General features: G+C 40.6%; 4 protein-coding genes, 1 long non-coding RNA gene, 1 other non-coding gene and 1 pseudogene across 14 annotated transcripts in view; 2 read left to right on the top strand and 5 right to left on the bottom strand.

The window, feature by feature from the left end:
- Window positions 1–113,237: 113,237 nt before the first annotated feature.
- Window positions 113,238–134,638, bottom strand: PABIR2 (PABIR family member 2). 5 transcript variants are annotated; one of them, XR_015550494.1, is made up of 11 exons: window positions 133,558–134,634; window positions 131,296–131,374; window positions 127,138–127,194; window positions 126,794–126,837; window positions 126,655–126,709; window positions 126,290–126,391; window positions 125,912–125,997; window positions 124,995–125,059; window positions 122,468–122,564; window positions 115,134–115,978; window positions 113,238–115,045 (listed from the first exon to the last, which is right to left on the bottom strand). XR_015550494.1 is itself a non-coding variant. In XM_004437257.3 (10 exons), exons 1-10 carry the CDS (start codon window positions 133,653–133,655, stop codon window positions 114,976–114,978), a joined length of 750 nt encoding a protein of 249 aa, XP_004437314.1. In that variant the 5' UTR covers window positions 133,656–134,638; the 3' UTR covers window positions 113,238–114,975. The 5 variants fall into 5 exon arrangements, 4 of the variants coding, with proteins under 4 accessions (XP_004437314.1, XP_004437315.2, XP_004437312.1 ...); XM_004437257.3 differs by lacking the exon at window positions 115,134–115,978 and having other exon boundaries at window positions 124,995–125,056; window positions 133,558–134,638; XM_004437258.3 differs by lacking the exon at window positions 115,134–115,978 and having other exon boundaries at window positions 133,558–134,636.
- Window positions 119,766–119,899, bottom strand: LOC147911768 (small nucleolar RNA U109). The gene has a single exon (XR_015550795.1). It is a non-coding gene; the product is annotated as a small nucleolar RNA U109 (small nucleolar RNA).
- Window positions 134,639–138,835: 4,197 nt separating the features above from the next.
- Window positions 138,836–197,703, top strand: LOC106802967 (P2R1A-PPP2R2A-interacting phosphatase regulator 1-like). 4 transcript variants are annotated; one of them, XM_087426939.1, is made up of 9 exons: window positions 138,836–139,338; window positions 144,392–144,470; window positions 167,552–167,595; window positions 167,699–167,753; window positions 169,237–169,329; window positions 169,721–169,809; window positions 170,417–170,481; window positions 173,440–173,536; window positions 197,077–197,703. In XM_087426939.1, coding segments are annotated over exons 1-9 (633 nt in total). In that variant the 5' UTR covers window positions 138,836–139,228; the 3' UTR covers window positions 197,078–197,703. The 4 variants fall into 4 exon arrangements, with proteins under 4 accessions (XP_087283065.1, XP_087283064.1, XP_087283067.1 ...); XM_087426938.1 differs by lacking the exon at window positions 197,077–197,703 and adding an exon at window positions 188,280–188,496; XM_087426941.1 differs by lacking the exons at window positions 169,721–169,809; window positions 170,417–170,481.
- Window positions 152,537–153,569, bottom strand: LOC101400990 (annexin A2 pseudogene; annotated as a pseudogene).
- Window positions 197,704–198,987: 1,284 nt separating the features above from the next.
- On the bottom strand, window positions 198,988–219,769 carry MOSPD1 (motile sperm domain containing 1). 2 transcript variants are annotated; one of them, XM_087426943.1, is made up of 7 exons: window positions 219,671–219,756; window positions 213,327–213,519; window positions 207,853–208,107; window positions 207,666–207,741; window positions 205,842–206,059; window positions 201,221–201,382; window positions 198,988–199,319 (listed from the first exon to the last, which is right to left on the bottom strand). In XM_087426943.1, exons 3-7 carry the CDS (start codon window positions 208,004–208,006, stop codon window positions 199,288–199,290), a joined length of 642 nt encoding a protein of 213 aa, XP_087283069.1. In that variant the 5' UTR covers window positions 208,007–208,107; window positions 213,327–213,519; window positions 219,671–219,756; the 3' UTR covers window positions 198,988–199,287. The 2 variants fall into 2 exon arrangements, with proteins under 2 accessions (XP_087283069.1, XP_004437311.1); XM_004437254.3 differs by lacking the exon at window positions 213,327–213,519 and having other exon boundaries at window positions 219,671–219,769.
- Window positions 219,770–275,376: 55,607 nt separating this feature from the next.
- Window positions 275,377–275,580, top strand: LOC101400730 (small integral membrane protein 10-like protein 2A). The gene has a single exon (XM_004437342.3). The coding sequence runs from the start codon at window positions 275,377–275,379 to the stop codon at window positions 275,578–275,580; it is 204 nt and encodes a 67-aa protein (XP_004437399.3).
- An 11,925-nt stretch (window positions 275,581–287,505) lies between these two features.
- LOC147911767 (uncharacterized) overlaps window positions 287,506–288,358 on the bottom strand; it is a 9,802-nt gene continuing 8,949 nt past the window's right edge. Inside the window, exon 4 of the long non-coding RNA XR_015550363.1 lies at window positions 287,506–288,358. This exon is cut by the window's right edge and continues 3,859 nt beyond it. This is a non-coding gene — a long non-coding RNA (uncharacterized LOC147911767).

The raw sequence follows: 288,358 nt of genomic DNA, 5'->3' as shown, positions 1-288,358 counted from the left end.
GAGTTCCGAGCCAACGTAATAGAACAAGAAAAATAATTAATAGCACCAAAAAGGAAGGAACAACTCTGTCAATATTCGCAGATAAGATAATCATCTAACCAGGAATGAAGTTTGCCTCTGTTCAGACAGGAAGTAAAAGAAGAAAATTATACCCCCTAGGACCTTTAGGTATCATTATTCTCTTCTAGATATATCTACTTTGGTGTCTCATCATCATCTCAAATTGAACGTTGAATCCATTATCTTTCCTCCATGCCTACTTCTCCTCTTGACTCTCATTTTTCTGTCAATGGCACCATCACTTTCCAAGTCATCTAGACTCAAAAGTTTGGAACCATCTTGGACTCTTCCTTCTCTTTTATTTCCCATATCCATTTACCTACTCTATCCAGTTAATTTTCCCCTCAAATATTTCTCAAATGTTTTCTATTCATGTCTCTAGTCCAGGCCCATATCAACTCATACCTGAAACAGTGCATATCTCTCAGTCCCTCTCCAAGTCACTGAGTACACCACAGGCCAATCTTACTCTAGGACCACAACCCTCAAGTCATTCTCTTGCTTAAAAGTCTCTAGTGGCTTCTCACTTCCTATCATATCCAGTCTAAATTCCTCTGCTTGGTGGTCAAGGCCTTTCACCATCTAGCTGCATCCAACCTAACAAAGTTTATTTTCTCCTGCTCCCTTAATATGTACCCTCTGCTTTAGTAAGACCAGTATCCTCACACACCTCCTTTCCTTGTTAATTTGATGCTTTTGTTTAATTTAGTGTCTTGTATTGTCCTGTCTCTCTCCCTGAGTGTCTCCAAATCTTTCCCCATTCTTCAATGGTCAGCTTAAAGAATCCCTTAATGATAACATTTGTTGAACACTTAACTATGTGCCAGGTACTCGTTTAATATTCTCAGCAACCTTATGTGATAAGTATTTATTAATTTTCAATACTTTTTTATGGATCAGATACAGTGATTTGCTCAAGGTTCACATTGCTAGTAGTGGTGGATCTGGAATTTGAAGCCATGTTTACTACCCAAACCCAGAGCTCATGCCCCTAACGACCTCTCTGTTCTAACTCTCTGGAATGCCTCCTCTGGCTACATCAGTCCTCCCTGACCTTCTCTTCATTGTTCTGGCTGCTATGCATTGTGGTCTAGTGTGTACAAGTTTAGCTCCCAGCAAAACTGTAAGTTCCTGGAGGTCAGAGCCCACATCTCATACGTCTCTGTACCCCCTCAGAGCCGGGCCCACAATGGGCACTTGATTAATTGGTAAAGATTGATCAAATATAGGTAAACATATAGGAATTTGGCCTTAGCATCCAGTATTCAAGAAAAAACAGTTTGAGTAGCTTCAGGAGAACACAATTCCTCCCCATTCAAAAGCCTGGGTTTTACCTCCAGGAAAGGAGCAGAGGAGTAGAATTACTAAATCCCCAATCTTGTCACCCCTGATGATCAGGCTTCTCTCTGCCTAGCTTAGGTCAATGTTGCATGATGAATCTTGCCTTTACATAAGGGTTAGACCAGGCCAGGTTTTGTTAGCATGTGAAAATGGTGCCAAATCTATCAACTCACAATTGTGCAAAATAGGACTTCTGGGCATCTTCCAGAAGTAAGCTTGGGGAAAACTAATCACTGCCCTACCTACCTCACAGGGGCATGGTGAGAATCAAGTGAGATAATGGATATGAGCACACTTTGGAAAGTGGCAATGAAAAACAGCTTGCTTCTTGAGTCCGGGGTGGAGCAATCAGAGCTCTTTGGTGACACCAAGGCCTCGGCCAGGTGAAGAGCAGGGGCTCTTCTGAAATTCTTGGACTCACCATTTCCCGAAGGTTCCAAGCCTTGCTTTCTGGCAATTCTTGAGAAAATTTACTTTATCATGAGACTTCTTCAGCTACATGTGAATTTATCCTTGATTTCCCTTTTCCTTTTTCTAATTACACTTACTTAGCTAGTCCACAATACTCTGGGGCTTCTGAAAGATAAGCTAACTTTCCTTCCTTGTGGTGCATTGAAGAGACAGTATTTTGCTGGTGGCTTACATTTAGATATCAAACCTCTCTCCAAGGTCGAGAGCAAGTGATACAGAGAAAGCACTCTCTGAGATTGCTATCTTCTGTGGATGATCTATAAATAAGAGTAGCCATTGGATGTTACTAAATAAATGAGGAGTGCCTCTCTGCTTCCCTTGGTGAGACCCGATTCCCCTAGAATTCAAGTGCTGGAAAACTCAAGAGAATATAGGAGTCTAATTTGGAATAAATTTAGAGGTAAAAGAAGATATTTTTGTAAGAGAGAAACTTTGGGTTCAAAAGATTCCGATTCTGAAAGTGAAGGGCTTTGGGGGGAGCCAGGGGAGAATGAGCTCAGCTTGGACAGAGAAGAGGAGAAAGTGCCGACTGTGCAGGGACCTCGGCCAAAGGGCCCTGGATCAAGAATAGACTGGGCTTGCAGAGGTAGCCAAAGGTATTCCGACCAGGGAATTGAGCAAGATTTATCACCTAAGTTGGCCTAGACTGGACAGAACTTGGCTTTGAGTCTGCTTTATGTGTTGGGCATGCATTCATACCTCCTTACAGTTCGAGCCTTCAGATAGTGAGCCATCACTCTCAGTGAAATGGGGGCAAGGGGGGGTTGCTGCCGGTGTCAGGAATGGGGACAAAACCTGAGAAGCAAAGCTATGGAGAGTACCCCTAGGCCTCTGAAGGTAGCCATGTAGGCAGCAAATAGCAGGCCCCCTGCCCCCAGCTCCTAGGCCACTGGCTCTCCTATCTGCATTTGACCAGCGTGTACCCAGCAGACTTGGCAGTTGGCCAGGAAGCTCACCATTGTGCCCCATTCCATGGACTCATGGGCTACCAGCTTCCATGCACCATATTCTATCACTCTACTTTGGTTTTAGAATACTGACCCTGGTGAGCTGCTGCACTGAGCTGTGGGAACATTGTGGGCTTCTGTGTGTGCACGTGTGTGTATGTGTGTGTGTATGTGTTGGGCGGTTCCTGAGTGGCCCCAGCCTCAGCCTCTCTGACTGCAGGCTTCAGAGGGTGCCTGTGCCTATGAACTTTGCTCAACTGTGACTGCTGGACGGAGAGAGATGAGAGCGGGCCCCTGCTGCTTCTGTCCCACACTCCCCGTTATGATAGGCAGTGAAGCAAATCATTTGGGCAATTGCCTGACCTTAATGGGATAGAAAGGGCTCCTCTCTTGCCTGAAAGGAACATCCAAGTATGTGCTTACTGTTTAGTTTTCCTGGAAAAATAATTTCTCTGGCAGGCTAAGAGAGTGAATTTGCCTTCAGAAAAGGATTGTGTCATATCCATAACTCCTGCGGCCACCTCTATGCATTTCCACTGCTAAAAAATTTGCATTCAGGGGAAAAGCAACCAAAGGTCTGCTAAGAAAAGTATTTAGTTTTTACTGAAAGAAAACTATGTTGTATAAAGAAAAATAGAGGTACGCTATTGGGTAGTTCTTTGGGGATAACCCAGCAATCCACTGAAATACAGAGATTTTTGAAGAAGAGTGCAAAATATAAAACAGGTCGATTTTAAGGGTACCCCCCTGGAATTCTGCCCTTTAGAAATCCATCCCTTTTACTTGAAAGAAGTCTTCTGGAGTCACATGTTGAAGAGTAAAATATGCCTGGGAGGGATCTCACTTTAAACCAGCTCAGGCGATAACAGCTCGCTCCTCAATGAAGATGGAGATCCTTGGGAAGGGGCAAATGGATCTCTGGGAACAGCAGGAATAGGAAGGCTGAGCAACAAGAGGGGATAAAAGAATGAAAGGGGAAATGGGAGGGTACCAAGACTTGGCTAACTTAGGATATCCTAGATGGAAGGAGCCCCACAGACCATCTACACCAGTGCCTTTCGAAAAAAACATTCTTTAAACATTGCAACTCTTTGTTCAAACACAGAACCCCTTTATGCATAAAATGGATACAAGTGGGGCTGCTCTGGTTAAAGTAGGGATGAGGGCCCTGGGGCTCTGTCTACTTAGCTTCTCTTCCTACTGCTGAGGCTAAGAGAAAAGTGAGGTAGCACCGCATTCAGCTGGATAGTGAGAACCGACTGTTGAACATAAATTTTGGAGGTTGGTTTGTTCAATACAGTCATTATTAAAAATTAAATTAATTAAATTAAGTTATATTAAAGATAAAGTTAATGAATACTCAATGCTCATCACTTCATAATTATTTTACTACACTTCACTATTATCTATGCTCTTGATTTACATCTATTGCATCTGTGTGGTGGAAATACTCTACAATGGTACCCTGATGTGCATCTCTTCCCAACTCCTTGTTCAGTGACATCATGTTGGGAGCTTGAAATTGGCTGCGGTGGCTGTATTTACACCATGGAAGTCAGCAAACACTATAAATCAGCACTGTTCTCCCCCACCACCCCAGAGAGCCAATCGTTAAGCATTTACCAGTACACCACTGACTGCACTGTAAGCCCTCACTTCTCCGGAAGCTATACTTCCAGCAACCTCACCCATGAGGAATGCAGCTTAGAAGGCAGGAGGGGAAGAGGAAATGTAGCCGAGTGACCGTTATCACAAAACACATACACTCTACTCTGTGGAAGAGACAAGCCACTGCAAGGCCCCAGCCCAGGTGAATATGTGTTAAATAACGTGGCAGAGGAGAAGCAACCTGGGGACACCAGCATGAACTGTCAGCTGACATTAGGAGGTCCCAGCATCACAGCCTTTGGCCTTTACTCTAAGAGCAAACAACTCCACTTATTCCTAAGACCCTCACAGCCCAGCACAGTTCAGGAAGTGGTAGTGTTGATCCTTATGACCCCTTCAAAATGTGCTAAATTACAGGCAGAACAACATCCACAAGCAGGCTCCAGGTCTGTGGTGACCACCAGTGTCCACAGCACTTGGCATAGTGCTTGGTGCATAGAAGGCCATTAATAATTATTTACTGAAAGAATGAAACCAATTTTCATAAGCAAACTCTTTGCCTTTTTCACCACTGTTTCCAGAAAAGGTAATTCAAGACCTTTTTGTTTCAGAAAACAGTGGAGCGTGAATCCATTTTGAAAAGCTATCTATCCAAAACCGAGTTCTAAAAGTAGTGATAACTGAAGGGGGTAAGTGCCCATAATTGGATAAATCATTGGTGTGAGACCTCTAATGCCCCAATGGTAGCTGAGAAACAGGAAATTACTTCATCAAGATGGCGAGCAGATTGCCAGTGGCACAGGCTCTCCTCTTCCTGTCCCTACTCCAAACATCTCTGTCATTCCTCTTCTCTCTCTTCTGTGCCTGCTCCCTTCACTTTCCAGTCTCTCATCCCCCTCTCCTCTGCCCCCCTTTCTTCCTCTGTCCTCTTCATGCCCTCGGCCTGCCAGTCATCACCCACTTGCCCCTCCCCACCCACCCAAACACCCACCAAGCAAAGTCCTGCCTGAGGCCCTTTGGGCTGGAGATTGATCCCCCCATACCCAAAGTGTCATTAGTACCACGTCCCTTTGTCTACAGTCTTTACAAAAGGAAATTCATCTAGAGCCATATACTCCCCTTTTCTCATTTATCTATTTATACTGGTGTGTGTGTCCCAAATGACCGTGCTGTGCCCAAACCACCTTTCCTGCCTTTATGTCCTCACAACCTAATTTGCCATATCTAGAGGTTATAGCATTGCAGAAGAGAAACTTGAGCATACTTCCTGATTTTAATTAAGCTTCTTTGGGTTACAGCGACCTAGATGCAACCATCTAGCTAGTTTAGGCAGACTCTGAAAGGAGCCTAGGCCTGAATTGCTGAGTTAACTTAAGGCTTTTGTCAGAAAAGACCCACATTGGCAGGTCATGTGGCTCAGATTGGATGGATAGTTGCTACGATGATGCTCTTTCATTCTCTGGTGGTAAGGTCAGTGTTTTGACTACTGTTCTTCAGGGACATTTTGGGGTCCTTCTAAAACATTTTGAGGTTTGTGGCCAACCTTAGTGAGGATTGTTATTTCTGTTCTGTGGTTCTGCATGTGACTGCACCCAGGTGACTAGTGAGGCTGGACACTGGTCAGGCTCACTCCATAGCAGAGATATCCCAAGCAACCTCATTTTGCAGTGGATCTCTCACTATAAGGGTTGAATCAATAGAGAGAGACAATTTAGAAATAAGTTTGAGTTAAAAAAAAGTAATCTGAAGGATTCTAGAAGGCTAGCTGACTTCTCGAAGCTCTGCTACTAAATAGGTGAGCAGTGCTGGCCAAGTTACTTAATCTCTCTGTGCCTCAGTTTTCACATTAGTAAAATGAGGTTAATGATGGAACCCACCTCACAGAGTTGTGGTGAGGATTACGTAATTAAATGATATATCTAATATGCTTATTCCAGCATGTGGCACATAGTATGTGCTTTAAAATGTGTGTGGAGAGAGTTAAAAGTAAAAAAAAAAGAAATTCAAAATTGTGGATTTCTTAAGAGACATAGCAGAGTTGGAATAACTTGTATTGCAAGATCCTTGAGGCCCGATCTCTCAGCCATGAGGTCTGTGGCTGCCCCCTGCCACTGTGGTCCGTCTGTCTGTGCCACCGAATCATGGGGCATGTGGCGGTGTCTCCGAGTTAGCAGGCTCACAGAAAATGCGATGCACATGCACTCAGCATGGTCATGACAACAACAGAGTCAGGGAATTGGGAACTGTGGTGGTGGCTTCCCAATGTCACAATCATTAGGGCCAGTGTGTGCCTGTGAGGCCACATAGACGAGTCCTGGCCCAGGCCTCTCATGCATTTGCTGACTTCGCCTCTCCCTGGGCTCCATGCCTCACCTCCCTCATTCCCGAAGATTCTACCAGTAACTCAGGGGCCATGTTGGCAGACCCTGGGGCCTCTTGGCATCCTTTCCTCACCCTACCACCTGCCCACCCTGCAGGCTTACATCAAAGACCAGACACAGCTCTACCCTCCCTTCTCCATTTGGTTTTTTACTTTAAGTGAAAAGCTGATCTTCTTAAAAGATTGGGGATCCTGTCTCTACCTCCAAGACACTTTGATGTAGAGAAGACAGGGGATTTCAGTGCTTCACACTGAAATGTGAACATTTTAGGCAGTGTGACAAGCCAAGGGGTCCTCTGGCACGTTGGGTCCCTCCCATGGCTGCCTACTCTACCTAGTCCCAACTCAGAGGGTAATTTACATGCAGAGCTGGGTTTTCCAGGACTCCCGTGGGGACCTATTTGGGGTCAGTGCAAGGCTTCCTGAGTCTGTGGGCACTCAAGGCCCCACAGAGCTCTCGCTCTTGTCTCAGGATTGTTCTTAAAACATTGTGACTGGGACTCCTAGGACTGCTTCTAGTACGGGTTTAATTCCACAGATCTTAAAAAAAGTCATTTCTTAGAAATTCGAGTCCATATCAGGAATGATAAAGCAATGGCTGCCTCCCAAGATTTGCAAGCTGTTCAGGATTCAGCTGCAAAATAAATAAATAAATAAATAAGTAAGTAAAGGAATCCAGTCTCTTTTGGTTAATTGTGCCAATGCTTTCATTTTTCAGGCAATCTCAGTTCAATCCCTGATCTGGTTTCTAGAGTCACATTTTTCCAATCAAATCCTTCCCATTTGCAGGGAGAAGCCTTAGGTCCGAGTGTGGGATTTGAATTTGTCCAGGTGCTGGCAGTTAGGGAGGGTTTTCATATTCAAAGCTGCATGTGCTTTGGAAATGTGACCCCCGCGATGGCAACAGGAGGCAGTTATCTTTGGTGGGGCGGAGCACGGGGCGGAAGCTCATATGGGAGTTTGTGGGCTCTGCCCTTGGCCCTCAGCACGTCTCTGGTGTCTTGCATTCTCTCTGTCTATTCTCATGCCTCTAACTAGCACCGTTAGTGGAACTTCCATCCTTCAGAGCAGTCCTGTGACTGGAGCTCCAGCCCTGTTTCTCTGGCTGCTTATAGCAGCATTGTCCAAGTTTGGGAACTTGTTCAAAAAATACCCAACTGATTCTTAAGATCAGGCAAGTTCAGGAAGCCCAGGCATTTCCACCCAGATGCCCCCCTCATCACCCCAAGCACAATATGATTAAAACCACACTCATCCTAAAAACTGTGCTGAAAGAATGAGGGAGATCTACATGTGGTCATATGGAACAATCTCCCAGAAGGCTTGTAAAGTGAGTTGAAAAAGGCAAGCGTCCAACATTACAGTGGAAGCTCGCTTACCTGGCCTCTGAGGAGCCAACTTGCAGGATTAAAGGATGCTCTCCATTTCCTCCGTAAAATGCACTGACCCACTGCACGCGCTGGGATGCCTCACCCTAATAGGTCCAGGCATTTCTGCTTGAACTGATTTCTAATTAACTGACCAACTACTCCCCCAATTGCATACATAAGAGAGCTAAAAAACGATTTATAGCACGAACCCATCTATTTAAAAAAAAGATCTATACATACATATATAGGCTGGCAAATGCAGATAAAATTTCAAAAAATGTGAACAGTGGTTGCTTCTGGGAAGGAAGTACTGAACGCCTGGGGTAGAAAGGTTCACCATATACCCTTTTGTACTCTTGTAACTTTTTACTATGGTCATGAATTATTTTTCTCCAAATTTTTGTTTTGAAAATTTTCATACATACAAGGAGATCGAAAAAGCAGTATAATGAACACACATACACCTATCAAAATTCCACTATTAACATTTTGACGTATTTGCTGTATATTTCTGTTTCTATCAGTCAATCTGTTTACACGTATACATTTTTTTTCTTTGTTGAACCGCTTGAATGTAAGTTACAGGCATCATGACATGCTACCCTAAATTCTTCAAAGTGACTCTCCTAAGAATAAGGAAATTTTCCATCCTCACCACAAACCATCACACCTAAGAAAATAAATAATCTAATATCACCTAATTTCCAATCCATACTCAAATTGTCCTAACAGTCCCCAAATATCTTTTAGAATTTTTTTAAATTCAAAAAAAAAGAATTCAAAATCAAGGTTTGTGCATTGCATTTACTTATGTCTCTTTAGTGTCATTTAATCTACAACGGTGCATTCTCTCGATTTTTTTGTGTGTGACATTGACTCTTTGAAGAGTTCAGGTTGGTTGTGTTATAGAATATCCCATATTGGTGAGGCATTGAAGGCCTGACCTGGGGGCAGGGGCATGGTGGGACTGGAGAAGGCATAAAAACAGGAGGCATGTCAAACGGGCATATTGACAGACTTGGGAACTGACCAAAAAGGAGAACGCAGGGGGAGGGGATTAAAGAATTAGGTCTGAGGACCAGAAGACTGGGTAATGCCACTGCGGAGATATTAGGAAGACTAGCTAGTTGGTCAGTTGATTAGAAATCAGTTCAAGCAGAAATGTCTGGACCTAGTAGGGAGAGGCGTCCCAGAGCATCCGGCCGGTCAGTGCGTTTTCCAGAGGAAATGGAGAGCATCCTTTAATCTTGAGAGTTGGCTCCACAAATTTCTTGGTTTCCTCATAGTATACATTATTTTCTAAAATAAAAAGATTTAACAGCAATAGTAATGAAGGAAATCGGGCCCTGTTATATATAAACACCAGTCTCAAATTAGCTAGTCTTCCCAATATCTCCAGCATCAGCATTACCCAGTCTTCTGGTCCTCAGACCTGATTCTTTAATCCCCTCCCCCTGCATTCTCCATATTCACTCAGTTCCCAAGTCTTTCTATTTGCCTTTTGACATGCCTCCCATTTTTATGCCTTCTCCAGTCCCACCACGCCCCTGCCCCCAGGTCAGGCCTTCAATGCCTCACCCCTAAATTACTGCAACTGCTTCCTAACTGACCCCTCTAGTGCTAGAATCTCCCCCTAAACATCTGCTGTCCCGTAAATATAGAAGAAACACTGCCTTCCTCATGTCACTTCTCCCTGAAAACTTGTCAATAGCTCCCTATTTCCTACTTTCCAGCAAAAGCCTATCTTTCTTCTGTCAGAGCCAGCTTTGAACATGGACTTCAGCATCAGAGAGAGAACTCTACTTAAAAAATCCCAGGGCTGCCAATTACTTGCTGAGTGGCCTTGGAGAAATCACTAGGCTTATCTGTCCTTCCATTTTCTTCTTTGTAAAATGGAAATACCGATTGGGCCTGCCTTTCGGGTTTGTCCAGCACGTGCCCACAGAGCTCCCACTTCTAAGGGTCTCTCCAAATCTCGTTCTTTCTTTGAGTCTCTGCTCAAGCCCTGCCTCCTCCAGGAAGACTTCCTGTCCACAGCAGCCCTCCCTCTCTGAATTTCCACAGCACTTGAGGTCTCCAGGGAATAATTGAGCAGATGTTAGTTGCTATGGACTGAATGTTTGTGCCCCCCCCAGCCAAATTCATATGTTGAAACCTAATCTCCAATGTTTACATTTCCATTTTATCTGCTAGTTTAGATGGCTGGAGCCCCTTGAGGGCAGGAGTAGATCTGTTCATGGTTTCTCCTAGAGCTAGTGCTGCGCTGAGCACTCTGGCAGCTAAGAGCTTACCACTTGACTGAATGTGAGAAGATGCTTTGTGGATCTTTAGAGTCCTCCTTTTAACTCTGACAAAATACGACTCTGAGAATCTCTGCCTCGGGTGAGACAAGAAGGACCAAGAGCTGTGACCATCATCCAAATACTCAGAGTAATAGCTCCCATGTATAGAGTGCCTATTATGTGTCTAGCACTTTGAATATATATTCTATTGGATTCCAACTTTATAGATTAAGAAACAGAGGATCAGAGAGGCTAAGTGACTTGCTCAGGGTCACCCAGCTATTAACTGATGAAGCTGGAATTTGAACCCAAGTCTGTCTAAATTCAGAGCCCATAATCTTTCCCTGCTGCCTCTACAATAACAGTGAACAGTACGTTGATGGAAGGAGGGACGAGTTATTAGAGCTGCTGTGATTAGGACCAAATTTTTCCCAGTATGCTCCTTTAGAAATGAAAATGCCCACCCTGAGAGTAGTGTTATATTACCAGTGATGGGGCAACTTCCGTGAATGTCTCCCCTCAGAATCAAGGCTCTGATACAGGCTTCTCTGTGGCCTTGGGAGAGAATGGAGCAAAGCAGCTCACCCCGGAAAAGGATTTAGGGTCCTTGTCTCTATCCAAAGGGCCCTGAACTGACCAGCTGGGTTAATGGGAACTCACAGAGGGTTAAAAGTAATGACAAGGAAATAAGGAGAGCAAAGAAGAGAGAATGATGAGACGGCAAGTAAATAGGGGACAGGATAGGAGATTAGCTTAGGAAATACGTGTTCAGGGGAATCCCACATGAAATCCCTAAGAACGCCCCCTGGAATTGGGCAGTGGTGTGTGTGTGGGATGATATTGATTTTATATGTACGTGTGCGTGCGTTTGTTCAATCTTTGGATTTAAATAAAGAACAGACCAAATTCAGAGTCAAACTGCCTTCTTCTCAGCAACTACTTCATCACCCTGGCGTCACATTTCCCAACTGGAGGGCAGTAATTGCATGGCCAGATCTGGACCCATCTGGGAAACACCAGGGTCTTCCTGAATCGTCATACACCATGCTGGCTGCCAAAGGCGTAAGGTGACCTAACTGAAGCCTTCACACAGGCCATATGCACAGAGTCATATAACCCCAAGGGAATGTGGCAACAGAGGCAGAGTTGCTGTGCCTGCCAAATTTCCAAGGGGAAGAAGGAACTTGCTGCGTCTGTATTTGCCCCCAGGATTGGAAAAATGTATCTCAGTCACTGGAACTGAAGGGGGGTGGCCTTTACCTTCATAGGAGAGTCACTGTTTATACAAATATTGCCGATGGCCTGATATGTGTGTGTGTCTTTATATAAATAGAGCTATACACTCACTGTGCCAGATTGCATCAGCTACCTGCTTAACATTTTACTTTGGTGTTTTAAAAAAACAGTCTGAAAATCAGCATAATCTGTTGCCTCTGCAATGTTTCCAGTTTGGTATTTTGTTTTGAAAGTAAAAGAAACACCCACCTGGTGCTTACGCTTGAGATAGTCACTGATTGAATGAATTATACCTACTTTCATTTGTTAGAAACCATATCGCTTTGACAGAGCTCATTCACAGGGACAAGGAGGGTGGAGGGCCACATCGTGATGATGGTGGTAATTCTTAGAGAAACCAAGTAGTGAGCTGGCCATGTGTAGTGCTTGCTGTCGCCAATGTAGTCTTTCACTTCTTAACTCAGTAAACGTATGTCAAATGTATCAGGACCTGTGTTAGGCACAGGGGATACAAAAGCAAATAAAACATGTCCCTTCTTGTCCTGGGTTGTCTCAAGTATCTCATGTTCAAATGAGAGGTAAGCCTCTTTAGAAAGGATATTCAGGGATTTCTGGTCATTTTGCTTGCCTGAACTGTTGCAGGAAGCTCCTCCTCCACTCCAAACGCATTGTTTTTAAAAAATTTAAATATGTAATAGAGATAAAAAGCAAAAACAAATTCTACTGCCAGAAATGAAGAGGTAGCTCAAAGCCACAGCAGTGATCAGGACTTACAATTACACAGGCTACATAGAAATCAAAAGCGAACATATATCCTGAGTGCCGGGTTTTAATGGCAGAGTGGGAATGTGAGTGGGATCTGAGCTCCTATAGAAAGCCAGTAGTTGGAAGGGCTGGCCCATAAATGGGGATGGGGTAGAAAAAAAAACAGTTCAGAAGTGTACTGGCGACTTTGAGCTGAGAGCAGAGAGTCACATAACCCAAAGTATGCAGGCAGGCTTCCCAGGTAAAACAATTCTTGTCAAATAACAGTAATAAGAACACTAACCAAGTACTTAATTATGTGCTGGACACTGTAGTAAGTGCTTTGCTTATATTAATTCATTCTCAGAACAGCCCTATTTTACAGATACTGAAACTAAAGATCAGGGAGATTAAGTAACTTGCCTAAGGTCACACAGCAACAAAGTGGCAGAGCCAGAATTCAAACCCGGGTAGTACAGCACATAAGGCTGTGTTTGAACTATGACTCTGAAGGTGAACTTACAACCAAACCTTGCTAAATCCATGAGGAAATGAACCATCATGGGACTGGCACAACAAGTGGGAGAATTCACACCATAGGAACTATTGCTAATAGAGAAATCTGAAAGGGACTTTAAAATAAGCACACTTAGAATGTTCAAAAGGATTTTTTAAAAAAGAATAGGAATTATAAGGCAAGAATAGAACAGTTTGAAAAATATGGGTGGACTTGCAAAAGAATCAAAATATGGGCATTAAAATGGAAAAAAGAATATTCAATAGATGGATTAAACAATAAACCAGACACAGTTGATGAGAGGATTAACAAACTAGAAGATAGATCTGAGGAAATCATCTAGAATGCAAAACAGAGGAATAAAGAGATGGAAAATATGAAAGAGACATTAAGCTACAGGGAGGATAAAATGAGAAGTTCTAACAAGTGTCCCCTAGGAGAAAATAGAGGGAATGGGGCAGAGGCAGTGTTTGAAAGATAATAGAGGAAATTTTCCAGAGTTGTTGAAAACCAGGAGTCCTCTAACTTCCTGTCTTAATATCAGGCTCAGGAGCTTGCGGGTAGGTCATCAGCCCTCATGGGAGGAGGCCAGCATCTTACCTCTGCCACTGCTACTGTAATAGCCCAAAAATGGTCAAGTTCTTTATATAGATCAATGTCTCTCAACTTTTTTTTTTCATTGTTGCCTCCCTTCTTCCCAGGAGCCTTTTTAGACACTTTTCCCTAATCACTCCCTCCTATGAAATTTTCATACCAAAGAGATACTGTATATCTGGTCATGTACCGTACGCATTGTGCTTTATACAAGCATGATGGCTGTTCTCATCACCTGGGAGGAAGGCTATTCTACTTTATTCTCCCTCCTCCTTTGCCTGGCTTTCTACTCATTCTTCAGGTATCAAGGTTAAATGTCACATCCTGAATCCCCCAGAATATGTCAGGTGCCTATGTTATATGATCTCCTTTGAGGCACTTATGAAAAGTATAAGTAAATAATCATCTGTGTAATTATTGATTCAGCAGGGTCCATGTCTCTCTTGCAATCCACTGTGTCTCCAGGGCTCAGCACAGTGGCGGCCACATGGTAGATGCTCAAATAGCTGAATAAATGAGTGAGTACGATGAGTGGCATTACCTGAGAAGATGAGAGGAAAATCACAGCCTTGGGAGGGACCTTGGAAAGCTATTTTAACTCTTCCCCGGTTTATGAGCAGAACTGTTGTGTAACTACTTCTGAAAGAGCAAAGTATGTGCTTTTCTTAAAACCACACGACAGTAGTTCCTTTTTCCTTTAAATAGTTCTCATTATTTGGAAGCAAAAGGTGGTCAGGAAGCTGTTGAGAATAGAGACAGACTTCTTTTTGAAAATATGTAAAAATAACATCTAAAATCATTTCCTATTTTAGAAGAGCCAAGGAAACTGCCAGCTTCAAAGAAACCCTGTAGTAAACCCTTTTGTTACAGGGAATAATGGACCAAATTGAGCGAAGATTCTCTTTATCCAACAGAACCAAACAAAGTAGTCGAAATTTGGTGTGGTCACAATGGTTGCTCATATCAGCTTGCAAAAGCCAATTATTAAATTTTCAGAAATTTTGAGAGCTGGTGGTTCAATACAGACATTATTAAAAATTATAGAAACAATTAAATAAATTAGATTGAAAACAAATCTAATAAATACTCAAAACTCATCACTTGCTAATTATTTTACTACACTTTACTATTATCTATGCTCTTGATGTTATTTATGTCTTTTGTATCTGTGTAGTGGAAATACCATATAGTGTTTTGCGATCGTTTATCTCTGCGCAACTCCACGTTCAGTGACGTCAAGTTGGTAGTTTGAAATCAGCCATGGTAGGAGTATTTATATCATGGAAATTAGCAAATGCTACAAATCAGTGCTTTATCTTTTTTTGTTGTTGATTGTCTTGACCAGGGGTCAGTGAACTTCCGCCCACAGCCTGTTTTTGTGCAGCTCACAAGCTAAGAATGGTTTTTAAATTTTTAAAAGTTTGTAAAAAAAATGGAAAAGAATATGCAACAGAGACCCTATGTGGCCACAAAACCTAAAATATTTACTATCTGGCCCTTTACAGAAAATTTTTGATGAACCCTGGTCTAGACTTAAGAAAGTGATGGAGAAATGTTAATAGTGCAGATTAAACTTAAAATTGTGTCATCTCTGTAGCTGTTACATTTTAAATAGCACAAAAAATTGAGGAAATATTCTTCCAGTATTCAAAAACTATTATCTGATTTAGTAAAGAAGGCACTCACGTCGCTGTTGTGAACTAGTGATGTTTTGACATACGTTCTGCTGTTTCAGTTTTATTTTACTCAATAAATCAATATATAAACCAATAGTGACGTGGGAACCACGTTTGTTTGTTAATTGACACCTTAGGTTGACTATGGATACAAGAGTTCGGAAAAAATCAACTAAAGCATCCTAGGAGAGTTATTTGGCTATATGAAGTTTACAATAATGAATATTATATATTTTATTTTATTTGTAAACTGTGTGCTACACATTTATAATCAAGATATATAGATGTATTTTTTTTCAGAGAGCAGGTTATTAAGCATTTAACAGCACACCACTGGTCATATCTTTGTTTTTTTTCAGATCTCTAATTTATTTTATAGTTAATATATTTAGGAATATTTTTTATTGAAGTAAGAGCATTTAGCGTGAGACCTATCCTCTTAACAAATTTTTAGGTGTATAATTCAGTATTGTTAACCATAGGCACGATGTTGTACAGCAGATCTCTAGAACTTATTCATCTTGAATAACTGAAACTTTATGCCCCTTGATTAGCAACTCTCCATTTCCGCCTTCCCCCAACCCCTGGCAACCATTATTCTATTCTATGCTTCTTTGAGTTTGACTATTTTATATACCTCATATAAGTGGAATCATATAGTATTTGTCCTTCTGTGTCTGGCTTATTTCACTTAGTGTAATGTCCTCCGGGTTCATCTATGTTACAAACGGCAGGATTGCCTTCTTTTTTAAGGCTGAATAATATTCTATTGTATGTATATACCACATTTTCTTTATCCATTCATCCATTAACGGACATTTAGGTTGTTTCTACATCTTGGCTATTGTGAATAAGCTGCAATGAACATGGGAGTGAAAATATCTCTTTGAGATCCTGATTTTAATTTTTTTGGATCAATACCCAGAAGTAGGTTTGCTGTATCATATGGTAGCTCTATTTTTAATTTTTTGAGAAAATTCCATACTGTTTTCCAGAGTGGCTGAACCATTTTACATTCCAGGAATGTACAAAGGTTCCAATTTCTCCACATCCTTGCAAACACTTATCTTTTGATTTTTGATAATAGCCATTCTAACAGGTGTGAGGTGATATCTCATTGTGGTTTTGATTTGCATTTCCCTGATGATCAGTGATGTTGAGCATCTTTTCATAGACCTGTTGGCCATTTGTATGTCTTCTTTGGAGAAATGTCTATTCAGGCCCTTTGCACATTTTGTAATTGGGTTATTTGGTTTTTTGCTATTGAATTGTAGGAGTTCTTTATATATTTTGGATATTAATCCCTATCAGATAAATGGTTTGCACATATTTTCTCCCATTCCATAGGTAGCCTTTTTCACACTGTTGATTGTTTTCTTTGCTGTGCTAAAGCTTTTTATTTTGATGTAGTCCCACTTGTCTGTTGTTGCTTTTGTTGCCTTTTTGGTGTCCTATCCATGGGATCATTGCACTGGCCATATTTTAAGAAGGCAAAGGGGGCCGGCCCCGTGGCTTAGTGGTTAAGTGTGCACGCTCCGCTGCTGGCGGCCCGGGGTTCGGAACCAGGCGCGCACTGACGCACCGCTTCTCCAGCCATGCTGAGGCCGCGTCCCACATACAGCAACTAGAAGGATGTGCAGCTATGACATACAACTATCTACTGGGGCTTTGGGGGGAAAATAAATAAATAAATAAAATCTTTAAAAAAAAAAAGAAGGCAAAGGTCTGTGGGAGTTCTTTGAGGCTTTGAACAGGTTCATGGTCTCCTTTCTTCAGCTGGGTCTGAGCAAAGCTACTAACCTGAAAACAAACTTACATCTGAGCTGTCTTAAGGCATTTGAGTTATGGCTGTAAGCTCTAACCTTCTTCATTTGATCGGGGGAGGGAGGAGCCTGTCTAGTCCTTGAGGCCTTGAGCTGCCTGGGAAAATCCTCAGGAAAAGATAACATTTCACTTTGGTGACAAATTTGTTGATTTTACAGATAACATCCACATTTTGCCCTGGAGAAGGAGCGCTCAACAAGGACATTGGTTTTTATGTTTTTCTCTAAACAGCCATTAGTACAAATTAATAAATCTTTTTGTTGGGGGAACATTAGACTATATTTCATCTTTGCTCAGCTAACAGAGAAAAAAGGAATGCATTTCCTTGGGTTCAGGATATAAAGAACAAGAAACTTTGAAGTTATATGGACCTGGCACATGCCCCTAAGTCATACTAAGGACACAGTGCACCAGTTCATGAGCAGAGCATGCATGGGTACATTCTTGCTTTCTGTGGCAGTGGAATTTAGAAACCTCTAGAAGAGAGGTTCTTAAACATGAGAGTACATTAGAATCACCTGGAGGGCTTACTGAACCACAGATGACTGGTTCCCACCTCCAGAGTTTCTGAATCACTAGGTCTATGATGAGGCCTCCAAATTTGCATTTATAACCAGTTCCCAAGTGACGGTGATGCTGACGCTGCTGGTCGGGGGACCACACTTTGAGAACCAGTTGTCTAAGAAAGCCCCTGTGTTCCAGCTGCCTGGTTTTGATTATAATCTGCCTTGATATGTTTCCTTCAGGGTCACCTCGACAGTTTGTGGTCATCTAAGCAAACTGGAAAATGCCTTTCTCCCACAATTCACACAAAAACAGGCAAAAAGCTTGGCTGCTCTGAACCTGGACCATTTCAGCCTTGGAGAAATTTAGGTTCGTTCCCATCAGAAAGCCCTTTGGGACCTGAGTTAGTGTTTCAACTCCTGTTAAGGCAAAAGACCCACAGAACCTGGGCCCCTGATTCGTGGTGTTCCAGAAAGGGATCCAGAGGCCCAGAAGACCCCAGCTTCAGTGTGGGGTGATGTGCATGTTAAGACATTGAGGTTTTGGCACTATTTAGCTTCAGGTTCTGAGGGAAGGAGTGAAAGAGGGCTAGAAAGTGAGCCTGGAAATAATCCTCCCAGCACTACTCCCAGGAAAGTGGAAATGGTGGTGGAACTTCATAGAGAGGTGGCACCATAGAGAGGTGGCGTGACAAGAGAGTTGGAGAGTGCAATACAAGACCTAAAATGTCTCCAGTGGTTATTTTTGGGGGATGGGGCCATAGGTGATTTTTTTCTTTCTACTTCTCTGCATTTTCTAGACTAAAAAAAATTTAACATGTACATATGCTAATCAATAAAAATGAACTCCTCACTATTTTTCCCTTTAAAAAAAAATTGAGGCATAGCATATATCGTTAAGTATGTAAATTTCATTAACTGTAAATATAAGCTTTATGACTGTGTGTGTGTGTGTGTGTGTGTGTACCCATGTAACTAGAATCTGGATCAAGATAGAGAACATCTCCAGCTCCCCATAAGGCTCCTTCACGCCCCCAGTCTTGAACTTCACAGAAATGGAAGCAGGATTGGGCAAGGGATCTGTCAGACCATGGTGCAGACCTGTTAAAGTCTACCAGCCCAAGGGGGAGCTCCGGAGCAAAGACTCCCTTCTAGAAGAGTCTTCTGTGTGGTGGAAAGGGGCCTTGGATCACCTCCTTGATCAGTCATTGGCTGGGGGCCATCACAAGAACAGCATGACCTTGGCTCCAAAGCTGAGGCAGACCCTGAAGGAGCTAACAGCTGGAGGCTCTCAACTAATCACACTCCTCACAGCTGGGCAGCGGGTTCTTTCTCAACAGGGGTTCTGAGCAGTGCGTGTCCATGTCTGCCACAGCAAGTAAATGCAGAATCAGGGATTCAAACCCAGATTATCTGGAGCCAAAGTCTGTCCCACTTTCCACTCTGGCACACTGCCTCCCCCAAGTCAAGGAACTCTTCTAGTCAAGAGGTAAAGAATCTCTTCACAGCATGAGCCAGGTCATCGGGTGCTAGGTAAGGCCAAAGCTAGGGGGAGGTCAGCTTCCCTTTCTGTCCTCGGCAGTCTGCCTCAACTGTCAGGTGCTTACTGTCAATTGGAGTCCTGTCAACAAAAGTGGGAAGGATGTGTCCAGAATAAATGTATTGCCCCTTGCTGGAGTGCTGCCCAAAGTGTGAGGCTGTGTGAGGCAAATAAGGCATGGCTAAGAGCATTTTCCTTTGAGAAAAAAAAAAAAATGAAGCCAAGCTCTTCTGCTTTCTGACAGTCTGGGCTCTAATTACAGCTTAAACTTAGAGTGGGCGGTCTTAAGAGGGTTCACATTGGATGAAGTGCCCAACTAAGAGGAAAGGGGCCTCAGTCAGAAGGGAAGACTTTTCTTAAATTCAGGGCAGCATGCTCAGAAAGAGAAATGGGGTTTACATTGAAGCATAACTTTCCAGAGAAATGAAGGTGGAAACACGTGTAACTTCCCAACATAATTTCCTTCCAGGTTGAGTTATTAGACCTAATTTTGATGACAACTGTTTCCCTGGGCTGTACCTGTTCTCTACAGAGTGGAGGGATAAGGGGCCTCTGGGGGTGCTAGCCTAAGACGTTGGGACTATTTTGGGCCCTTCGTATCTGACCATTCTTTTCTGGCAGTTAAAAATGCTGTGGAACAGAAACAAACTCTCACATTTATGGTCAATTTACTTTCAACAAGCGTGCCAAAGCAATTCAATGGGGGAAAGAATAGTCTTTTAAATAAATGGTGCTGTGACAAGTGGATATCCACTTGCAAAAGAATGAAGTTGGACCCTTACCTTATACCATATACAAAAATTAACTCAAAATAGATCAAAAGTCTTAATGAAAGAGCTAAAACTATAAAACTCTTAGAAATAAACATAAGTGTAAATCTTTCTGACCTCGGATTAGGCAATGGTTTCTTAGCTATGACACCAAAAGCACAAGCAACCAAAGAAAAAATAGATAAATGGGACTACATCAAAATTAAGAGCTTTTGTGCTTCAAAGCACACAATCAATAAAGTGAAGAGACCACCCACAGAATGGGAGAAAATTTTTGTGAATTACATATCTGATAAGCAACTTGCATCTAGAATATATACAGAACACTTACAACTCCATCATAAAAACACAAATAACTCAAAAATGATCAAAGGATCTGAATAGACAGGCCTCCAAAGAAGATATACAAATGGCCAATAAGCACATGAAAAGATGCTCAACATCACTAGTCATCAGGGAAATGCAAATCAAAACTACAATGAGATACCACCTCACACCCACCAGGATGGCTAGAATAAAAGATAAAATGGGAAATAACAAGTGTTAGTGAGGATGTGGAGAAATCAAAACCCTCAGATATTGCTGGTGGGATTATAACATTGTGCAGCCACTTTGAAAAACAGTTTAGCAGTTCTTGAAAAAGTTAAAAATAGAGTTAGTTACCCCATGACCCAGCAGTTCTACTCCTAGGTATATACCCAAGAGAACAGAAAACATATATTCACACAAAAATTTGTACATGGATGTTCATAACAGCATTATTCACAATAGCCAAAAGTAGAAACAACTCAAATGTCCATCTCAACAAATGAAAAGATAAACAAAATGTGGTATATCCATACAATGGAATATTATTCAGCTATAAAAAGGAATGAACTACTGATGCATGCTACAACATGGTGAACCTTGAAAACGTTATGCTAAGTGAATGAAGCCAGTTACAAAAGGCCACATATTGTATGATTCCATTTATATGAGACATCCAGAATATGCAAATCCATAGACAGAAAGTAGCTTAGGGGTTGCCAGGAGCCTGAAGGGAGAAAAGAACTGGAGTGACTGCTAATGGCCACAGGGTTTCTTTTTGGAGCAATGACAGTGTTCTAGAACAGTGATGATGGTTGTACAACTCTGTGAATATACTATGGTAGGTGAATTATATCTTCATAAAGCTGCTATAAAATATCCTGTGGATCCCTAATCACCTGGCACTAACCCCCTTGGATTCCTCTGAGCTGCCCTGAATGGGTGGTCAGTTTTATTCAATTCTAAATTCCTGGGCCCACACAAACAGCCAGAAGTCAGGAATTAAGGTTGGAGCTGCTTTTGTCTTTTGCTCTCAAGTAACATTTTTCTAAATGATGTTAGCACAGTACAGCCTTTCTTCTGAAGCAGCCGCTGTCAGAAGGCCAATTTGGACATACATCCCTTGGATATTTTTTACCTGAATGTCGTGCCTACTTCAGAGGCTGTGCCACGGATGGCTTTCTCCTTGAAAATCCACATCTGGCTAGTCACAGACAAGCTGCAATGATACTTGTGCATTACCATGTCTATAGCAACATAGATAAAGCTGTAGTCAAGAATACACACACCAAAACAGGTAAAATAAAATGACTGACAATATTTAGTGTTGGCAAGGATTTATAGCAAATGGAACTCTCATACATTGCTGATGGAACTATAAATTAGTAAAACCCTTTTGTAATGGTTTGGCAATACCTACTAAAGCCAAACAGTTGCTTGCCCTATGACCCAGCAATTCCACTCCTGCATATATACTCAATGGAAATGCACAAGTATGTTCACCAAAAGACATATACAGGAATGGACACAGTATCCCTATTCATAATAGCTTCCAACGAGAAACAAGTCAAATGTCCATCAGCTGGATAAACTGTGATATAGCCATACAATGGAACACTACTCAGCAATTAAAAAAAACCCTACTGGGGGGCTGGCCTGGTGGCATAGTGGTTAAGTTCACGCACTCTGCTTTGGTGGCCTGGGGTTCACAGGTTCAGATCCTGGGTGCAGACCTACACACTGCTCACCAAGCCACTCTGTGGCAGCATCTCACATAGAAAATCGAGGAAGATGGGCACAGATGTTAGCTCAGGAACGATCTTCCTCACCGGAAAAAAAAAAAAAACCCTACTGGTACACATAACAATGTAGATGCATCTCAGAAATATAGTGTTGAGCAAAAAAAGCCAGACACAAAGCATACTACATGATTTTACGGTTCCACTGATGTAAAGTACAAAAAGATGCAGAACTGATCTATGGTGATGAAGGTTAGAGTAGTGGCTAACTTTGGGGGCGGGTGTTGACAGTAAGGGGGCACGAGGAAGCCTATGATTGGCTGGAATCATTCTAGATCTTGTATTGAGTGGTGTACACAGATGTATACACAGGTACACATGCATGTAACAATTCACAAAGCTGTACCATGAGGTTCAAACACTTAACTGAATGTAAGTTGTACCTCAATTAAAGAAAAAGAAAATATAAATTACAGTGGAAAAAATATGATGTTATGGAAAGTGAGAGCTAGAAGGGGCCCTAGGGATCGGGTCCAACCCCTTCTTTTACAGATGAGGAAACTGAAAAAAATAAAAGACTTGCCCAATGCCATGAGCTAATTGGTATAAGAATCAAGACTGATAGTGTTAGTTTTCCATCTTTGAACACTTATTACGTACCAGGACCTGTTTTCAGTTAAGTGATTTAATGCTTGCATTAACCCTATGAGGTGGGTGGGTGTTGTTATTATACCCATTTTACAGATGAGGAACCTAAGGCCACAGAGCTATCAAGTGGTGGGGCCGAGATGCCAGTGGAGGCAGTCCTACTCCAGCACCCACACCCATAGCCACCCTCCCCAGAGTTGAATGCCTGGCCTCATCATTCAGTGCTCTGGATCCTGGGCACTAGGCTCTATTTTTTTTTTACAAGGATATCTGTTTATTTCATCAAAAGGGCCTCTGAGAGTCCTGGAAAGGACTGGTAGTAGGTCTAAACCCGCTCACATTGGCCAGCTCACACTTGTCTATAGACATTCCACATAGGTGAAGCCTTCATGCAAAGGCTTTGAGGCTGAAGACAGAAAGTTCTAGGACTCGGAAAGATTTCCTCCTGGCTGCTCCAAATCTCCCTGGGATTAGGGCAGGATGTGCTAAGTGTGAATCCTCCAAACAAAGTGCTCTCCCACCCCACCCATTCCCCCAGTGAGCAAGTACATTTTTGTCTTTAACCAAAACCAAATGAGCAGTCATGGTTACACTGGTGGCAACAAGGCAGGCAGACCCAGTGGAAATGGTCACCTAGAGACTGCCTCACAAGGCGGGGCCTAGGGCCTGGTTCTGGCCTTTGTGCTCTGCACTGGGAGGAGGAAGCTCGCCCACAGAGGGGTCTGCTAGGCCTAGACATCTGTCCACAGGGGCAGGCAAGAGAGGTGTGTCATGAGAAGATGCCTCTTCTTCAGGCCCCTCTCACCTTTCCAGAATCTTCCCCATGGGCTTAGCGGTCACTTGTGGTTCAATTAAGTTTACTCAACATCTCCAGAGTGTCTACTCTGAGAATTTAGGGATGATTTTCCTTACCTGCCCTCAAAGAATTCATTTTCCACTGGGGCAGGTTCCAGAGCCAGACAGCTTGGGTTCAAATCCCAGCCTTACCACTCCCTACCCGTGTGACACTGGGCGAATTCTTTAACCTCTTGGTTTCCCAGTTTCCTCATCAATAAAGTCAGGACACCAGTAGCACTGTAGAGTTGTGAGGATTAAATGTTAACACGCTTAGATAATTAGATAACTTAGAACAGCCACTTGCACATCCTAAGTCCGAGGTAAGTGTGAACTATGGTCACTACACCGTGTGAGAAGTGCTGTGATGAGAAAGCACAGCGTTTTGTGGGAGCTCAGAGGAGAAGGCCAAACTCAGACAGAGGGAATTAGGGAAGGCTTTCCAAAGGAGGTGACCTTGGAAGTGAGTCTTGAAGGATGAGTAGGAGTTAGGATGGAGAAGCAGTGGGGAGAGAGCATTGTGGACAGAGCGAAGAGCATGAACAGTGACAGAGAACCTGGAAACTGCTTGGCATGAAGCAGGGTGCTAGGGTTACAGTGTGGTGTTACTAGTGCTGGAGGCGCAAAGCAGTGATGGATGAGGCAGAAGAGGTTGGTGGGGTGGGCTCGGATGGAGGAGGGCCTTAGAAGCCTGACTACACTCCCTGAAGTCTCCTTTTCCTCCCTCTGAGCCAGGCCAGCCTGCTCTTGGCCACGGGGCTTGCCCTGGATCTCGATAGAGCCTTGGCTGGGGTTCATAGGAGGCTGCAACAATCTGCAGGAAATGCCGAGGTGATGAGGATGGCCCTGCATACGGCTAATGTAACTGTCACTCCAGTCTCCTCCCCCCCCGAAACACATTTTTGTCTCTGCTCTGGAAAACATGTGTGCAACCAAAGTTTGGCTGGGTGGCAGATGAAACTTTTTTGACAACAGAAAGGCATCAAGAGTCCAGCTACATGAGAGCCCTCAGCCCAGGCTCATATGTTCACCTGAAAAACAAGTCTGAAAAGCCCAACTCCCCTGGGTGGTCCCATTCCACCTTGGGGACTGTCCTTGGTGCATCTGTTTCCCGCTGACCTTACAGCAGAGATCCAGCAGGCAAAGGGATTCTACTGCCTCATGCTTGAGGAATGCCTCCCCAGCTCCCTCCCACCTCCAGCCCCCTGGCTTCCAGAACTCCACAGCCCGCCTCTTGTGGGCCAGTGTTTGCAGAAAATGTTTGCAGACTTCATGGCATGCCACTTCCAGGAATAATTAGCAGTCAGGCAGCCAGTCTTTTCCTCGGGTCTGGGGAACGAAAACCTCAAGAATGTGGAGCTGGGTTAGAGGGGGGAGGAGATTAGGGGTGTTTTCCTAATTGAAGTTTGCCAGCCTGCCTAGCTGGCTGAGTTTGCTAGCCCCTGAATCGCACTCTGAGCACACACCTATCCACCCGAGCACACCACCGGAGGAACCTGCTCTGCCTGACCTCCACAGAACAGAGGGTCATTGGCTAGACTTTCTGTTGTCCCACGGAACACCAAAGTCACAGCGTAGCCCCCAGCCCTGCCATGCAAACAAGACAAGGAGATGCCCTAACTCACGCAGCTCATATCAACAGCTGGTGGTCACGGGCACCTTCTCCAGTCATGTCCCATTGCCTAGAAGATTCGGTATCTGAAAATCCCCCTTCCCCATTGTCACCTAACAAAGACATGGATGGATTTCCAGTTCACAGACCCAGTTGGGTATCAACCACATGGTGAGCAGTTGGGGATCTTCCTGGGAAGACTGTGATCTATGCTACGCTTTGGAGTTTCCTGCACTATTTTATGGAATCAAAGCAGAATATGATTGCTTTGTTTCCTTGTTTTTTTAAAAAAATGTTAACCCCATAGGGTGAAACTCTTGTGTGTTTTTGTCAGGCCTCGAACTTTTGGCTAAGGTCCAGTTTCTGTCTGTGATAATCCAGTGTTATTAGTTTTATACACAGGTCCCTGAGTAAATTTTGCAAAGGACTTCCTATCCTGCTGAATCCCCAACTAGCTCAACAGACTGGAATGACAGGATATTTTAGCAAAATAAAATTTAACAGAAATCAATGTAAAGTCCTGTAATTTGGTCCAAAAAATCAATTGCACAAATATAGGATATGAGAAGATTGGCTTAACAGTACAATATGTTTAAAAAGGGGGGGTGCTTAGGGTTTTCTGGTGACAGTCAGCCCACTGTAAGTCAATGTGTGATGTGGCCAGTAACCCAAAAAGAAAAGGTGGTTTTAGGTGGCATTCATACAAGTCTTGTCTTCAGAATAAACGAGCTCCGCTCTTGCCCCATAGATTAAGCACAATCCACCCAAGTCACCGGGTTACATTTTGGGCACTGCAAACCAACATGTAAGGGACTAGAGAGTCACGAGCTGGGGGGGGGTCCTGCTTTGTTATTATCTCTCTTTCTACTAGATTGTAAAGTCCATGAGGGCAGGGATCACGCTTGTTTCAGCCACTGCTGTGTCCTCAGGACATAGTGAAGTGCCTGTTACATAGTATGTGCTCAGTAAATAGAACTGAGAGACTGAATAAATGAAAGGAAAATCTTTTTCAGTCAGAGCCGTTCAAGAGTGCCAAATCACCCCTGGAGGTGAGATCCCTACCACTGGAGGGGTGCAAGGAGAGGCTGGATAGCCATTTGGTGTGGGGACTGTAGAGGGGGTTCCAGGATCATTAGATGACCTTGAAGTGCCCCTCCCCACAAGTTCCAAGAGCTTATAATAAGACCCACTGCGGGAAACGCAGAGGCTGACATGGTGCCTCTGGGTGGTCCCAATACCCTAGCTGGCTGTGTGCTCAGAGGCACATGAAGCATGAGTCCTCGTGCACTTCCTTGCTCACTCTTCTCTTCTATTTTGATGTTAAATGGTGTCTCAGGAGTGTCCTTTGGTGGCTGTACTAAAATCAAGCAATACTCAGTTATCTTCCCCAATGACTGACAATGATGGTGTTACTAACCTAACCAGCTGCTCGGAAGCACACCCCGACTCTGAAGAAAATGTCTTTAATAAATACCAACCTTAATAAAAACTATTGATTCCGATGAAACAGAGAAAGCAACTCTTTCAGAAGTCATGAGTGTTACCTCCAAAGGGGGCTTCGTTTGAAGAAACCCCAATTCATAATACACTAGTGAACACTGAGGGGGTTATTACTTATATTGTGCAGAAGTCGCTGCACTAACAATGCCCTATAATAGGTGACTGGCTGGAGGGTGAGGAAAGGGGCCAAGCTCCGGATTTCAGAGGCTGAATCTGGTGAGTTTTTCCTCTTTATTGAATGCACTGCTGGTGTGCTGATAAATCTTGTCATTTCAGAGGCTTTGTCAGCCGGACTATTAGAGGCAAACCTGAGACTTACTGGAGGCTGTGGGGAAGCTCAAACTCCTTATGTAAGTCATAAGAAGATGGAGTTTTTCCCTCTGTGTCTGTTTAAGCTGAACTGGCCCTTTTTGGGGAATCCAGTCAGTGCTGACAGGAGGAAAGGTGAGAGAGAGAGAAACATCCCAGGCTGGTGAACTTGCTGAAATCACACTGGGTGAACCTCTGTAGGTTTGTTTTTAAAAAAAAAAAAAAGGAAGAAAAAGAGAGAGAAATAGGGAAAGAAAAAGAAAGGAAGGAAGGAAGGAAGAAAGGAAGGATGGAGGGAAGGAAGGAAGAAAGGAAGGACGGATGGAAGGAAGGAAGAAAGGAAGGATGGATGGAAGGAAGGAAGAAAGGAAGGATGGATGGAAGGAAGGAAGAAAGGAAGGATGGAGGGAAGGAAGGAAGAAAGGAAGGACGGATGGAAGGAAGGAAGAAAGGAAGGATGGATGGAAGGAAGGAAGAAAGGAAGGATGGATGGAAGGAAGGAAGGAATGAAGGAAGGATGGAAGGAAGCAAGGAAGGAAGGAAGGGAGAGGGAAAACAAAAAGCTGAGTGGATTTGTGACAGAGGGTGACAAAGAAAATGGCCTGTAATTCCCTGACCATTTCCTTTCAGCCTAGAAACTCTATCACATGAAAGCCTCATCAGGTCCTAAAAATTAAGTTCTACAAACAGATTTAGTGGACCAAATGATCCCAAATGAGAAATGGCATAGGATGCAGAGCCCACCCTGATCTCCAAGCCCTCTGGCCAAAAGAGGCTCTTCCAGATTGCCACCTTGCTAGCAGAGAGATGGTGTTTATTGATAGTGAGTGTCAAAGAGATTTGTGGATGGTTAGACTGAAACTGCCTTTTGATCTTCATCTGTAGAGGGAGGAATGGGGCTTGCCCTGTTCTCTGACATAACTTAATCCCAGAGTGAGGGCCCAAAGAGCTTCAAACAATGTGACCTAGGTACTGCTGGCCAATCCCCAAATGGTCCTCATTTGTCTTAACTCTTCTGTTAATGAGAAAGAATGTAACCGTAATCTAGTGCAGGGCTGGGCAGCATTGTTCACTGTCTCTATCTATTCTGGAGATGAAAGGGAAAACGTTCAACAGATGGATATTTCTAAAGGCTACCATCCTTTGCTTTTTTGAAGCTACACATCTGTTGGATATGATTACAACGATCCCCTACAGGGATGAAACACAAGATGCTTGCCTTGGACACCAAAATCTTGGTCCAACAGCCCACTTGGGAGCCATTTAGGATATGGTCCTTTGGTGATATTTCACAAGTTTAATGGATATGGGAAGATACCAAGGTTGTCCAAAGGGACCTGATATCATGAATCTTCCACAGAAATTCTAGCTTCAGGCTGACGTGTGAAAACATATTCTAAGCACTAAATCCTAAAATTCATTTTCTCAGCCTCACGCCTCAAAGTCTTTCGGGAAGCTTAAAAAGGACTTGTGGACACGCCCTCAATCTTTGCAAAGCCAAGAGAGACGCCATCCCAAAGGCCATTCAGGAAAGAAATGGGAGGGCTGGGGTAGTGGGCCAGGAAGTTTCTGTGTTTTCAGTAGATCCAAACAAGGAAAACTCACACATCCAATAAAAGAAGGCCAAAGTGAGAAAAGACCCAAGACAAAATAAACTTGGTTCCTACAGCATTCTTCCCATAACCTCAATCGCATGCACCGTGACCCCCGAGTTTCTGTGCTGTGCTGAAATGGGTAGAGTTGTAAAAAACAAACATCAACAGCCTCTCAAACAGGGGTTAATTGGGTTCTCCACTTTCCTACTGGCTATGTTGGTTTCATGTACACGTGACCCAAGACAGACCACACTAAATACTTTGGCGCCTCTAGGTTATGGAAGAAACTATTGGCGCATTCAAGGAAAACTTGAAAATGGGTTCCCTCATTGGTTCCTTGTTCCTTCCTCTTCCTGTCTCTATAGCTGGCAATACAGATTAGACCCATCTTTCAGCAGAATGGGGCAAAGAGGACTTGGGAAAAGCTCTTCTCCCATAAAAAGATCCACAGGATAGGAGTTTGGGATGTTTGGTAAGATCAAGGAAACACCTACTGTTTATTCTCCTCAATTCTTAGCAGAAGGTCTTCGGACAAATCCTGTAATCACCTGGATCTCAGTTGCCTGATCCACAGTATGTGGAGAACAGTAACATCGATTCATCTGAGACAAGGGAGCTGAATTGGTCATCACTTGAGACCACATCCAACTCTGTGATCTAGACCAGCAGGCTTTGTTCTGGGCCCATAGACAGCCATCGTCTTTGGACTCTGTTAAGGGCTGAGCTGGTTTATAATCAAGAAGAAAAAGTTAGCTATCACATCTCAGCAGAGCCTACCACTGCCGTCTGGCCCCTTCCTCCCTCACGATTCTGGAATTGGAGAAAAGACAAGTCCAAAATAAAAGTTGGTGAGGTTTGCTTGTCTCCCCATAGGCCTCCCCAAACATTTCCTCTCACTGTGGCCTGGATGGAAATAAAAGTGGCCTTCTTCCCCCCTGCCGCCTCTGTTCCCAGAGGATGAGGCCCAGTCGGAACTCACAGTGTGGACAACCAATACAGAAAATCTGAGCTCCCAGGATTCCTTTTGGGGCAGAGATGGAGAGCCTGAATTCCCAGATGGACAAGGTCACCACTTCATTGCTCAACCCTCTGTTGTTCTGAGCAGGCAGCCTAGCCTCTTTTCTCTCCCCGAAAGGTAGAATGCGCACTAGCAGAGGCAGGAGCAAAAGGGGAGGCAGAAACAAAGGAGTCTTTCTTCAGCAGAGTGACCTTCCATAAGTCACTTAACCCTTCCATGCCCCTTGCTGCCATGTGACTCAAGTCATAATTTATTGGTTACAAACATTTCAGTTGCTCAATGAAAAGTAATGGAAAAAGGGTGAACTTGTATAGTTATTCTACTAAGGAAACTTTGTCCATTCAAAGTCAGGTTACAGAGTGGCCTTTATTTTAATTAAAAAGCATCTGGAAATTGAAAGGCCTGTTTGGCCCAGGGCCTCCTTGGAGAGTAATTGATGCATGTCATCTGGCTGGGCCATCCCATGGTTCCCTCAGTGGGGGCTGCGGGGGCGGGGGAGTGGAGGCTGCCTAGGCCTGGTGCACGTTTTGTGACTGGAGCGGACAAGCTCTACCACACATACTGCTCCCTTGGCAGACTTTACGGGGGCTGCTCCTGCATACCATCCTCAGCTAGTCCACGCCCCGCTGATCCAGGCCTCCACGCCTTTGGCTTTGCTAACTGTGTCTGAGGGAAGGGGATCTCTGACTTTAAGCTTGTATTCCTGGAGAGATGGTTAGAGAACCCAATGCGTGTGTGTTCCTGCATTCCCTGACAATCAGCACTGATAGCAAACACATTTCTAGATAACCTCTCGTGACTGGGTTTTTATGTGGGCAACGTGTTCCTGGGCCCTGCTCCTCACAGGACACAGAATGACTGGACAGAATGGAGCATTTATTAGATAGGGAGACGCAAAACCTGTCTTGTTTCTGACTGTGGCTTTAAAGAGGCCCGTTCTCTTATCTGGACTTCACTGTCCTCATCAGAGAAAATTTATCTGTGGGTCCCAGACTCTGATCACAGAATCTCCTGTGCAGCAGTGGCAGCATAGAATAGTGGTTAAGACTGTGGACTTCCTGGGTTTGAGCTCTGACTCTACTCCTTCCTACCTGGGTGACCTTGGCCAAATTACTAAACCTCCCTTTGCCTCAGCTTCCTCAACAGTAAAATGGGAATATCAAAATTATTATTGTGAAGATTAAATGAGTTAATATTTGTACTTAGAACAGTAGTGGTAAGGGCTATATAAGTGTTTGTTACGTAAATAAACTTGTTCAAAATGCAGATTTCTGGACCCTGCCCTGAGAGATTTTGATTTAGTGAGTCTGGAAGTGGCCTCGGCAATATGGATTTTTAAAAAGCCCTCCAGGTAATTCTGATGCCCAGCCACTAGATGGTCCTTAAGCACGCGTCCAGCCATGTCCCATGAGAAATGTGCATTCACTCAACAAATACTAACTGAGGGACTATTGTGTGCCAGGCACTGTGCTAGGTGCTGGGGATACAGCAGTGAACAAGTCAGGTGTGAACTCTGCCTCAAGAAGCTTACCTTCTAGTGGAGAGAGACAAATATTAAACAAGTAACCATACAAATACATAATAAATTAAAGAAATACCTGATATAATATAATTTCAGAAAGTAATAAGTGCTCCAAAGAAAACAAAATAGGGTGACCGTCAGGATCCTACTTTCATGAGGGTAATCTGGGAAGCCTTTCGAAGGAGGTGATATCAGCTGAGAACACCCATATTACTATCTAGAGGAACAGCTAGTGCAAAGGCCCTGAGGTAGGAAGAAGCAGAAATTATTCAAGGAACAGAAAGAAGAACAGAGTGGCTGGAATGTGGCAAGTGAAGGTGAGAGTGGTAGGAAATGGGGTTGAAGGAGTAGGTGGGAGCCAGATAATGAGGACCATGGCAGAGTGTTTGGATTTTATTTTAAGTGCACTGGAAAACCATTGAGAGTTTTAAGTCAGGGGGTGATATGTTCTGATTTATGCTTTCAAAAGATTGATTTGGCTGCTGGGTTGGGAATGACTAGGAGGCAAGCATTGAAGCAAGGAGACCTGTTAGGAGACTATTATCATGGTCCAGGCAAGAGATGACGGTGGCTTGGACGAGGCTGGTAGTGGTGAAGGTGGTGAGAGGTGGTCAGACTCTGGATATATTTTGAATATGAAGCCAACGGGATTTTCCAATGGATTAGATGTGGGGGATTGGGAAAGAGAAATCTGGAATGACTTCCAGGTTTTTGGACTGAGCGACTGGATAGATGGTGATACTGTCTCTCCCCTTCCACCGGCTCGAGTCACCGCCTACCCCTGTATGCTTACCCTGCTGCTGGTTTTCATTCTCCACACAGCAGCCAGGCTGATCCTCACAGAATGCAGATCAGACCATGTCACTCTCCTGACCTCCAGCCTCAGTCTAACGGTTTCCCGTAACACTTAGAATAAAACCAAAGTCCTTTCCATGGCCCACAATTCCCTACGTGCTCTGGTTCTTGCTAACCCCTCCAAACTCATTTCCTGCCACTCTTCTGGTCACTTCCTATGCAACAGTCACCCTGGCCTCCTTATTCTTTCTCAAACATGCCAAGAAGGAGCCTTTCTAAAGGCCTCTGTACTTGCTGTTCCCTCTGCTTCCAGCACCTTCCCCCAAACCTTACCACGCCTTGCTCTCGTGCTTCAGTTCTCTACTTGAGTGTCACCTCTTCCAAGAGGTTTTCCTTGAGCACTCTATCAAAAGGAGCCCCCGTCACTTTCTATCTTCTTGCCCTCTTACCCTGCTGTGTTTTTCTTCCTAGCATTATTATATTGTATTTATTATATCCTGGCATTATATATTGTGTCCTGATGTTATATATTATATCCCGACATTATACATTATACAGTTATCCATTTATTTTCTATCTCCCTACAGTCTAGCATAATTTCCATGCGATCAGGGACGTTGCTTTGTTCACCACTGTATCCCCAGTGCCTATAACATCGCTGGCGCATAGTAGGCACAGTGGGTTTAATAATGGCCCTAAAAAGATATGTTTATGTCCTAACCCCAAGAACCTGTGAATGTGACCTTATTTGGAAAAAGGGTCTTTGCAGATGCAATTAAGTTAAGGATCTTGAGATGAGATCATATGGATTACATGGATGGGCCTTATATCCAATGGCAAGTGTCCTTAAAAGAGACACACATAGGAGAGACACAGGAGGAGTAGGAGGCCATGTAGAAGACAGAGGTAGAGACTGGAATGATGCAGCCACAAGCCAAGGAATGCCTGGAGCCACCAGAAGTTGGAAGAGGCGAGGGAAGATTCTCTCCTAGAGCCTTTGGAGAGAGCATGGTCCTGCTGACACCTTGATTTGGGACTTCTGGTGTCCAGAACTGTAAGAGAATAAATTTCTGTTGTTTTAAGCCTTACCAAGTTTGTGGTAATTTGTTACAACAGCCACAGGAAACTAATACAGTAGGTGTGCAATATTGTATAATGTAAGAATGAATGAACATGGGCAAGAACGAGTTGGGAAAAGGACAGGGCCAAGAATCAGGAGTTCAGTGTTGGACATATTGTCTGAGATGCTTATTACATGTGCAAGAGAGGTGTCGAGTAGGCAGTGGACATATGAGACTGGAGTGGGTAGGAGAGGTCAAAGCTAGAGACACCCACTTGGGAGCCATCAACCGTGGGGCTAGATGCTGTCACCACCGGAGACAGTACAGTTAAGAGTTGAGAAGAGGGCTGAAGAGGAAGCTGCGTTTATAGTGCTGTTCCTAGTCAGCAGTGGTTTTCAACCTGAGGTGATTTTGCCATCCCACCCCCTCAGCAGGGGACACTTGGCAATGTCTGCAGACATTTTTGGCTGCCACAGCTGGTGGGCGGGGGTGCTACTGGCATCTAGTGGGTAGAGGCCACAGATGCTGTTAAACATCCAGTTTAACATGCTGTTAAACTGCACAGGACAGCCCCCACAAAGAATTACCTGGCCCAAAATGTCAATAGTGCTGAAATAGAGAAACCGTGGTATATAGGGACTAGCTGAAGTCTCCTGGATTTGTGTTGTGTTACCTGTTTAGTGCTGTACAAATTTTCTTTCTAAACTCTTATTTATAAAAGACTCAGGAAAAAGATCAAGAGGTGGCAACCAACTCTCCACTACGAGTTTATCGTGTGACCTTGAGCAATTCACTTCCTTTTCTGAGCTTCTGGGTCCCTTGGGTGGCTATGGGTGAAGGTGGGGAGGATGTTGATTGCATTAGCTGCTCTCTGAGCTTCCTGCCAGGCCCTAGAGTCTGCATGTCTCTGTTTTTTCCCCCAATGAGAGGTAAATTTCCAGTTGGTCAAGCCACTGGGCAGAGATTTCAGGACTAGCTGGCAAAGAGCAGAATGCAAGCTACCTCCTAGGCACAGAGATTGAATTTTCTAGGACAGCCCCAATTTCAAACATTCTATCGCCTCGCATCCCCAGAATGACATAGGTACTTTTGTGTCCCAATGTTTTGTTTTGGAAATTTTTCTCTTGACACTGACAGAGCACCTGCTAAGTGCCAGGCATTGTTCTAAGTGCTCCTCGTGCATCACTTCATCTAATCCTCACAATGACCCTAGGGAGTAGTACCATTATTATTCCCTCTTACAGATGACGACACTAGGGATCAGAGGTTAAGTAACTTGACTGAGGTCACACAGCCAGCAAATGAAAGAGCTGAGATGAAGACCCAGGTCTGCCTGATGCCAGAGTGCACCATCTTAGCTACTTCGTTGCCTGGCTTTTTACCTCACAGTCCAATGTGCTCTGGAGCTGTTGAGCAGTGAGGCGAGAGAAAAGGAGAAACAGGTCCTGCCTCAAATGTTAGCCATTTCATTGTCTTTGGAAGGGCTTCTGTATGAGCCAGTATTCTAAGAAAGGAAAACACCTTCCCCTATGCCTACATCACTTGTATATGGCCTCTTGAGAAAATTGTGTGGTTCAGGGCCTGGAAAATCTGTTCTATATCTGGGGCATTGGCTGTCATTCTAGACTTTTCATTTGGCTGCCTTAATTAAGGCCAATATCCAAGTGTCTGTGCACTACACTTTTAATTAGAACGGGGCAGACATGGTGGGGCAGAGGGCCATTTGAGAAGTCACTGTACCTTTAGTCATGGCTAGTTCCTCCCTTCTTGAAGTCAGGAGAAATCAAGCCTAATAGAAAGCTGCAAAAGATTCCAGTGCCCAGAGGTCAACCCCTTCATTGTACAGGTGAGTGTATTGAATTTCAAGGGCCTAAGACTTGCCCAGAATCATACAATCAAGTTGAGGAAAGAATTACGATCAAATTCGTGTGACCAGGCCAGGAAAGTTCTGCACACCAAGGGTCCTCATCAGAGGAGGGGCAGAGGGTCATCCCCTCTTCTCGGGGCCTAAAATTGCATTAGCTGCTCTTTTGTTAGGGTATTGTTGTTTCCACAGGTTCCCTGAGAAAATGGAAATTATTCTACCTTGGAGGAACGTGCCCGAGTTCAGCAGTGGCAATTAACAGAGTTAAATAACCAAACTACAGTCCCTGAGCTGTCACAATATTGTGTGCGATGAGAATGAAATGAGTGGTAAAAGTGTTGGTTGTTAAGAGGAGGCGATCCTCCTGGGAAGATGTCATTGAGGAAATGAGGCTGCCTTAAAGGATAAAAGAGAGAAGTGCAGATGCTGTTTCAAGCAGGGGACATAGATTGAGCTAAAGTGCAGACATGGAGTGTTAATACACACAGTCTCAACACATACACACACACATGCACACCCACACATTCATTAATTCAACAACTATTTATAAAGCACCTACTTCGTGTCAGGTCCTAGAGATATATCCATTTAGGAATCTCTCTGCAAAGGACCACACATTTAAAACAAGATGAATACAATGAAAGGGCAGTGATGAGGATGGGGATTAAGAATGTAAAGATGAAAAAAATATGAAGATGAATGTAAGCCCTATGAAGGCAGAGATCTTTTGTTTTATTCACTGATGACTCCAGAGTGCCAAGCACAGTACCTGGGACATAGTAGGAACTTAGAAAATATTTGTTGAAAAAAAATGAATGTATCATCAGCAGCAGCAACAACATCATCACAGTCGGAACTAGATGGTACACCAAGAGGCCATGGAGAAAGGATTCTAATCCTAGTTTTTGACTCAGTTCCTTTTCCTCTTTGGGTATCAATTTCCCAATTTGTGCAACAAAGTGCTTTTTAGTTTAAAAATACCACATAAATGATGATGTGTCCTTATCATTGCATTACATCAGGAGGCACATTATGTAAGTTTGCTCTATTATTAGTGATGTTAGGTTTGTAATTTCAAAGGGGAAAAGATACTTTTACAATGGAGAAATCAGGCAGACACCATCATAAACAAGAAATTAAACTAACATAGCCTTGTGCCCAGAGTTTCAGTGTATATTGATGACCATTGCTGGAATCCATTCTGATGATGGTTTCAAAATGGTGATCTACTAATTCTATGATTTTGTCTATATTTGTTGGCATTCTTCCAGGCAAGGTGATTTTTAAGGCCCTTGCTGACTTAGATGTTCTGTGCTTCTATAATTAGCCCGATTTAGTTTATCTGGTAGCAGGCACTTGGGAGAGTAGGGCTATTGACAAATGAAGGTCTTCACAGGGCAGTTGTATGGGGCATGTGGCCCAGGCCACTGGGCCAGTCAGGGAGGCAAGCAAGCTCAGATGGGTTCTGAGGAGCTCAAGGGGGAAGGAAGAATCTTTTGGCCAAATGGCTCCTCCTGTCTTGATCAGGGTTACTGAAGCCTGGCCTTGCCATAGGTGACTCAAGTGCCTCCCTATCTGCTCTTCACTCTAGGATGTAAGCTAATCAGATGGCCTAGGAGAAGTGTCACATAAATCCCTCGAAAGCCAAACTCAGACAGTAAGTGCAGATAAAGTGAAAGGGCATACGAACTCTTGAATTGTGAAACCAAGATATCATTTTTATCCTTGTCCAGTTCACAAGTGGTAGAGATAAGCCCAGGAAATATGTACAATATTATTTTGTGTATGATTTTTTTGTTCAATTTCAATGCTTTCTTCTTCCCTTCCTCCATCTCTAGAATTTTCCATGAAGTCTCAGTACACTAAGAAAAATCAAGAGGTACAAAACTTCAAAATTTTCATTTTTCCTGCGCTTGAAGCTGCAAAATTGATTATTGGGGTGTGGGTTCAGCAGTGAAATGGGATTTGGCTTAGTCCAGTGGGCCCTGGAATCATCCCAGAACTTCCATGGCCATTTCTCCCACCATCTGCAGAGATCCTAGAGATGTCATCTAGAACACCCTTTCTCCATCATTGTGGGCTTACCCACCCTCCATCCTAAACAGCAAAAATGGAGAGGTGAATTTCACAAGCTTGGTCAGATAGGCCTGCTCAGAGGAGTCAAGAATCTAGGTTCCTTTTCCAGAAGAAATTCTGGTCAGCTCCCACCACATGATGGCACAAAGATCTGAGTGTCACAAATCTTTTCCACCACAGATTGCCAGAGGTTTGCAAACAGTGGCCTTGTATCATTTATCTTTCTCTGCTTCCCATCGCAGGCTAATTCAGCCTAGATTGAAAACAGATGATAGGGCTGGCTGTTGGTAAAGTTGGGGATAGAGTTCTTCCAGAGCCCTGTCCTTGACACTGAGCCCAAATATGGAGTGTCTACGTGACTTGAAAAATATTGCAAAACCTCCATACTGCAAAAAACCTTATTCTTCATGAAAGGCCTTCTGCTTCTGGAGCTGCCACAAGTCAAGACGGGCTTTGTGCCCAACGCTTCTTAGTGCCACATAAGTCTGTGTGGGTACCATGTATGAGGTCCGCAAATTGAGTTGGGCATCTGCAATCACATTGGCCTAGATCTGAAAGAAAAAGCTAAATTGGCATGCCCACTACAGACAAACTGGCAGAAGCCCCTGGTACACTGCTTGGCTGGACTGACCTGGGTTGGAATGCCTAGTCAGAAAGAGGGAAGGTGATCTCCTTGTGACCCTGAGGGGAAGCTGGCCACATCAAAGTGACGATCAATCTAGAACTGGATCAATCCAGACTAAAACTGGGCTTGGGGTGGAATGGGAGAAAAGGAAGGAGGATGGGACTTCTCTACAACGTGAAAGAGATTGGGTAGGCTTACCAATAGTCTAAACTGAGTTCCAAGGGAAAGGAGCCCACCTGGTGCTAAGAATTTTTCCCAATTACCCTCAACAGAAGGATCCCTTTTTGCATAGCTCAGCCTGGTCCCCAACTACATGAAGGCAAATGAATGTCCCTCCAAATGGGACTCCAGTGGGAACTCAGGATTTGAGATCATTCAGGAACTGAGCGAGTTCTAGGGATTGAATACCCTCGTCTCCTTAATAGCCAGAATATTATCAAGTGCTCTGCCATTAAAAAATAAAACACTGCAGTTGTTCTATGCTTTGACCTAGTGTCTTTTCATATGACTTCTGCTACTAACAAACTGAGAATCTCAGTATTTTCACGCTTACATTCCAGGGAGACAAGTCATGTGTCTTCTCATTGTCCTACTGAGTATAGTTTTTCTTGCTAGGCCACTTCACTTAAAGGTCATGCTCCAGCTGACAGATTGATTGCCCTTGGGTCAGGTGCCCATCCATGACCTAAGAAGTCACCACTCCATTTTTAAGGAATAGTCTAGGGCCATTTTCTTCAGCAAGGGACTGTGGGCCACATAGTTTCCCTTATAAGGAAATGGTGGAGATGGCCAACTCCATAATTGACGTCTGGTCTAAAATTTCTGATAGCATAATAGCTGGGGAGGAGAGATAATTAGGGCCCTATTGGACAGCCCTTACATGGGAATATGTAGATGTTCACCTCTTTCAGCTTTGCCTAAAGCTGGCCCTAGGCAAATACCTCAAATCCCATAGAGTAAATGCAGGGCCATCCCCGACTGGGACTAGGTAGGAGAAGGACAGCCTCACCTGAGCTTCTCTATTGATGGCAGAAGGTGACGGTAGAGAATAAATGGCCCCATCTTGGAAAGCTGCCTAGCCCTTCCAGAGGGCCTCAGCAGAGCAGCTGTCAGTCTCTATAGAGGAGTAGCTATGGCTCTGCTGAGTGTGTGGCCACGTGTCATGGGCCCTTCCTGAGGAACATGCTCCAACTTGTGTCCCTTGCTATATTTGAGCTGTTGAAAGTAGACCCAGCAGGAACTAAGCATCTGCAGCATTAAGCAGCAACCCCAGATCATTACTTTTACTGGGCCGGGGCTTAGAGTGAAACAGGAGCTGAGCCTAGCACCAGGGACATAGGAATCCCTTCTCAAATTCCTCACCCCAATGCCACCATCCTTTTGCTTAGGTTAGCTCCAAAAATAGTGCCCATGCTGGGCCACAGGCTGGTGGGTATGGGGAGGTGAAGCATGCAAACATATGGAATACAGCAGGCTGGACAAAATGACATCTTTTCTTTTCTTGGTCAGGACTGGGGAAATATCGGTTATTTCATGTGAATGGAAAAAGCTATGTCTGGAGTGTAGTGCTTGGTGGAAGAACAGGTAAGGTCTTCTGAGAAGAGCTCAAGCTTGGGCTTAAAAGCCAATTTTTCAAAAACACAGGGCTCACCAAGAAGTTTCAAGTCAGGAGACTCTGTACACATCTTCTTTGACAAGGAAAATTCTACTTTTTGTACATTTGGTACCATGGGGGAGAGGGAGGTAGGCAATAGCAGCTCGTTCATGCTCTAAAAGCTTGTGTTCCCTTATCAGGGCTTGTAACTGATATTTTTCCATGCCCAGTGTCTAAGGAGTCATTTTGAGACAGACATCTGTTCAGCAATCTGAGAGCCCCAGACAGAAGATGGAGACATTCATTTTCCTTTACTCATAGTGCAGAGGCCAGGGAGGACTGATTTTGTGGCGGTGTTCCATCCTGGCCTGGATTGCAGCTGATCTGGGAAGAACAATCCAGGATGACAGTTAGGCACTATCCAAATGGCCTTGGATTACCAAGTGAGTCCTAAAAGCCAGCTAGGAGAATACTTTGGAAGCTGAAACGGATGTAAGCCAAGAGGCCCTTAATCGGAGGTCTGCTGTTGATGAGGTTACAATGTGGTGAAGTGGAAGAGTGCTCATCCAGGAATCAGGACATCTGGGTCCTAGCCCACAACTAACTCACCGCATGACCTTGAGGAAATCCATCTCCTTCTCTGAGCCTCTCTGTCCCCCATCTGTGCAACTAAGGATGGAACTAGATGAGTTAGGAGTTCCCTTCCAGGTCTGCTGTTCTTTGGTTTGAAGATGGTAAAGTTGGTGGCCAAGAATATCTCTTGTAGGGTACGATATCAAACCAAGGGTATAGCAAGACAGCAGAATTGTTGGTTTGACTTTTGTGCAGGCTGCTTAGTTTTATTGAAAAGTAGATAAACAAAGAAAAATGCTTTTCTCTGGCTAGACAGCCCCCTTTACCTCAGCCAGCCATCTTGTTTGGCACAAGGAAGACTAGGTGACAGAGTGTGAAGTGCTTGGTATGAGCCCTGTCCACTGCTAGACAAAACAACTTGAAACCCAGCCCTATTCAGAGTGGGTCAGCAGTGGTCAGTTTCCCCAAGGTAAGACAGCACTTGCATTACTATTACAATTTTTAAAGATCCTCCTTCAACCTCCTGTGGATCATAGGTGGAAGACAATGGGTCTTAGTGTGAGCTCTGCATTGGACAGCCAGACAGACAGCCATGTGCTCAGGGCCAGTGCTGACCCTTGATGAATTTGGGAAGGAGCCTAGGCTCCTCTTGGTTGCCCCGTTTCAAAGCCCCAATTGCAGCTGGCCCTTCCCCTTTTCTTCTTCCAACATGACCAAGAATAGTGGTTCTTAGTCTTTATGTTGGAAAACAATGGGATGAATGAATCCCAATAAGGAATTGGGCGATAATTCGAGAAGAGATGATAGTCTACCCTTTCAGAGGACTTGCAATTTAACAGTGGATAAGGGTTTCCCAGTGCCCCTCAAATCTTGTGCCACTATTAAGACTGATGTATCAGTAGAAAGAGATTATGAAAGAGGTGCTGTCAGAGATCAGTCATGGGAGGAGCTAGACAGAAACAAAGTGCAAATTCAAAATTGTTTGAAAAGCCCAAGGAAAATGTGTATTATAGTTTCCTCACCTGAAAGCATCTAAAGGGTGTCTGTAAACTTCTTGCCAAACCAAAACTCTCCCTTTAACCAGGTCAAGACTAGAAAAACTCTTTCCGGTTTCCTTTAGACCATCAGTGGAGTCTGTCTTAGGGGGTAGATTTAAAGGCCTCTGGGAAGTTCCTTGTTCAAAAATATGATGTGAGAGTCTGCTGGTTGCTAGAGTTGATCTGGCTGCTTTGGCTGGCTAGGTTATGCCCCCTTTCTTTCCTATCACTCTGTGACAAAGAGTGATGTAGTAGAAAGAGCACTCTACTTGGGTTTGTGCTCAACCTCTTTAAACTTCACTTTCCCAGTCTATACAATGACGAGAATAATAGTACTTACCTCATAAGATTAAAGACTAAATGAGATGTTGCATAATAAAGCACCTAGCACAATGTCTGTCACATTGTCAACTCTCAATACACAACAGTTATGATTAGTTTTAGTAAGGCCTCACAGTGGGGACTGGGGGCTGTGAGATAGCTCTGGGCACTTGGAGGTAAGCCTGTAGAATATTGAAACTAGCTGTGAGGAGAGAAACAGAAGACAGGAAGAGAGGCGAAAGGGCTAAACAGAAACTTCACATGTTTCCCTGATGACCAGCCCTGACCCCAAGAAACAGGTTTAGAAGAAAATGCTCCTATAGTCCTTCTCTCCGTAAATGTGTCCAGAGCAAACTATTTTCCCTCTTGCTGTCTCTAAGAGACACCAGAACATCTGCTAAACCTGCTGTTTTCCCCAGCTCAGACATTTTCCATTAGTTTGACTCATAGAAATCAGAGCTGAGATTTTGGGGGGTTAGCAAGTCCAAGAGTTTTGTCAGTCATGCTTAAGGGGGTATAGCCTTTTATACCCTTAGCAAGTATGTAACAGACAACACAGCAAATATTGTCAATCCTCCCATTCTCACTTTGTCAAATTATGTGGTGTTACGTGATACCCTGATATGAAGGCAGCTGCCATACTGCATTAACTGCAGAGGAGCTGGATTCCATACAAGGTGTTCCCAAAGGTTCACTACTAAATACTCATCCAGCAGTTCTTTGAAAGGTTGCATTGGGTGACAAGGACACTAAATCCTTCTATGCGTTAGAGCTCCAAGAAAGGACAACTGGAAATTACACCCTGGTTTTTCTCTCTCTTCTTTCCAGAAGGGAAAATTTATAATTACTCACTTGGGCCATTCTTGCCCTTTCCTTGATGTTTTCTGGCTTTTAAGCACTTAAATACTTGCTCCCTTGCATTCAAAGTCTTACACCACCATTTCTTTATGAAAACAATATGTCTTTTAAATTAATGCTAAACAAAAATGAATGTGTCACTGGAAGACCATCCTTGTGTAAAGTATCCAGAATTAAAATAAGTTTAATGATCTCTGACCTCTAACCCAAGCTCCAATCTCGTATTTCAAGCTTCTTGGAGACCATCTCTACTTGGATGTTCCACCATCACCTCAAACTCCTTATGTCTAAAACCAAATGTTTCACCTTTGCTCCAAACCATCTCTTCTGACTTTTTTCATTTCAGTTAAGGGCACTAACATGACCCCATCATCCAGGCCTAGAAACCTTGGAGTCATCCTAGATTCCTCTCTTTCCTTCATCTGCCATTTCATAGATGACTAAGTTCTGGTTGTTCTGCCTTTGAACTTGCCTTTGAATTAGCCTTTGATTTACCTCTGCCTCTTTATTCCCACTGCCATCATCCCAGTTCTGGATCTTGTCACACCATGGCTGGATTCCTAGAAGAGCCCACTCACTGGTCTGATTTCATTCTATCCATCTTGTTGGCCACTACCAGATTAATCTTCCTACAAGTCTGCTTTCAGCATGTCACACCTCTGCTCAAAATTCTACAAGAGTTGCAGATTGCTTATTGTATCGAGTCTAAATTAACCTGTTGTTCAAGAGCCTTCTATGATTTCAGAACATAAACCCACTGCTCCAGCCAGGGTTCTGGCTTCACTATGTCAGTATAAACCACAAACCACACTCATTCTTGCTTCCATGCCTTTGTTTGCGTTCATGCCCCCTTCCATTTCCTCTGATTTACAAATTGTTATATCTTTTAGGACCTATGTCAAGTCCCAGTTCCTCCGTCAAGCTCTCCTTGACTTCTCTGGTATACACGGAGTACCTCTTGTGTTTGTAGCCTACACTATGATATTTTAGTAACTAATCAGATGATGTAAATGAAAAAGTACTGACAGAGTCAGGAGACCTGGGTGCTAGTCCTGGCCTTGCCTCTGACTCAATGTGTGACATTGGGCAAGTCCCTCCCCGTCTCTGGGCCTTGGTGTCTTCCTAAGTGAAATGAGAGAGTTAAACTGTGACAATGTTTCTCAAACACCAGTCTTTTGCACAGCACCTTCACGTTTGCTGTATCTGCAATCTTTCTCTACTTTTACTTACTTAAAATTTTTTTATCTTGCTCTTTTATTTAAATACATTTTTATAGCGAAACATACATAACATAAAATTTACCATTTTAAACATTTTTAAGTGTATAGTTCAATGACATCAAGTACATTCACAACGTTGGGCAATCATCACCACCATCCATCTCTAGAACTCATTCCATCATGCAAAACTGAAAGTCCATACACATTAAACAATAATTCCCTGTTCCCCGCCTCCCCAGCCCCAAGCAACCACCATTCTACTTTCTGTCTCTCTGAATTTGACTACTCTGGTACCTCATATAAGTGGAATCATACAGTATTTGTCCTTTTGTGATTGGCTTATTTCACTTAGCATAATGTCTTCAAAGTTCATCCATGTTGTAGCATGTGTCAGAATTAAATACATTTTTAATTAAAGGAAATTATTATATCTGTGAAATCATAGTTTTTTATGGAATGGCTATATTTTTTCTAATATACATTAAAATAAATATGTAACAATTAAAAATAAAGTTCGCATGCCTCAGTCCCATCAGTAATGTGCCTTCCTACTCTTTGGGAAACACCTGACTTCATCATCTCCACAGGCCTGTCAAGCTCTAAAAATATATGGATCGCTGGAGCAGTGGTTTTCAAAGATGGCTGATTATCAAAGTTCTTGCAGTGGCTTTGAGAAAAGACCTGGGCCGTATCCCAGAGCTACTGAATCAGAATATCTGGAGATGGCCTGGGAGTCTGTATGTTCACGAGCTCCTGAAGCCCTTGTAATGATCAACCAACTTTGGAGCCACTGCTCCATGACTGACTTGAGGGCGGGGCTCTAGGTCTATGCCTCTTTTCTATTTCCAACAGCACAGTGCTGGTCACTGAGGTCAAACTGAAAAATATCATATTGACTGATAAGTTCAGAATTTCCAGAAATAAAAGGCAGATAAAATTTTAAATTAACTTCTTCCTTTTCAGTAGTATTCTCTCTCCCATAAGTTCCTCTGCAAAATAGGAGTACAGTTGTCCCTCAGTATCCACAGGGGATTGGTTCCAGGAACATTCCCCACCCCTACGGTGCCATGGATATTAAAATCTGCGGATGCTCAAGTCCCTTATATAAAATGGCATAGTATTTGTATATAATCTACGCACATCCTCCTGTATATTTTAAATAATCTCTAGATTACTTATAATACAATGTAAATGCTATGTAAATAGTTGTTATACTGTATTGTTTAGGGAATAATGACAAGAAAAAAAGTCTGTACATGTTCAGTACAGAGACAACCATTGTAGGTCTTTTGATCTGTGGTTGGTTGAATCCGTGGATACGGAGGGCTGACTGTAATGACACCCTTCCTTATGAGGTTGCTGTGACTCAAATTGGATAACATGTGGGAAAGCAATGACTGTTACTGTGAAAATTCCTTGTACATTTCCTTTGAGCCCAGCATCATGCCAGGAACTGTGGAAGATAGACAAGAAGTTTAAAACATGTTTCCTTCTTTCACAGAGCTCAGGATCTGCTCGGGGAAACCAAACTAACCCAGATGGAACAAGTGAGGAGCAATGACTTCCGAGTGGGGCAGAAACTCAAGCCAGGTGCACTCTGGGCAGGCTTCATGGGTAAGACTTGAGCTGAGCCCTGAAGGAAAAATAGAATTTGGAGAAGAGAGACAGGAGAGGCCAGAACATTCCAAGAGAAGGGAACGGCATTAGACGTGGCTGAGGCGGTTACCCATGTGGTATATTTGAGTTGGCCCAATAAGACTTGTCTCATCACACAATGCCCCAAAATAACTCTGGAAATTTGACTGTTTAGAATTCTGTTCCTTAGGATGGCCCTTCTGGAAATGCAAACACACCTGGGCTAGCTTGTGTATGACCTCACTTACACCTTAGTGCGCATTATTTAAATCAGAATGCTTTCTCTCCAACATCTGGATGACATGGGTGGGCGGAGGGATGAGACTTTGATTGGTGGAGGCCCAAGAAGGGGTCATTTTGGGGCCCCAGAAACAGTTTCAGCTGAGAACCCAGAAAGCAGTGTGGGGGAACAGGGAGTGTGACAGGTATCAGGGCTCTGAATTGTCAGTAATGACATCATTTTCAACATGAGGAAGGGGACAATTCCTAATCACAATCCATTTCAAATAGCTTCGTCTGTTGACATGCTGAGAGGCTTTTGCAAACTGGGAAAACCTGCAGATTTATATTAGAAAAACTTCACGCTTCCACATTGGATAAATGAAGATTTGTCACAAATGGGTTACTTTATATGATCAGTATTTGGGAAGATGGACTGTGATAGGCATGGAGTTGTGGCTCTTTGGAACAAGGAGTGTAACAAGCTTTCTCCTTTCATTTCATACCCAGAGTCTCCCTCCCTGTCCCTTTACAGTTTGACTCCTGGGCTTGACCTCAGGTTGGAAAAAAGTTTCCTTTGTAAAGACAATATTGTTTTTCTTCTCCCAGAGTCTGCTGCTCTCAGCAGAGCCTGTTTCTTGAATAGCTGTGATTAAAGATAGAAGCTGTTTCTATTTCTCCTCTGGGCTCTGAGGAAGCTGGTCTTCCCACAGGATTGCACTTGGGGCATCCTTTTCTGGCCAGCCCTCCATTCGCTGCAGCCATTATACCAGTTAGCCCAGCCAGCCAGCCAGTCTTTGTTTGGCTTGGCAGGTCCCCGGGTAACTTAGGCAAAGATATTTAGGAAAATGTTCAAAAAACTTGACTCTGGGGCTTCAAGAATGAGCTTATGACAGGGAAGCCTGTCCATCCTTCTTGTACTACTTTCCTCGCAGAGCCAGAACTCACCCTGCCTATGGGACACTTTGTTTTTCCTGTTCCAATTAGGCATGTCCATAATCAATCACTGAGTTAATTTACAAATTGTTGCTTCAGAACCCACATTGTGCTGAGCTCTGTGTGGTGGGCAGGAAGTGAAAGGCAGGGCCATATCTTCAGAGTAAAGATCTCCTCTCTCCCCACCCCCACCCCCAGTACAAACACAGAGAAAACATTTAGTTCCCAAGATGAGGCAGTAGAAGGTTAAGGTCAAAATTATTGCAGGGGAAGAGCAATCAGTGTCAACAGAATTTGGAAAAGGAAGAGTGAGATCCAGGAGGGGGAAGTGGTCTGGTAAGGCTTCCAGAAGGAAGTGGCTGTGAGCTGGATTTTGACAAATGAGCTGAATTTGGAAAGTATATTTAGATAAGTTTGAGCATACTATCATCCTTGAGTGAAGAATCTCAAACAGTTCTTCCAGAATCACATCCTGGCATTCAACGCCTTCAGTCACATAGCCCCACCCTCCCACCTTCCTGCTCCAACAGCAACTCCTAATGTTCTGCTACACAGGCTTTCTCAGTCACTCCCATTTACTTCTGGACTCTTGACCAGCCCCAATTGTTTATGCTTTGGCTTTCTCTTTGCTCCACCTTTATTGTTTCCTTCCCCTCTCATTCTCCAGTGTTACCCATTCCTCGCCAAATTAAAAAATCACTTCACCTTTGATGCCTCCCTGCCAACATACATCCAGTTATGTCTCCCTCCCCTGAACTTCTTCAACATGTAAGGCATGTCTCTCACTTGATACACCACATATAAACTACTTGATATAACAGTCAACAATGGGATGTTATGAGATGCAGCAAAAGCATTATAAGAGGGAAGTTCATAGTGATAAATGCCTACATTAAGAAGAAAGAAAAACCTCAAATACACAAGCTAACTTTACACCTCAAAAAACTAGAAAAGGAAGACCAAACTAAGTGCAAAGTTAGTAGAAGGAAGGAAATAATAAAGATCAGAGCAGAAATAAGTGAAATAGAGATTAAAAAGACAATAGGAAAGATCTATGAAACTAAGAGCTGTTTTTTTGAAAAGATAAGCAAAACAGATAAATTTTTAGCTAGATGTACCAAGAAAAAAAGAGAGAGGAATCAAATAAATAAGATTATAAATGAATGAGGAGACATTACAAATGATACCACAGAAATAAAAAGGATCATAAGAGACTACTATGAACAAACATATGCCAACAAGTTGGACAACCTGGAAGAAGTGGATAAATTCCTAGAAACATACAACCTACTAAGACTGAATCACAAAGAAATAGAAAATCTGAATAGACCACTTACTAGTAAGGAAATTGAATCAATAATCAAAAACCTCTCAAGAAAGAAAAGTCCAGGACCAGACAGCATCATGGGTGACTTCTACCAAACATTTAAAGAAGAATTAATATAAATTCTTCTCAGACTCTTCCAAAAAATAGAAGAGGAAGAAACACTTTTATAAACTCATTTTATGAGGTTAGCATTACCCTGATACCAAAATCAGACAAGGTCACCACAAGCAAGAAAATTACACTCTAATATCCCTGATGAACATAGATGCAAAAAACCTCGACAAAATATTAGCAAACTGAATTTAACAATATATTAAAAGGCTTATACTGAGGCCGGCCCAGCAGCATAGTGGTTAAGTTCACATGCTCTGCTTCAGTGGCCTGGGGTTTGCAGGTTCAGATCCCGGGCACAGAGTGACGCACCACTTATCAAGCCATGCTGTGGCAGCGTCCCATATAAAGTAGAGGAAGAGGGGCACAGATGTTATCCCAGGGCCAATTTTCCTCAGCAAAAAGGGGAGGATTGGCAATGGATGTTAGCTTGGGCTAATCTTCCTCACCAAAAAAAAAAAAAAAGGCTTATACACCTTGATCAAATGGGTTTTATTCCAGGAATGCAAGGATGGTTCAACATCCACAAATCAATCAATATGATACACTAAATTAACAAAATGAAGGATAAAAATCATACAATCATCTCGATAGATGCAGAAAAAGCATTTGACAAAATTCAACATCCATTCATGATAGAAAACTCTCAAATAACTGAGTATGGAGGGAACACACCTCAACATAATAAAGGCCATAAATGACAAGCCCACAGCTAACATCATACTCAATGGTGAAAAGCTGAAAGCCTTTCCTCTAAGATCAGGAACAAGACAATGATGCCCACTCTCACCGCTTTTATACAACATAATACTGGAAGTCCTATCCAGAGCAATTAGGCAAGAAAAAGAAACAAAAGCCATCCAAATCAGAAAGGAGGAAGTAAAACTATCTCTATTTGCAGAAGACATGATATCTCTCCATACAGAGAAAATCCCAAAGACTCCACCAAAAAACTGTTAGAACTCATAAACGAACTCAGTAAAGTTGAAGAATATAAAATCAATATACAAAAATCAGTTGCATTTCTATACATTAATAACAAACTATCACAAAGAGTAATTGAGAAAACAATCCCATTTACAATTGCTTTGAAAAGAGTAAAACATCTAGGAATAAATTTAACCAAGGAGGTGAAAGATCTGTACACCGAAAACTATAAGACATTAATGAAAGAAATTAAAGAAGACACAAATAAATGGAAAGATACCTCGTGCTCATGGATTGAAAGAATTAATATTGTTAAAATGTTCATACTGCCCAAATCAATCTACAGACTCAATGCAATCCCTATCAAAATTCTAATGACATTTTTCATGGAAATAGAAAAAACAGTCCTAAAATTTATATGGAACCACAAAAGACCCCAAATAGCCAAAGCAAGCTTGAGGAAAAAGAATAAAGCTTGAAGCATCACACTTCCTGATTTCAAACTATATTGTAAAGGTATAGTAATCCAAACCGTATGGTATAGGTGTAAAAAAAGACATAGAGATAATGGAACAGAACAGAGAGTGCAGAAATAAACCTATGCATATATGCTCGATTAATTTACAACAAAGGAGCCAAGAATACACGACGGGGAAAGAATAGTCTCTTCAATAAATGGTGTTGTGAAAACAAGACAGCCACATGCAAAAGAATGAAATTGGACTCCTATCTTATATCATACACAAAAATCAACTTAAAATGGATTAAAAACTTGAATGTAAGACCTGAAACCCTAAAACTCCTAGAAGAAAACATAGAAAAACTCCTTGACGTTGGTCTTGGCAATGAGTTTTTGGATTTGACACTAAAAGCAAAAGGAACAAAAGCAAAATAAACTAGTGGGACTACATCAAATTAAAAAGCTTCTGCACAGCCAAAGAAACCATTAACACAATGAAAAGGCAACCAACGAAATGGGAAAAAATATTTGCAAATCATATATCTGATAAAGGATTAATATCCAAAATATATAAAGAACTCATACAACTCAAGAGCAAAAAAACAATCTGATTAAAAACAGGCAGGGACTGGCCCGATGGCGCAAGCAGTTAAGTGCGCGAACTCTGCTGCAGCAGCCCGGGGTTCGCAGGTTCGGCTCCCGGGTGCACACTGATGCACTGCTTGTCAGGCCATGCTGTGGCGGCATCCCACATAAAGTGGAGGAAGATAGGCACGGATGTTAGCTCAGGGCCAATTTTCCTCAGCAAAAAGAGGAGGATTGGCATGGATGTTAGCTCCGGGCTGATCTTCCTCACACATAAATAAATAAATAAATAAATAAATAAATAAATAAATAAATAAATAAATACAAATAAAAACAGGCAGAGTAAGCCAGCTTTGATGGCCTAGTGGTTAAAGTTTGGTGCTCTTTGTGTCGGCTGCCGGGGTTCAGTTCTTGGGGTGGAACCATGCCACTCGTCTGTCAGTAGCCATGCTGTGGCAATGGCTCATATAGAAGAACTAGAAGGACTTACAACTAGAATATACGACTATGTACTGGGGCTTGCGGAAGGGAAAAAGAGAGAGAGAGGAAGATTGGCAACAGACGTTAGCTCAGGGTGAATCTTTCTCAACAACAACAACAAAAACACTAATTCATCCTGAACTTGTTTAAAAAATAAAACAGGTAGAGGACCTGAATAGACATTTTTCCTAAGAAAACATACAAGTGGCCCAACAGGTACATGAAGAGGTGCTCAACATCACTAATCATCAGGGAAATGCAAATCAAAACCACAATGAGATATCACCTCACACATGTTAGAATAGCTAACATCAAAAAGACAAGAGATAACAAATGTTGGTGAGGATGTGGAGAAAAGGGAACCCTAGTGCACTGCTGGTAGTGAACTGGTAGTGAACTGGTGCAGCCACTATGGAAAACAGTATGGAGTTTCCTCAAAAAATTATAAATAGAACTACCATATGATCCAGCAATCCCACTTCTGGTATATATCCAAAGGAAATGAAAACAGGCTATTGAAGAGATATCTACACTCCCATGTTCATTGAAGCATTATTCACAATAGCCAAGATATGGAAATAACCTAAGTGTCAACTGATGGATGAATGAAGAAAATGTAGTATAAATATACAATGGAATATTATTAAGCCATGAGTAAGAAGGAAATCCTGTCATTTGTGACAACATGGATGGACCCTGAGGGCATTATGCTAAGTGAATTAAGCCAGAAAGAGAAAGAAAAATACTGCACAGTACAACTTATAGTGGAATCTAAAAAAAAGTCAAACTCATAGAAACAGAGAGTAGAAAAGTGGTTTCCAGGGGGGAGGGGGTGGGGGAAATAGGGAAAGGTTGGAAAAAGGGTACAAACTTTCAGTTATAAGATGAATAAGGTCTGAGGAGCTAAAGTAAAACATGGTGACTATAGTTGATAACACTGTATTATAAATTGAAATTTGCGAAAAGAGTAGAACTTAAATTTTCTACCAAAAAAAGATAAATATCTGAGGTGTTGGATGTGTTAATTAACAAGATGGTAGGAATCCTTTCACAATGTATACATACATCAAATCACCACAATGTAGGGCCAGCCCCGTGGCTTAGCGGTTAAGTGCGTGCAGTCCGCTGCTGGCGGCCCGGGGTTCAGATCCCGGGCGTGCACTAACGCACTGCTTCTCCGGCCATGCTGAGGCCACGTCCCACATACAGCAACTAGAAGGAAGTGCAGCTATGACATACAACTATCTACTGGGGCTTTGGGGGAAAAATAAAAATAAAATTATAAAAAAAAAAAATCACCACAATGTATACTTTAAATATCTTACAATTCTCCTGGTCAATTATACCTCAATAAAGCTGAAAAAATAAAATAAAAGCAATTATATATATAAAAAACAGTTAACCATTATTGAAGGCACTAGGCTGACTATTTGGTAAGCATCACTGCATTTGATCAGCAGAACAATCCTGTCAGGAAGATGCAATTATCATTCTCATTTTATGGATAAGGGAATGGATGCTCAACAGGGTTCACTTGACCAAAGTCATACAGTCAGTAAGTGGTGAAGTTTGCCTTCTCATGGCCTCTCCTATCTTTGTACATGGGTATGGAGAGGAACGTCATAAGCAAACCATTCTTATACAAATCCACTGATATACAGAAAGAAAGTCTGAAGGTGGGGGGAGAGAGAGAACAAGAGAGGGGGAGAAAGCAATTGAAATCGTATTGGCAATTCTATCCTCCATTCCGCTCAGTAAGCTTTGCCCTGGAGTTGAATCTGAACTGGGAGATGTGCATCCACTGTTCCTTCAGATGGTGTCAGTTCCTGTTGGCCTCTCACTGTGTGATTCTCATGCTTAAATATACGTGCTTTATAAATTCAACATGGCCCCTAAATGCAAGCCAATTGGCTTGGTTCTTGACTAAAGAAAGAGTGATCTGATATAATGTTGGAGGAAAAAATAAAAACAAATGTCTGTTGGACTTACTGAAAAATGGTATGTCTGTCTCCAATGTACCACCTTTCAAAGGAACTGTTGAGGAGCATTTTGTCTAAAAATTATTTTTTTTGCTCACCAGGAGCCTAATCCCTCATAAGACAGGACTTCCCCATACTTGTCTTTTTTCCCCAACTGCTGTGAAAACTCCGTGTGAGTAGTAGAGCCTGTGCCATGAACTTCTTTGTATTTCCCCAAAGTGCCTAGCAAAGTGACTTGAAAATAACAGGAGCTAAACAAGTCAGTGTCAAAGATTATTCACCAGACACATTAATTTTTGCATCAAGTGCAAGGTTCCTGAGACACCTCCAAGCTACCCAGAAAATGGAAAGGAAGATTTGTTCTATCCCGTAAATCCCATGACTTGTTGGCATCCTCTGTGCTATTTCTAGAAATGGAATCTATTTGTTCCCATCTCTAACTGGATCATCTGAGCACCTGGCAGTTTCCTATTGATGCCTGTTCAGCTGTCACCTTCAAACTCCTGGTTCTGTTTGCTCAATGTGTCTCTTAGAGCAGGCCTGACTATTTTGGGTCTAAGCTACAGCTGTCGGCGTTTCAGGCGTACCTTACGTATTTCTAGAATTAGTTGGAAATATTTGAAGCCTGAAAAAGTAACTATAATGTTCTGAGTATGAAGGAAATATTTAGGCAAGTATCAACTGGCAGCACATAAGGCTAACTAAGAAGAATCAAGTCCCCAGTGATAAAATGAGATGAGAACAACATAGCTGAGCCATCTTGGGTTACTTGCTTTTTAGTAGCATGGAGTGAGTTACCAAACTATTTATGTTATTTTTATTAGCGTGTGATTAAGGAATTGACCAAATGTGAGACTGTTTGCTATAAATGTGAAGTGACAGATTGACTGAACACATTTGCTTTGCTCTGATAGAGAATAATCATAATTCCTCAATTAAAAAAGTTATTCTGTTTATATACATGTCCTAGGGACGCTTTGAAAGCCAAGTTGTACCTCTTGACGTTATTCTTTGTAATTTTTGATAATAATTTCTGCTGTCCAATCTGATAGGGTACAATAGTGATTGGGAGCAATTATACTGCGACTCTGTACCAAATTATTAACATATGATAAATTCTTTTGGAGTCAGGCCCAACAAAAGTAGAGAGTAAAGTTTATGGAATGGCTAGGCATCAAGGCAAGATGAAAGTGATAGAGAATTCTCCAGTTTCCAAGATCAAATTAAATTTGGTGATTTAATATAGGCCAGGTCAATCATCTATTCTCTTACATTTAATAGTTATTTTGGATTCCTTTATTTGGATGCGTCGGGGGAGGTGTCAAATCCCTCTTCATTTTTGTCTTTTAATAATTTCACCTTTAATCAATTTTGCTTTTGCAATGTGTAATGAAATAAACAAATCCTTAACAATAACCAACAAACCCTCTGTCATTGAGATCCTCCAGATAAAAGCTGTTAGTGAAACTAAAGGCTCTGGAGATGAAGGAGGAAGTGGTGCCAATGGGACAAAGACCATGGGCTCAATCCTTGAAAGGATCCATTATCTTCACTTTCTGTCTGTATCTACAGACCGCTTCGCAGATAATTCTGATGCAGGCAGTGCAGGAACCACACATTGAGAAATACTACCTTAGAGACTAAACATAGTCATGTCCATGGTCTAAAGAAAATTAAAACCTTAAGAGTCATTGCCTTTAGATTCTTATTAAATTTTACATTTTATGGGAATATGTGCCTTTGTGATAATTCTAATCCTGTGTCCTTCTAGCCAATAAATTATTGATAAAGAGCTCACTGAATTATATCATGTGTTGGAGAACTCGAAAACTTAAATTTTCAGCCCTAGCACTGATTTGCAGTCTAATCTTGACTAAATCAGTTAGTTATTTTCCCCTTCTGTAAATTGAAAGTCCATCTAAGAAACATCTGGTAAATTTTGGATGAAAAGCACTGAGAAAATGCTTGTATCACAAGATGGCTTTTTTTCCTCTACCTAGGGTTGCCAGATTTAGCAAAAAAAAAAAAAAAAAAGACTCCTAGTTAAATTTGAATTTCAGATAAACAATGACTACTTTTTTTGGTATAAGTACATCCCATGCAATATCTAGGATATACTTACACTAAAAAATTCATTGGTTATCTGAAATTCAGATTTAATTGGGCATCCTGTATTTTATCTGGCAAAACTATCTCTATCACCACCCTTTTCCTGGAGCCTGCACTTTCCAAGACTTGGGCAACAGAAGAGAGCATTTTGTAACTGAAGGCCAGGAAGGAAATGAGCACTCATTTAGCATAATGCAGTACAGGAGAAATGCTAGCAGGAGATGAACCTTCCACACTGAAGAAATCTAGGTATCTTCTGGTGATGGGGAGTAGGCAGCTAATGTGGGAGAATGGAGGGGAGGATAGAGAGCGATTGGGCACACATATATATGAAATCCCAAAGTATGTCCAATCAGTTATTCAAAGAACATAATACAACTTCCTTTTCTTATAGCCTCAGAAAAAAATAGAGAACCAAGGACTTCTTCAAACAGAAGGCTTCTGTCATTTTCCACTGCCACCAACAAAGGGAATGACGCGTTTCTATACCAGACAGCACGGTCTTGGAACCACAGTTTAGCTTTTTTATTAACTCCTATATCCATTCACAACTGTGAGTCAAGAATGTAGATTGCAAAACTCACTGTGCTCTCTGGGTTCCACAGGCTCCTCTCCCTCCAGCTCAGGTTTTGCAAGGGGATCTCAGCTTCTTGTGCTATGCTGCTCTGCTTTGAAAAACCCAGCTCAACTCCTTTCTTTCCTCCAAGGCACAAGTCTTTCTTCCTTGCAGCTCCAGTTGGTCTTCACCTCCTAGTTCACTTTTCCTGCCTCCAGCTCTCCAAAACCCAACATATCTCTTTGCTACCATTCTGATCTTCCTGCCCAAATGTGGATTTACAAATGGCAAAGCAACTGCTTTGCAGTGAATTCAGCCAAATAGGGGTACTTGGAAGTCATAGGTAACTGATGAGGGTGAGGGTGGTTTCTAATATTAAAAGAATTTTCTTCCTGATAAAAAGAATGTATGCTCATAGTAAAAAATTCAAACAAAATATAAAAGAAAGGAAAATAAAGTATTCTTAATCATAAGACCCAGAGATAATCATTCTGAATATTTTGGTGAGTATTTTTCAATATTCACTCATTCATTTGCTCATTCATTCCTTCAAAAAATATTTATTAGTTCCTACTAGGTGCTCAACACTGTTTTAGACTCAAGGGATACATCAATAAACAAAGTAGAAAAACAAAACTCTTACTCTCATGGCCCTATTTACATACACACACCAACACATACACTTCTACAATTTTACGTTAGTGGGCTCATACTATGTATGCTACTTTGTAACATGCTCTTTCATGTAATAATGTGTTGTGGACCTCTTTATGTGTCAATAAATATTGATTTATGTCTGCCTAGCATATTCTATAGTATACATGCACTATGACTTATTTAATTATCTCCCTACGGGCATTTATTTTCTATTTCTGCTATTATAAAAAATACTATGATGAGTATACTTGTACATGTATATCTTTACATACGTGTCCAATCATGTTATTAGGATAAATTCCTGGTTTTACTCCTGCCTTGCTTGACATTTCTTCTCAGTATTTTTTGCTGTCTTCTCTTTCTCTGCTTGACCTCTAATGTTAAAGTATCCTAAGGCTAAATCCTTAGCCCTCTTTTTTAGCTTCACTACATCCTAGATTATCTCATACAATCCCATGGCTTAAACAGTATCTATATGCTGATGACTTCCAAATTTGTATCTACAATCTTGACATCGCCACTTGAACCCTAGACTCATGTATCCAACTGTCTTCTTGGAATATTCACTTGTATATATGTCACAGAATCTCAAATTTAATGTGACCAAAAGTCAACCCTTAATTTTACCCCCAAAATATACTCCTACCTTGGTCTTCCATACTTCAGAAAATGGCATCACCAGCCATAGTTACTCAGGCTCCAAACAAGGCGTCGATCTGATTTCTCCTCTTTTCTTTACCCTCAGCTCCCATATAATGAATCTTTCAAGTCTTTTCAAGTCTATATCTCCAAAATATAGTTCAAATCTGTCCCTTTCTCTTTATATTTACTGCTTCATTCACTTACTACCTTCCTAATCCAAGCCACTATTGCCTCTCAACTCTCAGTCATCCTCTATTTCATTGCCCTGTCTTATTGCCTTCATAGTACTTGTGATTATTTTAAATTAATTATCTTGTTTATTTATATATTTACTTGTTTATTCTCCCCTCATTCCATGAGAGCAAAAACCTTGTCTATCTTGTTCACTACTGTACCCCTATATCCTAAGTCAGTACTTGGCCCACAGTAGGTGCTCAATACAGTAGAAGTTCTCTTATCTAACCTCCTCTTTACTTGTTCTCCTGATTAATCAACTCTTTCCATTCCTCCTGTAAAATATATTGACTGATATTCATGACATGCTGAATGCTTGAAGCTAGTAGGCCATTATCTAGTACATCCATGTGCTTTTGCTCACACCAGTTAAGTTGTATATTTACCAAGAGCTAGTTGTGTTTGTCCCTAGTCTTTTGCTATGTAATTTAAACAAATATCTTGTAAACTGATGATATATGGATGTGGAAATGAAGAGTTCTTTCTATGAAAGTTGAAGGCTTTAGAAATACTCAATAAAGAAGAACTCCTCCCAAAGGTATTAGATTGTGTATAGATAAGACAACCATAAAAGACTGGGAAAAATAATAATGTTTAGAAGTATTGCTTTGTAAGTGTCTTTAAGATCCTGATCCACTTTTAAAAAATGGAAACTGTTAATTGAAAATAATTTATTACGAGTGTAGTTTATCTGAAGACTATAGGAACTCAGATTGAAGTAAGCCCGAGTCTTAAGTAAGATAAATATAATAACTACAAATCCAGACACACCATAGTGAAAACAGATAGAAAACTCTTAAAATAACCAGAGAGAAAAGACAGGCTACATACAAAAACTGACTGACATAAAAAAAAATAGACTGAAAATAGATAACAGACAGTAGACTTCCCATCAGCAACAACATAGCTCAGAAAACAATGGAATAATATTTACAAAGCACTGAAGGAAAATAACTATTAACTTACAGTTTTATATAGAGTTGAATTATCATTCATGAGTGGAGGCAATTCAAATAAAACCTTATCAAAGAAAGAGAGTTCATCACTCATAGACTTTCACTAAAAGAACTATTAAAGGATATATACCAATAAAAAAAAAAAACTGAACCCAGAATAAAGGAGTGGGGTTCAAGAAACAATGGAGCAAAAAACTTGACAAACATATAGGCAATTTTTAAATAAGCATCAATGTAAAAATGAGGTTTCTTTTTGATATGATGAAATATCACACCAAATTCACCTGATGAAATTCACCTGTTATAAAATTGTAATTTATATCTCAATAAAGCTCTTTTTAAAAAGAAAACAAAAAAGCCCAATACTAACACTATAATGACCAATTTTGTGGGTATTGAAAAGTAAGGTGAAACCAAAATATTGCCCAAGATAGAAAGTAGAAGATTGAAGATAAGAAGACAGGAAGTAGAAGATTTAAAATAGGAATTAGAAGATTGCAGTTAAAAAATACTAAGGCTACTTTATTATTCAAGGGATGAATAGAGATATATATTTACTTGAAGTTTGGTCCAGTCAATGAGTGCATGTAAAAAATTTAAGGGTAAACACTAAACTAACACAAATACAATTTCCAAAATTTGAGAGAGAGGCAGGAGAGATAAAAAATTAAATCAATCCAATAAAAGAAAGGAAGACAAAAGAAGCAATGAAAAAATATAGTAATAGAAAATACAAAATAAGATGGAAAAATAAATCTAAATATAACAGAAACACAATAAATATAAACACATTAACATTTGTTTAATCCCATTTTTAAGAAACATCCCTAGACTATAATTTCATAGAAAGTTTGAAATAAAGGTATAGAAAGGTATAAACTAAGAAATTACTAACTAAAATAAAGCTTGCATAACTATATCAGATTTTTAAACTTAATGGCAAAATATCATTAGGGATAAAGAGGTCATTACCCATTAAAAGGAACATTTCAACAAGATATTATAATAATCCAAATTGTATGTATCTGGCAACAGAAATACTAAAGACATAAAAATCTGACAATATTTTAAACAACCCTATGCTAATAAATTTGAAAATAAATGAAATAATCACTGTCTAATCCAGAGAACAGTAAAAGAAAAAAAGTTCTCTCACTCATTTTGTAAGGTTAGTGTAATTTGATCCCAGAATCAGACAAGAACGGTACAAGGAAGGAAAATATTGGTCAAATTCACTTGTAAACTTGGATGCAATATTATGAAATAAAATACAATGAATCCAAATCCATATTTGCATATGACCATGTATGGTACATTCCAGGAATGCAAGGATGGTGTTATACTAGAAAATCAGTTGATGTAATTCACCACATAAACAGATTAAAGGAGGGAAACCAAATGATCATCAAAATATATGCACAAAAGTTGATAAAACACTCATTCATGATAAAAAAAATATCTGGCAAACTAGTAATAAGAGGAAATATCCTCACTCTGATAGTGTCTACAAGAAACCTATAATAATGACACATAATGATAAAAGAGTACAAGCATTTACTTTAAAACTCAGAAAAAAATATAAGTATGCCTGTCATGGCTTCTGTTTGACATTGTAATTGGAAACCCAGCAAACACAATAGTATAGGAAAAAGAAATAAAATATATAAGGATTGGAAAGGAAGAAAAAAATCCTACTTGCAGATGATATGGTTGCCTACATAGAGAATACAACAGAATCTACAAACTATTAGAACTAATAAGAGAATTCAACAAGAATGCTGATTATATTAATATGAAAAATTAGTATCATTTCAATATACCAGAAACAATGAATTAGGATATGTAATTTTAAAAAGGAGTGATACTAATCAAAATATATATGATATAGGAATATATATATATATACATATACATATATATATAATGTGTATATATATATATATATATAATGTGTATATATATATATATATATAATGTGTATATATATATATATATATACACATTATATATATATATATATATACACATTATATATATATATATATATATACACACACAAAAGTTGCGTAAGTCCTTTATGGAGAAAATTATGAAGAATTTTGGACGTCATAAAAGATGACCTTGAACTTCCAGTTCCAGGACAAGGTGACGTAGAAGTACTATTCCCTACTCCTCCCACTAAGTACAGCTAAAAACCATGAACATCATGCATAAAACAAATATAAGAAGACTCTGACAGGTAGAAACAAGACTCAGACAGACTGGCTAGGGACCTTGGGAACTGAGGAGACATGTCAGTGAGTTCCTTCTCTTTTCTCTTTGCCTCATGTATCCCAGACTGGGTGCTGGAGAAACTGGCAACCCAGAAACACCAACAAGGACAGAAAAAAAAAGCCCCAGCCAAAGCCTGCTCTCTCTAGCCAAAGTACCAGGAAAGGAGCAACCTAATAGGACAGAAAAATTTTAACAATAACTGCTCTCTACTCTAGCCAAACCCCCACAGAAAAAAAATGTGTGATTCCAATCTCATTCATGCTAGCAAAGGCTGAGTGGGGAGCCTGGGGTTTCACCCTCCTCAAGTTGTAAGGAGATGCCTCAAGCACCAGCCGAGATGTTGTCAGAGAGGGCTGAGTGGGAAGCCGGGACTGTAACAAGGCCCCAATCCCATGGTGACAGTGGAGACGATGTGGGGATCTGGGCTTCCACCTCCAGCTGGCAGTAACAAGGCAGTGCCTCCTCTCCCTCCACTGGAGCAATGTTAGAGGAAGCTTTCTAAAACAGAAGATTTCAATAATCTAATACCTAAAATGTCAAAATTTCAATAAAAAATCACTTGTTATACCAAGAACCAGGAAAATCTCAACTCGAATGAGTAAAAATAATCAACAGATGCCAAGACTGAGAGGGCACAGATGTTGAAATTACCTGACAAAGATTTTAAAGCAGCCATCATAAAAATGTTTAAACCAGTAATTACAAATATGCTTGAAACAAAGAGCAAGACAATCTTAGCAAAGAAATAGAAGATATAAAGAAGAACCAAATGGAAATTTCAGAACTGAAAAAATAAAACAACTAAAATAAAAAACTCAATGGATGGGCTCAGTAGCAAAATGGAAGAGACAGAGAAAAGAAGTAGTACTTGAAGATAGAAAAATAGAAATTACCCAGTATGAACAACAGAGTGAAAGTAGATTGAAAAAATATGAACAGAGCCTCAGGGACCTGTGGGACTATAGCAAAAGATACAGTATTCGTGTCATCAGAATCCCAGAAGGAGAGGATTAAGAAGACGGGGCTGAAAAAGTAGTCAAAGAAATAGTGGCTGAAAATTTCTCAAATTTGGCAAAAGACATAAACCTACAGATTCAAGAAGCTTAGTTAACCCAGAGAAGATAAACCCAAAGAAATTCAGGCTGAGATACATAGTCAAATCTCTAAAAACTAGAAACAAAGAAGAAATCTTGAAAGCACCAGATAGAATGATACCTTACCTATAAGGGAAAAACAATTCCAACGACAGTGAATTTCTCATCAGAACCTATGGCGGCTACAAGAAAGTGGCACAATGTTTTTCAAATGCTGAAAGAAAAAACTTGCCAACACAGAATTCTACATCCAGCAAAAGTATCCTTCATGAATGAAAGGGAAATCAAGACATTCTCAGATGAAGGAAACTTAAAAAGAATTTGTCACTAGCAAACGAACCCTTAAAGAATGCTAAAGGAAATTCTCCAAACAGAAAGAAATGATAAAAGAAGGAATCTTAGAACATCAGGAAGGAAGGGGGAACAAAGAAAGAGAAAAATATATGGGTAAATACAATAGGCTTTCCTTCTTCTCTTGAGTTTTCTAAATTATGTGTGGTGGTTGAAACAAAAAGTAAAACGTTGTCTGATATGTTTCTCAATGTATGTAGAGAAAATATTTAAGACAGTTATATTATGAACTGGGGGTGGGTGGGTAATGGAACATAAAGGAAGGCAAAGTTTTACACTTAGCTGTAATAGGTAAAATGATGACACCTGTAGACTGTGATAAGTTATGCATGCTATCCAAAGAGATACACTAAACAACCTGTAGATAAATCAAAATGAAATTCTAAAAATGTTCAAGTAACCCACAGTAAGATAAGAAAATGAAAACAGAAATGAAAGACAGAGAGAACAAACAGAAAACACCAAAAACAGAGATGACCAAAAATGTCCCTCAACAGGCAAATGGTTCAACAAACTGTGGTGCATCCATACCATGGACTACTACTCAGCAATAAAAAGGAGAAAACTATTGATATAAACAACTTGTATGAATATCCAGGGAATTATGCTGAATAAAAAAAGACAATCTCAAAAGGTCACATTGTATGATTTCATTTATATAACATTCTTGAAATGACAAAATTGTAGAGATGAAGAATAGATTAGTGATTTCCAGGGGTTAGAGATGGAGTGAGTGTAATTATGAAGGAGTAGCATGAGGGCTATCTTTGTAGTGATGGAATAGTTCTCCATCTTGATTACAATGGTGGTTACACAAATCTACACATGATAAAATGGCTTAGAACTATACACGAACATTGTACCAATGTCAAATTCCTGGTTTTGACATTGTACTCTAGTTATATAAGATGCAATCACTGATATAAAGTTTCCATTATGCAAGATGAATAAGTTCTAGAGATCTGCTATACAACATTGTGCTTGTAGTCAACAATTCAGCATTGTACACTTAAAAATTTGTTAAGAGGGTAGATCTCATGTTAAGTTTCTTACCACAAAACAACAACAACCAAAAAAAGAGGCAGAAGGAAACTTTTAGAAGTTATGGATATGCTTATTACCTGGTTGTGGTGATAGTTTCATGGGTATATGCATATCTTCAAGCTCATCAAATCATATACATTAAATGTTCCAGGCTTTTTTGCATATCAACTGTACCTCAGTAAAGCTGTTTTAAAAACCAAGATGTAACTACTGTGAGAAAATGGCTGAGCAGTACAGGGGATGTCTGTACTACATTTCCATCTTCCTTTGTATCTACAAATATATCAAAATAAAACATTTAGAAAAATGTAAACTCATAAAGTAGAGATATGCCATGATCATGTGTGAGAAGATTCAACATCAAGATGGCAATTCTCTCAAATTGTTCTATAAATTTAATTCAAGTTCAATCAAAATTGCAACAGGATTTTTTTATGGATCTTGACAAGATGATCCTAAAACTTACACAGAAGAGTAAGGCACCAAGAATAGACAAAAAATTTTGAAGAAGAGCAATGGGGAGCTGATTATCAACATTTATTATAATGTTATAGCAACTAAAACAGTGTGGTATTGGCAGATGGATAAACAAATAGATCAGTAGAATATAAAAAGAGCCTAAAAACAACTCGTATAAATCTATGAGAACCAGGTGTATGACAGAGATTGATTATAAATCATGGAGGATATGATACAGACTATTTAATAAATGGTGTTAAAATTATCCATATGAGAAAAGATAAAATTAGATAATTTCTTCAAATCCTACCTAAGAATCAATTCAAAATAAATTAAAGATCTAAATGTTAAAAGCAAAATTTTATAACATTTTGATGCAAATATAGAATACCTTTATTATGTAAGAATAGGGAAGAATTCATTAATCACACACACAAAAAACCTCACAAATGTTAATAGAAAAGATTGATAAATGTGACTGCATTAAATATTAAAATGTCTATAGAAAAAATAACACTATAAAGCTAAAGACAAGCCATTTAGTAGAAGAAGACATTTGCCACACATAAAGAAACAGCATCCAAAAGACATAATAAATCAATTTTAAAAAGGCAACCAACCCAAAAGAAAAATGGGCAAAGAATATTAATAGGCAACAGACAGAAGAAACTGGAATGATCCATAAATATATAAAAAAGATGCTCAACCTCACTGGTACTCAGGGAAATACACAAAGGAGATACTATTTTTACTTGTCAGATTGGCAAAAATTAAAACTCAAAAGTTGTCGATGGTATGGTGGGACTGTTATTTGGTAGAGCCGCTTTGGAAAGCAATCTGCCAAGACCCAGAAAAACTAAAAGTGTGCATACTCTTTAACCCAGCAATCCTACTCTACTTTCTAAAAGGTACGTACCCCAGAGAAGTACTCATCCAGTGTACGAAGACACATAGACAACAGTGCTCATTGCAAGTTCTTTTTTTTAATAGTAAAAAATTAGAAACAACCTAAATATTCATCAGTTGGGGAATGAATAAGTTAAATGTGTCATGGGTGTACTATAGGTTTGTTCAGCAGTGAAAACAAACTAGATCAATATGCATCCACAAGGACTGATCTCGAGAACATAATGCTGAGTAACAAAAGTACACACAAAACCATATAATGTATTACTCATGGCCTGGAAGAAAACAGACCAAATTAAGGAAAATGGTTTACCTGGAAGTGGGAGATAAAGGGAACAGCAACTTTTCATGTAGTATTTTATTCCTTTTAATTAAAAAAGTGGAAGACAAAGTAAATATAGTAGCATATTTCCACTCTGCGTGGCAAGAACACAAGTGTTTGCTATATCCTTCTCTGTACTTTCCTGTATTTTGAAAGTTCTCAGTAAATGAAAGGTGTGGTGTCGAATGGTTCTGATAAATACTCAGTTTGGGGGAACCACCATATTAAGGTACTAGTAACTTTGTATGTTAACCTTCCCAGGGATACTTTCAGTTTTAAAGAAGGCCGCAGTGTTTAATCGAAAGGTTGAGGCACTGTGGTGTTTGCCGTCACTTACGAATTGTGGGTTATGAAGTTTTGAAGACAAAACTTCAAAGGGTGTTATTTTCCTCCTATGTGTTAGTCCTGCAGTTTGGGTAAGTTGCCACCACTTTGACAGAATGATAGGCTTCCCTTAGTTTGGACAGCTCAGAGAGATGGAACAGAGCACATTTCCCCACTCAATTATGCTATCATTCTTTATAAATACAACTGCACTTAAAACAACTCCAGATAAAATAAAATTTAGAGCAAGATTTAGAGAAACATGGACACCTATGTGCAAATAAATCCCTTCAAATTTTATCAAGCATTTATTCTATCTTGTTCATCACCCTGGAGTAGATTTAACACAATTTAAATATTTCTTAGCTTGTCTGCAGACTATCAAGACTTGTCCCTGGCTTTGAGACTCCTACTCCCTTCACCTCAATCAACTCTGCCAGTTGTTTAAACTGCTCAAATCTTTCTTCAGCCACAGTTTTTAAGTGAGAGTCTTTTTATTGCTTTGGGCATGTTCCTTCTCCTAGCCAGTGCTCAGAATGTTAACTAACTACTCAATTTCTCTCTGTCTCTTTACGTTGGGGGAGAAACTGAATTTCTCTTCCACACAGTTTGGCAAAGGCTAGCAGGGAGTGAGAGATTACAGCCAGATGTACATCTGCATGTCAGCAGCAAGAAGATATGGGATGGTGCTTTTTCAATCAGAAGGGAGTCATTTTCTCCCTCTCAAAGTAGAGGGCCTCCTCCCTCCCATCAGATAATTGGCTGCTAGATGTTCACTGATTAATTACTGAGGTCGCATCTACACATAATTGGTCTTCTTAACAACAGTTCTAGTAGGCTTCCAGTTCATTCCTGAATGTGCTTCTTATTTTTAAAAGAACTATCCTCCTTTCCCAAAGCATACATTTGAAAAAAAAAAGAAAAATAGTTAAAAGAACAAAGCATAGTTTTTAAACAAATAAAGTGATTCCACCACAATTTCTAATATTAGACAGTCAAGCACCAGTGGGAGAGTATTTTCAGGGGCAGGGAAACGTTTCCAGTACCCTTAAAATCAGAACACCAAGCCAATCACTTATTCTATTTGCATGTGAGGTATCACTCCTAATATCTTCTGGTGAAGTCCAGAATTCCAGAAAAGGTAAGGCAACCTAGGCACCCCTCTATACTCCAACAGCCTCCCACATGCCCAGTAGAGATATCATATCAAGTTCTTTATTAGTAAGTTCCTTTTCTAGTTTGACTCACTACTGAGAATTTCCATCTGTTTTCCAAGACAGATATATGAGGTCCACAATACACTCACTCCCTGAAACCTAACCTGGAAACTGCCTCTTGGGTCACATTCTCATTTCTAAGGAGCTCAACATGCAATGCAGCCAGGGTTTGAATTAGTTGATTACTAGAAGTATAATTACGGGTTCCCCCCCAAGACGGGCTACATTCACAAGTCTGGGCTGACAGTCACTACTTTAAATAAGATCCCATCTCTGTATTTGTGGAAATACTGGAACCTGATAAATGAGCAGTAGCTCTATGACATCAATGACAATTAGCTCTGCCAAATTTGGGGGCAGTCCAGCAGAAAATGTGTTTATTCAAGCTCTGAAAATCTGTCCCTACCCATCCTGCCTCCCCAGGTTCGTCTCTCTCCACTCCCCCACATCACACACACCCTGTGGGCCACTCCAACAATCTAAACTGTCATATAACTGACAGATGATGTTCACATGCATGACACGCTCCCATGGGTGTACTTGAGGAATACACGATTCTTAGCACGCTGGCTGTTAATTGGACCCTTTTCTCTAACTCTCATTAAGACATACTAAAATGCAAGCAAGTGAGAGTGACGCTGTTATTATAAGGATAACCTTGAATCCATTCCAACTTATAACTAAATCATTCAGCAATTTTGGTACTTTCACTATTTTCAGCAACAAATTTTTTATGTCACACTTCACAGCCAATCATGACACATCAACTGTGGTTGACAATGGCTACCCTTGTCATATCAGTGACCTGCTACGCTCTCTCATGCCTCCACACATGCTTTTCCCTCTGTTCCAAAATGTCCTAACCCCCACATGGTAAGTCCACAAAACGTTTGTTGATTGACTGAAGGAATGAATGAATGAAGTGCTTGATACCTCAAGTAAGCCTCCCACTGCGTTTATAACCTTCACACATTGGGCCGCAGCCGTGCACTGGAGAAAAATAATATTCTGTTACAAATAGGAAAGTCAACTGCGATTATGGGCAATTTTCTTAACCAGAAAGCATTGAGGAGTAAGATGCTTTGCAGCTGTACATTTTTATTAAGGGCTATTTAAATAAACATAAAACATGTTTGCCAGGAGGGGGTAAAAAGACGGATGCAAATTTCAGTCAGAAAATAGGTACATTCGTTATTTTTTGCATATGCCTTAAAATGTGCCCCTAAAACAGCAATTACCCTTAGATGTCATTTTTGACCAGCGACAGGAACTAGAAATAGTGACTTAATTTGGGCAGGAGTTAGCTGGGACATAATATGGCTACTGTGCCTGGAGTCTTTCTTGGTCATAAAAGCAGTAAGGAAGTATGACATAACGGTGTGATGGTAAATCACAGCCCAAGCCATTTTGGTTGGCAGAATTTGCAAGACAAATAAACATTACTTCAGGAGCAGAGAAGACGGTCCTAATTACCGCCGTGCCTGGGCTGGGATCCCTGCCGCTTGTGTCATTCCTGGACTCAGGTGCGTCCACATGGACACGGGCCATGTGTGCAGGGGCTGGGATGGTCCAGTGAGGAGGCAGGTCTTCTAGGGATGTGAGGACTGGCAAACCGCCTCGGCAACCTCCTATCCAGGGAAATTAGGCAGCTGAACCGAAGGAGAAGGGCAGCCCTGAGGGGCCCTGTGGAGCCTGGAGAGAGCGGGACTGGAAGAAGAGGAGAGGCTGGTCCCAGCGACTGTGCCTTGGATGTGGTGGGGAGTTGAGGAGCTGATTGCATCTGTGAATCTCTGCAATTTATACCTCAGGCCAGTCCAAATTTCCTCCTCCCTTCCTTTCTGAGATCTCCCTGCCTGATGGCAGCTGTGGCCCAAATGGGCTTGGGGGCTCACCCCAGGTGACCACAGCCTAGGGATCGAGCCTTCTTTCCTTGCATGCTGCATTTTCAGAGCTCAGAAACCTCCATTCTTTTGTATTTTTTATATCTTTTATTTTACACTGACGGCCCCAGACCGTCCTCCTCTCCTGCTTCTGTTTTCTCTGTCTCCCTGCCTCTTTATGGAAATCAGCTGCCCTCTCACAGTAGGGTAGAACAGAGTAGAAGCCCAGCAAGGCTGTCTCTGGGGCAGTCATCTATTTACCAGGGCTTTTCTCTTTTTCTCTCATTCCTCATGTGTATACCCTTAATCCCATTCATTCTTGAACTTTAATTTTTTTTTAAATTGAGGTAACATGCAAAACATAAAATTTACCATTTTAACCATTTTTAAGTGTACAGTTCAGTGGCATTAAGTACATTCACATCGTTGTGCAATTATCCATCTCAGAATTTTTCATCTTCCCAAACTGAAACTCTGTACACATTAAACAACAACTCCTCAGTCCCCACTCCCCGCAGCCCCTGGCAACCACCATTCTGCTTTCTGTCTCTATGAATGTGACTACTCTAGGTGCCTCACTTAAGTGGAATCATACAGTATTTGTCTTTTTGTGACTGGCTCATTTCACTTAGCATAATATCTTTAAGGTTCATCCATGTTGTAGCATGTGTCAGAATTTCCTTCCTGTTTAAGGCTGAATAGCATTCCATTGTATGGATATACCATATTTTGTTTATCCATTCATCCGTCAATGGACACTTGGGATGTTTCCACCTTCTAAACTTTTCTTTGAACTGAAACATTAGGAATGAACACCCAAAGTGCTGAAGCTCTCAGGTGCCCCATCCTCTGCTCTCCAGAATCCTCATCTTTGATCATCACAGCCCCTAGGTATTGCTCACATGCAAATCGGTTGCTAAATGCTCAGCATACTTCTTCGTGTTCAATATTCACAACAATGCAGTGAGGTAAGTGTTACCTCTATTTTACAGAGGGTGATACTGTGACGCAGAAAAGCTAAGCAACTTGCCTAAGGTCAAACAGTTAATAAGTAGCAGAGCTTGGATTTGAAACCCCCACTCAGGCTTGTCTGACTCCGATGCCCCCACTCGGAACCACCAGTCTCTAGTGCCTACCCAAGGCCCAGGGACCCTTTGCCATCAGTTGCTACTTTCTTCTGTTTGGTTTGGAGTTGGGCTAGTTTTTCTTTCTTTCCTTCTTTTTTTTTTTGTGAGGAAGATTGGCCCTGAGCTAACATCTGTTGCCAATCTTCCTCCATTTTTGTATGTGGGACGCCACCACAGCATGGCTTGATGAGCGGTGTGTAGGTCTGCACCTGGGATCTGAACCCGCGAACGCTGGGCCGTCGAAGCAGAGTGCATGAACTTAACCACTACACCACTGGGCCAGCCCTGGGTTGGTTTTTAAGAAAAGTAGAACTGACTATCCACTGACAGACCATTGAGCATATGTGCCTGGAAGGGTCCTTTAAACCCTCAAATCATGACCACCCCCTTCTTCCACATGCACACATATGCACACAGACACACATATATACACACTCACACACTGAGTTCTGAAATCATTCTGCTTTGGGGACTGCCAAGACTTCTCTATTGCTGTTTAAACCAGGCAGCTAGCATTATTGAGATGCCAGGATTTGTTTTAATCTTGTTTGTTAATTAATAGAAAGAAGACTGGCCTAGAAGACCAGGGACTTGATTCGTGTTCTTGGATCTGCATCTCTTCTGTAAGCTATTTGTTTCCTTTCCTCTCCTGAGGCTCTCTTCCTCTTCTCTACCCTGAATGAATTAATTAAAGAGGTGCCCAGTATTTTAAAATGCTAGAAGAATTAGGCTTGAGGCTGTTGGCAGATTTTTACCTGTTAGTATAAGTGTGTCTTAGATACCTGAGTGACACCAGTTTCCACTAAAGAGAAGAAGGCCTGAGGGATTTTGTGACTGATACTGGGGTGTGTGTGTGTGTGAGGGGTGACCCATGGAGGTGAGAAAAGGCCTAGTGGGGCAGGGAAGTTGGAAATATAAAACACAAACTCCACTGCCTCGGTTTTGCCAGAGGCTGGTCCAGTCCACAGAGCTCTCTGACACCACCCCAAAGACTGGCCAGAGTGGCTGTGCACATGCTGGTACCCTGGGCAGCAGCAGGCCCAGCTGGGTAAACAAAAGTGAAGGAGCAAAACAAGCCAATAAATCATTGCACAGCTCTAGCCTGCTCCGGTCCCCTCCTCCCCCTTCCCTTCCAGCTCCCCCCGGGTCTCCCTATCAAGCAAATGGGCCCAGGTGTCCTTTGATCTATCTCCTTTGCCCTTTACAAGGGAGAAATATATCTATGTGAAGGGTAAATTCAGCCCCACCTGTGACTTGCTCCCAGGGTTCCTTGCAGGAAGCCGTGAGCTTCACACATCCAGCTGCTAATGGCAAAAAAAAAAGGCAAGTAGACATGGGATACTTGAGAAACTTAAGGTTGGCTTATGGTTAGTGGGGCCCTGGGTGGTTGACTTTCACAGAGTGATAGAGATGAATGGGGCATGTTCTCCATCTCAAACGCTGGAGCATGAGCCACAGCCTATACCAAGCACACAGAGCCCTGTTAGCACCAGAGTTGAGCTCAAACTCTACCATTGCCCCTTTGCCTCATAACTTGAGTTTTTCATTTACTCCCTGTGCTCAAGTTTGGAGCTCTTACATTTTTGAGTTCCCTCATCCTGCTAGCAAATGGATGTATCATCTGCTGTTATGTTATCAATAGGTTTCTTCCTTCAGGAGGCCCATACAGTATCATGTTCCACTGGGTGGAGATCTTCTGAATGCTGTATCCCCAGTGCTTAGAAGAGTGCTAACACATCATTGGCACTGATTAAATACTTGTTGAGTGAATGAATGAATTGGCATAGTGTAATGGTTAAGAGGTCAGTGTCTGGAGTCAGACCAGAATTCCAGCCCAGGTTCTGCCAATTTGACTTTGGGAAAGATAACTTAACTTCCCTTGGCCTTGGTTTCCTTGTCTGTAAAATAAGAATAATAGTATCACAGCAAGACTAATGTGTGAATTAACAGAGATAATGCATGCACTGCACTTAGCCAGTGCCTGATCCATATGTCTTCAGTAAAAGGTTAGCTATTATCACTATTTTGTATACCAACTCCAGGCAACTGGTCCAGACTGCCAGGGGTGCTGAATTGAAGATTCTGTAGTATCATCCTGACTCAATGGAAAAGAGTGCTCTAAGGCCTGCTATGGGCGAAGATGGGAGAAGTGGGAGCTTACTCGCAGGGGATTTGTCTTCTCTGGTTTGGCCATGAAGATGCCCAAACTCAAACCATCTGGAGTAGTCTTCAGGGAGAGAAGTACATTGTGTACATATGACAAATAGCTTTTATCAGCCATGCAGGTGTAGGAGGAAAAACTTATGCCTTCAGTGGGGACTTCCCCTGCCTGGGTGAGGGCAAGAGTTGAAGGTAGGCCTGCCTATTAAAATTCTGAAACTATTCATATAGCCCATTACTTGCCTAAGGGTTGGAAATAGCATTCTGATTCTTCATCAAAGAGCTCCCCAGTTTGAGTCAGCCGTCAACAGAGAAGACCCCAATGGGAAGTCACTCTCCTATTCTCGAGTGGAGTCTTTGGCTCTATAAGAAGAATGGCTGTCTTACCATGTGCTTGAGTTTGTCAAATATCACACGCTATATTTCAAACATGTGAGTTGACATCATGTGAGCAATATCACACTCATTTCCAACCCTATTTGAATTTCAAAGAACATGTCAGCCACATTGGCCCCACCTAAATGTGTGGCACTTTTGATCAACTGGTACCTGATGGCCAAGAAGACTTAGAGGCCCATGTGTAATTAGAAATGGAGCCAAGAAAGGGAATTTTTGAGTAAAGGTAAATGAGCCCAAGTCTTGGAAATTTTGAGTTCAGCTGTAAACACAAAGCACGTGAGGTCAGAGCAAGTCTTAAGTTCTCTATCTGAAAACACTCCAATGACATCACCTTGAGTCTGGGAGTGTCCTTGGGGGCTAGGGGAGTGTGAGCCAGGAAGCCTCCCTAGAGAAAAAAATTGTCTCAATCACAAATTCTCTCCAGAGACTTTTAGCTCTCAACAAAGCTGCAGGGTGAACTGGGCTGTGAGGGGCACTGTGAGGGGCACTGTGAGGGTAGGAGTGTAACCATTCACTTCCTACTCCCTGAACCTACTTCACCAAATAACGAACTTGCCTGTGTGCATTACTTGAAAAGTACATAAAGAGCACCCTGCTCTCCAGAAATATCTCCTTCTTGGCCTCCAGCGAGTCACCTTTTTTTACCAGCGAGTCACCTTTTTTACGGCTTTGGGACTTGACATTCCTCATAGTCAGGGAATTTGGACAGGGTAACTTAGGGAGGCCTTAGCAAACAAGAACACATGGCTCAAGCAAGTGGATGCCATCTGGCCAGTTAGCAAGGCTTGGAGGCAAGGGACACCCAACAGGGAACCACATTTGAGAGTAGTCTCAGGGCCTAAGGCCCCAGCTGGGGAGCAAAGACCTCAGAGATATTATCCTGGGACCTGGCTACTTGAGACCAGTGGGGGCTTGACACAGCAACAGAAAGGGGAGATTAGAGGGTAAAGAAGACAAATGTTTACATTGTACCTGGAGCCATGCTGGGCAGCCCTCTTCCTCCACCAGACAGAAGGGAGATAAGGCTAAAAGATTGCTCTCCTTCTTTTCTCTGCCCACTTCTCTCTCTTACCAAACAAAGGGGGTACAAAGGGCCTGTGAATAATTGTGTTTGACAGAAAGGAAAGGCCCCATCTTTACAGGCTGCTTACTGATAAAGAATTTGTAGTAGTCATTCTCTAAATACAAAAGATTTCACCCAAGTCATTTTCAACTCACTCCTGGGCAAAAATTGTAGACAAATATCCCTTATGAATATAGATGTGAAAACTCTCAACAAAATTCAGAATAGGTAAATCCATAGAGACAGAAAGTAGATTGGCAATTGCCAAGGCCTAGGGAGAGGGGAGAATGAGGAGTGACTGCTTAATGGGTATGGGGTTTCCTTTAGGGGTGATGAAAATATTCTGGAACTACATGGTAGTGATGATTGCACAACATTGTGAATGTACTAAAGGCCGCTGAGTTGGACACTGAAATGGTTGAAATGGTGAATTTTATGTTATGTGTATTTTATCACAATAATAAAAAAAATCCTCAACAAAATACTAGTAAACTGAATTCAACAGCATATAAAAAGGAATTATATACAAATCAAGTGGGATTTTTCCCAGGAATTCAAGGTTGGTTCAACACATGAAAATCAATCAATGTAATACCCTGTATTAATAGAACAAAGGACAAAAACCACATGTTCATCTCAATAGATGGAGGACAAGCATTTGACAAAATCCAATATCCTTTCATGATAAAAACACTCAACAAACTAGAAATAGAAAGTAACTTCCTCAGTCTGACAAAAGACATCTATGAAAAACTCACAGACAGCATCAAATTTAATATGGTGTAGAACTGAAAGCTTTCTCCCTAAGATCAGGAACAAGACAAGGATGTCCACTCTCACCACTTCTATTCAACATTGTACTGGAGAAGGTTCTAGCCAGGCCAGTTAGGCAAGAGAACGAAATAAAAGGCACCCATACTGGAAAGGAAAAAGTAAAAATATCCCTATTCACAGATGATATGATGTTATATGTAGAAAATCTTAAAGAAGCTGCAAAAAAAAAACTATTAGAGCTAGTAATCATGTTCAGCAAGGTTGTAGGATACAAGATCAATATACAAAAATCAACCGTATTACTATACACTAATCATGGACGATCTGGAAATCAAATTAAGAAACAATTCCATCTACAGTAAAATAATAAAATAATTGGGAATAAATTTAAGAGAATAAATGTGAGACTGGAGCACTGGAAACTATAAAACATTATTGAATAAAAAAAGATCTAAATAAATGGAAAGACACCCCTTGTTCATGGATTAGAAGACATAACATTGTTAAGATGGCAATACTCCCCAAATCAGTCTATAGGTTCAGTGCAATCCCTCACAAAATGCCAGCTGGCTTTTCTTGTGGAAATTAACATACTGATCCTAAAATTCGTATAGAAATGGCAAGAGACTCAAAGCTAAAACCATAAAAACTAAAACTAAAACTCTTAGAAGAAAACATAGTTGTAAATCCTTATGACATTGGATTAGGTAATGCATTCTTAGATAGGACACCAAAAGCACAAGTGACCAAAAAAAAGACATAAATTGGACTACATGAAAATTAAAAACTTTTGTACTGCAAATTATATCATCCAGACAGTGAAAAGATAACATGTAGAATGGGAGAAAATATTTGCAAATCGTATATCTGATAAGGGACTTGTATCTAGAATACACACAGAACTCTTACAACTTAATAATAAAAAGATGACAATTAAAAGTTGGCAAAAGATCTGAATAGACACTTTTCTAAAGAGGATATACAAATTGCCAATAAATATATGAAAAGACGCTCAACATCATCAGCCATTAAGGAAATGCAAATCAAAACCGCAAAGAGATACCACTTCACACCCACTAGGATGGCCATAATCAAAAAGATGGATAATAACAAGTGTTGGTAAGGATGTGGAGAAATTGGAATGCTCATACACTGCTGGTGGGAATGTAAAATGGTGCAGCCACTTTGGAAAACAGTCTGGCACTTCCTTAAAAGGTTAAATATAGAGTTATCATATGACCTGACAATTCCACTCCTAGGTATATACAACCAAGAGAAATGAAAACATATGTCCACTGAGAAACTTGTATGAAAATGTTCATAACAGCACTATTCACAATAGCCAAAAGGTAGAAACAACTCAAATGTCCGTCAACTGATGAATGGATAAAGAAAATATGGTATATCCATACAATGGAATATTATTCAGCCATAAAAAAGATGAACCTTGAAAACATTAAGCAAAGTAAAATAAGCCAGACAGAAAAGGCCACATATTATAAGATTGCATTTATATGAAATGCGCAGAATAGGAAAATCCGTAGAGACAAAAAGGTTAGTGGTTGCCAAGGGCTGGGGGGAGGGGGAAATGGGAAGTGACTGCTAAGTGTTAAGGAATTTCTTTTTGGTGTGATGAAAATATTCTGGAATTGGATATTGGTGATGATTCTACCACTTTTTGAATATACTAAAACCACTGAATTTTATACTTAAAAGGGTGCATTTTATGGTATGTGAATTATATTGCAATAAAAAATGGAAAAATCCTGGGCATACACCAATGCACAGCTTGTCAGGCCATGTTGTGACGGCGTCCCATGTAAAGTAGAGGAAGATGGGCAAGGATGTTAGCCCAGGGCCAGTCTTCCTCATCAAAAAGAGGAGGATTGGCATGGATATTAGCTCAGGGCTGATCTTCCTCACACACAAGAAAAAAGATGGCAGTCTGCAACCCAGAAGAGGGCTTTCATCAGAACTCAGCCATGCTGGCAGCCATTTCTCAGACATCTTGCCTCCAGAACTGTGGGAAGTAAATGTCTTGTTTATAAGCCACCCAGTCTATGATACTTTGTTACAGCAGCCTGAAATAAGACATTGAGTTAGTATTATTGTACGGATGTTAATTTCCTGGTTTTGATCACTGTGCTATGGTTAAGTTAGTTAACATTAAGGAAAACTGGATGAAGGGAATATTCTGCACTATTTTTTTTCAACTTTTTCAACTTTCCCATAAATCTAAAACTACTTCAAAATAAAAAGTTAAAAAAAATCTCAGGGGATTCTCAGACAAATACGTTTGAAGATCATTGAGTTACATGAGTCACAGAGTCCATAAGATAAAAGCAAACTAGTATAGCTGTTCCTGGTTCTGAGACTTGAGAGAAACTCCTCCAGTGCCCTCACCGCATGCTGATGTGATAAAGTCTTCAGGATCCTCTTGTAGGACACAGACAAGTAGGGCTCATTTTTCTTTCTGTGGGTCTGCATTGCGCACCAGGAGGATACTTACATCTTTCTCAAGTGCAGGTGCTCAATTTATTTTCTTTTTAAAAAGAGAATTTTGGGGCCGGCCTGGTCGCGCAGCGGTGAAGTGCGCGCGTTCCACTTCGGCGGCCCGGGGTTCGCTCAGCTCAGGGCTGATCTTCCTCATACACACAAAAAAAGAGTATTTTTCCTGATTACAAAGGCAATATGAACTTCTTATAGAAATTTTAGAAAACAAAGATAATTACAAAGAAGAAAATAAAAATGCCTGCAATTGCACCATGATGAGTATGTTGGGCTATTTCCTCCTTGTCTTTTTCTATGCATATATACATGATTTGTGGTTTTTTTAAAAAAATAAAAATAGTAATCAACCCCTTCTAGTTGTAAACTACTCTCTTTACAATTACAATATAAGACCATCTCTCCACATCACAACATATTTTTTTCCAACATCATTTTAAATCATGAGATAAAATTCCTTTGTGTGGATGGATCAACATTGATGTTACTGACTCCTCGTATTACTGGACCATGTGCTTGTCAACCCTACAAGGACAAGGGCTCTAACTATACCAGTCTCTGCACGGAGGGTGGGCACTTAGACCAGGCCAGATGGACCAACACACATTTGCCGCTATTAGATGCCAAGAAAGATCAGGTTTCTGCTCTACCACAGTGTAAGCAGGCCTCAGAATATTGCTAGTCTTAGTGGATGATGGTGGGCTGCGGTATCTATCTTCCCACATCCCTATTTAGAAAACAATTTTCAGGGGCTGGCCCGGTGGCACAAGCAGTTAAGTACGCGTTCTCTGCTGCTGCAGCCCGGGGTCCGCCGGTTCAGATCCCGGGAGCACACCAATGCACCACTTGGCAAGCCACACTGTGGCGGCATCCCACATAAAGTGGAGGAAGATGGGCATGGATGTTAGCCCAGGGCCAGTCTTCCTCAGCAAAAAGGGGAGGATTGGCAGATGTTAGCTCAGGGCTGATCTTCCTCACACACACAAAAAAATAGAAAACAGTTTTCAAGTATATCCCCAAATATCATGTATATATCATTTTAATATATCTATGTATACATTTTATTTGTGTATATATACTTCTAGCTTACAAATTATATTACTATATTATATAATTATATAATAATTACAGACATTATATAACATACAAAAGTAGAAAATTATTTATAAATTGTGTGTTATAATTTATAAATTATAAACATGCACTCCTGAATCTGTTCAGTGTCTCTATTTTACATCATAAAGCATATACAGAAAATAGAGATTTAAAACTGATAAAATAAACACGCAATATAAACAGAAGTTCTAATATTTTTCCCCTGTACCCCAATGTGCACACCGCACTTTGGACATCATTGAAGGGGGAGATCTGCAACTTGATCCATTTATTTGCTTGGAAAGAGAGACAGCATGTCACTTTTCATAACACCTTCAAACAGCTTCTGACAGAGTCCTCAGTCAGAAAGTCCATATCAAACCCTCTTGGACCCCTCCAGGCATTTCACATTGACTGCTACAGAGGACTGCTGACCTCTGTGCCACACTGCCGTTCTTACATGGCTTATGTGTTGTCTATTGACTTTATATTGTTGGAGCCTATAGGCAAGAGGTGGGCCATTAATCTGTCCAGCACTTAGCATGCTGTTAGCTTTCATTGTTAGAGGCCACTGTGATTTGTAGACCGAACACTGGCCCTGGAGTCAGAAAACCTGGGTTTTAGTCCTTCCTCTGCCCCCTGCTTAGTTGTGTGACCCTGGGCAAGCCAATTTATCTCTGAAGGAAGCCACAGTATGCCACAGGAGGCAATGTGACCCAGCAGAAGAGACATAGGCCCTAGACTCAGCCAGAGCTGGCTCAAATCTCAGCCCTGCCACTTGGGCGCTGTGCAATTTGGGGCAAGCTTATCTTCTCTCACCTTCCATGTCCTGATTTTTAATTGGGCGATAATAATAATATCTATCTCATAGGCTTGTGAAAGTTAGTAGAATAGTACTCAATAAATGTCTGCTGAATCTGACTTATTTTTATTTTTTCAATTTTCTTTTATTTATTTATCTTTTTTTTTATTGAGGTCACATTGGTTTATAGCATTATATAAATTTCAGGTGTACATCATTATATTTCAACTTCTGTATAGACCGCATCGTGTTCACCACCAAAAGTCTAGTTGCTATCTGTCACTGTACACATGTGGCCCTATACTTCTTTCACCCTTTCGCTTAAAGGTAAGCAGAATTAGTGAATGTCAGAGTCCTCCAAAATCATCGGTTCCAACCCCCTCACTCCACAGATGAGTATACTGAGGACAAGACCTGGGAAGGTGGCTCATCCAAGGCCACATCCTGAGTTCCGTCTCTTCTATAAAGTCAGCAGATGTGCATTCTCATTAGGGTGCTACCACTATCTCCAGGCGAACTCCCCTTAAGCAGCACTTTGCTTGTAGTAGATGTTTAATAGGTATTTTCCTACCTATGAGGGAAGAGAAGGGAAGGGAAGGGAAGAAAGGGAAGAGCCATGATACTACACTAAGGCTCACAGGTCAGATAAAAATGTTCAGCCCTCCAGAAGGAATTTGGGTGACAATAACATTCATGATAACAGCTCACATACTCTGGACCAGGTATTACTCTAATCACCTTTCATATATTAACGTACTTAATCTTCACAACAACTTTATAATCCCCATTTTACAGCTGAGGAAACTGGGGCCCAGAAAGGTTTCAAACTTGCCCAAGGATATACAGTGGGAGAGCTAGGATTCCAACCAAGTTCGTCTGTCTAGGGCAGCGGTTCTCCACCTTGAGCATGTATCAGAATCACCTGGAGAGCTTGTGAAACCACAGATGACTGGATCCCACCTCCAGAGTTTCTGATTCAGTAGGTCTGGGATGGGGGCCCAAGAATGTGCATTTTTAACAAGTTCCCAGGTGGTGCTGATGCTGCTGGTAGAGGGGCCACTCTTTGAACATCAATAGTGTATAGATTCTGTACTCTTAACCACCTTATTACACTACCCAGGTCATTCTCCTGTGAAATCCTTCATTGACTACCCTATAAACTTCAAGATAAAGCACAGTTGCCTTCTTAAAACATGCAGGGCATTTCATGATCTGACCTTATTTAGCTTTCTAATTTCATCTCCCTCTCGTACACTCCGCACCCTCCATGTCCATCCTCCAAAGCTATTTTTCCAGCCCAAAATGTACCAGAAGCTCTCTCTGGCTTCTGTCTGCATTTGCTGTTCCTTCTCTCTAGGATGCCTACACCCTCGCACGCTCCTCCTCCCAACACTTGACAAACTTCTTGTGCTTTAAGATTAGAGATTCAGCTCAAGCATTACCTCCTTCCAGAAGCCTTATAGAATCCCACTTCCTATTCCCACTCCAAGCTGGAGTGAGAGGCCTTCTTGGGGCTCTCAATTCTCTGGCCTTCCCTCAGCCATAGCCCTGCTCTCACTGTACTGTAATTTTCTATACATTGCTTTCCCCTATAACCATGAGGGACTTGTTTTATTCATAACAGTACTCTCAGTGCTTGACATCTGGGAAATGTTTGTTGAATGAACGTATAAAGTTGATGGTTGAAGAACATCTCAAGAACCCAAATAAATATTAAAAACTTCTTGGTGCAAACATGAAATGAGAAAAAGCAAACTGCGTCTTGCTCTAAGCCTGCCCCAGTGGCACAGAATTTATCCACCATTCTTTGTCCCATTGCCTGTCTCCCTTTCCCCCTTTCTCTCCCTCCTCACTCCCCATCCAGTGCTGGAAACACTTTGCCCATGCTCCTCAGGCTGCCTTTCTAGTTTTTATGCCCCTGTCTCTGACTGCCTCCAGATTACCATTAAAGCTGCCTCCTTTACTGTGGGGAGTGAACCTCACATAGGCACCCCTGTCACTGGCAACACTGCAGGATTTAGTCAACTCCAGTTTGCAGGGGTGTGCTCCCCTTCCCTCAAAAGTAGGGACAATTGGGAATGGAAGGAGAGGGCTAGGGGCATCCATCCTGGGTGACATGGATTTCAACTCTCTTTCTGGATTGTGGCTTATTCTCTTTAGGAGAGTCTTTTCAGCCTTCTTAGAAGAGTGGAATGGGATCGTCTCTCATGCCATATAAATGTCTCATTATTTTTTTTCTCTTTCTGACAGGAAGGCAGATAATGAATGCTGGTTGGCCTCATGATTTACGAGTTCCTTGAATAGAGGTTTCTCAGCTGAGATCTAAGAAGCATAAAAGAAGTTTAATATTTATAACTTGCTTCTCCCAATGATTGGCCTCAAGTTTCATCAAAAGAGTTGTGGGGCAGCCAAATCAAACAGTAAGGGGAGTTATACTTTGTAAACTGTAGCTATGAGATAGAGACAACCAGCTCCGGTGGAAGTTCATATAGAAAGAGTCACTTAACAAACAAACAACAACTACAACAAGCAGCAACAACAACAAACCCTGGGGAAGAGGAAGAACCTAATTTCCAGAATTATCACATTATAATATTCAAAATGTCCTGTTTCCAACAGAAAATTATGAGACCTGCAAAGAAATAGCCCATACCCAGGAAAAAAATAAAACAGTCAATAGAAACTGTCCCTGAATAAGCCCAGACATTGGACTTTTTAGACAAAGATTTAAATCAGCTATTTTAAATATGTTCAAAGAGCAAAAGGAAATCATGTCTAATGAGTGAAAGGAAATTATGAGAATGATGTCTCAATAAATAAAGAATATTAATAAAGAGATAGAAATTATAAAAAAAAGAATGAAATAGAAATTCTGGAGTGAAAACTATAATAACTGAAATGAAAAATTCACTAGAGAGGTTCAACAGCAGATTTGAACAGGCAGAAGAAAAAAATCAGCAAACTTGAAGATATTGATATTATCCAGTGTGAAGAACAGAAAGAAAAAAGAACGAAGAAAAATGACTGGAGCCTCAGAGACCTGTGGGACACCATCTATTGTAGCAACACACACGCAATGGGAGTCTCTGAAGGAGAGGAGAGAGACAAAGAAGCAGAAAGAATATTTGAAAAAATAAGAGCTGAAAACTTCCCAAATTTGATGAAAAACATTAATCTACACAACCCAAAAGCTCAACTAACTCCAAGTAGGATAAACTCAAAAAGATCCACACATAGACACATCATTAACAAGCTGTCAAAAGCCAAAGGCAAGGAGAGAATCTTGAAAGCTGTAAGAGAAAAGTGACTCATCACATACAAGGCATGCTCAATAAGATTAACAGTTGATTTCTCATCAAGAATCAGGGAGGCAAGAAGGCAGTGAGATGATATATTCAAATTGCTGAAAGGCAAAAGCTGTCAACCAAGAATTCTATATCTAGCAAAACTAGCCTTAAAAATGAAGGAGAAATAAAGACATTCCCAGATAACCAAAAAGTGAGTTTGTTGCTAGGAGACTTGTACTACAGGAAATGGCAAAGGGAATACTTCAGGCTGAAATGAAAGGACACTAGAGAGTAACAAATCTACATGAAGAAGTAAAGAAACAAGGAACACCAGTAAATGTAATATTTATAGGTAAATATTAAATATATTAATGTATCTTTGTAACTCCTTTTTTCTATCTGAAAAGACAACTGCATACAGCAATGATTATACATCTATGTTGATGGGCACACCATGTGTAAGGATGCAATTATGATGCACATTTTACAGATGAAGAACTGAGGCACGCCCAAACTGAGGCATGGGGAGGTAGTGTGCCTTGCCAAGGTCACACCACAATCAAGAGGCAGAGGCAAGAATTGAACATATACCTGCCTGATTACAGAACCCAAAAGTTTAAACCCCTTCCTGTGCTGTGTAAGGAAGAGCCCTGGGCCTCTCCACCTGGCTGCCAGATGGGGCTCTTGGGAGGAAGCTCAAAACATTTCACCAAAGAAGCTCCTTGAGACCAGTTCCTCCCTCATAGATTTCTGTTGTGTTCCTCACAGCCCCCAGCACAAGGCTAGACACATAGTAGATACTCAATAATTCCAGCTGAATTGAGTTCCCCCAGAACCTATATGGTTCAGGGACCTGAAGGAAAAAGCAGCTTTAGCGAGGAAATGGCAAGACTAGATACCATTCATTAAGTGCTTCCTATTGTGCCAGGCTCCTTACTAAGTGTTTATATATATTCAAGTTATCCAGTTTCACCCACATAAGAATCTTGTGAATTAGGTACTATAACTATCTTGTTTTATAGAATGAGGAAACTGAGGCACCAAACATTTAAGTAACATATGCAAAGTCCCACAGCTGGTAAGTGGCAGAGTTGGAATGTGACCCCAGACAGCCTGGCTCCAGAGCTCATGCCCTTTCCACTCAACCACGTCAGGAGTGTCTGAGATTTTTCCAGCTATAGATACTAGTTCCCAAATGAGGAGCTGACATTGAGAGCCAGAGCCAGTAGTATGATTTCAGAAGTCCAAGAAAGGTGCCTTCTCTCAATATCCCTTTATTAACCCTCCCACTTGCTGGCGGATGCCTGAAATTCCACTGTTAGGTATTTGTTCCTTTGGCTTAAGATTCCTGTCCCTTGAAACAAAGGCCTAGGAAAGAGCATATAAGCCATTATGATATTCTTTCCAGAGAGATGTTTTTATTGTGCACATGCAGACAGCCAACATAAGATGCACTCATATCTGGAGAAGGAAGAAAACATGAGAGCATGAGGGCCTAAGGGCTCCATGGAAGAGAAAGGAACAAGATGGAGAGCTGTAACAGACAAATATCACCATTTTGGAGAGGACCAGCCTTTGTCCAGCGACAGTCATTGCTCTGGAAACATCCTCATAGACAGCACTGAGTTTCTGAGAAGGAGAGTCTTTTCTGTGGGAGCCTTTGGAGCATGGTTCTTCAGGGGAAGTGGTGCTGAAAACCCTGAAGTAGTCTGTTTATCCTGGAATTCCCTCAATTAGCTCTGAAATATTACTCAGAATAAATTCCTCTGATTGTCAATACTGTTACTGCTACCTGGGAAACAACTCGTATTTGTAAAGCAAGAGGAAGCAGCTGAGGGGCAGGATGGGGGAAGGGTGGAGCAGCCTCCTGGTGTGAAGGTTGCTTTTCTTTGCTTTTCCAACCAGCTGAAGGGAGTGGCGATGGGAGAGGTGCTCTTGGTGGGCTGGGCTCTGCCCTTGATGGCTGTAGGACCTTGAGCAAGTCATGCTGGCTGGTGCTCTCATCTCCACTGGACTTCATTTGCCTTCTGTATGCTGCTGGCTCCCATGTCTATATCCTTATACTAAACCTCTCCACTGAGCGACAGCTGTTGTCTTAGGTGGCCTCCAGAGAACACTTACAAAAAGAAACGTCCCTTCATTTTACACATCTGTCTATAAGACAAAGAAAGCTCCCTGCAGTCTGACTTCAGAACCTGTGCTCTATGCTACACCGTGTTTTCATTCCATTGTCACCACATTAGAGCTGTGCAACCCTGATTAACATGCCTGAGCTTCAGTTTCCTGGGCTATAAAATGGAGATATAATTGTACCTGCCTGGCACATATTAAACACTGTGCCTGGCACATATAAAGTGCTCAATACATGCTTTTAAAAGTGAATAAATGAGCATTGGTTGGATTTGATTCTCAAATTTATACTTCTGTGTAAATAGAAGATTGAGCCCTTTCTCTATTTTTGAGGCATTTAAATCACATGAAAGCCAATTCAAACTTTGAAACACTGGGTAAAGACCTCAGCCTTTTTGTCTAGACTATAAGCTACTGTAGGGGCCTGCCCCTAAACTTACAAAGCTACGTGTGCCACCTGGTACTTCATAAATGCTCTCTACCACACTGCCAGGGTGGAGTAGAGGGATTGGCACCATCTGACCGGAAACTCAGTATGGTCTATTTGGTGGGATTTCTCGGGCATTGGGAAGCCCTCCCACTCCCCGTTTTCCCAATCACTCCCTTCTGATGCCTGAAATGCCCACAGTGTCTTCTGAGGAGACCTAGTCCAGAAATATCTACCCTATCAGCTCTCATTCCAGTGCTGTGGCCTCTATCCTTGGAGGCTTTTTGGCTCCTCGAGAGAGGCCTGTTAATATGCAAGTATGCCTGTTATTCCCCAGGCTCTTACCAACCAACTCCCAACTTACAGGTAATTCCTTAGGAGGGTTTGACAGGGTAGGGCACAGAATGCGGATGTGAACTAGAGGGCTGACTGGCAGCAGGAAGTGGTGCTGAAGGAGGTGGGGTGCTGGGGGCTGGGGGCCAGAGCGTCTGACCTGAGCTCACTGCACATAGCCCTTGGGTCCTCCCTCCAGTCTGCCTAAAACTCCAGACAGCAATTAAATCCAGTGTCTGAGCAGCCCAAGAATGGACCATCAAGTCATACCAATTTGGGCTACTGGGTGCAGAGGAGGCTGGTCTACATTATGGACCATTTTTCAAAGGGATACAGTTTTATGACTGCCCAGCCGGTACAGTAGCATGGAACTAACAGCTAACCAAGGGCTGCCAAGTCCTGGGCCTGCCAGATCTGCTTTAATGGCAAGATAAGAACCATTTATAATTAGCACATTTGGTCTGTAAATGGGCCCCACTACACTCCTAGCCAAAAGTTTGTTCCCAGGGTGGTGATGAGCATGTACCCACACTCCTTATTCCATTTTAAACAGGATCTCAAAGAAAACCCGAGCTTTATGAAGCCCAGCCTCCAGCAGATGCTCTCAAATGCTGAGATAGGGCCATCCAAAGCGGTGATTGAAGTCTGGCTGTTGCCAGATCACCAAAAACCAGTAGTGGGGGGTAGGAGAAACCCTGACCTTTGTTAGAATGAAACACCAGCATCCTGAGACAGGAATGGCCCCAGGCTCCCTTGTCTGCTAAGAATATGTACAGTCTCACCAAACATCAACTGAACGCACTTTTTTTGTGGGCATCTAGTGGGAAGCAGGACATAGTCAGAAGCCAGAGATGCAACTTTTAGGTTACATCAAACCAACTTGCTAGTAAAAGACATCCCAAGCAAGCTGGAAGGAGAGATGAGGGGCCTGCACTGCTGCTCCCTAATACTGTTGAGAATAGACACCCACTTCTGTTTCCTCCTAAGAAAAGTGAATGAACAACAAGGATCCTGTGTGCATTCTCCTGCCATGGTACACACACTCACACACACGCTCCACACACAAGTCCTTTGTTGAGCTCAGGCAGGAAATGGGAAATTCAAAAAGAAGAGCCTGAGAAGCCATTTTATTTCATTTTCAAGGGGCTTCTTACCATCCTGCAAAGGAGCCAGCCCCGAGTGACACAGAGCAGAGCCCCTCTCTTGGAGTCTTATTTCTCATCCTAGATATAAAGCAGAGAACCTCCAGGGCTCAGGGCAGGAGAAGCTTTGCCTGATGAGGGAAATCGCTATAGGCTCTGCAAGTCCCCCAGGGTTGGCCTTGTGGGTGTGGTGGATTTGTGTTTTGGTAAAGTGAACACATAAAACAGGTGAGCACGTGCAAAAAAATAAAATAAAATAAAATAACAGGAAAAGCTCTAAAAATCCACTTGAACTGGGCCTGAAGGGGCAGCCAAACTTTAGACCTCTTTGTTGGCCGAGTTTTCTTTGTCCTCTGGACTGGTGGGAAAATTCGGAGTTTATGAGGATGTACACACAGGCAGTATGTGCCCCAAAGCCCTGGGCCAGGCAATAATGTGGGGACCAGGGGTAGCTGGGGCTGTTTCCTCAGAGAATTGGCCGTGTGAAAGGACAAGGAGGCTTTGGATCATCAAAGAGCAAGAGGACTCCAGATGGAGCAAACGTTTAAAGGCAAAAATGAGCATGGTGAAGTGGTGGGGGTGCTGGGGACCCAGATGAGGCCTGGCTTGAAGAGAGGGCCCCAGGTCAGGAGTGCTGAGAGGTGAGGAAGTGAAAAAAAAAAACCAAACAGATTGTACTTGTCAGATACTACAGGTTACTGGCATGACGGTGTTCACTGCCCTTCCCTTGGGAAAAAATGTTCGCAGACCAATGTGACTTTATGTGCTGTGCGCTCCAGCACGATGTCTGCCTAGTGGCCTCACCTTTGAGGAATAAATCTCTTGTCTTCAAAGATCTGTATGGGTCCTAGGAAGCCTGGTTGAGGTTCTTTCTCGATGAAATACAGTAAGTCAGGACAGCTGTGCCTGACATTTCATGAGGAAAGCAAAGAGGGCTGTGCCTGGCTCTGCTTTGTCTGGGAGGGGGAACATTCCGAAGGGGGCCTCCACTCCCAGCCTCGGCCTCCCTGCTTCCACTCTGCTCCCTCAGCCCCAGAGTTGGGAACCCTCTCAAATGTGTTGGGTTGAAGGTTGAGAATAAATCCTGGATGTGGTTTTTTTCCAAACTCCATCCAGGGCAGCCTTCCCACACTTAGCCTATTGTCCCCAGCCCATTGGCAGTGACCTAGGCCTGACCACAAAGGCAAAGCCTGGCTGGTTTCTGGAGAAGTGTTAGCAGCCGGAAAGCATGGGAGTTGGGGGGCTCCCCAGAGCCCAGCAAGTCCAGTGCTCTCTTTCCCTGCTTGTGGGGCCTGCAGGAGTTAAAATGCAGGCTTAGTCCCCTGCTCCACACCTGCGGAGGGACAGCAGGCCTGATCTGCCCGCAATGGCTGGCATACAGGGGCCTCATTCACAATTCACTGCATTTCAAGGGGCATCGCCTATCACAGGCTGCTCTTCCCTGGGGCTCCTTCTAATGAGTTGCTGCTGCTCCCAGGCCGCCCTAATCTTGCAGATAGGCCTGAACCTCCCTCCCTCAGCACATTTTTTAGGAAGGGTATTTTTTTTTCCCTCTCTCCCTCTCTTTTTTTTTATCATCATCAAAATATATTCACAAAACACCCACATCTCTGTCCACACCATAAATCAGGGTGGGGAGCCTCTGGCCCACAGCCCAGATCTGGCCCTCAGCTTGATTCATCTGGCATGTGGGGGATACTGTACTGGCTGCCACAGCTGCAACCCAGAGAATAATGCCTGCCTCCCTCCCCGCCTCCCACCCCCTGGACTGCTGGGGCCGGCCCATTCCAAAGGGAGCCTCGAAAAGAGCCAGACTCAGATGGGGGTGGCTCCTGTGACTCCTTCAGTTGCTATTAAAAAGGAAACGAGACTACAGAGCCCAGGAGGTGATTTTCACAAGGAGAAAAGTCAATATTTAGTGGCCACTCTGCTAATGTCCAGGACTGGCCTAACAAAGCATATCACCTACGTTTTCTCACTTAACCTTCCAAGCCCTTCGGCGCTAAGAACTCTCGTTTTCATCTGGAGTGTAGGAAGCAGGGGCTCAGGAACTTGCCTAGCCCCACAGCTAGGAAGCAGCCCAGCTGGGAATCAACCCTGCTGGCTTACCTCAGCGCCTCTGTAACCGTTCTGCACTCCAGTCTGCTGTGGCTCTGCGCTACACTTGCCCTCACCATTTGAGAGTCCTAGCTCTTTCTGGTCTCTGCAGTATGTGCAGTAACCATGTGGCAGTTCCGGGCTGACTGTAAATTTGGCTCCAGTTACTTAAGTGTGACAACCTCTGCTCTAAAGATTTATAAAACAAACAAAACTGAAGGGTAGAGATTGTCTTTAACAGGCTACTTAGAATTTTTAAAGGCAGTAAAACTCTTAAGTCCAAAGCCCAAAGAAATAGAAAATATGCTAGGGGAGTTTATCACCAAGATTCCCCTTTCCTCTTTGCCTAGATAGGTCATGACTAACAGGGAAAGAGAGAGAGACAGAGAGAGACCAAACAAGCCCTCTGGTCTTACTCTCCAAGAGACCTCTTCAAACCCTCCCATGGTATCTCAATGCCCCAGTGCACCATTGGCACAAATCTTCATCTCCTAAAAGACTATGTTGGGATGGCGTCTCTGGACAGGTGAACTGGAGCTCAGAATTTATGCTGCAATAAAATGCAGTATGTCTCTGGACACCAAGAAAGATGTTGTGAATCCAGAAATACCCAGCAGTTGAGTAGTTAAAAACAAAAAGAGAACAAGGGGTAAGTTCAGAGTCCCAGTGTCAGACCATCTGTCTACCTTAAAAAAAAAAAAAAGAAATATAAGCTTTGGCCTGATGTGAAATCTGCAAATACCACTGGACCCACAAATACCCTTTGCTAACACTCCAAGGCAGCAGACAACTGCTTGGGTTTAGGAAAAATCGGGGGAACTCTAGACTGATCCAGGAAAGAGAATGCAGCTGCTTGGTGACAGAGCCCCAGAGCCCCCCTGACTCCTGCTTCTTAAAGTCCAAGTGACCAGAGGTATAGAATAAAAGAAAGGGTTGGCCGGGCCCCTAACCCCACCAACAGGGTGGTCCCTGAATTCGACAGCTGGTACTAACAGCCTTGGCAGTGCGATACTCCAAATGAGTACATCTCGTCCTCCCAAGATCCTTGGAAATGGAAGCTTTGCTATGCTCATTACTGAGAAGGCTCTGGCGCCCTCCAACTTGTTTGTATCTCTTCAGCCTCTCTCTAAACATTTGTTGTCTGGCAGGCACAGCTGCAAGCTCCTAAAAGCCATGGCCTCAAACCTCTGGTCCGGGAGACCCACCAAAAGGGGTCAAGGTGAGGAGTATCAACCTGAAGGGCATCGTGTCTGATTCCTCTCGGAGGCCTGCCCACAGAAAATCCATGGCTCAGTTTTCAGAACCTGCTTGCATCTTTCCCCGTGTGGCACTCCAGAAGCCAGTGGAGTTCAATTCTACCCAGAGAGAAGTGTATAAAAACTGTGAGAGTCTAAGGAAGTAAATCAAAATAACAGCGCATCTAGCAGCCTGGTGACCTATTTCCTGAATTGGATGTTGGAATCGCCTTCCCACAGAACAGCCAATTGTGATGTGTTAGTATTTTCATGCAGCGCAGCCCTCTGGCATGGAGGCGCTGCTCCATTCCTTCCCAAGGAAATTCCACTGCAGGCAATGTTATGATTAGTGGACTAATAACACTTGTCGTTGGAACACTCCAGACAAAGCTGCAGTGTGGACTGGCCTCCAAGTCCCTTAATCACCTATTTCATCATCTCGACACTGGAGCCCTGGCAATGGGGATGGGCTTGTGGATCCCAATAATTAACCAAAGGGACAGCTGCTTGCTTGCATGGGGATCTCCCTTTCCTCCATTCATAATCCCAAACCGATCTGGGGTGTTAACTGGTGTGGTTACCATGTCCAATACTGGATGGCAGCTAGAAAAAGAGATGCTGCAGGCTAATTCTGAAGCAAGCCACCTGCCTGTTCACTCCTGACAGTCAGGCACACACAATTTCCTTGTGATTAGCTTGCCAGGATTCTGGGCAGGGGCCAGGGGAGAGTCTGGGAAGTGTGTGTGTGCTAATGTGCCCGCCACCTGATTGGGAGCACTGCCGATTCCCAACAGTACGGTGGTGAGCTCCTTTACCTTTCCCTCTGACATTGCATGGGGCTGTGCGGGGAGGAGATTTGGAATCTCTAATCACACCAAGGCCTCCGAAGAAGCCAACTGGGTCTACGAGAAATGAGGCCGGGGGCTGAAGGACAGTCTATTCCTTCATTCTGGTCCCTTTTTGACTGGGCTTCAAACAAAATCAGAGTTAATTAGCTGAAGGCAGATGCTTACTGTCTTCGAAAGAACTAATTTAGAAGTGAGCATGTATAGAAGGAGAATATGATAAGAGAGAGTGAGACTGATACAATCATAGAGGGAGGAAAAGAATCTCCAGAGACTGACTGATTTCTCAGAACTGCTGGCTATCCTCAGACCAGTGGACTTGACCTCCTTTCTAACCCTGAGAGCCACTGGGGCTTCTTGGCCACATCTTTGAGGGAAGAAATAAACATATAAAGAGAAAACTAAGTTGGGGGGGTGAGTAGTGAGAGCAAGACAGAGAGGGTGAGAAAAAAGAAAATAAAAAAGGAGAAAGGTCAATTATTGTTGGAAGGTAGAGTGCTAACAGCAACGCCTGCAGGCCCTTAGCAGAAGCCCAGAGCTCTGGGGTGCCTGGAACTGGTCACAGGGAGAAGCACTTTCCCAGTGCACAGTATTTGATTATTTGAAACACATCAGCAGTTCTCTAGATAACATGACACAAGGCAGACAGTCCTCGGCAACTTTCTTCCCACAGATGTTGTGCTCCTTCTCCAAGGTTCCTGACACAATTACACTGTTCATGGAGTTCCCAGGATGAGATAGCTGTCCCCAAGCAAACTGGGCAAATCCCAGGTTTCCAGCCCCCCTGAACCCAGGTACCAAGAGAGAATGGCTTCTCTTCTCTCCTCCACCCTCCCTGAGAAGTACATACTGTCCGGGCGACCAGACAGCTCATGGAGCAAAGGCTCAAACATACTCTGGGAAAGTCCCACCCCAATCCCTTTCCCACTGACCTTTCCAAAATTCATTTGGCTTTGTTTTGGGCTCCACAAGTTATGAAAGTTAGCTTCCAGGGGAGCTAGAGTTGAGGCATTCCCAATGTGGGATTTAGAACTCTGTTAATTTCCACCAGAGTGCCAGAGTATAGTTTGGGGGCTGTTTCTCCCTCATATTTAGACAATGACGCAAAACCTGTTGATTTGTTTAGACACAATTGTCCCTCAGCAGGACAGATGGTATTCAACAGAATGGAATAATTAGGAGATTTAAAAGAAATAATTATGTGGGAAAATACAGTTGGAGTCAAACATGCCTGGTAATCTATATGAAGAATTCACATTTAAAATGTGTGTAAAAATTGTCATTATAGATTGTGTTGCCTTGTTATCCTGAGGTAAAATAACTCTTTATTGACAAGAGATGTTTCATATCATGCTATTAAAGACAAACATGATTTTTTAAGAATCGTGGGAATAGTGACATGAAATGTTCAGTTATTTTCATCTCTTCCTGGGGAAACTGAAGTTCCTGGTGAAACAAATTTATGAGGCAATGGCTTAATTACACTAAATGGTTCTTAAAAAATTACACAGCAGGGTGGGAGTGGGTGTGGGGGGAACTATCTTGTTAAACTGTTTTCTTTTTTTTCCTTCTCCCCAAAGCCCCAGTGCATGATTGTATATCCTAGTTGTAAGTCCTTCTAGTTCTTCTATGTGAGCCGCCGCCACAGCATGGCAACTGACAGACAGGTGGTGTGGTTCCACGATCTGGAAGCGAACCCAGGCCACTGAAGTGATGACAGTGCCGAACTTTAACCACTAGGCCATCAGGGCTGGCTTGTTAAATTGTTTTCTGTTTGACTTTGAGCTGCCTTTGGCTTTCTATAGCTCAGGGTCCAAAAGATGGGACTCTTTTCTGATACATACACTTCTTTACAGGAAAGCTTCATGTGTACTGTTTTTTTCTAGGCACACATCACTCCTCTGCCCACACCAGTGAGCATGAAAGAGCCTGCCTGAGACACTTAGTCCTGAGACAGCTGATTCCTGGAGCAAACTAGGGGCCTAAATGTAGAGAGGAAGCTGATTAACTCCAGCTAACACTCTTGGCCACATGGTTTCTCTCTTGCCTCTCCCATGACCAATGCCACCAAGCTCTCTTTCACTTGTGTGATCTGACAAAGGCAATATAGCAGGATTTTGGCCTAGCACCTTGATGGGGTACTAAGCCAGAATGACAATGTGCAATAAAATCTGCCCAATTCAAAAGGTCTGGGGCCAGGGGAAAGAGTGGACTTTGAATTAAATGGATTTGGGATTATTTGAGTTTTATTTAAGTGAGGCATCTGGTCTTGATCTCAAAAATTCATTCTAACTTTAAAAATCTATAATTCTTTGACATTATCTGCCAAAGCTGAACATACACCCTTGGACTCAGTAATTCTATTCCTAGTTATACTCAATAGGCATGCATGCACATGTGCTGCAAGACACATGTACAGGAATAGTCACAACAGAATTATTCATAATAGCAGACACTGAAAACAACCCAAAGGTCCATCAAGAGTAGAATGGATAAATGTCATTCAATGGAATACTATACAGCAGCGAGAATGAATAGGCTACATCTATACTCAAACATGTAGATAAATCTCACAAGCATGATGGTTAGCAAAGGAAGCCAGACATAAAAGAGTGCATCCTGTATGATTCCATTTATATAAACTTCAAATGCAGGCAAAGCTAATCCATGCTGTTAGAAGTCAGGACAGTGGCTAGCATCGACAGGGGAGTGGCTGGGAGAGGAGATGAGGGGGGTAGTAGGTTGCATGGCGGCCCCTCAAAAGATATATTCATGTCCCAGAACCTATGAGTGTGACCTTATTTGGAAAAAGGGCTGACGTAATTAAATTAAGGATCTCAAGATGAGATCATCCTGGATTATCCGGATGGGCCCTAAATCTAATAAGTGTCCTTGTAAGAGATGGAAAAGGAGGAGAATGGCCCTGTGAATAAGGGGGCAGAGATTTAGAGTGGTGTGGCCACAAGCCAAGGAATGCCTGGAGCCACTGGAGCTGGAAGAGGCAAGGAAGGATTCTCCCTTCGAGCCCCTGGAGGGCACATGGCCTGCTGACATCTTGATTTCAGACTTCTGGCCTCCAGAACTGTAAGAGAATAAATTTCTGTTGTTGTAAGCCACTAACTTTGTGGTGATTTGTTCCAGCAGCTCTAGGAAATGAATACAGGGAAAGTATTCTGTTTCTTGATCTGGGTACTGGTTACATGGGTGTGTTCATTTTATAAAAATTCATCAAGTTGTCCACCAGTAATGTGTGTACTTTTTTACATGTATATTATGCTTCAATAAAAAATTTATTTAAAAAATGTATAATTCTCTACTCTAGTGTCCAGTTACCCCCTATTTTAAGTAAACAGAAGCTGGCTTTATGAGGTTTGTTTCTTTTTTTTGAGGAAGATCAGCCCTGAGCTAACATCCATGCCAATCCTCCTCGTTTTTGCTGAGGAAGACTGGCCCTGAGCTAACATCTATTGCCAATCCTCTTCCTTTGTTTTTCCCTTTTTTTTCCCCAAAGCCCCAGTAGATAGTCGTATGTCATAGTTGCACATCCTTCTAGTTGCTGTATGTGGAACTCCGCCTCAGCACGGCCCGACAAGCAGTGCATCGGTGGGCTCCTGGGATCCGAACCCGGGCCACCAGTAGCGGAGCACGCACACTTAACTGCTAAGCCACGGGGCCGGCCCCTACGAGGTTTTATTGTTTATGTTTAAGCCACGCTTCACAACAGGAAGGAAGGCCGTTCACCAAATCAAAAAAGTACGCCGCTAACAAATGGATACTCAGAGTCTTTTCCTCCACTGCAGTATGGGGAAGGGAAATTTGGAAGACAAAATGTCAGAAGCAAGGAGCAGACATCCATTTTTCATATTTTCCTGTTTGTTGAAGTAGGTAGCAGCGTAGTTAAGGGGTAACAAATCTCTAGGACAAGAACTGTCTGGAAGTTTTGAGTAATGACAGAGTGACCCACACCTTGCTTTTGCTCAAAATAGATCAGTTGTGGACACTTTGTGATCAACAACAACAACAAGAAGCCAAACCCTAACCCCACCTTATCCGACAGTTTTGCAGTTTTGTAGTGGGTGGGAGAAGCACCACATATAGTTAATGTGTGTGTTATTAAGAATGAGATTCAAAGATGGTTTCCTCTGTCTTGGAAAAAAGACACACTTGGCAGCCTACAAACAATAAACCAGTGGAGGTTTCAGATTTTTTCCAAAAAAATGAGATGCCTCTAGAATGAGCATGTTTTCCATTTTCCACTCCCTCCAACCCCAGGCAGATGATTTTGAATGTGTACTCTCCTCACACTGGCTTTGAAGAAGTCAGCACTTGCCAGGACTGTGGACTCAAGACGAAAGCCAAGTGCAGATGGAAGTGGCTGTGGAGAGCAGGCCCAAATTCCCTCAGCAGGGATTACTGGGGAACAAAGCTGGCAGGGTGGGGATTTCAAACAGTCACAGGTGCAGAGAGGCACAGGGTAGGGGAGGGGGTAACTGGGAAGGGCCTTTTTCATCCTCAGATAAGTCAGTTCTCATGCATGTCTGCTTAAAGGGGGGCACTGGATTAAATAAATCCAGTTACCAAACTTGTCAGTTCAAGGAGAGCTCATCACTGAAGGTGAGGCAGACAGGCCTCCTGTTCTCCCATGATGGAGCAGATCTTCCCCCATTAGCCCTACCCAGGCATTGAGAACACGAGACTATGACCACATTTTCTGGGGCATGGAGTATGAAGTAAAGAAGACAACTGTGGTCTTCTTTCAACTCTGAGAGGGGTTTTGAAGTCCACAGTGGGAATAAGCAAAGTTTTGGCAATGGTTTGGGTGCTGACTTCCTTAACGGGCCAAACTTGGTTAAAATTGATGACTCCTCAAAATTCCTCCTTCATTGGAATCCTCAAATGTGTGTGCTTTGTTCTGTGTGGATGCTGTGTCTTTCCCCTTTTAGAGTGTAAGCTACAAGGACAGCAAGGGCTGGGCCCTCCATTTCTGTTGTCACCTTTGCCTGTTGTCATGCAGCTGTTAATGTAAAAAAAGAAAAAAGAAAAGTGAAGACAGAAGTGAAATGGCATATGGTCCAAATTAGGTCACTGTGGGATGGCCACAACAGTGACTTCTTCAGCAAGAAGAAAAATCTCACTCAAGGATTTGTTGGAGAGGGAAAAATGTGAAATCAGGGGGCAAAGAGAAGAAAATTCCCACCTAGGAGATATGAAAAAAAGGCAGTGTTTGTGAGACCAGATAATAACTAACTGATTTGAAAAGAAGTCAAAACATTAGGTAATGTGAAATTCTGAGCCTTGACTGTAACGTATATTGCATGTTTTTTCCTAATTCAGTTTTGTCTGTATGGCATTCCAGCCAAATGTTCTAACCGAAAGCCCTTGAGGAAAGACTGAACATGAGACAATAGTTCATAATTCAATTCTATCAGCATTCACTGATGCTTACTATGTGCTCAACACTCTGGTGCTGTGGGGAACATGTAGGAAGCAGAAGGCGCAGTCAGTGTCTGCAAGAAGTTTGCCATTTTGTTGGGAGAGAGAAGACTTACAAACATAGAACAATTCACACAATTGAATTAGAAAATAAATACATAGTAAAGAACCAAAAGAAACATAATTTAGTGCAAAGATGTTTGGTTCAAGCAAGAATGGGCATTTCAACACCACAAAAATGCTGAAGATAGTAAGGAGAGGCCTACAGGATACAAATAAGATAAACTCCAAGAGCCAGCCCTGATGGCCTAGTGGTTAAAATTTGGTGCTCACTGCTTTGGTGGCCCAGGTTCATTTCCCGGTTGCAGAACCATACCACCCGTCTATCAGTGGCCATGTTGTGGCAGCGGCTCACATAGAAGAACTAGAACGACTTACATCTAGGATATACAACCATGCACTGGCGCTTTGGCGAGGAAAAAAATAGACTCCAAGGCTATAGGAACAAGGCTAGCCAATGTCACGCTCTGTAACTGACGTTAACGAGAAAAATTCTAACCATTGGTTAAAACTAAGGTACTGTCTCAAAATCAACAAGAGACTGAGAATGGCTTCTAAAACCTCAACTGTAAGGCATCAATTGAAAAGGCTAACTGATACAAAATCAGTTATCTCAATGTGGTTGTGATGAAAGTTTTTGGTAACTGAGTGTGAATACTGAATAAGGAGACCTGGATCGTAAGAAACTGTTAGTAAGTGTGCAGCACTGTTTATGGAAGTGGTCCCACGTTCTTTGGGCCTTCAGAAAGGCAAATTTTTGGATCAGAACAGAGGAGACAACCCAGATGCTACCCTTCTTCCCACTCCCTTTGTTATGATTCCCTAAAGAATAGTGGTTCCTCTAAAGTCATACCGGGTGACTCCACCACTTATTACCCACGTGGTAAAATGGAAATTATAATAACAATACCTACCCCCACTGGATTGTGATGAGGATTCAATTAGGTAATATATGTGGAGAGCTTAGTACAGGGTCTGCATATGGCAGGAGCTCAGTAAAAGTTTGCTATTGTTTTTGTTAATCATAGTAACCTCCTGACTGCCGTTAAAGGCTAGATAAATTCGTAGTTGAGTTTGGGCTTTAGGGACTTGGATCAGAGTCTAAATCCTGTGCTCTGCTATTTACTAGCTATGTAACTTTGGGCTAATTAGGCTGTTTGTTATTATTATTTGCTGTTTTTGCTATTATTGCTACCAACTTGGTTTCCCAGGTATCTTGATACTGGGAAATGAAGTTAGAGAACACAAGTATTCCAGGCACTGGAAAGGCAATGAATAAACTGGTCTTCTGAATTATAGTCTCCTCAGAGTCTAGTTAGTGTGTCTCAGTCCTCCAGAGTCCCTGCTGGATGATCTGGGAGTTCCTGTCTCAGTGACCCGCCAGCCTCTCTTGTCACTGTCTCCCCCTCCCCCCCAAAATAAGAAAGTTTTTGGCTCCCAAAACTTGAAGTCCAGAGGAAGTTCAGGGCTGACATAAAACTGTAGCCCCAGCTCCTTTTCCCTGCTCTTCTCGTTGTCCTGACCTCCTCCCTGAGTTGACTTTATCCTCAGGCTTGAGTGAGACGCTGCAGCAGTTTCAGACCTCACATCCGTATATGACACGTATTAGAGGGAGAGAGACCTTTTTCTCAACAATTACGAAGCTTTCCTCAGAAGCCCACAGTCAACTTTGCTTCATCTCTCATTAGTATGAACTGAGTCACATGCCCATTCCCAAACTAATCCACGTAGCCAGGTAGATCTGAAACATCCAGGGGCATGGCATTACCAAGATTGGCTTAGACTGATTGGCTCCACACACTGAAGCTGGAAACAATTCCCCAAACTACACTTGGGCTAAACAATGTGAGAGAGGTAGAATAGATGGTAGGATATCAAACTGCAATGGCCAGCATCTTAAGCGTAGGATATCCGTGATCCTTAATGTTGGAGATAATAAAAAATAACCCTACCACGAATAATTGGCCACTCCCTGAAAGCCAGTTGAAGTTAAGGTCTACCCCAGTGACCTCTTTGGAACTATAGTCATATCCGGAGTAACAGGAATGTCACTGCCTGGAAAAACAGGGTCCTTTTCTAAAATGGGCTTTCCCTTCTGGCTAGTCTCCTTGGTCCAAAACTGCAGTTGATAGGATCTTTGGGAGAGGTTTCCTTGGCCTTTTGTTTGAATATTGTGTCCCCTTTATGATTCTATACATGAAGAGGAAACCAGCCCTTCCCAGCTATGTCAAGATCCTGATTAATGCCTCAGTAGCAAGCACGACCCAAACCACAGTGAGCCTGGTTCCTTCCTTTCCCCAAAGGAAGCTACCATGGCTCTCTCTTTGTTTGAAGGTGCTGGGTTAAAAAACACTAGCTGCAGTTTCAGAGGGAGGTAAGGAGGCCCTAAAATCTGTTCCCCTCCTCACCCCTCTACTGTTTGTGTTGAATTTAAAATGCATCAGCCTGAGAAACTAAGAGTCATCCAAGCCAAGGTTGAGGACTCCATACATTGACACAGGCGAGGCTGGACTACTTGCAGAGCTCAGTGTGACACCCTGTTCTGGAAGGAATACAACCATAGGCCTGTGCCTCTGGGTTCAGTTCCCACCACTGGCTTCCTCCTTGACCTGTTTTTAATTTTTTCAAAACTCCCACCCCTCTTGCAGAACGGTTTCGGTTCCTTGCCTGACCTCTGCCTGGTCTGCCTGGGCAGGTTGCCTTGCTCTCCCTCAGCTGGCCAGGCTGGCTGGCTGCCTAATTGTCCCAAGTGACAGGAAGGCCCCCTTTACATCTCTCCAGTTTGGGTCCATTTTTACTGCCTCTCTGGAGTTAACATCAAGGACGTTAAAAACATCTCGGTAAATGCAGATGTAGAGGCTAGATAGGATTGTGGTCACCTTGGCCCTCATTTTTCTTGCTGCTCACAGAGTAGGAAAATTCAGTGCTGTTTTTGGACTTGACCCAACACCTTTTCTGTCCAGAAAGCCAATAACTCACTCTCAGAGTGACTTATTTGGCTCTGCTGGCTATATCACGTATCATATATTATAGATGATATATCACAGTCATTGGCAAAGCTAACTAATGCCCCAACTCCACTCCTAGATCCCAGCACTGACTGCCAGAGGTAACTATACATTAATATTAGTGAGATGTGGTGGGCTGTTAAACCAATCTGCATTGTTTGAGGTGAAAGGGTGGAAACGAACAGACTTCTAAGTTTCTTGGATTAGTATCAGTATAATTTCTTTTGGACTGTAAATACTTCGAAAGATCGTATTTTCTACATTACTTGGAATTTGTTTTTCAAATCAAGTGAATATTGTGTACAGAACATTGTGCTCAATGTTCAAGGGGCTAAAAGGATTTTAGTAAGGGATAGATGCCATATGCTGTGGAAAAATTATAAACAATCCAAGGTAGTGCATGCTAAGTCAAATGAATTGTATAGAGCAGGCTGTAAGTGCAACAGAAGCACAGAGGACTTTATCCTTAGTTGATGTATAACAGCTTAAACTCATTTCTAAGCATTGCCCTTGGGCCTTTTCATTCAGGACAATGACATACTCAGTGGGGTGGAACACTGCTGACCATCTAGAGTTAAATGAAACGTCTCATTAACCCATTGCCAATCTGCACCAAGAGCACCCTGTTCAGTTGCTTGTTCCTGTGGCTAAAGTTGGCCTATCCAGCAGGCCAAAAGAGCGTCTGTCCAGTGGTTTACATGGCAGCTTGCATTCTGATGGGGAAGGGAAGATAAATGTGGAAGGAGGCAGGGAGAGTGGTGACCTGACCTCCCTGGGAAACACCCTGCTATATTTTGAGTTGCTTGGTCACTCAGCTTAATGACTTTAAAAGAAGACATTATTTGGTTCAGTGGCCTGTAGTGAAGTTTGCACTCTGCCAGGGAAGAGAAAATAAATGTCTGTGGGAGTGGGGAAATAGTAGGGACCTCCTTGGGAAATTCTCTGCTGGTCACTCAGCTTATTCATTTTTAAGAGACATTATGGGGTCAGGAAGAGAACTCTGGCCTAGAAGTCAGGAAATGGGCTGCGGGGTGGGCCCATTAGCAGATGCAGGGAGAACATCAGCCCCTGGGAACCCACAAGGAGCATTTATAATGATGATAGTGACACAAATGTTGCATTTTATACCTTACACTTTTCAAAGCACTTTCACATTTACTACCACAAAATCATAGAATCTTAAGAGTGGGAAAGGACTCTAGGAATTATCCGGTTTGGCCTTCCATCCCAGGCAAGACTCTCACCTACAACATCTCTTTTGTTTATTTTTCAAAGAAGCCCTCTGTGGAAGCTGGTTTAGCAGGTCGCACCGTCTCCATCTTATAAGAAAACCAATGAAGGCCTTAGAGAGTTTCAGGCCAAGATGATCCAGTTAGTGACAAAAGTGGCCTTAGACGTGCTAGTCCTGGGTTCTTTCTATGCTATCACATATCTTTTTTAACTTTAAGGGGACAGGTTCTAGTCACCCTTCTGGTCCTTACTGTATAATTTAACACCTAATTGTTCTTGAATTGCTTTAGAAGCTTCAGATCTGTTACCCCAACTAGAGTATAACATCTTTGAGGACTAGATTCAGATCTCATACTGCCTTTGAATCTCCGTCCTCTCCCCACCTCACCACTAATGTTAGGGGTTCTTGGAAGATATTTAACAAATGCTTCAATGAACAGATTGAAATTCTAAAATTTCCAAGTTACTCCTTATACCTGAGAGGCATGCCAGGTTCTACTTTCCACGATTTTATCCTCATGTTTGGAAACTTCATTTGGTTGTAGCTGCTGGGATTATTTAGGCAGGGGTTACCCTGGTATCAGGGCTTAAATATGGGGAATGACTTGATATCTTATAGCAGATCACCTTTCTTGATGGATGAAACACCTGGCAAGGCAATTACCTAGGTCTGATATTGGCAAGTTGAGGATCCAACAACTATTTTACTTCCCTTTAAAGCCCTGGCTGGAACTCTATAGAATCGAGAAGTCATGTTGTCCCTATCTGGCCATTGGAACATATTAAATGACACACATTGTGCTCATTTTAATTCTTAATGTTAGAGGAAGGGTTCTAATTAGGGTTATTCGTCATGGACTTTTGACGTAAACTAGCCCTTTCCAAGAGTTTTAGGTGCAATGAAGGTAACAATCAAAGACTTACAGAGAAATATCCACAAAATTGATGAGGTAGCCAAAGTGTGCACTTTTTTCTGAAGTTAAAATTTTGAGCTTGGTGAGATATTTCTATTAAAAAATCACGATTTTAAATGCTGTCTATACTTGGACTTTAAAAAAACTCTCTTTAGTTCATAATTCTTTTGATGTTGTTGACATACAGAAAAAACCTAGCTGATAAGTTTCTATTCCTATCTGCTCATTCCTTTAATTTTTCTCCTTTCCCACAAATAGAATCTATATTGCAGTAAGCATCTCCTGCTCCTGTCCCCCAAGGACATTTGGAAAGGATATTAGTTAAATAGCAATGGGTTTGCACAGTGCTATAATTTTTATAGCATAAGGAAGCCTCCCGCCACTGCCACCCCTACACCAGAGATGGGTGAGCTGCCCCCAAACTCTTTCAAGAGGAGAACAAACAATGAAATCTGGCAGATCACCCTAACCAAACACCACCCAGGCAGAAGGGGCCCAACCTGTCTGGTGAGATTCCTTCGAATACATTTTATACTATCAAGGCTTAAATTCACCAGAAAAAAAAAAAAGAAATTTACCAGGAAACATTTAAGGTAGAGTAATAGAACTGCTGAGATAGATACACTTAAATATAGCTTTCTAAACTTGAACTGCATAATAATCTTTTCCAGATCCTTTTAATTCATATCTTATTCCAAAAAGAACCCTATATGGAATTGCACACATTTGGCCCAGTACAAATTTGGCCCATATCTACCCCCTTAGACTTGGCCCACCACAAATTCATGCTGTCAACTCAGCTTGGCTCCCACCAATGCCCAATTGTTCCTTGTATACCTTATACTGTGAATATTCTAGTCTTTCTCCTCAGGCCCCCAAGTCTTCTTCCTCCCAGCTTCTCCATTCTTAGTAGATGAGTTTGACAAAGTTTGCTGAAAAAATTGAAGCTAGGGGTCTAAACTCCCTTACCTATTGGAGATGTGAGAATATCTCTCATATCCAATGACGATTTTTTCTAAACACTCTCTAAGTTATCCCCTCCCTCTCTGCTCTAGAATTTATCCCCTCTCACTTTTCTACAGCCACATTTATCCTGTCCCTCTGGACCTGCACGGTCCTATATGGTAGCCACTAGCCACATGTGGCTATTTAAGTGTAAATGAATTAACTTAAATTAAAAATTCAGTTTTACGATTGCACTAGCCACATTTGAAGTGCTCAATAGTCACATGTGACTAGTGGCTACTGTATGGGACAGCGCAGATGTAGAACATTTCCATCATTGCAGCAAGTTCTACTGGATAGCAATGTTCAATAGGGTCCTCTGACTTCTTACCTATCCCACGGTCTCTTCAATCTCATTATCATCAACAACAGTAACAGCTACCCTACAAGTGACCCTCCTACCCTTGTAGCTATCAGTCTCTAAATGCTGCCAAACTTTTAGAATGAATGTTTGCTTTCATGCCTGCCTTCCTTTCTTTGTCTTCTGCAGTCTGACTTCCTTACCTTCCTTACAGAAAGGAAGTCACCAAAAACTTTTGGGGCATCCTCTACCATATTTTCCTAGTCACCACCCTCCTAAAATTTCTCCTCTCCAAACCGTTTCTCCCACCTCCTATCACTGGCACATCCCCATTGCTAAAGAAGTGTTGGTCAGATGAGACAACGAGCTTCCCTCCTTGATCATTCACTCCTCCAGGATCCTTCCTACATCTCCCTCTTGTCCCAAAAGCCCAGTCCTCTGCTTTCCATCTGCAAGCCCTTCTCTGATGAGCTCATCTTCTCTTGTTCACTGTTAACTATCTGCTCTATGAAAACAAGTCTCAATCTCACAGCTCAAGATGCTAATTTCTCACTACATGCCTGGCATTACTAGGAGAACACGACGAATAAGTGTTTGTATTGTCAATGAATGCAGAGAAAGCTCTCTCCCCATCCCAGTTAATTCTCATGTCCCTCGCAACACTGTGGGCACGTGAAGGGTCAGTGACCGAAGGGGGCAGAAACAAAGACTGAAAAATAAGAGACATGCGAAGGCTCTGGCCAAAGGAACTTTTTCTATATAATAATTCTGCTATAGTCTTTCCTAAGACTAGTTTCAAAATCTCAGGATGGTATAGAAGTTCTTTTTCCTTTTGATTTCTTCTTCTTTCTTTTTTTGGGGAGGGAGGAGTGGGTTAGTAACCTCCACATTTCCTCTTCATAGCAAACTACACAATAGTTGTGGATCAAAATGGAAAACCAGTCACTTGCACAAAGGCAATAGCAGCAAATTACACCCTGTGTTGTGTGAAGGAAGTTGACAGGACGACACCTTCTTCCCTTCTCAAAATGAATGTGTCAAGTCCACTCTAACCTTTAACAGCATGTGTCTATAAGTACTGGGAAAGGAAGTCAGAACTTTTTTTCTCCATTTGGCTTTTTTTTTTTCTTTCAGCAGACACATTGCTCTGCTGATTAGAAAGCCAAGAAAGTGAGTAAGTAGAAATATACAGCTCATTCGGCTAAAGGAAAATTAAAGTAATGCAGACAACACAGTGCATAGTGCTTGATTTTGTTACACTTAACTTAAAGACTACCAGGTTGTGACTAATGTTTTTTTCCCCCAGCTTTACTGAGGGGAATATATTACAATAAAATTGTAATATATTTAAAGTGTACAACATGATTTGATATATGTGTGCAATAGTGAAATGATTACCACAATCGAGTTAATGAACATATTCATCATCTCACATTTTTTTTTTGGTGAAAATGTTTAAGATCTACTCTCTTAGCAACTTTCAAGTATACAGTACAGTATTGTTCACTATAGTCATCATGCTGTACATTAGATCTCTAGAACTTATTCATCTTATAACTGGAAGTTTGTACCCTTTGACCAACATCTCCCCATTTCCCCCTCCCCCCAGTCCCTGGCAACCACCATTCTACTCTCTGCTTCTATGAGTTTAACTTTTTTTTGAGATTCCACATATAAGTGACACCATACAGTGTTTGTCTTTCTCTGTCTCCTGACCAATGTTCTTGAAATGTAAATTCAACATCCAAAACCCATAAGTGACACTAAGAACACTGGAAAAACAGGAGAAATTTACACTGGACAGATGTGGGCAGTACCCAAACTCAGTGATCTTTGACAGCACAAGGTCAAGATAGTTTTTCACAGTGATTTGTACCAAGTTTGCTTATAAAAGAAAAATAAATTTAAAAGAGGGCATTCAATTACATACAAGGTAATCAAAGTAGCAAAAATAATCTCCAAAGTAGGCATTTACTAGGCAATTTGGGTTAAAGTGATATAAAAGGCAAATTGTTTAGGCCAGTACATCTGCCTTTCTTGCTCTTGAAAAAAATTTGTAGATAAAGAAACTGCTTTAAAAAAAAAAAAAAAGAAAGGAAGCAAAAGAAGAGCCTCCTTTCCCACAGCCTTCTGCCAAACAGATTCTGTTGCTAGGTAAACATAAGCTACCAACAATTTATGTACCAATATATATAGCAAATTATAGCTGAGGGGAAGCTTGCTAGCTTATGAAACAGATGGCAGATTTGTGTCACGGCTCGCTCAAGAAAAACAGGGTTTTGCCACGATGAGCCATTGCAAGTTTCTCTGACAATTTCCTAGCCTAATAAACACTCTGACTTTTTATGTTGTGATGTTGGATGAGAATGGAATCATGTAGAAAAGAAAGGAGGAGGCAGAAGGAATGGCAAAGACGATGCTGTTTGAGAGCTGGAATTATTGGTTTTAAACTTTGTGTTTAAATATGTGATAACAGCAGAGAGTAAACCAACACAGCTTGTATACAGCTCTCCGATTTGCCATCTGGGTTGAAGTCAAATTTAATAAGCCCACCTACATCAACTCCACTTCTCTAGCACTATAACAAATTTAAGAAAGGCTGGTCAAATGATCAAGGGTGGGAACAAGAGGGTATAATCTTCTGTGAACCTCTGTGACTAGAGAATATATCCATGCTTATTAAAATTTTGTAAAAAGAAATTTCGGCGACTTAAGGCCCTTTGCAGCTTACATTTCTCATCCAAACTACACTGGTGTTTGTTTAATAAGCAACTGGTTCACAACTGGTCTTCAACTGTCCCACCACATCCTGGAACAGACTGTTGAATCACACTCAGATCCACACTGACATCTGCAGGTAATCAAAACAGGACTTCTATGAATTGATTTCAAGATGCGTGTTCTCAAACCATCCATCACAGAAGTGTGTGAACCCATAAAACTGAAATACCCTGGATGACAATTTATTTCTTTAAAAAATACCCTCAGTGTTTAAGTGCTTTCATAGATTAAAATATTGCATACAGAATATGAGCTCAATTATGTAGGAAAACCCCACAAACATATAGCAGCTATTTCTGCCTGGTGTAATTATGGTGATTTTTATTTTCGCTTGAAACTTTTTCTTCTATTTTATATTACTTTTCATATATTATCCAATGAGCGTTATAGTACTTTTACAACAAGTTATTGAAAGGTTGCTACCTAAATTTTAACGTCAAACCCTTAGTTGTCCCAATTCACTTTGTATTCACATTCGTCAGTCTTAAAAAAACACAAACTCTGCAAACTGTTGTCTTTCTGTAGTAAACTGCTGCTAAGCAGCACGCTTGTTTATATGGACTATCAAAACTCAAAGATAAGGATAAAACAGATTTGTAGCAGACTCAAGCTGCTCTAGTCTAATCCATGTGACTTTTCTACAGTGCCTTTCAACATAGTAAAATTCAAAAGTAATGTTTATTGGATCAATCTATAATTACAGTATTAGAGAAAATAGGATCTACTACCAAGAGGCTCCTTTTACAATGACTGTCTGGGGGAAAGCCTGTTTTTCTGGGCTTGTAAAATCAAGTGACTCATTCAAGTTCTGAGGTAAAAATCAACATTTTAAGAAAGCCTTATTCTCCATGTCGAAAATTAAGTGTAATAGAAAAATACAGCAAGGATTTCTAGTGGTAGAAAAAAAGGACAACTGCTACAGGGTTCATGAACAAATTCAATCAACAGGCACTCATAAACACGCTGTCCCTCAACTTACAAATGTGTTACATTTCAAGCGTCTATTGATATATTTAGTTTTTGGTGCCTGGAATGCATTTTCTTGAAGAAACAAAGTTATGGTGATTAGAGTCCCAAGTTAATTCACAAAAGTCAAGCTAAACTACTGTAGGTTTGCAATGAAATTGTAGGAAGCAGCTTTAGCAATAAGATCAAACAAATGTTGGAATGATTTTAACAAATTATTTTTCAGTTTTCCTGTTTGGGTGCATGAGAAAATGATTATAGAAAGATAAGAAAGCAGGACATTTTCAAGCACTTTAGATGTTAATATCTAATTTCTCTTTAAAACTTGCAACTTTTAAAATTTTTGTTTTATGCTTATGGCCCATGCCTAAGGTTTTACTTTAGTTAACAAATGGACACGAGATGGAAATTAGGGAGAAAAATTAGGAGAGAGATTTTGCTATGGAAACTGGGTAAGAAATGAAACAGAATCGGGGAGAGGGAACTAAAGAAGACACAAATGTAGACTATACCCCTTGCTTCCACTTTATTCATTCATTCATTCAACTCTTAAGTGGCAGGCTCCATTGGTGAGTATAGCACTTCACTCATTCGTTCACTCATTCAACCATTCACCTTCCTCCCCAAGTAATTCAGATAGTCAAGTTGACTACATATTTTAAAAAACATCTTTGCATCTCTCTTACAATGTGTGAAGTTGAGTATCTTTTCCTACGTTTAATGGTCATTTGCATATTTTCTTCTATGAACTAAGTATTCATGTTTTTGCTCATTTTCCTCTTGGGATTTTTAGCCTTTTTTTTTCCCTCTGGAATTAAGTGTTCTTTATATATTTGGGATATTAGCCCTATATGTAAGATATATAAATATTTTCTCCTAGTTTTGTTATCTGTCTGTTGACTTTGTTTTATGCTATGCAAAAGGTTTTTACTTTCATTTTTATATAGTTGAAATTATCCATCTTTTTCAGTGCATCTGGATTTGGAATCATACTTAGAAAGGCATTCCCCACACTCAGGTTATAAAGGAATTCATCCATGTTTTCTTGTAGTACTTGTATGGCTTTATTTTTTACATTTAGGTCCATTTGGAGTTTATTCCAGTGTACAATATGAGGCATGGAACCAAATTATCTATTTATTTTTATGGTTATCCAGTTATCCCAACAACATTTATTAAAAAGTCCATCTTTGCCCCAGTGATTTGGGTATACCACCTTTATTATATATTAAATTTTCACATATGCTTAGGTCTATTTCTGGACTTTCTGCTTTGTTCCATTGATCTGTCTGTTCATGCACCAGTACAACAATGGTAACTGGTTATAACACATTGAATAATAATAATAATAAAAAAGAATTTGAAGTGATATGCAAGAAGAAGAGGGACAGCTTTCTTTACAGAAGAATGCTAGCTAATAAATGTGGAAAGAAGGACAGAATTAGGAAAACATCATTTTGCAGCCACCATCATAAAAACTGACTTAGGTAGGCATCACTAAAGGATACTAAAATTATTGGGTGAAAGTTGTTGGTAAACAGGACATTTACACAGTCACATCTACTTTTAAAATATTAATTTAATATTAATTACAAAGAAGAAAAGGTACCTTTACAGTGGAGAAATCTGGAGAACATTATCTTGGCCAAATGACCAAACTTGGCATCACCAATGGGACAACTGACATCATGTACCTCCTGATGTGATGCAATGGGAATCACCCACGTGGTATTCTTGCCAAAAGTGTTTAATCTAATGTTTAACCGAACATAATCATGAGGAAACAGTCTGACAAATCCAAATTACAGGACATTATAAAAGATGACTGGCCCAGACTCTTCAAAATGAATATTTCATGAAAGATGAAAAAAGTGAGGGACTGTTCTGTATTAAAGAAAACTAAAGAGACATGACAACTAAATGAATTTGCATGAACTTTGATCCTGAATTTTGGATCCTTGATTGAAAAAAAAAAGCTCTAAAGGAGATTATTGGGACAATTTGGAAATTTGAATATGGACTGTGAATTAAATAATATTACTTTATCAATGTTAAATTTCTTGGGTGTGCTAACAAAATTGTGATTATGTAGGCAAACACCCTTGGTTTTAGGGAAAACAGGCTGGAAACGCATCTTGATGTCTGCAATTTAATTTCAAATGGTTCATAAAAATATGTGTATGTAAATATAAATATATATACACATATATCGAGCGGGGAGGAGATGGAGAAAGAGAAAGAGGGGGAGTGAGAGAGAGAATAAATGAGGCAAAATGTTAACAATCGTTTAATCTTGGTGAAGGGTATATGGGTGTTCATTGAAATGTTCTTTCTACTTTTCTATAGGTTTGACATTTTTCTAAATAAAAAGTTGAAAAATTTTTTAAAATTAAATTTGGAACTATCTATCAAAATTATAAATACACATACCCTCTGACCCAGTAGTTTCATTTCTAGGAATTTATCTGACATATGATCAATATTATTCACTGCAGCATTGTTAAATTATAGCAAAAGATTGGGAGCAATCAAAATTTCCTTTAACAGGGGACTAGCAAAATAAAATGGAATAAAAAACTGAAGAAGCTCTTTGAGGACTAATATGGAATCATCTCCAAGATATAGTGTGAGGAAAAAAAGGTAAGATACAGAACAATTCCTATAGCATTGTGTTTGATAGAATAAATGACCCTACCTCTTGCCCTTCCTAAACCCACCCCCCTTCCAATGTGACTTTGTAGCTCCTCACATCCCTTGAATCCAGGCTAGCCTTGTAAATTACTTTGGTCAATAGAATATAATAGAAGTTATGGTGTGCCAGGTCCAAGCCTAGGCTTGCAGAGGCCTTGTGTGCTTCTGTTCTTGTGAAACCTTGACACCACAATGAGAATAAGCTGGAGGGTGCAAGATCCTGTGCACTAGAGCCAAATAATCCCAGCTGAAGTCATTCTAGACCAACCAATCCCCAGTTGACTCATCAACTGATCAGCTGAGATCAGCTGAGCCTGGCCCTGAACAGTAGAACTGTCCAGCTTACCCATAGACTCATGAGAAAAAATGAACAATTATTGTTTTAAGTCACTATGGTTTTTAGGGGTGGAGGGGGAAATTACCCAGTAATAGCTCATACTAATATGCTACCGTTTGTATAAAATTTTGGAAAAAAGAATGTATAGATGTATTGGCTTGCATATGGAAACTTTCTCTGTTAGGATGAACAAGAAACTGAAAACACAATTGCTTTTGGGAGAGAAGCTATGGTGCCTGGGGGATGAAGATGGGAGGCAGACATTTCACTGTCTGCCCTTTTGTTCTTTTTGAATTTTCAAACAAGTGAATGTGTTTCCAATGAATGAATGAATAAAATCTGTTTCTTTTTCTCAAATATTTCCAGAACCCTTGAATCATCTCTAGTGGGTAATGGGAACTCTCATACTCTATTGGTGAGATTATAAATTGGTACAGTCTTGCTGGGGTGGAGGTATGTCTTTAAGCAGTGCCCATGAAATTTGTAAATGCATAGACTACCCCTGGAAGAACTACCAGAAGCTGATAACACTGGTTGTTTCTGAGGAAGGACCTTATTATGGAACTGGGGGTCAAAGGTAGAAGGAAGACTGACCTTTCCTTATATGCTCTTCTTACTGTTTGAATTTTTTACACTGAACTTGTATTATCTTTTCAAAAGGAAAATAATGAATAAAATGTAAATACCCTTTGACCCAGCAATTTATCACTTCTAAAAATCTCTCCTACAGAAATACTTACAGGGGCCGGCCCCGTGGTTTAGCGGTTAAGTGCGCGCGCTCCGCTGCTGGCGGCCCGGGTTCGGATCCTGGGCGCGCAGCAACGCACCGCTTCTCCGGCCACGCTGAGGCCGCGTCCCACGTACAGCAACTAGAAGGATGTGCAGCTATGACATATAACTATCTACTGGGGCTTTGGGGGGAAAATAAATAAATAAAATAAAATTATAAAAAAAAAAAAGAAATACTTACAGAAGCAAAGATAAATGTATGCTATTACTTGTGTATACTAATAAATTATAAAGAACTTAAATGACTATCAATTAAGGATTAGTTAAATAAATTATGGAATATTCATACAAGGAAATACTATACAGTTGCTAAAAATGAACTCATAAATCATCACCCCAGGTCAACATAGAACATTCCAGAACTCCTGAAGCACTCCCTAACGCCTACTTCCAGCCATTCACCCACTATGAATTATCACAAATTGAATAAACCCATGTAACCATTACCCAGGCCACATAGAACATTCCAGAGCTCTTGAAGTGCCCTCTAATGCCCACTTCCAGCCATTCATCCCCTATGAATCATCAAAAACTGAATAAACCCATATAATCATCACCCAGGTCACATAGAACATTCCAGAACTCTTGAAGCGCCCCACCAATGCTCACTTCTAGCCATTCACTCTCTAAGAATGATCACAAACTGAATAAATCCATGTAACCACCACCTAGGTCACATAGACATTCCTAGAACATCCAGTTTGTGATAATTTATCAAGCTGCACACTTTGTTGTATGTATATTATACTTCAATAAAAAGTTTAAAAAGATGCATGTGTATATATTATAAATATGTTTGCATATGTATAGAAAAAGGTAACTAGGTATACAAATCAAACTATTACATTATGGATGAGAAGGCTGTGAGGGGAGGGGTTTAATTACTTTGCACACTTATATAAGGCTTAAACTTTTTTTTTTTTTTTTTGTGAGGAAGATCAGCCCTGAGCTAACATCCATGCTAATCCTCCTCTTTTTGCTGAGGGAGACTGGCTCTGAGCTCACATCTATTGCCAATCCTCCTCCTTTTTTTTCCTCCCCAAAGCCCCTGTAGATAGTTGTATGTCATAGTTGCGCATCCTTCTAGTTGCTGTATGTGGGACGCGGCCTCAGCATGGCCGGAGAAGCGGTGCGTCGGTGCATGCCTGGGATCTGAACCCGGGCCGCCAGTAGCAGAGCACGCGCACTTAACTGCTAAGCCACGGCGCCGGCCCCAGGCTTAAACTTTTTATAATGAGCTTTTTTTCTTCATAATTTATAATTTAAAATGAATAAAAAATAAATAACGAAGAAAAACACAACAACAAAGAAAATATTTTTAAACACTGCTATGAGATGTTAGTTTTGTCTTTGGAGAGGAAATATACACTGTCAGGATTACAAATTCTAGAATTCTTGACCTACAACAGCCACAGTACCCCCTCCTCACACCCCCACCCTATAGGTCCTGGAGGGAGATAAATGCCTGAAGAACAGATTCAGACAAAAACACTTGACTAGCTTAGGCTTTTACCTCACACTTCAGTGTAGTCACCAGATGAATGAGACTAAAAATTTCTTTTGCGCAAAATAGGCAGGCCTCAGTGACCCAGACTAGAAGCTTCTTTCTCTGACGGCTACATTCTGACCTTAGCTTTGGAGATCTAACCACTCCTTTAGTCAGAAGAGATAGGTAAGGAAACACAAACCAAAGAAAAACCTCACCTAGGGGATGCAAGAAACCTTTTAGGGCAACCGATTGGTTCCAGTTTGCCTGGGACTTTCCTTGTTTTAGCACTGAAAGTCCCTAGGAAACCCCTCAGGACCTAGCAAACCACGCCTCAAGCGCTCTTGAGGCCCCTTTTCCCTGAGCCCCAACGAAGTTCCCCCTTGACCTTCAAGGTGAGAGGGGGGTGCCTTCTCCTCAGAAGCTAAAAGAGAGGTACCAGACTGCTCTTACCACACTTCATAGGAGAAGAAAGAGCAGAATCAGAATCCCAGAGAGAGAGAATCCAAAAAGAGCATTCCACAGATTCAACAGCTTTTAACCTCTTCATACTGACAATTCCACACACCACTGTGACCCAATACTTTCCTGTATCCGAGTTCTGATTTATATTTTACTTTCAGATTTTGGCCATATCTAGATATCTATCACTCGTACTATCGTTTACTTAAGATGTTTCTTTAAATGAACTTTTTCTTTGTTATATTTATTTTTAAAATATATATATTAAAATATTATTTGCTAAATTTAACAGAAAGCTTCATATCACTATCACAAATGGAAAATGGGTATCACTGCCACAGAGGGTACATATTAGGTATATATTAATAAATATTACCTGGAGGTGGTACTCCTTGACGCAGACTCCTCAGGCAAGTTTTCCTGAGGAATGTCTGGAAGACAAGCTTGATGCTCCTCCTAGAGGTCAGAGTGTGTGGTTAACACTTCCAGGGGTTTCCTTCCAGTTCGTTCTATAGGTTAACACACCCCTGTGAGTTTCTTTCAGCTCCCTCTACAGGTTAGAGTGATTTTTGTTTCAGCTCCCTCTGTTGGTTAGAGCATGCGCTTATTGTTCAACAAAGTTTTATCGAGTGACTATTATGTTTCAGATAAAGTACTAGCTGCTGAGGATACAGAGGAGAAAATGGGAACAATTTTGTATTGTAATTGAGCGAGGGTTGGGAAAGAAGGGAAGGAGGAAGCTAGATTTGGGCATAGACTGCACTGCTTGTCTCCATTTCCCAAACCCCTGTTTATTCAAGCCACTGCAATCTGACTTTTGCCCCTTTCATCTCACCCAAAGTACACTAACAAAAGTCTCTAGGGGACCTCCTAATTATCAGATCCAATGAAAGTTTTTAGGCCTCATCTTAAGTGACCCTGGAGATGACTCCCTCCTTAGCTTCACTGATACTGTTAGCTGCTTTCTCCAGGTTTTTCTCCTACCTCTCTCTTGCCACCCCCCCTCTCCTTCAACCTCCTCTTAAATGCTGATGCTTGTCATGTCCTAAACCCTCTTCTCCATACAATCTCCTGCTTATGTCTACACACATAGCTTCCACCTACATAAGCTAAAGACTCTCAAATCCTAAAAGACCAGATGTGGCCTCTGTTTCTTTCTCCAGCCTCATTTCTCATATTAGCAAATCACTTGTGATACTTGTGAATTTCTGTGATAGCGCCTTGGTCTCTTCTTGCCTGTATCCTATTTCCCTCTACCTGCCTCCCACCTCCACCTCAAGTTTGTTCTTCAAGATTCAGCTTCAGTGTTACTACCTTTTCTAGGAAACATTCCAGAAGCACTGCCCAGGCTATGTTGGGTGCTCTCCCTTTGTGCTCCCCAACACACTCGAATCAGTGCTTCTAATGGTTGGTGTGCTTCGGTTTATTCCACTAGGCTGCTCTTCTTTGAAGGCATAAACTTAACCTGCATTTACAGTTCCCAGGACAGGGCTCAATAAATATTTGTTAAATTGATGAATATAAGACATCCCTGAGCTGTGAACAGTTAAACACGGAGGAAGAGGAGCATGGGGTGGTGGCTGGGATTGTGTGAGCCAGGGATATCTAAACTTGAGTATTTGGATCCTCTTCTCTTTCCCTTCCTTCTGTAGGGGCAGCCATGGCTGGCAGGGCTGGAGGAGCATCACGGTCAGAGCCAAAGCGATGGCTGGGGCTGAGGAGGCAGCCAGGGTGGCAGGGTCGGAAATTGGTTACACACAGGGGAGATGAGCAATTATATTGAGGATAAAGAAAATCAGGTTTGTCACTATCAGAGAATGGAGTTACAAATATGGATAGGGTGGACACTGGAATGAACCCTGTGGTGTTGAACTGGAATCAGAGGTACAAGTTTGAACTCTTGCTTTTTAATAGATGAACAGATAGAGGTATGTGTGTATCTATACATATACATTTACATGTATTTTCTCTGTGCTGAGAAGGCCTTTAAACCATGATGCCCCAGTGGCAATGATTATACCTAGTGCCTATACCTTGGTTTTGAAATGCTGTTCTCCATTAAAAGAAGTCAGGGCTCCTTAGAGAAATGGCTGATTCCAGGGTTGAGGAAAGGAAAGTAGGAATCTGGGACACCTATGCCAGAAAGTAAAACACTGCTCAACAAATTACAGGGGTTTGTCAAAAGGACACAGGAGCCAGCCGGGAGGGGCTCTCACCATCCAAATTTGAGAGGTGAATATCAAAATAACCATGGTTGTGGATTAAAACCCACTGACTAAAATAGGAGTCCGTGAGTCCACACTGATGCAAATAAATGGTTGAGAAGGGAAATTTTTTCTTTACAGTAGAATGTCAACTAATAAATGTAAAAGGAATGACAGAATTAGAGAGCCACCATTAGGTAGCCATCATAATACCATCAGGCAAGAAAGATCCATGGATACTAAAACTAGTGAGTGAAAGTTTAATGAGGAAACAGGATATTTATATACTCTCCAAGCATCTCCACACAAAATATTTTATTAATTTCAAAGGGAAAACACTAACTGTATAGTGGATTTAACACAACAGATACCACCTTAACCAAAGGATCAAGGTTACCATCACCAGTAATAAAACAGGACACCATGTGCCTCCTGCATTGACACATTGAGAACATGGCATCACTTCTGTGGTATTTCTGCCCCAAATGCATAACCTGAATTTAATAACGAGGAAACACCAGGCAAACCTAAACTGAGGGACATTTTTCAAAATAACTGGCCAGTACTTTTCAAAAATATGAAGATCACAAAAGGAGAACGGGGGACTTCCAGATTGAGGGAAACCACACATAATGACCAACTGTAACACATAATCCTGGATTGAATTCTGGGTCAGAAGATATTTTCTTTCCTTTTGCTAAAAGAGCATTATGGGGACCATAGGAAAAATTTGAATGGGATCTGTAGACTAGATGATAGTTTTGTCTCAAAGTTAATTCCCTGATTTTGATAGTTGTAAGGTGGTTATGTGGACTGTCCTAGTCTTTAGGAAATTTACACTGAAGGATTTAAGGATAATAAGGTATCATGTCTGTAACTTAGATGGTTCAGAAAAAATATGTGTGTACATACATTTATATACACACACATACACACACATACATACAAGAGAGAATGATAAAGCAAATGTGGTTAAATGTTAACAATTGGGGAACCTGGGTGAAGGACATACAGAGTTCTTTGGGCAAATTCTTACAACTTTTCTTAAGTGTGAAATAAAACAGTTCATATATTTTTAAAATACTGAAAAGAAAATTGAGAGTTTATAACCTGAGTCAAACATAAAAGGCTTTTATTTTTTGCCTGTCTACCCCTCCATGTTGTTTTAAAAACAATTTAGAGTCTTATGAATATGTAAAAAAATAACAAGATAAAATAAATTGAAAACAAGTAAGAAATATGTGTGGTCTTGGCAATAACCTCCTAAATTATCAAATTCTACAAAATGCTCTTGAAAATTTGACAGATCACGTGGAGAGATTTCTCTTTGTTTTGGAAAACAGCCCAAACTTCAATACAGCTATTAGTTCTTTTGTGTTCCTGATGTCCTTTTGTTCAAAACTTGACTTGCAATTAGATACAGAGAATGTAATACTGAGATATGGAGGCAAAAAATAATTATTAATAAGCATAAAAGAGATAGACTCAAAAATTTTACAGAATTTTATGCATGTGTACACACTTTATTAAATTTGCATTCTAAGATATACACAAGGTCAGCATTTCACATAACTTCCTATTATTCCAAAAGCAGTTATCACGAAACACAGTGATTATATGTCAGTCAAGCAAAAAGAGCATCTATAGGATTTTCTTATCATATCATCTCTTGTACTTGTTTTCAAATAGAAGCCTGAAATATGATATAACATTAGAATAGGAAGAGAATTTTAATTTATAACAATGATCACTTTTCAAATATTAGACTTTATATAAAAATAAAGTGGTACTGTCAACAAAGCTCATCTGAAGGTTAGCATCTCTATCTTTTATTTATTTCAAAACAATCCCTGCACAAACTTAACTTTCTAGTCTGTTGAAACAATAAAAATGAACCTTGGTTTAAACAATAAAGTTTAATAAAGTTCAATCAAGTTGCCTCCTAGTTCTCATACTACTGGAACAATTTCATTTTCCTGTCCCAATTCTACCCCACTGCTGAATTTCAAAAATAAATTTAAATATCATCACATTCCAAAGGTTATTTCTCAAAGAGTTCTAAATCAGAGCCAAAAAATGATGGCCAAAAGTATCCCTTAAGGCAAAGAAGACAGTAGAGTGAAGGTTGATAAATATCCTGTAAGATAAAACCATCTCTCGGCATTACATAGGCAGAAACATCTTAATATGGTTCTTTCACAAACAGAATAAATACACTGAATACCATCGAAGTAATTTTTCTTTAAGATGACATACTAGGGAACAATCTTCATAATATATACATTTATGTTAGGTTTGAAGGATTAGGGACTTTGCACAGGTGAAAGCAATATAAGAAATAAAGCCATTAATGGCCATTATGGCGGCTATGACAATTTAAAATAAACAACACATCTGATGCTGTAACAGAACTACTTATGGCAAGTTAAGTAATGCTCCCTCATAATTTAAAGAGAAGTTTCCCTTCAAGCCATACAGTATTACTAGTCTGTGAGTACCCATAAATCACATCATCTTCCTTTAAAGTTCAAGGATCTTTGCCTTCAAAAGACACAAATGCAGTAGTTTTCTTTTCTTACATTCATTTAAAAACGGAATATTATGATCCTAGCAGGCAAATTTGCATATATTAAATACAGACAAGCCAACCACGATGCCTGAACATTAAAAGAAATCTATCACAACAGACATTTTCACACAGTTTTAAGTAATAAATAACACAACAATAGATTACACTCAGGTTTTTTAAATAGCTCTGTCAGGATTTCCTCTTTTAAAAGTTAAATAACTTATGGTACCTCAGACTTACTATCATGTACACTGTTCACCGCTCAAACAGCTTCTTAAAAGCAGAATGCACAATAACATTGACTTTTTCAGCTCCTAAAAGCTTCCTCGTAAATATTAGACTGCCCCTGCTATAAGGCAGCATGAACAAGGACTTGATTCTGATTCTGGTGGCAACACAATAACCAAAACACAGTCAGCAGCACCACTCACCACATGACAAAACAAATGCATCCAATGACAAAAAGTAATCGTTAAACAGCAGCAATTGAAACAGTCTGTGGCAATCGACACATAAAGCCCCCTTGTCTACCCTACTTGACGATACAGATCTTTACGCACAACACTGTACCCCAAGGCACCTCAGGCCTCACAAGACCACCGAGACAAGCTGTCAAGCTCCATGTATGCTTTTCTACACAGTGGTTTGTGTGTAAATAACATTATTCATTCATTTGTAGATGCTCCACACATCTGGTCAAGGCAGGAATTTCTTCTCCTTGATAACACCACCTAGAAACATTAACAATATTTTATATATTCCTTAGGGCAACAGGCTTGGGGAGAAAAATATCAATGGTGGTAGCTAAGTCGTAAGAACCTGTGGTGACTAATCCAGGCATCCTGCAAGTCCATTTACATTCTCAGCACTAAAATCAATCCTCACGTCAGACACTCCAACAGCAAAGAAGCGATATGGATAGTAACGAAAGCAACTATTTCTTCCCCTCTGTGAGAAATGGCAAGTGAGCAGCCCAAACAGGAAAGGGAAACAAAATAATGTACTTTAAGCTGATGCAGAAAAATAAAAATTTAATATAATCAAAAGCAATTCATCTATTATTGTGAAATAAAGAGATTTGAAACTATGTAGTCAACAGAGGACAAAAAAAATCTCTCAAGCAAGAGAACTTCTGATCAACTCTAGCTGTCGTATCAGCTGTTGGGAAAAAGAACCATTATCGAAAATACATATCAGTGCTTTCCTTAAACATACAGACTCTAAATAGGTGCTCTTTGAGGCACTGAGAAAAAAATATATATACTCTAAGCAATCAAAAATGAGTATTTGAGATTTAGTCACTAGATCCAAAATGAGATCAGCAAAAAGAGACATAAGTAAGGTCACTGCACTCGTGAAATTGAACTTTAGAGAAGAGAGACGCCAAAAAAGAACGGCATCAAAATGGTTTCAATCTGTGACACTTTAATCCTCGTTATGGATCAAAGTTCTCTGCGTTCCTCACTGAATGTTTTATGAAGGAAACAGCAGTTAAAACACTGAATCAGAAATGGGTAAGTCACTTGGGTGAGAGATCATCCATCAAGATGAACGGAGAGCATGAATTGGAGCATGCTACTGGAGACTCTGCGGTTGTGCTGCCTTTAGCCAGTGAGTCTGAGGACAAGCCACTGCTGCTACTACTGCCATCCAAAATATCTGAACTGAGGACAAAGCAAAAAGAATTATAAGCAGATGCATCTATCAGGGTAAAGGTAAACATAACATGCAACGACATAGTTTCAAGAACTCACGAATCAGTAGAGCATTTGTAAATAATAAAAAGCATAAAAGCAACAGCAATGAACTACATAATGTACTATATTCAGATACCTGCAAAAGGACAAAGTCATGGAAATCCAAAGACACTCAAGGTTCTGTATCACTTGAGTGCTCTCCTGGAGGCACCAGAATGTCCAACATACAATAAGCATTCCTTTTGAGAGGTCAGGGTTTTCATGAGGGAGTTCCCTTACCTTTGGCTCAAGAGATTTCTATCCTTATATTTACCTTACCTTCCCATCAGCCTTAGAGTAAGAGGAATGGTTACTCATTGAGGTCCACTGGGCTGTCTATAATATTCTATTAAGTACACTGCTTCATGGTTCCTCTCCTCCAGAACTAAGTCTTTCAACTGCTCTAGATTTTACCATTTCCTCACGCCCAAGAGGCCTTCACTTCAAACACATTTTCTTCTAATTTCTCCCTCCATTATTTGCCTTTTATATTCTTCTCATTTTATGAATTTCTTGCACTGTTTCCTTCCTCTTGCCTTCAAAACCTAAAGGTCTCTCTGCTATCTCTAGAAGACTCCTTTCTTTGATCCCTTCAGTTACTATCCAGTTAAGCTTCTAAAAAAATGCTCTGTATCCATGGACTCAATACCCTCACAGTCCATTGCTCTTTAGTCATGACAACTGGCTTCTGCTCCTATCCTTCCACTAAAACTCCTGATCTGGGCATCAGAGCCTCTATAACCCAGCTCAGGGACACCTCACCCATCCAGCCCAGGCCCTCATGGCTCCCAACAATCACTCCACCTGCCTTGTAAGTCTGGCTTCATACTTCAGCATTCACAATTAAGAGCCTTCACAATTTGGCATTAGGCTGCCTTTCTGGCTTTGATTTCCATCAATCCAGCATATAAACTCTATGTTCTATATTTGGCCCAAATTCACTTATTCATTTATTCTAATATTTACTGAGTACCTGCCAAGTGCAGGAAGTATGCTGGCTATTAGAAATACAATGGTGTATAAGAGAGACATGGTCCCTGCCCTCATCGAATTTACAGTAGAGTGCAGGAGACAGACATTTAAATAATCATGCTAATAAACATATAATATGTGATCAAAGCAATAAAGGAAAGCTACAAGGGGCTCTGACAGTATTTAACATGGGTAACCTGATCTAATTTGGAGGTATAGAGAGGAACAAGGCTCCCCAAAAGTGATATTTGAGCTGTCATCTAAAAGATGACTAGGCATTAACTAGGTAAGGTTTAGGAGGAAGCAAGGGTATTTCTAGAAGCCAAAAGCAGGCTAGTGTGGCTGTAGCAAAGGCTAAAGAGAACACGGTGAGAGACAAAGCTGGAGAGGTAGCCAGGCAGTTTTAGGATTTACACAGACATACCTTTTATTTGCGAAAAGGAAACAAAGCATAGAATTGGAGAAGAAATTATGAATCAGGAAATATGAGTTCTAGTTTAAGTTTGACCACTAGCTCCTTTGCAAAAGCCCATCCTGGTCTAACGTGCTCTGAGGCTAAATATTATGAGTCTTTAATATTATCATTTTTATGAATTTCCAGTGTTAATATATTTCCAGTGTTAAGCAACCTGTGGTACATTTGGAAGTTTCTGGGCCCTGTACCACCCTCAATGAAATACAACTTTTTTCCCTCTGCTTCTCTTCTATTTTTCTTCAAAATGTCATTTCTTTCTATTGCCTCTGGATTGTTTTTAGGTGGAGACAGAATACAAATAGGCTTCGGAAAAGTAAAAATAAAAATAGAAACAGTATAGCCCACAGTACTCCTACTCTATACTCATTGCTGTCAAATGCATCATTAATAATACCACTTTTAAGTAAGAAATTTGGAAAATTTAGCTGGCTCTGGTATTTCTTCAACCAAATGGCAAAACGGGTCTAAAACATGAATTATTCAAACTACTGAAAGAAAGTTGTACAGATAATCTAAGACATTGGAAAATCAAAAGACCTTTATATTTGCCTTTGGAACATATGTGATTTTTCCTCCTGCAGCATTTTGCCTAGACTAATATTAAAATGAATTTACTTTCCTAAAGCACATACTGGCTGGGCAGCCGAAGGACACGCTCTGTGCTACTTGGCAGGAAGAAATAGGCTTAGATTAAAATTTGGCCACCAAGCAGATAATCTGAATATAAATAAAGACCTTCTTATTCCAACCACCAGACGTATGGTGAGCCCTGGGTTAAAAGATTCCATTTGTAATAAGACCTGCTTGCTTAGGTGAATCCTGTATTCATTCAAAAACACAGAACATGACTCACGCAGAGAAATCGGTCATCTAACACTGTTGATTACCTTAAGAGAAATAAGCTAATGGGGAAGTTAATAAGAAGTTACCAAGAAAAAGTATATAAATATGAACATTTCATTTCATATTTTTCAAGAATTTCTTCCCTATTATTAAATATAAACATATATAAAATCGTGTTCATTAACAGAAAAATAGCATACTTACATTTAGTCTCCAGTGTAATTTAGATTCAGAACTTGGTAAACCTTTAACCAGACATTTCACTAAACTAAAATCTAGTTTCTGTCCTAATTAATCTTGCACTACTACACATGGTCATGGAAGCAGAGACTAAGGGTCACAAATTCCCCACTGTTAGTATATCCGTGTAAAGCAAGATTTATGTGATTTTTTTTAATCCATAGAGAGATCACTGGACAAAAGTGATTTTGACAGTGTTTGCTATTAAACCTTCTACCAGGGCTTCAGAAAGCAACAAAGTATGTTCCAATTTGAGTTTCTCTCTTCTTTCTTTCTTAGCTTAAGCTCTGATGGAGGTGCTAATGAGGCTTAGATCGATGGCCGAAAGCCAGACAATGGCAGGGAAGCAAAGGACCTAGACAATTCAAATTGGACATAGGAGTACATGAATCAAAAATGAACTAATTCATTCCAGGCACTGAATACACATATTGAGGCAATATATGAACCACACAACCAAAAATACTTATGACTGTTAAAGTAGTGCTCTCTGTCTAAAAAAACTAAGGGTGAAAGCATAAGAGAATCATCAAAACATTAAAATGATAACATAACAACAAAACTAGGATGTCCAGTGTGACTCGTGCTATCACCTCATCTGGTTGAGCCACTTCGTGCCTTGTCCAGTCGATAAAATGGGTTCTGTCAGATTAATGGCAGGCAGGTAAACACACTAGAAATTAGCCACAGCCCTATCAAGCCTAGCACAGATCGTGGTATAAGGTAAGACTACAAGGCATCCTCATATCCCTTGGTGTGGGTTAAACTGGTCCATAGGGTATGTTCTCTGGTCTCTACTGTGTTACCTCAGTGAGGCCCAGCATTATCTTTCCGTATAACCTCTAAGTTTTTAAGATCACCGTTTAACTATGATCATTTCCACAGTCACCTTGGAGACAGGAGTTTAAAAGTATCTGCAGATTCTAAGCTACTCACATAAACATCTTCAAATTATATGTCTACATTTCTATTATTAAATAAATCATGATTAAATCTTATTCCTTGTACATGTCACATATTCACTATGAAATTTTCTTGGCACGACACATAAAACATTAAAAATAATGTTACAGTGACTAAGATAAATCTAATGAAAAATGTTAAAATAAAACCATAAAGGTTAAACTAGCAGTCACATTAACAGTGATGCACCGTGCCAGAAAATTCATGGGAGACTTTTTCCTTTTCTGTGAGAGAAACAGACTATCACTTAATCTTCACTACGTGGCTAGTAGACCTGAAAACTCCTTTATTTTCTATAGCATGCCACAGATAGTCTCATTCCCAAAAGAAGAAGAACAAGAGTTCTCAACGTGCAAAAGAATCAAAGCACCAGGCAAAGGTGTACTTCTACACTACGATCAAACTCTTGATGTTCCCAAGGACTAAATGCAGAATGACATAATTCCTGCCTTGTGATTGACAATGTTCCCCAGATTTGGTTGGCAAAGATTTCAGAATTTTCATTTAGTAAAAAATACAACATAAAGAGTAGGCCTACTATTTCTTTAGGCAGCAGTTGACACACTGGACACAAACTCCAAATGGGTCCATAATCAAACTTCACATTTAATTTATACTTCAAAGATATCAGATTTTAAAGATAACTAGCTAACATATAAACTTTAATTTAAAGTTTTAAAACCCATCTTTTCTTTGTGAGGTGGGGCAGGGAACAAACTATAACAATTTAAATGAGATAACATCTACTAATGATCTGATACTTTTTCTGCTCCCTAAAAGGTATAAAAATTGTTTTCCTTTGTCATCAAGTAGATTGCTATCTTTGGCAATAAAAACCAGAACAAAGCTAGTTCCTGCCTCTGTCCCCATTTCTCTGAATATGGATGTCTGATCAATGAAACTGCACTAAAGAGACAGAAAAAAAGTTTCTGCAAAAGCAGGATCCAATTTTTACATATCAAGAATAACTCATATTTAAAATCTTAGTTGTAGACATAAATGTCAGCAATATTAGTATATGAGGTGTCCCAAAAGTCTTAGTGTAATTTTAAGCTTTAACATCCTCAGAAGTCCAGATGCCACAAACTTACTAAAAACATCATTTGAACATTTAATTACTTAAATATCTTTGACACTTAGTTTTGTGAATTCTGAGTAATAAATTTCTTTTTAACATATTACTTAAGCCATATGTTGGCTTGTTAGCACTCTATGAGTGGCCGTGAATAAAGCAAATCTCTCCAGTGTAAGGCAACACTTTTTGTGGTTACGGATCAAAAATGTCCTTCATCACCAATGTCAATGTCCCCAGGGCTCTCACAGCCAGTCAAAGGTCTACGGAGACTGGGAGTAGTAGCAACAGAAATAGAAGCCTCACCACAGCCCCCATCGTCAACAGCTTAGGTTGCGCTGCTCAGAGGAATAAATGTCTGAACAAGGGGAGAGGACCCTTGGTAAAATACCATACCTTCTCTTTCCTTCTTTTTTTATTTGCATGAACTGTTTTATGGCATCCTACATAGCCAGCCTAAGACATTATTAAAAAAAAAATCACCTCACCCTGTATGTTTTTAGCTTGGCAAAATGCTTTCATATCTTTTACCTAACTTGGTTATTTGGTTAGTAACTGGGTAAGCAAATCTATTTATAACGTCATGTGCCTATATTAAAACACACTTTACCATAAAAGTGATATGCAGTTTCCACTAAGTATAGAGTTTCATCCACTAGTCCCCTTGACAAGCTTTACAAGTTTTCTCTTTGCAATCATCTACATACCTGGAAAGGCACTCTGTGCCAAAATTAGCACACTGAGCTACCAAGGACAGACAGGGATGAGAGAGGAGAGACTGCGGGGCTGAAAATAGCTAGAACAATCTAAAAGGCATCTGTTCCAAGGTTAGAACAGTACTGATCAAGGAGTCTAATAAACTAGAATAATCTGTGACTTCTTGGTCAACTAGAAGTACAGGTTATCTTACACAAAACAATGAATAAGTGATTTGGAAAGAAGGAAATATCAATCCTTATACCTTATAAGTGGCTTACACAATTCTTCCATTTAGAGGCCACCATCCTTTTATTTTTAAAGTGCCCTCATGGGCTCTTAAAAAAAGACCCTCAGCCATAAAACTCAAGGAACAATAAGTTCTGAAAGACACTACACAATCGTGTCTACAACATGGGTGCTCAGTGAATTGATTAGAATGTACTAAAAGATTTCAAAATATCACCTAGTCACTGCTACTATCCTTTCCTCTTCCTTCCAATTTGAGCATCCAAGTGCTCAACGTCAGGTACTGGAAAAGAAGGTAACTTTAGCACAAAAACACTAACGGGCCTTAAGTTGGACACCTAAACTAGGATGAGTAAGACAAAAAAAAAAAAATGTCAATAGACCATAGGAATCAGGAAGTGTTACTATAAAAATGAAACCTTAGTTAGTATGACGGAATACCCCAAAATGTTCAAAAAGATTTTACAACAGATAACGCTATTTAGAAAACGCCATGCTTAAGAGAATGCTGATATTCTGTGTTAAGTCAAAAGGATATAATACACAACACAGGCAGAGCAGCTGCAATCGATGCACATTACCCACAGCAATCCAGAAACTCTTTCTCACGCCATCCAGCTGTTGACACTCTCCTATACCATTAGCATCTACTGAGAAAGGCAGACCTAACAGGCGCTAGGAATGAAGGTAAAGGTGCCAAAAAGATACACACACTTCCAAAGGAAGTACTCATGACTTTCAAATGATCTATTTTTTTCACATTATCTATACCTCCATGGAGATTTCCCCTGTATGGAGCACAGATAAAAAGTTGAATATATTTTAAATGATCCCAATATACTTTTGATGTGGCTCTTTTTAAATAGATCATATCCTAATATCCTTTTGATTTTAATTCATTTTTTACCATGAACTGAGATCAGACAATTGTGAAGCCTCCGGAGACAACATATTGGTAGTGCCTTGGAAGAGCCTCTTAGGCTGGCTTTCGGTCTCCATTTCACCTAAAACAGAAAGAGATGATGCTACTGTAAAACAATTTTACAGATACAGGCTTGGTGCTAAAATGGGTGATCTTTGTTTAACCACAGCTCAGAATACTTCTTCAAGCCGTTACTTGAAAGCTATTTTTCCATGTGCTTTAACGTAGAAGAAATATACTTCCACAGAACTTCTACCAAGGGGGCTGGCCCCGTGGCGTAGTGGTTAAGTGTGCGTGCTCTGCTGCTGGCGGCTCGGGTTTGGATCCCGGGTGCACACCGAGGCACCGCTTGTCAGGCCATGCTGTGGCAGCGTCCCACATAAAGTGGAGGAAGATGGGCATAGATGTTAGCTGAGGGCCAGTCTTCCTCAGCAAAAAGAGGAGGCTTGGCATGGATGTTAGCTCAGGGCTGATCTTCCTCACACACACACAAAAAAAGAACTTCAACCAAAAAGTCAGCAGCCTTAAAAAAACCTTCTCATTGATTATATGTAGCGTGCTATGGAGATAGTCATGTTCTTTGATAGAAGAGTAGAACACTGATTGCATCAGGCAAAATGAATCAAAGCTAACCACAGCAGAAATAAAGTATCCCCAAATGGCTGAAGCTCATAGTGAATAATAATTTATGCTAGACGATCAGTAAAGACTATTGATTTTATACATTTTAATATCGGAACATTTCCTGAGTTGAAGTCAAATTGGTTAAAAAGTATGCAGTCTGATAAAGAGCATATAAATCAAAGGTTGCTTTGGGTTACTTAGTGAAAATGAAAATTAAAAATATGTTTGAAATCACATCTGTAACTGAAAGCAATTATTACTCAATTAACAAAATTGCTATTGTACTGGCTACCTCAATCCTATAGATTCTCTCAGAACTGGTAATAGAAAAACTTTGCATCGACAGGAATAATGATTAACATTTTACCACCAGGAATGCAAAGACTAACAACCCTAAATTAGACAGAAAAAGCCGCTCTCCAAATAAGCTCTGATTTAAAACACACACATACCTTGGTTTTGAAGCTCCTTATCCGAGCTTTAAGATGGAATATTAAAGAAAATTTAATTCATGGGCCTAGCTATACTCTGGTAGGAAATTAGTAACTCTGAACTTACACCTGCATAAGATTCTTATGATGGAAAAGGATTAAGTTAAGAACAAATACAACGTTCATTTTTTTCTATATTATCAATTAATTCATGTTATCTTTCCTCTGGAGCTATTCAAGAAAGGTTATATTTTTATTTGCTTTTTCCATACTTTAATATGCAGCTTTTAAAAGCTGCTGCCAGGGTTTCAACACCACCTCATTAGCAAAAGACTTTAGCCTGTTTAAGCAAAGAACCCCTCCATCTGCTGGTATATTTTGGAATAGCTTTGAAACTAAACAACCATACTAATTACACCAACTTCCTGCAACAAATTTAAAATTAATAATAACAACAACAACCATAATAACAGTTTTGAGTTCCAAGTGTTATTTTCACGTAATAGCTACTGAGAAGGTTCTTAGGATTGTAAATAATTCCTTACAGCATTAAGGAAAAAGACCATTGGTTTTATATAATAAAATGTATTCACTAAATACAAATATAGTCACTGTATCAGGATCTATCTTCCAGAGCACACCACCTTTAATTTTAAGTTGCCTGAAACATAGCACTCTTTGAATCTGTGTATGCTGCTATCACTGGAAAGTTTTACCAAAGCCATAAGTATCCATTTACCTAACATTAGGAGAGTTGATTTGTTTACTGGCCCCGAAGGTGATCTGTACAAAGAAACCACTTACTGAACTGCTTTTTAAAAATTATTGTTAAAAGTCTTATTTAAAATGACATCCAACACTTGCAACCATGTGGTCACGGCCCCAGGAATAATGACTAAACCTGTGTTAAATTTCTTTGCCTTTTTTTAATAGACTCCATCGGGTGCCCTCTATCAGCATCTAAAACTAGCACTGAATGAGATCATTTTAGTTTAGTGGTTTGTGGTTCAAAATAAGGTAATAAAGAGCGCATCCCATTAAACCAAAAACCCTAAGGAGACTCAAATATAAGGCAATTCTGTCTTTGCTGAGGTGTAATTTGGTGGTGGCTTATATTTGAGCACACAGGATGTTTATAGACCTATTTGCTATGACATAAGCATATATTTCTGCAACATAGCTTGCATCTCTTTTATATTCAGGTCACTGAGAGGCAAAATTTTTAGAGTATATATTGATAATATGAATATACAAATTAGACTCAGTTGTGAAATGCAATAAATATAGACAGTATCAAATAACTAATTTACAAAATTTGGAATCAGTAAAGCACACACTGGGAAGAATATTTCACATTTCTTTAGAAAAAGAAGTCATGTCTTGAGCTAATTTCAGACAGAAATTCTAATTCGTAATTCAAGCTCTACTAGGTTTAATATCAGAAGTGTGACACTTACCTTTTCTTTTAAGAGGACCAAGAACACTGGGCCTAATGCACTTAACTGGACTCTGACTCCTCCTGCTTCAAAGAATACAAAATAGGATGACATGAAGTACTTCTAAGATGCAAGATAAACAGAGACCACCAGATAAATCAATAAGATTGACAGTCATACAGGGAGAACCGGAAAATGTCTGCGTTGTAGGTTGAGTAACTGGAATGCCAATACGTGATCTGACCTAGCATATGGCAATCTGGAATAACACGGCATTTTAAGCTATTTTTTTAAATCATTCTATAAGAGAAAATATCCACAACAGTTTTTTTAAAAAAAGATAAACCTTATTAAAAAGTTACTTGGATTTGACTGGTCTACAACTGTAAACAAATTTTTCCTTATCCTTATAAAGGATATATATATTAGTGCGTGCGCGTGTGTGTGTGTGCGCCCTCTGAATAAAAACTGGCACTACATCTCAAAAAAATAAATCTGGTAAAATGTTAATGGTAGAATATAAGTGGTAGGTATATGGATGTTCACTGTGAAGTTCTTTCAATTTTGCTTTCTGTTTGAAAATTTCCATAATTAAATGTTGGGAAAAAAGTTCATTGAAGAGATAAATTTAATGAATAGCATTTCAACCACATTTTTTTTTTTAGGAAGACTGGCGCTGGGCTAACATCTGTTGCCAATCTTCCTCTTTTTTTTTCTTTTTTCTCCCCAAGGCCCCAGTACATAGTTGTATGTCACACTTGTAGCACTGTAGCTCTTCTATGTGGGACGCCGCCTCGGCATGACTTGATGAGTGGTGAGTAGGTCTGTGCCCAGGATCCAAACCAGTGAACTCTGGGCCGCCAAAGCGGAGCACGTGAACTTAATCGCTACACCACCAGGCCGCCCCTCAACCACATTTAAAAAGCAGGTTCACTTACCTGGAAAAGCGTCTCGGACTAGGAACAGGACTTGGTGGCAGCCCACTGCTGCTCACAAACATTTGTAAGGATGGTGAAAAACATTGCTAGAAAAAACATATTTAATATTAAAATAGTTCTAGTGCTCCAGTTTTCAAAAGGTTCTTCTCAAAAAGGCAGAAACAATATCCTTAAAATTGCTTAGCTGTCTATTTGTCTCTCGTATACATATATATACATATGAGAGTATATATTGATTTTTTTTCAAATTACTATCATGGACTTTCATTAATTTTCCTTCCAGTCATTGGATTCTTTAGAAGTGAGGTGATTTGTGTGTGTGTTTTAGAGAGTAAACAACTCAGTGTAAGAGAGGTAATATCTCGTCAATAAGCCTACCTTTCCAAATCCTCTGGTAGGTGACGGTGCTGGAGAAACTGGAGTGAAGTCAATCCTTTTAGGAGAATATAATTTCTCCGGCTTGTCAAAATCACTATCACTCTGTAAACATAAAGTGTTATTTCTTCATAATTCACAACTCAGCACATCACCGTTCTTTGCTACCCAAACATGCCTACATTTTTAGAGTAGAAAGGTATAGACTCTGAAAAGTTGCAATCTAATATTCTGGTGGAAAAGCAGAGATCAAAAATGAACACAAATTTGGAAACAGAAGGGCCAGAGTGTACGAAAAAATTAATGAAGGCAATGAACAATATAAAGGTTTCTAGAAAATAAAAAACAAGCAAACTTGAAAACTTTACCAGGCTCAAGCTCTCATCCCATGACTGGCTTATCTGCATTGCTGTTTGCACTTCCCTAAGACAAATGAAAATGAAATGCCATCAGTGCTCATAAACAAGACATACATTAGGCTCTGCCCTGTTCTTGTGAAGCACTAACCTTTCATGCGCAGTTTCTCTGTTCATCATATCCATGCCCTCCTCCTGCAAAGACAAACGTGCTGAAAACATAATATTTACCCACACAGTTCTCTATTTCAAAGACAATAAAAAAGACGTTTCTACTTTATTTGACATAATCACAGTACAGCAAACTAACATTGTAAGATTGTCACCCATGCCACATCTGTATTTTATCTGCACACCCAGAAGAATTTTAATCTGTCTACAACTAATCAGAGTTGCAGCCTGACTCATTTTTAATACCTAAATCTTCAAAATGAAAATAAAATCAAAATGTAAAATTCAGAAAATTGTAGATCTGAGCTAGTAAATAAAATTTACCCTTTTGAGCTGATGTAGTCTGCTACTCGGAACACGATTAGGTGAGGATGACAGCAGCTGGAAAGAAAAAATAAACATTTACTATTTTCTGAATCACAAAGTAGCAGTCTGCTGTCAGTACCAGTGTACAGCCTCTTCCCAGATAACTTTTCATACTCTTCTTAGAAATCTAGCTCTTTAAATGACTGAAAATTAATGCACTAGAGGCAGTACATTCAGTCTTTAGAAAGTACACCAGGTGTCCAACCTCAAAGCACCATCTGTCGCTAGACACGCACCGACTTTAACACTTTCCCCAAATGAATACAGAGCTGTGTACATTTACGTAAAAAAAGACTCCAAGCCTTGGAAATATCCATTACCCCACTTATCTAAAATAAGGAACTATATAAGAAGGGAAAGAAAAAACTGATTTTATTCATTTTTATTACCAACGCACCAACAGAGGAAGACAGGCTAATAAGCCCAGTATAATATTTTGTCTATGATTAATGTTCAGAGGAAACACTTCACAACTGCAATAAGGAGATTTGGCTTGCATGATCTAAATCAATTCTAAAATGGGACCACCAATGATATCGTCACAAACCTTACTAGTTGAGAAAAATCAATGTGGAAGGCAAGGTGTATTTTTAAAATAACTGTCACTTTTCCTTAGATCACCATTTTTTAATAATACCAAGATGAAATCATTGGGGGCCAAATTATGTTCCTTCAAAATAATCACAATCTGATCACAAATTGTAAGAAACAATTCCTATCAACAGATCTTATAGGGTTCTAATAGCCATGATGTAAACAACTACTATTTATTCCCTAATGAAATGCAAATGAATTTGTAATACTAAAAAACCAAGTAAGACAATTATCCTGTTACAAGATGTCCTATCGTATTAAAACTTTTTTGAACATTAATGTAGTGAGTAGTATAAAATGATGATAAACTGCTCTAAGTTTTTTAGGCAAAAGATAATTCAGGTACAATTTTAAAAAGTTATCCACTGAAATATGATTTTATCTCACAAAATATTCCTCCATTACCCACCCCTTTCTTTTACTTTTTTCCTCTTCTAGGCTTTGAAAAGAACAAAACTTTACCAGTAAAATCCTTTTAAAAGTATTTTTTTCCATTATGAAAGTAACACATTTACTGGTGAACTCTTAATAAGGTCATCTGAAGAACACTAAGCTACTAGGCAAGTAGCTAGGGAAGACTAAGCCAGGGAAGACTCTTAACAGCACAATGTGGAAGAGAGCACGGATGTGTCCGTCAGAGAACAAAAGAAACCCCAGAGGCAGGGAAATAATCAGGAAAGCCAAAGGAATGATTGCCAAAAGCTGACTGCAGAGACAGTCAGAAATTTAGATGCTGCATCTACATGATGTACAAGCTGTCAATTTTGGACAGAAGTGGAAAATAGACCCAAAAGAGGGACAGAGAGGAGCAAAGCTGTCTCCAGTACCAGAAATAAGAGTAATGAACAGGCTGAGCAAAAAAACCAAGAACTTCAAGGAGGTGCTGGTTAATGGTGTTAAGTAAAGCAAAGAGCTCAAGTAAGATAAGAAAAGAGGCCCCTGACATTGGCAATCAAGTGGGCACTGGTGACTTTTGCAAGAACGGCTTTTTAATGGAGCTGTGGTAGAAGCAGTGAGATTACAAACTGGCTGAATAGTTAGCAAGAAATTAGGAGACAAGGAATTAGAGGCAGTTGAGTGTAGATTAAGCTTTGAAAAAGCTTGGAGAGGGGAAAGGAAAAAAGGGAAAGAGAGACCTATGAAAAAAAGACTAGTTAGTTTTCCAGATATTAGATGTGTGAGTCGGGAGAAGAAGGTGGGAGGAAAAGAGCCAATGAGGAAGAGACTGAAAATACAAGATAGAGAGGAGATGACAGACGGAGCAAAGTGACAGGAGAGTCAGAAAACTTATGAACCATTAGAAGAAAACACCACAGATGAAGGTAAAGACATTTTAAGGAGAAGAAAGTTGACGTTTCTACAAGATAGGCGTCTGCCTTCTCTATGAAGCGACAACAATCATCTGCTGAAAGTGAAAGGTGGTGAGATAGGAAGCGTGCAGAGTTTTTAAAAAAAGATTTAGAATATTGCTTTGGAGTACAGCACGGGTCGGTGGCACCACAAACCCAACATACCCATAAAGAATTTATCTTCTGTCCCTTCAAAAGGCCAATTCCTCTCAATTTCCCTACTCCTAATAAAGGCAACACTCTCCCTGGTCACCAAGAAACAAAATTTCAGTCACTTTGAGTCCTCCTTCCCCCTGCCTTTATATCCAATCAGTTGTCACAGCATGAAAATTCTACTTTTGCATGTCTCTTTCATCAGTCCCTCCTTTCCGTTTCATTCACCAACGCCCTACTTTCTGCAGGTTAATATGGGACACAGGTAAGAGTATTAAGATTTATAGAGTGCACTGTGATATAATGTTTTTGATGTAATCAATATTACGATAGAAGTACCCAAAGGGTGCTGTGGAAGGCTTCCCAAACTGGAAAGCTAGAAAAGAGAAGGGGATGGGGTGAAGGATAGCATAAGGATCAACAAAGAGCACTGAATCAACATGGCCCCTTGAGCAAACTAGGTCTTTTAGTGCAGCTAGCTAGGGCAAAGGGTATTTGACAGGGAGTAGTGAGAGCTGAGCCTAGACAGAGTTGATAAGAATCTTCCCATCTTAGAAAAGAGCAAAGTGGAGTGTAGAGATGCAAATTCATTTTCCCTTCTTTGCTACGCTATTGATATCAGAAACATAGCTGTATAACTCGTAGAAATATTTCTCATATACACAGCAAAAACAAGTAGTTATATTTTCTAGTATCCTCAAGGAAGGAGGTAAAATGAAGCAAACCTCCAGATAGCTAACATTTCCCCCTTATTTTTAGTCACTTCACTGGATATCTTTCTTAAAAGTGTTATATTTTTCCCTGTCTTAAATAGATTTTACCAGACAGAATGGCACTGGAAGATCTCTATCTAATCCCAGCTCTGCCACTAACTGTGTGATTCTGAGCAAGTCATTCATATCGGCTGAGTCTTAGCTGCTGCCTCTTTTAATTGGGAAAAACATCTTTCCCCCTGCCTACTTCACAGGGGATGCTAGGAGAATTAAATGTGTGAAAGTACTCTGTAACACGTAAAATACCATACAAGTGTAGGTATTACTATAATTTAAGAAAAGGTTAACGACCCAGGTATCCTTAAGAACATCAATTATCTTACAGTTCTATGCCACTGACACCTTCAGGGTCTATTAACAGGCTCTTAGCCGTTATACTAAGCCAGAGACGAATTTTTTAAAAACCTCTGTCTGCTTTTCAATTTTCCCTTCTCCTCCCTTGCTAGCAGCTATCAGTATACCTTTAACCCAACTGTACCTCTTCTGACTTGCTGCTTCTCACACACTATTGGGTTGGAAGCTTATTATTATCGTGCATAAATTTTAGATGATTCAGAGGTCAGAGAGGCTCTCCTATAAATAAACTAATGAACCTTTGTGCACAGACTATGAAAATCTAGTTCAGCCATTTAGAGGTCTCTCTGCTTACATTTCAGATGTCTTCCAGAGCGCTGCTCCTACTGGATAAGTGGGCTCCACATGTGAAGTGCTACTAATATAAAAACCTCATCATAATTTCTCCCAACATGACCAACAAATAAGGTGATCCCCGACAGCTCTGGCTATATAGAAGTCACGATCAGCAACTCTACTGAGAATATAAATACAAGCATTCGAAAGGAATCTTTACGTTGGATAAACAGCATTGTCCAACAGAGAAGTGGAAGAAATAAATACTCTGCTACCATTTAAGTGATTTTTGCATCCCAGGACAAATAAAGACCACTGTTCTCAGCTATGAGTAGAAGTTAATCCTGACTTATCTCACAACCATGATGCACATAGTGACAAAAAACAATGAACAATTTTTAAAAATACAAAGTCCCACAGCCAAGAAAAATGTTTAACCAGGTCTCCTTTTGCACTAAAAGCTGAAAATGGCCACAGCATAAACAATAAACAAGATAGGGAAAATAATTTCCTTCTTTTGTAAACAATTGTGCATAGCACATCCTCTTAAGAAAGAACTACATTTGAAGGTGTTTCCTCCAATCCAAAGCACTAAGGATACTTGCTTCTATACTTACCAAGTTGTGACGGCTCATAATCGTTGTACTATTCCTCCGAGTTCTAAATGTGTAAGGTTGAAAAACTTGCGAAAGGTCACTGAAAAACAAAAATAAAATTACTAATGTCTTCTCATTTAAGATATCCTTTAACTAAATTAACGCCAATTCTCTAGCTAACAATGAAATCTCCGATGGCTCCTCATTTCGTACAAGGAATAAACTCCTCACCGTCCTCCTCAGAGCTTCCCCAGTGGTGTGCTGTGGATCACAGGTTGGCTGAGATACTGATCTCCTCCGTGGCTGGGGGGCAGCTAGGAGAGGTATGGGGCGGAGCTCCAGACTGGTTGCCTCCAGCTGTTTCTGGTCAGAGCTCACGCCCCCAAACCGGTTACCACCAGACACCAGCAGCCTCATCTGTTCAGCCCAGAGGACCTACAAATGTTACTGCTTTCTGTGTGTGCCACGACAGGAGAAGGGCTGGGGAGCCCTCTTCTACAATATGAGCCCGGTCAGCACATCTCCCACTATTGCCCTAAACATGTGTTCTACCTTCAAACCCTGCAGTTCAACCAAATAAACACACCTGGGGTTTTCCTCATGTTGCCCCTTCTGCCTCAAATGCCCTCCCTACCACCACCATCTGTCAAAATCCTTCCTCTCCTTCAACACCCATTTCAAGTGCTATGCCCTACATGAAGCCTCTCTTCATTCCACAAACCCAGTGCAATCATTCCCTCCTTTGAACCCACAGGGCACAATGAGAAATGAGAGGCTTCTTGAGACACTGACTTTACCTTTTATTAAAGAAAAGTGTGCACGTGTCTCAAATCCCTTGGTAGAGGTGTTCTGTTCACCTTTCTATAACATCCCTGCAGTGCCTAGCAGAGTGCCATGCCCATGATAAGAGGTCAAGAGGATTTTCAGGATTGAACTGGCCTGGGCTTGAAGGGACCACTGAGATCACCTAATCCAGCTCTCCTAAATTTTAATGAGAAAACAGAGACTCAGAAAGGCTAAGTGACTCACTCATGATCACAGCCAGTTAGGGAGAAAATCGAGACTGGGCCTGGTCTCCTCACCCCTTCTTCCACCACATCATGCTACCTTTCACGTAATTACTTAAATCGTGATTTAAAGCACGGTATGTTATTTCTACAACAGTCTAAATGCGGGTCAACAGGATTGGCTTGTCGCTAGCAATTGCTTGCTCACCAGATTTAAAAAGACAACCAAAAAAGACCAGTTTATTTCTATAGTATCAAAAAAAAAAGTAGAGCTGAGGACAGCATTAGGAAAGCAAAGAGTCAGTCCACCACCCCTCAGCTTCAAAATTTAATAAAAGAAAAAAAGTAAATCCGTTTTTCCCCCAAATACGGATATTATAATCAGTTTGATAGACAAAGATTGCCTCTTTCTTTGCCTTCCTGTGCTTGATTAATGTTTTTGGCTAATTCTACTCCCATCCCCTTTTTTGGACTAATTCCATTTCTACAGGGTCACACAAATTGGCTCTCCACCTAAGATGAATTATCTACCTATAAAAGTGAAATGTAAGAGGCTTGGGAGGTCTGCCAACCTAACCTTCACTATCACAAGATTCTACCTTAAAATAGACCCTCTGGTGACTTATTCACAAGAAAACGCAAGACCCTTCCACTAAAATTCAAGGGTCAATTCTTTCCATTGTTTTCTAAAACCTGTGTTTTCACTGACCTAAGCTACATGCCACTCTTCTTTTTTTATTCACTGGAATGCATTTCAGGCAGTTTTAGGATCTGAAAACATTATGACAAATCTGAATCACTTAATATGACATGAACACACCACTTTAATTACCAGTTATTAGATAAATTGTGATTTATTAAAGTAAACCTCTGTTAATGCCAGAGTTCCTCAACTGAGCTTAGAAATAGCAGCTCCTAGAGACAGGTGTCAAGTTGCAAGTCTAGTTCCAGGGGCTTCAGTCTGACATTATGTGGTGTAAATTAGGCAGGGCAAGCAACCTGTTAGAAGAGCCAGAAGCTTCTTGCAGTTCCTTTTAGAGTGGGCCAACAGAGCCTCAGGTAGAGAGGGTCCCGGTTTCCCTACACTGCCCAGAGTTTGGGGTCAAACTTTCATTCCACCTTGGGACCCAAGTCACTGTCAAGCAAACACGTCCCCATCCCCTCAGTTTGGAGAGCCCAAAGGAGCTCCAACTCTCACCTTAGGGAAGGAAGACTGCTTGCAGGGGATCGAGGAGCCCCTGAACGCCCGTACTCCATCCTCCCCAACCCTGCTCACCTGAGCCCATGGATCAGGGGAGCGCTGTTGGATCTCCTCAGGGTGCCCCCATCAGATGTGTCAGGCTCAAAGTCCAGCTCCATTTTCTCCTGAGCCATGTCGGAGACTTGCAGCCAGGCACAGCGTACAGTGCTCGGCTCCTGGTGCTTAGCTATGGACTCCCAAGACTCTCACTGCAGGACTGAGCTGCTGGGGACTGGCAGCTGGGGGCGGGGGCTAAGGGGCGGAGGCTTGGGGGCGGGGGTTGGGGCGGAGAAAAGCAGGAGAGGAGGAGGAGGAGGAGGAGGATGAGGAAGGGAGGATGACAGTGAGAGAAGGGAGGAGGAAGGAGAGGTTGTGGTGGAGGGTGACAGAATAAAGGAAGAGGATGAAGGAAGAGAGGGATGGAGGGAGGAGGGAAAAGAGCAAGAGGGAGGGAAAAGGATAGATAGAAAAGCAGGAGTACAGAGAGGGTAAAAGGAGGAGGGCAGAAGGGGGAAAGAAAGAGAAAGATGGGGGAAAGAGGAGAGAAGGGAAGGAAGAGGGCAAGGTGGAGGGAAAAGAGGAGCACGGAGGAGGAAAAGAAGGACGAGGTATGGGAAGAGGAGAGAGGAAGGAGAAGGAGGACGGAAGGAGAAGAGAAGGAGGGAGAGGAAACTAGGCAGCAGCGGAACTCATGTTGCTATCTTTCGGCCGACGACCTCAAGCGGGGCCGGGCTACAGACGCCGCGGCTGCCCGGGCAGCGGTAGCACGGAGGAGCTGACAGTCGGGCAGGGCCCGGCCGGGCGGCCTCGGCGGCTCCAGCTCCCCATGCTCGGGGACCCGGTCCAGCCCCCCATGCTCCGGGACCCGGTCCCGGAGGCTGCTTAGTCCTGTGATCGGTGCTTCTTCCCTCCCTGGCCCCCTCCCCGCTTGGAGGACAGGTAGGGGGTTCGGCCCCTCAGCTGCCGCTGTGGTGCCTCCTCTTCCTCTCTTGGGTTCTAATGGCCTGGGGAAACCCCTTGGGGCCAAGACCAAAATCTACAACCTGCCGCCTCTTCCACCTCCCACGCTTCAAAAGCGGGAACCAGCGCGGGGCCAGGTCTTCCGCGTCCGGGCACCCATCGGGTCCTGCGCACGCGCCCGGCGGCCGCGCCAATGGGCCGGCGGGCACGGAGCATGCGTGAGAGCCCCGCCCCGCAAACCTCCTCCAAAGGGGAGGAGCGTTTCCAGGGGGCCCGGCGCCCTCCTAGATGGCATTGGCCCGGGCACCCTGGCGCCTGATTTTGAAAAGAACCAATAGTTTGGAGACACTGGAGCATCATCTTTCAGGAAGACTTTGGGCCAATATTCAAGGGAAAAAGAAACCTGTGCTTTCTACGTTTTTTCGTTCCCAATTTGTATGCTCTCACCTCTGTGAGCCCCGCTTATTTCTTAAATCTCTCGATTTTGCTGGTCTTTGTCTGCAGGGGCCGATTTCCTATTCACATCATCCATTTGGATGCACTAGACCAAAGGGAAGCTAAAAAACAAAAGCAATGGTGTAAAAATAAAGAGAATCTAATGAAAGTTCATATATCTAGTGAGAAGCACTCATCTCCATTTTACAAGCACCGTTAGCTTCAACGATACGTACTAGGAAAAGTCCTGAAGAACAGGTAGCAGAACCAGATTTTTTTTTTCTTTCTAGGATTTACGGAGACCCTAACAATCATGATTCAGCATGTGAGACCCGGAATTATTTATTTTATTGAACAAACACCTACATAGCAGTTACTGTGTGCTAGGCACTATTCTAAGAACTCCAGAAATTTTAACTCATTTAATCTTCACCACTTGAATGACCCTGGGAGAAAAAGGCCATTGTATTGTGTTAATCATACATGCCTAGAAAGTACAGGAAATTTAATAATTATAAAATTGGTTTCAGAATTTAACAAAAATAGTTTTACCTGCCTCTTCAATTCAGTTGTCCCATATTAAACTTGCCAAGCCCAATCGTCATTTCGTTCCTCAATGTTATGTTTTCTGCTTGCAATATGAGAATTGTTAAAGCACTTTTGGATAGTTTTTTTTAAATTGCCTATATTTTCCCGCCAGCTGGATTAGAAACGCAAGCTCTATTTTTGATCAACTTAACTCCAGGTCTTAGCAATGCCCCCCCATCTGCTCAAAAAACGATTATAGTACATTCTATTGTTTACAGTAGCTTCTAACCAATCATTTGTTGACCACATGCACAGTCCCTAACTCAGAGGAGTCAAACAATTTAGTAGAATCCCTAACTTTCAGGAGCTTAACGATTAGGAGCAACTCAAGGATATATGAGAAGATGGATGCTACCTTAGCCATCATTTCCAGGATTTATTCATATCATTCTTGCTTACCTAGTTTCTTTTATCCTTCAGGTAAATCTTTTGGGAAGTTTAGGGTGTTTGGTTTCTGGGCCTGGATTCAACTTGTTTTTAACTTGCTCTTGTGATAACTAAAGGTAAACAGCTTGCTTAAAAGTTTCCGTGACAACTGGTAAAATAAAGAGCTGATTATGACATGTTTGTGGGACACCTTTTATAAGTAAGAGGCCTGGGGCAGATGGCAGCAGACTGGGACAGACATACAAAGAGAGGAGTAGCATAAGTACCAAGGTATAGTTTTAAGCAAACCAGAGATCCAAGATCATGGCATATTTCTATGGAACAGCAAGAGCTGATAACGAAGCACAGCTAGGTTGGTATAATAACGCGTGGATAGAAATGGGAAGAAGTAAAAATAATTTCTTTAAATGTTGTGTTTGCCACTGTAGAATACAGAATTATCTCTGGTTTTGTAGTACTTGCTCCTTTTGACATTCCAACTTGTGTATGTACTATGAGTCCTGTCTCTGTCTTTACAGGTTTTGGGTTCCTGACATGCAGCTGCACTTTAGTTAAAGAGAATTTTTCCTCTTTAGTAATAGCTAGAAACTTATTGCCATCTCATTTATTTAGTTGTTTCATATTACTATCCCTTTTCTAGAAACAGTCTCTTAGTTGCTCCTTCCTTGTCATTTTGTTATACCTATTTTCTTAGTGTTACTGTACTTAGATTTTTAAAAATTAGATATCTGTAATGCTTAGGCATGATGAGACTTTGTCTATTCATTCAAAATATATCTATTAAACCATATTACCTGCCAAGAATATTATAAAGTCTTTGAAAAGTAAAATGAGCAGTAGAGTGGAGGTAAGATCTACTGCTTCTCTGGTATACTCCATATTCTTCTGCTATTCAGACAAGTTTAGTTTTGACCCTCTGTTCTGTATTTAACCACTGCCTCCTGCATTCACCCTGACTTTACTGAGATTTAACTGCCATGTTTCCTAAACTTTCCAGGTACCCTAGGAACTTTAACCATGGCTTTCAGGAGATCTTGGTACTAGCTGAGTATACTGCTACCTAATTATGTGCCATTAATCTCTCTGGAATTTTGTCAACTGTGAAATAGAAATGATAGAAATGATTTACCTACTTTACAAGATAGCTGTGAATGACAGGTTATTTAAACCTGCATTTATTCATAAAATAATTTAATAAAGTATTTATCAAGCTTATGTGTACAGAAAGTGTCCAGAGAAATATCCAGAGGCACTTCATCTGTCTTTTCACTTAAACAGAAGGGCACAGGAATCTTGGTTTTGCCATAGTAGTTGTAATTTGAGTAACCCCTCTGGGCTTCGGTCTCCTCCTTTGAAAAATGGGCATTGTGATGGTACCTACCTCCCAGTTATTGTAAGCATTAAATGCGATCACATATTTCAAGTGCTTAGGACAGTACCTGGCACCTAGTAAGTTTCCCCAAAATGGTAGCTATTGTTAACCTGTCTTACATCAGGAATGGAGACTCCAAATAATCCTCATGTCTGGGATTTACGTAACCTAATTCTGCCTAATATAATTAAGCTTTTCCTATTCTGTTCTCTGAATGAAAGAAGAATGATTATGATCTTTCATGTCATAACTTGTCATGAAGTGTTTCAAGATAATCCCATTATTTTAAGTTCACCACTGATTAGCTGAACAGGGTTAATGATTGAACCAATTGAGATAAGTATGTGAAAACATTTTTTAAACTGTAAAATGCTATACCATGTTATGACTATTTTAATTAATAACTCCCATTTCACTAGTTTCACTTGCCTTCTCTGCCAATTCTCTATATGGTTCCTAAAATGTGTGGTTTTATAAAATTATTATGGGGGCCGGCCCAGTGTCATAGCGGTTAAGTTCGCAGCTCTGCTTCAGGGGCTGGGGTTCGCAGGTTCGGATCCAGGACAGACCGAGTACCGCTTGTCAGGCCATGCTGTGGCGGCATCCCATATAAAGTGGAGGAAGATGGGCACAGATGTTAGCCCAGGGCCAATCTCCCTCAGCAAAAAGAGGAGGATTGGCAACAGATGTTAGCTCAGGGCTAATCTTCCTCACACACACACACAAAAAATTAAAAAAATTATTAGCGTGTAGTTAAGATTTCAGCATTCAATATGGCTCATTAACTGGTGGTGAAAAATTCTGAGCCATTCTTAAAATGTTTTGAGCCACGACAGTATTGTTAAACGGAAACACTGATTTGGAAGGATACTAAATTCTGAGATATTTGTTTTAAGAAAATAAGCCTCCCTGCTTTAACTCAAATCTTTTTCTTAGATGAATAGCTTTGAGGAGCTAGATTTTATTCAGTGTAAAAACATACACTGTATGATTATGGTAAAAAAAAAAGTGAAACCACATAGAAAACAATGATTTGTCAGCGCAATTGATTCAATTGGGTTAGTGCCTTACCAAGACCCTTTGGGAAGCCAGTGACCTCTAAGCATTTAGGAGTGGCTTTGAGTTTTTTCCAGGCTTTAGCTTTTTTAAAATTACAAAGGTGTAGTGTGTCTGCTGTAACAGGATGGAAAAATGCCTAATGAGAGGTAACAAGCTTTTGCCTCAGTCCAAGGGGATAATGGGCTAACCAAAACTGAGAAAACTATTAGACATAGAGCAGAAAGGACGGCGCTCCCATACACTTTACTCCTCCCCACCCTTTCTTTCCAAAATAATGGTTAACGAAACCATTCCAGGGTTAACCTAAGAGCAGAGGAACAACCACGGTGAATCCGCACTAGGAAGACAGGGAGGACCGAGCTTGGGAAAACAGGCGGCTCCCTGACTGCGCGTGCGCCCCTGTCAAGGGGGACAAAGGCGCCTGCAATAAAGCTCATTGCTTGCGTAGTAAGCATGCGTCAGCGGGTCGGACACGAGGCGCATGCGCAGAGGGGCGGTGCTCAACTGATGCTCCGAAGGTTGTAGTTTTGGTTTTGCCCCGAAAGGCTTATTGGGGTTGCCTTGGCTGAGAGAGATAAAGGAGGAGTCGCGGAGATGACTAAGATAAATTCCTCATTCTCATTATAGGCTTGGAGGTGAAGGATCTCAGTGTTAGGGGCCCCGAGTTTAGAGGTTAGGAGGTTTAGAGCCAGTCCTGCCCCACTTTGTGCCCACTGGTGTTAGGGATGGTAGGGCTGCAAAAGTGAGCATCCCACTCCTCTAAGAGCTTCCTCCCATCTTCTCTTTTTCCCCTTTTTCTCTCTCCCTACATCATCTCCAAACCAAATTGACTTGTCCTTATGTGAACGGGAGCCAGAAAACCTTGAGAATTTCGAACAAAACAGTGGCTTCTCTCTTGACACGGACATGCCACAGGAGAAAATGGAACTAGATTTGGAGGTGCAGCTGAGTTCAACCACCACAGACGGCAACTTCCTGAGAAGATCCAACAGCGCCCCTGTGATCAATGGGCTTGGGTGAGCAGGATTGAAATACTGGAGGAGGCAAGCAGGGGAGTGGGTGGCAAGTGTTGGAGAAAGTGACTTCCGATAGCATTCCTATCCCTCTATTCATCGAGGTTCTTCAGGTATCTCCCTTGTTCCTGGTGTCGGGAGATCCCACCCTCGGCCTGGGGGGGAGTGGGATGGACTGGCCAGAGGGAGAGCGCACACGTACCCACCCTGAGGTTGACACACATAAGAACCTGAACGTCCTCTTCTGACAGTTCACCAGGACCCGAAAGCAGCAACCAATTGGTGTCGAGCACGACGTTTTCTAACTCACTCCATCTCTTACCCACTACTTTGAAGAAACTGAGCACTCCCCACTCTCGCTTTCACATCTTCTGTGATGACTGTAATTTTTGTCTTTCAGCTACTTTGCCACCTCTGACCCTCACCTCCAGCAAGTGCAAATGGTTGCCAAGCAAATAAGCTTGAGCCTTTTTTACGCCTAGTTTTTATTTGAACAAAAAGTTTAGGTACCACAGAAACTTGATCTCATAAATTTTGCATTCTCAATGGCCGATATTGCCCCCAACTTGGTTCTTGGGGGTGTGTGAAAAAATCATACTCATTTTATGTATAAAGCACAGATATACATATGAAAATTTTGTGGGAATTTTCAAGAGGAAGCGATTGCCGGGAAAAATGGCTAAAAGGCTCCTTAGAGGGCTGATAATGAAAAAATATAAGATTTTTAAAAACACTACCCTAGCTGATGGTTAACTGTATTTCCTGTACGTATCCAAATGTCTGGCGTGACTCAATCTTATATTTCTTAAAATAGAATTTTAGAGTGAAATCTTGGATCTCACATCCCAGTGTCATAAAGTTTTCTCAATACTGTAAAAATGTCTGAAAAATGCATTCACTACATATGTTATTAACTTTGTTCCTCACCTTTTGCTGGCATCATACTAATTGATAGTTGTAAATCACAACTGTTAGAACTGAACTCAGACCAGATCTGCCCTCCTGTCTAACATATGAGGAAAGTGAGGCCCATAAATGTCCAAAATGATGTAGTTAGTAGTAGAGCCAGTGCTAGGAACCTGTGTCTCCTGACTCCTAAGCCAGTGCTGTGTCCACTACTAATCAACATCTAAACAAATGCAGCTTCCTGGTCATTTGAGATAAGGCAGAATATATTGTTACAAAATGAAAAGCAAACCAAAATTGACCAAAAAATAATACATTACCTTCTTTAATAGGCAGATAGAAAAATAAAGGGGCGGGGGTGGTGGCTCTGCATGCTGGGTTGAGAATAGAACATTCTATAAATTCAGGATTTTACTCTAATCCTGTTGTGTGAATGAATGAATTGTTGTGGACCCACTCTGCTGGTAGAAGAAAGCACTTGGAGGAGAATGTTGGTTTTATTGGAAGCCTTTATGAAATGAAAAAACAAGTTGCAAAAGATGATTGAGGATAGATATTTGAAGGAACCCTTGGATCCTGTTTAATATATTAAATGCGGGGGATCCAGGCCTCCTTCCCCAGTCCCCAAAGTCCTGGAAGCAAAGAGAGTGATCGCAGTTATCTCTTTATACTTTGCTTCTGTAAAGGATTTGACATTTTTTTGTTTATATTAGAGCATATTTACAGTATCGAATTCTGTAGCTTAAGATGCTGATGCATGAAGTGAAATTTGTACAGAAAGGCGATAGGAAATTGCATATTTATCTAGTAGGAGTTAAAGAAACGACAAAGTGGACCAAGTCCAGGGACTCTTGTCTATCAAAAAGAAGTAACATAGGAATGATATATTACATGCCTGAGGTCAGGCAACTTGTCCAAATGATCTCCTGAGGGCATTGTGCTGTTGTGGCAAGTTTAGGGTATGGTTAGAGAAGTTACACTGAAGCAAGAAAAATGGAGAATAGAATTACACTGAGCCTTAGTTGAATTCATTTTCACCTCCGTTCTTTTCAGTGGCATATGTACACTGCTCACTTTCTCACTTTCCCTTAGTTGGGCCTCTAATCGTTGTTGCTGTCCTTCTTTCACAGCTCACTAAATATTGTTGCACTTCTTTCAAGTAGTTTTCCAATTTTGCTTGATGCTTCCTGTATATAAGGACTCTCAGCCTCTCTTGCACCAGCATTTACAGAATTTGTTCCTTAAATGTCAACTCTTTAATACAAGTGTTACTGTCTTTAAGAAGTTCCTGCACTGTTTGTGTACATCTCACGTTAATAAAAATACCAGTGTCAAAAGTTTTGAACCTCTTGGTTCTTTATACTCTTTAGCCCTCTAGTTGGCAGATTTCACTACTGGTGTCAATGACTTTATTTAAAGGTAGTAGTTTTTTTATTCTACTTCTCTGGCCCTTATTAGAATCATAGATTAAGTTCTTGGATTTCTGCCAGTGCCTTCCCCCTTTAAATACCTTTAGCCTGACTCTGCATTTGTTACTGCCTCAATTCTGTTTGAAAGGCAAACTATTGCCATGGGCCAAATCCAACCTGCCGCTTGGTTTTGTAAATAAAGTTTTATTGGCGTATAGCCACGCTCTTTTGTTTACTTATTGTCCTTGGCCACTTTCCCACAATGGCAGAGTTGAGTAGTTGCAACAGAGATTGTATGGCCCACAAAGCCCAAAATATTTACTATCTGGCCCTTTGCAGAAAGTTTGCCAACCATCTGGTTTATTAAACTCTTACAAGCCCGGAAGAAGAATAGTGGCCATGAAGAATGATTGCTTTGGAAATATAACTGACATAAATATGTTGTAGTTTAGACGCAGCTGCCTACTGATCATTTGATATGGAGCATTGAACATCTATCTAGTTATATTACCTTCACTTTTTCCAAATTGTTAAGTAGCACTTAACTCAGTTCTAGATATCACCTAGGATTTTATGAATTCATCTTGAGTGACTCGTACCAATTGAAGGATATGCTGCCTCAATGATTTCTTTCAGTTACAGTTTTATTAAATAAGATTGGCAGACAAGAATTTAGGGGAGAATATAATTGCCAACCTTAAGAATTAAACCCCCACACAAAAGATAGTGGAACTATATAAACCGTTAGTGTCCCTCCAACTTCCTTATAAGTAACTGCTAAAATATATTCCTGTTCTCATAGGGAAAAATGACTGGGAAAGGAAGTAAAAATTAGACCCATACATATATCCTCTCATAAAATATTGAGTTATTGCCTGTTTTATGCAAATTACCATGCTGTAAAGATGTACCTCGAGGCTCAATAAGCTTTTTAATTTAATAGTGAAAATAAATACTCCAAGGACTTAAATGTATAGTAGAGTAAGATCTGTGCTTAGGGAGGGAAAGGAAGAGCTAGGGGAATCGAAAGAAGGGAGTGAGAAATGACAGCGAGGTTGGTGAGAGATAAGGAAAAAGTTCTCGGACAGGTGGCATTTGAGATGGGTCCTAACAAACACATTGATAGGATGCAGACTGGAAGAGAGGGGGCCGTATAGCTGGGACAGCATGCCAAGTATATGGAGCAGACTTGAAGGCAGAAAAGCACAGGTGTATTCCAGAAAGCTGGTCCACTCTGCCTGGATCACTGACTCCCAAATGTTCATCTGCTGCCCAGTGCTGATCCCAGGTGACATTTTCACAATCCATGGTTTAGAAAAAGTTAAGTACAGCATACTTAAATATATTGTTATGTAGTTGCCAATCATCCTTTTCTGGGCAGGACTGTACTTTGCTCTGAGATTGTTAGTTTTACTCTTTTTTTTAATACCCAAACGTCCTTTTATAAATGAAACAATGGTGTCGGCGGATTTTTTTTAATGACCTTACTTGGCAAAAGAAAATGGTAGCAACTATGTTTGTGCCAAGATTTTGTTTTGAAATTTTACTAATCTGTGAAATCCAAAAGTCTGGAGCTAAATTGTGGAGGGATTTGAATGTCATAGTAAAGAATGTAACTGAATTCGGGAGGTCGTGAAGAGAGTTTCTGAAAGTTGTGAGCAGGAGAGCAAGCTGTTCTTTAGAAAGGTGATCTGGTAGTCTGTTAGATAGATTGCAGTAGGGAAAGAACAGAGGCGAGGAGAGCAATTGGATTATTGCAGAGTCCGTGGAAAAGTAAAAAGGCTTTGAATTGGTTTTTGGCAAGGAGCCTGGAAGGAATATGATGGATATAAGAGACCATAGTGGTAAAACCTAAAAGAACTGGCCCCTAATTGGATATAGGTGGCAAAAAAGAAAATGTTAAAGATGATTTCTTATTATCATTGGGGAAACATGGATGAAAGGTGCACGGGAACCCTTTGTATTCTTTTTGCAACTTCTTGTGAGTCTTAAACTGTTTCCAATAAAAAGCTATAACAAAAATAAGACATGAAAAGGAAAAGATGACTTCTTCAGGGTCCCAAGCTCAAATAGGGCTGAGACCAGCTGGGCGGGCATGGTCAAAGCTGAAGAGACAAGCACCATCTTCAATGGGCAGCGGCTGCTCAGCTTCAGTCCGTTGTTGCCATGTGGGAATGTGACCCAGTGAGGCAACATCTTGCAAATTTTCAATAGAAGTCAAAAATCTGGAATCTGGATTATTTATGTGAAATCTCTCAGTGTTTCAAATGTGCCCACCTAATTAAAAAACATTTTTAACAGTAGGCCAAAGGAAACATATCTGTGAAAATCTCAGTTCTATCGAGCCCTGCTATTGGTTATCCCTCATGTTCATGTGAAAGTTTGGGAGTTGAGAGGGGATTGGTACTAGCACATTATAGCTTCAGTCATAAATTTAAATCAGTTACAGGTTTACACAGAAAACGATGTATTTCCAAGGCCACAATAAATTATACTTATTCTTGGTAGCATGATTAGAGGTAAGGTGGCACGCTTGAGAATTCCGTACCTGATATGGACTCAGCCAATGAAGGCTTTGTGTATGTGTGTGTGTGTTTTAATTTCTACATATGCACAGCTGTCTCCATGAAGAAGCCATTTACGTTAATGGCATTGCTGTTTAAGTATTTGAAATCTTATTTCTTTTAAAAAAAAATCTTGTAATGGATTTTAAATAACAGATGTTTTCTTTTTCTTCTTAGTGACAATTCACAGATGTTCCAAGCTGATACTCTAAGAACCAGAAGCAATAGTATAACATCTATCACACAGCACTGTCTGGTAAGAAAATGCTTATAGCAGCCTCACTGGCCAAGACTTGTGCTATTGGTCTTAACCAGTGGTTCTCAAACTTGAGTGTGCACCTGGGAGGCTTGTTACAACAGACTACTGGCCCTCAACCCCAGAGTTTCTGATTGAGGAGGTCTGGGGCAGGGCCTGAGAATTTGCATTTCTAAGAAGTTCCCACTTTGAGCAACATGGCTCTAAACATTACTGAAGGAAAAATAAACACCTTGACTACAGTTATTATTGCTTTGCTGCAGCAGCAGCAGAATTAACTTTTAAATCCCATATGGATTTAACATTGAGATTTTGTTTTTATGTATAAGACCATCTGGCTTATAATTTTTAAAAGAACATTCTGATTTTGACAGGAAAATTTGCAGGCTCTCCTAAGAGTATTTTTCAGGATTTTAGTTTCACTTTTATCTCAAATTTATCTTGAATTGAAAATAAAGTTTGTTTTTCATGGTGTTATAATACAATGTCTAAATTATAATTCTCATCTACTAATTATCCTGTAAACAGGGGAAGTATGCTTGTAGATAATTAAGCCAAAGTGAATAAATGATTCACTATATGAATCTTTTTATTGAGGTGAAATTCACCTCAATAAAGGTAAATAAAGGTTGTATACCTCAATACAGGTATACAATTCAGAGGCATTTAGTGCATTCACAATGTTGTTCAACCACCACCTCTCTCTAGTTTCGAAAAGCACACTTTCTTGGGGCCGGCCCATGGCCAAGTGGTTAAAGATCCATGCACTCTGCTTCGGCGGCCTGGGTTCATGGGTTTGGATCCCCGGCGAGGACCTACTCCACTCATCAGCCATGCTGTGGAGGCATCCCACATAGAAAGTAGAGGAAGATTGGCACAGATGTTAGCTCAGGGCTGATCTTCCTCAGGCAAAAAGGAAAAAAGAGGAAGATTGGCAACACATGTTAGCTCAGGGTACATCTTCTTCTTCTTCTTCTTCAAAAAAGGCACACTTCCTTGTCTTGTTCCTGGTCATAGGTGGAAAGCTTTCAGCCGTTCATCATTGAGTATGAGATTAGCTGTAGGTTTTGGTAAATGTCCTTTATCATGTTAGGGAAGTTCCTTTCTACTCCTACTTGCTGAGTATTTTTATCATGAAAGGGTGTTGAATTGTTTCAAATGCTTTTTCTGTATCTATTGGGATGATCATGTGGTTTTTTCCCCCTCCGTTCTGTTAATATGATGTATTACATTGATTTTCTTATGTTGAACCAACTTTGCATTCCTGAGAAAAATCCTCCTTGGTCCTGGCGTACAATCCTTTTAATGTACTATTGGATTCGGTTTGCTATTATTTTGTTGAGGATTTTTCCATCTATATTCATAAGAGATATTGGTCTGTAGTTTCTTTTCTTGTGGTACCTTGCTGGCTTTGGTATCAGGGTAATGCTGGTCTCATAGAAGGTGTTAGGAAATATTCCTCCTCTTTTATTTTTGGAAGAGTTTGAGTAGGATTGGTGTTGATTCTTCTTTAAATGTTTGGTAGAATTCACCAGTGAAGCCATCTGGTCCTAGACTTTTCTTTGTTGGGAGGTTTTGGAAACAGATTCTCTTTATTTGTTACAGGTCTGTTGATGTTTTCTATTTCCTCTTGAGTCACTTTGGTAATTTGTGTGTTTTTAGGAATTTGTCCATTTCATCTAGATTATCCAATTTGTTGACATACTTCTCTTATATGATTTTTTTAATATGATAGAATCTACAGAACATACTTTAGCGAAATGTTGTAGGTTGGAACCCATTTTAAAATATTGCCTCCTAATCTTAAAACTGGAAATTTTCCTTTTCATAGAATACTTAACATTATTCCCACAAATGCATTAATATTATATTGGGAAAAGTTAGAATTATTCATTAAACAATTCTTCCTTCTATTCACTTACTTATTTACTCATTCATTCAACAATTTTTATTGAGTGCTTGCTTGTCTATCAATGCACTTTATACCTATCCAGTCTTCTTTTCTACTCAGCCACGTCAACAAATATTTTTAGGAACGTACTATGTGTTAAGCCTTGATCTAATTGTCAGGGAGATCTAACCTAGTTTGAGGGGTTTAAGGAGGAAATGACATCTTAGTTGAGATCTTACTGATGTGTAGGAGTTAGTTAGTTTGGGATATTGGTTGCAGGAGCAGACAATATTCCAGGTAAAAAATGGCATGTTTGAAGGCCTGGAAGTGAAAGGGAGTGTGGTGTGTAGAGAATAGAGAGTACAGAGAATTTGGAAGAAGTGCGTTCTAGCTAGAGTGAAAGTAAAGATGAAGTCATGAGAGATGAGGTTGGAGATATAGACTAGTGCAAGTTCTTGTAGGGCCTTCCAAGTCGTGTTAAAGATTTTACACTTTACCCTAAGGTCAATGAGGCCATAGAAGAATCTAAGTCTGTGATTGACATGATCAGATTGGCATTTTTAAAAGATTACCCTGGCTGTAGAGTGGAAGATGGATTGGAAGAGGGTAAAAGTAGATCCAAAAAGATCAGATAGGAGGCAACTGCAGTAACCCTGGCAAAGAGCTGATAGTAACTTAGACTAATATGATGGCAGTGGGCAGAGAGAAAAGTGGCAGATTCAAGAGATATTTGCAAGGTATAATCAATTGAGAGATTCGATGGAGAGTCGGAAATGGTGGAGGCAAAGGTGACTAGGTCTCTGGCTTGGGCAACTGATGGGATGGTGGTACCATAGAAGAAGAAAGGAATGTTGGAAGAAGAGTAGATTTAGAAGAGAAGATGAGTTTAGTTTTGGACATGTTAAGTTTGATATTCTCTGGGATCTCTAAGTGGAGATATTAGATATACCAGTTTGAAGCTCAGGATAGAGATCTGGGCTAGAGACACACATTTAAGAATCATCAATAGAGTGTTACTTAAAGCTTTGGGAATGAATGATATGACCTATGGAAAGAGTATAAAAGGAGAAGAGAAGAGGCTAAAGGAAAAAGCTTTCAAGATCACCAGCACTTAAACATCAGTCAGAAGAGACTCCACCAAAGAAGACTAAGATGGAACGGTCATAGATGCAGAAGGAGACTCAGAAGAGAGTAGTACCATGAAAAACCAAGGAAAATTATTGTCATGTGCCATCAAGTAGTTAAACATGATAAAGACTGAAAGATGTCCATTGAGTTACCAAAATGGAGATTATTAATGAATTTCTTATATTTGAAAGCAAGTTCAATGGAGACTGGGGTGGGGTGAGAAGAAGCCAGATCGGATTGGGTTAAAGAATGACTGAAAGCCAGCCCTGATCGCCTAGTGGTTAAAGTTTGGGGCTTTCACCGCTTCTGTAGCCTGAGTTCGTTTCCCGGTCTCAGAACCACACCACCCATCTGTGAGTTGCCATGGTGTGGCGGCGGCTCAAATAGAAGAACTAGAAGGACTTACAACTAGGATATACAACCATGCATGGGGGCTTTGGGGAGAAAAAAAAAGAGGAAGATTGGCAACAGATGTTAGCTCAGGGCCAGTCCTTCCCTGCAAAAAAATAAAAATAAAACAACAAAAAGAATGACTGAGAAGTGAGGACCTTTAAATGGCACTGTACATATGAACTTGGTTATTTGGGGGCAGAGTACCCTTTCTATGCCTTAATTTCCTCCTCTGTAAAATGAGAATGTAAGAGTATCTGCCTCATAGGTTTGTTGTGGTGATTACATTAATCAGTAAAAGTACTCAGCATGGCACTGGCACAGGTTAAATGCTCAATAAATATTAGATGTTTTTATTAGTAATAGTATGTTTATAGAGCAACCATGTACCTGGCATTTTTTTAAATGTATAATTTTCCTTAGGAATTCTAGGCTCCTAATTTGCATAAGTTTAAGTTTAATACAATGCATATTTAAAATAAATCATCTTATACAATGGACTGTGTTTGGCAGAAGTGAAGCCATTTTAACTTATTTGATGATGGGAATTTCAAGGTTTATTGGTTTATCTTGCTGTAACAGCATTATGCATATGCTTTTATTTTGTTCAAAGTATCACTTCATCATTATTATAAGACTTATGTAGGTATATACTTGCCTTCAGTATAGATATGCTGAGTTATCTAGAATAACATGATAATTAGAATGCTTTTGGCCGAAGTAACAAAATCCAATTAGAAGCGACTTAAATGATAAGGAACATTTATTATCGCAAATAACAAGAAGTCTTGAGGAAAGGAGGTCCAAGAGTTGGCTAATTCAGTGGCTCAGTGATATCATCAGAGACCCAGGTTCCTTCCATCTTTCCACTCTACCATCCCCAGCGGCCTCACTAATCTTTGTACCTAGTAATTAGACCCAGCGTTCAGAATCATACGTATAGCATGATCTTATATATATTTACAGATGTCAAGAAGGATATGTATCAATCTATTAGTAGTTATCTCTGGAGCATGGAATTATAGGAAGAATTTTACTTCTACTTTATGCATTTCGACAATACAGGTGTTTTCATTTCTAGCTGATATATCAAATTACAAAATAGAAACATCATTCTTGAAAAAATATAAGTATCGTTGAGTGATATCATGAACTCTAAGTTTAAGGGTCCTATCCCGTACTGGACTGCCCTTAAAATTGGTGCTGCAGGAACCTATAGTAGTCAAATTCATAGAGACAGAAAGTAGAGTGGTGATTGCCAGGGACTGTGGGGAGAGGGGAATGGGGAGGTGTTGTTTAATGGGTATAGAGTTTCAATTTTGCAAGATGAAGAGTTCTGGAGATTGGTTGCACAGCAATATGAATGTACTTAACACTACTTAACTTAAAAATGGTTAAGATGGTAAATTTTATGTTATGTATATTTTACCACAATTAAAAATTTAAAAAATTGGTGCTACTTTTCATGTATTTCAATGTAGGTAAAACTGTTTTAGAAAAAATTGTGGTTATAGAGGACATTGAAGAACCATGAGTGCCATTTAACACACAAAGATGCATATTTCCAAACCTTGCAAAAATCTGTTATCTCACAATTATTTTCTTAGTTAAGTTCAAATATTTTCTTCACCACTCTCAGGAAATCACTCCATTCCGCTTCTGATGAGCAGAAACCTGAGGCCCTCTTCTGACTATGGGGACTATGCCTTCTCCCCGGATTACCCCTTTGCCTTATCTCCTAAGAACTCCAATGTTGGCATGGCTGTTCCCCACTCTTCTACTGCGAATTCTCTTCTTGGCACCTCTGTTGATTTTGGTGCAGCCACTTCTTTTCTCTATCCTGACCCCCTTCTACTCCAAAAGCAGGAGAAATGTCTCATTTTCCTATCAAATGATTGTGCTTTTCTTGAGCAATTTGTCTGTTTTAATCTTATGACTACTGATATTTATCTGATTAGGTTTTGCTTTTCATACTGGCAACTACAAACTCTAAATCCAATTTATGGCCCACCCAGTAGCAAGTGTATAATACATTCCTGACCCTGCTTTATGCTCTGTCCTTCTAGCCTACATTCAATTCATGTTCAGTATGGTCGTAAGCCACCTTGAATCATTTCAGGAACCAGGCAGAGACATTCATAAATATAGCATACAACTCTTGCTTGGGATTTTCTAAGTGTTTTATCTCTAGTAACTACAGTAGGAAATGGGTTAAAATAGCCAACCTATTAAAAATTTATTTTTAAAAAATTGAATGTTTTTACAATATTAGTTTTCTGTAGTCTCTCTTTTAAATGGAACTAAGCTTGATCTTTCCTCCTGTCTTAAGGTCTTCACTGGAGATAACGCTTGGGAATCAGCTTCACCCAGCACCCTCCCCAACCCCCCCACTCCCACTTCTTCCCTCCCCACCCCATGATGTCATTCCTTGGTGCTGGTATTCTTGCTTCCTCCCAAGGACTTTTTTTTTCTACAGTGTAAGAGAAAGGCACAATAGGAAATTTACACAAAAGATACCAGTGAAGTTTATTGACATCTCAGGAAACTCTTTATTTCTATTTTAATACTTTGTTTCATGTAGAAAAATTATCTAAGGTAATTCCCTTGCAAACACCACCTGTAGTACTTAACCTGTGGGAGAATTCTCTTCCAGAAGCCTTTTTTTTTGTGTGTGTGTGAGGAAGATCAGCCCTGAGCTAACATTCATGCTAATCCCCCTCTTTTTGCTGAGGAAGACCAGCTCTGAGCTAACATCCATTGCCAATCCTCCTCCTTTTTTTTTTCCACCCCCCAAAGCCCAAGTAGATAGTTGTACGTCATAGTTGCACATCCTTCCAGTTGCTGTATGTGGGACGCGGCCTCAGCATGGCCGGACAAGCGGTGCGTCTGTGCGCGCCTGGGATCCGAAGCTGGGCCGCCAGCAGCGGAGCGTGCGCACTTAACTGCTAAGCCACTGGGCCGGGCCCAGAAGCCTTCTTTTCTCCAATTAATTTTCCACTTTATTACCAGAAGAATCAGCCAAGTCCAATATTTGATCCACATTTTGTCTAATTTAAGAACAAATCTTTCTGTGGCTTAGGATTCTATAGCTCAAGGTCAAATCCTACCTTCCCCAGACATTTCACACCATATCCCTGTTGATGTCATCAATTTCATTCAGGCAGTCTTCTCAGGATTTCCTGGATAAAGTTTTCCAATAGGAAATTCTAAGCCTTTGCCTGAAGCTAAACCAGTTCCTTTCTATCCCTTAGATATCAATTAAAAATAATCTCTTCCAGGAAGTCTTTCATAATTTATTTAGAACAGTTTGCCACACCATGCAATTCTCTTCTTTTTTTAAATGACATATCATTATAATACAGCTAACGTACCATAATTTCTGTATATAGAGCATATGTATATACTTAAGTTCAGGTTAACATGTCTTTTCAATTAGCTTATAAATCTTAGGGTTTCATATTCTATATTGTGAACTTTCTGGGCATTTGAATGATGACAATATGAGTATAAGTAGCATGATTCAGCTTATTAAAATTCTACTTGTTCAAAGATATGTGTGTTTATATATATATATTTGAATTTTTTTAAAGGAAAACCTAAATTTTTCAGATTTGGTGCATGTCACTGTACAACAGCTTCTCGGTGATCAATGCTAATAAAGGGGAGCATTGGGGGAGAAGATCCAAAACTGTGGATAAATCACAATATTTTATCCTCGGTTTAGAAAGTAGATTATTTTTAAAGTATGTTAAGAATGGACATACAAATTTTTTTTTAAATTAGTAATAATATCTAGTGTTGGAGAGTTACAGGGAATTAATATTCTCATACACTGCTGGAAAGTAAATTTGTATAAGCTTTCTGGAAGGCAGTTCAGCAATGTGTATCAACAGCCCTGTGACCCAGAAATTCCAACTCTGTGAATTTATCCTAAAGAATTCATTAAGGATGTGTGCAAAGATTAGCTTAAATGTTGTTATCACAGCATTATTTATAAGAGCGAGCAAAAAATGTGACAACAGTATAGATGTCCAACAACAGGGAATAGGTTAAATGAATGAGCCTTCATTATCTGTGTTTGAATCACAGTTCTAGCAATTACTAGCTGTATGACCTTGGGCAAGCTGCTCAATTTCTCTGGGCCTTAGTTTTCTAATTTTTAAGATGGAGACAATAATAATGTCTATGTCAGGGAGTTGTGAGAATTGAATGAGATAAGACAGGTCTGGCACATAATGAGTGCTTCTTATTATTATGGTACATCCATATAGTATAATATTCAGCCTTTAAAAGTGGTGTTGCAGGTGAATTTTAACATGGAAAGATGTGTGGAATATATTGTTATTTTTGTTTTGTTTCTAAAGTCAAAATTCAGTTTATTCATCTGTTTATGACATAGTATACAAGAGGCAAAGTGTTTCACATCATAGATTTCACTTCCAACTCTGTGGACTGTTCATTTATTTGGCTAAAAGGAAAGACTAGCTGGGAAAGCCAGGTAACGCTTAGACAACTAAAATAAGGTTACAGGGGACAATGCTGACGTCATCCTCACAGAGATGGGCACAAGGGGGCTGTTAGTCACAAGCTGATTTTCTAGGACCATTAGCTGGAGGCATAGGAGCACCACTTCTGGACGCTCGTGCCGTCTCGGGCTTCAGCCAGCCCCACTACACAGGCACAGCAGCACTTTCTGGTAGTCGCCCTCTCTGTCTTTCTGGATGTGGTAATATAGAGACTCACTGTACTTTCTCTTGAATTCAGCCCTAGTTTTCAACATGTCCACTTCACTGCGGGAGACCATGATTCTAATCGGGACCTTATCATGAGTCCCCTTGCCCTTCATGGAGTCACACAGTCAGTCAGCAAAATAGAGGGGCGTGTTCTGAATACACTGGACCAGGTTCAGGAAAGCATTTTCCAGATCTCCTTTGACTTCTTTCTTGCTGCTCTTCAACATGTCATAAGGGCTGTAGCTCTTGTACCTTTCAAATACTTTCTGGAAGTGACAAACACTCTGCTTGGTCATGATGCTGATCCACTTGGGAACATCAGTTCCTTTCCTCTTCGCTCTTCGCTCCAGCCTCATAGAAATCCCGGGCATCTTGGGTCAATCAATTCATAATCAATGACAGAGCCATCCTCTGCTCTTCTCCCCTTTGCGAGGGCAACCATCAGCGTGCAGAAGTCACCAGATGTGTCGGAAACACTGTCCTTCTCTAGATCAGTCTTGTACATTTCCTTGTAGACTGTTAACTTCCTGCAGCTCCTGGTTGGTGGTTGAGCAGATGATCTCAATGAGGGAGTCCTCATCAGTCTCTGGCCCCTTCATGGATGAGGCTTTTGGCTTGGAAGCCTCATACTGATCAGGTGTTTTCAGTAGACCCCAAATCACCATCTCCAGGTGGCCAGACAAGGTGGCCTGACTTCATTGCTGATGCAAGTTCCTTTTTGGTCCTTCTCTGGTAGGCGAAGGCAATATCCTGTCTCTGTTCGTTGACATGGTTGGTCAAAATGTTGATGACGGTGACCTCATCCACACCTTTGGTCTTGATGGCCATTTCAATGTTCAAAGCATCCAGCTCAGCATCACAATTGGTGTACTCTTTGACTGACCCGTTGGCACTTGGGGCTGTAGAGTGGTCACCCTCCGAGCTGAGCTTGCACAGAATTTCATGAACAGTAGACATTTTTATAGAAGCTGGCCCAGGAGCCAAGGGCTGTGAGCATCCCCAGGTGCAGAGGCAGAATATGTTAAGTTAAAAAAAAAACACCACCACCCAAACTGCAGAATACTATGTGTAGTAGGATCCATGTCTGGAAAAATAAACACAGATATTTACTATGGTAATCTCTGGATGGTGGATGATGCTGTTTTTTCCCCATTAATTATGTTTTATACTGAGCATGTATTACTTTATATTGAGGAAAAAAAGTGAGTCAGTATCTGTTGAAAAATAAAAGATCAGGATGAATAGGTAGAGCACAGAGGATTTTTAGGGCAGTGAAACTATTCTTTATGATACTATAATGGTGGATACATGTCATACATTTGTCCAAACTCATAGAATTTACAACACCAAGAGTGAACTCTAGTGTGAACTATGAACTTTGGATGATAATGCTGTGTCAATGTAGGTTCATTTATTATAACAATTTACCACTCTTGTGGGGCTTTTGGTAGTAGGGGAGGTTATGTGTATGTGAGGGCAGAGAAATGTCTGTACTTTCCACTCAATTTTGCTATGAACCTAAAACTGCTCTAAAAAAAGTCTATTTTAAAAATTAATTAATTAAAATAAAAGATCAGATGGGAAAAAGAATAAAGAATTCTGGGTAGCAGGGAACAGATAGCCTAGTTTTATAAATCTACCACATATAATCCAAGTTGTTGTTTATAGATCATTAAACATTGAACTCGAGACATATTTGATGATGGTGGTGATAATGGTGGTAGTGGTGGTAATAGTCATTTACCATTTACTGAGCACATACTATGTGCCAGGCACTGTGCTAAGCATATTACATGCATTATCACCATTATCACATTTACTGTGAATAGATCTTTGAAAGAGAAGCTCTGTTACGTTGTTTATAACACTATTTCATATAGCAACAAATCATATATCCAATGTACCCCTTTTATGTAAGTTTTATCCAGAAAAGTTTCCTGACTTTTATGAGAAGGGTCAGCTAGTAGCATTATTGATTTGAATTAGAAATTTTCTTGAAATATCAACCCTGGAACATGATTAGTACCATCCAGTCTGAGTTTCTGGTCAGTCGGCAGTCCATAGCCATCCAACACCCTCTTCTTTATACCCATCTTCTGGATAGAAACTGAACCAGGATCGGGGCTGATGAATACCTGAGTGTGTCTATTCCAAAGTTAAATAGACGTTGCTGTTGGGTATCATTTTGCTCTTCTACGTATACCAAAGAAGATAATGTTTCCACAGTTCAAATTTTTGAGTATTGCATTCAAGGCTTTCCAGCATCTTCAACTTCTTGGCCTCAGAGTCCTCTGTATCTCCATAGACTCCTGGCATTCCACTCACACAGGACTAATAACCTTTCCTAAAACGTGCCAAGCACTTTCACTTTTCTATTGCTTATGCTGTCCAACTCCTCGTCCTACAAGGCCCAACTCAAATGCCACCTTGTGCCTTTCTTATCTGTCTCCCACCTCCCACCCGCTACGCCCATTCACTTAATCTTTGTGTTTTATTCCAACCCCACTTTACCTCCATTTAACACTCATTTCCTTGTCTCTTATTTGTAAGTATTTGCATGAAAGCAAATACTTGCAAATACTTTCATAAGTATTTGCTTTCATGTCTGGATTGTAAGGTCTCTGAGGGTAATAACTGTGGCTTAAACATAAGAGCTCACTAAATACTGAAATACTTAAGAGTTAGCCCTATCTTTCTGATAGTGAATTATGATGAAGTAATTGTCACTAATTATCAAGTATAATTTATATGCAGTGCTGGGGGCCGGCCCTGTGGCATAGCAGTTAAGTGCGCGCGCCCCACTGCTGGCTGCCCAGGTTCGGATCCCGGGTGCGCACCGACGCACCACTTGTCAAGCCATGCTGTGGCAGCGTCCCACATAAAGTGGAGGAAGATCAGCACGATGTTAGCCCAGGGCCAGTCTTCCTCAGCAAAAAGAGGAGGATTGGCATGGATGTTAGCTCAGGGCTGATCTTCCTCACACACACACACACAAAATTATATGCAGTGAATTTTCAGTTATCACATATGAATTTTCTATTGTTACTTTACAACTTTGGCTGTTTCCTCCACCCTTCTAGCAAACTAGAAAAAACAAACTGATTTTAACACTTTCTTAAGCAAAATATAATTAGTGAGGTAATGTGCTCCCTAAAAAGTTATATGATACATTTTAAAACCTAATAAAAATTCAAACTATCTGCTTCATAAAAACATTTATTTGTCCAGCACACATTTTTTGAGCACTGATCTTCTCCCCACCCACCAACTGGCTCCACTTACTGCCTTTCTTGGCCACCATCCACCTACAGGTTTCAGCTGGGCACCTCAGGCCAATCTTTAATTCTTTTCACTCTTTCTGATCATTTCTCCAATCTGCCTCCTTCTCTTCATCCCTCCCTTTGTCATTCAGACCCTGATCATCTTTTACCTGGCCTGTGACCCTGCTTTTAGTCCATCTTCCCTCTATGCTCAATTTGTTCCGCATATGCTTCTAGGGCTGCCTTTCTAAAACAGATATGATCTTCTTGTTTAAAATACCTTTGAGGTTTAAGAACTCAGAGGGACCTATGCTTTAGGTTTCCTATTGGGCTCAAAGGCTAAAGTCCAGAAACCACAATCTGGTTTCAGCCAAATTTTCTTTCTGCCACACCCTATCATGTACAAGTTTCAGCTACCCTTAACCTCTCTATTCCCCAAACATGCCTTTCTGCCTGAACGTCTCTTCCCACTCCCTGAAATACTCTCCCTCCCCTTCTCCATCTAATAAATCCTACCTACTCTGTTGAAGCCTCTGTGAAGCCTTCTCCAAGACCCCAGGCAGAGTTATATTCTCTGTCCTTTGAGCTCCCACAAATCATAACTTGTTCTGGCACTTACCGTGGCCTAGTTTTCCCTACCTCGACTTTGAATTTCTCAAGGACAGGAAAATGTCTTATTTATCTTTGGATCCCCAAGGCCTAGCACGGTGCTTTAGCATATAGTAGGTGCTCATTAAATATTTTTGAATGCACAACTCAATGTGCTCTTAAGATATAATGTGAAAATGAGATATGGTAAATTCATTATCTGGCATTGCAAGAACTAACCAGGTTACAGATAGAATGGATAAATGAATTCTAAAGGTAATTTTCAAGCCTCATTTCCACACTTAGCTTTAAATTCCTCCATTCTTTCATTTCTCTCTTGTATGAGTCCTCATAAACTTTGAGAAAAGACCAAAAAGGAGAAAGTAGCCCTGAAAAAGAGAAAGGGCCTAGATAACAAGTATCTGGGCAAACAAGAATAAAATGTGCTGAACTACTTGAAAGTGATTGCCTTAAGTCATTCCATATTGTGCAAGTTTGGTTTCCCCAGCTAGATTCTAAGGTATTTGATGGAGTGATTTTGTTTGTTTCTTTTGTATGCTGCTGATTTAATGACTGTTTCAGCCTTTTCTTGGTAATGCCTATCACTAAGCTTTAATGATGGGCTAAAACTGGTAGGAAGAATGAGGTGATTTTAAGATCTGGTCTCTTGGGAGAGGAAAGGTGGAGATAAACAAAATGTTCTATTGATGTTCTGCCGTATATTTTTATGTTAACAGTTATTTTGTTCTGTTTTGATATATATATAGAGAGAGAGAGAGAGAGAGAGAGAGAGAGAGAGAGAGAGAGACTTTTGATTAGTTTAATTTTCAGTCAAGATTCAATTGGACTTTTGATTTTTTTTAATTTGAAACTTAATACTGTTGCCAACATGCATTAGGCACTCAATAAATATTTTAGATAATTCAACATTGACTTAATGTTTAGAAATAATCAGAAACATTAAAGCAAGCTTGACTTTTATTTTTTTATTGCAGTAACATTGGTTTATAATATTATATAAATTTCAGGTGTACATCATTGTATTTTGATTTCTGTGAAGATTACACCATGTTCACCACCCAAAGACTAATTACAATCTATACACATGTGCCTAATCACCCCTTTTGCCCTCCTCACTCCCCCTTCCCCTCTGGTAACCACCAATCTAATCTCTGTCTCTATGTGTTTGTTTGTTGTTGTTTTTATCTTCTATTTATGAGTGAGATCATACGGTATTGGACTTTCTCCCTCTTACTTATTTCGCTTAGCATAATACCCTCAAGGTCCATCCATATTGTCACAAATGGCCATATTTAATCGTTTCATATGGCTGAGTAGTATTCCATTGTGTATATATACCACATCTTGTTTATCCATTTTTCCTCTGATGGGTACCTAGGTTGCTTCCAAGTCTTGGCTATTGTGAATAATGCTGCAATGAACATAGAGGTGCATATATCTTTTCGAATTACTAGCGTTTTCATGTTCTTTGGATAAATACCCAGCAGTGGAATAGCTGGATCATATGGTAGTTCTATTCTTAATTTTTTGAGGAATCTCCATAGTGTTTTCCATAGTGGCTGCACCAGTTTGCGTTCCCACCAGCAGTGTATGAGGGTTCCCCTTTCTCCATATCCTCTCCAACACTTGTTATATCTTGTCTTTTTAATAGTTGACATTCTGATGGGTGTGAGATGATATCACATTGTGGTTTTTATTTGCATTTCCCTGATGATTAGTGATGCTGAGCGTCTTTTCATGTGCCTGTTGGCCATTTGTATATCTTCTTTGGAAAAATGTCTATTGAGACCTTCTGCCTGTTTTTTAATCTGGTTGTTTTTTTGTTGTTGAGTTGTATGAGGTCTTTATATATTTTGGATATTAACCCTTTATTGGATGTATGATTTGCAAATATCTTCTCCCAGTCCCTTGAGGGTATTATGCTAAGTTAAATAAGTCAAACATAGAAAGACAAATACCATATTATTTCACTCGTATGTGGAAGATAGAAAACAACACAAGAGCAAACAAACACATAGATACGGAGAATAGATTGGTGGTTACCAGAGGCGATGGGAGTGGGGAGAGGGCAAAAGTGGTAAGGGGGGGTCATTTGTACGGTGACAGACGGAAATTAGACTTTTGGTGGTGAACACAATGTATTATATACAGAAGTCAAATTATAATGAAGTACACCTGAAATCTATATAATGTTATAAACCAATGTTACCTCAAAAAAAAAAAAACCCACCTATGGTTCAGTAATTCTAAGTGAAGTCATATGTGATTAAGTTTTTAATTCCAGGAATGGTTTCTCTAAAAAAACGAAAAACAACTAAGGATCCTATATTTATTTAGGTTGTTAACTATCTAATAAATTGATAGTTTCTCAAAATACTGCATACTCTTTTACCTTGAATCCTGCTTCTTCCAAGGATCTCAAAGAAAAAGACAAATGCTACATATATAAATCAATTTTAAGGTTTATAATAACCATAGTTATCATGGCTTTCTTAAACCGTCAGATGAAGAATTTTTTTGACAGATAAAATGGTCTTTGTGCTATCGTTTTGTGTTAATTTCTTAGTGATCTGAGTTCAGGGACGCTTGTATCTCGCTGGCTTATATTTTGTGCATGTGTGTGTGTGTGTTTAATAGCAAAAGCCTAATACAGAATTAAACCTTTTAATTATCCAAGGATTAGCCACAGAACTCAAAAGACCAAATCACCACTCCACCACTGGTGGTGGGATTTTTTTTGACCCAACTACAAGCAGACTTTTGTTCAAGGGGGGCTTAACTGTTATGAAGCACTTATTATTTACTTAGCACTGTAATAGGTACTTTACATCTGTGGTCTCATTTAATCTCACAACAACCTTATAAGATCAGAAACTAAAGATGGGAGAAATTTAGTAACTCACCCGAAGTCCAGAGTTAGTGTCAGAGCCAAGAGTTAGCCCCAAATTACTAGATCTTTTCCAGCCATCGTTTCCCTGTTTCAGTGGCACAAAATCCATAGTATCTTGTAACCCTTGTTTTTAGTACTCCAACTCCTGCTTCCTTTCCCCTCTCCCTCTCACACCATGGCTTCCCTAAGGTCCACTAGCAAGAAACTAAGGTAAAAAGATTCTTTTACTTTTTAGTAAATAAAACATTCTTTTACTGTTTGTCTTTGTGAGTATATAGCTGTTTTAGAAATTCTTAATGAAAGAACCTAAAAGTAGTAGTTAAAGTGACCTCTGGTTTATCTGTGCAATTTGCTTTTTTGCTTCCTCCAAATTAGACCAAATGTTTGAAAATTGATTACATGTTGCTATTTGATTATGAAGCTTGAAGTCAAGAATAATTTAACTGGTTCGTAATATAAATTATAAATCAACTGATTTACATAGTGACAGAATATATATTATAAACATTTAAAATGAAACAAGTAGAAAATGAATGAAATGGGAAAATAGAAATAACATTAACTTTCAATCTGGGTACGGATTGAATGGAAAATTAAGACATTTTCAACAGTTTAATGGTCTGATAGATATCTTAAGTTTGAAATTTCTTTACATACATTCTTTAACCATGACTTCTTTTTAGCTATTGAACTTAACATTTTAAGTACAAAACAGAAATATCTGATTCTCACCTCATAACATTATGAACTTCCACTCTAATAACATTAATAAAGGCATTTATTTCATTTTTTAGTAAAATGGAAGAAATAATAGTAGGTACCTCATAGGATTATTGTAAGGATGAAAGGAATTAATATATGCACAGTGTCTGGCATATAAATCAAATATTTAAAAATTTTTAAATGGATATTTAAAAATTTTTAAATGGAAATTTAAAAACACAGAATAGAACCTCCATGTACTCAATATCCAGGTTTAAGTATTATTTACATTTTGTACATCATTTTTCATCTACTTCTATTTTTTGGGAGAAGGGAGCTTTAAAGTAAATCGCTGATATCTTTTTACTCATAAACACTCAGTATGAATCTCTGAGAAGGACTTTTTGTTTTACATGATCACAGTGCCATCATTATATCTAACAAAATTTATTCCTTAATGTCATCTAATAACCAGTCCATGTTAAATTTTTCCTGATTCTCAAAAATGCCTTTTTTTACTGATTCAAACATGTTCCATACATGATGTTTTGTTGGTATATCTCTTAGGTCTTTTATTAAAACAGCCTTCCCCTCCTGTTTTTGCTCCATGCCACTATTTATTGAAGAAACTAGGCCATTTGTCCTGTAGAATGCCCCACATTCTGATTCTGTTTCCATGTGGTGGTGTTTAATATGTTCTTTTATTCACTGTATTTCCTATAAATTGACTTGATTAAGTTTGCCTTTATTTCTAAATAAGCACACAGCCCCAAGTCAATATTAGGTTCTGGGTCAATGTTTAATTAAATGTATGGTTTCAATTGCCCCTTCCTGTTAGGCAGTTAATGGACAATTTCTTCTTGACTGTGGTTATTATTTGTTTTCTAGGAATTAGAGAGGTTGAGAACATCAAGCTGGAAGTTAATTTTCTTTTTTGCCCCAGCTTTATTGAGATATAATTTTCATGTAACATTGTGTAATTTTAAGGTGTACAATGTAATGATTTCATATGTGTATATATTGTGAAATGATTGCTGGGGAAGTTAATTTTCTAAACACATAGCAATTCCTAAATATTAGGAATTATTCTTTCAGTGTAATTTTCTTTTCCTAATAACAATTGAGCTTGTATTTCAAGAGGTTTAAAAGCACTCAGCCTTTAGTTTGCTCTCTCCCAAAGCCCTTAACATAAACAGCTGCCCTGCAGATATAGTTTGTGTATTAGTTTGCTAGGGTTACCCTGACAAAGTACCACATCCTGGGTGGCTTAAAGAACAAATTTATTTTCTCACAGTTCTGGAGACCAAAAGTCTGAAATCAAGGTGTTGGTAGGATTGGTTCCTTCCAAGGGCTGTGAGAGAAGGATCTGTTCTAGGCCTCTCTCCTTGGCTTGTAGATGGACATCTTCATGTTCATATACTGTTCTCCCTGTATACGTGTCTGTCTCCAAATTTCTCCTTTTTATAAGAACATCAGTCGTATTGGGTTAGGGCCCACCCTAATGACCTCATCCTAACCTGACTACATCTGCAAAGACCCTATCTCCAAATAAAATCACTTCTGAGGCACTGGGGGCTTAGGACTTCAATATATGAATTTTAATGGGACACAATTCAATCTATAATAGTTTGCTCACGGTGTTTTGTTCTATAACTTTACCTTTATTTCCTGACTTGTTAAATAGGATATAAAATCATTGGCACTCAGAAAAAACTTGACTTTCTCTATAGTGTCTTAAATAAAATCAATTTTAAAAATTATCTACTTAGGCATTTCTAGCGTTCCTTGTATTTGTATCTTCACAAATGTATGTCCCTTGTATTTATATTTTCACAAATGTAAACTTGAGCAACACATATTGCAGTCTTCTTTCTGTCTTATGTGAATTGGATAGATTAAACTGGGTTTAGACACAAACGTAAGGGAAGTTTATGAGATGAAGCCATTTAAAACAGATTATGCCAGCTGTAGTACAGGGCATGATTGTGGTAGGAACAATTATAGATATCATCTGTTATGTAAGTGTGTCTGTGGGCTTTCTTTTCTGCTGGCCAGGTTTCCCAGTTAGTCTTTCTGACAGACTTTGCCACCATTTTCTAGTCTAGTAGAGCAATGACATTAGATTTCTGTGATATCTTTTTGAGTTTTCTTTGGAACCTACTAAGTACCTAGTCTCTTTCGAGAACAGAAGTGGGTAACTTACCATTTCCATTTTTACCTTGAAAGGTAAGTTTAGTAGCAACTCTCTTTAACCTGGGTTTCTAGGATACAGTTCTCTTTGCCCTTGACAGTTATATGGCTCTTGGCCTTTTATCCTTAGTTTAACAATCTTATTTCATTATAAGCCATCTCATATTCATTTGGAAATAACCAAGATATAAATGATAAAAGAATCAACCCACTTTCACTAATGACCCTCAAAATAGCTGATGTTGGCTAATGTTCCAACTTTCAATGGGAGGAACAATAAGCAAAATTCTGTCCTCGTTCTGGGAATACTTGCTCTTTACTTGTTGAGTGAATTACAAAATATTTTGAGCTTCTCACTAGAGGAAAACATCTACATAAGTATTAAATGGAAGAACTATACTAACAATTACATTTTGCTGAAAGGATTTACTGTTATTCCATTGTCTTAAAAGACTGATTAATTTCTTAAACTACCTTTCCCAATTTCCCTCATTTTTCGTAATGGCATCAAAATAGTCACAGTCACACAGTTTTAAGACTCAAAGCTCTAGGTTCATCTTCAATTCTTCCTTATTTTTCTACTGTATCCAGTTAGGCATCTAATCCTATTAATTCTTACTTTACAACATCCTCTCTGTTCCCATTGCTACTTCCTTCTGTCCCTTCAGTCCAGCTTACTGTAATAATATTCTAATAGATTTCCTATCTCTGCCAGTTTAATCCGACTTCCACAACCAATACCAAGATAACTTTTCTAAAACACCATTTTCACCTTTTTCTCTCCTGTGCAAAAAGTTACAATGGCTTCCCATTATCTACTGAATAATAATAATAATAGCTAGGTGTGTTGAGCACTTACATAAGTTGCCAGGCACTATGATAAGAACTGTACAACCACCTCATTATCCTCATTATCATCATCTTCATATGGCTGAAGAAACTGAGGCTCAGGTTAAGTTGCTTGCCTAAGGTCACACAGGTAGTAAGGTACAGAGCTGGGATTCGACTCAGTTCTGTTTGGCTCCAAAGCCTGTGGTCCTAACAACTATGCTATTCTGCCCAAACTCTTTAAGTTCAAACTCTTCAATGATTTAAGATCCTATAAATCTGGCCCTGTATTACCTCTCCAGTTTTCTCTCTCATTACTTCATAGCACAAACTCTGTTTCAGCCAAGCTAGTCTCACTGCCCTCCAACCTGCCATTATTCTTTCTCTTGTCTAAACTTTTGTTCACATGGTTCCTTCTGCTTGGGATACCTTCCCTCCATCCTCTGCTTGTCCAGATTTTAAACATCTTTCAAAGCCTAGGTCAAATTTTGACTTACACAACTCACACTACTCTTCCATTACAGACTACTCATAACATTTGTTTATACCATAGACAATAATCTTTAAACTCTTTTGATCACATAGTGCATCAGTAAAAAATGTGTGAACACATGCTTCCAATATATGTAGACTGTATTTAAATTATGGACATATATACTACTATGCTAGTATATAATGTGAATCATAGAATATGTACAAAATAGAAATATAAAAAGGATGAGATAAAGATGAAATAATGTTCTCAGAAATTTTTTTAATTTAATTTTATTAATTATAGATCATTATTGAGAGTGAATATGAATCCATATTTCCAGTAGTCTTGATAATTTAACATTATTTTAGCCAGCTCCTTGATAGAGCAGATTAGTTCAGCACTGTGTCTTCACAGTAACATGGCAGATGATGAGCTGTGCTAGGAGAGTATAAGTTACACCTTTGCCATTTCCCTGTTATTTGATTAGACTCGCATTACTAATCTTCTGTCCAAGGTTTCTTGTAGGAATCTTGTCAAGGCACTTGTGCATTTTGTGGAACTTGGTTTAGTTAAAACTAGGTAATATATTCATATGTCCACCTAACTTGGCACAGATGAACTGCAATTAGTTGTAATTAGCTAAAGGCAAAAAAAATTCTCTTCTCACAAGATCTTTAGACTCTATGGGCTGAGTGAGGGCACCTGCATCAATCTGTATTTTTGATATCAGCAAACCTTCATGGCTTATGATCTTAAATTTTAAAAAATATAAAGGGGCCTGCCCGGTGGCGCAGCGGTTAAGTACACACGCTCCTCTGCGGAGGCTTGGGGTTCGCCGGTTTGGATCCCAGGTGCGCACCGTCGCACTGCTTGGCAAGCCATGCTGTGGCGGCGTCATATATAAAGTGGAGGAGGATGGGCACTGATGTTAGCCCAGGGCCAGTCTTCCTCAGCAAAAAAAGAGGAGGATTGGCAGATGTTAGCACAGGGCTGATCTTCCTCACACACACACACACACACAAAAATGTATATATATATATTTATATATATAAATTGAATTTCTATTTTTTTTCTTTTTGCTTCTCAGTGGATCATCTTGTACACCTCTTGGGCTATAATAATGCTTTCTGTGGAGAGCACCAACTTAATGTATATAAAGCTTGTCTCTCAAATATGATTCTAGGCCATAATATTTAGCACCGTATTTGACCAGCACTATCCTAGGTGATACTTTATTATGTGTGAAATATGCTTTTAAGAATGCCAGAATGAATTTGGACTGTGGGGGCTTTTTCTTTTTTAACCACTTTTAAGAGTACAATTCAGTGGCATTAAATACATTTACAGTGTTGGGCAACCATCATCACTTTGCATTTCCAGAACTACTTCATCATGCAAAACAGAAGCTCTGTACCCATTTAGCAATAACTCACCATTTTACCCCCCATCTCCTGTAACCTCTGTTATACTTTCTGTCTGTATGAATTTGACTGTTCTAGGTACCTCATATAAGTGGAATCATACAATATTTGTATTTTTGTGTTTGGCTTATTTCACTTAGCATAATTTTTTCAAGGTTCATCCATGTTGTAGCATGTGTCAGAACTTCATTCCTTTTTATGGCTGAATAATACTCCATTAGCCAGCCCTGGTGGTCTAGTGGTTAAGATTTGATGCTCTCACCACCCCAGCCTGGGTTCATTTCCCAGTCAGAGAACCACACCATCTGTCTGTCGGTTGTCATACTGTGGTGGCTGCATGTGGCTGTGATGCTGAAAGCTATGCCACTGGGATTTCAAATACTAGCAGGGTCACCCATAGTGGACAGGTTTCAGCAGAGATTCCAGACTAAGACAGACTAAGAAGAAGAACCTGGCCACCCACTTCCGAAAAAATTGGCCATGAAAACCCTATGAAAAGCAGCAGAGCATTATCTGATATAGCACCGGAAGGTGAGAGGATGGCACAAAAAGACTGGGCAGAGCTCCACTCTGCTGTACCCAGGGTTGCTAGGAGTCAGAACCCACTCGATGGCACTAACAACAACAAAATATTCCATTGTATGGATATACCACATTTTTTTATCCATTCATCTGGTGATGGACACTTAGGTTGTCACTACCTTTTGGCTATTGTGAATACCACTGCTATGAACATTGGTGTACAAGTGTCTATTTGAGTCCCTGCTTTCAGTTCTTTTGGGTATATACCTAGGAGTGGGATTACTGGATCATATATTTAACTTTTTGAGGAACCACCAAATTGTTTTCCACAGAGTCTGTACCATTTTGTATTCCCACCAGCAATGTATGTGTGTTCTGATTTCTCTACTTTCTCACCAATACTTGTTATTTTCCATATTTTTAAATAATAGCTATCCTAATGAGTGTGGAGTGGTAGCTCACTGTGGTTTTGATTTGCATTTCCCTAATGACAAATGATGTTGAGCATCTTTTTAGTGCCTACTGACCATTTGCATATCTTCTTTGGAGAAACTCTCAAGTCCTTTGGTTATATTTTAATCGAGTTGTTTGTTTTCTTGCTATTGATGTTGAGTTGTAGGAGTTTTTTACATATTCTGGATATTAATCCCTTATCAGATATATTCTTTGAAAACATCTCCAATTCTGTGACTGTCTTTTCACTCTCTTGATAGTGTCTTTTATGCACAAAAGTTTTAAATTTTTATGAAGTCTAATTTATCTATTTTTCTTTTGTTACCCGGGCTTTTGGTATTATGTCGAAGAAATCATTGCCAAATCCAGTGTCATGAAGCTTTTGCCCTATGTTTTCTTTGAAGAATTTTATAGTTTTAGGTCTTGCATTTAAGTCTGATCCATTTAGAGTTATTTTTTATGTATAGTGTAAGGAAAGGGTTCAGCTTCATTCTTTTGTGTGTGGATGTTCAGTTTTCCTAGCACCATTTGTTGAAAAGACCATCCTTTCCCCATTGAACGGCCTTAGCACCCTTGTCGAAAATCATTGGACCATGTATGCGAGGGTTTATTTCTGGGCTTTCTCTTCTATTCCATTGGTCTATATGTCTGTCCTTATGCCAGTGCCACACTGTTTTGATCACTGTAGCTTTGTAGTATGTTTTGAAAGCAGGAAGTGTGAGTCCTCCAAGTTTATTCTTCTTTTGCAAGATTGTTTTGGCTATTTGGGGCCCCTTGAGATTCCATATGAATTTTAGAATGGATTTTTCCATTTCTGCAAACAATTCCATTGGGATTTTGATAGAGGTTGCATTGCACCTGTTGATCACTTTGGGTAGTATTGCCATTTTAACGATATTAAGTCTTTTAATCCACAAACATGGGATGTCTTTCCATATGTGGGTTATTTTTAAAAATAACTATTTATGTGAAAAATGATACTTGAATATTATAAAAAGGTCAAACAATATGGTAAAGTACAAATAAAGAAAGAACAAATTACCCCCAATCTCACTACTCATTGATAAGTACTGTTAACTTTTTGGTGAACATCCCTCTGAATACCTCTCGTTTACAATTTTACTAAATAGTATCATCTTTTTTCCTACTTACTATGTAATACATGTTTTTCAGTGTCAATGACTAGATTTAAATCATGATTGTACCATCATTTACTTAAGCAAACCCACACTAATAGACATTTAGTTTATTTTTGACTGTGAGTAATATTTATTAATATCCTAGTTTAATGGTAGGAAAAATAGTATAATATTAAATGTTTGATGTTTTCTCTTTTGAATGAAGAAATGTACAAAGTTTTTCATCTAATCAGTTCCTGCATATCAGTTATACTGTAATGCGTAAGTAATAGATCTTTGTGTGGTAGGTGCAACAGTGAAAACCAGAGAACCAGACACTTGTTAGAAATTCGTTTGTACTCTAGCTCTTCTGTAGCCCAGGGAATAATACTAAAGGTGCAGCGAAACGAAATCACTTTGTAAAACCATAGGAACTCATATTCAGTTTATTCTCATGTTCTCACCTTTCAGGAGGAAGGCATGAATTTAGTAAATAGAGAAGCAATGCATAAACGGTGAGTACTGTACTTTGAGTTACTATTCTGATCATTTGTATATTCAGTCACATTTTTCCATTTAGATAGGCAAACTGCAATACTGATGTCTTTTCTTTTGTAGGGAGGTACCAACTGCAAAACAGATAGATCAACCTTGGGAACAAAGTTTGAACCTGGTATGGTATTAACACTCAATTTTGTAGAAAATTTGAAATTGTTACTGATTTTCAGAGTTGGTGCTACCTAGTTTTGCTGTAATTTCTAGAAATCTAAACTCAATCTTTTGAAACTAAAATTACATATGCTACATAAATAATTTTTGATTGCTTTTAAGAAGCAGTTTATGATTTACCCATAAAAATAACTAACATTGTTTGAAAGTCGGGTTCAAAGTAAATAGTTGTCTGATACAAAACCGTCATTGTGGACCAGCTTCCTCTCTGTTCTAGTGGGTCTTAAAAAAATTCAGTTGTGCTAGTTAAATTGCTTAGATGACAAAACAATAAATGATTCCACTCTCTTCTATATACTTTATTAACTGTATATTAGAGTTTTAAACCACAGACAATGGATTTGTTGGGAAAATACTGCATTTTTATGCCTGTGACATGTATACTCCCACTAACATTTTAACATATAACCTTTAATTTAAACATATTTAGAACTTAGTTACAGCCCTTGCTAACATTTTTAATGTTTTTGTACATATTATGATTACTTAGTTGTGGTAGTGAATGATATTTAGGGTTCTTTTCCATGGACATTTCAGATAATGACAGAATAAGAATTGAGCTGAAATTTGAGTAGAAGAGAGTAGGTTAGATGTCAATTCCCAGATTTGGAAATTATTAGTTAAGGAGATGGGTCATCAGCAGAAGGAGTGACATCTTATTTTCCTTTGGGCCCCGAATGCCTTAGATGGACATCTATCCCTGATTTAGGAGTAGGTCCTGAAGGCTGAGTAGATAACCACTGGAGACTGTCCCTTTTCATGTTTTTGTGCTAATACGATTTATAGATGCTTTGGATTCCCTTAACTGACCCAGTTCTAATTGCTTTAGGTGTTGGCGTGAGTGAGTGAGTGACTGGGTAAGTGAATATGCGAGTGTGTTAGGAGGAGGAAGGGACCGTGTAATATAACTTTAGTTGGAAAAGAAAAAAGCATATTTTAAAATCCTGAATTATGCAGTACTGATTTTGTCTACATAAAACCTGTAAACATTTTTTATAGCTTAGTTATTTTTGCTGTTCCATTTGTATCTTAGTTCTAACCAAATCCTTTTTTATCCTTTCCTGAACACAGTATTATAGTTTTCAATAACCAAGCACAGGTTAAACCCAAGGAGAAAAATTTAAATTTAGGATTTATGTATATAGTCGATGTTGCTCAATATTGAGTACTCACATTCTAGGTCTTTTTGGAGCACTAGGGAAGCCCCTCACCTGCCATGTAGCTCTCTTTCCTAAAAGGCAAAGGGTGCCTTTGCTCATGAAAGTGAATCTTGGGTTCCCTGCTTGCTTTAGGATAGTGAGAGCTCCTCACCATGGACAACTACTGACTCAGTAAGGATTCTCTTCCCCACCTAACAGCTATCTCCCTAAATATTTGATAGGTAAGCAATTGGTGCCACAATTGTACACTGTTTTCTGCTTACACAGAGTGCCAGAAACTTAGAGAAACCATCTTCTTCAAAGTGCATTGACTTAATTCCAGTATCCTCAGCAGCTTCTCCCACTATGGAGATTGAGAAGGTAAGAAAGGAGTGCCTAAAAGTCTGTGTCCCTTGAAATATTTATGAAACATTAATGTTTCACCACCCAAATCTCTTGGCGGATATATTTTGCTATAGGATATCTGATTCTAAGTGACAATTTTGCTTTCCTTTTCATTTCTTTAACTATTATTTACATATAACAAAAGTCACCAACTTTTAAGCATATGATTTGTTTAATCTTGGTAATTGGGTACAGTCCTGTAACCGTATCCATAATCAGGATATAGAACAGTTCCCACACTCTAAATTTCCTTGCTATCTTTTGCACTCGATTTCCTTCCCCCCACCCCCGCCTACCCTAGGAAACCACCGATCTGCTTTCAGAGAAAAGTGGTCGTTTTAAAACCTCTGTTCCAATTTGGTTTCAGCAAAGTTCTTCTATATCATTTCAAACTTGTGTGAGTTGCACCGGTTTACCTCCGATTCCTGGTCCTAGTCCTATGGAACAATTTACAATGTAAGTTTATGTTGTATGAAACTACCGAATTGCTTATAAAATGAGAATTTTAGAAAATTAAAAGAAATTATAGCTCCAGGTTCTGTGACAACCAAAGAAATAATGTCTTTTTAGCTAAATTAAATGTCATTGTTTTGGTTTATCATTTTGTATATTGAAAAGAATAAAGAATAAAGAACATATGAGAACATGTGAACCTATGAAGAATCAGTAATTCATTGACCCTGGTTTCAACATAGTCTTCCCTGACCAAGCTTGTTGGTAAGCATCAGAGCTAACTCTCAAACTTGAAACAACCATACCTGCTCGTTCACCCATAATTCTCACCTTGATTCAAGGCAAGTCACAGTCAGGACTGCAGGTCCTTCTAGCTTTTTTCCCCACAACTTGGAAAAATCCTGAATCCTTATAAATTACAAGACAGTTCGCTGTCCTGAGGCATTCCTTTTTTACCTAGATTTAGAGAAAAGCAATAAAAGGGTGTGCTATGGGATACCACACAGAGTCCTCTTTTAAAATGTGTGTCCTTAGATCTATTATAATGAAATAGTCATAGCTGGTTTTGTTCAAGTATTTTCTTGTAATGATTGTTATAATTTCATTTTAGAAGGAGAAGTCAAAGCCCCACCAACATTATTAGACCAAGTATTCTTGGACCATTAAAAAGAAAAGGTATTTTTATCTACCAGCAGAAATAAATATAACTTTGAATTATTTTTATAAAATATCATATAAAATCAAGTGTTATATAAAAATCCATTTTTAAAGGATTTATTTATTTGAAATATATTTAGTAAGTTACTAGAGGCCTTTTGTTTTACTCAAACGGAACTATATGTAAAAACATTCTGAAAGCCATAAAGTGCTACATAAATGTGAATTGAGAAATATAATTTGGGTTTAGTCAACTATTATGATTTTAATTGTATAAGTATAATTCACCAAGCTAGCTGCCTTAAACACTTTCTGAAACAAGGTGGGGAATGAAAAAATGAACAGAGTGAGTCACTCATCAAATATTCTGCTGAATCTCAACCCCTGCCCTGGCCCACTGCCGCACTTACATGTTGATGTCATATGAATAAGTTGACACAAATTAGATCCACTTACAACACTAAAAATATATGCTAAGATGTATGTTCTTTGATGTTTCACTTCTTTATGAGGGTTATTTTTGGTTAAATATATGGAAAATGACCCACCTACTCAGTAATAAAAGGGCAGTGGAAAGAACAGAAGTGTTTTTTTTTAAACTCCCACAGTCCTGGATCCCATTTCTCAACCATGCCTCACTAAGCTATGTTCTTCCTTTTTTGTTAATACCACTACTGAATTATAGGCTTAGTACAAAGTTTAACTATAATAGGGAGGAAAAAATGATAAATATGGAAGGATATTCAACTTTAATAATGTGTATTTGGGAAAAATCCATTGAGATGGGAAAGAATAAGAAGAAAAGGAGGGAGGAGAGGAGGGAAAGGAAAAGGAGTAGGAGAGCAAAACTATAGGGAAAGAAATTGAAATGTATTTCAATGTTCCATGTATTTTGGATTAATTAATGGCAATCTTCCTAACAGCACACCTAATTCAGCATGTACTTATTATATTCTAGGACTAAGACTAGATGAATTCCGGAAAACACTCTTTTCCAAACTAACCATATTGTTTTATAACGATGGATCAATGACCTAGCTTACGGGTCTTTTGCCTGTGCTGTGAAGTTTGGCTAGTGTTGAAAAGACATTCAAATATATGAACAGTTGAAGAGCTTTTAGGAAGTTGGGTCATTTGAGTATTTAAAATAAAATATGCTTAATTTGAAGATAGTGTTTTACTAAATTAAAATGATTCTCCTTTTAAGACATTTACACATAAAATGTTTTATGACTTTGAAAATGCCTGGAATTTTCTTAGAATTTATGATTCAAAAAATTGTTTTTGTATTCCAATTTTGACATAATAGACTTGGTTTCTGCCAACTGTCTTGGGGGACATGGTGTGTCTCACACAAGCCTCTTATACCTGGTTTGCAACTGCTCTGGAGGATGACTGCCTCATTTCTTTGAGGTGTCCCTAAGAACTCCAAAGCAAATTCTATATGTACCACATAGTCTATATTTTAAGTCAAACCCTTCCAAACATAGCCTGCACAAATTTAGTCAAAATTCATCTGGCCTTTCAGATGCAATAACAGATTAAAGAAATTAAATTTTATTTATGTATTTGGGAATATGAATATTTATTTGGGAAACAGCAAACTATGTCCTATTTGGAGCTCACTAATACAAGTGAAATGTGGGGAAAGATGGCATGAAAAATCAAAAGGAGGTCCTGGGGGGGAAAACAGAAGAGAATGAAGACTCTGTCAAGCAGAGGAAAGTGTGAGATAGAGATTAGTCTCCAAGCATATGAAGGCATATTTTATGGTGGTAAGCAGCAGTTACGTTACTTCCATTAGGAAGAAGCAAGAGCAAATAAGACTTCAAGTGGGAATTCTGAGAAACCTGCAGAAATTGGGTGGCTGTAAATATTGTTTTACAAGTAATAATGGTTTTAGCAAAGAAAATTTTAATTTTCTTCTATGATGAATTTGTTTTGATTTGTCTTGTTTTTAATTTAGACCAAAAAGGAGAGATGAGTAGTTTTTCCATAATGGTGTAAGTGTAATCTGGCATGGGATAGGATACCTAGACCTCTTTTGAGCTTTATGAGCCATAATTATACTCCTAAGGAAGGTCTGTGGAATCTCTATTCTAGGGATATTTTTTAATGAGTAGATGGCCTTAGTGTTTTATCATTAGAATATATACCACCCCAGAAGTTATAGGCTTAACATCAGTTTTTCTCACATCCAGACATAATTATTACATGAATGTGTAACATTGTGCAGATTTTAACATTTACTTCGAGGTGAAGATTATAACAATGCAGTTTTTTGAGATTAGATATTTCTCCTTAATCTTTAAAAATATATTTATGTTGTTCATTGTATGCTATAAAAGAATTGATCTACTTAGTTCATTGTATATGTTTAGCAAAATAAAGATAGCAACAACTTAAAGGTTTAAAATAACAATGAGGGGGCCGGCCCGGTGGTGTGCTGGTTAAGTTCGCGTGCTCTGCTTTGGCGGCCCGGGGTTCACAGGTTCGGATCCCGGGTGCAGACCATCGCACCACTTGTCAAGCCATGCTGTGGTGGCGTCCCATATAAAGTAGAGGAAGATGGGCATGGATGTTAGCCCAGGGCCAATCTTCCTCAGCAAAAAGAAAAAAAATTAACAAATGAGATTAAATTATGGTACAGCCTTACTACATAGCTATATAAAATTATGTTGTAAAACTTAGTAAATAATATGAGAATTATAATCATTAAAAGCCAAAAAGTATATTACATATTGGTATTATATATAGTACGAATCCAATTTTGTTTAAAAACAATCATGTATACACACATATATTCAGGAATTACTGAAAAGTGGTTATCCCTGGATAATGGTGATATAAAATTTTTCCTGTGTTTTTTTGTATTTTATAAATTAATTGCAATGAACAAGTTTTACTTTTGCAATTAAAAGCATAATAAACATGTTAAATAAAACATATCTACCTTGATCTGCTTTTTTGTCACAGGTGAAATGGTGTTTGAAGACCAGCCAAAGAGATTTTTCCAAGGCCCAGCGAACATGCTTTCTTCTGATACTACCCAACAGTCTGATATGAATGTCTGGTGAGTATTAACATGAGATTTTAAACATTTATTGGCCATTTTTCACTTGGTTTTTAAGTCTACTTTGGCTATTATATATACTCAGAGGTATGGTATATTATTAAATATTTTTAGAACTTATAGAATTAATATCTGAAATGGATACTATTAACTTTAGTTCTTCTTCCTAACATTTATGTGTGACATTGATATATGGCAGGTACGTTTTTAGAAGTGGGATTTTGGCATTACATTAAGAGGTATTAGAGAAATACATAAAAATGCAAACTTGGAAAATAGTCATCTTCTTCCCATCTTTTCTACCTTGGATTTTTGTGTGCTTTGTTAGGCTGAGCGTATTATTGAAAAGAGTACCAGGAAAGCATGTTTTAATAATCAAAATGGGAAATACAGTGAATGGATTTCTATTTATTGTTACTGTTGGTTTTGGTTTACTGCTCTTGTGAAACTGCTCTTGTAACTAGTGCCAGTTCTTTGCTTCATGTATTTTGCATTCATTTGTAGACAAAGCAGAGTTCACAGAGATCTCTTGAATTCTGTTATCAGTGGGTTACATTTTCTTCTCCTAGTCTATCTTCAGATGCTCTTGATGGAAACAACAGCAGTGCAGGATCTTCTTGTAATTCACTAGCTAAAATCAGCACTGTCACAAACTCTCCTGTGTCACCTTGTGATTCTGGTTCTCTATTTATTCTAGTTGATGTACTTTCAACTAAGTGATTCACCCATCCCAAGACTTTCTCACCAGTGGAGAAACACACGTGCTCTCTGTCTCTCTTTCACACACACGCGCGCACGCACACACACACACACACGTTGGAGCAGTAACAGAATTTTATGGTATAATTCAGACTATTTCCTATGTATCTTTTTTTCTCAATTTCCTAAAATTCTATTTATCTGCAAAACTTGCATGTGTAATTCTTGTGTATGCCCTTAAAAGCAATGTAGTAATATTTTCAAAGATGTTTTCCAAATAAGAACTATGTTGAAAATACAATCATATATCTTCAAGCTGCTAATGTATAGAAATATGCTGCAACTTGACTTTTTAAAAAATAATTGAGAGCTCTATTTATTTATGTGAATAAATAAATAAAATTATAAGTTCTGATGAAATATAATTGTTCCATTAATCAACAGGTAAAATGATTTTTTAAATTATGTGCTGAATGTCCATGCTAGTTTTTAATGATATTTTCAGTAATTGCTAGTTTCTACTTGGTAGGGAAAAATCACCTATCAAAAGCAGTTTTTAAAACTAAGCTAGTTATACCATACTGATCCAAGGATTGCCTATTTTGCACATGAATCCTTGGATGTTTAATTTGTTGGGAAGGAATAGGTAGGGGAAGCAACATGAATAAAAGCTAATTGAATAGCAAGAAAATAATATGTAATTGGGGCTTCACTCAATTTGTACTTAACATGATTATCCCTGATTAATTTTGTATTCTAATTAAGTGTGGAAAAAAGACAATGTCGATAAATTGTGGTCTTTTACATTTCTATGAATTACCTTTTATTCATCATCATGACTACTGATTTGATTAAATACAGGCTTAATATATTAGGGCTTTTCTGCAAGAATGGTGTGCTTCTAGTTGTTCCCTAAGGGCTATAAATGTTTGTTTAAACTCCAATTTTCTATTCAAAAGTCTTAAGAATTTCCTTTAATTAAAAAAATCATGTGTTAAGAATTTTAAATCTAAAGTGAGTGCTTTAAGTAATTGGAGGTCATATTAGCTCTTTGAAAAATAAAAATGTATCCTCCTGAAATGAAGTTGAGAATTGGTTTAAATTTCCTCAGCTAATGAAATAGGAATGGTTACCTAAAATATTTATAAAAAGTTTTTCCTTGTCATTGGAAATAATCAGAATGATGGAAATCTGATGTAGGTATGCCCCACATGGGGAAAAGACTGTGACACCAAGAATTTTTTGACAATGGCCCCCGTGGAATTGATTAGAATAGACATATATGTAGGAGAAGATTCTATTCACCTGTGAATAAGTGAAACTGAATATTTATGAGATGATTGGGATCATGATGGTCTCCTGAAGCTGGGACAGGATTTTACAAATTGGCTAAGGACAAGTGAACAATCAATATTACCTTTGTTACTGAGCTTCTTTATTTGCCAGACCTTTAGTGGACCAATTGTGAACATATAAGGGGGCCCTCATGGAATGAGGTGTGATTGCAGTGATGTTCCTTGCTGAAATTGTAGATCATTGACAGACAAAAAGGTCGTCATGCACTTTTGACACTTAAGCAAAAAAAGAGTTTTGCAGAATGTTCAAGTACAAAGACTAAGGATGGAGAAAGTAAATGGGTGTGAGACTGTTACTCAGTGGTATAAGGAACTTTTATCAATAAATCTTGGTAATCTTGACTATCTCAATATACTTTTCTCAACTCAGACCATTTCTTTCACTCTATTCAGTTAGTTTTTATTGTTTTAGTTCTACCCTAGGATGTCAAAACTCACTATATTATGCTCATAATTAAGGATTTTGTAGTTGATTTTCCATTGTGTTGCCTTTTCAGCCTGTGTATTGGGAAGATCCATTTCTTAAATGATTTTCCATTTATTGTTTTTCAGGCCAAAGCAATTCTAACTCTAACATGATATTTTGTGGTTGATTTTTTAAAATTATGGTAAGGCTATATTTTGTCATCCTAAACATGTCAAGGAATTGTCATGTCAGTTTTCCAAAGTGCAAGACATGTATTAGTTTCCTAGGGCTGCCGTAACAAAGTACCACAAACTGGGTAGCCTAAAACAATAGAAATGGATTATCTCACAGTTCTGGAGGCTAAAAGTCCAAGATCAAGGTGTCAGCAGAGGTGGTTCCTTCTGGAGGCTGTGATGGAGAATCTGTTAATGTCTCTCTCCTAGCTTCTGGTGGTTCTGGAAATCTTTGCCTTGCAGACACATCACTCCAATGTCTATCTCTATCAGCACATAGGTTTCTCCCTCTGTCCCTGTGTTTTCACATGGCCTTCTTATGAAGACACCAGTCATTGGATTTGGGGCCCACCATAATCCAGTATGACTTCATCTTAACTTGATTACATCTGCAAAGACCCTATTTCCAGACAAGGTCACATTCATGGGTACTGGTTGTAAGGACTTCAACATTATCTTTTTGAGGACACAATCCAACTCACAACAGGATAATTTTGGAATTTTTATTTTGTTTGATTCATTTTTATTAAATTAGTTTTTTAAATAATCTATTTTATAACCCATCTTAAAAAAATATGACTATATTGTATATGTGTTGGTATGTCTTCCTCTTATATATTATAAAATGTATTATATATAAATATATATTTAAATATTTCAATATATATTAAAATATATAATAAATATTATAAATATACTTATAAATATATTACATATGTATGCATGTGTGTATATATATGCACTAGTTTTCACATTGTCAATAAAACGATAAGTGAAAGAGGAAATATGTTTTTCAAATATTTTTAAATCATAATTTTTGTCTTAAATATGTGTTCATGTTCAATCAAATATTCCTGTTTTACTTATAACCTTATAAAAGAGCAGCACTCCAAATTCATCCTAACATGAAAACTCACTGCAGTAAGAAGTTAGATTCTCAGATCAGGAAAAAAAATATGGTTATTAAAATTTATAATGACTAAATCAACCAGTCAAGCATATAATTTCAAGTATATTCAATAAGTATCTAATGAATACTTTCTGTATACAGGAAACTATACTTAAAATGGTAGGATATATGAAGATGAGTGAAATACCATCCCTATCTTCAAGCAGATAACATAAGTAGAAAAATAATAATGATACAAGGCAGTCTAAGATAATATGACTATAAATACACATAGGAAAGGACCTCTGTACTATAAAAGTGGGAGAAAAAGACAATATTGGAATCATAGAATCTTAGAATGTAAAGCATTTTAGAAGTCTTTTAATCTATGTCTCAATGCAGCAATCCTTTTAAGAATTCCAGACAGATTGTGTTTTAGCCTTAGTTTGAAATCTTGTAGTAATGAACTGACTCCTTCACACGACAGTTCATTCTGTTGTTGGACAACTCTTGCTATTAGAAAGCTCTTACATTGAAAAGGGGGGATGGGGTTAGAATTTGTATCTAGGTGGCCTGTTTCATTCATTCTCATTCTTTAGAATTGAAGCAAATCGAATGAGCTATTAAAAGCACATGAGTTAAGATTCTAATTCGGCATTAATCTTTGTCCCTGCTCCTTGAATTATTAGTACTCCCACTACAGGATATATTTAATCTCATCTCCTAAATGAATTTTTAAAATTCACCTAGAAGCAACTATATATAAATATCCATGCTGAAAATGTATGTATGGTACTTGGGATGTCTATGGAGAAGATTAATTACCATTTGCCTGAAGTGTTTTTAAATATTTTAGATCTTAAAAGTTGAGTTTGAAAAATCTATCATATAAGTAAACTTCACTGTCAGATAGTTGAAACTGTGCATTTAGAAAAGGCCAGAGAACAATAAGTACTCTGGCAAAAAGGTAGCTTTGTTTCTCTTAAATTCCATGATGTCTCACAGATTTTTCAACATGTGGTTCTTAACCCAAGAGTAAATAAGATTGATTTTTACATGTCTATAATATATAAGTAGAGAGAGTCAAACCATATAGGAATCTTGGAAACTTGGTCAACTTTCTTAGTAGTGGGAGACTTAATGACCAAGGTCTCTCAGAAGAAATGCATTAAATTAATGCAGTTATTAACTGAATCCTATAATTTGACCAATAAGCTATATGTATGAAATTGGAGATCTCTGTGGCATTACTGACAGCAAAGTAAATTGGTAACAGAATTGTGCACGTCAACCTTTTAGGGGAGTGACCAGACTATATTATTAGTGAGTACAAGAGTCAAGAGACCTGACTTGTAGCTCCAGCTCTGTCACTGGCTCGGTATGACTTCGGGCAGGTCACTTCACCTCTCTGGGCTTCAGATTTCCAATTTGTAAAACGGAATTGGACAAGATATTTACAAGGTCCCTTTTGCCTCTTAAAATTTTATTGATTCTGTAAAAACATCTTCCTTCATCTTTGCTAGCATGACAGTGAAAATCATGATGGCATTAAACTTCAGAAGGCTTTAAGAAAATATATAGGAAATTCGAGAGCTTTATACCTAATATTTTGCTTCTTTCTGGCAACAAGAAACTCATTTTGTTCAAGCCTCATCAATAGTTTCCTCTCTTCTATGAATTATGCATGATTTATGATGGAATGCAGAAAGATAATTTCCCCCTGGTTTCTTATTTTGTGTGGATAAATGATCCTCTCAGGATTTCCATATTAATAACAAGTTCCCACTGACAAAGCACTCAACATAAAATTTTCTTTCTACTGTAACTACAGCTTGAGACAAAACAAAATAAAGATATACTTGGTATGTTTGTTTCAGAGAAGCAAAGGAGACAGGACCAAAAGCTGCATCAACTATAAAAACTCTCCCAATACACATTTGGAAGTGCTCAACTAGTACTAAAAAGCAGACCACCAGCAAAATAGCTTTTTCTTTTTCCTCAATAATTATTATATGGCTATATGAAAAACCCTATAACTTCAGTTTAGTTGATTTCTTGGCATGGTTCTTGTGCTTGGTAACTCTCCATTGAACACAGATGAAAAGGACATACTTGAAAGTCACAAACAGCTGGTTTGTGATTTTGTGCTGAGGAAGGAAATATTTTGAAATTACATTATCCGGCTGAGGAACCAAATTATACTTTCCATTTCTAGTCTCATTCTTCTGAAAGGAAGGGTTTAGTATGCTTCCTTAACTAGACATATTAAACTCTGCAGCAGTTTACATCGAGTCCTATTCTTGGATAATCTTTTCACAAGTGTGAGGTCTTTGGAAAGAAAGGTGCTAAGCCTAGCATGTTGGGGCTGTCAAAGGAAGTTCAGCTAAAACTTCCTTAAACTTGCTTTGGAATACATTCCCATGCCACAATGATTAGCAGAAATTTAAATTTTTTTATAATATGCAATGCTGTTGAGAGTATGAGGAGAGTGGTATTTGGAATTACTGTGGTGGATTCCTAATGTCCTTTCTGGAGCAAGTTTGGTAGTATGTATCAAAAGCCTTCAAAATGTGCACATCTTTTGATACAGCAACTCTTTTAGGAATTTTTCTTAGGTAAAAATATGGGACAGGTTGAAAAGGATGTTTACTGTAATGTTATTTATAATTGTGAAAAACCTAATGTTTTCAACAAATGGTGCTGGGGCAACTGAATATCCACATGCAAAATAATGAAGTTGGACTCCTACCTCACACCATATACAAAAATTAACTCAAAGTGGATCAATGAGATAAATATTAAGAGCTAAAACCATTAAACTCTTAGAAAAAAACATGGGTAAATCTTTATGACCTTGGATTTGGCAATGGATATAGCACCAAAAGCATTAGCAACAAAAGAAAAAAATAGATAAATTGGACTTTATCAAAATTAAAAACTTTTGTGCATGAAAGGACATTAACAAGACAGTGAAAAGACAACCTATACAATGAGAAAAATATTTGTAAATCATATCTGATAAGAGTTTAATCCAGAATATATAAAGAACTCCTATAACTCAGCAATAAAAAGACAACCCAATTAAAATATGGGCACAGGACTTTATGAATAGACATTTCTCCAAAGAAGGTATACAGATGGCCAATAAACATATGAAAAGATGTTCAACATCATTAGTCATTAGGGAAATCCAAATCAAAACCACAAAGAGCTACCACTTCATACCCACTAGGACGGCTATAATCAAAAAGACAGATAATAACAAGTGTTGGTGAGGATATGGAGAAATAGGACCCTCATACATGGCTAGTTGGAATGTAAAATGATGCAGCAAATAATCATGTAAATGATTAATTGTAAATGAGTAAATAATCATGGACCTATGCAAAGATTTAAGTATCAGAATATTCTTCACAGTCTGGGTTTGGATCAGTGAAAAATTTGAAACAGCCTCAATATCTATCAATAAGGGATAAAGTTAGAGAAGTCATGGTAACTCCCACTCGATGGTGGGCAATTTGGCAATATCTATCAAAATTACCCATGCACATAACCTTTGAACCAGCAATTCTGCTTTGAGGAGTTTATCCCACGGATACACTTGCTCGTGTGCCACATGAATATGTGTTAGTGAGCACTGCAGAGCTTTAGTCACTTGTATTAGACACGGCAGTGACAGAACTCATTAAATTATTATGTAGAGCTATATTTATTGATGTGGGAAGATCATAATAGCTAACATTAATTCAATTTTCTGTATATCAGTCACTGTGATAAGTATTTTTATATGTTTTTATCTCATTTAATCCTCATACCAGCCCTGTGAGGTAGTTACTATAATAGTCCTCATTTTATGCAGGAGGAAATGGACTCATGGAAGTTAATTTACTTACCCAGGGTCAGACAACTAATAACTAGAAAAGCTGAGATGTCTGAAATATATTATGACAAAACAGTAGGTATACTATGATCCACTTTGGTAAGAAAAAATACATATAGATATATAAATGTATATATGTGCATATAAAGAGATTGGAAAGAAATACATCAAAATATTAACAGTTAGATGGTGAGATTGTGGGTGGTTTTTATTTTCTTCTTTTTGCTTATCATTATTTTCTGATTTTTCTGTTAAATTTTGGGGCTGACTTAGAAGGAGGAAGTGAAGCCAGGAGGCATGAATTACTTGTGTAATTTTAGGATGACTATATTTTAAAAGTTTTGTGGTAATGTGAAACAATGACACAGATATGAGGGAAGTGTTTTTAGGCTAAGAGGAAAAACGTAGCGGGAAGGGAGAGCTTGCCCAGAGGGAAAGGGGATGGCTCCTGGGGCCAAGTGTAGGAGAACGCAAGAGAACCTAGTGTCAAGGGCACAGGCGGAAGAGGCAACCTTGAGGAGGAAGTTCCCATGAAGCTGAGGGGTGGGGGATGAGCAGGCATAGGAGAAAATGCAGAGAAGCAGGGAAGGGCGAGGTATAGAGGGGAGAATTCAGGGAGTTCCTGCTGGATGACCTGTGTCTTGTCATTGAAATCCAAAGCTAGGGCCTCGACTGAGGGGTTGGGGTGAGGGTAGGGTAGGAGATCTGAGGAGAGGGAGAGGATTTGGAACAATCACCAAGAGAAATTTGATACAGATATATAAAAGGACTGCCCTGTAGCCCTTGGGGCCCCGCTGAGGCTGGCTGGCCAGCTTTGTAGCAGAGCCAATTTCATGACATTCTCCAGCAATAGTTAGCAGCCTGGGAGTGGGGATGGAGAGAATGGATGGGGGGGTGTTCACAGGGCTGAGGATTGGCAGAGCAGGTGCTGCAGAAGGTCACAGAGAGAATAAGTCCAGGGGTCAACACTAGCATGGCTAAAATGGCTGATCATGGGGCCAACTTGGAAGTGCGAAAGGAAGCCAGCAGGCTACTGATGGCCTTTGAGAAAGGAGAGGAGAGGAATGAGAGGCTAATGGTCGTGGGGGCCAGAGAGTGGCAGAGGGAGATCCATGGGAGACTGAGGTTGAAGGGATGTTTCTGAGTTTGATATGTTGAAGTGGTTCCCTATGGGGCCCTGGGAGTAAGCAGAAAGGAGTAGCAAGGAAACCGTGTGTGATAAAAGGGCGAAGACAGCATTAAAATAACTCCTACCCGATGAAGGGCAATTTGGCAATATCTATCATAATTACAAATGCATGTTCCCTGTCATCCAGCAATTCAGCTTTGAGGAGTTTCCCCCGCAGGTGTACTTGCTTTTGTGCAAGATGAATGTGTGAGTCATTGCAGCATTGTCTGTAATGGCAACAGATTAGAGACAGCCTAAAAGTCCATTAAAAGTGATTGGATTAGTTAAATAAATTATGGTTCATAAAATGGAATGCTAAGTAGCTGGAAAAAAGGAGGAAGCTCTTTATGTACTGATATGGAATGATCTTCAAAATATTTTGCTAAGTGGAAGAAGCAAGGTGCACATCAGTGTGAGTAGTTTGCAGTCTATTTGCTAACATATGCATAAAACATCTCTGGAAAGAGACATAAAAAATTGTTAGTGTTGGTTGCCTCTGAGGAGAGTGAGCTGTTGGCTAGGTGACGGGGTTTAGAAGGTGACTTTTCACTTGTCCTTCTGTTTTTTACCTTTTTTTGTTTTGCTTTATGGAAGTATAATTGGCAAATAAAAATTATACATATTAAAGGTGTGCGATGTGATGTACCTTTTGAATTTTGAGCCATGTGTATATATTACTTGCTGGGAAAATAATTAACTAAAAATATTATATATATAATTTGAATCTCTTTTATAGATATTAAATCATTAAAACAAAACCATAACAAAACCTCTCACCAGAGATTTGCTTCAAACGAGTCAGTTTGCCGGGGTAATGGGTGAGAATTTGGATGAAATGAAACTGACCATGTGTCAATAATTGCTGAAGCTGAATGATGGGTGTATGAGGGTTCATTTTCATGTGAAACATGAAATTACCATTTTTGTAGGTCAAAAATTGTCACATTTTGGCAATCTCATGTGGTTTAAGCTAATGCTGTTCTCATTATTTTTGTAAATTTTTCATAATATAAAAGCCTTCAGAGAAAGATAAAAATGAGCTCCCACCAGGCCCTTCTTAGGAATATTCATGTACTTTCTCATCCTGGCTCTTATACCTTGTAATTGAGTGGAAATTCCCATTCCCCCATCGACTTCTGAAACAGCAGTACTGCCTTGCTGATTTCCCTTTATTATGGGACCTGGTACTGTTCTCAGGATTTTTCCTGTTAACAACAATCTCGCCCCATCCTGTTGTGTGTTAATTGGGTACTACCTTATCCTTATTGCCGGTAAAGCTCATCCTGTTTTCGAAAAATCACCCCTTTAGTTTCTTATGATCACTTGTTGTTCTCTTCCTGCCTCTCAGTCTATTATTAGCAATCCTAACTTAATTTGGGGCCATGGCCTTGTCCAGTTTACTTATATTTTATCAATCTGGGGGCTGATGTCTCTAGGACACTCCATATACAGCATGACAAAGTTCATCCTAAGCCATCAGTAAGCACACTTGTGTTCAACCTTTCAGCCTCAAGTTGTTTTGCTTATGTCTGCTTCTTGTGTTACCTCAGAGGCTGTGGTGACTTTGGCCTGGCCTCCGACACCTGCTAATCCATGCCTTGTTGTCTGTCCTCAGGGGGCAGGTGGCTTCCTCTTGCTGTCTACAGGCCCAGACGTCCTCCCTATATCCCACAGTCTGTTGGTCAGCTCTGCTTGCGTGTCCCACTGGCACCCCAAACTTAGTTTCCCCAACTTTAAGCCTCCCCTTTACCTCCTCTGTAAAGAGCCTCCTCTGACTCCCTTCCCCTTGGAGTTCTGGGTTTAGCATACTTCCTCTGTGCTGTCACAGCATCCTTTATCACACTGAATCGTGTTGGCCTCTTTATTTGTCCCGCCTGCCCCAGGCTGTGAGTGCCTGGGTTAAGGATAGGGACTATATCTTGTTCTCCCTTGAATATCTCACACCTAGCACAGCATAGGGCACATAGTTAAATGCTCAAAATAATATATATATTTAAATGTGTTCCTATGTCATTATTTTATTTTATTTTATTTTTATTTATTTATTTTTTTGTGAGGAGATCAGCCCTGTGCTAACATCTGCCAATCCTCCTCCTTTTTTGCTGAGGAAGACTGGCCCTGGGCTAACATCCGTGCCCATCTTCCTCTACTTTATATGGGACGCTGCCACAGCATGGCTTGCCAAGCAGTGCGTCGGTGCGCGCCCGGGATCCGAACCGGTGAACCCCAGGCCGCCGCAACAGAGCATGTGCACCCAACGGCTTGCGCCACCAGGCCGGCCGCAAAATAATATATTTTTAAAATTTTGATTAGAAATACTTTTAACTTCCAGAAAATTGTATGCAAAAATAGTAAAAATAACTTTCACATACCCTTTATCAAGATTCATCTGTTGTTAGCATCTTGTTACATTTACCATTCTCTCTCTACACACACAAACACATTTTTTTCTGAAACACTTGGAGTTAGTTGCAGAGAAGTTTTGCCGCCTAATACTTCAATATGTGTTTCCTGAGGACAAGGACATTCTGCTCTTTAAACACAGCAGAGTTAGCCAATTCAAGAAATATGACACTGATACAGTATACTGTTACATAATCTACAGGTCCTATTCAAATTTTGTTAATTGTCCTAAGAATGTCCTTCATAGCTATTTTTTTGTGGTCCATGATCCAGTCTAGGATCACACATTATACAGAATGTATAATGTTGTCACGTCTCTAAAGTATCCTTAAATCTAGAACAGCCCTCAATATTTCTTTGTCTTTCATGACAACATTTTGAAAGAGTACAGGCCACTTACTTTGTAAAAAGTCCCTCAATTTGGGTTTGTCTGATGTGTCCTCATGACAAGAGGTTATGCATTTTTGGCAGAAGTAAAACATAAAAAGTCACCTGAGGATTGTTGGGGTTGTTAACTTTGATTGCTTGGTTAAGATGATGTCTGCCAGGTTTTTCTATAGTAAAGATACTATTTTCCTTTTTGTACTTAATAGCTAATGTCTGGGGAGATACTTTGAGACTATGTAAATAACATCCTTCTCATAAAACTTTCACTCACCAGTTTTAGGATCCATTGATGACTCTTTCCTGAATCAGTTATTACAATGGTGGTTGCCAAACAGCGCTTTTCAACAATGTGTTTGTCTAATGTGTCCTCATGTGTGGTGGTGGTTGCCAAACAGCGATTGATTAAATGAATCACTCATTTGTCCTACAGAAGTGAGACCTACTTTGCTAGGACAGCAGCCTCTGGTTGGCTGCGAGAGTGGAGTCTAGGTGGGGACAAGCTGGCAGTTTGGCTCCAAAACCCAATGATACTTTGCAGTGCTTGGAACCCTCAGTTGAGGTCGGTTCTCCTGCAAGCCCTGCTGGCATTATCAGGGCCCAAAATGGACTCCACGGCTTTCCCAAGATAGTCTCCATGCTGAGGGCTAGCAGCGGCAGCTGTTTGCTCAGTGGGTCCCATGCCTGCCTGCTCTTAATATTTTCCATCAAACTTGAGAGCAAAGAGGATAAGGTGGGGGGGGGTGGCACTCTTGCCTTCCATTTTGACTTATCTGAAAAACATAAAACAGAATTCAGTATTCTGCACAAGCTTTTTCACCATTCTGGAGACCCATGTTTTTAGGGGTGAAGGCATCATTTTCATGTGGATTCATGTACAGAAAGGGAAGGGGCACCATGGTGACATGGAGGGCAGAGGGAAGTACGTGACAGGGCCATTTCTGTTTGGGGACTACCTTAGTTTCCTAGGACTGCCGTAACAAATTACCGCAAACTGGGTGGCTTAAAACAACAGAAATTTATTCTGTCAGTTCCAGAAGCTAGGAGTCTGAAATTAAGGTGTGGCAGGGCCATGTTCCCTCCAAAGCCTCTAAGGGAGGATCCTTCCTTGCTTCTTCCAGCTTCTGGTAGCCCCAGGCATTCCTTGGCTTGTGACTGCATAACTCCTATCTCTGCCTCCATCTTCACATGGCCTTCTTCCTTCTGTGTCTGCGTGTGTCTTCACATGGCGTTCTCTGTGTGTGTGTGTCTGTGTCCAAATTTCCCTCTTCTTATAAGGACACCAGTCATATTGGATTAGGGCCCACCCTAATGACCTCATCTTAAGTTGATTTCATCTGCAAAGACTCTATTTCCAAATAAGGTTACATTCACAGGTACCCAGGTCTGAGACTTCATATCTTTTTGGGGGACCCAATTCAACCCATAACAGGAGCCATGTCTGAAATACAACCCTTTGAGAACACAAAGTAGAGTCTGTTCCCTATAATGCTTCAGCCCTGTATAACAGAGCTCTCTGTCCCTCCTGCTCGCTCTGGTCTTGGTTGGCTTGTCAACATGTAAGGAAGGAAGACGAGATAGGCAGAACATGCTCAGCCCCCTTGAAATAGACTTTGGACATAATTTTCAAATGATCACAAGCTATTCATGTAACCATTACATAGAAGACAATCCTAGAGAACAATCACGGTCTGCAAGGCTCTGGACCCTGCATTCCCTCATAGAATTCTCATAATTATGATATAGATCTGTCACCATCTGACGGATGGGAAGCATGAGACCCAGAGAGGTGATGTGACTTCCCACAGGTCACACAGCTACTGATAGTAAATTCCATGCAGAGCAGGATCATGTCTGTGAAGCATAGAGCCAAGCCCCATGGTAGGCACTCAGTAAATACTTGTTGGCTGAATGAGTGAATGACAAAATCGGGGGCTATAGCTCTGGTCTTCATTTCCTAAACTATTACTCTTTCCACTGTACCTCACAAATGTGAGGTAGACTGTGGTGTGGTCCCGAGACAATGACTGGAGCATAGATGTGACTTGGGTCAATTTCAGATTCTTTTGCTATATTTGATAACCTTCAGAATTCTGTGGTAATAGGCATGTCAGTCCGTAATTGTCTTTTTTGCTCCACATCTGATAAACTGATCAAGAAACCATTTTGTCAAGATACTTAAACAATTGACTTTAATTTTACTTGAGCTACATAATAATTGTCTAAAATTATATTTGCACTAAAAGCAGGCCTTATCATGTGGACAGTTTTACTATAACAATGTATCAAGGAAGTAAAGAATTCAGCATGTTACCTTCATATCTTTGAAATGGAATGTCGATATTCCCTTACACCCATTTCTGGGTCTCCATTAGTATCACTGAGGCAGCCAGGAAAGCACCATTTAACCTAGCCAATAAGGACTAATTAACAACGTGCTGTGTACCCAACCCTATGCTAGGTACTGGGGGGAGAAAGAACAGAAAGAAGCTCTTTCAAGGAGCTTCCAGTCTTGTGAGCGATGTGGCATCCACATGGCAAATGATGAGCAGAGCAAAGAGAAGACTAACATTTGCTAAGCACCAGTTAGGTACAAAACACTTTACAAACCCTGTAATGTGGCAGATATTACTCCCACTTAACAGATGAGCAAACTGAGGAACAGAGAGGTTAAGACAACTTGCCAAAGATCACATACCTAGCAAGTGGTACAACTAGGATTTGAACCCAGGCCCCATGTAACTCAAAATAAGAGAACAATATGAGACAGCTTATAATCAAGTGCTCAGTTTCATGAGCCAGGTGAGATGTACTGAGGAAGTTTTAGTGAAATGCATGGAATCTTCGAAGGCCAAGGTAGGGCCTCTGGGAGAAAGAGTATGTCAGAAAGCTGACAGCCTGTGGCAGGTGCTCCAATCCCAAATCCCTTTATAACCTTCCCATTACAGTCACCTGTTCCCACGGAAGGGCTCAGGTTCTATCCATCGCCTCTTCTGGTGTACTTGGGGAGGTAGCGAGGGGAAGCTGGTTCACATTTCTATATTCAACTCAAACTACCCCTCTTTGAGGCTAGCTGAACTGTTATTCTTCCAAGTGCTTGACCTCTTGGGGAAATTTCTCCATGTTTCTCACCCCCAGAAGCACAGCTCCCTCTGAGCTGAGAGGAGCCTCTCTGCTTTGTGTGGTGGCCTGGTGCCTCTCATTTCAGAACCACAAGACCCCGCACCCTCCTGGCCTGTCCTCTCCCTCCTTCCTACCCTTATGCTTCTATTCACATGGAAGGTATGAAAGGAATTTAACGTGTTTCTGCTTTTTTTCCATGGCAGGGAGAAGAGCTGGCCTGATCAGATATAGAATCTTCTCAGTCTGCTCAAGGCATTACCAATCAACTAGCTCCATCTAAAACATCAGATTAAAAGAAAAGAAGGGGCACATAACATTCTCTGACTTTTTTTTCCCCAATGAAGAAATTAAGGTGGAAAAGGAAAAGTTTGTTCCTAAGTCTGTAGTTCTAATTCTCAAGAGTCAAGGAGTTTTGGTGTGTGGGGGTTGGGAGATGGGGGTTGGGTTCTCTCAAAAGAAAAATTGGATAAATGAAGGGTTTTGTAGGGCACTTAAAAGAAATGCACAATTGTGCTTGAATTTTTTTTAACTTTTTATTTTGAAATAATTATAGATTCATAGGAAGTTGCCTTTCAACCAGTCTCCCCCAATGATTACATTGCACATAATTATAGTACCGTATAAAGGCCAGAAAATTGACGTAGGTGCAACGTGTGTGTATACTTCTGTGCCGTTTTATTACATGTATAGATTTGTGGAACCACCACCACAATCAAAATACACAACTATTCCATCACCACAAAGATCTGGTGTTACCGCTTTATAGTCACACCCATCCTGCCACCCTCCACCATCCCTAACCTCTGGTAACCATTAATTTGTTCTCCATCTCTATAATTTTGTACTTTGAAAAGTACAGTTTCCTTAAGAAAATGGATTGGCACCTCTAGTTTTCACAGAATCTCAGGCTTGAAGGAGTGACTTCTCCAGCCCAGTCTCCCATTTCATGCCCAAAGGCCCTCTACAGCATCCCTTCCAAGTATCCATGCAGCCCCTATGACACACAAACCAGAACTTTCTCCAGAATTTTAGGAGTATTGAGGTACTTAACATAAATATTTAGAGCATAGACATTGTTTCTTTCCGTAAAGTTATTCAATAATTAGCAAAACTCTTACCTTTAGATTAAATATTACAAAATGCCCTCTCACGTGCTAATTTTCCCATCACACACTGTCCTGTCCCAAACAAGCATCTCCTTTTTCCATTCCTTTTACCTAGTGAGAGGGATGACATGCAGGAAGCCTGGAAGGCTCAGAGAAAATTCCAGAAATCCCTTCCTTAACTACAGATTAGTCTGGCCCCCAGCAATTGGGGCATTTCAAATGTAAGTGGTTCATGTGTGGAATTTACTTCCTGGGCTGATTGTGAGTATGTTGTTATCTACATGATAGCTACAAGGATCATTCCATGAGATAATCTGAACTGGAGCCCAACTCCCCTGGAGCCCAATTCCCCAGGACTCCCCTGTGGGTAAGAAAGCTTTACAGGACACTCTGCAGCCCATTGTAATAACATCAGAAAATAGTGACTCAAAGTCATGCTAAGACTAGAAGGGGCTAGCTGAAGTGAAGCCATGGGGGTTCCATGGCTGTGATTAATTTGGACACTGCACCTCCTTTCCCCTGGACTGTTTTGAAATCTTATCACTTTGCACGAACTTAACTTGCTCTTCACTTCACAAAGAGCACCGTGCTCTCCTTAACTGGACAGCAGCACATATACAAATCCAGGAGGATTTCAGCCAGGAGACACGCAGTCTAGTGAATGCCCTCTTCCTTCTTTTTTTAAAATTTTTATTCACAGTTCACCCATTTCTCCCACCTCCAAGTCCCCCGCCTTTTACAACCACCAATTTGTTCTCTGTATCTATGAGCTTGGTTTTTTTTTTCAATTCCACATATAAGAGAGATCGTACGGTATTTGTCTTTCTCTGACTTATTTCACTTAGTATAATGCCCTCGAGGTCCATCCATGTTGTCCCAAATGGCAGGATCTTATTCTCTTTTATGGCTGAATAATATTCCATTGTATATATATGTACCACAATTTCTTTATCTGTTCATCCATCGATAGACACTTAGGTTGTTTCCATATCTTGGGTATTGTAAATAATGCTGTAGTGAACATGGGAGTGTATATATCTTTTTGAATTAGTGTTTTCATTTCTTTGGATAAATACCCAGAAGTGGAATTGCTGGATCATATGGTAGTTCTATTTTTAATTTTTTTAGGAACCTCCATACTGTTTTCCATAGTGACTGCAACAATTTACATTCCTACCAACAGTGCACAAGGGTTTCCTTTTCTCCACATCCTCACCCACTCTTGTTATCTCTTGCCTTTTTGATAATAGCCATTCTTACACGTGTGAGGTGATATCTCCTTGTGGTTTTGATTTGCATTTCCCTGAGATTTAGTGACGTTGAACATTTTTTTCATGTGCCTATTGGCCATCTGTATGTCTTCTTTGGAAAAATGTCTATTTAGATGCTCTGCCCATTTTTTAATTGAGTTGTTTGTTTGCTATTGAGTTGCATGAGTTCTTTATATATTTTGGATATTAACTTTCTGAGTAGGGGCCCCTGCCTTCCAGAACACTCCTCACTTCCCCTTAGGTGAGGAGAGCATGAGCAGTGAGGGAGGGAAGGAGAAAGTGCAGCTAGCTATGTGCTCCACCCCAAGTGCCATTGCTCTGGGTCCGCGTCACAGTTTACAACCCAAAGACCTTCAATATGCATGATGAATGCAGCTGCTCATGTATCAGCGTTTTCCCCCTCACCAAATAACCCATGGGTGTAATTTGTAATTTCCAAAGTGAAAAGATATTTCCAACTAATTTAATAATCCTGACATATTCTCAGCTGCCTTAATTTTTTAGGGGATAATTTTGTGGCTACTCTTGTGCTATCTTTTTCTTCAGACTATGGTAAGGGGAAAGAAGACAGGGCCAGCTCGTGATCTGGATGCTGATCTCAGCTCTGGCCCTTCCTCTCGGGGAGGCTTTCTTATGGAGGGCAAGTCACTTCAGCTCTCAGAGTCTCAGTTTCCTCATCTGCAAAAGAGGGATAAATAGCAAGTGCCCTCCTAACCTTGCGAAGGTGGTCACTGAGATAAACAGATCTTAGAAACGTCTTTGTGAAAGTTTCAGAGGGAAAATATAGTGATTAAGACATTCAAATATGGTATTCAAAATACTCTGTTTTGAAATGTTCTTCAATGTTTAGAAAAACATTCTTAAAATAACTTTTATAAGTCTTATCTATTTTACCTTAGGCGGGTTTTTTTTTTTTTGGCCTATTTTGACTAAATTCTTAGTATTGTTCATTATATTTTTTTGCATGAGGGTGAGGTTGGCCATAAAATATTATGCAATCTGTTAGAATGTGGGATTAAGAAAAAAGAATGTGGGATAAAGTGATCCAAATAGTTACTTACAAGGTAGAGAAGATACACTAGGAATTTGATTTCATGCTTAAAGACAATTAGCTTTGTTGAGCCAATGGGTTTACTATTTTTCAGTAGGATTACTGTTTCACAACAGCAAGTTATGTCCAGGTCATTTGGTTGTAAAGTAGAAAGTCAATCATAACCCCTGTGGCGGCCTATCACCAGGCCAGGCCAGGCCAGTTTTCACCTGGTCTTTTCTTGTGAGGGCAGATTGCCCTGAACTGGATCCCTGGGGTTTGGAGCTGAGAACTTCATCAGGTTCCTGCTAGAGGCTAATTAATCATCAAATCAGCTCATTGCAAAACCAAGTAGCCATGCCAATCCATTAATGCAGGTCCCCAGAGTCATTGGGGCAGCAGAAAGAGAAGGAAAGGGCCTAATCTCCTCCCAGGATTACAGGGAAGAAGTTCCCTGGATCTAATGAGTTCCTGGTAAACTGAGGGTGTGCTCCAGGACTTATGCTTTTTCTACCTCTTCCTGTAACAGTCCCTTCAAAAAGCTACCCAGAAAACAGAAGGACCTATTGCATTGCTCAGCAGTGCTCAGCCATGTAAACCTCGCTTCTCGGTGTAAGCAATTCAGAGCTATAGGCCAAAACAGCCCAGCTGGTTGGAAAGTGAAATATTCAGTCAACTACCTGCCCTTCCTGTCTAAATGATGTCAAACTGATCTGACTGATTTTTTTTAATGCATTTACCAGTTATTTGTGTCTATAGCAAATCTTCTCTTTGTTCTGGGAGAGCTTGTGGTTTGCAGTTTGCTTCATATTTGGGTCAACAGTCACTGTCAAAGGGGAGTAACTTTGATAATTGCTCTAGTTTTTTTGTTTTTTTTTGTTTTCTGACCACTCTGAAATATTTAGCTGTCTACATGATACCTTAATAACTGGTTGAAAAGTGAAAAGGTCTCTCAGTGGAACGATTGCTTGCATGATAGCAAACAGTTTGGTTTTCTGTTGTTGTTGTTGTTGTTGCCACCAAGATGACTGGTCATTTTTGTGTTGTGTAAACACATACCATCTCCTTTTTTTATTGAGTTGCCCCCAAAGTGAACTCCTTAGCTGGGAGGCAGCATGCTGCAAGTGGTAAAATCACAAACTTCTGAAGCCAGACAGATCTAAGTTTATTAGCTGTGAGATCTTGAAAAGGCCAAATAATAACTCTGAGCTTCAGTTATCTCATCTGTAAATTGGGCATGATAATATTTGCCTTAAGGTGTTGTTGCAGGATTATTAGGAGGCTATTTTAAGTGTCTACCCTGGGCCAGGCAGTCAGTGCTTTTTAACTTTTTATGCACATATAGATCACCTAGGGATCTTGTTCAACTGCTGACCCTGATTCAGTAGGTCTGGGGTGGGACCGGAGATTCTTCACTGCCAATAAGCTCCCAGGTGATGCCCATGCTGCTGGTCCGAGGACCACACTTGGAGTAGCAACGGTCTAGATATCATTTGCAAAGTGCCTAGCACAGCTAGTGCTTAATACATGGTCACCCCAAAGTAATTCAGTCACTCAAAAATTACTGAGAAGAAACCCTTTTCCCACAAAAGCAATACCAGTCTGCCTGTAGCTATGTTCCCATAGCCTTTGCAAAATGTCGCATTGAGATTGGCCATGCTTGGTAACTTCTGAAGGCAGGTGATAGGTACATGGAAGGGGTTCATTATACTATTCTCTCTGCCTTTGTACATGTTTAACATTTTCCATAATAAATTTTCTAAGTTAAAAAAGACCCCAACGGAGGATTTTTAGGGCAATGAAACTATTCTGAATACCATAATGGTGGATACGTGTCGTTATACATTTGTCCAAACCTATAGAATGTACAACACCAAGAGTGAACCTAATGTAAACTATGGACCTTGGGTGATAATGATGTGTCAATGTAGGTTCATCCATTGTAACAAATGCACCACTGAGGGATGTGGATAGTGGGGGAGGCTATGCATGTGTTGGCAGTGGTAGGGGGTATATAGGAACTCGCTGTACTTTCTGCTCAATTTTGCTGTGAACCCCAAACTTCTTTAAATAATAAAGTCTATTAAGAAAAATCCCACAAACAGAAAACACCTGTATCCTCACAGCCTGAGAACAGCAGAAGATACAGGTTACCTAGTACATACAGTGATTAGCTCCAAAAACATGCTCATTAGGAGGGAGAGAGCTTTCGTCTCGATTCTCCAAATAAATCTATTCCTAACCTTGCCTCCCATGACTTACGATTGTGCAAAAGTAATTTACCCATTCATCCCAGGGTTTAGCACATTTTTTCCCTTAGCATTAGCACAGCTCACACTTCATTTGGTCAGGACAGATTTTGCATTATCTATCTCTACCTTGGTGTACTAAAATCTGTCTACATCCTCATGAAATCATTTCATTTATTTTTTTCACTTTATTGAATCAGGGCTTTCCCCCATCTACCTGGATCACATCCTGAACTGCCCAGTTTGTGTGTTCATTAAGTCGGTGATTCACAAAGCAATCGCCTAGCTAATTGGAAAATGCATTTAGTGAGCTGAACATTCCCCATCATCATCTTCCTTGAGCTGGGGTCAGTTTTTATTAGGTATGGAGCTGACATAGCCCAGGGTAGGTATCACTTTAATTTTTTGGACATCTTTTGATGAACCAAGTGACGGGGACAAATTTTTAACCAAGTGAGGGGGAAAATCAGAGAGAACCTAAATGAACAACATAAAGGAAACAGCCCACTTGAGTTTAGTCTATTTGCATTTCTTTGTTCTCTTGGTCATATAAAACCTCTCCAAACTAGTGTCCTAATTGATTCCTCTTTTTTCTGCCTGTGGCTTATTTAACAACAATAAACAAACACATAGAGACAGAGATTGGATTGGTGGTTACCAGAGGGGAAGGGGGGAGGGAGGAGGGTGAAAGGGATAATTCGGTACATGTGTGTGGTGATGGGTTGTAATTAGTATTTTGGTGGTGAACATGATGTAATCTATGCAGAAATAGAAGTATAATGATGTACACCTGAAATTTTTACAATGTTATAAACCAATGTTACTGCAATAAACAAAAATTTAAAAAAAAAAGGGTCTTTGATGTGGTAACTGGACGAGGCCTCATCCCAGTGGCCAGTAGCTGGGTCAACTCTTTGTTATTTTGTTTGGTATTTAATCCTGGAGAGTAATGTTCTGCTCTGGTATGTTGTTGATCACTTCCAGATTACAGGTGTAGCAAATATTTTCCTAATGAAATAATCACTAATATGACATTCTGATGCTGGGATAAGACAGCTAGGCTCTGCGGGCCTTCTATTTGAATCTTCTAGTGTAGCCACATGATCCCAGTCCCACCCACCCTCCAATTTCCTTAGGTCTATTTTAAATTGTTCCTTTTAGGCATGCTCCCTCAAAATGTCAGGGCATTACGTACTACTTGAAATCTTCAATCTCTTTCATAATAGCAGTGTTTTGAAACCTCAGCATTCTATTACCATGTTCATGTTGAAACACTGTAGGTGTCTCCTCGGCAGCTGCTATATAGTCTTCCCAATTAATTGTTCGGTGAATGAAAATATCTAGGAGACACTCATTTCCAGAATCCCTTCTAGAAACCTGAAACTTTACATGCTGACTTGTACAACTCCTTTTGAAGTGAACTCAGGTGGCAGAATTGTGCAGGCCTAATGATTCCGAGGTGGCAGAAACACCTGCAGTGACAGATAATTACAACTATTGCCATGCCTCTTGCTGTGCGTTTCCTGTTTGCTAGCTGCCTTCAGGATGAATCATATTTGTTTTCATGATAACTACTTCTTTACCTTGTCCCTCATTAAACTTTGTATTACCTGTGGCCCCATGGTAAGCTTGATTGTTTCCTCACCAGCCGATGTTCAGCCCCTTTAATCATGGCAGGAAAAAGTTTTCTTCATGGTAGACAGGAAATAATGGCACACACATCACAGTCTCAAATATCTCCCTGGAAATTATTTCAGAACAACTCGTCTCACCTCGTGGCACATTTATCCTTACCTTTTCTTGTGAACCCAACTCCCCACTGTATATGAATCAAGCCCACCCTCTAAGAGCCAGCTCTGGTCTCTCCAACTCCTGCAGCATTTGTGGGGTGCGCCACATACTTCAGCATGGAAATGGATCAAAGGCTGTTTGAGGTACATTTTCTTTTCCGCCCTTCGCCAACGCCACCACACAATGTGAACTGTAAATCAGACATTGCAGACACACAGTGTGTGATCACTTGCCAATCACCCAATTCTTGTTGATTACAGCCTGTCAAAATGTGGCAGGTTTTGAATTAAAGGGGAGGACTTAAGTGAATTGAAGTAAGTGATCTCTAATAGGGAAGATCCAACTGTTTTATGATTCTGGGAATCTACTTTGGAAACTCATTTTGGGGGAGGTCCTTTTACAAAACTGGGAAATTACACACAGGAGGGGTGGAAAACAACTGCCAAGGGGAGACATTGGTTACAAATTTAGTCTTTGATATGAAATACTGAGTCATCAAGAATTAACCCCTTCCAAGATTCTAAAGGAATTCATTCTCCCATATTGTTGTCTAGCACCTGTATGGTTTCATTTCATTTACATTTTTGATCCATTTGGAGTTTATCTTGGTGGAATGCATCAATCCAACTTCCTTTTTCTAGATAGCTATCCAGTTATTTTCTTGCCATTCATTAACCAGTAATTTTTCTTCACTGTTTTGAGATGACACCTCTATCTGAATTCCTGGATGTATTTGGGTCTATTTCTGTGTTTCTAATTGTTTTCCAATGGTCTATTCATGGGCCAATGCCACACTGTTGGAATTACTGGAGTTATGTAGAAGTTTTAATTTCTGGAAAAATTTCTCCCTTTACTCTTCTTTTGAAGAGTTTTCCTATTTCTCCATATGAACTCTAGAATCAACCTGTCTAGGTAAAAAAAGATACCAAAACTTCTTGGTATTCTTATTGCAATCATGCTAAATTTATATAACTTAGAAAGAAGCGCAATCTTTATGATGTTAAGACTACCTATCCAAGAACATCCTAGATGTCTTTCCATTTGTTCTAGTTTTGTGTTTACCAGGAGTGTCATGTAGTTTCCCTTATAAAGGTTTTTGGACTTTAAGTTTAAACGTAGGGTTTTTTAAATTTATTTTTTTGCTATTGTAAATGGATTATTCTCTTCACTCTATCTTCTAACTGGTGTGTGTGTGTGTGTGTGTGTGTGTGTGTATGAGTAGCTATGATTTGTAACCTTGGAGTGGGATAGGGTTTTCTAGCTATGACTCAAAATCCATATGCCATAAAAGATTCTCAACTACCCTAGAATAAATTTTGTATGGTAAAGGCACCATAAGCCCAAGTCAAAAGAAAAATGATAAACTGAAAGAAAATATTTGCAACTCATGTCACGAAGAGCTCCTACAAGTCATTAAGAAAGAAAACCACCCACCCACCAGAAAGCAGAGGGTGGGAGACAAAGAATGTGAATAAATAGCTCTATGAAAAGATGCTCAACCCCACTTATAAGTTGATAAAAATTAAAATTACACTGATTTTCTCATCTAACAGATTGGCAGAACACATGGCTGATGAGACTGTGGAAGAACAGGCACTCTCATGCATTGCTGGCAGAACTGGTCAGGAGGGAACTGGTAAAATGAATTATGCTGTAAGCCATACAAGAAAATACTATGCAGCTGTAATAAAAAGAATGAGGCTACTCTTTAATTACTGATATAGAAAGTTCTCCTGGATATAGTGTTTAGTGAAAAAAAGCTAGGTGCAGTATAGTATATAGAACATTTACCATTTATATATAAAAGCATAAAAATAGTATATCTATCTTTATTTGGATAAAGAAACAATGGAAGCATATTTAAACTAATAAAAGTGGTCCCTCACAAGGGACTGAGTGGACAGGGAATGGGGTGGTCAGGGATAGCAAGGAGTGATTTTTCACTATATACCTTTTTATAGTTTTTGATTTTTGAAGCATGTGACTGTCACCTATTCAAAACTTCAAAAACAAAGTAACTCCTTTGGTAAATTAAGAAACTTAAGACATTTTAGCTCACATATTTCACTTATTTTTCCTATTTAACTCACAGTAATAGGAGACAGCTTTAGGAAATAGGAAACTAAAACTTTGAGTGCCTCAGAGGTAGCCCAAATAAAATGTGTAAATCAATGTGAAACTCGGGTCTCCATTTTCTTTTATTTTTTTAAAGTAATTTCTATTCTTTACAATGTGTTATCACATACACATACACACGTGTGTGCACTTGCACGCGCGTGCACGCATGCACACACACACACACACACACAGGACTTGAGATGGACAGACACAAGGATAGCTTCCAAACATGTTTGTTTTTCTTTTTTTACAAAGTTCAAAATAGATTACATTTATGTGCTTTTCAGTCATTACACAATGTACAGACATGATCCATTTAATGATTTATGCTCCCCAAACGTTTAAACAATGAGGATTTTCTATGAAAGAGTATACATAAAAGCTTTTACTTTAGAAGCAAAGTACTGTTTCCTGCAAAAACCAACCTCAGGCATACATTTTGTATTTATGTATATTTCTTGAGAATACTACAGTAGCAGTGCATAAATTCATTCTGTAAAAAGATCTCAAAGATGATTTTTCAAGAGACTGTTAATGCATTGTGCTCTCAGATAAAAATCCTAAGTCAAAAGATCAGTTACTATGACAATTACAGTTAAAACTGCATATATATGTTAGAGATCAGAAGAGGCTATAAAGAAATGTAAATAGTTGTGCTTCAGGGATTTTTTTTTGGTAAAGTTGTTTTAATAAATACAAACAAAAAATTTCTCAGTGACTGATATAAAATAGACACAGATATCAAGGATTTTATTTACTTGGCTTAGAGTTTAAAGGTGAAAACTCATCTCCACCTAAACCCCCCAGTGTCTAGGCATCCCAATCTGGGCTAGTCACTTACAGTCAGGCAAAGGGCTGAGGATAAGAGATGAAGTGATTCCTCCTCCTAGTAACATAAAGCATCGTCCAGAGGTAAAGCCAGGGTGAACCAACTAAATGCCTCCCTTCCTTTAGAATTCTTAGACCAAATAGAGAGGTCACCCTATTTCTATTAGGTTTAAAAAACAAACCCACGTGCTTGGTGTCTGGACCACAACCTATTTTGTAGTTCACCAGATGAATTAAATATGTCCTGTCTCCTGTGAGACCCTAGGATAAGCATGATCCCGCAGTACTTTATGCTTTTTTCTTTACCCTCAACACATTAACTGTAAAATTCTTATTTTAGAAACACCATGGCAACTGTTTATAATGACAGAGGACAAGGTATAATCTACATAGTAACATTGATGTTGGTAGCTAGGAAATAAATGTAATTTTATTTTTAGGCTGGTCAGTTTGCTCTTTTAGGCCTTTAATTTTGAAGGACACACGACCTTAACAATCAAAGTGAATTAGAAAAAAGATGAGAAAATAACAAATGTTTTAATTAAAGTCTTTCACACAATAGATTTAGATATAAAAAGAATTTCTTCAAATAATTTCCTAGGTGTCACTCAGAAGCATCCTTGCTGTCTGTAACATAATGTGCTGGAGTCCTTCGAATAAAATTATAGAGTAATTTAAAATATATATTATAATTTGCAATTACTGTAAATCATTCAATAGTTTGTAGCATGTTAATGGAGTGAAAGAGATAAAAGGCAGTCCGTCCGTATTCATATTTTCAAGATAAATTTACTTCAGAAGTCAATTGGATTGCTTGCTCATGTTCTAAGTATAGCCATTGTGATAAGACCTGAAAGAAAAAAATTGGAGAACAGTTGAAGACATGCATTTTACAAAATCTTCCAGTCAATAAGCATTTGTTTAGACCTCAATGAGCAAACAAAATACAGCACATAGGCAGGGACTCTACCAAGAACTCAAAGTCAATTTGAATTTAGTTGATATTATACAGAAGAAATCCAATTTACAGCAATGGGCAGTCGCTGGATAGATTTAATTAAATCACTAATGTCTGGCCATAGCTAATTTTTTAACCATCAAATATACCTCCCACTTTATCCAGTCATATCAGCTATAATAATAGCAGACATGGCATTTTAAAGTGTCAATAGAGCCAGCCACCTTCATCAACAAAAACATGCGAGCCTGTTTGTATCCCAGGACCCTAGGGTCACAAAGAGACAGAGGCATAGTATTCCTACTTGGCTTGTCTCTTTTGAAGAGACTCCATACATAAAACCATAAAAATTTAATATTATAAGAATATGCTCAGTCCTATATGAGTGGTAAAAAAAAAAAAAGTGAGTGATAAAGTACCAAGAAGGAGAATAATCATGTAGGACTGGGGCAGTCAGAAAAGATACCCCAAAAGGTAAAGCTGAAATAAGCCTAAAAGATGGACAGGAAACATATAGAACAATGAGATGGGCAGGCATTTCAGGAGAGGGGATGGCAAGAGCAAGAGCACGGAGGTAGGACCGGGACTCCAGGTGAGCTTTTCGGGGCTCAATAAATAATCTAACGGGCTCTAATCAAGAATTTATATAGGGGGCCGGCCCCGTGGCTTGGCGGTTGGGTGCACGCGCTCTGCTGCTGGTGGCCTGGGTTCGGATCCCGGGCGCGCACCGATGCACCGCTTCTCCGGCCATGCTGAGGCCACGTCCCACATACAGCAACTAGAAGGATGTGCAACTACAACATACAACTATCTACTGGGGCTTTGGGGAAAAAATAAATAAATAAATAAAATTATAAAAAACAACAACAACAACAACAACAAAAGAATTTATACAGGGAAGCAGCGAGACAAGAGTAGCTCAGAGAGGTCTCAGAGTGTGGAGAGTCTTAAATGCTCAACTATGGAGTGATACTTCATTCTATGGACTGTGGGGAACCACTGAAAGTTTTTGAATAGGGAGTGGTGGTGAAACCAAGACAGAATGGAAATCAACCTGACAGCGATGTGATGGACGGTTTGAGGAGGAAAATAATGAGGGGGGGAAGAATAGGAAGAGAAGGGACACAGACAGAATGTAGGGAGACAGTTTAGAAGGCAATTTCAAAAATAAAAAATAAGAGAGCGCACCAAGGAATACTGAGAGAGAATACTGAAGAGTTGGCATCTCAGAAGAGGTGAGAGGAGACTATGAGGAAAGGGTCATTTATCACCAGAACCCTAATCCCTGACACATGGTAGGTACTGAATAAATGTTGGTTCAGTAGAACTAATTAACTATAAGATTTCAGGCCAGAATGACTGAAAAGAATGATTTAACAGGAAACACGGGAACTGATTTAAAGAGAAAGTTCACAAAATTAAACAAGGCTGCATTGTTCATCTTTATCACTGTGTGCACTTTGTCTAAGTGTTTCCCTAGGATCAATTCCTAGAGGTAGAAATGCTGTAACATGGAATATGTGCATTTTACATTTTATACATGTTTTATGCAAAAGGAAAATAACTGAATAAATACAATACTAGGTACTAGATAAATAAGCTGAAAAGAACTAAATGTGAACCAAAAATTAAATCCTACAATGTACTTTACATATCAACGTGCTTTTGAAGCAATCTTTTGTTTTTTTTTTTAAATCAAACCATCACCTCATACACACAAGACCACCACTACCACCTCCAAGCCATAAAAACTGCCTACACATATGCCCCAAATGCATCTTTAAAACACCTACCTAAGATATAAGCAGCCACTAATTTTTGATTCACACTTAAGTGGAGGTAGAGAGGCACCAGCGATTCCACATCCCCCAGCGTAGGAAGCATCAGAGCTGCAATGCACACCACTCCCAGGAAGACAGTTAATAAACTAGGTCCTGAGGAGACAGTTCTGTTTTCTGTAAAAAGACAAAAATCTCTGAGCTTGCTTCTAAAAACAACTTAAGACAAAAGTTTGTTCACATATACTGTCTACCACTCACCAGGATTCTGGTTTTGTCTAACTTCTCTGACTCTTTCCCCATTATTCCCATTCCATGGGGACTTATCTGCTGGACTTATCTGGAAGCCCATACCTTCTCTGAGTCATTACAGGATGGAATGCTGAACGGTATTGTGAGGTGGTGAGTTCCTACTGAAAGGTCACCATTCTTTCCCCCCTACCTCACCGTAATCAGTAGACGGTGTTCGAGCATGTATCATCTGTGCATGGTTATAAAATTACGTGCATGAATACTGTACCATTATGCTTAATATGAAATATACAAAGAGAATTTAACTGAATGGGCTAAAAATAGATAGAAATTGAAGTTCGAATATTTTCTTCCTGTACCCCAATGGATTGCTTGTGTGTACACCAATTTGGAGCCCATTGCACTAGAGCTCCACTACCTTCTGGAAGTATCTTAGGTAGGTCTCCAGACAGGTTTGGTCCTAATAACTAACTGCAGCATCCTGCTACCATTTTTGAAAATGTTATCGCAGCAAAAAGGCACTTCTTGAGTGTTTTAAAGTTGCCTATGAAAATTCTTGCCCTTTCCTCTACACCGTTTACAGCAAAGAAGTGACAGAGCAGCAGAAACAATATCTGGCAAATATTATGCTAAATGACATAAACCAGTCACAGAAGGACAAATACTGCATGATTCCACTTATACGAGGAATCTAAAATAGGCAAACTCATAGAATCAGAGAGTAGAATGGTGGTTGCCTGGGGCTGGGGGTGGAGTGTGAAATGGGGGTTGCTAATCAATGGGCATAAAGTCTCAATTATAAAGATGAATAAGTTCTGGAGATCAGCTGTACAACATTGTGCCTATAGTTAACAATACTGTATTGTACACTTAAACATTTGTGAAAAGGGTAGATCCCATGTTAAGTGTTCTTACCACAATAAAATAAAATTTAAAAAAACATTTATTATCAGGCCTGCTATTCTACAGTTCTGGCTAAATGTGTACAATATTCATACCCATATTTTTAAGAAACCCAATAACAGCATTTTCTGTCATACAGCTTTTCCCACTACCCTTCCTTTCATTAAAAGGAATATCCAACAGCAACACAATCTTTGTGTTTTATTAATGAAATAATGTTCATTTTATTATTAAATGCAGCTTTTCTAAACTATTAATACCTTAGCTGTTGTGCAAATTTTCATTGAGCCTTGCCAAAGCCAGATAGGTGAAAATAAATTCAAATTTAATAGTGATTATTGCTTGAGATGAAACAATAGCATAAATACCTAAAAACAAGTCTTATTTTAGTTAATAAATGAAGTATCTTTATATGTTTATTTGTCACAGATAGGTTTTCAAGAAAAACATTTATTTACGACAACTACACTGCTCGCTGCAAACCCAAAATAAAGATAATTTCAAGGAATTTTTAGTATTTAGAGAAATTCCAAAGACATTTGCATAAATGCTTGAAATTTTTCAAAATGGAAATAGCTTTTTTTCTGATACTACAGGATCGTTGTAAAAATTTTATAGAGATATAGAAAACGTAAAGGTTCCTATGTAATCCCATCCTCCTAGAGATAACACTAACAGCTTGGTATAGATCCTTTCAGATTTTATAAATGCCCATATAAACATGTGAAATAATTTTTTTACATAAATGAGACCATACTATACATACTGTTCTATAACTTTTTTTCTCTTACTTAGAAATATATTTGAACCTCTTTCTATGTCAATATATAGCCATCTATCCTATCAGATCCTTGTAAATGCCTGCCTGGCATCTCTTCTTATGAATATTCATAATTTAATCAATCCCCAATTGATGGACTTTTAGGTCATTTTCAATCTTTTATTATTATAAACAATAATAAAGAGCATAATTTTCTTAAGCCAGAGGGCACTGACTCAAACATTGTATAGACATAGCAGTTTATTAGTAATGTAATCAAGATAAACCCACTAAGATTCAGCTGCATGTTTTTAAAACATCTTGTTAATAACCTGGGCTTTGGTATTGGGTAAAAGTATGCTTTGTGGGTTTCTCTTAGTTAAATTTCTGTTAAATGAAAAAGTATACATAAAATTGTGTTTATGTGCATAGACAAGGTCTGGAAGGTAACATGGAACACTAATATAAGCAGATTTGTTAAGTGTGTGGGATTACAGGTGCTATTTTCCTTTTTGAATTTGTTACTACTATACGTCTTTTACACAATAAACTTGAGAAGAAATTTCTCATTTTTATTACTTTTCAATACATTTTAAAATCCAAATCTTTCAAGATATAGCCTTCAACCATTTTCCAGCTAGCTCACAGAGCCTCACAACATGGTTGCACTTGTAGCATGTCTAATAAATGTTTTCTAAGCTAAAGACATGCAAAAATAATGACATTTCAAAACCTCCCTAAAAATATCTCAATTTGTTTCAACATTTTAGTTCAGAGAAACTTACTGAAAAATCTTAGAATTCTACATACTGGAAACCACACCTAATTTACAATTAATTTAATAAACAGAAGTTAAAAATATCACTTTGTCAATACAGACTAAATCAGTCACCATTATACTTTATTAAAGAAGAAAACTTGACTCCATTTCCTGGCATATTATTAGAAGCATTGGGGTGACTACCCACAAATGGGCCATGTTGGCCGAGACTGTATATGGGGCTCCACTGTGGTATGGCCCTTGCTCTAGAGAGTAGCAGGAGCTGTGGAAACCTCGAAAGACAAAGAAAACCAATGCAACAGACCCTACCAGGTGAGAAGTCCAGCGTTCCTAATGCAGCCCATGCACACATTTCCTGGGTAACTACTCTGTGCTGGGCACTGTGCTGGGTGCTGAGGATATAATGGTGAACAAGACAAATAAGGTGCCTGCCTTCATTGAGTTTCCTGACATGGATGCCTTAGGGAGTTGTTTGTTTGTTTTCAAAACAGAGACCACTATGTGTTATGCCACTATCACTTATCCTCATTCATCAACCTACTCCAATTTTACAATTAGAAGAATTCTCTAATATACTTTAAATAGCAAAAGTTCATTATAAAAATAAAACTAATATACATTGTATTTATTTAGCCTTTTAGGATGATTTTTACCTGAATTCTAATAAATTTAAAAATAAAAGGAAAAAAATATATAAGTAAGCTTTTAACCCTTATTATTCTTGGATATTAAACCAGTCTGTTAAATGCAAAAATGAGCTCCAATGACCACTTTACTTTAAATTATGAATTTAATATCAAAAAACAAATACTCATTATATGGCCTTTCTTGTTCTAGAAGAGGCATTTAAAAGGGGAGAATTGCCTTTCATAAATATTTATGTCAACTTCACAATATTGATGTGAGATCAAAGTGACATTTGACAAGTCTTTCAGCTTCAAAAGATGAAAAGCTGGTGCTGTCAGTCAATAATAGTTGCTGAGAAGAAAACAATCTACTAGCTATTACCTAGTCCCTAGCCTTGGTGTCACCAGAAAATCTGGGCACTCCCTACATGGACTGAGAAGACTCTTGGCTACAGTAAATCAAAGAGGCATTACTCCCTGTGTTATTGAAATAAACATACTATGATGAACAAACTGATAGGGATCTATGAATTAATTTAATGCCAAGTAGATTTGTTTTTAATTCCTCATATATAATGTTGCAATTTCAAGGACAGCTGCTGTCACATTCATATATCACCATCAAAAATTTCCATGTTTTTCTATGGAAAATTTTATCTTCCTTCTCTTATAATGGGTTGAAGGGAGATAATGAGAAGTTAAGAGGGAGGGGGAATGACGTCCAAAGAGTTGAATATGAGGATAGTGTCAATGTTGCAAGAATATATCATAACACTTCTGAATATCTAAGCTGGAAGGAAATGAGGAATGGAGAGGGATTCAATTAATAGCCCACGGGGGATATTATAATCTACTTAGTTTAATTAACTTCAACTTTAATGAGATTTTTTTTTCAAAATAATATGAACAGTGCACCAAGCTTGGCCTATTGCCAAACACAATCTCTCTCCTTCGAACTAATTAAATGAGAAAGGATATAGGAAAGTCACAGAAACAAAAGTATATAATTGCCAAATTGTGCTAGCATTATAAAGGATGGTGCCTGCATCCTCAGGTTTTATATATTTAAAAGGCTACGGCAACATTTGCCACTCCTTACAGCTTCGTCTAGTGAGAGGCATTCTCTCCTCTTCAAGTCCAGCTCTGGGCCTCTTGCTCGATTGAGGTACCTGATCTCTAGGTTTAGTTTTGAAGTGGTTGATTAGATTTAAAGTGGCAGATTATCTTTCTAGTAATTATTCTTAGCTCCCTGATTATTTTATAGTTAGAAATGTATAAGACCTGAAAAAGGCGTTAAAAACAACCCCCAACTACCTGGTTGAAATGACTGCTCAAAAAATAAACTTTCGGTTAAATGTTCCTTTATTCGTTTTTCCTCTTCTTCCTTTTGTTGTTCTTTTGCAGATGGAAGAAGAGTAGCCACAACCTCTTTCCTTCCTAAAGCCTTCCTCTGGCTTTGCTCGGAAACTTGGAGACGGAATTTGTCTATTACACCATAGTGACAGGATCGAACATCTCTATGACGAATCACACTGAAAACATTAAAAAATAACAAATGCTGTTTAGATTTCTAGGGGCCTGTCAAACAGAATTCAGCAAGAGATTTCATACAGTAAAACAATATTAACTGACTATAACCAAATACTCAAATACAGAAATTTGCTAATGATGCTTTAAAAAAAATCATAGTAATAACCCCTAAAGAATTGGGTAATTTTGAAATATTTGATGAAAATACGTACTCTAAAACATAGATCATATGGAAACTAGGCTTTTGGTGGTGAACACAATGCAGTCTATACAGAAGCCAAAATATAATGATGTACACCTGAAATTTATATAATGTTATAAACCAATGTGACCTCAATAAAATAACTTAAAAAATAGAATAAAAGTCTTAAGTAAAACAATGATAGGTAAAGAAAGTTCCTTTTAGTAATGATATTTTTTTTCCTGGATATCTGTGCAGCAATATATACTACATAGGATATATAAAATTGCGTCTTTTCCACAAAAGTCTCATAAATTTCTATTGCCACTTATTTATTGTTCAAGTAACAAACCTCACCCTAGACTTAAAATTGAAGTCCATGCACGCAGGTAAAAATAAGCAATTGAATAAGTAAGTAATCCAGTATGACCAATGCAACAAAAGGCTAACAATAGACTTCTGTATTTCTTGGAGGAGAAACGAGTATAAAGCACTTTAATTTTTATGAGCATTATCTGCAATTCCATTTATTTTACTTCATTTTTAATAGAGAACACAAAACAATTAGGTCAAAGGTAATGCATGTATTTGGCAAGAGACTACGTTTCTTTGGAATAGTCCTTGCTTATCGTGTACTGAATGAAAATCAAAAGAAATGTGCAAAAACATCCTCAAAGATACATCATTTTATGGCATTGAGATGATGAAAATGTATTCAAAAGAAAAGACTTCTGCTTCTCATTCTCACGGAAGATTTAAACGAATACAGTTTACTTGGTAGTTTAAATTAAAGGCTGGTCAATGGATCCATCTGGTCACCACTAGTTCTAAAGTGAAAATTAAATATGAACAGCTTGAACAAACAATCATTTATCTGACACTCTAAGACGAAATTATCTGGAAGAGCTCCGATAACGTTTTACAGATGAGTAGTTACCCACTTGCTTCCTGTTTGTATAGATTAACTTCCAGGCTTATTAGCTGAATCATTTCAGATGAATTTATATTACCATTGTTCTGAGAATGTAGTATTATTAGTTTCCCAGATATCACTATAATAGCAGGATGTTCCAAAGAAAGCTAAATTCCCTATTATAGCTAGAGAAATTTATGGGAATAAGTTGGAACTTTTACCTTTATAAATGTGCCTGCAATGACTTAAAGCACAACAATGAGGAAATATTCATGGAAATATTAACACACACATCAGCTCCAACATAATGAAATATTATTAAGTATCTGGTTGACCTGTTTAGAATCTCTTAGAAACTTCTTTAAAAGAATTTTGATAGACTAAAACTTTCAGCAAAAACTCAAAATATAATAAATGCCTATCTGGGAACAGCTTTGAGACTTTTCTTTTTCAAGTTAAACACATAAATATTAACACACTTAAAACATGTTACCAGGAAGTGATTTTGACTTACATATCCACACAACACTGAGGCTTTACTGCACCTGCAGCATCAACGACAACATACTTATTTGGAGTAGTACACAAAACTGAAAGAAAAAGTCACAATGGCCATTAGTGTTTTTAAAAAAATTAGTTTCTACAAGTAAAAAATTAGTAGGGACTAGTTAAAATCCATAAAATAGACCGAGGAGACTCACCTTTGAACTTTAAGGCAAACTCATAGGGATTATAGAGAGTCAACACTTGCTTATGTGTTGACTGGTCATCTGCATAAAATATTAGCTCTGTAGGAAACACAAAAACAGGAAGATTTCCTTCCACTAACTCTGGCTGTCTTTTTTGTTGATGCATTGGCACTGAATCCCCCTTGCTGCAGCTTCTGTTTTTACAGTCTCAAGTCTATTTTAGACTTTTCTTAAAGTCAGTTAAAAACTCCAAAGCATTTTGGCAATCTAGAAAGAGAAGAAGAGAGAAAGAAAACTGAATGATACCTGTTTTCATTTGCTGTCCCTCCACAAAAAGCATGTTCAGCATACATTAAAATAGGTCCCCAAATCTTTTAAACATGCCTTTTGACTTTTCCTCTTGGCTTATTTATATAGCTTCTACCAAGCTATGCAAAGAAATTTACACAGGCTCCTTTCACATTTAAGATTTCAACCTATGATAAATTACATAAATACTTGAATAAGTGAATAAAGAAGGCTTTCTAGGGCCTGGCCTGTCCCAGTGATTAAGTTCAGTGTGCTCCACTTCGGCGGCCCAGGGTTTGCAGGTTCGGATCCCAGGCGCAGACCTACACCACTCATCAAGCCATGCTGTGGTGGCAACCCACATACAAAATAGAGGAAGATGGGCACAGATGTTAGCTCAGGGACAATCTTCCTCAAGCAAAAAGAGGAAGATTGGCAACAGGTGTTAGCTCAGGGCCAATATTCGTCATCAAAAAAAAAAAAAAAAAAGAAAAGAAAGAAGGCTTTCTACCTCAAATTAATCACCCCTTTCACAGAGGTGAGATCAACGGGACATTACTCTTTTTAAACCACATATTTAAAAAAGTAGAATAAATTAAGTATTGTCACAACAGATTTTATGTGAGCCAATCGGAATTCTTAAAGACTAAATAATATAAAACGAAGTAAGTTTCTGTGATTTATGGGAAAAACATGAGAATCACTTTTACACTCATTTCAACAATGCTTTAGTTAGTGCCTTCTGGCAGCATGGGTGGGAGAGTTCTTTTAATCTTTTTTCTACTGAAACCCAAGATAAGCAAAAAAAAAAAAAACCTCCAAGCAGTCCTTGGAGTTTCCTATGAAAATTCAGTCCGTCAGTAGGCTTTGGCATGCGAGTGGCACTGTGCCTCCCTTCCTACGTCAAGTACACAGGCTTCGTGAGAGCTATTTTCTTCAACTTCAGAGACCTTTTTGGATTCCTTCTGGGCCTTCTGAATATGTTCCAGATAGTGGTAGCTGGCAGAAGTCTGACTGTCTGGTACGTACAATGTTTCTATTTCCTAATCTAATTTTAATCAACAACACTCTCATTTAGCTAGAACCCTAAGTGTGGCTTGTTAAAATAAGATGCAAATGCTAAAATATACAATCACAGAATATGTCCTATTTTCACTCTGTAGATCACACCTTTAAAACAGGCCATAAACCATTTAATACTTTGTATTCTGGTTCTCATACAAAGAGAAATGTAACAAATGATTAAACTGTTTGGTTTTACCAGTTATCGGGGCTCACGTGCTCTGATTTCTGATTGAGGCCTTTCCAACTTTTATCAAATAGGCTACTGTAGGGCCGGCCCCGTGGCCTAGTGGTTAAGTTCAGTGCACTCTGCTTTGGCGGCCCGAGTTCGGTTCCCAGGTGTGGACCTACCACACTCGTTGGCAGCCATGCTGTGATGGCAGCCCACATACAAAATAGAAGAAGATGGGCACAGATGTTAGCTCAGGGTGAATCTTCCTCAAGCAAAAAGAGGAAGATTGGCAACAGATGTTAGCTCAGGGCCAATCTTCCTCAGCAAAAAACCAACAAAAAAAGGCTACTGTATAATCATGTTTGCACATTTTTATTCTTTTCTTCCAGCTGAACGCCTATTATAGGCCAGGAACTATGTCAGAAGCTGTGCAGAGACACAGAGATGAATAGTGTACAGGCCCTGCCCTCAAGAAACTCAAGTCTAATTGATGAAACAAAATAAATACTTAAGCTACCTATATGATAATGTATATAAAGTGCTAGGGAATTAGAAGACTATGTGAATAATTCCACCTGGAAGAGAGGCCAGGAGATGACATTGGAGGTCGTCCTTAAAGAAAAAAAGGGTATCACTTCTGTGTTGGGGGGGTGTAGGGAGGGAGGGCATTCAGACCTAGGGAAAAGCATAAGCAAAAGCACAGAAATGTGAAGGTAAGGGGGAATGTTGGGAAGGCCGTAACCCACAGGCTGTCCCAGATCACCCTTCTACTTTCCATCTATATACTTTATAGCACACATGTAGCTCATAATAGTGTTGGGTTGTTTTTTTGTTTTTTTTTTTTGACTGAGCTGAAAGGGCCTATCATCAACATTTCTATAAGTAATAATATTTAAAATTTGTGTAATTCATAACAGATTTCAACTTTTTATTAATTACATATACTGAATGAATTAATATACATAAAGCTTTTAGCACTTACCATAGGCCAAGCAATGTTCTGAGTGTTTGTTGCTATTATTAAATTAGGAAGAGAGACTAGACTGAGACAAAAAATGCCAGCAGACCTCTTTCCTCCTAGTCCTCTATTCTTTCCATTATACCAAACGAACTGTCCACTTCAATAAAGTAAAACGAAGATTATTCTGAAAAGCATCTGATTAAATAATTCTACTTGTGAGTTTTTATTCGCAGTGAATTTCTTTCTTTTGCTGAGAGCCATACATATTTCTATTTGGATAATGTGCTCTCAGAAGTTTGGTATGTTATTTTTTTCAATAGAAAAATAAGCTCCAGAATTACTTTCTTAGTAAGCTTGACTATCAGGAACAGAACATCCAGACTCGGCATCACTAAATAATATTCAACATCTCATTCTAAAACTCTGTTAGGACAAGAATTTAGCTTATGATAAAAGGTGGCATGTCTGATTTGTAGCAGATAGTTTAGTCAATAAATGTTGGTAAAACCAGGTAGCCATCCAGGAAAAAAAAAGTTGAATTAACCCTCACTCCTTATAAAATCCCCAAATTTTATTAGGGTAAATTCCAAATGGATCAAAGCTTTAAATTTAAAAAAATAAAACCATAAAACACTAAAAACCATGGGAAATCTTTTTTTTATAATATGAGGCTTTCTAACAACCAGAAACCAAAAAATATTGATAAAATCAACTATATAAAAACTTTTAAAATTCTTCATGGCAAAAAACTTTTTAAGCAAAGCCAAAAGAACATTTTCAATTCATATCATAAGCAATATCTAATTTCCCTACTATAGACAGAGGACCTACAAATCATTATGAAACAGAACTGAATATAAAAATGAGAAAATGCTACAGTATTTTATAGAAAAGGAGATACAAATTGTTCTTAAACTTACAAAAGGATGTGTAACCTCACTCACAAGAGAAATACAAACTAAAACAATACCGAGATACATGTTTTTACCTGTCACATTGGCAAAAATCAAAAAGTTCGATAAGATATGGTAAGAGCAATCAGGCATGTTCTAAACACTGCTGGGGAGGATATAAATTGGCACATCCACTATACCTGCCAAAATTAAATGCACTTACCCTCGATCTAGAGATTCTACTTCTAGGAATTTGCCCAGCATAAATATTCCCCTTGTATGAAATCATGTATGTGAAAGGTTTTTTGCGCAGCACTGAGGATTAAATAAAATAATTTATGTGAAGCAACTAGAATGAAGCTTGGCACTCAATAAGAGCTAGTTGTTGTTGTCAATAGCAAAAGATCAGAAACAGCCCAACTGTCCATTAATAGGGCATTCATTAAATAAAGTATGATATAGCCATTCGTTGGGAGAGCAGATATCCATCAAGAAGAAAGAGGAAGCTCTTTGTGTAGTGTGGGTAAGGACTGACCCTCAAGTGTAGTGTTAAGTGAGAAAAACAAGGTGCAATGCACAATGCAGAGTATGCTACCATTGGTGGGGAAAAGGGAGAGAAAAGAATATGTCAACGTATTTTCTGGGATATGGTAAAATATCTTTGGAAGGATAGCCAGGACTGCCCCTGGAGAGACAAACTGAGTGACTGGGGACAGGGGTTGAAGGAAAGTTATCTCTGGATACTTTTTTGTATCTTTTGAATTCTAAACCCAATGAATACCTATTCGAAAGTTAAAAAAAAAAAAAAGAAAAAGAGGGGGAAATTAAACAACAACTCTACTAGGGCCTAATTTGAAAAAGGTGCTTGTTTTGAACCACAAGAAGGAATTTAGAAACAATGTGTGAAAAATCTCTGTTAACTGCATTTTCCAATTTATGATCCTTTAATAATATTTAAAACCTTAAACTATGTGTTAAATAGAATTATTTCAATTATTTAAAATAATTTTACATGCAACAGAAACTCATTACAATGAGAAAAACAAAGGTTTATTTAAGATGACTTGCAAACTTAGGAAAATGTAAAACCCTATGTTATAAAGGAGCATGAGATGGTTTATAAATCTGACGGGGAAATCAAAATTAACCACACAGAACAAGTGCTAAACTCTTGGTTCTAACCTTAAGGAGAAGTTAGTTGGCCCAAGTCAGAGTAGAAATTTTACTAGCTTTAAATATTGGCTTAGTACAAATTCTTATTCTTTTAATTTTGAAACTTGCTCTTTATGAGTTGAATATGTCCACATTTTCCCATGAATCGTGAATAGGCTCTCTATCCCCTGGTCACCATTAAAGAAGTGTTTAATCATTTTTGAGCATTTTATTATTTCTTTTCATGTCCCTGTGCCCATTTCTCACTTATCTTGGCTAAGATAGAAGTGTTTCTTAAACTCCAACCAGTGGAAATTAGCGAGGAATTAGCACCAGGTCACCAAAGCAGTATTAACAAACATAATGAAGCGTAACACCTGCCTTTAATGGATGGTTTTCCGGAGACTAACACTTTCTCTTTGCTGCAGTCCATATTGCAAAACGATAAAGTGCAAAAATTCTGGGGATAGTTTATATACTAAGCCAGTAAAACCTTACTGAAGATCAGTTTATGAGGTTGCTTTCCAAAAGTCAAGCACACACAAAGTCAAAGAATGTTAGCTCCCAGCCCTTCCCATTTTACTGATGAGGAAAGCAGGGGGCCGGCCCCATGGCTTAGCAGTTAAGTGCGTGCGCTCCACTACTGGCGGCCCAGGTTTGGATCCCGCCGCGCACTGACGCACCACTTCTCCGGCCATGCTGAGGCCACGTCCCACATACAGCAACTAGAAGGATGTGCAACTATGACATACAACTATCTACTGGGGCTTTGGGGGAAAAACAAAAGGAGGAGGATTGGCAATAGATGTTAGCTCAGAGCCGGTCTTCCTCAGCAAATAGAGGAGGATTAGCATAGATGTTAGCTCAGGGCTGATCTTCCTCACACACACACAAAAAAAATAATAATAAAAAATAATAATGATGAGCAAAGCAGGCCCAGAACGGTTAAGGGACTTACTCAAGGTTGCACAGGGTACTGGTGGCAGAACTCTGGTCTCCAGACTCACATTTCCCTATACTGTAATCATCTCTGTGCCTCCCTGATGCTGACAGCCACACACGTCCTCATCTCTAGAAAATTTCTCTGCTTTTCCAGAAGAGATGAGTTCTCCAAGGATGATCCAAAATTCAAGTCTTGATGTATATTTTTCCTTTTTAGTTTTATAAAGAAAAAATCGAGAGACAATTTCACTTAGTAAGTTGCACACATTTTCTTTTCCTGATTATGAAAGAGTAGCTATGGCTGTCGGTAACTATTCATTAGGGCATTAATAACCAAAGTTTATTTTATTCTTCCTCTCTGGACACAAAAACTTGACTCATTCTTCAAAGCCTAGCTTAAATTCCCCCTTTTTGTAGCCATCCTGTACTACTCTGATCTACATGGATCTCACTAGTTCTAGTACATTATTTCTTAACATACTTACCATACAGATTGACTATTTTGACATTTGTTGTGTGTGATTAATTTTGACTCTCCAGATTTCAGGCATAATGCCATATTGTTTTTCTGTGGGGTTTTTGTTTTTTGCATCCTGCACAGACCCAAGCTTATTGTTAGGCACTTAGCAGTTAACCTACAGGTGTCTACTGGGAACTGTCTCCTCCATTGAGATACATTCCCCTTCCCCATAGCTGAACACACTTCGTCCATAAAAGACAGGCAAAGGATCCCAATTAGAGGAACAGTAAATCTACAGTGGCTGCTTGCCATGGGCCAGGGTAAAAGGAGAACAGAGAGACTCAGCACTCCCAGCTGCCTCTCCCCACCCTCCCTCTCATCATCTTCCCTGGCTCCACAGTGCCCAACTGGGCCAGCCACACTTAAAAATCTGAGGCTCCCACACATCTCGACCTTACAGGGAGACAGTGCAGCTGGGAGCTGGTGGTACAGGAAACTGCCCTGTTCTTTTCCTCTGTACCAAAGGCACAGAAATGCAGTCATGAATGAAATTTGAAGGAAAACCTTCCTTATGTGTGTACACCACCTTGTGACCAGTTTGCAAATTTACTTCTCTCCCCCTGCAACACACACACACACAAAGCCTAAACACACTGAAATCCTCACACACACTTTCCACCATCAGTCCAGGAGACCAGTACCCCGAAGTGTGATTATTTTCTCTGTTTCCCTCTCTTTGAATTGAGCAGAGGAAGGAAAAGATAAGACTCTGAGATAAACAGGGGAGTTTCAATATCTTTTACCACCATAGATTCAAAACTTGGAGACTGTTAGAGAGCACAGAAACCACTTTAAAAGCATATTGTCGTTTGCTCTCTCCTCCCTTTTTTGGGGAAGAGGAGGTTGCAAGAAAAATCAAATGAAATAAGTGGTCCTTAGGGATGCTTGTACTGAAGTGGTTCAAAGTTTGGAAACAATTAAGGATGGTTCAAAGTATGGATTTCCCCAGAAACATGACTCACCTGCTTGGCTACAGTGCACGGGCTACTTACCACCTGTCCCTGGCTCTCGTGTCTATTCTGATTAGGGTTCCCAACCCCACCTCCAGGCCAGCTCCCTTTTCTCTGGGCCCAGGGGCTATCTCCTTCCTCCATACTTGGTGCAGTCCTTGCCAATGGCCAACGAAATACTAAACAGTTAAGAGCAATAAGTTCTTTTGCTTTAGTCTCACTAGTATTAAAACCTCTTTCCTTACCATTTCATCAGCTCAGCTGTCTCCCTCTTTGAATTTGCAGTATTGTCCATTAGGATTTTTGATGGTATGTTCCTAAAGTCAACTCTTTCACAAGCGATGTTATAATGTTCACCTTATATTTTAAATAGTTCATTGCTCAATATTAGGCAGATTTGTCTTGACACATTTTCTAGGTTTTTCATTTAATTTGATATCTTACTAATGGCATTGACTGCTATAAATGATATGTAGTGATAGGCTATTACACATTAAAGATGTAAAAGTTGACTAGTGTACATTTTAAGATTAAAAAAAATAAGGATGCCCTCCAGTAATGTTTTTAAAACATTTCTTTTAACTAGTTCTTTCCAACCCTTGTTTTATAATATCCAAATATGTCTTCAGTTACTTCAAGATGTATGTTAAATTCTCAAAGCAAAACCCATATTAATTCATTATATGAAATATATACGTTGCTACAGGTGGTACTCTCAGAAGTTCTAGAATCACAAATTCATTCAACAAACATTTCCTAAGCATTTATAATCTACCAGGCACTGTGCTAAGGAATATGGAGAAAAGATGAAAACACTGTCACAGCCCTCCAAAAACTGAGTCTAGCAGGAAAAACAGATATACATAGTAATTAGGATATGATGTGACAAGTGTTAAAATGCTGGTAGATACGAAATGCTCTGGGAGCATAAAGAAAGTGACGGTCTGCCTTAAAGAAGAGTTTGCAGTAGGAGTGGAGGGGGGCTGAATTCCAGGAAGAATATGTGTAGAGGCATGAAAGGGACTATTAAAATGAGCTTTGGTCTTGCATATGTTTAAGAAATAGCATGCATGAGGGAGTGGCAAGAGACAAGGCTGGAACAGTAAGCTGGAGGCAGATGGTGAAAGATCTTGTAAGCCAAGTTTGGGGGGTTGAGACTTGATTCTGGATGCCAGTGTTTCTCAAAATGTGGTGCTGGACCAGCAGCAGTAGCATTACCTGGGAACTTGTTAAAAATGCAAATTCTTGGGTCCTACCCTAGGCCAAGTGAATCAGAAATATTGGGGTTGGGGCCCAGCCATGTGTGTTTTAATAAGCCCTCCAGATGATTCTGATGCACAGCACACTTTGAGAAGCACTGCTGTAGGCAATGGGAAACCTTTAAGCAGAGAACTGACTGGATAAGATCCGAAATAGGAAATGGGTTGCCACTGACCAGTCAAGCACAGCGCCTGACTCCAGCATAGTTACAGTAAAAAAAAAAAAAAAAAAAAAAAAAAAAACCTGTTGAGGGCCGGCCCCGTGGCTTAGCGGTTAAGTGTGTGCGCTCCACTGCTGGCGGCCCAGGTTCGGATCCCGGGCGCGCACCGATGCACTGCTTCTCCGGCCATGCTGAGGCCACGTCCCACATACAGCAACTAGAAGGATGTGCAGCTATGACATACAACTATCTACTGGGGCTTTGGGGAAAAAAATAAATAAATAAAATTTAAAAAATAATAACCGTTGAATGAATGTGGCATGGAGAGATGATGAGGGCCTAGACAAAGGCAGCAGGAATGAAGAGGAAACAGATTTTAGAGATGTTGTACAGATGGCCCAAGTTCCATCAGGTGACTAGGATATATCTCTACAAAGGTGTGACTGAAATGGTCCTTTTTTTTTTTTTGAGGAAGATTGGCCCTGAGCTAACATCTGTTGCCAATCTTCCTCTTTTTTTTTTCTTTTTTCTCCCCAAATCCCCAGTACACAGTTGTATATCCTAGTTGTAGGTCCTTCTAGTTCTTCTGTGTGGGGCACCGCCTCAGCGTGGCTTGATGAGCGGTGAGTGAGTCCACACCCAGGATCCAAACCAGCGAACCCTGGGCCATGGAAGCAGAACATGCAAACTTAACTGGTAGGCCACCAGGCCGGCCCCTGAAATGGTCTTTACATAAAAGAAAGCCGTAATTTTGTCGAATGTATCAACCATTAGGTGTTTTAAGAAAGAAGTGGTCCACATAGACCCTAAGAAAATGGGAGGTCAAGAGAAATTTGGTGCCCTGGCTTGTACGTGAGTCTTCTGGCCTGCTGGGCAGTTCTACTTCTCATTGGAATTTAGTAAACTGGCTTCATATTAACATAGAAATCTTTTGTGAGTTTGGTTAGTGTGACTCAACCCCTGAGACTGACTGATCATCTCTGGATGTGCTGGCCAAATTAAATTTCAAACTCTGAAAAGCTAAAAAAAAAAAAAAAAGACATTGGTTCTGGTGATCTAACCAAGGTACTGCAAAGGGGAGACCTTGCTAGAGCCTTTTCCATTTTAACATCATCACGGATCACATAGGCCACTCAATTCAGGAAGAAGCTGGAATGAATGAAAGGATCAGACTTTGTAGTATGCCCCGAAGGTCAAGAAAGTCAGGTGGAACTGTTATTTCTAATTTTGGAGGCAGGATTTAGCTGAGGCAATCTTTAATTTCCTGATGGAGAGGAAAGAGACCGAGAGAGAGAGAGAGGTACAGGTCAACCTAGATGGCTAATTTACCTAATAAGAATTTTGCAGAGTGCAATTCCTATTTCTGTTAGGACTCTAGATACCTCTTGTTACTTACTGCATGTTCTTTTAGTTGATACTAGTATCTTGGTTTATTTGATCAACTTATTTTGTCCAAGATTAGTTCCCAATCAAAAACTGCACTCTTTTATAGAATTTGAGAGCTATAAGGGACCATGGAGATTAAAACAAAACTTTCATATTACAGATGAGGGCCTCAAAGAGTAAATCACTTAATATATTTTATGTAGGGCAAGCTTCTCCAGAATGCTATAAGGTGGCAAAACAAGATTCAGAGCAACACTAATTATCTGCTCTTTTAAGTTGTAGACAAGATTTAAAATTCCTCTATTTTCAATCTTAAACTTTTTGAAAAACAGAAAGAGTAGCAAATTACTTACTTTATTGGGCTAGTATAGGATGGGGACGCTTTTCTTGTATTTTCTTAACTGTTTTATGTTTCAGAAATTAAAATTAAATGTAAAGGCTCCAGGTGAAAAAATTTAAAAATAAAAAATTGGGGAAGAAAATATGCATGAACAATTTAAGGGGAGAAACATGCATTATTTTATAAGCTATTTTTTCTATTTTCTATCTTTGCCTATAAAGGGGTGACTTCATACTGAATATTGTTTATTACATTTAACTATATACTACACACAAAGGGAATCTATCACAACTACTCCTCACAGATTTGAAAAATTCCAAATTTTCAAATATCCTGGTATTTGAGTAAACCTCTTATTTTGAGAATTCTAGAAATGTTTCAGAAACTAATCTTGCATCCTGTTTGGGCATGTAGACCTGAACAACTTGAAAGGCACATTTGGCCCCATTTCCTGTTTTCCAAACTTCCCACTGCTTTATACCAAATATACGTGTAATCTAAAAGTTGGTGTCCACTCCCTATTCAATATCCTGTATATAGTATTTTATAGGCAGAGAGATTTCCCAGCACTTAGAGGAAATGTGGACAAGATTTTCATCATCAAGAATATATTAAGTCCTATGTGTGCCCTGCCTGAAAAAGTAGACTTTTCCTTTTCTGTCTGGAATTCACATTAAGAATGCAATGCATTTTGAAAGAACAGGGCTGCTTCTTAGGCAAGATCCAAAGGACCCAATTTTTCAGGTTTGCGTCCGTCTCTTATTTCCCTCAAAGGTCAAAAATCTGGGACCGTTTTCATTTAATATTTGCCCTCTCGCTCCCCGACGTGAGGTCTCTTCGATTCTAGTGGGGCAGAAATGCTACTTCAGTTCGGAAAGGACAGACGTCAGTTACTTTACCCAGATGGGAAACCGCAGAACATTGATTAAGGGCTGGGGGCTGGGGAGGGAGCATCAAACGGTCCGTCCTAGGACGTCAGCTCCACCTGATTGGGGCTCAGCCTTCCCAGCCCTTGTCCCCACACCGGCAGCTCCATGTGAAACCAGTCATGTGAGCCTGTTTACAGCCGAGCAGCTGGTGCAACCACCAGGATCCGTGCGGAGGTCCAGGAAGGGGGAAGGATACAAGCCACGTACCCCCGACAACCACCCCCCTCCCCCTTATTCCAAGAAGGCATTCGCTCTCCCTCCCTGCCTCTCCACCTCACTTTCCTCTCCCTCCAGCCATCCCGGGACACCTCGCTCCAGCCCCGCCGATTTCCTTCCAGTTGCTCGCTGGGGGCACCAGTTGGGCTGGAGGAAGGAGGAGGAAGGGCGAGGACCGTGTCACCCCCACCAGGGAGTCAATCTCCCTCCCCAAGCCCTCCTCACAACATCCGCCGAAGAGTTGTCCCTGGAGTCGCATCCCCGGGGCAACCGAACTCTGCCGGGCAGGCACCGGGAGGATCCCGAGTCTGCTGCCTCCGCCCGGGCACGAGAGACACACAAGGGCCAGTCAGACCCTGGGGCCAGGATCCGCGGGCGGCTGGGCAACTGACAGTCAGAGATGGGGCAGAAAGGGCTCCATCTGCCTCCTCCCCACCTCCCACCCGCATCCCGGCGCCGCGGAGCCCTGCTGTCAGTCACAGAGCCAAGCTCGGGGTTTGGGTATGGCTCATTCTTTCCGCGGGGTCTCGCGGCAACGTAACTTCCACGTTTTCCCGAAGTCGGAGGAAGTGGGTGACGGGACGGTGGGGGACTCTCACCTCGGCAACACCGACTCCTCGGAAAGCAGCTGCGACTGCTCCTCCGGTCCTTTGTCAGCGTCTCTAGGCTGCACTGCCTGCTGGGATACCGGAGGACTCAAATGCCACCTCTCTCCGCCCTCGAGGATGAGCTGCGGTTGGGGGTGGGTGGGAAGAGGGAGAAGAGGTGGAGTCGGAGGCGGGGCCGGAGCCGGGGGCGGGGCTTCCTCACTGCCACCTGGCCTCTCGGGTTTCTTCCTTCTCCGTGCTCCGAACGTCTTCTCGGTCTCTAACCTGCCCCTCCCGCTCCCTCCCTTCCTTCCGCCCCTTGAGGAGACTGGAGACTGTTACAAAGGGCCATCTCTCTTTGCACTTGTTAGGCAGTCACACTTGACTCCTCCCCCATCTTACTCTCCTACACACACACACATCCGGTGAGTACCTAAGGCTAATTGAAGCTATTTCTAAGACAGGTCTGGTTGACCACCGTTCTCCACTCCATCCACAGCGCTCAGGCTCTGTTTAGGCCCCATGACTTTTTGCTTGGGCCTCTGCAGTAGCCTCTTGGTTGGACTCTCTCCTTCCACTCTTGCCTTTGTCTACACCATCTCCCAAACAGCACCAGAGGGATTTCTCTAAGATGGATAGGTGACCGTATGCTCTTCTGCTTAAAACCTTTCAATGTCTCAGCAGTACCTACAAACCCTTAGCATGGTATATAAGGTCTTCTGTAATCCTTTTCCGAGGCACCCAATACTCTAAGCCAACAAACTTCTGGAGACTGCACTGTTAGTAATGTTCATAGGCCCCTTGAAGTATCATTAAAGATAGAATTTTCAAAATTAAATTTTAATGATGTTCAGAAAAGAAGAGTAAGGTGCAGGTGCCGCAGGTCCCCTCCCCACAAGTATAAGGCCCAAAGAATTCTCCTCAGTTGCCCCACCCAAGCGATGGGATGCCAGTAGATCTCCCTTGGACTCAGGCTTCAGATGCCTTTGCTCCCGGATTCCCTCAGTTTATAATGCCCTGCTCTGTCTTTGGAATACCTACCCTATCTTCAAGGCCCAGTGGAAATGCCACTTCTTCCAGTAAACCTACCAGGATCTTCCATGAGAACTATTAACTCCTGCTTCATCATCATAGAACGTTGCTTATTCTGCTTTGCAATTCTTCCTGACTTAGGTAATCACTAGTCATGTATGTATATGTCTTCCTTTCTCTCCTACTTAGACTATGAATTCCTCAAAGCTGACCCACAGCTGCCAGCACAATTCGTGATCCAGAAAAGACATCAATACAATTGGATGAAATGAAATCCTTCAACTCCACTGCATCTGAAACCCTAAGTAGACCCAGAGAGGATCCAAGGCAAGGCCTCATACAGCAACAACCCTCCCTTCACTAGGACATCTCCATCTTGACCCAGCAACATGTCATTTTGCAAACACAAACTGGTTAGGCAGCAGAACATTGCAAAAGGACCAAAGCTTGTACTTCCCTTGCAGGTCAGACTGGTTTGTGGTATAATATGTGGTTGTGGCAAATGGAACTGATACAGTTCACATGAGAATCCAGTGTAGAAAAATTTCATGGTACCATAGAAAATAACTGAGTTTCCAAATGCAGACATACGTCCTACCTTTGGGAAACTTGGGCCTCCTATTTGTTTCAGGCTACCCTTGGGCTTCATATTCCTTCAGACCTTGTATCCTGTGTTATAAGGTATTCTTTTGCAAAAGTAGGCATCTTGTTTTGTATTGTTCTTACATCATTTAATGTGTATTTGTCTTTTCAATTATATTACAAGCTACACTCTGGCAGGGTTTCCTCATCCCTAAAACAGGGACAAATTGGCCTACCCAATTTACCAGGCTGTTAGGAGGTTCTAATGTGGTAATATTTATAGTGTGTGATAATGTAACTATTGGATGCTCTTCAAACATAAGGTCTGTTTTATTATTACGTTTTTTAAAATCTTTTACATTATACTACGTAGGTATGTGTGTTAGAGATTCCACATTAGGAATCAAAACCTTTATTGTGAATTCCTGGGGTTGCACAATACATCATGGTTTCCCAAATCTGCCCAAAGATAAGAATCACCTGGAGCCCTTGTTAAAACCAGATTCCCAGAACCTACCCCAGACCTACTGAATAAAAATTTCCAGGTAAGATGCTGCTCCGACAATTGTGAAGTGTGGGTTTTTCCACACCACCAACCAATTCTCTGACACCAGCTGGGGGTCCTACAATTCAGCTCAATTCTGACACTATCTACCTGGAGACAGCGTCAGATCCCACGGGTTAAGGGCTCAGTCCCACAAGACTGTCCTCCACTTCAGAGGCCAATCGCAAGTCCAGGTTGTTACCAGTACTTCTGAATGGCTGGCTGTAAATTAGAGGTTCCCACGACACCCTGCTTGGGTTCTATTATTTTGCTGGAGTGGCTCACAGGACTCAGGAAACCAGTTTACTCACTAGATTACTGGTTTATTACAAAGGATATTAAAGGATACGAATCAACAGTCAGAAGAAGAGATACATAAGGTGAGGTCTCAAACAAAGGAGCCTCTGTCCCCATGGAGTTTGAGGCCCAGCATGGTGGCACATAAAAGTGTTCTGCTTCCCCAACCTGGAAGCTCTCTGAACCCTGTCCTTTTGGGTTTTAATGGAGGCTTCACTACATACACATGACTGATTAAATCATTGGCCACTGGTAATTGATTCAACCTCCAGCCCCCTCTCCTCTCCCCAGAGGTCAGGGGGGTGGAAAGTTCCAACCCTCTAATCACTTGGTTGGTCCCCCTGGCAACCAGCCCCCAACCTTAGGTGCTTTCCAAAAGTCACCTCATTAATGTTAACTCATTATGTGGTTGAAAGAGGTTTATTATGAATATCAAGACACCTTTACAGCTCTCATCACTTAGGAAATTCCAAGGATTTTAGGAGCTCTGCCAGAAACAGGGAGGAAGACCAAATATATGTTTCTTATTATAAATCACAATATCAGACCAGGAGAAAAACAAGGTCAACAGTACAATTAGGAATGACACCAGGTGATTCTTACCCTCAGGCAAGTCTGGGAGACACTGCTATTACCAGTTATTCACATATCAGAATGAATTAGTTTAGGATTCTGGGAAAGGCCTTTCAGATGAGGAGAAATCACAACTGGAACAGAACTTGGAAGGAGGCTCCAGAAGGGCAGGCAATCGGCAAAACTTTCCCCTGAATTTCCTTGTCCTTGCCCCAAGCTCTCAGAAACTGACATGAGGCTATATGGCTTGCAGCTAATCTGATTTACCAGCTGAAGCCAAAATGTTAAACAGGCGCCTTTACTGCCTCAATCTAATTGGTTTCCCAGGATTTTCTCAGTGCCACAATGGTTTGGTGACCAACACTCCCATTAGATCCCTCTCTTCAGAGTTCCCCGGCTCCCCGGGCAGACCTCTTTCACAGCAGTTAAACACTATATTGTCATTGTTTTCCTGTTTGTCTCTGGGGTGGTGAGGGCTGGACTTGGTCTTATTGACCTGTGCATCCCCAGGGCATGGCATTGTGCCTGATGTATTGTAAGTGCTTATGTTGAGCTGACCTGTGAAATTATCTATTTACTGTCAGCTTCACCTCCTTGACTCGGAGCCCATTGACGGCAGCCACAGTTCAAATCTGTATCCTCATGTCCTAGCCTCGTGCCATGCACAGAGTCATCAGCAGCAAATGTTTGTTGAAGAGTGGATGGTCTCTCTTTGGTAGAGCCTATGTTAGCTACTTCAGGAGAGATGCAGTCTTCTAGGCCTTGGCACTGGCAGTCTTGGGATTAAGACTCAGGAGAACCTATTGCTCATAGCCTTTATATAGGTGTACTACTTTTGACCTGAGGTTAGTTTGAGAAGGGCCTTCCGAGAGGAGTGGGGAATATTGCCTAGTTCTCCCATTACCTTGAGGCAAGGGCTGGGACTAGAAGATGTGGCTATAACAGGGTTGAACACCAACAAGGCTTCAGCTGTGTTCTCATCTGCTGACAATCCAGACACACAGCAAATCCAGGAATACAAAGGGGTTAAGGGCCGTACCTTTAATTCTAGACTATTCAGACATTCTGCATTACTATTCCACTTTGGAAGCCTTGCCCAGATCTTCTCTCCTGTTCATTCTTGCCATAGCTTATTTTGGAAAAAATTAAGTAATAGGAATCATACTTGCAGGCATTTGGTGGCAGAACAGAGAAGAGAGACAGTTTTAATTGCCTAGAGTACTTTTTGCAAAAGTAGGAACTGATTTCCATTGTCCCACTATAGCTGGATGACCTCGGGCAAATCCTTTCTTAATCCTGGGCCTCAAAACTCACCTATCTCTACAATGAGGTTGCTGGACTACAAGTCTGACAGGCTTGGCCAGAAATTTCTGTTCAAGGTCCTGGAAATAGACTTTCTCCTGCTCTGATTCCCCACTCAAACTTATAGGATCAACCACAGAAAAATCGTTCTGTATTTCTCTTCCCCTCTATCCCATGACCCATAATTTATTTTATAAATAAAAATGACTAAATTACCAGTTAGTCAAGAACAAGTCAAGAATTGAATTGTCTGCTAAATGTCAACACTATGTATGAATGATTTTTTTTTATTCTTTAAATAGTGGGAGCATTTTCCATGCTCCAGGAACTTGAGTGGCCTCAGTGACACCAAGAGGAGCCTATGTCTTAGTGAGCCTGCAGGCAGAGCTAAGGATGGTTTTTACCTTCTGTTGTGGCAACCCTGGCCCCTATTCTCTTTGCACCTGTCAGGTTACAACACTGTTACACAGTTTCTCTCTTCACTTTGCTAGATAAAATTGACCAAGACAAAGAGACAGTCTTAGGAATAATATTAAAGGAAAAGAAGTAAGAGTCAGGAATTTCTTTGGAATATAGAAGATGACTGTGGAATGAGGCATGTGAGGCAGTTTGGTTTACTAGAAGAAGCACAGAGTCGTGAACTATGGAAACTGGGATAAGTTGCTCAGCTTCTCTGAGCTCAGATCCATCATCTGTGAAATCTTTCTTTAGATGATGGCCTGAATAGAGGAAATAATGCATGTTTATCAAGAGAGTAGAACATAGAAGGCATTCAGTACATGTTAGTTATTATGAAGAATCTGAGACCTGATGAATAAAGAAATAAAGGCCATGGGCCATTGAGACTAGTCAACTTTGTTGTAAAAATTCAAGGAGAGTTCACACTATCTAATGATGGTGTGGCCCAGATACTGGTTTGGGTCACCCCCAATTCCAGCTCAGATCTCAGCACTCTCCAGGGGATTTCCATGCTTTTACATCCTCATACTTCAGTGCCTCCGTGCTCTCAGACACTTGTGCATGCTATCTTGGTTCTGCTCTGCATCAAACCCAGAGGAGTTTTGCCATTTCCCATAAGAAATCCAGATAGTCAGCCTTTTCTAAAGTTGGTAACTTTACTGAAAAGGTTAAGGGGTGCCGGGGAGGTCCTAGATCGTGCCCTGGGTAGCTTTCTGCTGTCTTGCTGTCTCCACCTTTTCACTCTGTTCCTTTCCAAAGCCTGTTCTCTCCTCCTGTGACCCAACCCTTCATGCTTAGCTCCTTGGCTTCTCTCATAAATGGCAGACCAATCTGGGATTTTCTGTCTAGTAATCTGGTAAGTGCTCAATAAAATATATTTCTATTTAAAGCTTAAAACTGCACTAAGACTTTTGGAACCCCTTGTTGAGGGAACATGCCAAAGGGCAGCACTAGGGGCTGGCCTGGTGGCATAGTGGTTAAGTTCACGTGCTCCACTTCAGTGGCCCGAGGTTCGCAGGTTTGGATGCCGGGTGCGGACCTATGCAAGCCATACTGTGGCAGGCATCCCACATATAAAGCAGAGGAGGATGGGCATGAATGTTAACCCAGGGCCAATCTTCCTCAGCAAAAAGAGGAGGATTGGCAACAGATGTTAGCTCAGGGCTAATCTTCCTCACCAAAAAAAAAAAAAGGGCAGCACTAAAATTTCATTAAACATCCAAGATGTATAACTTGTCACACTCACCTACTTATCCATTCACTGCATGGACACACTTGGAAGGCAGACTGGACTAATATACTTGAAAACAATGTTTTTAAGGTAAGCATGCACGCCACAGCACATCTGGAAACATTTCATCACAGAGGCACAGACGATTTCAATGGTTGGGATGAGTAAGCCATGACAGGGAGATCCTGCAATAACACATACTTAAGATGTAGCTTATATATAATTATACTTCACTTCACTTTGATTTTGTACTTCAAAAGTGACCAGGCCTATAATCCAGTTTTAAGTATTTTTCCAAATGTCCACTGCAGAAGGCAGGTATACCATACTGCAGTGCAGTGGTTTAAGAGCATGGATAAGAGGCATTCAGATCTAGGTTAACACCTCATCTTTGACACTTAGTAGTTGTGTGTGACCTTGGGCAAGTTTGCCTCTTGTAGTCTCAGTTTTTTTATCTGCAAAATAGGAGTGACTATATAAACTTTGAGATTCTCTGTATAACTCTATGAAATGCATTTTTAATGTTGGCATTTGGAATAAAATCAGAGTCTACATATATATTTAGAATCAGTAAGTGTACTAAATAAATGAAATCCAACATTTAAAACATCTAAATTCCATGTTTAAGAAGTCAATTCTAGTTTAATCTGGTTACACACACCCAAACAAGCTCCTCGTCTTGGAAGCAAAACCCCCAAATAAAATCATATTTAGCCAGTAAAAACTAACTTACAAATGATTATGTCATCAAAACACTTTGATTGGCCAATGGTACTTTTAAGCTGGGATACTCGAGTTTGTATAACTGTATATTCTCAGCAGCGATGGAGAGCCTCCGATTGTCCCTTTGTGATTGCAAAGGACCAAGGAGTTTTGGGTCCAATGCTACTCTTCTGTGGCCATATTAGCAAGCCTCTGAAAACAGGTAAGAAAACACTGCTATGGCAATTTATCCATCAGCAACTCAAACCACTTTCTTGCCTTTAGTCATCTACTAGTGCCGGAGCATTTTAGGTAAAACTGACCACAAAGGAAGTGATTAGTTGTAGTCATATTGCCTTAAAAAACATCATGACAAACCAAGAGACTATTCAGATTGAAACTGGAGAGATTATTTAGGTATAGGTAACAAATCTCTTTATTTTGTTTGCTTAGACTGGTATCTTAAAATATTTAAATCAAGAACAATCCTGGCTCTTTTTGGTCCCACTTATAATAATCTCGTAGTCTTTTTTATTTTTTAATAAATTTTTCCTGTGTTTATAGCACACGGTAGTGATTTGTTGTAACTGAATAGGTGCTCTGGTAGAAGCCCCTTCAATTTTAAATAACTTGAATGGGACCGTTAGAAACTGGAGAAGTTCATTTCACAGCTGCAAGCATTTCCATCTCTTAAGAGGTATGGATTTGTATGCTTCTTTGAGACAGACATTGCTTTATTCTGAAAAAACTACCTGAAGTGTCCTTTGGTCTAACAAAACACAAGACCATGCGTTCCTACCCAACCCCCCCCAGCCCCACCCCCAATCCCGTCTGCAGTATCCTCAGGACTTGATAACCTCATGGCCTTTTTTCAAAACTTAGCTGATTTCTAGAGGCCTAAGTCTGGTCCTCCCAGAAGCCCAGAGGACTAAATCTAGGGTAGCTTACAGGTTTACTTTCAGAGGTATTTTCCCAACTCTAAGCCCCTCTAGTCATATAATCCCCCCACCTCATCTCCTAAGTATACTTCCTGCCATAATACTCTGTTTCTTCTCCTGTCCCTGAAGTTTCACGCTTCTCTCAGCAACTAAAAACTGCCACCATGCCCTTTCTGGAATGGCCGCTACATAACTATCACAGTCATTTATATCCTCAATGCCTTTTCTGAGCAATTTTTTCCACCTTCTTACCTTAATGGAAATCTGATTTTCCTCTGAGAACACCATCCTTTGCAGCTCTCTCAAATGGTGTCTACTTTGTCTCTCAACACCCCACATTCTTTTTTTTTTTTGTTGTGAGGAAGATCAGCCCTGAGCTAACATCCATGCTAATCCTCCTCTTTTTGCTGAGGAAGACCGGCTCTGAGCTAACATCCACTGCCAATCCTCCTTCTTTTTTTTCCCCAAAGCCCCAGTAGATAGTTGTATGTCATAGTTGCACATCCTTCTAGTTGCTGTATGTGGGACGCGGCCTCAGCATGGCCGGAGAAGCGGTGTGTCGGTGCGTGCCCGGGATCTGAACCCAGGCCACCAGTAGCAGAACGCGCACACCCAACCGCTAAGCCACGGGGCCGGCCCCAACACCCCACATTCTTTAGGCTGGGAGGCGGGGCTGGTGTCCTCCCCATTGAGGAATGCCACTTTCAAACCATTACTTCCTCCTTTGAGGTCCATGCTGTTTGACTGTACTAACGCTTCCCCCATCTTGGTCCCTGTTATCAACTGAACTTCTGGCCACTCTTTTGTATCCACTGGAGGCTTTAGCAACTGGCTCTCAGTCTTCTTTTCTACTACAAGCCCTGCTGCCATCATGCTGGGAGCCTTCAGTGTGCACATGGTTAACCCACCCATTACCCTGGCCATTCTATCCCTTGATCTCCTTGTTTCCAATGACTCTCTCCTCCACTCAGCCACCCACTCCAACACTCTAGATTACCCTTGTAATCAGCAGAAATTTATCCTAATTCAAAATTCTACTCTCTGATTAAACCTCACATTATACCATTTTCCCCTTAATTATCCCACTACACCTGTTTTTTTCAATGGAAAGATATTTAGTTGGTTATCAACACTGATTCTGTTCCTCTTCCATGCTAACAGAACCCCACTTTTTCCCACTATTCTCCTCTCATGGAATGTGATTCTATTCACCAGAGTAGGGGTAAATCCTGATTAATCTAAAATAACGATTTTCAAACCATGGTCCCTGGAGGTCCCTTTCCAGGGTCCCACAGGTCAAAACTATTTGCACAATAATAATCTTTATTTGCCCCCCCCTTTTTTACTGTGTGAATATTTTCACTGATGGTGCAAAAGCAATGGTGGGTGAAACAAGGCAGTGGCATCAGACGGTACTAATAGTCATCATACTTTTCATCACCACACACTTGAAGAAAGAAAAAAAATCCAATTTTACTTGATGAAGCGGTAAAATGTATTAAGTTTATTAAATTTTAACCTTTGAGTACAGGTCTTTTTAATATTCTGTGTGACAAAATAGGAAGAATGCATAAAGCACGTCTGCATAAAAAAGTATGATGGTCATCTCAAAGAAATAACATGCTCAGTTAAGTTACAAACTGAACTAGCTGCTTTTTCCATGGAATTCCACTTTAACTTGAAAGAATGACAGACAAACTATGGTAATTTAGATTCGAGTAGTTGGCAGATATTTTTTTCATACATTAATGAAGTGAGCCTGGCACTTTTAGAGACAACCTTTGTTCTCAACTGCTGTCAACAAATTCTCCTGAGATATTAAGGATGATGAGAATTAAAAAAATGCCCATTATGAGATAGCCCTGATGGCCTAGTGGTTAAAGTTTGGTGTGCTCCGCTTCGGCAGCCTGGGTTCTGTTCCCAGGCACGGAACCACACCACCCGTCTGTCAGTAGCCATGCTGTGGTGGCGGCTCACATAGAAGAACTAGAAGGACTTACAACTAGGATATACAACTATGTGCTGGGGCTTTGGGGAGGAAAAACAAAGAGAGAGAAATATTGGCAAGAGATGGTAGCTCAGGCTGAATCTTGCCCAGCAAAAATAATAACAATAATAAAATAAATAAAATAAAATAAGCTTTTAAGAATTCGTGCAAAAATAATGCCCATTAGATTTAGGAACATGAATGTCCCGCCAACCTTACTGAAAGATTTCAGTGGATGGTGGGGGTGGAATACAGATTAAGGTAGAGTGAGAAGTGAGTGGGAAGTGAAAAAATGGAGGCAGTGAGAATAGACAAGTCTTGGGAGAAGTTTAACAATGAAGGAGAAAATGAACAATAGCTGGACGGGGAGGCAGGGTCAAGGAAAATTGTTCTAAAGATGTGAAAGGCTTATGCATCTTTGATGATAGGATGGAGAAAATAAAGAGGCAATTCTGAAGATACAGGAGAGAGAAGGACACCTGAAATTTACACAATGTTATAAACCAATGTGACCTCAATAAAATAATTTTAAAAAAAGAATAGAGAGGGAATAGTGGGCAAGATTCAAGAGAAGAGGTGGGAATCTGGGGCTCAGTTGATGATGATGGTGGTGGTGGTGGTATATGTTTGCATGTTGGTTGAGTCAGGGTGGTAGAAGTCTTGCAGAGGATGGAGAAAGTGTGAAATTGTCACTGCAGAAAGTGGGAGAGCAAACAGACCAGAGAAACAAAGTAGTCTTGCCAGGCATTGATGATCTCATCCACTCCAATTGCTTCTACCACTTATACGTTGATGGTTCCCAGATCTGTACCTCCAGTCCATGCATTTCCTCTGACCCCAGGCCCACATATCTAATTGACCATTGAATATCTCCACTTCGGTATCATACAGGCATTTCACTCACCACATCCAAATCACATTCATGATCTTCTCTCCCAAACCAGATCCTCTTTTAGTGTTCCTTATCCCAGCAAACGACACCATCATCCATCTTGTTATGCAAGACAGAATCCTAGGAGGCATCCTTGTTTTGTCCATTTTCCTTACCCTCCACATTCAATCAATCACCAAATCCTATTGATTCAATTTCCTTAACGTATCCTAAATCTATCCACATCATCCCATCCCCCTACTACCACCTTAGTTCAGGCCAGTATGACCTTGCATCTGGACTGTTGCCATATCCTCCTACCTGCCTCTCCCACTCTTTATTCTATTTTCCATAAGCAGAGTGATTTTTTTCAAAAACAAGTATCATGTCACACCTCTGTTTAAAACCCTCCAATAGCTTTTCATTGCCCCCAGGATAAAGAACAAAATTTGTAACTTTCCTTCATTACTTCCATCCCCACCTCCACCTTCTGTCACACAGCTCATATTCCCAATCCCCTCATCCCACTATACTTCTTCTTTTTTCCATGTCACTTATCACCTTCTAACAGTCTATATACATTTTTATGACTATTTTTTATTCTCTGTCTCCCTCCTCTAGAATGATCCCCTCCATGAGAGCATGCATCTTTGTTTTGTGCACAGCTATATCCTCATTATGGGCTGAATTGTGTCCTCCCTCAAATTCGTATGTTGAAGTACTAACCCTCAATACCACTGAATGTGACTGTATTTGGAGGGAGGGCCTTTAAAGAGGTAATTAAGGTAAAATGAGGTCCTGTGGGTGGGCCTTAATCCAATATGACTGATGCCCTTATAAGAAAATGAAATTAGGACACAGACATGTACAGAGGGTAGACCATGTGAAGAAACAGGGAGAAGACGGCCATCTACAAGCCAAGGAGAGAGCCCTCAGAAGGAATCAACCCTGCTGACACCTTGACTTCCAACTTCTAGCCTCCAGAAATGTGAGAAAATAAATTTCTGTTGTTTAAGCCCACCAGTCTGTGGTACTTTGTTATAGCAGCCCGAGCAGACTAATACAATCCCAAACACCTAGAACAGTTCCTGGCACATAGTGAGTGAGCACTCGGCAAATATTTGCTAAAAGAATAGATGAATGTGAGGCCCTGCATGATCTGGCCTCTGCCGCCCTCTCTGACCTCATCTCCTGCCGCTTTTCCCTTGGATCTCTCAACTCCTTCCAAATAGGACTTTTCTGAACTCCTCAAACATGTCATACCCTTTCCCGCTCAGAAAATTTGCACACTGTTTTCTCTACCTGGAGTGCTCTCCTCCCCATCCTACCTTCCCTCCCCGCATGTCAGCACCACAGTTTCACACTATTCATCCTTCAGGTCTCAAACTCAATTTCAAAAAATATTTTTCAAATAGATTAATTGACATATAATGGATATACAACAAACTGCACATATTTGAAGTGTACAATTTGCTAAATTTTGACATATGTATACCCCCATGAAACCATCACCACAATCAAGATAGTGAATATATCCATCACCCCAGAAAGTTTTCTCATGGCCCTGTTTCATCCCTGCCTCCCCTCATTACCCTCCTCTCCAATCAACCACTGATCTGCTTTTTGTCACTATAGATCAGTTTGCATTTTTAAACCACTTTATCGAGGATGATTGACACACAAAAAGCTGTACATATTTCATGTATATAGTTTGAATTTTTTAGAGTTTTATATAAATGGAATCATATAGTATGTCCCTTTTATTTTGGTCTGGCTTCTTTCACTCACCATAATTATTTTGAGATTCATCTATGTTGTTGTGTGTATCAATAGTTCATTCCCTTTTATTACTGAGTAGTATTCCATTGTATGGATATACCACAGTTTGTTTATCCATTCACCAGTTATGGACATTTGTGCTGTTTATAGTTGCAGCTATTACAAATAAAGCTGCTATGAGCATTTGTGTACAATTAAATTAAGTAATTTAATCCTATTATTTTCTCAGGGAATTGTTTTCTGTCTCCCAGGTTAAGTTAGGTCCTCCTGCTCTGCTCTCTCATCTATTCATCTCTTCTCTCTGTGTGTGTATGATCCACTTAGAAGGAATGTTGTGTTGGCTTGGAAGAATGCCTTTGATAAATCACTCAGGAGAGAGAGTGAGACCCACAGTGAGACAAGAAGAATTAATTTTTCTCTTAAGTAGGATGGGGATAGAGGAAGAAGAGAACAAAATCTTTGGTTTCGTTTGTTATAATTTGACAAATACATGGTATTTGGACAATTTCAAGCAGATTGGGCTTTTTGTTTGAGAGATTGGTAAGACACAATAATATCAATTTTAATTCTCCTTTTTTTATAAACAAAGAAAAGATCTAGTGCCGTGATTTCTGCTTATTATGGAGTCCTACCGTTTACACAACTTTCCTATATTCTTTATCCAAATATCCACTAGCTAAGACCTTCTACTTAACCCATTCACCCTGTATTCTCCCCACTAAAGCAAGCAAACCCCTCCTCCTTTCACTCTTCTAATCTGCTCCTCTCAGAACTCTCTCCTCTTCTGTGATTGGCTGTTGGATTTGATCCAGCAGCTCAGGACCTAGCAACCCAGTGGAGGTGAGAGACCCACCCAGCAGCATGGCTCAAGTTCCAGGCATACAGATCCTTGTTTCCAATACTGCTGGTCCTAAAAATATACCAACCATTGGCAGGTGGCAAGGCTATTTTCAACCTTGGGGGACTCGGGAATCAAGGGATTCATGCCAGGCCAGGAAGCAAAAAAGCAAGCCCTTATTGGTGGGCTTCAGATAAAAACAGCTGTCTTGTGGCATGGGTTCAACCGATTCTCAATCGTCTATTTACTGGTATTGCCAGTTGTTTCCCCTTTTAGGCTCAATCATATTTTCCATTTCCACTCTAAAACATGAACCTGGGACAGCATATGCAGATATTGGGAGGGTAGGGTGGGAGGCCAGAGAGACATTTTTTTTCAAGTTGCCCAACTCTGTGTAGTTCTCGAGTTACAGAGGAGCTCTGAAATAAGTTACCGAGGAGCTCTGAAGTTTCTGTGCAGTTTCAAGCTTAAACATCACGCATGTCTAGAAAGTGGGTCATGTTGCCTGTTTCTGCTGGCAAAATTAAAGTCCTATTATTACCATCCCCATTTTATAGAGAAGGAAACCTGAGGAAGAGAGAGGTTAACTAACTTGTTCAACTAGAAAGTGACAAAGCCAGAGCCAGGATACACACTCAGATCTGTCAGACTCCAAAGCTTATGCTCTTAATCGCTGGTGTTTCCAAAACTGTGGTCCTCAAGTGGTCTCCCAGATTGTACTAAATGGATGACCACCTTATAACCAAGTACTGCCACGCAATTTCACCATCAGAATTTGCACTTCTATTTACATTCATAATAGTACAAAGAGTACTGTTTTATTGTTTTTGATCCAAGAAAAAAGAACAGAGGTGGACCTCGTGCATAAATGATGTATTTGTTCCAAATGAAGGCAGATATTTCATAGTTAATTCAGAGGATGTGTTTTAATAATGCACATACCAATACTCAAATTGGGGAAAGCTATTTAGTTTCAGCAAAACAATATCATCCATCATATTAAATTAATGTTAGTGATTTGAATTTTATTGACTTTATAGTTTTGTTTGCATTTAATATGGAAAATCATTCTGACTTTATAGTTGTTTAACTCCTATAAGAATAAGGAGTTGTTGTCTCTTTTATGTTAGCATATATTTAAGTAATATTATAATAAAAGATCAACACTGAGGGTCTAAAGGAATTTTTTTCCAATAGAAAGTGTCCACACGTTGCTCATGTTTGAGAAACTGCTGTGCAGAGCGTTGAAGATCATAAAGAGCTGCAGGACTGTCCAGGGATTCCTGTTATTGGAATTTTGTTTTTGTTGCTGTTATTACCTTGGAGATATCTCAAGGGTTCAAGGTGACCCTGGCCTCCCTCCAACCACTGGTGCATGTATGCAATAAAGCTGTGGGTCTTGGGCATTCCTTGACTACTCAGTCTAATTACTATATCTTAACATTTTGTGTTTTGTGTCATTGCTAATATATTGTTCTGTACTATTTTTCTCCAGTACTTCTGCAAACAAAATGATGGGGTGGCAAAGCTTGAGGCAAGAAAAGAAAAAAGAAAGGAAGTGTTCCTGTTTTCTTTCACTTCTCTAAATTTCATGTTACTTCATTTCTCTCTACTTCAATCTTGTTTCAAAGCTGAAGTAGTTATGAAATTGAGCAAAAGGTGGTGCAGAATGACTTTCCACTACCTACTCTCCTCAAAAAGAAAGAAATAGAACCAAAGCAAAGCTCTTTAAGGAAGAACTGGAAGGCTCCATTCCATCCCAAGAGTACAGGGAAATGTTTGGGGCAACGCAGACTGGGACTCCAAATCTGGCTTTGTAGTTTATAAACTATGCGATCTGAGCTAGTAATGACCTATCTGAGCCTCAGTTTCCTTATATGTAAAATGGGGATAAAATAATAATATTTCCGACCTCATAGAGTCATAGTAAAGAGTAGAGTAAATGAGATCATGTATGAATATCATGCAGATAGTGCCTGTCACAAAGGAGTTGCTCAAGAAACAGTCATTATTATCATCTTCAAACATCTTTGTCAGCAGCAATGCTCTCTGTCCTCATTCTTTCATGGCAAGCACATGGAAAAATGCTTAAGATAGAATGTTAAGCCAAAAAAAAAAAAAAAGAGAGAGAGGGAATAAAAGTCCATGAACACAGGGCTTGGAACCAGGGCTTGGACTTTGTCTTACTGCTGCATATTCAGCCCTAGAACAGTGAGTGCCTGGTACGTGGTATGGCCTAGTAAATACCTATGGAATGAAGGAAGGAACTGTGGAAAAATCTGGAAGCAGATGAACAAGGACTGAAGGAAGCATCTGGGAATAAAAAATATGGGGATTGGGTTAGGGCAGAGGGTCTTTCTCTCTCTCTCCCTTTCCCTCTCTCTCCCTCCCTCTCTTCTTTCCTTCCTTTCCTTCTCCTTGCTTCCTTTCCTTCTCTCCCTCTGAAAAATTTTAATGTTATATTTATAATTAAAACATGGGAAAATAAACCTCAAAGAATTAAAAATAGAGATGCCCTATGATCTAGCCATCCCACTACTGGGAATCTATCCAACAAACCTGAAATCAACAATCCAAAGAGGCTTATGCATCCCTATGTTCATTGCAGCATTATTCACTATAGCCAAGAAGTGGAAGCAACCTAAGTGTCCCTCGACTGACGATTGGATCAAGAAAATGTGGTATATATATACAATGGAATACTACTCAGCCATAAAAAAAGACAAAATTGTCCCATTTGCAACAACATGGATGGACCTGGAGGGTATTGTGTTAAGTGAAGTAAGCCAGAAGGAGAAAGACAAACACTGTATGATCTCACTCATATGTGGAATATAAACCAACACATGGACAGAGAAAACTGTATTGTGGTTACCAGGGGCAATGGGGGGGGGGGGTGGGCACAAGGGGTGAAGGGAGACATATATATGGTGATGGACAAGCAAAAATGTACAACCCAAAATTTCACAATGTAAAAAACTATTAAAACATCAATAAAAAACATGGGAAAATAAATACATTCTATTTGCCTTACAGAAAAATGCACATTAAATATTTCAGTAAGGCACACCAAAGGAACCATGAATGTATTATTAAATTATAATCCAGCACTAAGCAGGCTTTACTGAGAATGTTCCTTGGCCCTTTTATTGTGCTCTAAGGAGGGAATATTCAGAACATTTCCAAGCATTCATGCTTGTCAAATAAACATAAAAGAAAAGGGCAATTTGGCAATGAGTGAAATGTCATGCATGCTTCAACATGTAAACCGAATAGAGCCAATGGAGAGAGCTCAACAAGTGAATTTATTAGAATTTGTTCTTGAAACAATTTACTTTTTAGTGTATAGACAATGGACCTTACTCCAAGCTTTTGTATTTAGACTCTTGAAGTTTTGCATGTACCTTGAAAGCGTTCAACCTTCTCATTTTACAGATAAGAAAACTAGGCCCAGTTTTGGGATATGACTTGCCCAAGGTCACATTTCTATTTCTATCCCTCAACATCCTCATCCCACTCATTCCCTACACTTGCATAGTACTTCAGAGGTTTTGATGTGTTTTGACACACCTGGTGTCTCAGGTTCTACATGTGTAAATTGGGGAAAATTATGGGCACTCCCTCATTCGAGGGTATTGTAAAATTAGATGAGTGTTAGCTATTATTAGTATCTTTACTGTGATAATTACTGTCTCATGAAGTCTTTTCCACAACCTGGGAGGCAGGCAGCACAGGCCATCATTTCACCGGTGAGGGTATTGAAAGGCAGAGGAGTTAAGAGGCTCATTTGGCTTGTAAGTAGCACAGTCACATCTGCAACTCTGATATTCTGCCACCTAGTGCATTGGCCAACACCTTCAAGATCCTTTCCAACTAAAATTCTGTAGTTTCTATAGAAAGCAGTCTCATGGTCAGCCTTTTAAAAACTTTCAGTCTTGGGCTGGCCCGGTGGCGTAGCAGTTAAGTGCGCCCGCTCCGCTGCTGGCGGCCCAGGTTCGGATCCCGGGTGCGCACCGATGCACCGCTTCTCTGGCCATGCTGAGGCCACGTCCCACATACAGCAACTAGAAGGATGTGCAGCTATGACGTACAACTATCTACTGGGGCTTTGGGGGGAATAGATAAATAAATAAAATCTTAAAAAAAAAAACTTTCAGTCTCTTTTGTCTCATAGAACAAGAAAGTAGCAAAGGGCAGGGATCACAGTAGATAACACTGAAGGGAGCCAGCTTCCTCATACTAATAAGCCAGTGGTGTCCCATCTACTTCATTTAATTATGCAAATTCAGCTGTGTGTACATGCTGCCCCTCCATCCAACCCAATACAGGAAAATAAAAGAAAGACAAAGAGCAATTCCACTTGCCATTCCATTCAGTAAGTGTATGCCATGGGATGAGCATAAGACAGAAGTAAATCAGCTAGACAGGACATACACAAAGGTATGGATAATGTACTTTATGGAAAATTGGTAGGGCTTTCCAAGCATAATTTTTTTTTTATAATTTTATTTATTTTTTTCCCCCAAAGCCCAAGTAGATAGTTGTATGTCATAGCTGCACATCCTTCTAGTTGCTGTATGTGGGACACGGCCTCAGCATGGCCGGAGAAGTGGTGCGTCGGTGCACTCCCGGGGTCCGAACCGGGGCCTCCAGCAGTGGAGCGCGCGCACCCAACCGCTAAGCCACGGGGCCGGCTCATCCAAGCATAATTTTAATATGATTTTAACTTGACATGCTGACTTTATAACTTAACTTTCACATTAGATGTAACACTGCTACTGCTGCTAATAGCTACGATCATTTACTCTGCAATTACTACATGCCAAAGTGCTAGGAGTGTTATCTCATTTAATAACCATAACAATCCTATGAGGCAGGTACTCAATTATCCCCATTTCAAGTGGTAATTTATAATAATAGTAATAGTAATAATAATAATAATAATAATAATAATAATAATAATAATAATAGCTTCAAATTCTTGAATGTCTAACAGTTCAGACAGGGCACTTGTCCAAAGTCTTAATAGTCTTAAGCATCAGACCCAGAGGTAGAGCCCACATGGGTGAAGCTACACAGACATCACTCATAAAATGCGAAAGGCACTGAGAAGTGATTTCGTTTTTGTTTTTTTTTTTTTGTTTTAAAATGTAGGTTTTATTATTATTCATGTATGGTGAAGGCTAACAGATTGGGAGACAGGTGACTGTCAGTAAAAAGATTGTTCCCCACAGTTCCTAAGAGGAGGGGCCACACAAGGAAGCACTGGGGTTGATCAGGAGGCAGAGGGAGCAAGGAGGAGATGTGGGCAAGAGCCTTGATTGCAGTTTCTGTGGGAAGGAACAGGTGAGGCAGAATAAACAGGTTTAGGATTGATTAGTTTGAATAATTTCAGCGGCTCTGGGCCATAGGGGCTGTCCCTGGTTGTCTGGCATCTGGACCTGGCTAATTAGGGCAGAGGAATAGTGGCCCGGAGTGTGACAACCTGATAGAGGAGATGGTAGGGTTGTGGACGCTGGATTGATTGGTTTGCTTTTTTTTTAATTTTTATTTTTTCATTGAGGTCATATTAGTTTATAACATTGTGTAATTTCAGGTGTACATTATTATATATCAGTTTCTGTATAGACTGCATCATGCTTACCACCAATAGTCTAGTTTTTATCCATCACCATGCACATGTGCCCTTTTACCCCTTTCACCCACCTCCCACCCCCTTTCCCTCTGTTAACCACTAATCTATTCTCTTTATCCATGTGTTTATCTATCTTCCACATAGGAGTGAAATCATATGGTGTTTGTCTTTCTCTGTCTGGCTTATTTCACTTAACATAATACCCTCAAGGCCCATCCATGTTGTTGCAAATGGGACGATTTTATCTTTTTATGGCTGAGTAGTATTCCATTGTATGTATATACCGCATCTTCTTTATCCATTCATCTGTTGATGGGCACTTGGGTTCTTCCACATCTTGGCTGTTGTGAATAATGCTGTGGTGAACACAGATCTCTTTGTATCATTGATTTCATGTTCTTTGTATAAATACGCAATAGTGGGATAGCTGGATTGTATGGCATTTCTATTTTTAATTTTTTGAGGAATCTCCATACTGTTTTCGACAGTGGCTGCACCAGTTTGCATTCCCACCAGCAGTGTATGAGGGTTCCCTTTTCTCCACATCCTCTCCAACATTTGCTAATTTTTGTCTTGTTAATTATAGCCATTCTGACAAGTGTAAGGTGATATCTCATTGTAGTTTTGATTTGCATTTCCCTAATAATTAGTGATGTTGAATATATTTTCATTTGCCTGTTGGCCATCTGTATATCTTCTTTGGAAAAATATATGTTAATATCCTCTGCCCATTTTTTGATGGGGTTATTCATTTTTTTGTTGTTGAGTTGTATGTGTTCTTTATATATTTTGGAAATTAACTCCTTGTCAGATATGCGATTTGCAAATATTTTCTCCCAGTTGGTAGGCTGTCATTGTCTTATTCATGGTTTCCTTTGCGTTGCAGAAGCTTTTTAGTCTGATAGTCCCAATTGTTTATTTTTTCTTTTGTTTCCCTTGCCTGAGTAGACATGGTATTCAAAAAGATTCTGCAAAGACAAATGTCAAAGAGTGTACTGCCTATATTTTCTTCTAGGAGCATTATGGCTTTAGGTCTTACATTTAAGTGTTTAGTCCATTTTGAGTTAATTTTTGTGTATGGTGTAAGATAATGGTCTACTTTCATTCTTTTGAGCATGGCTGTCCAATTTTCCCAAGACTATTTACTGAAGAGACTTTCCTTCTCCAATGTATATTCTTGGCTCCTTTGTCAAAGATTAGCTGTCCATAGATGTGTGGTTTTATTTCTGAGCTTTCAATTCTGTTCCATTGATCGATGTGTCTGTTTTTTTCCCAGTACCATTTTGTTTTGATTACTATAGCTTTGTAGTATATTTTGAAGTCAGGGATTGTGATGCCTCCAGCTTTGTTCTTTTTTCTCAGGATTGCTTTGGCTATTTGGGGTCTTTTGTTGTTCCATATAAATTTTAGGATTCTTTGTTCTATTTCCGTGAAGAATGTCATTGGGATTCTGATTGGAATTGCATTAAATCTGTAGATTGCTTTAGGTAATATGGACATTTTAACTACGTCTATTCTTCCAATTCATGAGCATGGAATATCTTTCCATTTCTTTATGTTTTCTTCGATTTCTTTCAATAATGTCTTATAGTTTTCAGTGTATAGGTCTTTCACCTCCTTGGTTAGATTTATTCCTAGATATTTTATTCTTTTGGTTGGAATTGTAAATAGGATTGTATTATTTTTTTTTTTGAGGAAGATTGGCCCTGCACTAACATCTGTTGCCAACCTTCCTCTTTTTTTTCTTTTTTTCTCTCCAAAGCCCCAGTACATAGCTGTGTATCATAGTTGTAGAGTTGTAGCTCTTCTATATGGAATGCTGCCTCTGCATGGCCTGATGAGCAGCGATTAGGTCCGCACCCAGGATCCAAACCAGTGAACCCCTGGCCGCCGAAGCAGAACACACAAACTTAACTGCTACGACACTGGGCTGGCACCTAGGATTGTGTTCTTGACTTCTCTTTCTGCTAGTTCATTATTAGTGTGTAGAAATGCAACTGATTTTTGTAAGTTGACTTTGTACCCTGAAACTTTGCTGTAGTTGTTCATTATTTCTAATAGTTTTCTGATGGAGTCTTTACAGTTTTCTATATATAGAAACGTGGTCCACAGACAGCGAGAGTTTTACTTCTTCCTTTCCAATTTGGATACCTTTTATTTCTTTTTATTGCCTAATTGCTCTGGCCAAAACCTCCAGTATCATGTTGAATAGGAGTGGTGAGAGTGGGCACCCTTGTCTTGTTCCTGTTCTCAGAGGGATGGCTTTCAGTTTTTCACCGTTAAGTATGATGTTCGCTGTGGGTTTGTCATATGTGGCCTTTATTATGTGGAGGTAATTTCCTTCTATACACATTTTATTGAGAGTTTTTATCATAAATGGATTTTGGATCTTGTCAAATGCTGTCTCTGCATCTATTGAGATGATCATGTGATTTCTCATTTTGTTGATGTGGTGTATCACATTGATTGATTTGCGGATATTGAGCCATCCCTGCACCCCTGGTATAAATCCCACTTGATCATAGTGTATGATCCTTTTAACGAATTGCTCTATTTGATTTGGCAATATTTTGTTGAGGATTTTTGCATACATGTTCATCAGCAATATTGGCCTGTTGTGTTGTCCTTGCCTGGTTTTGGTATCAGGGTAATGTTGGCCTCATAGAATGAGTTAGGAAGCATTCCGTCTTCTTCAATTTTTTGGAATAGTTTGAGAAGGATAGGTATTAAATCTTCTTTGAATGTTTGGTAGAATTCTCCAGAGAAGACATCTGGTCCTGGACTTTTGTTTTTTTGGAGGTTTTTGATTACTGATTCAATCTCTTTACTTGTGATTGGCCTATTCAGATTCTCTATTTCTTCTTGATTCAGTTTTGGGAGGTTGTATGAGTATAAGAATTTATCCATTTCTTCTAGGTTGTCCAATTTGTTGGCATATAGTTTTTCATAGTATTCTGTTATAATCCTTTGTATGTCTGTGGTATCTGTTGTAATTTCTCCTCTTTCGCTTTTAATTTTATTTACTTGAGCCTTCTCTCTTTTTTTTTAGTGAGTCTGGCTAAGGGTTTGTCAATTTTGTTTATATTCTCAAAGAACCAGCTCTTAGTTTCATTGATCCTTTCTATTGTTTTTTTTTTTTTGTCTCTTTTTCATTTATTTCTCCTCTAATTTTTATTATTTCCCTCCTTCTGCTGACTTTGGGCTTTGTTTGTTCTTATTTTTCTAGTTCTGTTAGGTGTAGTTTAGGGTTACTTATTTGCGATTTTTCTTGTTTGTTGGGGTGGGCCTGTGTTGCTATGAATTTCCCTCTTAGGACTGCTTTTGCTACATCCCATAAGAGTTGGTATGTTGTATTTTCATTTTCACTTGTCTCCAGATATTATTTAACATCTCCTTTGATTTCTTCATTGATCCAATGGTTTTTCAGCAGCATGTTGTTTAGGCTTCACATATTTGTGACTTTCCTAGCTTTTTTCTTGTAGTTTATTTCTAGTTTCATAGCATTATGGTTGGAAAAGATGCTTGACATGATTTCAATCTTTTTAAATTTACTGAGGCTTGCCTTTCCCAACACATGGTGTTCCATGTGCACTTGAGACAAATGTGTATTCTGCTCTTTTTGGATAGGATGTTCTATATATATCTATTCAGTCCATCTGGTCTAGTATTTCATTTAAGGCCACTGTTTCCTTGTTGATTTTCTGTCTGGATCTATCCATTAATGTAAGTGGCATGTTGAGGTCCCCTACTATTATTGCGTTGCTGTCAATTTCTCCCTATAGGTCTGTTAATAGTTGCTTTATATAATTTGGTGCTCCTGTGTTGGGTGCATATATATTCATAAGTATATCCTCTTGGTGGAATGTCCCTTTTATCATTATGTATTGTTCCTCTTTGTCTCTCATTGTCTTTTTTATCTCGAAGTCTACCTTGTCTGATATAAGTATGGCAACACCTTCTTTCTTTTGCTTGCCATTTTCTTGGAGTATCAACTTCCATCCCTTCACTCTGAGTCTATGTTTGTTTTTAGAGCTGTGATTTGTTTCCTGGAGGCAGCATATTGTTGGATCTTGTTTTTTAATCCATCCAGCCACTCTGTCTCTTTTGATTGGAGAATTCAATCCATTTACATTTAGAGTGATTATTGATATATGAGGGCTTAATACTGCCATTTTTTCTCTTGTTTTCTAGTTGTTCTATATTTCCATTGTTTCTTTTCCCTTATGTTTCTGACTGCCATTTCAATTTGGTGGTTTTCTGTGATGGTTTTCTCAGTTGTCTCTTTATTTATGATTTGTGGCTCTGCTCTGATTTTTTGTTTGGTGGTTACCACAAGGTTTGTATAAAAGATCTCATAGATGAGATAATCCATTTTCTGATAGCCTCTTATTTCCATTAGCCTAAGCAGGTTCCATCCCTTTCCTCTTCACTTTCTGAGTTATTGTTGTCACAAATTATTCTTTTCTGTGTTGTAAGTTGGTGACTAAATTGAAGTGTTTATAGTTATCTTTGATGCTTTCCTTCTCTTTTAGGTTTTACGTTATAATTAAGTGTTTACTACCCTATTCTGATATAGAACTGCAATTATCTGATTCTATCTGTCTATTTATCTCCTTGCTCAAGGTTTTGTAAACCTTTGCTTTTAGTTTCAGATGAGAGGGCTCCTTTTAAAATTTCTTGTAAGGCAGGCCTAGTGGCAGTGAACTCCCTCAGCTTTTGTTTATCTGGGGAAGCTTTTATTTCTCCATCATATCTGAAGGATAGTTTTGCTGGAGGAGTATTCTTGGCTGAAAGATTTTGTCTTTCAGTATTTTGAATATATCATTCCATTCTCTCCTATCCTGGAAGGTTTCTGCTGAGAAATCTACTGACTGCCTGATAGAGGTTCCTTTGTATGTTATTTTCTTCTGCCTTGTTGCCCTTAATATTTTTTCTTTGTCATTGACTGTTACCAGTTTTAATAGTATATGCCATGGAGAAGGTCTTTTTGCATTGATGTAATTAGGAGTTCTATTGGCTTCATGTACTTGTCCAGTTCCTTCCCCAGGTTTGGGAAGTTCTCAGCTATTATTCCTTTTTTTTTTTTTTTTTGTGAGAAAGACTGACCCTGAGCTAACATCAGTTGCCAATCTTCCACTTTTTGCTTGAGGAAGATTGTCCCTGAGCTAACATCTGTGTCAATCCTCCTCTATTTTGTATGTGGGATGCCACCACAGCATGGCTTGATGAGTGGTGTGCGGGTCTGCACCCAGGATCTGAACCCATGAACCCCGGGCCACTGAAGCAGAGTGTGCGAACTTAACCATTATACCAACCGGCTGGCCCCTGTTATTTTTTTTTAAACAAGCTCTCTGCTCCTCTCTCCCTCTGGAATACCTATAATCCTTATGTTGCTTTTTCTAATTGAGTTGGATATTTCTCAAAAAATTTCTTCATTTTTTTAAAATCTTAGCTCTGTCTCATCCTCCACCTGAAGCATTTCTATATTTCTGTCCTCTAAATCACTAACTCTGTCCTCCATAATATCAGCTCAATATTTTATGGATTCTAGATTATTTTTTATCTCATTAATTCTTATTAGTTAGAATTCTATCTAATTAGTTCTTCATATCCAGAATTTCTATTTGTTTTTTTTAGAGTTTCAATCTCTTTGGTGAAGTATTCCTTCTGCTCATTAATTTTATTCCTGAGCTCACTGAACTGTCTTTCTGAGTTTTCTTATAACTCATTGAGTTTATTTATGGAAACTATTTTTGAATTCTGTCATTTAGTTTGTAAATTTCTGTCAGTTCAGGATTAGTTTCTGGAGAATTGTCATTTTCCTTCTGCTCTGAAGTGTTAAGGTAGTTCTTCATGGTGTTTGATGAAGTGATCCTTTGCTGGCACATTTGTGGTAGTATCAGGTCACAGATTCCACCTGCCACTGCTGTGTGGGGGCAGGAGCTGTGTTTTCTGATCCTGCTCCATCTGCTGGAAGCTGTGATGGTAGGGCTTTTCTGCATTTTCACGCTGACCACAGCTGCTTGGCAGGTCATGCACACACATGCAGGTGGGGCCTCTGTGCTCCACCAGTGGGTTGTGCTGATGTGGGACCACTGCACTTGGCAGGGGACTGGCTGAGCTGGTGTGCTAGGTGGCAGAGGAGGAGTGCTTTCTTTCACATGGGTCAGCTCTGCACTCACGGGTGGCTCAGCTGAGCTGCTGTGCTTGGTGGGGTCTCCTTTGGGAGGCTGAACCACACCACTTGGTGGAGAGCATTCCCATGGGCGGGGCCACTGCAGCACAGTGGGCACTCCCGTGGGCCAGGCTACAACTCCAAAAGCATTTGCCCAGGCTGCGCTGCCCCCACGTCCTCTTACTGTCATGCCAGCCACTGTGTGAGGACCCGTGACCTAGATCACTGCCACCATGGAAGGGGAGGGGTGCACTCACCTAGTTCCACTGCCTCCTGGGGATCCAGTTCCCCCACCCTCAGTCGCATGGCTGCATGGATCTCTCATATGTCCTGTTGTGCTGTGCAGGGAATCCTCTGAGGGTTGATGAATGCCCATTTAGTTGTAACTTAGAGGGGAGAGACAAAGAGAACAACTGACTCCACCATGACGCTGACATCACTCCTGGTTTGCGTTTTCAGGAAGTGATTTCTTATTAGTCATCATATCTCTATGAGAACTTGAGTCTGAAAGCCTTAGGATGTCATTTGGAATGGGCACTTTTTTTTGAATCCTGCTCTCTTGAGGCTTTCCTGTCACCCTGAGAGCAGTTGAACTAAATTGTTTGTGTTTCTCTAAAACTATTTGTATGGGTCATTTTTTAAAATTATGTTGTAAGGTAGCTATTGTTTTTTTCTATTAATGAGAGTCTGTTTAACTGAAGCAATGCCTGAAGTTTTGGAAATCATGTAACTTTAGAAACTCTGAGAAGAGTTTGTTCACAAGCTTTGAACTGATTTCCACTCCACAGTAGCCTATAAATTTGGAGGCCAGTTTCCAAGCCAAGGCTCTGGATGACCTTGAACAACCCACCTACTCTCTGTACCTCAGCTTATGTTTCCTAAATTTGAGATTATATCTTAAGATTCCATCCAGCTCTAATTGTATAAATTGAAATATTCCTGGATGCTCTTAAATATCGGGATAATTCTAGTCCTTATAAATGGCTAATTACTATTTTATCAGTTACTAATTCTAAATATTGCCTATGATATGAAGATCAAAAGTTTCAAAGAGATATTCTAGATTTGAGAGATGCTGTTTTTCACAGTGATGTGTTTTTGCTGCCAAATATGGAAACAAGTTGTAAGCCTAAAGGCTACCTGCAAGAGCCTGTCAATACTGAGTGCAAAAGCAGAGATTTTCTGAACTAAGTGGTGGAAACTGCTTTGCAAATATTTTTCCCTTTGATGAGCTTGATGTTACAGATAAAATCTAGTTCATAATTTCTGTTTTCCTGAGAATCTAATTTAGCTCTTGTGCTGTCTCTTTCATATTTATCATACTTCCTAATATCTTTATTTATCCGAGAACTTTCTCATTTTCTGATTGCTTTTCTGGTTTTACGTATATAATATATTCTCTAATCTTTATGGGGGTGCTAAATAAAGGATCTTTTTGAATATCCTTTTTGATCCTTTGGATCCTTTGATCTGCTTCCTTGAGGATCAGACATTTCTTTGTTCATCTTGGACTTCTTTTATGTTGCTGTTTTCTTCAAATACTTGGTGTTCCTTGGTTGACCATTAGTCTTTATGACTGGAGGACTTTGATGCATAAGAGAAATAGCTTTGCCTTTGTATGGAACTATTTACCCCATGATCATCTTCCTTGAAAAGACTGCCTGACTGCAGCTTCTGTATAAGTAGATGAGTCTCCTAATAAGCAGATTTCTCTTTGGTACTGGACAGAGAGGCCAAGTCAGGTCACCCTCCCAGCACCCCCATTACCAATGCAAGGAGGACTTTATTCTTAGTGTATTTTACTCCTGGGTGCTGCTTCCTTTCCTTTTTTCCCTCTGGGTCTGCTGTGGAGGTCAGAAGTAAACCCTAGGCTCTATTCTGCCTCTTTCCTTTGTCCCAATACACATTCCTAGGGCCCACCCAAGGTAAATTTTCCACTTTGTTAAGAAAGCAGTTACTGGAGTGAGTGCTTGTTACAAATGGTGACTTTTTACACCTAGGAAATCAGAAGGGACTTTCTGTCCCAGCTATCTCATCCCAAATTGTGTTCCTCAACCCACTCTGCTCTCTGTACCTGTCAATTTCAAGACCTATGAGCTAGTCCTATGAGCTTTTTGATATTGGGAGTCATGTCTCATTCATTTTTGTGGCTCCAGAATCTAAACAGTATCTGACACAAAGAGGTGTTCATGAATTGCTTATATCATGATCGAATGACAAGTGGACAGGGACCAAATTATGGAGAGCCTTGGTGCCAAGTTATTTTATCCTGAAGAAAATGAGGAGTCACAGAAGTTTTTGTGTGTGTGTGCAAGGGAATATCATGATTGGATCTCTGGTTTTGAAAGGTCATTTTGACTGCAGAATGGGCAAAGGGGAAGCCTAGAAAGACCAGTCAGAAGACTGTTCCAATTATCCAAATGAGAGATGACAATGAGCATTAAAACTAAATTTGTGGCAATGGGGATAGAGAAAAGGGAATGAATTCACACAAATATTTAGTAAGCACCTAGTAGGTGACAGGCTTAGTTCTAGATGCTGGAGATACAGCAGTGAAGAAAACAAAGTTCTGCTCTCATGGAGCTCACATTCTAGTGGGGGAAGGAAGAAAAACAAACAAAGCAATTTCATATATGATCTAAGTGAAGTCATGATAAATGCTAAGAAGAAAAATAAAGCAGAATAAGGAGATAGAAAGAGAGAGAGATGGAGTGGGGCAGAGACATGCCATTTATGCTATGGCTGTCTGTGAAGCAGTGGAGCAGAGACCTGAAAGAAGTTAGGCAGCCATAGGGAACTCTGTGGGAAGAGCATTCCAAGCAGAAGGAAGAGTAAATGCAAAGGCCCTGAAGTATATGGAAACTATTTAAAATTTTGATTCAATGTGCCATTCAATAATGAGAAGCTGACCTTAGGTTGGTTGGTTGGTTTTGGTTCTGTAATGTGGGTCCAAAGAGAAATGATCACTTCCCAGGTGGGACAACCAATTAAAGAAGAAATTATGAGAAGATAATACTGGATAAGCAGGGTAAGGCCCTGTTCTAGAGGGGCCTGGATGCCAGAAAATAGGAAGCGTTCAGCCTTAAGCCAGGAAGCCAGTGTCCCTCTGGAAACAGGTCAGCAGTGTGAACAGAGAGGTTCTTTCAGATATCTCTGGCAGTAGTATTGTGGTAGGGAGAATAATGGATCCCCAAAGATATCAATTTCCTATTCCTCAGCATCTGTCAATGTGTTATGTTACTTGGCAAGGAGGAGCTAAGGTTGTAGACAGAATTTAGGTTGCTAATCAGCTGACTTCAAGATGGGGAGATTATCCCGGATTATCCAGGTCGGACCAAAGTAATCACAAGGGTCCTTGTAAGTGAAAGTGGGAGTCAGGAAAGTCTGTGCTGAAGTGATTTGATGTGAGAAAGGCTCGACCTATCACTGCTGCTCTTGGGGATGGAGAAAGAGGGCCACAAGCCAAGAAATGTGGTGGCCTATAAAAGCTGGAAAAAGCAAGGAAACAGATTCTACCCGATTTTCCACAAGGGAATGAAGCCCTGCTCCTAAATCAGATCAGTTAATCCAGTAAGGAAGATCAGAAGATCAAGGGCCTTCCTCTCTCTGGCTTCAAATTTCTCATCAGTAAAATGGTGGATGTTTAGTAGGTCAATGATGTTCAAACCTTTTTTAGTCACTGTGATGGTTAATTTTATGTGTCAATTTGACTGAGTCACAGAGTGACCAGATATTTGGTCAAACATTATTCTGGATGTTTTTGTAAGGAGGTTTTGGGATGGATTAACATTTAAATTGGTAGATAGACTGAGTAAAAGCAGATTGCTCTCCCTAATGTGGGTGAGCCTCATCCAATCAGTTGAAGGCCTGAATAGAACAAAAAGGCCTTTCCAAGTAAGAGAGAATTCTTCCTACCTGATGGCCTTCGAACTGGAACATTGGCTTTTTCATGCCTTCAAACTGAAATATCCACTCTTCCTGTGTCTCAATCCTGCTGGCCTTTGGGCTGGAACTATGTCATTGGTTCTCCTGGTTCTCAGGCCTTTGGACTCAGACTGGAACTAAACCATCAGCTCGTCTGCGTCTCCAGCTTCCAACTCACCCTGCGGATCTTGGGACTCACCAGCTTCCATAATCGTGTGAGCCAATTCTTTATAATCTTTCTCTCTCAGTCTCTCTCTCTCTGTCTCTCTCTTTCTTTCATTGTTATTTATAATAAGAAATATCTATTTGGTCTCTGTCCTCAGTCCCTGACACAGGGCTCCTAAAACGCCTGTAAGTTCCTAAGTGATAAGAGCACTAGAAGCATCTTTTGTTCTAATAAAGTGACTCTGGATGGGCTCCTGGATGGCGGCTGGTCACTAGAAAGACCAAGTCATGATTAGAGGCTTGGAATTTTCAGCCCCACTCTCAATTCTTCAGAGAGGGGAGAGGGGCTGGATATGGAGTTAATAATTAATCATGCCTACGTTAGGAATCCTCCACAAGATCCCAATAGTATAGGATTCAGGGAGCTTCCAGGTTGGTGAACACATCCACGTACCCAGAGGATGACATACCCCAACTCCATGGAGACAGAAGCTCCTGCACTTGGGACCTTCCCAGACCTCATCTTGTGTATCTCTTCGTCTGGCTGCTCATCTGTACCCTTTATCATATCCCTCAATAAACTGGTAAATATAAGTAAGTGTTTCTCTGAGTTCTGTGAGCTGCTCTAGCAAATTAATCAAACCAGAGGAGGGGGTCATGGGAATCTCCAATTTATAGCTGATCAGTCAGAAGCACAGTGGCAATCTGGATTTGGGATTTGGCATCTGAAGTGGGGCGGGGGCAATCTTGTAGGACTGAGCCCTTAACCTGTGGGATCTGACACCATCTCCAGGTATATAGTGTCAGAACTGAGTTAAATTGTTGGACCCCCCAGATAGCGTTACAGAGTATTGCTTGGTGGGGGAAAAAAACCCACACATCGGGTATCAGAGTGTTATGAGTGTTCTGTGTGATAGTAAAGAAAGACACAGGAGGAGAACTGTAGGTTTTTTCCAATTGTCTCTGTCTCTGTCTCTGTCTCTCTGTCTGTCTCTCTCTCTCTCTGTTTCCCTGGAGAATCCTAACTAATACAGCCACCAAAGCCCAGTATAAATAACAGATAAAAGTGAAACAGGGTTGAGTAGGCCTAGAGCCCCATCCAGTCAGAGCCCCTCTCTCCCTCTGGGCTCCAGAGTTTTGATGAAAACCATTTATGTAGGGTCACCACTTAGCTCTTAAATTTGATGAATTTATTTCTTGTTCTCTTAAAGAAGGGTGCAAATTGAAAAGTAAAAATATCCCAGTGTATCCACTTACCTTCATAACCATTTATGTCAGTGTCCTATTGCTGCTGTAACAAATTACCACAAACTTAGTGGCTTAAAACAACACAGATTTATTATCTTATAGCTCTGGAGGTCAGAAATCCAAAATGGATCTCACTGGGCTAAAAGCAAAGTATTAGCAGGGCCATATTTCTTCTGAAGGTTCTAGAAGAGAATCCATTTGTTTGCCTTTTCTGCTTCTAGAGGCCACTTGCATTCCTTGGTTCATGGCCTCGCCCTCCATCTTCAAACCTAGCAGTATAGCATCTTCAAATCTCTCTCTGACTCTGACCCCCTGCTCTCCTACCTCCCTCTTTCCCTTATAAGGACTCCTGTGATTACATTGGGCATGCTTGAATAATCCAGGGTAGTCTCCCCATTTCAAGGTCAGCTGGTTAGCATCCTTAATTCCATCTACAACTTTAATTTCTTCTTGCCATGTACCAAAGCATATTCACAGGTTCTGGGGATTAGGACATGGACATCTTTGAGGGGACATTATTTTGCCTACCACACCATTCCTTAATGGTGGCCATGATAACAGATTTTGGCAGAAACATTTTATGTATATACAAGTGTTCATTCATGTACAATCCTCACAATTCATGCACATATGCAGGTTTTAAAAAATACAATATTTTTCTGCAACTTTCTTTTTCTTAAATTAAAAATATATTTTGGGGCCGGCCCCGTGGCTTAGCAGTTAAGTGCGCGCACGCTCTTCTACTGGTGGCCCAGGTTCAGATCCCGGGCGCGCACTGACGCACCGCTTCTCCGGCCATGCTGAGGCCGCATCCCACATACAGCAACTAGAAGGATGTGCAACTATGACATACAACTATCTACTGGGGCTTTGGGGAAAAAAAAAAACGGAGGAGGATTGGCAATAGATGTTAGCTCAGAGCCGGTCTTCCTCAGCAAAAAGAGGAGGATTAGCATGGATGTTAGCTCAGGGCTGATCTTCCTCACAAAAATATATAAATATATATATATTTTGATCTTTTTTTATATCATTCCCTATAGGTCCACCCATTTTTTTTATCCACTTAAAGAAGAGGAGAATTATTAGTTTTAACCATAAAGGACATTGATTTCAGTGAAAATGTCCATCAGAGATGGGTCCCAGCTTGTGGTAGCCTCAGCAGGCTGCCAGTCTCACCCAACAATGCAAAGATCAGAGTCACTCTGCAGAATGCAGCAAAGAAGAGGAATCAGATGCCAATACTCTGATGATAAAGTGGCACATCTGATTCCAGTGACTACAACAATTTATTTTCTTCAACTAATTTTCCTTTAAAACTAAAAAGAAAATATGCACATTGTTAAAATAATTCAGAGTAAAAAAGGATGTACAGTGAAAAGTAGGTCTCTTCTTACTACAGGCCCACAAAACTACTACTGTTAACTGTATCTTGTATGGCCTTCTAGAAATTTTTTAATGCATATATAAGCACAAATATATGTATGTATCCTTTTGAGGGCATGAATACAAAGAGAATCATACTACACTTAATGCTCGGTGAAACTTGCTTTTTAAAAACTTTTCACTTTGAGTTAATCGTAGATTCATATGCAGTTATAAGAAATAAAACAGAGATCCCATACACTCTTCACCCAATTTCCCCTAATGGTCACATCTTGCATAACTATAGAACATTGTCACAACCAGGAAATTGACATTGATACAATCCACCAACCTTATTCAGATTTCACCAGTTTTATACACACTTATTTGTATGTGTGTGTGTGTATTTAGTTCAATGCAGTTTTATCACATGTGTAGATTCATGTGACCACCACTACAGTCAAGCTATAGAACAGTTCCATTACAAAGATCCCTTGTGCTACCCTGTTATAGCCATAGCCACTTCCCTCTCTCCTCCAACATCCCTAAGCCCAGGCAACCACAATTCTGTTCTCCATCACTATAATTTTGTCATTTCAGAAACATTATATAAATGGAATAATATAGTATGTAATTTTGATATTGACTTTTTTCACTCAGCATCATTCTCTGGAGATTCATTCAGGTTGTTGCAGGTATCAATACTTCGTTCCTTCTTATTGCTGAGTAGTATTCCATGGCATGGATGTACCGTGGTTTGTTTAACCATTTAAAAGTTGATGGATATTTTGGTTGCTTCCACTTTTTGAGTATTATGAATAAATCTGCTACTTCATTTCCCTACTGAAAAAGATCTGTGACTTATCATTGCCTACATCAGGGATCTTTATTCTGGGGTCCATGAACTCCTAGGAAGTCAAATAAATTCCTGAAATTATATTTAAAATTTGCCATTTTCCGATGGCCTGATTTCCAGTGGTTCCAATTCTGGGGAGGGTTAATATGTTCAGGGTCACTGCAAGTAAATAACCTGACCTCTTGCTCCATTTCTCTGTACAGCTGGCAAATAGTCTCTCTGCTTCCTACTTCTGCAAGCAGGTCAGGGCTTCTCCTGCTTGTGACTAGATGGCTAATTTCATCTAATTTAGGAGAAAAGAATAGGAAGTTCATTTTGGCCTTGGGGCCATGCTATGTTCTCCAACCCAGCTTTATTATTAACAAAGCCCATACTTTGTTTCTAATTCACGTATATCTTTCTCTATTGGTTCAGATCCGATGGGGGAGGTATGTGATAAATTAGCATCCTTGACCCCCTCTCCCACCATACACACAGCTCTTCATTCAATGCTCAAAGGATTCCATCACACACACACACACACACACACACACACACACACACACACACTCCTTAAGAATCTACAGGATAAAGTCCACAGCCCTTCATCCGGGATTCAAATTCTTCCCAAACCTGCCTCTCTACACTTATCCTCCACTGCTTTCTATAACAAACCCTGTTTCACTCAGACTAGTTCACCCATTTTTATTCCAGCCACTGGATCTCTACTTAGCCATTTCCTCTCCCCGAAATGAGATACTCTCCCCAGTGGTCTCTGCCAGTCCAAATCCTACCCATATTTCAATGCCACATCCTTCTCTAAGAAAACTCCCCTGGCCATTCCGGCACATAGTGTGAATTTGTTTATTGTCAGTAGCATAAGTTAAGGTTAACTTCCTCTTTCTTTATCTACACATCTATTCTCCCCACAACTAGATTGGTGAGTCCCAGGAGACCATAGAGCATATCATCTCTTCATCCCCTCAAAGCTTAGCATGAGTTAGAATCACAATGAATATTTGTGGCTAGAATTTATCTTCTCATATACCTCCATTAAGGGCACTGGTTTCCTGAGCTAGTGGTTTTAAGGGCATGAAATTGCTCTTCATCCACTATTAATAATAGCAACAGACTGTCTTATAAAAAATACATTAACCGCTTCCATTTATTAGATGCTTGATCTCTGCCAGGCACCATGCTTTATGGGGATTAACTCATGGACTCCTCATACAAACTCTTTTAGAGATGAAGAAAGTGAGATTCAGAAAGCTTAGGTAGTTTATTCAAGGCCCATCAGCCTGTAAGTGGCAGGGCCAGGACTAAACCCAGGTCTGTCTGAACTTCGAAAGCACTGTTTCTCAACTTTGGTTGCACAACACAGGCACCTGTGGGGCTTTAAAAAATACTGATGCCTGGGTTCCGCCCCCCCGAGACTCTGATGTAATTGGCACGGGTTGCAGCCTTGGCATTGAGAGTTTTAAAAGCTCCCCAGGTGATGCAAACGTGCAGCCAGGGCTGGGCTCTTAATTTCGACAGTCCACAGTCTCCACGGTGGGGAACAGCGTCAGTGAGGGTGAGATGGTGAGCACATCTCTTTACTGAGCTAATTCAGCCCAAGCAAGAACTCAGAGCCTGGGGTGTGTGATTAGAGAAGAGCAGGTTCTCCTCAGAATGCCCAGACTCCTGCTGGGGCCCCTATGGGTGTGGGGCAGGGGTGTAAGCCAATTATATGGAATCTCAAAGGACAGCGTGACCCTAGTTGATGTCTGACTTTTATAGACCCCTTGCCCGCCCTAGATGGTCACTCATTTACTCTAGAACAGCTACTTGAATGCCTTGGGCAAGCTCTCCTTTTCCAAAGAGTCAAGCCTCAAGAGCTTGAAATATTTAAATAAAATATTTTAAAGTTTCTAACAAAAACAGGGAGGCATGCTCCACAAGTAAGGCCTTATCAGCTGCTCTTCTGAGTCGGGAGTCAGCAAAAAACATGCCTCTTTCTCCTGCTTTATCTCCCTGTATCCTCTGTTCCCAGCACAGGGCTTCTAGGAATGAGAATCAGCGAGTCTGGCTCAGGGTGAGGTCGTGCCTCTCTGCAGGGACATCAGGAAAGGCAGTGTTGAGATCATAGTCCAAAGTACCAACCCAGCAGATCTCCTGGGAAGCCCTGGGTAGGTTTTCTCAGTGGTCAGTAACTTCTCCACCTCCACCCTGGCTCTAACCCTTCAGGGACCCAGAGCAGGAATGCTGAAGCGGGCCCTCCCTTTGCCTGAGGCCTACAGAAATAGGAACCTCGCCACTAATGCCCACATTAGCAGCCCCAGGTGACAGGACAGCCCAGGAGAGGGAGCGATGAGATGACTAGATACATAGTTTTGTGACTACGACAGTGCTGGCTGAGCTCCAGGAGAGCTGGCCCACACCAGGAACAGTAGCCACTATTTACTGAACACTGTGTGCCAGGCACTAAGCACTCTACCTTGTCATAGGATACCGTGAGGTGCCCAATGGATGTTTTTCCCTGTTTCCTGTTTTTATTTTATTAAGGTATAATCTAGATTCAGCAAAATTCACCTTTTTTTTTTTTTGGTGAGGAAGATTGGCCCTGAGCTAACATCCATTGCCAATCTTCCTCTTTCTACTTGAGAAAGGCTGTCACTGAGCTAACATCTGTGCCAATTTTCCTCTATTTGTATGAGGGATGCTGCCACAGCATGGCTTGATGAGTGGTGCATAGGTCCACACCTGGGATCCGAATCCACAAGCCCCAGGCCACAGAAGCAGAGCATGCAAACTTTAACCACTGCACCACCGGGCTGGCCCCGAAATTCACCCTTTTTACGTGCACAGTTCAATGAATTTTGTCACACGATCACTGCCAGAAGAAGATGTGTAACATTTCCATCACCCCCAAAAGTTTCTGCATGTCCCTTCCCAGTCAATCCCCTAACCCCTACCCTGAGCCCCTGGCAACCACTGGTCTGATTTCTGTCCCTATAATTTACCTGTTCTCTTGGAACTGCAGCTAAGGGCCCAAAACTTAAAGCAAAAGATATTCATTCCCCCACATTCTAAGTTCAGAGAACCAGTAGCCATTAGGGCCAGCCATCAGCCCACAGATCCTGCTGTGGAAAAACCCGCTTTATGCCCCGGTGCCCAGTTGATATGAGAGGTCTAGGTTGGGGCCGTGCAATGTTTCCCTTACCCAAGCCTAGAGAGGAGAAGCTCTAAGAGAACCACTCAGAAAAACAGGGGTCACTGGAAGTAACCCACCGTCTTACTAAAATGGGGACTGGTGTCTAGCCTTTCTCTACTGTATCGGCACTGTGCCTGATGCTGCTGCGGCGTAGAGGAAGACACTGCGGGAGGGGGACTGCCAGGTGGAGGGGGGCAAGGACAGGCCTCTGAATTTCCTGATTCTTGAGGAGTGGGTAGGATGTATATGGCATATATCTGCACGCCCAGGAATTGTCCCAAAATGATAGCTAAGATTGGGGCTCATGGTCTTGCCAAAAACTACCACAGTATGAGGGCAAAGAGTTTCACACCTCAGAAGAATGTGGTTACACCTCCATCAGGGGCACAGTGCAGTTGAGGGATATTTACTGGGAAATGTGAAATAAATAAAATGAAACCATTTTATGTACATATCCCCAATGAGTTGAGACACCTCAGTAAACTTATTACACTTTCATTGCCTCCATTAATCCTAAAAACACCCTATAAAGTAAGGGCTGTTGTTATTCCTATTTTGTAGATGAGGGAATTGAAGATCAGAGAGGGCAAGTACTGTGTTCCAGGTCACACAGCAGGTAAATAAATGACAGAACCATGATTTGAACCCAGGTCTACTCAACTCTAAAACCTACGTTCCTTCCTCTACATCTGGTTCCTTATATGTGTGTGTCAGGGAGAGGAGAGAGAAGGCATCACGTAGCAGTACTGAGATTCCAGTGGACACTCAGGTGTCCAATGTAAGTGTTAGGTCCCTTTCTTCTTCCCACTGAGTAACTTTTCTCCCCCTTTAGCTAGCAGGGGCTTTGTTCCTCAGGATAACCCTGCAGAGGTTCTGGTTCATTCCTTGCTCTACGATTCTGTCAATATGCTTCTTGTCACTTCAAGTTGGAACCTCTCAATCCACTCTGACCACACGTCCAAACCTAAAGCTGCCTCCTTGTCTGGGACTCCACAGCTGTATCTGTCCCTCACTGCCTGTCCCTGCCCCTCGTGGGAAGACTCCTGCTCCACTTCTCAGATCCTCACAGTCTGTGTGGTCCCACTGGCCTGTTCCCTGGGATCTGACATAAATACTTCCTACCAAGCTTTCATCTCAGTGTAAGTTGGTAGGTTAAAAAAAAATCATGTGCTACTCAGTTTATGTACAGAACAAAACTCTTTTCCAGAATAGAAAACAACAATCTTCAACAGATGGTTGCTGTAGCCGTAGAAGAGAAAGAAATCTCCACCCTAAGCTTTTTGCTAAGTACCTGTTCCATGGGTTATGACTTACTAAAGTACTTACAGGAATTCCGTTAATGTCAGTACTAAAATTCCTTTCTTAAGAGCATTCATGTAATGAATAGCAGCAAACGTTCAGCATTCATTTATGAAGATTTTAAACCAAGAGCAACATCATCCTTTAATCCAGTCCAGCTTCACAGGTGCTGCCGAAGCAATGCTAAGATTGTCTCATCAGGATTCACTAGGCCTGAGGATTTTCTGTGTTGAAAGGTGGGTGCTAGGAAATGCAATAAAACCTTGTTAGGTAGATAAGACTTTGCAAAAATGGTATAGCCACTATTTATAATCTTTTTCTTTGATGAAAATATTGGCCAATCCAAATCCTCTTAATGCTAGAGGTCTGTTTTCTCCAGCTGTTTGCATTTTAAATTAACAAGGTGGTTTTATTAAATGATGATACTTCCTGGCTGGTTGGGTCACCATAGAACATGGCCTCATTCAAAAAATGTAAAAACAGAAGGAATGTAAATGAGGTCAACACTCAAGTTTGTACAGTCCAGGATTCTGCTATTGACGGGAACCAAGAGATTGGTAGTAGAAAAGGATAAGTGTCCTCTTTTGGTATTTGCCCCCAAAAGTCAGAGATGTCCCCAGACATCTTTAGATTCCTTTAGTACTCTACCTAGCACCCAGGAATTCAGGCAAATATTTTTTAAAGTTATCACATGTCAAGCTTAAACAGTTGGGTAACAAAATTGACTAGAATTACATCTGCTTCTACTCAGCTGTGTATTAACTGGCTTTGACATGCTGTCTCATATTGACATCTGGCTTCTGGATACTCACTGCTGATGACTTTTCTGCCTTTGACATATGTCTTAGTCAGTTCAGGCTGCTAGAACAAATACCATAGACTGGGTGACTTCAACAACAAACATTTATTTCTCACGGTTCTGGAGGCTGGAAGTCCAGGATCAGGGTGCCAGCATGACTGGGTGCTTGGTGAGGGCTCTCTCCCTGGTTATGTCCTCATATGGCCTTTTCTTGGTCCATGCATACAGGGAGCGAGAGAGAGAGAGAGACAGAGAGAGAGACAGAGAGAGAGACAGAGAGAGAGACAGAGAGAGAGAGGGACAGAGAGAGAGATTTTATGTCTCTTCCTCTTTTTATAAGGGCATTAATCCCATCATGGAGGCTCCACCCTCGTGACCTAGTCTAACCCTTATTACCTCCCAAAGGCCTCACCTCCAAATACCATCACATTGAGGACTAGGGCTTCAACATACAAATTTTAGGGCGATACAAACATTCAGTCCATAGCAAGATACTACTGTCCTGTCTCCATCTTCAGCTTCTCTGTGCTCCACTGCCTATGAGTGCTGGCCTTGGTGAATGACCAGCTTGTTTCAACCTCCTTCCCAGTACAACTCAAGGCGAATGGACATTGGCACCTTTGGGAAAGCATTGGGGGAATATTTATTGTACATACTTTCAGTGGCATTGCAGAGTTCTTCCCCAAGGGCACCCGGCCGTCCCTTCACTTGCTGGACTTTGGATCTGTGAACTAATTTCTGGAAAAAATTGGAAACTGGATGAAGGATCTGGAAACTGGATGAAGGATCATGATTTTCCATTGTAGTCGCTGACAGTAGCTTTTTTCTCCCCAGCTTTAAATTTCTAGAGAATACACAAGTCAACCACCACCCTAGTTGGCTGGCCATCTCTCTTATCCCTAAGAATACCATGTCTATTAACCATCACTACAGATTTCTGCAAGTCAGGCATTCTGGTCACTACTCCAGCCTGGTGACCTGTATTAGTCTGCTCGGGCTGTCATAACAAAGTACCTCAGACTGGGTGGTTTAAATAACAGAAATTTATTTTCTCACAGTTCTGGAGGCTAGAAGTCTAAGATCAAGGTGTTGCCAGGGTTGGTTCCTTCTGAGGCCTCTCTCCTGGGCTTATAGATGGCCATCTTCTCCTTGTGTCTTCACGTGGTCTTCCCTCTGTGTGTGTCTGTGTCCTTATCTCTTCTTCTTACAAGGACACCAGTCATATTGGATTAGGGCACACCCTAATGACTCATTTCAACTTAATTATCTCTTTAAAGACTCTATCTCCAAACACAGTCACATTCAGAGGTACTGGGGGTTAAGACTTCAAGATATGAATTTTGGGGGGACACAATTCAGCCCATAACACAGCCCATTATGGAAATTACTTTGGTCTTGCCCAGGTCAGTTAAATATCATCATTGGCTTCTGCTATACCAGAATCCTATTATCTCCATTGACACTGAGGGGCCCAGTTCAGCCCAGCATCTCCTACTGTCAATCCTGGTCTAAAGAAGACAACCACTATTGTTCTTCTGAAAGAAGCTGGTGCCCCTGCCCACCAGTGCATTCCTGCTGAAGGAATGTCTTCTGAACCTTCCCAGGGAACGTAGTCATGTGGCAGTTTATCTGGACTCACCTTTTACACAGGCAGGATTATGCAATTGTTTGTAAGACATAAAAAAGCCATTCTAACATTGCTACATCCCTGACACTTTGAACTTTCTGACTCCTTCCCCGAGATCTAATCAGTTCTGGCATGTCCACTTCATTTACTGTGGCCATTGTTTGTCCTCCCCACTCCCCAGCCTCAAATAACCATGCCAGCAGCATCTTTTTTTCTTTTTGGTGAGGAAGATTGGCCCTGAGCTAACATCTGTGCCAGTCTTCCTCTATTTTGTATATGGGCCGCCTCCACAGCATGGCTTGATGTGGAGTGTGTAGGTCTGCGCCTGGGATCCGAACCCATGAACCCCGGGCTGCCAGAGCAGGGCGCATGAACTTAACTTCTATGCCACCAGGCTGGCCCTGCCAGCAGCATCTTAACACTGGCTCCACGGGTCCTTGCTAAGACATTAAACCCTGAGTCATGGGAGTGTTCCTATGTCAGCGTTCTCCTCCCGCCCTTATATTTCTCCCCCTGGTCAAACCTGACTATCCAAGCGTCCTAAAATAAGGGCAATTCTAGTCTCAGCCCCAGGCCCAGGCCCAGGCCCAGGTCCAATGCTGTGCATTCCCTGTTACACTCAGTAAATAAGGAGAGGTCAGCTGGGAAACCACTATTTATGGAAAATTCTAGGGCCTCTCAAGGATCCTCAAGAAGAAACCATGGGCCCCTAAGAACTTGGAGGGGGTGGCCCTTGACATCATGACGAGATAGGACATGTCTATGAGAAGGCTTTAGTTGCTCGGCTTGATTCAGCAGCTACCGGCCCACAGCTGACCTGCTTATCTTCTCTGTACTCTGCTCCTTTTGGCCCTCTTGCTGGTGGCACCACCTTCTCCGACTCATCCCGAGTGCTCTTCATGCCCACCTCTTACTGGTCCCCCACAGACTGTCGCCAAACCCATTCTGCCCCTCACTCTCACTTCAGTGGGTCCCCTCTTCTCCAACCCCAAGACTCCCACCACAATTCTAATCTCCTGCCCTCTTGAGCCCTCTGATTGCAGAGGCCCTGCCACAAGTGCCCAGCTGATCCTGGAACCCGTTTTCCTCCTCCTGCTGTTGGTGTTTCTCTCTGTCTCACGGCAGCTGAGAGCATACTGCCATCATATGGTCAAAGGTAGCAATTAGAATTCCACAAGACTGCTCCTCTAGGACACAACCACTTGTCTTACTAAAGGACTTGTGAATCTTGAAAGTTCCACCTTGGGATTAAAGCCTGAAGTAGTATCTGCTCTTCATTCTGAGCGGATGACATTCCTCCCTTAGAGTAGAGGCAGACAATTACTGAATCATCCACCAGGGGGCAAAGCTGCTCTAGTTTAGTAAATTTGAATTGCCTTTCTTATTATACAAGTGTGGAACATTTGGAAAATATAGATAAACCAATAGTAGAAAATAAAAGTCACCGGATATCCCAAACCTCAGACAACCACTGAGAATATTATGGCACCCTGTTTACATTAGTTTTCCCCTCTACCGAAATGTAAATAAAATTTTTAAATGTAGTATTTCTCTACATACTATCTCGTTTCTACTTTGTAACAAAATCTTATAAAGATCTTTCCTAAGTGTTATATATTCTTCTATGGCATTATTTTCTGATGTTTAATTATTACAAAAAACATGGAGAGTATACTTCATTGTGGTTAAATTTTGGGGCATACTGTAGGGAAGGAGAAATAATTTTCCCTCTACCCTTCTAGGTTCTTGGCTGAGACCCCTCACCCTGTAATAAAAGACAGATTAACAGAAGAAAAACAAACAAGTTTAATAACATGTATGCTTCCTGCATACACGGGAGAGACCTTCGAAAACAGAAATTCCCCAAAATGACCCAAGCCATCATCTTAAATACCATCTTCAGCTAAAGACAAAGGAAGATGCTGGGGGGCAGTGGGGGAGCCAGTTATGGGAGGTGACCAGGAAAACCACAGTAAACAAGGGTAAGGCGGAACCACACCACTTGTTTGTCAGTAGCCATTGCTGTGGTGTTGACTCACATAGAAGAACTAGAAGAATTTACAACTATACACAACTACGTACTGGGGCTTTGAGGGGGGAAAAGGAAGAAAAAAGGAGGAAGATTGGCAACAGATGTTAGCTTAGGGCAAATCTTCTCCTGCAAATCATCATCATCATCATCATCATCATCATCATCATCATCATCAGCCCAAAATAATCAGTATGCCAAAGAGGCATATTTTGGGTTGGCAAGTCTGCTTCCCTTCAACACCATTGATAAGCCCCTTAGTTTAAGTTATCAATGACTAGAGGAGGAATTGCTGGAAAGATAGGAACAGTGTTGCAAATGACAGGGCCAAACTTTTTTAACTCTGTTGGCAACAGGTATCCAAGTCACCATCCTGCCTGGTCCTATGGCAGGAAAGGGCGCTGGGCGCAGAGGTGGCCAATGGCCTTGAGGTCTCCAGGGTAGAGCTGTGGCCTGTGATGAGGCAGAAAGGAAGATTCCCTGAGCTGGGGCATTCTGGGAGGTACAAGGTGGAGGAAGTCAATGTGCAGGTACCCGTGGGGCTAGGAGACAAAGGAGAAAAGCCTGTAGCCATTCCCCTCAGGCTGGCCTCCTCCAGTCCTCTCCCCTCCCTCTGTTCCCTCCTCCCAAGCCTGGAACTGCCCGGAGCTGCTGTTGTAACTTCTTTTTATTTTTGGTGAGGAAGATTGGCCCCGAGCTAACATATGTTGCCAATCTTCCTCTTTTTGCTTGAGGAAGATTGTCCCTGAGCTAATATCTGTGCCAGTCTTCCTCTATTTTATGTGTGGAACACTGCCACAGCATGGCTTGATGAGCGGTGTGTAGGTCCATGACCAGGATCTGAACCTGCGAACACTGGCTCCTGCTGTTTTAACTTCTGAAGCACAGATGTTAAACTTCTTGGTCTGGTTCCCATAGGGAACAAAAAGAGCCTGAATTCAACCAATACGGTTTGAGTAAAACTCTCAGTGAAGAAAAACAGTTCAAGTGACCTTGAGCATGGGGCCCTCTGTGCAAATTCAATCTACTGTTGTTGTGAAAACGTATAAGAAAATTGATGTTAAATACTTGTATTATAAATGCTCATAAAGTGTCAGAGGATATTCTCCCATTCAGAGCAGTGACACAAGTAAAGAAATGCTAGTGGGACAAACTCCCCTACAATTGGAACCACAGTCCCATTTAGACCCAGTTCGAGCAGACCCCATCTCTTATCAACAGAGTGATTAAGAATTGTCTTTCAGAAAATTTGCAAATTCAGGTAGCCAGAACATGCACAGAAGAAGAAATCTTGACCTGGAATGACCATGGAACCAAATATTCTCTTCCCCACAGAACCACAGGACTGGGATATGACCAGAACTTAAAGGTCGGACTCTTATCAGAAGCAAGGGGTCCATCATTCGGGAAGATCCGATGTTAAAATTCCTTCCCCACCTTACCATAAATGTTTATAACCTTGCCATAAAAGTTTAGAACCTTACTGGGGCAGGCCCGGTGGCATAGCAGTTAAGTTTGCATGCTTCACTTCAGCAGCCCAGGGTTCGCTGGTTCAGATCCTAGGCACAGACCTACACAGCGCTCACCAGGCCATGCTGAGGTGGCGTCCCACATAGAGCAAATAGAAGGATGTGCAACTATGACATACAACTATCTACTGGGGCTTTAGGGAGGGAAAAAAGGAGGAAGATTGGCAACAGATGTTAGCTCAGGGCCAATCTTCCCCAGAAAAAAAAAATCTTCTTAAGAAACAAAAAAGGGGCCGGCCCCAGGGCGTAGCGGTTAAGTGCGTGCCGTCTGCTACTGGTGGCCTGGGTTCGGATCCTGGGCATGCACCGATGCACCGCTTGTCAGGCCATGCTGTGGCGGCATCCCATATAAAAAGTGGAGGAAGATGGGCACAGATGTTAGCCCAGGGCCAGTCTTCTTCAGCAATAAAAAGAGGAGGATTGGCACGGATGTTAGCTCAGGGCTGATCTTCCTCACCAATAAATAAATAAATAAATAAATAAATAAATAAATAAATAAATAAAATAAATAAAATAAAGAAACAAAAAAAGTTTAGCACCTTACCATAAATGTTTACAACCTTATCATAAATGCTTAAAGTCCACCAATCAAAACCTGTCCTGCCAGTGTTTCCGCGTGCCACCCTATTCTCCCTAACCTCTTAAATTTTGCCACAAGTCCTGAATTGGAGAGACAGATCTGAGGGCACACACCCCCTGTCTCCCTGCAGATCAATCTCACAGAATAAAGCTGGTTTCTTTTTTTTGTGAGGAGATCAGCCCTGTGCTAACATCTGCCAATCTTCCTCTTTTTTTGCTGAGGAAGACTGGCCCTGGGCTAACATCTGTGCCCATCTTCCTCCACTTTATATGGGGCACTGCCACAGCATGGCTCACCAAGCAGTGCGTCAGTGTGCACCTGGGATCTGAATCAGCGAACCCTGGGCCACCGCAGCGGAGCACATGCACTCAACCACTTGCACCGCTGGGCTGGGCCCATAAAGCTGGTTTCTTTTCCCAAAAGCTGGTGCCATAATTAATTGGAGAACCCCATTTTGTGTGGTAACACTATTTGCCACCAGTGTGTATGGGGGTGTCAGCATTTAGTGTGAATGCCTTTGTCCTCTGCTGGCCAGAGCTTCTACTGTATAGATGATGTCCTGGTGATTGGTATGTCAGAACTCCTCCAAATCAACAGCCCTGACTGCAGTGTTATAACACTTCTGCTCAATGGGCAGAACTCAAGGCTGTTTTCATAAGTCTGGCCAATCCTCCATTTGATGAAACTTGTTATATTTTTACAGACTCTGGGGCTGTTGCCAATGGCCATTGATCTAGACATTTGATCTGCCACTTGAAAGACTACAGACTGGCAAAGACACCTCTCTTTGGGATCGTAAACTTGGAAACAAACTGTGGACGCTGACGGGACTGTCTGGGTCACTTACAGAGATGCCCACAGTAAAGGTCTGTTCTCTGATGAGACTGTAGAAGCAGAAAAATTTTCCCTTCTAGGTTCTTTGGCTGGTCTAATAATTAAATTGATGTAAGACAGATTAACAGGAGAAAAACAAATTTAATTTTGTATGTATGAGAGCCCCATAAAAATATGAGACCCAAAGACAGTTAGGCAATTGAGGCTTATATGCCATCCTGAGCTAAGGAATGGGACAGGCGCCTGGGGCTTCAAAGGAGAGGAGGGTAATTCATAGGAAGATAAGAAGAGCAGATGTTTTGTAATCAGATGTTTGCCGTGCCATGCAGGTAAGTCTTTCAGATAAAAAAGTTATCTCTGGTAATTGCTCTCTTTCTGGGGCAGGCCATCTATTTAAATTCTTTTAGGCAGTTAAGGGAGAGGTGAAAGTTTTTCCTGAATCTACTGGGTCTTGATTGCCTGAGCTCAAAATAATCCACATGCCAAAGTGGCACAGTTTGGAGTTTGCCATCAGACATGGCAACACATCTGCCATCAGGGACTGGGCACAAAGTAAAGGACTCTATGTTTCTGATGCAGAAGCCACTACTACATGCCAGACTCGTGCTTCTTGCCAAAAGATGGCCTGTTTGTCTTGCAACAAAAGAGGCCACATTGCACAGGGCATTGACTCTGCTTGCTCCTGACAGATTGACTACATCAGACCTTTGACTGTCCCCCTCAGTGCTACTGATGGTCTCATCACTTTTGAAACTTTTTCAGCTTACATGTTGCTGTTCCAGTCTGATCAGCTGACTCCCACCACACCATTGTGGCGTCTGTGAGTCTTATCTGTGCCATGCTTTCAGCTCTCTAACCCATTTGCAGTATGACAAATGGTGTACCTTTTTTCGTCAAGTGTCACCCAGTAATACGTCAATAGTCAAAATATTTGATGAACATTCCACACTGCATTACTATCTGATATTGTTTAGCATTGGAATGATTTCTGACTCTACTTCCTCTTAGTCCAGACACCTTAGTAGGGCAATTTGGTCACTGAATGAGGCTGTCCCCAGAAAGGGGTCTATTGGCAATGATCAGGATGAAAGGTCTGGATGCAAGTAGGTGGTGATTGGAGAAAAGGCTAAGTTTTAGGTATTGGATGGGACACACTAATTATGTTTCAGTGGAGGGAAAGTGCCAACCCCAGTACTTTGGGAGAGAATACCTTAGACCTCTGGAGGTACAAGGATAGGGAGACAATTAATGCTGTCTTTGTTCCCTAGATCCAGCATCGCCATCTGAGTCAAGCAGCAGCTGTCCTGGCAATGCAACCTGCTACTACTGAGTTTATAATCTCCTTCCATGTACTACGAAAACAGAAAAACTCATGTGGATATGACTGATCTGGAACTATTTTGTTATTCTTGATGCCATCAATGGCAGCTCCTGAAAGTAAACATGTATAAACACATGATCCAGTGCAATGTTGTTTCAATCTAATTCCAATTCATATGCTTCTCTGGCACTTGAGTAGCCTTCGGTTATGCCATGTATGAAGATTGAGGCTGCAAATACTTGGTGACACTGCCCATGTGGCATAATCAAACCAATGCAATAGGGACAACAAATCCTGAACTGTGCCCCTTTGGGTTCTATGTTTGTATGTGGAGGAGAGTGGGCCATGGACTGTCTCTCCATTGGGGCTAGTGATTGATTTTTGCCCTATCTGCTCTTTATAACTATTGGCAATGATACTGAAGATCATCAGGATAATCTAAACTCCCTCATGTGGGCTGTAATGGATAATAGTCTGGCCTTAGATTATATCCTTACTGTCTAAAAGAAGACCTGGCAGTGCCCCTGGGATTTATTCAGAGTTGGATGAGACCAGGATGCTGGGAGGCATGGATGAGATCACTGCAGCAAGGTGGTCTCATCCTGCAGCTTGGAGTCCTGTTGAAAATAGTTTATGAGACAATTTAAACAGATTTGATCCCAGACTCTATTGGTCAGATTAATCAGAGTGGCATATTCATGTAAAAATTCAAATTTGGCCAAGAATGTGTTGGGCTGAAGGGTGGAATGTTGGGAGGGGCAATCCACCATGGGTCATTAGTGCCCTTGGATATTTTTGCTGGGCATGCCAAGACTGGAAGACCTTGACCACTCTACCAGGCCATTTCTCAGGATTGTGTTTGCATCACTGCAAACAGCCTTGTGGGATGAGGTGACATCTTCCCCTAGATAGAGAGGGCTTGTTTCCACTTGCTATAAAAGCATTGAAGTCCCCAAGCTTGCTGTTCCTCTCCTGTAATGTAGCCCACTGCATGTGCCAACATCCATGATAGGTCGTTTGCATCACCTCCGTGGGATTTAGGGAGCATAGGGAACCAGCATGAGCATTATGCTGATCCTCTGACTATTGCTTTGGCCAGGAGTAAGAAGGTCATTTGCTTCAGACCAGGAGTCTTGTGTCTTTTGTCCATATCCACGAAACAGTAACAGGTTAACTATTTACCTTATAAGTAGGGTACAATCTCATATCCTGTAGAATTCTTGAGAGTACCTTATCTTTTAATTTCTTTAACAGTCACTTTTAAAGAGCACAAGTTTTAATTTTGATTAAGTCCAATTTATCAATTTTTTCTTTTATGGATTGTGCTTTTGTGTCATGCCTAATAATTCTTTGCCTAATCCCAGGTCACACAGAGCTTCTCCTGTGCTTTCTTCTAAGAATTTTTATATTGTTTTTTATTTTATATTTTACATTTATATTTATAATCCAAATATATTAATTTGGATTATATATTTAATTTTTAGATTAATTTTTGAATAACGTTATTTTTAGGTCAAGGTTCAATTTTTCTTCTTTTGCCTATTGATGTCCAAGTATTTCAACACATTTGTTGAAAGGCTATTCTTTCTCCATTGAATTTCTTTTTTATCTTTGTAAACAATCAGTTGGCCATATGTGTGTAGGTCTATTTCTGGACTCTATTCTGTTCCATTGATATGTGTGTTTATCTCTTCTTCAATATCACACTGTTCAATTACTGTAACAGTATAGCATGATAATTTAAAAAATAAAATAGATAAAATGCAAACTTAAGACTTTACATTAATTACATTATACAGTGTATTTCCTGCAGTGTGGAAGGTGAATATAATTCATATTCCATACTGTATGTTATCAACACATACTGCACACAAACATATAAACTAGTGAGTTCATTAAATGTTAAATAACTAGACAGTTGGGTTATAAATGCATTATATTATGCAGAAACCTCTGGTGGATTATATATATACATTTTAAAGAGTGTTTTAGTGATATTTGGGAAAATGGTTTTGGATAAGCTGAGAAACGTTATTTTTCCCATTTAAATTAATGAAAGATAGGCTTCTGCTATCCAAAAATGTGGTATCCAATATATTTTCAGTAACAGATTAGCTTCAAATAATGATGGATGTCTATACAATCTTTTTCCACACTTAAAATTCTAAATAACAACAACGACAGCAACAATAACATGCTCCCACTTAACATAGTACGACTATGCCTTGTACAAAACAAATCACAATCAACTTCTCCCCAAAGAGGGATGCCCAAAATCTCACAAGTTATCACATCCAGCTCTAAATTCAGGATTGTGGAACAACACTCTTTAAGTTCATCATAATCATGTACTGATATTCTGTGATTTGTGGACTAAATTGTGTGAACACACACACATGCGACAAAGTAAAGAAAAAAGAAAATATAAACAGCAACATCCATTTTGTTTCTGAAACTAGTCACAAGGCCATAGTTGGTATTTCTAACTTTTTTCTTCCACTACCCATCCCATTTTCTCTTGCCCTCAGCCAGTTTCTCAGCTATCAAGTTCTCTTTGCCTGATGTGCTGAGGTAAAGCTTCACTACTGAGAGATTTGAACTCTTGGTAGTCCTGCCTGGGTGATGTTGCTGTAATCTTTCATTAACTTTTACCACTCAACATGGCAGTATTATGAGGAGCCCCAGAGTCTCAGACTTAATCCTCCCTGCCTGCATTGTAAGAGCAACCAAACATCCCCTTGATGATCAGGATCAATCACATCAATCAAATCCATATTTTGCCTGTTGGTCTAGTGACATGAGTCACTCAAATAGCTAGGTTGCAGTCTCAACATTCAATTCAATGGAATCATTGCTGTTTCTACTGATAGACTGATAATCAGACCTCTCAATCAGCAGAGGCCAAAATCAAGGGGATAGGAAGAAAATACTTGCAAGTTGATGTTGAATAGGCAACCCACCATTGAAGATGATGAAGGATAAGGTATGACCAACATGAATTCTGTTTAGCTCCTTCTTGCCTTCTTTTGCTGTAAAATGAGTTCCTTAGTCAGAAGCAGTATTGTGTGGGATATCATAATTATGAGTATGCCCATGAAAGTGGTGCTTGTTGAAGTGTTGCAGGCAGGGAAGGCAAATCCATACTGCAGTCCCCTCCATGATGTGAGGGGCCCAATGTAATCACTCTGCCACCAGATGGCTGGTTGGAGCCTCCCCCCACCAGAAGGAAATGGTATATATTGGGGATTTGGCACTGGCCTCTGCTCTTGGCAGGTTGGGATTGGACACAACTGTTCTGAAAGCTAGATCAGCCTTGGTGAGGGGAAGTCCATGTAATTGAGCCCATGCAGAGCCTCCATCCCTGCAACCATGGCCACTTTGTACGTGGGCCTCTGAGCAAGCTTCAGAGTGGTTGGGGAAAGAGGCTGACTGACATTCTTATACAAGTCATCTTGTTCACATGATTACTGAGAGCCTTCATCACAGTTGATGCCCTCTGTTGGGCATTTATATGGAACACAAACATATTCACACTCTGTGGCCATTCCTAGAGGTCCAACCACATATCACTTCTCCCAAACCATCTTGTCACCAAGACTACAAATTTTGGTCTTTCCAAGTCCCTAAACATCAAACACTGTAGAGCTATACCTTAGGCCATTTCTCCTTCCAAGCAAAGTGAACAACCAGATATACCACTAATTATGTTCTCAGGGAAGATTTTACTTCTTCACTGTCCTTCTGAGCTACCCGTGGGGAGCTGTGATGCCACAGCAATATGCTTCTGATTGGTGCCCTTATGCCATGCAAAACTGTACTTAAATATGTTTGAATTATCTACTCTTCAAACAACTTGTGTGATGGTTAATTTTATGTGTCAACTTGACTGGGTTAAGGGAGGCCAAATAGCTGGTAAAACATTATTTCTGGGTGTGTCTGTGTGGGTGTTTCTGGAAGGCATTTGCTTTGTGACGGGATAAAGAGATGTGCCCTTACCAACGTGGGCAGGCATCAGCCAATCTCTTAAGGGCTTGAATGGAACAAAAAGGGGAAAAGAAGGGAGCATTTACTCTTTTTGAGCTGGGACATGCGTATTTTCCTACCCTTGGACATTGGACAGAGCTCCTGGTTCCTGGGCTTTCAGACTCCAGGACTTACACCAGTGCCCCCTGGTTCTCAGGCCTTCAGACTTAGACAAAAATATACCACTGGCTTTCCTGGTTCTCCAGCTTGCAGAAAGAAGATTGTGGAACTTCTCAGCCTCCATAACCTTGTGTGAGACAATTCCTATAATAAATCTCATCCTATATTTATCTCTATATATCCTATTTGTTCTGTTTCTCCGGAGAACCCTGACTAATATGACTGGTTATAGAGAGGTCCCTATATTAGTTTGCTAGGGCTGTCATAATGAAGTACCACAGACTGGGTGACTTAAATAATAGACATTTATTTCCTCACAGTTCTGGAGGCTAGAAGTCAGAGATCGAAGTAGTGGAGTTGGTTTCTTCTGAAGGCCTTTCTCCTTGGCCGTCTTCTCCATGTGTCTTCACATGGTCTTCCCTCTGGGCCTATCTGTCCTAATCTCCTCTTCTTATAAGGACACTAGTCATGTTGGATTAGGGCCCACCAGAACGACCTCATTTAAACTTAATTACCTGTTTATAGACCTTATCTCCAAATACAGTCACATTCTGTGATACTGGGGGGTTAGGACTTCAACATATAAATTGGCAGGGACACAATTCAGTCCATAACAGTCCCCATGAAACCATAAGTGTGAGTTGAGGAAAGGAAGGCAGTGTGGCAGATGCTGACATGCTGGGAGTGAGAACCACTGCTCATGTACCTTACTTGTGTCTTCAGAACCTGCTAGAGGCCAATCCATATAGACTACGTCTATTTCAAGATCCCTCTGTATTCTTCACCAGCCAAACTGGTACATCAAACAGGGATGTGATAAGGATCACTACCCTAGAATTTTTTAAGTCTTGATGGTGGCCCTAATTTCTGTGAGTCTTCTGTGTATGCAGTATTGGTTTGGGTTTACTATTTTGAGAGTACAGCATAGTGGTTAAGAGCATGGACTCTGGATCCAGTTTCTGGCTTAAATTCCACTTCCACCAATTACTAGCTAGTGACCTTGGGCAAATTACTCAATCTTTCAATGCCTTAATTTCTTTTTCTATGAAATGTGTACAATAATAGTACCTACACTGGTAGCACTGTCTTGAGGAATAATGTGTTAATATATGTAAAGTGCTGGGAAGAGTGTCTGGCACGTAAAAGTGCTATATATGAGTTTGCTATCACTGCTATAAGTGTAAGGGAAGTTGGGTTCCAGGCTTCCACCTGGCCCTTCCTAACAGAAGAATTCTCACTCCACAGGTCAGGGAGCCCATTGGGGTGTTTTGCCAGTTGCTGGTTATATCTATTACAATTGTAAACACAGGAACTGGGGAAATTACCACAGAGTAAGTTTCTATACCCACTGGCCCCACCATGAGTTGGATTTAGGCCAATACTCCATTTATCATTTGACCTTCATTAGCCTTCACTGTGGGCAATAGTGTTGCTCTGAGTCCCCAGGATGAGTGTTAAATCAGAGCCATTGTCCAATAATCCCTGGAGAGTGTGTGGATTTGTATTTCTCCTCTCAACAGTTACCTTGGGAAATTGCTGCAGGTCCTTTTGGGGATAGCTAGGAAAATTTACAGTACATAATTACAACGTTATCATAGCATCCTTTCTCATGGTACTCAGTCTCTCCTTCATCCGAGGGACTCTGGGTATATGACCTGAGGGGCTGGAAGAGTCTTATCATAGCCAACCAACTTTCTGTTTGCCAGAATTCTTTGGTTAAAAGGGTCATGCTTCTGTTTCAGTCCTAGGGTCCCCATGATCAAGTAATCACCACCAAAGATCACTGTGGACCAGACCATTTTGATTACCACTCTGCTCTATAGCTCTGCTCTGGGTCCTGGTTGTCAGTTAGCTCTTGCTGCAAAACAAACCACTCAAAGCTTAGAGGCTTAAAACAACCACCATTTAATGAACAATCGTTGGGAATTGGCAATTTGGGCTGAGTTCAGCTGGGCTATTCTTCTCCTGGTGTCAGCTGAATTCTCATGTGTCTGTGGTCAGCTGCTGCTGGTGATCTTGGTGACACTACTTATACACGTTGGCTGGCCCTCAGTTGGGGCTACAAGGATGATTGGGGCATGAGTCTCATCATCCAGTTTGTTCACATGGTGGCAGTAGGTTTCCAAGACTAGCAAGAGTGCAGGCCCCAATGCATAGACACTTTTCTAGCTTTTGCTCACTCTGTTTTTGCCAATGTCTCATTGACCAAAGCAAGTCACATGGTAGATTCGAGAAAAAATAGGCCACCTCTTGCGGAGTGGATCTGCAATGTCAATGCAAAGTTATGGATTCAGGCAGGGGAAACATTTGTGGTAATTTTTACACTCTATCACAGGCATCAGTCCTCCTCCCCCATTCTGGAGCCCTAGCCCTAGCCCTTTTTAGGCATATCACTCAATTTCTTTAGAGAAACACTGCTTCAGGACCCAGGAAATAAATTCCTCCACTAGGTGGGGGGGCTGGGAGGTGGTAGAAGTGAACTTATTCAGCCATTTTTCAAATAGTTTTTTTTTTCAAACGATCATCTCTTTTATGTCATCCTCCTGATTCCACTCTCCATACCTGGAGAGTGGGGGTGTTTCTTTCACAAAAATGGCTCCTGCTTCTGCTGCAGGCTTTTCCTGAGATTTGTTGGGCTGTGGTGCCCTCCACTATGATTTATTCTTTAGTTTGAGCCAATCTTCATTCATTCCAGAAGTTTTTCAAGCTCTTCGGTCCTTTATTTTCACCCCTTCCACTAATTTTATGAATGAATTTATTTTGCACTTCTTTATAATTGTTTCTATTTGTTTTGGAAAGGTAAACACCTGTGTTAAATTCAGTGTCTTCTATTACAAAAGCCTCTGATTAAATTTAAATCTACTATCTCTAGACCAATGTAGCAGTTAAAAAATATATTCCTCCCACATATATTGAGAGTGGGTGATTCAGATAGAAGAATCAAGGTATATGCACTCTATTGTGGGAAAGAAGAGCCAGAAGACTCGTATAATTTCCCAAAGACAATAACTTCAGCCTATTACCACTATTTTATATTTGGTGTGTGGTGTGAGGGAGGAGGAGGCATTTCCTTCACTTAATGCATTATGTCAGGCCGTTTTGTCTAATCTATGCTTCTCCAAAGAGCTATGGTTGAAATTTTATCATTTTCATGCTGCTTGTGCTGTTCTGCCCGCCTTAGGCAAAAATTTTAATACATAAATGAGCAAAGTGGCCAGAACCTGGACAGCCTGAGGGGCAGCGAGACATGGAGAGGGGAAAGCTGCCTAACTCTCCTTTTCCTCACTGTTGCCACTGCTCCTGGGGTCTTCAGGACCCTTTTTATTTATTTTTAATTTTTTAATCAGTGGGTCCTTTTTCTGGTGAGGAATACTGGCCCTGAGCTAACATCTGTTGCCAATCTTCCTCCTTTTGCTTGAGGAAGATTGTTGCTGAGCTAACATCTTTGCCAATCCTCCTCTATTTTTTGTATGTGGGACGCCGCCAGAGCATGGCTTGATGAATGGTGTGTAGGTCCATGCCGGGATCTGAACCCCCGAAACCCTGGGCCACCGCTGAAACAGAGCATACAAACTTAACCACTATGCCATCCCTGGAGGGATGGCCCCCTCCAGGACCCTTTAGTCTGTGTGTTAGTTGTACGCCCTTCAACTGCCCACCAGTCATCTGCTCCACCTGGCCCTCCTTCCTTTTGACACCACTATGAACGACCAATAAACATAACACTCAGCCTCAACAGTAATCAAATACAAGCAAATTAAAATAATTAGAATAATGCTTTTATTTTAGATTAGCAGTAATAAAATAATGCATAACAATATGCACAAAGGTGTGGAGAAATCGACAGCCTCATATACTGCCTGAGAGAGTGGAAATTGCTACAACCTTTTTTTACACGGGAATTGAAAATACTGATTAAAATTAAGACTGCAAAACTTTTGACAGAGTAGTTCCTTTCATACAAATGTGCAAAGATATATGCACATACAAATAATGTCTAACCTTGCTAGTAATCAAAATATGCACATTAAAACAGTGAGATATCTTTTCCAACTATCAGAATGTCCAAGATTTAAAAGAACCTCAATACTCATTATTAGGAAAGTTGAGGGTGTTCATGGATACATCAGTACAAGCTGTGTGGAAGGCAGTTTGACAATCTGTAACAAAATCCTTAAACAGATGAAAACCTTTTGATCCAAGAATTCCACCTCTCAAACTGTATCCCAGGGAAATAGAGGAGTGTGCAAAGATATGCATGCAAGGATATAAATCTCAAAATCGTTTATGATCATGAAAAATTTGAAACTATCAGTTAATTATTGGCCATCCATTAAGAATAATACATAGCCCATAAGGTATCAATACAGAAAGATATGCAAGATATATCACTATGTTTAAAAGCAATTGTCTGGGCAGTAGGTTTATATGATTCCATTTTTATTTTATGATTTGTGTGTGATATATGTATATATACTTTGCTTATTAATATATGTAAATAATTGGTAAAAACATATACCGACCTGTTAATAGTCTTTCTTTCTTGGGGTTGTGATCCTAGGAATTTTACTCTTCTCATAATATGTATTTATAATGTTTTACAAGCAATCAGTGAAACAACATTGAAAAATTAAGAACTTTAGAAAAGTTGCTAAGCTTCATTGATAAATGAATGCAAATTAGAAGAATAATGAGACGTAATTATTGCCTATCATAGTGGCGAAAAAAAATCCAAGATCAATGCTCAATGTTGTATAGAGCCCTGGTCTCTAAAATTTTTGATCAACCATATTTATTAGTAAAACTATCTCCAACACTAAATATATATGTTTATGTGACTTTTTATAAGATGGGATCACATTATTCATACTCTTCTGCCGCTTGTAAACTCATGTGTACAAGGATGTTCACTGCAACAATTTTTGGCATAAGAAAACTGGAAACATTCACAATGTCCATCATTAGGGGACTGGTTAAATAAATTATTGAACATTATTAGTCAACATGTATATTGGTGTAACAATTGGTCATCAAAGAGAGGGAGGTAGGTGTACCTTATTGCCATGGTAAAAGCAACCTACCAAGTCAGGAGGTATATAAAGGAAACGGAAGAGTAGTTCACGGCGGGGGTGGGGTGGGGAATGTGAAGCTACTCAGGGAATTTGCTTTCCATTGTTCTAAGTGTGCTGTTGAAAGTTTCTAAAAACTGGTTTGTATAACTTTTCCCACTAGAATACTAAAGTCGTAAAAGAAAAATAAAAAGGTTGCTTGAATCATTAAAACAACGTACACGTTAAAGTTCAGAAAGTTAGTAGGTTTTGTATATTTGCACTAGCTCAGTTAAGGATTGTAAAAGTTCCTAGAGGGATTTGAGGGAACAGGAAATCTGTTCACGCTTCTAACCTGCTCAAGATCATGCTTATGAAAGAAATGTTCCAATGTTTTGCGGAAATTTCGTTTTGCTTCCGTTAAAAATTTTAAATTAAGAAGAAAAAGGAACGCCGGGGTCGGGAAGTTAGGTCTCCCGGGTAAGCCGCGCGCCCCTCCCCACTCCGGTTCCCCATCTTTCCCCCGTGCACCCTTCCCCGTCTCAGGGCCCACGATATCGGGCGCCCCTCCAAGCCCCCTACCGCGGGGCTCCCTTGGCCCGGGGGCAACTTAGCATGGTGAGCCCCCCCGAAGGGGCACCAGCGATCACTGTGACACAAGCGCTGCAGGGGAAGGAGGGCGCCCTCCGCGCAGCGCAGCTCGCATCTGCGGCCGCCCATTCGGCCTCCCGCACCGATTCCCCCCGCGTGCGTCCCTCTGTCCGTCGGTCGGTGGTTCCGCGGAGCCGGCTGGGGGCCCGGGGCTCCGGGCACGGTACGGGAAGCTCCGCCAGCCCGATGGCGGCGGCGGCCCTGTCGGGCCCGGCGGTGCGGCTGTCGCGCTCGGTGGCGGCCCGCGGCTCCGACGGCGCCTTCTGCAAGGGGCTCACGCGCACGCTGCTCTCCTTCTTCCACCTGGCCTGGCGGCTGCGCATGAACTTCCCCTACTTCTACGTCGTGGCCTCCGTGATGCTCAACGTCCGCCTGCAGATACATATTTAGAGCAACTAACTTGGGGACATGGGTGGGTGTGTGTGTGTGTGTGTGTGTGGGTGTCAGTAACTAACTTGGGGACATGGGTGTGTGTGTGTGTGTGTGTGTGAGTAACTAACTTGGGGACATGGGGTGTGTGTGTGTGTGTGTGTGTGTGTGTCCCGGGCAGCATGGCTGCCTTCCACCCACCAGCTCACCGCCCTAGAGCAAAGCAACCAGCTCCCCTCGCACCTGCGGACTGGCCCGTCTGTCTTTCCATTGCCTCCTCTTCTAATAGAAATGGGCCAGTAGAATCATGATTTGCGGAATGCCTGCAGTATAACCAAAAAAGCCTGAGATATAACGAAAAGTGGACTCTCAAGGAAATAGAGAATTCAAGGACCAGAAAAGAACTTAGAAATCTGAAAATCCTCAAAATATTTGAGAAGTGCTTGCATCCATAAAACAAAAGACAGCACGAACTTCAGGAAATGACAATGGGCACAGGATGCCCCAAGGAAAAAAGGAAAGGTTGCTAACAAGTTAAATAAAGAGCAACTGTACAGGAATGGCCCCAATCGGAGGCCAATCTTCCAAATTAGAATAAGACTAATAGACTTCCAACTGAAGGGAATGAATTCTCAGCAACAGATGGATGGAGTTTGCAGCTGGAGGAAATCAATAACATGACCTGGAAGGCATACATTTCTTCATCCCAAAAGAAACACAATGGCAAACAGAAACTACAGGGGAAACAAAGATTTCAAACTACATGGAAAGCATGCTATAAAAGTGACCTCAGATGGGGCCTGCTTGTGAACTGTAGCCAGGAGCAAGAGACGGAATCAGCTCGATCGTTGGCCGTGGACCAAGACTCTGCAGGCACAGATGAGAAAATCCAATTGTAGCATCCCACTTTGCTACTCAGTGAACAGTACTTAAATAACACTGCAATGGAAATATTAGTTACGGTTTCCGTTTTTAGAGTGAATCTCTAGGAAAAGCAGGGAAGACTTCATTGTGGTTAGAGAGCAGATGGGAATGTTCCCAACTTTGACAGTGTGCGAGGACACGCAGCAAGTTGGCAGGCAGCGGGCAGGAAATGGAACAGGGGTGTTCTTCTCATGAGGCAGGAAGCCCAGGTACTGTCTCCAGTTGAAAGAATAAGACAGGTTTACGGATCATATTAGTAAAGTGAACAAGGACACCAACAGAAGAGTGAGAAGTAGTGACACAAGCAGACCGAGGGGGAAGAGAGCCAAGGGGACTGCTGGAGTCAGCAGAAAAGGCCTCACGTCACCAAGTCAACAAGTTGTAATAAAAGCACGTTATTGAGAAAAATGGAGGTAACCTCTCAACAGACGTGTCAAGTTTTTGCCTCTGGGTTGGAGAACAGAGAGTGCAGAAGGATGGGCAGGATTCACTGCTTTTCATTATGCGCCCTTTTGTACTATTTGATTTTTTAAAAAACTATACATGCATGTATTGCTTTGATTAAAAATTAAAACTATTAAAAATGAATTTACTGCAATTAGAAGGAAATTTGGGAGGGGCATTGCGGAGTGGCACACAAGGCCGGGTAGATTCTGCCTTCCTGCCTTTCTGCAATAGTGTATGAGGTCCTTAAATGTTCCTGAGTCATCACATGAAATATGACTTCCATGCTTTCCAAGCAACTCATAGACCACGAAGAAATGCTTCAAAACTAGAAATGGCCGGTAATCCTCAGTTAGCCCAGAGCTTGTTCACTCTATGAAACTTTGCATCACCAAACCTCTGTGATGTCATACTTAAGGTAAAAACCAAACAAAAAATGTGATTAATTTTTGAAAACTTAAAAATTGGACAAGCGCCCCGTGGTGTTTATACAAGGTTCTCACATTTTAGTGTTGGTCATAATAGCAAGACAGTGGGGGTCACGCGTGCGCCGTGAGGCCGAACATCCACCACAATAACCAAAGTGCACACTCTAAGCAGGGTGGGGTGCTGCCTGATGCTAAGCGTATGCAGGAACTGGTAGAACATCACAGAGGAAGGGGTCAGACTCAGGCTAGAACTCCACTGTCCCCTGACCTCCATAGCACCCCCTCCACCCTGTGTAGCTACTACTGCAGGGCTGTGCTGGGTCCATGGCACAAGCGTTGACTTAGAGGCACTTTCCAATGAGGCTCTGAGAGGTCTGGGGCTGTCCTGCTCCCCGTGGCGAGTTGCCAGGCTCAGGGGGTGCAGGTGCTCCCTGGGGAAGGCCAAGAGGAGGGTTCCCCAGTGTTAGAGCAGATTCCTCTGCATGTGGATTAGTCCGCTCAACTGCCGTAACCAATACCACAGACTGGGGGGCTTAAACAGCAGACCCCGACTTTCTTATAGTTCTGAAGACCGGAAGTGCAAGATCAAGGTGCCAGCAGGGTTGGTTTCTGCTGAGGCCTCTCTTCCTGGCTTTCAAAAGGCCACCTTCTCACTGTGTGCTCACTTGGCCTTTCTTTTCTGTGCGTGTAGCGAGAGAGAGCTGCTGTCCCTTCCTCCTCTTACAGGGACACTAGTCCTGTCCGAATAGGGTCCCACCCTTATGGCCTCACTTAACCTTAATGCCGTCCCTAAAGGCCCCATGTCCAAATTCAGGCACACTGGGAGTTAGGGTTTCCCCACATGAATTTGGTGGGGGGACACAACTCAGTCCATAACAGCAGGTGAGATGGTCCCCAGATGTCTCTTGTGGTAATAATATCCCCCTTGCTGCTGATGATAACTGCCACCTCTGGACTGATCTATTACTGGCTCCCTCCACCACACTGCAAAGCAGAGAGCACATTTGAATGGCACCTGCTTCTCACTGGCATCCTCAGCCCAGAGAGAACAGCCAGCAGAAGTGTTTTTGAAAGCTTCTGATGCTTCCCTCACCCACCAGTTTCTCGAGGCAAGGGTTCCAGGACAGACGTTTGACTTTCTTTGGAGGGCAAAGGTAGGGAGGGAATGGGTGGATGCTCATGATGTCCAATACGGTATTCTCATGTTGAGAAGTTTCGAATGTTTCCCCTACATGGTGCCAGTGGGCTTCCAGCCTGTCAATGCCACATGTCACAGGCCAGCATCTGGTCCAGGTTTGCATTAGGCCACCCAGAAAACAGAATTACAGCCTGCTGCCTGAGCCCAGCAGAGTGAATACACTTCATAAATGCCTACTACTCGTTCTGTGTTTAACTCCATTCCTTGGTGGACACTGCATCTCACTTCCCATCCCTGGATAAATTCCTTAAGTCAATCTAGAAGGATGACAGCATCTACGGATAGTGGATATTATCCTCTCCATGAAGTGGCCCCTCCCCCTCCACACAGAAACACACTGGTCCCTTGGAATAGAATAGACAGCAAGTATTGACTCACAGCATGAAAATGATGATTTAATCCTTCTCAGTGGATCTGGAATGACCCACCTTCACACACTAAGCATTTTACCTTCTCTCCTGGGTGGGGGGGATCAAGGGGTTACCAGTATTTGACTTCAATGCCCATTGCCCCCCACAATGATTAGCGCAAGCTAATCACGATTCTACCATTCCCTTTGTCAGCGAAGGGAAAAGAAAACAATGGGGATGTGATCCCCTTAGGGCCAGCGAAGTGGGAAAAGTGCACTAGGGTGCCTCTGATAAAGGGCTCCTCTCTCCTAAGAAGTCAGTGCAGGGCAGGGTGTTCCTTTTTGTTGCCTGTGGAAATTGTCAGATCTGGATGTGGCCCCAGGGAACTGCTGTAGCCATCTTCCCAGAGCCTGATAGTAAAGCCAAGTCATAGAGAATGACAGAGCCAAGGGAATCACAAAGTAGGGGAGCTGGAGCCCTGTGTCTGGAGCCTGCCGTATCTCTGGACTTCTCTCCTGCTGACTCTAAAGAAAGGGAAGCTCTTACTAAGTGTGTAACAGGCATTTGAAGTGCACATGTGCATTCCCTGTGTGTGTGTGTGTGTGTGTGTGTGATGCTATATCTCGCCCAACAGAAATTAGTAGAGTTGCCAAAGTCAACTATTAACCATCATCCCAACTGTCATTTATTCATTGAAGGAGTTTAGTGAGAAAAAATCAGATGATCAGATGGTGAAAGTGAGGCTGAGGAAGGGGAGGGAACTCCCCAAGGTCACTTTGGAAGTTAGTAGCAGATACAAGACTACAACTCTGGTATCGGCCTGGGAGAGTCTGAAACTCTCCAAATATTCTAGGATTCTAATGAAGAACAGTTGGGACAAGAGAAAAGGTTCTCGAAATGACTGGATTTCAAAAGGCATCTCTCTAAAGAGCCCTTCATCAGATATATTTTTAAAAGTATTCCTTCTCAAGGAATATATCAACTGAGAGCGGGTTTGGGGAAAGCGGTTGTCTCAGCCAGACATATGTCTCTGCCCAAACCTTAGAACCCAGGAGATGGTACTGTGGGCAGAGTAATTGGCTTCTAGGCCACAACAGGCTCTATGGGAAAGGTACTGCTGCCCCTCACCTCTCCTTTCCCAACCTAGACTTCATCTTCCCTCAGTCCTCCTCTTCCCAGGCTGGCAACCTGGCCTCTGAGGAATCCACAGACACAGTCTAGGCGCTGCTTGCTCCAAGGCACCATATCATGACAGACACTCATTTGACTCAAGTGTTGTATTTTCATGCTCAAATTCAACCAGTCATTGTTCAACTTCTGCCTGTGCAGGCAGAGACTAAAACCAACAAATACACTGCCATCTAGAGGTCATTTACATCAGAGGACAGAGGGTTCAGACATTACCGGCTCTGTGTTCACACTAGGGTGATTCAATTCCCTATGGGCACCTCACTTTCCTCCCCTGTAAACGGAGGCTGTTGCCCTACATTGGGAGTTCCCCACTCAGCTCCACAAAGCATGCATGCCCTTAGTGGTTCATCATTAGCATTGCTCATCAGAATTACCTATGATCTTTGAAAATATACACATGCCCAGGTTTACCCCTAGATATTCCTGTTCAGGAAGTGTGGAGCACTGGACACACGCATAAAAGAGAGAGAAAACACATTCCACAGGTGCTTCCAAAGCACTCCCCGGGGAAGGAACCTGTGATGTTAGATGTTAATAGATGCTCCTCAGTCTAGGGCTCTGGAAGCCTTCAATAGTCTTTTTCTGTAAATTTTTTTATTGAGGTCACATTGGCTTATAACATTGTGTAAATTTCAGAATTACATTATTATATGTCAATTTCTGTATGGACTGTACCATGTTCACCACCAAATGTCTAGTTTCCATTCATCACCATACACATGTGCCCTTTTACCACTTTTGCCCTCCCTCCACTGTCTATCGCTCTGGTAACCACCAATCTCTTCTCTTTATGTGTTTGTTTATCTTCCAGATGTGAGTAAAATCATACAGTATTTGTCTTTCTCTGTCTGACTTAATTCGCTTAGCGTAATGTCCTCAAGCTCCATCCATATTGTTGCAAATGGCAAGATTTTGTCTTTGTTCTGGCTGAGTAATATTCCATTGTATATATACCACATCTTCTCTCTTCATTCACTTTTTTTTTTTTTTTTAAAGATTTTATTTATTTATTTTTCCCCCAAGGCCCCAGTAGATAGTTGTATGTCGTAGTTGCACATCCTTCTAGTTGCTGTATGTGGGATGCGGCCTCAGCATGGCCGGAGAAGCGGTGTGTCGGTGCTCGCCCGGGATCCGAACCCGGGCCGCCAGCAGCGGAGCGCACGCACTTAACCACTAAGCCACGGGGCCGGCCCTCTTCATTCACCTTTTGATGGGCAGTTGGGTAGCTTCCAAGTCTTTGCTATTGTGAATAATTATGTGATGAAGATAGAGCTGCATATATCTTTTTTTTCTTCGGTGAGAAAGATTAGCCCTGAGCTAACATCTGTTGCCAATCTTCCTCTTTTTGCTGAGGAAGATTGACCCTGAGCTAACATCTGTGCCCATCTTCCTCTATTTTACATGTGGGACGCCACCACAGCATGGCTTGATGAGCAGTGCATAGGTCCATGCCTAATATCTGAACCTGGGAACGCTGGGCCGCTGAAGCGGAGTACACAAACAACCACTTTGCCACCAGGCTGGCCCCTGCATATATCTTTTTGAATTAGTGTTTTCATGTTCTTTGGATAAATACCCAGTAGTGGAATAGCTGGATTATATGGTAATTCTATTCTTAATCTTTGGAGGAATCTTCATGCTGTTTTCCATAGTGACTGTACCAGTTCACATTCCCACCAGCAGTGTGTCAGGGTTCCCTTTTCTCCACATCCTCTCCAATACTTGTTAGTTCTTGTCTCTTTAATAATAACCATTCTGACGGGTGTGAGGTGATATCTCATTGTAGTTTTGATTTTCATTTCCCTAGTAATTTGTGATGTTGAACATCTTTTCATGTGCCTGTTGGCCATCTGAATATCTTCTTTGGAAAAAGATCTGTTCATATCCCCTGCCCATTTTTGATCAGGTTGTTCATATTTTGTTGTTGAGTTGTATGAGTTCTTCACATATTTTAGAAATTAACTCCTTGTCAGATATAAGATTTGGAAATATTTTCTTCCAGTTGGTGGGTTGTCTTTTCATTTTGTTCATGGTTTCCTTTGCCATGCAGAAGCTTTTTAGTTTGATGTAGTCCCATTTGTTTATTTTATTTTTTTGTTTCCATTGCCTGAGGAGACCTGGCATTCTAATCTATATCCTGGATCTCCAAGAGGTGTTAATATTATGCAGATATATAATCTATATCTGGATCTCTCAAGTTGTTTTACCCTAGAACCAACACCTATAATAGTCCAGGCACACCAGTGTTTCTGAGATCCCAGTTAAAAAAAAAACCTAGATTAGGTGTCTTAGTCAGCTCAGGCTGCCAAAACAAAATACCAATGACTGTGTAGCTTAAACAACAGAAATTTATTTCTCACAGTTCTGGAGGCTGCGAAGTCCAAGATCAAGGCGCCGGCCAATGTGGTTCCTGGTGAGAGCTCTCTTCCTAGATTGCAGATGACTGCCTTCTAGCTATGTCCTCACATGGCCTTTCCTGGATGTGTAAAGGCAGGGAGAGAGCTCTATTACTTCCTCTATCTCTTACTCTCCCTATAAGGCCACCAATGCTATCAGATGAGGACTCCACTCTCATGGCCTCATTTAACCTCAATTATCTCCAAAAAGCCCCATCTCCAGATACAATAACGTTCCGGTTAGGGCTTCAACATATGAATTTGGGGGGGACAAAAGTCAGCTTATAGCATTGTGAGATGTCCAAGGCCACTCTGAGTCTACATCCTAAGATGCGTAGGGAACTCTTTTCTTTTGAGGAATTGTTTCCCATCGGAAAACAGCATAGATGACCTCACAGGGGTGTATTTTTAAAGTGTCCTTAGCTCCTCCAATGAAAGATATTGCAAAGAACAAAGTCTTATGGTGATGATCAACCATTTGTGGGGTTTGTCCTTTGTACTAACATTGGAACCAAAACAGGAACCAATATTCTGAGCCTGCTCAGGCTAGTCCATACCACATTCTCACTACTAACCCAGATGGGGCCAAGCCATGGCTTATTATCATCACAAAGCAAAGTTTCATTGATCCCACATAGTGGTCTAAAACCCTAATCCGGCATCTGAACTTTGCACAACATTCGAGCTGTCGGCTACATGTTGATTTTCTCTTCCACTCTTCTGGTGGCACACACGGGATTCCTTTTATTTACTGTAAACTTAAAGTGCAAATTCACCAGTTATTTTACCCAAAAGCCCAGTTTATTCAGGAAAAGCCAAAAGAATCACAATTCGTGGTGTGCATGCTATGGCAAACTATAGGCCAAACTGGAAAACAAAGGAGAGGACCTTGGTGTTATAGAGAAAAAGGGAAAGTAAGGAGGTGCTGTTCTAAAAGAAAGTCCACTGGGGGAAAGGAACAGTTCAAGGTGGCTACAGCTTCTCATTGGCTGAGCTGCAGTGTTTCTCATTGGCTGGGGTGTTGCCAGGTGGGGAGAGAAATCTTCCTTTAATAGTAAAGTATTTGTACTTCCTCTTGGAGATGCAAGCCTAGGTCTCTTCCTGGTTGGAGTAATCCGTGATGTATGATAGGGCTTGAGACCTCCCCCTACAGGCATTCCCAACTCCAATTTAGTTCAGGTTTCTCTTATGTATTTCACAAATTCCTCTTAGAGTATGAAGAGGGAAGGCCGAGCTGAAATTCCACCCCCTTGCAAAGCCACAGATGGTACCTTTACACCCAGTTTTTGATTCAGTGTTCACTCCAGTGGATTAGAAGGGATTCATATACCACGGGTAAGCTCATATCCCACATAGAAACTTTGTCTCTCTATATTACTTCATGTCCTTTGATGAGCCCATGTTCTGCTTATGAGACTCTGCCCTACGTATTGGCTCTTATTTCCATATAGAGACTGTGGTATATTGATGGCAGAGAAGGCCACAGCAATTCCTCCTCTCCCTGGATGTGCAGTTTTCTGCACCGGGACTTCTCCACTCCTTCCATCAAGAGGTGGAGTCTGTTTCTCCATCCCCTGGATCTGGGCTGGCCTGTGAGTTACTTTGACCTGTAGAATGTGGTGGAGGGGATATTTGGCGATGTCTGAGCTTAGTCAAGGGGGCTTTGAAGCTTTCAATCTTGTTCTGTCAGAACCATGAGACCTCCATATCAAGAAGTGTCAGAGCCTAAATCTCCTGGGAGCTTTGAAATATATACACTCTTGAGCCACACTGCAACCAGAGCTGCCAATCATGAGGTGAGGCCAGGTACAGACACCCCTACCCCACTCTAAAGCTGCCCGGGAAATACTGACTTGCTGTCTGCCACAAAGGACAAAATGACTCCTGGACCTGTGCTGTCCATGGCCTTGCCTTCCTGGCAGCTGGGCAATGACTAGATTTTCAAGGAGGGTTGAGAAGTTCCTGAACCCCATCTTCATATTAACAGTCCACAAGCCATCCTCAGGGCAGCAAGGTGTAGATGTGGGTCTGTGCTCAATCCAACACACATGTTCCAGCCAGCTTATTGCCATTTCCTGAATTCTTGCTTCTTGCCAAAGCTGTCTTGTATATTCACTCTCACCAGAACTCTGCTGTATAAAAGCATGCATGAGGAGCCAGAGCTGAGGGGAAGGAAAGACTACACATGGTTTTCAGCCCAGGCTGTGCCCTCACATCCCATGAGAGGTAGCCCTCCCCTCACATCCCACAAGAGGCAGCCCTGCCCTCAAATCCCAGCAGAGGCAGCCCCGTCCTCACATCCCACCGGAGAGGGCCCCGCTCTCACATCCAAGCAGAGGCAGCCCCGCCCTCACATCCCACTAGAGGCGGCCCTGCCCATCTTTGCCCACAGGGTCTCTTCAGCTCTGTCTTATGCGCTCATCAACAGTGTCATATTCCACTGTAGCCTCATGGTCTATCACCAATAGCTACATACACAAATCTTCTAGATGCTACTCTGTCATTCCCATGGTACAAAGAAGGCATGTCTCCAGTGAAAGGGAGTGTGGAACAATCAATCCACTTGATGCACTAACTGGGTGGGACTGTGGTTGTGTTATCTTCCTAACACAATTCCTTTCCTTGCTTCTTCTATAAAGTTGCACTCCTGCTGCGAGTGCAAATTGGTCCAACCAAATGGGGAATCTGTTAGGTAGTATCTATCAAAGCTAACATACACATCCCTTGTGACCCAGCAATGGCAACTCAAGTTCTTTACCCCACAGAAATGTGTACAGATGTTCAACAAAACATATGTACAATAACTGACTGTGTAGAGCAGGGAAGAAGTAGAGGGACTAGTTAGGAGGCTATTAGAATAATCCAGGAGGGTGGTACATGTGGTTTGGAAAAGGGTAGCAACAGTGGAGATGCAATGATGTGGTGACATTCTGGTTGTATGTTGAAGGTAGAGCTGAGGTTTCGCTGATGGAGTTAATGTGAGGCACGAAAGAAACATAGGTGCTCAGGAGGTGACCAAGGTATTTGGGATGAACAATAAGACGGAAAAAATTGCCATTTACCAAGATGGGGAAGACATGGAAAGAGCAGATTTGGGAAGAAAAGAAAAACACAATCAATCGCTTAATAAATAAACCCTTCACAAACACTAAATAATTCTATTTAGTTTAAATAGTAAGCATATAACATCAGTGAAACTGTTTCCCTTAAATGTTCCTATACATCAAAAAATATATATATAAATTAGTAAGAGTTCTACTTAAGATTCCAACTCTGAAGTCATTATTCAACAACATATTTTGAAGTAGATCAACAGGCACCACATCGTCCTTGGGCCGAGCTCTTGTGGGAATCCATGGGGTTGACCTGCAGCGTTGTCTCATAAAAACACATGATTCATGAAAGAAACTCAAGTGAGTGCCCTTGCCCTAAGGAAATGGTGCATTATGTGCATATATGTGATTATGATGTTAGAGAAAGTAATGTAATGACCAGAGTGGTAACTCGATTTTGTGGTGTTGGTAATAGACTAAAAGCAAATGCCTCTGGTAAATATAACCCTTCTTATTTTAATCCTTTCAACATCTATGGAGAAGACTGTATGATTATCCTCTTTGGTCTCTTAATATAGAAAATTAAGAGATTTCTTCACATTCAAGCTTCCTTACATTCCCTGGCCATAGTCATCATTCTTTGAATGTGCTGCTCTGAATTATGTTGGCTAATATTTGAGGCAATATCTGCGGCCTGAGTGTCAAAAATCTCTGGTTGAGAGATGCATGACTGAGGAGGAAAAGGTTTCACAGAACCTCACTCAAGGGGCGCCTGGAGGCCAACGGTTCACTGAGGAACTCTGAGGGGCAGGTGAATGGTGGACCAGGAAGGTGTGCACCAGGCGGACCCGTCAGATCCAGACCACTTGGACCCTCCCCTCTTCACCTAGAGCAGGCCCTGCGCTCACTATGTCGATAGAGCCTGGGGGCCTCCCCTGGTCCCCAGCCTTCAACCCTGTCTCCCCCACCGTGAAAAGCCTCAACTCCGCCCCTACGATTCTGCGCCCTACTCCACTTAGACCCGTCACCGCGTCTTGCTAGTCCTCTCCATAGGGTACATATTGCACCTGCGCACTGGCGACCACTGGCTTTCTGGGTGGAGACTGCGCAGGCGCCGCGGAATGCCCATGGCCCCCGCCGCCTGGCCAAGGGCCAGCCTCCAAAGACATGAACTTCTGGTGATGGCTGGGAATGTCATGTTCAGAGTGCCAATGATATCTTGTGCTCTTTGATAAAGAGTAAAAGCTAATGACTCTGGTAAAGTCGTACCCAGTGACCTGAACTACCATCAAATGGGGAAACGGTCACAGCTTAATGTGAGACACATTCTGTAACACAAGAGAGGATAAGAAAAGGCATATAGATAAACGTCCAGCAGCAAGTGAAGAAAAAGAGAAGTGATTTGAACTCTGCATACTGATAAACTCCCTCAGGCAAGAAACGAGACACTGCAGCTCGGGCCCCTCTAGACTGGATGGCAAGAACTGTTGCTGACACCAGCAGCCCAAGACCTGTATGAAATCCCAGGAAGAGAGCCCCACCCAAACACCCAACCACTTCTGGACTGATCTTCTCTAGATCCAAGCTGGTTCCTCTACTCCTACCTTACCCTCGTCGGTATCAGGAGATCCCCCCAACCTCACTCCACAATCCCCAAATCTGTGTTTATGGCCTCCATGGAGTGGCTAAAAGGATCAATTCTCATAGGGAGGGATTAGATTACACACTACCTGTAGGGGAGTACTTCCTTAAACAAAGAGGCGAGTTTAACAAAGGGGCAAACTTCCTTCAGGGCCTGGAGAGCCCCTTCCCCTGCCACCAAGCCCCTGTCCTTCATGCATCAGACTCTATAGCTCAGAGCTCTGCCCTGGCTCAGGCGACGACGCACATGGCACAGCCACAGCTCCCTTGATCTTGCTGGTGTTCACTCTGAATAAAAGAATCGACAAGTGGCATCTTCTGAATCAAGTACATTTTATTGGAAGAACACAAGTGTTCCATAAAAGGCAAGAAACTTAAGCAGCAAACACATTTTAAACACAAAGAAAGGAGGATAGCTCAGGAACACTCAACAGCATGTCTTTTAAATTCTATGCTCTGCAGTGAAAGGAAATTAGGAGGCTTTGCCGGCATCACTCATTCTTGGGATCTAGTCCCAAACATTAAATGTAACAAAAGGATGATTGGCTCAAGGAGATTAAGATGAAAAGTATCAAACAAGGTAGCCGTGGTCAGGGGACTCAGTCACACACTAAACAGAAGGTGAGGGAAGGTCTCAGAGAAAAGGTGGCTCCTGGAGTGACCAATCAGCCTGAGACTACGGCCTTCCACCCTGTAGAACACAGATACAGGACATACACATTTTGACATGTCCCCATGTGTAAAATATTTAAAAGATTTCTTGAGTAAGCACAAAAGCAAATACCATAAACAATGAAAACAACCCAAAGTCCAAGGCAATCCCAAAGTCACAGCACCCCAAAGTCAATTTCTGGTCCTAGGACAAACAACTGATGTCACAGGGCCACTCCTTGAGTCGAAGTTCTGCAGGTGAAGTTCATGGCTTCTGTAGAACTGTTGTGAGTCTATGAAAATCGACATCCTCTGGACTAACGGTTAACCTATACACGGCCAATGCAAATGCTACATGTACATGGAAAAATCAAGGCAAAGCAAGAATACAGACTCAGTAAACGGCATCGCCCATTTCCTTGTGTAGACACATTCTTCCCTTCAGTTCTAAAATCTAAAAACATTTGAGGGGGCACTCATCTGTAATCAACGGAGGGTCTGTATTATTATTATGTTTAAACCA

The sequence above is a fragment of the Ceratotherium simum genome, chromosome X, assembly GCF_057802395.1.
Source record: "Ceratotherium simum simum isolate JZ-2026a chromosome X, ASM5780239v1, whole genome shotgun sequence".
Lineage (NCBI taxonomy): Eukaryota > Metazoa > Chordata > Mammalia > Perissodactyla > Rhinocerotidae > Ceratotherium > Ceratotherium simum.
Note: the sequence above shows the minus strand (reverse complement) of the source record. Positions and strands in the feature narration are given on the sequence as shown.

Bases quoted from the DNA above. Each gene is read 5' to 3' on its own strand.
- PABIR2 (XM_014792766.2), bottom strand. From the start codon at position 133,655: ATGGCTCAGGAGAAAATGGAGCTGGACTTTGAGCCTGACACATCTGAT. The intron at 126,838-127,137 runs GTAAATTTTATT...TTGTCTTTGCAG, and splicing joins GACTACATCAGCTCAAAAGG to GAGGAGGGCATGGATATGAT. The intron at 126,392-126,654 runs GTAAAGTTTTCA...TTATGTTTACAG, and splicing joins GGGATGAGAGCTTGAGCCTG to AGTGATAGTGATTTTGACAA.
- LOC106802967 (XM_087426938.1), top strand. From the start codon at position 139,229: ATGCCACAGGAGAAAATGGAACTAGATTTGGAGGTGCAGCTGAGTTCA. The intron at 139,339-144,391 runs GTGAGCAGGATT...TTTTCTTCTTAG, and splicing joins CCTGTGATCAATGGGCTTGG to TGACAATTCACAGATGTTCC. The intron at 170,482-173,439 runs GTATTTTTATCT...TTTTTGTCACAG, and splicing joins TGGACCATTAAAAAGAAAAG to GTGAAATGGTGTTTGAAGAC.
- MOSPD1 (XM_004437254.3), bottom strand. From the start codon at position 208,006: ATGCATCAACAAAAAAGACAGCCAGAGTTAGTGGAAGGAAATCTTCCT. The intron at 201,383-205,841 runs GTAGTTGGGGGT...GTCTTTTTACAG, and splicing joins TGAGCAGTCATTTCAACCAG to AAAACAGAACTGTCTCCTCA. The intron at 199,320-201,220 runs GTAGGTGTTTTA...TTTTTCTTTCAG, and splicing joins AGTGGCTGCTTATATCTTAG to GTCTTATCACAATGGCTATA.
- LOC101400730 (XM_004437342.3), top strand. From the start codon at position 275,377: ATGGCGGCGGCGGCCCTGTCGGGCCCGGCGGTGCGGCTGTCGCGCTCG.